At 65.1% G+C, this 258,897-nt stretch overlaps 26 protein-coding genes and 2 non-coding genes across 39 annotated transcripts in view; 10 read left to right on the top strand and 18 right to left on the bottom strand.

The window, feature by feature from the left end:
- The first annotated feature begins 13,138 nt into the window (after positions 1–13,138).
- ANKRD33 (ankyrin repeat domain 33) lies at positions 13,139–16,288 on the top strand. The gene is made up of 4 exons (XM_032204934.1): positions 13,139–13,755; positions 14,009–14,138; positions 14,730–14,870; positions 15,396–16,288. The coding sequence occupies exons 1-4, from the start codon at positions 13,462–13,464 to the stop codon at positions 16,166–16,168; spliced, it is 1,338 nt and encodes a 445-aa protein (XP_032060825.1). The 5' UTR covers positions 13,139–13,461; the 3' UTR covers positions 16,169–16,288.
- On the top strand, positions 14,094–27,763 carry ACVRL1 (activin A receptor like type 1). Of its 2 annotated transcripts, none has more exons than XM_032204933.1 (10): positions 14,094–14,138; positions 22,749–22,819; positions 23,653–23,877; positions 24,198–24,412; positions 24,515–24,614; positions 24,890–25,036; positions 25,123–25,398; positions 25,523–25,720; positions 27,157–27,287; positions 27,531–27,763. In XM_032204933.1, exons 2-10 carry the CDS (start codon positions 22,753–22,755, stop codon positions 27,663–27,665), a joined length of 1,494 nt encoding a protein of 497 aa, XP_032060824.1. In that variant the 5' UTR covers positions 14,094–14,138; positions 22,749–22,752; the 3' UTR covers positions 27,666–27,763. The 2 variants fall into 2 exon arrangements, with proteins under 2 accessions (XP_032060824.1, XP_032060823.1); XM_032204932.1 differs by lacking the exon at positions 14,094–14,138 and adding an exon at positions 19,771–19,819.
- A 2,168-nt stretch (positions 27,764–29,931) lies between these two features.
- ACVR1B (activin A receptor type 1B) lies at positions 29,932–45,874 on the top strand. Its single transcript, XM_032204868.1, has 9 exons — positions 29,932–30,006; positions 39,016–39,255; positions 40,458–40,706; positions 41,914–42,144; positions 42,461–42,628; positions 43,099–43,255; positions 43,738–43,862; positions 44,533–44,663; positions 44,841–45,874. Exons 2-9 carry the CDS (start codon positions 39,081–39,083, stop codon positions 44,964–44,966), a joined length of 1,362 nt encoding a protein of 453 aa, XP_032060759.1. The 5' UTR covers positions 29,932–30,006; positions 39,016–39,080; the 3' UTR covers positions 44,967–45,874.
- A 4,485-nt stretch (positions 45,875–50,359) lies between these two features.
- Positions 50,360–54,326, top strand: GRASP (general receptor for phosphoinositides 1 associated scaffold protein). The gene is made up of 8 exons (XM_032204695.1): positions 50,360–50,512; positions 51,954–52,003; positions 52,381–52,435; positions 52,807–52,909; positions 53,005–53,098; positions 53,190–53,256; positions 53,361–53,427; positions 53,593–54,326. Exons 1-8 carry the CDS (start codon positions 50,360–50,362, stop codon positions 54,009–54,011), a joined length of 1,008 nt encoding a protein of 335 aa, XP_032060586.1. The 3' UTR covers positions 54,012–54,326.
- Positions 54,327–58,422: 4,096 nt separating this feature from the next.
- NR4A1 (nuclear receptor subfamily 4 group A member 1) lies at positions 58,423–63,482 on the top strand. Its single transcript, XM_032204845.1, has 7 exons — positions 58,423–58,496; positions 60,952–61,718; positions 61,973–62,102; positions 62,200–62,351; positions 62,448–62,650; positions 62,735–62,913; positions 63,007–63,482. Exons 2-7 carry the CDS (start codon positions 60,954–60,956, stop codon positions 63,255–63,257), a joined length of 1,680 nt encoding a protein of 559 aa, XP_032060736.1. The 5' UTR covers positions 58,423–58,496; positions 60,952–60,953; the 3' UTR covers positions 63,258–63,482.
- A 2,739-nt stretch (positions 63,483–66,221) lies between these two features.
- On the top strand, positions 66,222–69,036 carry ATG101 (autophagy related 101). 2 transcript variants are annotated; one of them, XM_032204847.1, is made up of 3 exons: positions 66,222–66,287; positions 67,096–67,363; positions 68,310–69,036. In XM_032204847.1, the coding sequence occupies exons 2-3, from the start codon at positions 67,112–67,114 to the stop codon at positions 68,712–68,714; spliced, it is 657 nt and encodes a 218-aa protein (XP_032060738.1). In that variant the 5' UTR covers positions 66,222–66,287; positions 67,096–67,111; the 3' UTR covers positions 68,715–69,036. The 2 variants fall into 2 exon arrangements, with proteins under 2 accessions (XP_032060738.1, XP_032060737.1); XM_032204846.1 differs by having other exon boundaries at positions 67,093–67,363.
- Positions 69,037–70,675: 1,639 nt separating this feature from the next.
- On the bottom strand, positions 70,676–83,347 carry FMNL3 (formin like 3). 2 transcript variants are annotated; one of them, XM_032204843.1, is made up of 28 exons: positions 83,151–83,347; positions 80,252–80,335; positions 80,083–80,163; positions 79,921–79,997; positions 78,766–78,849; positions 78,328–78,480; positions 77,571–77,679; positions 77,417–77,493; positions 77,242–77,335; positions 76,971–77,045; positions 76,758–76,868; positions 76,518–76,667; positions 76,302–76,403; positions 75,966–76,212; positions 75,773–75,841; positions 75,104–75,228; positions 74,806–75,008; positions 74,445–74,679; positions 74,285–74,353; positions 74,085–74,165; positions 73,870–73,999; positions 73,622–73,782; positions 72,744–72,845; positions 72,573–72,662; positions 72,378–72,489; positions 72,148–72,246; positions 70,873–70,907; positions 70,676–70,773 (listed from the first exon to the last, which is right to left on the bottom strand). In XM_032204843.1, the coding sequence occupies exons 1-26, from the start codon at positions 83,307–83,309 to the stop codon at positions 72,155–72,157; spliced, it is 3,072 nt and encodes a 1,023-aa protein (XP_032060734.1). In that variant the 5' UTR covers positions 83,310–83,347; the 3' UTR covers positions 70,676–70,773; positions 70,873–70,907; positions 72,148–72,154. The 2 variants fall into 2 exon arrangements, with proteins under 2 accessions (XP_032060734.1, XP_032060735.1); XM_032204844.1 differs by lacking the exon at positions 78,328–78,480.
- A 927-nt stretch (positions 83,348–84,274) lies between these two features.
- On the top strand, positions 84,275–87,387 carry TMBIM6 (transmembrane BAX inhibitor motif containing 6). The gene is made up of 10 exons (XM_032204901.1): positions 84,275–84,330; positions 85,660–85,758; positions 85,865–85,973; positions 86,074–86,194; positions 86,337–86,385; positions 86,469–86,566; positions 86,650–86,729; positions 86,845–86,945; positions 87,023–87,095; positions 87,238–87,387. The coding sequence occupies exons 2-10, from the start codon at positions 85,703–85,705 to the stop codon at positions 87,259–87,261; spliced, it is 711 nt and encodes a 236-aa protein (XP_032060792.1). The 5' UTR covers positions 84,275–84,330; positions 85,660–85,702; the 3' UTR covers positions 87,262–87,387.
- A 1,120-nt stretch (positions 87,388–88,507) lies between these two features.
- Positions 88,508–96,638, bottom strand: NCKAP5L (NCK associated protein 5 like). The gene is made up of 12 exons (XM_032204693.1): positions 96,593–96,638; positions 93,636–93,857; positions 93,273–93,341; positions 93,126–93,164; positions 92,900–93,019; positions 92,679–92,792; positions 90,418–92,297; positions 89,737–89,899; positions 89,570–89,648; positions 89,188–89,484; positions 88,892–89,025; positions 88,508–88,744 (listed from the first exon to the last, which is right to left on the bottom strand). Exons 2-12 carry the CDS (start codon positions 93,735–93,737, stop codon positions 88,508–88,510), a joined length of 3,234 nt encoding a protein of 1,077 aa, XP_032060584.1. The 5' UTR covers positions 93,738–93,857; positions 96,593–96,638.
- Positions 96,639–97,226: 588 nt separating this feature from the next.
- KANSL2 (KAT8 regulatory NSL complex subunit 2) lies at positions 97,227–106,750 on the bottom strand. Its single transcript, XM_032204795.1, has 9 exons — positions 106,228–106,750; positions 105,196–105,374; positions 104,619–104,733; positions 104,055–104,218; positions 102,847–103,013; positions 102,078–102,174; positions 99,688–99,941; positions 98,176–98,370; positions 97,227–97,486 (listed from the first exon to the last, which is right to left on the bottom strand). Exons 1-9 carry the CDS (start codon positions 106,476–106,478, stop codon positions 97,412–97,414), a joined length of 1,497 nt encoding a protein of 498 aa, XP_032060686.1. The 5' UTR covers positions 106,479–106,750; the 3' UTR covers positions 97,227–97,411.
- On the bottom strand, positions 97,568–97,696 carry LOC116500040. The gene has a single exon (XR_004254262.1). It is a non-coding gene; the product is annotated as a small nucleolar RNA SNORA2/SNORA34 family (small nucleolar RNA).
- On the bottom strand, positions 101,882–102,018 carry LOC116500039. Its single transcript, XR_004254261.1, has one exon. It is a non-coding gene; the product is annotated as a small nucleolar RNA SNORA2/SNORA34 family (small nucleolar RNA).
- A 1,431-nt stretch (positions 106,751–108,181) lies between the features above and the next one.
- On the bottom strand, positions 108,182–118,292 carry CCNT1 (cyclin T1). The gene is made up of 9 exons (XM_032204788.1): positions 118,117–118,292; positions 117,090–117,171; positions 116,667–116,795; positions 115,981–116,041; positions 114,747–114,809; positions 114,408–114,453; positions 111,401–111,564; positions 110,985–111,055; positions 108,182–110,637 (listed from the first exon to the last, which is right to left on the bottom strand). Exons 1-9 carry the CDS (start codon positions 118,290–118,292, stop codon positions 109,183–109,185), a joined length of 2,247 nt encoding a protein of 748 aa, XP_032060679.1. The 3' UTR covers positions 108,182–109,182.
- A 1,003-nt stretch (positions 118,293–119,295) lies between these two features.
- ADCY6 (adenylate cyclase 6) lies at positions 119,296–130,032 on the bottom strand. Of its 2 annotated transcripts, XM_032204787.1 has the most exons (22): positions 130,008–130,032; positions 128,374–129,217; positions 126,974–127,123; positions 126,733–126,854; positions 126,535–126,646; positions 126,315–126,442; positions 125,480–125,638; positions 125,231–125,372; positions 125,024–125,152; positions 124,543–124,568; positions 124,290–124,437; positions 123,919–124,016; positions 123,748–123,835; positions 123,530–123,646; positions 123,285–123,443; positions 122,361–122,536; positions 122,233–122,262; positions 121,492–121,621; positions 121,138–121,401; positions 120,185–120,389; positions 119,537–119,661; positions 119,296–119,448 (listed from the first exon to the last, which is right to left on the bottom strand). In XM_032204787.1, exons 2-22 carry the CDS (start codon positions 129,214–129,216, stop codon positions 119,317–119,319), a joined length of 3,483 nt encoding a protein of 1,160 aa, XP_032060678.1. In that variant the 5' UTR covers position 129,217; positions 130,008–130,032; the 3' UTR covers positions 119,296–119,316. The 2 variants fall into 2 exon arrangements, with proteins under 2 accessions (XP_032060678.1, XP_032060677.1); XM_032204786.1 differs by lacking the exon at positions 130,008–130,032 and having other exon boundaries at positions 128,374–129,578.
- Positions 130,033–132,528: 2,496 nt separating this feature from the next.
- On the top strand, positions 132,529–139,410 carry CACNB3 (calcium voltage-gated channel auxiliary subunit beta 3). The gene is given in 15 exon segments (XM_032204765.1): positions 132,529–132,642; positions 132,838–132,930; positions 135,659–135,781; positions 135,866–135,988; positions 136,092–136,133; positions 136,135–136,208; positions 136,278–136,342; positions 136,455–136,474; positions 136,789–136,869; positions 137,055–137,113; positions 137,206–137,315; positions 137,396–137,547; positions 137,628–137,723; positions 137,835–137,984; positions 138,077–139,410. Coding segments are annotated over 15 exon segments (1,545 nt in total). The 5' UTR covers positions 132,529–132,600; the 3' UTR covers positions 138,392–139,410.
- Positions 139,411–139,905: 495 nt separating this feature from the next.
- On the bottom strand, positions 139,906–144,896 carry DDX23 (DEAD-box helicase 23). Of its 2 annotated transcripts, none has more exons than XM_032204763.1 (17): positions 144,857–144,896; positions 144,263–144,480; positions 144,048–144,146; positions 143,791–143,887; positions 143,618–143,683; positions 143,349–143,487; positions 143,097–143,230; positions 142,900–143,012; positions 142,660–142,803; positions 142,310–142,535; positions 142,015–142,160; positions 141,688–141,865; positions 141,332–141,574; positions 141,022–141,173; positions 140,763–140,871; positions 140,292–140,466; positions 139,906–140,191 (listed from the first exon to the last, which is right to left on the bottom strand). In XM_032204763.1, the coding sequence occupies exons 2-17, from the start codon at positions 144,478–144,480 to the stop codon at positions 139,968–139,970; spliced, it is 2,463 nt and encodes an 820-aa protein (XP_032060654.1). In that variant the 5' UTR covers positions 144,857–144,896; the 3' UTR covers positions 139,906–139,967. The 2 variants fall into 2 exon arrangements, with proteins under 2 accessions (XP_032060654.1, XP_032060655.1); XM_032204764.1 differs by having other exon boundaries at positions 143,097–143,227.
- A 2,172-nt stretch (positions 144,897–147,068) lies between these two features.
- RND1 (Rho family GTPase 1) lies at positions 147,069–149,864 on the bottom strand. The gene is made up of 5 exons (XM_032204785.1): positions 149,703–149,864; positions 149,523–149,610; positions 148,222–148,331; positions 147,957–148,091; positions 147,069–147,873 (listed from the first exon to the last, which is right to left on the bottom strand). The coding sequence occupies exons 1-5, from the start codon at positions 149,820–149,822 to the stop codon at positions 147,628–147,630; spliced, it is 699 nt and encodes a 232-aa protein (XP_032060676.1). The 5' UTR covers positions 149,823–149,864; the 3' UTR covers positions 147,069–147,627.
- Positions 149,865–150,215: 351 nt separating this feature from the next.
- On the top strand, positions 150,216–152,676 carry CCDC65 (coiled-coil domain containing 65). The gene is made up of 8 exons (XM_032204855.1): positions 150,216–150,320; positions 150,723–150,890; positions 150,964–151,133; positions 151,293–151,431; positions 151,561–151,758; positions 151,837–152,055; positions 152,139–152,291; positions 152,402–152,676. Exons 1-8 carry the CDS (start codon positions 150,216–150,218, stop codon positions 152,654–152,656), a joined length of 1,407 nt encoding a protein of 468 aa, XP_032060746.1. The 3' UTR covers positions 152,657–152,676.
- A 319-nt stretch (positions 152,677–152,995) lies between these two features.
- FKBP11 (FKBP prolyl isomerase 11) lies at positions 152,996–154,789 on the bottom strand (the record flags this gene model as incomplete). Its single annotated transcript, XM_032204692.1, has 6 exons — positions 152,996–153,213; positions 153,304–153,374; positions 153,489–153,522; positions 153,608–153,695; positions 154,215–154,280; positions 154,721–154,789. Coding segments are annotated over 6 exons (546 nt in total), but the record flags the coding sequence as incomplete, so codon positions are not given.
- Positions 154,790–157,415: 2,626 nt separating this feature from the next.
- ARF3 (ADP ribosylation factor 3) lies at positions 157,416–159,963 on the bottom strand. The gene is made up of 5 exons (XM_032204893.1): positions 159,886–159,963; positions 158,632–158,814; positions 158,375–158,485; positions 158,110–158,234; positions 157,416–157,661 (listed from the first exon to the last, which is right to left on the bottom strand). The coding sequence occupies exons 2-5, from the start codon at positions 158,777–158,779 to the stop codon at positions 157,500–157,502; spliced, it is 546 nt and encodes a 181-aa protein (XP_032060784.1). The 5' UTR covers positions 158,780–158,814; positions 159,886–159,963; the 3' UTR covers positions 157,416–157,499.
- Positions 159,964–163,086: 3,123 nt separating this feature from the next.
- Positions 163,087–164,939, top strand: WNT1 (Wnt family member 1). The gene is made up of 4 exons (XM_032204853.1): positions 163,087–163,187; positions 163,494–163,747; positions 163,928–164,193; positions 164,451–164,939. Exons 1-4 carry the CDS (start codon positions 163,087–163,089, stop codon positions 164,937–164,939), a joined length of 1,110 nt encoding a protein of 369 aa, XP_032060744.1.
- A 7,431-nt stretch (positions 164,940–172,370) lies between these two features.
- PRKAG1 (protein kinase AMP-activated non-catalytic subunit gamma 1) lies at positions 172,371–176,031 on the bottom strand. Of its 2 annotated transcripts, XM_032204774.1 has the most exons (12): positions 175,970–176,031; positions 175,704–175,776; positions 174,914–175,017; positions 174,712–174,793; positions 174,572–174,630; positions 174,435–174,480; positions 174,258–174,312; positions 174,038–174,164; positions 173,514–173,679; positions 173,354–173,391; positions 173,115–173,261; positions 172,371–173,002 (listed from the first exon to the last, which is right to left on the bottom strand). In XM_032204774.1, the coding sequence occupies exons 1-12, from the start codon at positions 175,973–175,975 to the stop codon at positions 172,898–172,900; spliced, it is 1,008 nt and encodes a 335-aa protein (XP_032060665.1). In that variant the 5' UTR covers positions 175,976–176,031; the 3' UTR covers positions 172,371–172,897. The 2 variants fall into 2 exon arrangements, with proteins under 2 accessions (XP_032060665.1, XP_032060666.1); XM_032204775.1 differs by lacking the exon at positions 175,704–175,776 and having other exon boundaries at positions 175,970–176,027.
- Positions 176,032–177,897: 1,866 nt separating this feature from the next.
- Positions 177,898–203,901, bottom strand: KMT2D (lysine methyltransferase 2D). Its single transcript, XM_032204829.1, is given in 56 exon segments — positions 177,898–178,330; positions 178,463–178,571; positions 178,674–178,747; positions 178,878–179,163; positions 179,267–179,397; positions 179,545–179,681; positions 179,828–180,998; positions 181,338–181,477; positions 181,558–181,693; positions 181,794–181,942; positions 182,356–182,531; positions 182,636–182,717; positions 182,825–182,981; positions 183,081–183,245; positions 183,322–183,465; positions 183,561–186,527; positions 186,627–186,859; positions 186,983–187,049; positions 187,147–187,234; positions 187,326–187,449; positions 187,614–189,534; positions 189,536–189,677; positions 189,894–190,042; positions 190,125–190,298; positions 190,556–192,280; positions 192,463–192,513; positions 192,603–192,676; positions 192,834–193,078; positions 193,183–193,267; positions 193,574–193,756; positions 193,886–193,990; positions 194,248–194,322; positions 194,521–194,710; positions 194,839–194,963; positions 195,143–195,259; positions 195,353–195,496; positions 195,577–195,792; positions 195,883–195,927; positions 196,034–196,143; positions 196,460–196,624; positions 196,705–196,886; positions 197,096–197,200; positions 197,296–197,406; positions 197,820–197,933; positions 198,198–199,027; positions 199,114–199,248; positions 199,418–200,358; positions 200,507–200,673; positions 200,759–200,873; positions 201,002–201,167; positions 201,297–201,459; positions 201,565–201,671; positions 201,779–202,011; positions 202,110–202,239; positions 202,361–202,443; positions 203,774–203,901. Coding segments are annotated over 55 exon segments (16,218 nt in total). The 5' UTR covers positions 202,410–202,443; positions 203,774–203,901; the 3' UTR covers positions 177,898–178,237.
- A 2,218-nt stretch (positions 203,902–206,119) lies between these two features.
- DHH (desert hedgehog signaling molecule) lies at positions 206,120–211,055 on the bottom strand. Of its 2 annotated transcripts, none has more exons than XM_032204882.1 (3): positions 209,725–211,055; positions 208,000–208,261; positions 206,120–207,419 (listed from the first exon to the last, which is right to left on the bottom strand). In XM_032204882.1, exons 1-3 carry the CDS (start codon positions 210,034–210,036, stop codon positions 206,710–206,712), a joined length of 1,284 nt encoding a protein of 427 aa, XP_032060773.1. In that variant the 5' UTR covers positions 210,037–211,055; the 3' UTR covers positions 206,120–206,709. The 2 variants fall into 2 exon arrangements, with proteins under 2 accessions (XP_032060773.1, XP_032060774.1); XM_032204883.1 differs by having other exon boundaries at positions 206,120–207,377; positions 209,725–211,053.
- Positions 211,056–212,154: 1,099 nt separating this feature from the next.
- Positions 212,155–217,586, bottom strand: LMBR1L (limb development membrane protein 1 like). Of its 3 annotated transcripts, none has more exons than XM_032204879.1 (17): positions 217,492–217,586; positions 215,641–215,725; positions 215,347–215,383; positions 215,042–215,181; positions 214,849–214,952; positions 214,648–214,774; positions 214,456–214,524; positions 214,277–214,341; positions 214,093–214,168; positions 213,910–213,993; positions 213,705–213,781; positions 213,528–213,605; positions 213,371–213,444; positions 213,182–213,272; positions 212,916–212,982; positions 212,668–212,829; positions 212,155–212,581 (listed from the first exon to the last, which is right to left on the bottom strand). In XM_032204879.1, the coding sequence occupies exons 1-17, from the start codon at positions 217,561–217,563 to the stop codon at positions 212,523–212,525; spliced, it is 1,467 nt and encodes a 488-aa protein (XP_032060770.1). In that variant the 5' UTR covers positions 217,564–217,586; the 3' UTR covers positions 212,155–212,522. The 3 variants fall into 3 exon arrangements, with proteins under 3 accessions (XP_032060770.1, XP_032060771.1, XP_032060772.1); XM_032204880.1 differs by having other exon boundaries at positions 213,910–213,987; XM_032204881.1 differs by lacking the exons at positions 215,042–215,181; positions 215,347–215,383 and having other exon boundaries at positions 213,910–213,987.
- A 923-nt stretch (positions 217,587–218,509) lies between these two features.
- Positions 218,510–228,415, bottom strand: LOC116499992 (tubulin alpha-1B chain). 2 transcript variants are annotated; one of them, XM_032204874.1, is made up of 4 exons: positions 228,363–228,415; positions 220,686–220,908; positions 220,454–220,602; positions 218,510–219,692 (listed from the first exon to the last, which is right to left on the bottom strand). In XM_032204874.1, the coding sequence occupies exons 1-4, from the start codon at positions 228,363–228,365 to the stop codon at positions 218,712–218,714; spliced, it is 1,356 nt and encodes a 451-aa protein (XP_032060765.1). In that variant the 5' UTR covers positions 228,366–228,415; the 3' UTR covers positions 218,510–218,711. The 2 variants fall into 2 exon arrangements, with proteins under 2 accessions (XP_032060765.1, XP_032060764.1); XM_032204873.1 differs by lacking the exon at positions 228,363–228,415 and adding an exon at positions 222,530–222,605.
- LOC116499993 (tubulin alpha-1A chain) lies at positions 225,053–228,421 on the bottom strand. The gene is made up of 4 exons (XM_032204876.1): positions 228,363–228,421; positions 227,009–227,231; positions 226,777–226,925; positions 225,053–226,212 (listed from the first exon to the last, which is right to left on the bottom strand). Exons 1-4 carry the CDS (start codon positions 228,363–228,365, stop codon positions 225,232–225,234), a joined length of 1,356 nt encoding a protein of 451 aa, XP_032060767.1. The 5' UTR covers positions 228,366–228,421; the 3' UTR covers positions 225,053–225,231.
- A 28,944-nt stretch (positions 228,422–257,365) lies between these two features.
- The window catches only part of DCTN2 (dynactin subunit 2), a 5,905-nt gene continuing 4,373 nt past the window's right edge, over positions 257,366–258,897 (bottom strand). For both annotated transcript variants that reach the window (XM_032204902.1, XM_032204903.1), the window contains 7 exons: positions 258,884–258,897; positions 258,763–258,801; positions 258,387–258,464; positions 258,177–258,248; positions 257,960–258,062; positions 257,771–257,862; positions 257,366–257,685 (listed from right to left, as the gene is read on the bottom strand). The exon at positions 258,884–258,897 is cut by the window's right edge and continues 52 nt beyond it. In XM_032204902.1, coding sequence (XP_032060793.1) covers positions 257,599–257,685; positions 257,771–257,862; positions 257,960–258,062; positions 258,177–258,248; positions 258,387–258,464; positions 258,763–258,801; positions 258,884–258,897 — 485 coding nt within the window. In that variant the 3' untranslated portion in view covers positions 257,366–257,598. The remainder of the gene's footprint in view (positions 257,686–257,770; positions 257,863–257,959; positions 258,063–258,176; positions 258,249–258,386; positions 258,465–258,762; positions 258,802–258,883) is intronic.

Here is a 258,897-nt window from a genome sequence, read left to right as displayed (position 1 = left end):
AGAGCACGGGGTATCATTAAAAAAAAAAAAAAAAAAGACACGGATTGCTCCTGCACCAGCTTCTCCAGGGGCCAGAAATTCCTCTGCACAAGTGGCTTCATCGGCAGCAAATATCAGGGAGCTTTGGGTGATCTCCTGAGGGATGCCAGCAGGGGCTGGGGGAGGTGGGAGAAGCCTCAACCCCTGGAGATGTCTCCGGGTTGGTCAGCGACTTCAGCAGATCCCAGCACGTTTTATCTGGGGCTTTATCCTGATAACTGCCTGCTGGGGACGCAGCAGAAAAAAATCTCTGCGGTTTCCCTTTCCTCCTAAAAGTGGTGACACCAGGGAGGGAGCTCCCTGGGGGGACCCGAGAGCATCCCTGGCTCTGTGCTGCTACCACCAGCGTGTGCCACGGGGAGAATTTAACCACAGACGGGCAGAGCAGAAGGGGACAGGAGCATCCAACACGGGCAGGGATGCTGTAAAAACCCCTGGAAAATGTCAAAATTTGGCTCTGTCGCAAAACCCCGCTGCAGGCAGCATCCTGTGCACGGCACCTTGTGGGCACCCTGCCCTCCGGAGCGGTGCTCGGGAGGGCTCCAGCTGAAGATACGCATCGAAATTTTTGCAATTAAAGCCTGCTTTGCCCCTTGCTTTTAACCCAGGCGGTTTCTAAACACTAACAGTCCGCTTCCCCGTACCAAGCCGAAGCCCCAATGGGAGCACAATGGAGTCTTGTTTCTGGTAACCCGAGATGCCTTATTCCCAGCTCTTTAATTTTAGACTCCAACGCGCTTGCATTCCTCAGCACTACAATGGCAGATATTTATACTCTGGAATGCGGAGCCCAGCGCTAATTTAACAGGGCTGGGTAACCACGGACTGCTCTCCAAACCGGGCTCCAGCAGAGAGAAAGTTGGACCAGGCAGAGTTTTAGGGGGTTCACAAACCCTCCCGCGTGCTCCCCGTAACTGCTGAACGGATGCGGACGGACACGGCGGCTGCGTGCAACGGAGAGGGTGGCCCCCACACGGGCTACGAGGAGGCTCCTGATGCTTCCACGGGGCTAACAGAGGGGTCCTGAGCCCCTCGCTGCTCAGCTGGGCCTGAGGCTGTTTTCCAGACACGGGAGATGCCCAAGAGCGCACACGGAGCTGTGCCCGCAGAGGCGGCTGTGGCTGATGGCACAGGACCTCCTGCTCATGCTGGTGTGGCTGAGGACAATCCCAGGGGTGGTGCTACACCAAAAAGTCTCTTTTATGGTCCTCGGCACGGCTCAGCTCCCCTAGCAGGCATTTTCCACTGTTGTCCTGGGGAAGGATGCCCAGCAGCAGCTCCAGCTGGCCCCCAAGGGGGTCCCCTCGCTTCGGTTCACCGCACAGGGTGGGACCCTCGGGCACCCAGCGTTCCTCCTGATGACCTGGGGAGATGGGGAAACGCCCCTGAAGTCTCCCCAGTGTGATTCACGAAGCTGGAACCACTCCAGGACCATCCCAGCACCTCCAGCTTCGCAGTTCCCTCTGCCCAGCTTCGATTTTCCCTGTCCCGAAGAGGACAACGCTCTCTCCAGGTGCCATCGAGCTGGCCGACGTCCCCTCCCGGAGGTCTGTCCCCAAGAAAGGAGGCTGGCAGGAGCACCGATGAGCTCCGTTTCAGGGCCATGGAGGTGCCCACTGGTGCGTGCAGGAAGCCACACTGACGCCGGCCAAGTGGTCCCAGCATCGGCCGGCCGGGGGACGGCAGCTAATTGAGAGAGGAGCAGTATTAGCAGATAAGGGAAGAGGTCAGCCCCGCAAAGCTAAATCCTTGACCTGTTATTTAAAAGGTCAGGCAGAGTTCAATAGACTACTCCAGGTCAATTCACTCAATTAAAATATTAAAAGTTCGAGGCAGGAGCGTAGAGATGGAGGTTATTCCCTGCTCCTCCTCGCGGGGAGAGAGAGATTAGGGGTTGTGTCGGGGGGTCCTGGTGGGCGAGGGGGACATGCAGAGAGAGGTGAGGAGGAGAGAAAATCATTCCTAAGTCAGATGATGGTAAGACAAAATCTCTGGCCATACCCAGTGCCGCAGAGCCCATAACTGGGAGCCCTCTGCAGCATCCTTCAGGGCTGGCCCCGGAGCCCAGAGCCTGCAGATGGCATTAGGGGATGGAAGGGGGAATCCCTGAGGCTGCACCTCGTGTCCCACCTTCCACCTCGCCCCGTTCAGCATGCACGGAAGGCTCAGCGAGGAAAAGAGCGGCCAGGAGAGCCAGGGATTGCTGCAGACAGACTGCTGCCACCACCTGGGCTCCACCAAAGAGGTTTCACAGCATCCTCCTGCCCCGACCAAATCCCATTTCTCTGCTAACGGGATATGGCCAAGCAGAGCAGAGCAGCTTCACGCTAGGCTGGTTTTTTTCTGGTTATATCTTGTCATGTTCTCGGGACAGACCCCAGTTCCCCACCCCATAAAAGAGCCATTGGCTTCCACAGGGCTGTGGCTGGGGACACGGCTCTGCTCCCAAACCAAGCAGCACCCCCAGGGTTTGCTGGGCTGCACCCATGGGTGGGGAGGTCCTTGGGGTGCAGGGCAGGTGGTGTCCATGTGCTGTGGGTTCTCCGTGGGGTTCTGGGCTTCTCTTCTGAGGAGTGTGACAGCGGCTGGGATGCGTGGTCACGGCACCGGTGGAGCGCACCAAGCCCCGGTGGAGCTCACCAGGTCCCGGTTGCTGGAGCTGCACGCAGACAACTCACACCATCACGTAACGAGCCCCTGGCCCCCTCCCCACACCCGCCACCCCTGCAATCACGCCAATTTGTCTCTGTCACGCGGTAATCAAAAGGAGGGGACAGGCGCAGAGCTGTGTCAGCGATTCGCCCAGTTCCGTGGAATGGAAGAAGGGAAGGGCAGGTTCATGGGGCTGGGGCACCGCCCAGGAGGGTCCCGAGCACCCCAAGGTTGAGAGGGGCAGCACGGGGGCTCCAGACACTCCAGATGGGAGTGGGAAAAGGTTCACACCCCAGTGATGCACTTATGAAAATAATCTCTACAACATTGTGACTCCCTCATCCATTCCCGGCACGGTTTCCTCAATTTCCCTTGCTTACAAGCAGGGATGGGAGAACAGCACCCAAAAACACCTGCAAAGCTCCAGACCCAAGCACCAAAGCGTGCACGACGTCCCCCAGCTCTGCCCTCTCTTTCCATAATGAGCTGTGATCCTTCCTCCTGCCCCAAACCCTCAACCACCCCAAGCCTGGCTGGTGGCCTCGCGCCCATGGTCCTAGCAAAACAGTCAGCCCCAGCACAAATCCCAGCACTGCTGATGCTTGAAAATCAGCCAAGTCCCATCAACGGGATGAGGACAAGCAGTGCCCTGCCTCGCTTGGAGCCAAGCCACCCATGGCTTTTGTCCACGATGTCCCAAGCTTTGCCCATGGTGGGTAAATAAGGGGCGCTCCTCCCAGGCGGGCCGTGCGCCAAGCCAGCACGCTTTATAAGAATAAATAAAAGCTTTCAGCAAAATTAGCAACAGAGGGAATAGATAAACACTAAGCAGATATTGACTTCTGTTGAGGTGAACGTCAAGATTTATTGACCCGGGGAGGTAAATATTGACCGAGGCAAAGCTAAGGTCAATAATTAACTCAAGGGATGATAAATCAACGCACAATGAAACATGAACTCTGCGCGCATTGTTATGGACATTTTGAGTGTCTCCGTTGAGGAAGCTCTTGACTTTCTGCAAGAATTTTGGTTAGCCAGCAGGACTTTAAACTTGTCATGGACTTGTCCACCAACCTGCAGACCCCAGGAAAGAACAGCATTTTGATGAAGAAAGTCCTAAATCTGGGGACTCTACAACTCTGTGCAAGCTTTGGATCTAGTGTGGGTTTCCACCAGTGCCAACGGTGATTGAATTTAGGAGAAAGCCCCAATGGTACACACATCTCCTGTCTTATGCGAGCCCAATTTTGGTTCTTTCTTCCAGACTGAGGTGCTGCCTGTACATTTCCACACCCAGCTCCTCAAATCAGAAGGGCGCCGAGGAGGAGGAGCAACCCCTTGGCCCCTCGTAGCGGGACCACCAGCGAGCACATTTCCATGGGCACACGTGGGGCTTTGAGCCCCCCTGCAAGGCAGCAAGGATGAATAGGAATGGGGTCAAAAGCCCATCTGGAAAAACGTGGAGGGGAAGGGAAGGATGTGCCCAGGCATCTCCATGCACCCCAACACCCGTGCTGCTCCTACACAGCCCCACGCTCAACCCCCCCTCCTCCCAGCTCCCCTTCCTTTTGTCCCCAACCCCTGGGGACAAGAGACGAGCATCCTGGGTGCAACGCAGCCCACGCTGCAGCGCTCACCCTTCCCCTTCGCTCTTTTCACGCTTGGTTGAATGCAGCACCTGGATCTGCTTTTCCCACAACAAGCCTCTGCAAGCAGCTGCCCCGTAAAAAAACATTTGATTATTATTTTTGCCCCCAGCTCCAGGCGGTGCTGCTGGTCCCGGGGCTCCCTGCAGCCCCAAAAAGCAAGCGGGGACCTCAAGCTGCACGAATGTGGCACCGAGCAGGCTGCACCCACCCTTTGCATCCCCAAATCTGGGTGAGGCCGGGTCCTGCGAGCATTGGCAGCATCTCTGCTCTTCTGCACGAAACCTGGTGAGCCCCCAGCATGGACAGACGGAGGGATCCTCCTCTTTGGCATCCCGTTTCCAGCCGTGCTGCTGTCACAGCTCCTCTGCCCAGCTCTGGGTGCTCGTGCAGCCACTCGGAGCCACGGGGCTGCAGGGAGGTGCCGCGGCCCCGGCACCAAAGGGAAACGCTGCAGGCGGCGGGGCTGGCGCTTGACGGAAAGCAGAGCAAGCTTGCTCTTGTCAAGAGCTTTTCTCACCCCGGTTCCAGTGCCCTGCACCCTAGCTGACCTCGATGTATATGAGAGTAAATTAGTTAAGATAGAAGAAACACCCTCGTTAAGCTCCTCGGCGCACAAGCAAAGCGCGCCGGTTGTGCCGGGAGCAGCGGAGGGCACCGGAGGCTGGGCTGGCCCCAGGCTGGGAGGATGGAGGAGATTTCCAGCAGCAGTTTGTGCATCAGTGGTGCTGTGGTTAGGGCAACTTCCAGAGAAAGAGAGGCTTTTGCCCTGGGAATTGTTCGTCCAGTGCATCCCCTCTGCACGGAAAGCTTCCCGTGCATCCCCCATGCAGCATCCCCGGGGAGCGCGGGGACGGGGCAGCGATCTGGCAGTAATTATGTGGGGAAAGGCAAAACCCTGCTGGGTTGCTTCAAGCATCAACGTGTCACAGCTTGGAGCGGAGGCATTTCACATACCAAATTCAGATGTCATCAGCAATAACCTCGCGTACTCGCGAGGGGCGAGAGGCCCGCTGGTGGCACTTCTGGCGCTCATCTTTTTCGGCAGATCCGTGCAAGAAAAGCAAAAAAAAAAAATAGAAAACCAGAGTACTCGTGTGCAGGGCAGCAGGCTGCTCCATGCCTCGTGCACAAGCAACCCCAGCAGAAACAATGCAGCAAGGGGCAGCAAACGCTCTCCTACCCAGTCCCAAAGTACTCTCAGCTCGTGGCCATAAAAATATAACAAAACCCACTAATTCCCATGGATGACTGCAGATATTTGGCATTTAAACACAGTCAGGTGTTTGTTTGCCTCTGGTCTCTGCTCCAGGCAAAGCTGATCCGTGCTGGCACTTGGGCATCTGCAGGAACCAAGGGGTAAGGTGGTAAATCCCCGATGCCTCTGGTGGGGGCAGGAGGGGTCTCCCCAGCCAGGCAAGGGGAGAGCCTGGAGGGTCAGCATTGTTTTTCTCATCCATAAATCACCGCTCTTTGTGGCCCGTTCCCCATGCATTGCACAATTCAGGTTAGGTTATAAATAGGGTCCTGGGCTCTTTCAGGTTGATAAAGGACGAGGGGGGTGGAGCAGCGGGGAGGCGTCACGACTACATAACACTTTCATTGCCCTGTCAAAATAAAGAATACCGGCGCTGCCGACCCCTTTTTTTGCAGCATATATCAGCCAGGCTTCTGACACCACGTTTCAGGCCAAAATAGGGAATCAGAAAAAAAAAAAAAAAAAAAAAAAGGAAAAAAAAAACACACACCCTCCCCCAGCTTCCCAATGTTCGCTACCCAGCCACAGAGCGAGAGCTCGGACCTGGGGACCTCGTACCCAAACTTGAGGGATTTGCACTCAAACCCCTGCCGATAGCCCTGGCCACGAACACATTGGGTGCTTCAGGGCTTCTTCTGCATGGGATGCAGCCCAGGCTCCCCTGGTTTGGGGGTGAGCACCCCAAAGCCTCGTGGGCATCACCTAAAGCTGGAGAATCCGCTACGGGGAGCGGGGAGCGCGTCGGCTTCACGCAGATGATGGAGGAGGTGCCCAGAGCTGGGGGAGGGCTCGCGCTCTGTCCTTGGGCGACAATGATAATCAGGGAGATTTATACACGGGAAAGGGCAGGGGGGAACCGCAGGGAGGTTAAGAAGGTGTTTTGTGAGCAGGTGAGGTGGCTTTCGTCCTAATAGATCAGTGCGATAATAAAAATAAATAAATAAAAGGGAAGTCGTGGAGGGGTGCGAGGCTGCGTTTCCTGCGCACCCTTTGGCTGTTGCCTCCTGTAAGCTGCAAATTAGGAAAGAAAACAAAACCCCCAAAAATAACAAGAGCTTTCCTTTGCCTCCCGGGAGCAGCGTGCCAGGCTTGCAGCCTGCGTTGCACCCAAGCAATGCAGCAGCAGCGTGGGGAGGTGACACCACGGGGAGGTGACACCGCTGCAGCCCCTCCGGACCCCTCTCCAGATCCACCGAGCTCCTCTCCGAGGGCAGGAAGGTTATCCCGAGCGAGCCCCCAGCCGAGCCGAGGGACAAATCTGACACAGATCTGCCTTTAACAGCTCCAGTGATAAAAATGCCAGTTTATTGGAAACACATGGAGTATTTATAGGGGACATCAAAGCGGGAAGGAGGTTTACATAGCAACAGGCCAGATTGAGCAGAAGGCATCTGCTTTTTCGGCAGCCATGGGGCTCTCATGAGGCACAATAAATTGGCGGCACACTGGCCCTTTCATTCCCTCCTTTGGGGAAAGCAAAGGTTGGCAAAACAAAATATAACCACATGCCCAGCCATGTAAAACATGACAGGAATGGGAGCGTCGGGTTACACGCTGCGCCCGAGCCCGCGGCGTGAGCCGAGAGCAGCGACAGCAGCCCCGAAGGGCACCACGGTTCCTGCTCGTCTCTTCTCACCCCTGGCTTCCCCAACCCCTGGATCCAACCCTGGTGGGAAGGAGAAGTCCAGAGGCTGCTAAATACAAGCGTTAGCCTGGCTCAGCTCCCCACGTGCCTCGGTTTCCCAGCGAGGAACAGGAGCTGGTCCCCCCGTGCCCGGTCCCCAAAGTTCGGGATGACGGGGATGCGGTTGGGGTGCTTTGATTTATTTGCACAATGTTCTGACGCTGCAAAACCCATAGCAGGAAGGATGGGGCTAATTCTGCTCGGAGGGGACCACCCCGCTCCTGTGGGGTCCCTGGCAATTCGGGTGGTCCTGGGCGCACGGTGCTGGGGCAGCTTTTGGTTCAGCCAGGGAGGCCGATGGCTGAGCCACCCGCGGCTCCGGCTTCCCAGGCAGCAGTGCCTTGGCTTAATTAACCTCCCGAACACCCCCCGCCTGCTATTCTGCAAAATCTAATAAGGCCACGGGGCTGCAGGAGGGACGGGTGATGCTGGGGGTGCCCCGTGCACGGCCGGCTCCAGGAGCAGCTTTGCCGGCTGTGTTTGGACAGCTTTTTGGGTGTGTTGGGTTTCTTTTTCTGGCCGTGGCCCCAGCTGTGTTTCATGGCTTTCTGCAGCCCCCTCCCTTACCTCTCCCCCCCTGTAGCCCCCTCACTGCTGTAAGGAGCTGCCAAGCCTCAGCCCACCCAGTGCTGCCCACCCTACAGGCAGGCGCTCCCCCTTTAGCACCAAAAATAATAATAAAAAGGCAAAACTCTGTTTTCTGCCCTAGAAACGGCTTCTGCAAAGCCTTCCCATCCCCTACTTGCTTTCCTCCGGCAGCCTCAGAACCACCTGCAGGGCACTTTGGGGCAGAAAGAGAGCAAACCCACATCCTGCTGCTGCGGGTAGGGTGGGAGCAGCAGGGACCCACCCCAAGGCAGCCTCAGAAAGGGTTAACCGAGCCCATACGCGCTGGGTACTGGGTGTTCACAGTCCTAGAGGCAGAGGGGCCTGGGGAAAGATGATAAATAGCTGGGGATGTCCTCTCCCCTCCACTAATACTAACTGAGCCCAGCTGGGGAGCGGCATTAGCAACTTCCTATTCATCATTTTCAGCTGGCGTTGTCACATCGTGTAAATCACCAAAGCCCCGGCTCCGTCCCCGGTCCTGGGTCCTCGCACACATCCCTTCCCCATGGTTCTGGGGCATCCTGGTCCTAGGAGCCTGGGGATGCTTGGGGATGCTGCTCGCTTCTATTTATTGCCTGCGTGCTTGGATAACCCGACATTTATTGACGCAGAGAGGGACCAGGCTCCTCTGTTAGGAGCCTGCTCACTGCCCCTGAGGTTTTTCTGCAGCTCCTGCTTCTTGCCTTGCCCCCAAGGTGTAGGGCAGGAGCTGTGAGCACCCCGAGGTGAGGATTTGGGGGCTCTGGGGTGGCCCTGCAGCTCCTCCCAAGCATCTTCTTTAGAGCTCCTGATAACCATACGCCATCGAGCGCATTCACCTGCTTCCAAAATCAGGATTTCCAGAAATTTTCTGGCTCTCGGGTCTCCTTCCATGCAGCCAGGTGCTTGAGCACAACTGCATAGTGTTGGCCACCCAACCATCACCCTGTTAACGAACCCCAGACCTGGGCACCCGCTCAGGGGGGGTCACCAAAAGTGCTACGAGATTAACCCAACAGCTCAAGGGGCAGCCACAACGCAGGTACCCGGGAGGGCTGAGGGACGTGGGGACGGGCTGGAAATAACCCTGGGGGTAGCAGAGCATGGGACACGGTGGCCTTTACCTGCCACGTCGTGCCAAAGCCTTGTAGGGGCTTGATGGAGAAGGCTCGAGTTGCAAGCCGGAGCGCCGTGCGGTCACCGGCCCCGACCGCCTCCCTCCACGCGCTGCGATCCATCTTCTTTATAGCAAGGATCCGGAGCCAGCACCATCTGCGGCACCAGAAATACAATTACTGCAAGGGGGGGGGGGGGTGGGGGGAAGCCCCTCTCCTTCCAAATTTCATCCAGGCTTCGCAAAGCAACCCTAAATTACCCCTCGCCCACCAGGGACCCGGTGCGGCACCATCTCTCTTTATGTACAATTACGGCCGTGGGATTAGCAAGTCTAATTTTCTGCCCCCTCCTCTGTGCCACGCACGGTGCTTTCCCCCCCCCCCCACTTGAAAAAAAAAAAAAAAAAAGGGAGAAATTGAAATTGATCTCTGGCCATCTGTAATTTAATCAGAAGAGCTGCTCTCTTTGGGTTTATTTTATTTTTTTTTTTTTAACCCCGTGGTCCTACATTAAAAAGGATGGGGCTGGGAGGGGCTGGAGGGCATCGCTGGGGGGTTGCTGAAGTCACTCGTGGAGCCTCGTGGGGGCTCTGCCCATGGCCCTGCCCCACAGAAACCCCTGCCCTGGGGGCTCTTCTCTGCTTTGGTTCCAAAGCCTCAAATTGGGCTGCAAAAAACATGTTCCAGAGCTGTAACCCAAAAGCTTTTTGGCCTGATGCTGGGCTGGTGTCCACCTTACCTGCACGGGGTTTGTGAAAATGTGATTGTGTTAAGGAAAGGAACGAAATCCAGAGTTCGATTTTTATTTTACTTCCAAAGACATCTTTTCCCAGCACCCCTTGTTAGTCCTCGTGCCGTTGTGCTGCGTCATGGATAAGTCAGATTATGGTCTCAGTGCGTGCTCATGGTAAATCCCAGTGCAATTCCCAGGTCTGGAGCCTGTGCTGGCACCGGGAGGCTGCTCAGCCCTCTCCAACATCACTCTGGAGACCTCTTGGCTCAGGGCTGGCCTCGGTGCCAGGGGCTTTGCAACCTCATCGCCACTTGGAGGCTCAAAGCAGCCTCCGAGCTGGCTTCTGCACCCCGCAGAGCGCGGCCTTTGCTGTGCGTGCAGGAGATGCACCGATCCCAGCCACAGCCACACAACTGCAGTGATGTAAATCATGGATTGAGCCCAGCCTCATCCCAGCAGCGTGGCTGGAGAGTTGCCCGTGCTCCTGGAAGCAGCCAGCTTGGATGCTTGGGATGTGGGGACCCCAGCATCCCAAAAACGCAGGCACCCCTGGGTTTCTCCATGCCCCCCGGTGCTGCCCTGTGGATGGACCATGCTTCCCCTTGGACCAGCAGAGGGAACTCAGCACGTGGCATCAGGGAAGGGCTGCTGGGAGGGATGGACGCCCTAAATATCACCAGACTTCCCCCCCAGACCTCTCCCAAACGCCCCACGTCCCCGCAGCCGCGCCCCGATGCGGGGCAGGAGCTGCACTCGGCCGTGACCCAGCCCTGACCACGGCGAGGCGGGCTGGGGTGAGCAGAGCCCGGCCGCGGGTTTAAATCAACGCCCTCCACTTCCCTTCCATGCTGAGTTATTGCGCCCTGGTTTTGTGATGGAGATGACCGGGCAGTGAGGGATGAGTGACCTGGGCCAGACCACCGGGCTCGGCGCTCCCGGACGGACCCTGAGCGAGGGGTGAAAGATCAGGGCTTCCCTCCAGCCCCTTCCCGGCCCCCCCACCTGCGCGGATGCTCCTGGGCGTCAGCGGTGATTTAGTGTCTTCGGGTTCAGCGGGAGAGCGAGCGATGCTCCGCCGCCGCCAGAGCTGCTCCTGGCAGCTCGTCCCCAGGCCCCCGTGGTGCCTCCGTCTTCATCCGCTGGCTTCTTGGCCTCTGAGGCCAGCCTCGCTCCCTGCCTCGGGCAGAGGATGGGGTTAAGGAATGGGTTCCCAGGCAGCGAGGCGGGGGGATGTCATGGTGCTGGGGAGGATGCCCGCGCACCCAGCAGGATGCCGTGGCACCTGGGAGGATGCTGTCCCGGCTGGGATGGTTCCACCACATCTGGGAGGACACCTGGGAGGATGCGAGGGCAGCTGGGAGGATGCCGGCACGTCTTTTGCGCGAACTTCTTCAAATAAACACGAGGAATAAAAAAAATCCGCCCGCCCTTCCCACCCCTGCCCACCGCCTTCTCCCACCCGTGCGCTCCCGGTGCCGTCCCCGGTCTCCTCCCGCAGCCTCTTCCCGCAGCCTCCGGCATCCCCTTGCGGCAGCCGGCGGCTCTGCAAAGCCCCCGGGGGGGCAGCAAAAGGCTCTGCAAGGACTCATCCCCCCCGCTGTCACCCCACCGAAAGCCCCACGCGTGACACAAGCCTCGCTCGCCCACGCCACGGAGGCGCAGAGGGTGAAAAGCCACCAGCACCCGGGGACCTCGTCCTTACGCAACCGGCTCAGCGCCCGCCGCGTGAGCCACGCGGGAGATTATGGCCTGGGGTGCCCCGGATAACTCCCTAAGCCCCAAATCTGCTCCTGGCATCCTCCCGAGATCAGGCAGGATGGCTGCGGGATGGGTGACACCGCGGTGACACCGCGCTGGCCCCGCCGTGCTGTTGGAGCAGAGGGGCGCAGCTTGGCACGGGGCACCCCGAAGGGAAAGGGGTGGCTTTGGGGGCAGTAGAGGCTGCCCCTGGGTTGGGATGGGGCTGGCGATGGCACCCAAGGGCTCGGGGGGCGTCCTGGCACCCTGCAGGGGTGGGCAGGGCAGGGGGGACACAGGGCTTGGGAGGAAACCGTGGGCACGGAGCCCAAACCCAGCGTCAGAGCGGGGATGAGCGCAGCAGAGGAGACAGCTGGGATCCTTCTTCTGCTCCCTGCGGTCGCACAGAAGGGCACGAGCAAAGGGACCTTTGGGATTCTGCCTTGGCCGCTGCTTTAAATGCAGAGCGTGGCCTTCTGCGATCCGCCTTGGGACCCAGCAAACTCCTGCTTCTGAGCCTTGTTTTTTTGCATTTTTCCATGAGAACGTCCGATCCGGAGGCAGAGCGCGCCCTTTCCCGGATCTCACAGCTGTCCCCATGCCATAGAAAACACTTAAAACCAAGCAAAAAAATAATAATAATAAAAAATAAAAAATAATAAATCATGATAAGAGAAGCAGCCGGGCTGCATGGGAAGCTCAGGGAAGAAGTTTTGCAGCTCCTCAGCCAGCGGCTGCCCCGATGGCTCAGCAATGCAGTGTCCCGAGAAGGAGGTGGGCTGGAGGCACGGCTCTGCCACACCACTCGGGAGGGGATTACAGGAGATTAATTAATGCACCAGCAGACGTTGGGTCATCCTGCAAAGAAGCAGCAGCTCCCAAGCCTTACCCCATCAGCAAATTCACCTGTGCATAGAGGGGGCTGGGAGGGGGCTCTGGGGGCTTTCACTGGGGCTGGTTGGGGTCGCTGAAGCAGCGGCACCCTCCTGAGCTGTGGTGGGTAAAAATACAGCCCTGGGCTCGCAGCAGCTCCTCGGCTAAGGATCCTAAATCCTGCCCAAGCAGCCCTGATCCTGCTCAGGGTGGATGGAGCCATTTTAAGCAACGGTTTAAATTAAGATGTCCTGACTTGCTGAGCCCGTGGCAACGCGCGAGTTGTCACAGCTTAGGTGCGCAAAGGCTCTCCCCGATCCAAGGCAGAAGCCTCTTCCCCACCAAAAGGGCAGGGGCAATTCCCTGCTGGCTCTGGAGCCTCACAGGGATTTTCTTCCTTGGGGGGAGCCGGGATGGTCCCCAGCCAAGGGGGGACTGGTGGCGAAGGTCTGCGCAGCCCCAGGTAAGGTCAGGGCGCGGAGGGAAGAGCATCCCTCACCCCCACGGTCTGCTGTGGGGTTTTGAGGAGGGATGGGAGAATTTAATGGGATTGCTGAGGCTTTTTTTTACCCCTCTCCCAGCTCCAATCGATTAATGGTTGGCTTCTGCTTCCAAGCGCAGAGCCTTCATTGCTGCAGCCTGCCAATTGCCCCAGACCCAGGAGCTGCGATGGGCGCCCTGGGCTGCTCCAGCCTGGCTCCTGGAGCGATTTGGCTGCGGGGAGCAGAGCTGTGTCTGCTCGCTGCCCCTCTCCTGCTGCCAGCAGGGCCTTTTGCAGCTGCTTTCACATCACCAAGTGAAGCAGAGGCTGCAGTGGGGCCGAGTTTTTTCTCCCCCTTCTCGGTCGCATCCCTTTCCCCAGCTGCTTTGCTTGTGCCTCCTCGCTTGCCCTGCCCAGCGGTGTCAGGACCTGCTCCCTGCCCAGTAGCTGAGCTCCCAGTGCAAGCACGGGGCTGGGGGGGAGAGGATGGGAACCGCGGCATCGCAGCCACCCCACGGCCCCTTCCCACGCCCCGCTTTGTGTCTGCGCAGCGGGGAGTGAGCGCACGGCGAGCGCTCGCGGTCCCACCGAGCCAGCAGACGCGGCCGGCCCCTAGCAGGGCTCGGTGCCGAGCAGGACTCGCTGCCCGGGCCGGATGACAGATGAGCGTGGAAGAGGAGAACGTGCTGCAGCCTCCGACCCCGAGCTGTCCTACGAGGAGGAGGAGGAGGAGGATGAGTCGAGCGCGGAGTCTGAGCTCTCGGACACCTGCAGCATCCTCTCCGATGACTCCGTCTACCCATGCGCCGAGCTCCCTGTTGAGACCGGCGGTGGTGAGGACCTGAGCCTCTACCAGTGCTGCCTCAGGAACGATGCCAAGCTGGTGCGGGAGAGGTTGGAGCGTGGGGTGAGCAGGAGGGAGGCCACGGAGCTGGATATCAACGGCAGGGTGAGTGGCTGGGGGAGGAGCGGAGAGGGTGTCCTGGGAACGGGCAAACTCTGGAGGCTGGTGGCTGCTGAAGGAGGGTGAGCAGGGGGCAGAGCTCAGGATGAGCCCCCAGAGCCGTGGGATGGGTGATCAGGGTCTCCTGGGGTTGTGTGGATCTTCAGAGCTGAACCACAGCCTCCTTCCCATCCCGGACCCGTTGGGTTTGGGGTGGGGAGGGCGGTGGTGGTCCCGCTCTGAGCGCTGTCCCCTCCAGAACGGGCTGATGGTCGCCTGCTGCAAGGGTTTCGTGGACATCGTGCCCCTGCTGCGGCAGTGCCCGCACATCGACGTCAACCAGCAGGACAAGGAGGGGAACACGGCGCTCATGATGGCAGCACAAGCAGGTAGGCGCCCCTCATACCTGCTGCAGGGCCAGAGCCCCCATCCCTCCCCTCTGCAACCCCAAAAATGAGCAGCCAGGAGAGACAAGGGGCCAAAGTGAAGTGACCTGCCCTGTACGACCTGATGGCTTATGCCAGTGCAGTCTTAAGAACAATCAAATTGTGCAAAAGGCCTGAGCAGTAAATTCCTCTTCTGGGGACCAAAACTTCTGTTCCAATCCCATTTTTCTCGTAGTGGATCAGTTCTGCTCCCCCAGAGCAATCCCGAGCTGATAAGCCGCAGAGTGCACTGCGGTGGGATCGTGCACTATTCCTGCTTCTAATCATTGCTAGAATTGGCGATTTCTTAAATTTTTTTTTTTGATTCTTTCCTGAATTACCTGCTTGAAGCAGCTGGCGAGCCAGCACCGTGCTCTGCACGTTGCCACCCAGCCTCTTGCAAAGCAAACCAGAAGGGTTTAGGTCCAGCTCCCCCCAACCTCGCCCCGCGTTTGCGTTCGAGACGCCCCCACCAAGCCCCTTTCCTACAAGCGGGCGCTAACAATTAACCCTCGTTAACCACCCAAACGCTAACGGGGCTTCTCCTCTGCGAAGGACACATCACGATAGTCAACTACCTCCTGAATTACTACCCGGCGCTGGACCTGGACAGGCGCGACGGCCGGGGGCTGACGGCGCTGATGAAGGCGGCGGTGCAGGGGCAGCAGGACTGCGTGGCCGCCCTGCTGCTGGCGGGTGAGCGGCCCCGGCCCGTGGTAGAGCCCGAGCTCTGATGTTTTTGGGCATCCTCTCTGGTTCCTGAAGCTCTCTGGTTGGAAAGTTAAGGGCCTGCACTGATGCTCTTGGTTGGAGGGGGGGGCACCAGGGGGTCACTGCTACCCGGGGGTATCATGGCACCAATATCCCAACTTGGATAGCCCGAAGCTGCCTGGCCGTGCCATGGCTTTGTAGAGCCTTTCCATACAGGGTAGGGGCTCTGAGCCCTTCCCTGAGGCTCCTCTGACCCTAACCAGGCTGTCCATCTGTCCGGCACGCTGTCCGGCAGTCCGTCCAGTGCCAGCCTGGACCGTGGTGACACCTGCTGGTCACTGCCCCCAAATGCTGAGCCGTGAACGCAGCCCAAATGCATTTTTTTGGGATGGAAGGGTTCTTGTTTTGAATTTTGTGCTGCCTCGTGCGTGCACCCTGAGCTCTGGGGCGATTTTGGGGGACGGAGCGGGGACACTTGCAGTGACATCCTTTGCATCCCGGTGTCACCAGGAGCCGACCTGCAGGCAGTGGATCCCATCAAAGGGAAGACAGCCAGGGAGTGGGCAGTCTTCACCGGCCGCTTCGAGACGACCGTTCGCATCCGCAGCCTCCTGCGGCGCCCGCGGGCCGAGCAATTCGGCACCCGCTACCTCCCCGAGTGGCCAGCGCTGGCCGGGCTGGTGGCCAAATCCCTGAGCCCCAAATCCCGGAGCCAGAAGCTGTCGGAGAAGATCCGCTCCCTCTTCACCTTCCGCTTCCCTCGCGACCCCGAGGAGGACGGCGTGATGGACCACATGGTGAGGATGACCACCGCCCTGGCCAGCCCCTTCGTGGCCACCGCTTGCCAAACCGTCTGCCCCGACAGCCCCCCCGAGGTGGGCAAACGCCGGCTGTCGGTGCCGGAGATCCTCCAGCAGCACGTGCCAGATCCAGGCACCGCCAACCCCGTGGCCGGGGCAGCCTCGTGCAACGGCCAAGCGGTGTCGGAGATCCGGCTCCTGCCTCCACGCTGTCCCCAAAACCGCCTCCTGGGCTTCCTGCCCCGGCGGCTGCTGCTGCTGCTGCGCGGGAACAGCATCTTCCCCGGGGAGCACGTCCCAAAAATCAAGCTGACCAAGGCCTCCTCGCCATCGGCCAGCAGGAGGGAGTGGAGGCATCGTGCCAAGGACAAGGAGCTGCTGCAGCCGCCCAAGTGGAGGTACAAGGAGCTGCAGGAGGAGAAGAGAGCTGCCAAGGAAGCAGGGAACGAGAAGAAAAAGAAGAAAGGGGGAAAGGGACCCTAAGGTGGGGGGTCTCGGGGCGAGGGCCCCAACCGCTTTGGGACCTGCTGGGTGGTTTTGGCAGGGGATGAGCCCACGTTGCTGCTCCCTGCCCAGCCCTTCGTCATCCCACGCCTTGGCTCTGCCCGGCCCCATGGTGCTGGGGGGGATCTTGCCCTCTGCCAGCAGCCGGGGCAGGGTGGGGGCAGAAGGGGCTCCCTCCTGTCCTTTTTTTTTTTTTTTTTTTTTTTTGCCTCTTGGATCTTACGGAGATCTGGATCTCGCGGAGTGCGGCGGAACGTGACTGTGCAAATTAAAGTGGAAGCAGTTGCCATGTTAACGGGATTGATTTAATGAATAAACCCCAGGGCTGCTCGTCGGGCTGGCAGCGAAGCCTCACCCGTGCTGCGAGCATCCCCCAGCCAGGGCAGCCCGACTACCTTCATGGCATCGATTTCCCTGCTCCTGCTTTGTCCCAAGACCCCTCACCTTGCACCCACGGGGACCTCTGGTGCTCCCCAGCACCTGCTCCCCTCGGTGGCCCCTCTGTGCAGTTATTTTTTTGCTGGTGTGTTCCCCAGCCGTGCCGCACCACGTGCCAGGATGGCAGCGAGCTCGAGTTTGCCATCACGCTGCAGCCACCCAGATGTGGTTAAAGCAGGATGTTTTCCCCATGCTGCTCTTGATTCGTGCACCAGAATGGTTTGAGTGAGGATTTGAGCTGCAAACAGAAGCAAGGGGCCGTGGGGTCCTCACCCTGTGCAGGCTCTGGGGCGGCAGGGACAGTCCTGGCTCTGCTCCCTGTGCACATCGCGGGTCCCCAGCAGCCGTGTCTGAGTCACGGGGATGCTGCTGGTGGTGTAAATATTTCAAGTTCCTCCTAAAAACGCCTCGAAGTGACCCTGTGGGGATGCGGGGAGGTGAAATCCGGATCCTGAGCAGCCCTCGCTGCCTCCTGCAGCTTGCAGGCAGGGAGGGTTTGGTCACAGGGAGAGCACCTTGCAGCAAGAGGCACTCGAATCACTTAAATCCCCTGGTAATAAATAAAATAAATAATCTTTCCCTGTGGGCAGGCAGAACCTGCAACCCAGACCCGAGCCCATCATTTACCCTGTCCTCTTGGGGGCACAAAGCCACCCGCTCCCCCCAGTCCTCCCCAGTTTGGGGCTGTGCCTTGCAGGGGCTCCAGGCACCGCCGCCTCCCTCCTGTTCCCCCCCAGCCTTGGCTCACGCCGGGCTCCCCGCGCCGCCTTCCTCCGGTGCCAGCTTCTGCCACGGCTCGCAGATGAGCCGGGGGCGGAGGTGCACGGAGAGACCTTGGCTCGTGCCACGCTCCTGCCGCACAGGGGACGGGGACAGCCGGGGACAGTGGAGGATGGAGGCTCGTGGCCCCTCGGTGACACCCGCAGGGGTGGCTGGCTGCGGTCCCATGGGGGCACAGGGTGCTCTGTGGGGCGAAACTGCAGCACGTGGCCATAAGAAGCCCAAATGATTTAATAAAGGCTGATTTTTTTTTTTTTTGGCTCGGAGGTGGGAGCGGTGGGGAGCTTGTGCCATCAGCCCCGGCGCGGCCGGCACCGCCAGCACCCATCCCGCTGTGATTCAGCGCGGGGCTGGCACCCCCAGAGCCCGGCACGAAGCACAGCGGGTGGGAGGCAGCTGCCTCCTGCCGCACCACGAGCTGGGGGTGGCCTCGAGCTGTGCGAAGGCGAGGAAATATTCGGGTCAGGGCAGGGGTTTGGTGCTCCTGGGTTCGGCATGGCTGCGGTTTGTCCGCCTGTAGAGGCAGGCAGCACCGGGCACGAGTCTTCTCCTCCCCTCTCCTTGCTGCTCAGCCTCCATCTCCCAGCTTTTTTCTCATCCTGGTGCTGGAAATCACTCAGAACCATCCTTGCCCTGCTGAAATTCTGGTGGCAGACCGGATTGAAAACCCCTTTGTCGTTACAGCCGGTCATGGTCTTGGGGTGAATATTCACGAATTAAAAAAAAAAAAAAATCCAGGCTCCCAGCGTGGAAGAGAGCAGCGCCTGAAGCAGAGCCCTTGCTGGACACCGCGCATCCAGCGCCCGGCTGCTGAGGGCAAAATTCGGGGCCGCTGTCCCCCCACCCTGTTGAAACCCCCCCCAAAAAAAAAAAAAACGGGGAAGGGCTGGCGGCTGCAATCTGCGCCGGGGCAGAGATGGTCACGGCGATAGCGCGGCTGCGGCACAGACTTCCTCCGGCAGACGGGCGCTGCTATCTGATGGAAACTGCCCGTTTCCCATGCGTGGACGCCGGCTCGGCGAAAATTCCTCCCGCCTCCGCCACGGGCAAGGTCACGCACGAAGGCTCCGCGCGTTTGATCCTGGTTTTGTGCTCTTGTTTGTCTCGCTTCCTCCGCCGAGGGCGATCGGGGAGATAGCGGAGGAACCTCGGGCAGGACCTCAAAGCTCCACGGCCGAGCTCTGCCGCCAGTGCCCAGGCGGAGAGGCCGCGGTGGCTCCGGGGAGGGTCGCGCTGCAATTTTGGGCTCGTGATGCAATTGGGGTTTGTGATGAAACGGGGAACGGCGAGGGAAATCAGGCCACGTAGCTCGGTTAGGAAAGAGGATGCGACGCCGGCCCCCGGGGCTGCCGGCTGCCTCCACGGGAGCTGCTCGAGGTGTCTGGAAGGAGCAGCCGGGAGAAAGCTGGGGCTGGGGGGTGCTGGGGAGGAGCTGAGGGATGGGGGACGGATACGGGACCCCAGCCAGGGTGGCTGAAACTGCAACCCCGGGGCAGCAAAAGGGGAAGCGGCGTTTCCGCTGCCCGCGGTGGGGTTGGCTCCGTGCGCCCCACGCCGTGGGAACGGCACCACCGCGGGTGTCCCAGCGCAGCTGGGGGGTCTCGAGGGTGGTGGCACATATGGGAGACGTGCCCGTGGGTCCCTTTGTCTTAGCCCTGCAGAGAAGATCGAGCACCCCTCGGTGCAGTGCTCCTTGAGCTCCGAAAATCCTACTGGGGACAGCACTGGACAGCTGGGAAGCCCCTTTGCTACCCCATAAAGTTCCCATCCCCACAGGGGACAAGCACCGGTGAGGTGGGAGAGGTGCCCGGTGCTCTAACGCCAACCCACAGCATCCTCCCTACCCCTGGTACCCCCAAAAAAACCCCCCAAACGGAGCGGCTGCGACTCCGCCGGGTGCAGGAGGCTTTGGGTGCTCTGGACCTGGCAGGGTGCAGCCCCGGGGCCTCTCCCGGGCTCAAAATTCAGGAAAATTTGGGGAAGCAGCTGGTGAGGGACAGGGGCGGGAGGAGCGGGACGAGGGAGAGCAACCAGGATGGAGCTGGGGCCCGGTGTGCGGGAGGAAGGGAGGCTGGATGGGGATGTGTGCTCAGCAATAGGAAATGCTTTATTAGCTGGGAGTGGTGGAGAAAAGCCAGGCAGGAAGAGGCAGTAATAAGAAACATTTTTTTGACTTCTCCCACATCCAGACCACAGAGCACTCGCCAGGCGGCCGCGTCGGGGCAGTGGGGCCGGGCCGGGAGCTGAACCTCTTCGGGGTCCCCATGAGGTTCCTTGGGGTGCAGGGCACGGCTGGGAGCGTCCCTGGCTGAGCCTGGTGTGGGACACGGGGGGGGGGCCACGGCCAGGAATCCTCCCCAGGAGCAGCAGCAGAGCCGGGCAGCACCCACGGGACCGGCGCGGATGCTGTAGGTGAGTCCCAAAGCGCCCTCGGGGGAGGCTGCACGGAGCGGGGCCATGCAGGACCCCCACCTCTGTGGGGTCGGGACCCCCCAGCCTGGCCCTGCCTTCTGCTCCCGGGGGTCCCCGTCTTCTTTCCTCAAAGCCTCCATCACTTTTTAACGCCCAGGGCAGCTGCTGCTGAGCACAGGGCAGGGGCTGATCTCTGCCGAACGTCTCCAGGCTCGGAGATCGGCCGGTTTCCCTCTGGATTTTCACCAACGTGGCCAAAATCAGGAGCTGGCCCCATTTCCATGACGTTCGGCGGGACACCAGGGTTTACGTCAGGGTAGCAGATGCCGGAATCTGGATTTTGGGGACATAAACCTGGATTTACAGCAGCGTGGCTGAGAGCAGGATCCGTCCCCGGGTCCTCGGCAAAGAGCTAAAATATTATACAGCTGCTAGCAAGCCCCTGAGCTGACGAGAGGGCTGGGAAATGGAGGACAGGGGCGCATCTCTACAAGGCACGAGTTGCAGTGAGGGAAAGTTGAAACCGCAGTGGCTGGCGGCACGGTGCAGAGCCCCACGCTGCCTGCAAGCACAGCGTCTGCTGGGCAAAACCCAGCACAAGGGCCAGGGCAGGAAACCTCCCCTGCACTGCTGTGTGTGCGAGGAGATGCACGCAAGGCTGGCATCGTGTTCCTGTTTCTCTCATTAATGCGTCTGAGCTGGTTTTGCTGCTCCCTGCGTGCGTCCTACGGTGCAGCAATCCCGGTGGTGCAAGGGGCCGGGGTGCGCAGCCTGTCCCCGCGGGTCCCCGCTGCGCCTGAATTTTGCCTCCATCCTTCTTGTGCCATTTGGGAAATGTTCCTCCTGGAGGAGATGGGGTTTGTTCTCCTGGAGGAGACGGCGTTTGCTCAGCTGGAAGCGTGCAAGCGTGGCCACGGGACGCTGCAGCCCCATTTCTGCCCAGGTACCCAGCGGGTCCGGGCTTTCCTGCTGGCTCCTGTCCCCAGTGCTGCTTCCCAAGCAGCCCCTTGGCCCCTGCCTCCATTTCAGGGCAGGGAAATTCCTCTTCTCCGCACTGGGTCTTGCTCAAGACCTTCCCAACAACAGGGACTTCCATCACTTCAGCCCCTCTGGTGCATAAGGCAGCGAGTGCTACAGCCTCTGCCTGGCCAGGGATGCTCCTGCCCAGCCCTAAAACCCCCCAGGGTGGATTTATCCAATTTTTTTTCCTCCCCCTGTGGCTGAACCTGCTGCAAATCCCCCAGGATGACGGGACGTAAAGCTGTGGGGTGGCTCGCTGCCAGCATTTCGGGGCTGGAGGTGCTGCTGTGGACCCCCAGGGGGTGCAAACGCTGCAGCTTGAAATGGGAAGGGACTGGGGGGGCGTCGGGGCTGGTTTTGACCCATTGCAGATGTGTCCTGGGATATTTCTGACCCTGGTTTTCTACAGCTCGGTGCTAGGGACGGTTCTGGGTTAGGGTTTGCTTTGCTTGCAATTTTGTCTCGTGGGCAGTGAGGTTTTCGGTGAGGTCCGGACCATTTTGGGTTGAACGGCGAAAACCCCGCAGGGCTCTGACAAGGCAGGGTTTTGCTTGGTGGCTTCCTGGAAGCGCCTCCGAGGAGGGGATTCACTGCCTGGGAGCCTCCGTTTCCATATTAAAAAGATCCATTCCCTAGCACGCCAAATTGCGAGGTGACTGGCATGCCTAGGAGCATCCCAGGGGCTCACAACCCGAGAGCTGAACGGCCCCAGCTGAATTTATTTCCCAGATCTCATCCTTGTAGGGCTGACCCCGTGCTAGCCGAGGGACCGGCCGGTGAGGAGCGCTGCGAGCGGCCAGGCACCGCTCCTACTGGGGTGGATCCTGCTCTCCCGACAGCCCTGAGCTCGGGTCACCGTTTCCTCTCCACGAGCTACAACAAAGTGAGCTATTTTGGGGAGGAAAAGCCCATTTTTATGTCGCGCAGCGGCCGGAGCCGTCGCAGCTCTGCCCGGGACGGCCACGTCCGTGTGCCTTTCCGCGCGCCGTGCTTGCGTGACTGCCTTTCCCCATCAAGGCCAGAATCTAAACAATCTTGATTCCTGTCCTGGCTGCCATGGGCAGGGCTCCTTGAATTGCAGGAAACGGCGACTTTCGGCGTGTTTATATTGGGAATCGCGGGGCGACGGAGAAGGGAGCGAGGTGGGGTTGGGGAGCCAGGTCCCGGCCTCGTGGGAAGGGAGCGCGCGGCGGTGCCGCGAGGGGCTTGGCCAAAATTCCTCCTTTTACGAGGAGCTATTGAAAAATAAATAATAATAATAATAATAATTTAAAAAAACACGGCCAAACCTTCCCCAAAGGCACAGCTGGGGAATTCTTGGCCGCCCGCAGTGACTCCGCTTGTGTCATTGATAAGCTCTGTACAAAAGCCCCCTCCCAGCGCTGAGCCCCGGATTGCAGCCAGCTGCCGGGGCGGCTCCGGCTGCGGCGGGGACCTGGGGGTGCGCAGCGGGGCGTGGGGGCTCCCAGCCCCATCCCGCAGACCTCCAGCCCCGCTGATGTCTGTGGGACACGCCGAGGTACCACCCGTGGGGACGGGGGAGGCTGTGGGGGCCTTGTGGCCATGGTGATGCCCCCTTCCTACCCCAAACCTCGAGCGCCGTGGGGCTGTACGGGGTGTCCCGGCATCCCGCCGGCTCCGCGTGCGTCTGCAGCCGTCCCGGGGAACTGCTCGCAGGAAGGGCTGCAACCGGGACGTCCGGAGCCGAATTCCACTTGCAAGCAGCACATCCTACCTCGCCTCGCTGCCCTCCCTCCCCGTCGGACACCGCGTCCCGCTGCTTCCTTCCCAAAGCCACCGCGCGGCTGCGCCCGCGTTTTGCCCGGCCGCCAGCCCCGGGATGTTGGGGGTGCCCCAGGGCTGTGGCTGCCACCATCACCCCCTTTTTTTTTTTTTTATTTTCCTGCAGGAAAATGTCCCAGGAAGCCTGTGGCGGGGCCATGCTGGCGCTGCTGACCTTCTCCCTCGGCCTTGCTGCCGGTGAGTAGCAAAACGGAGCAGAAAATGAAGCTGGGGCCGTGCCCGACGCCTTCCGCCCCGCACGGGGTGGTTAAAATAAACTCGGGGCTGTTTGGAAACTTAATCGCTTGCTCTGCTCAAAATAAACGGCTGCAGGACGTGGCTCCGGGGAGGTGCTGCTGGTGGTGGGGAGCAGCAAGGAGCTGCTCGTGGTCCCCAGAGAGCACCAGGGGGATCCGGGGTGGATCCAGGCTGGGATCGTCCCGGCTCTGGGCAGGGGGGACGTGGAGCCCCCGAGGAGCACCAGGGATGGTCCCCAGCCCACGCCACCAAGCACAGGGCACCAGCATGGGGCCGTGGGGGGCTGCGGCCGGCCGGCCGTCTGTCTGTCCCCTTGCCACCGTCCGTCTGGCTGCCCTCGTGCTGAACTTGCTGATTCCAGGAGGGATATTTTCTGCGCCAAAGGGCAGAGCTAAATCGGGAGGCGGGAGCGCAGCCGCCCCCTGGCCCCGCGGCGAGGGGCTGCACATTCGGTGCCTGGATCCCAAAACACAACACCCCCAGAGCCCAGCTCAGGCTCCAAAACTCCCTGGGGCTCCATGGGCAGGATGCGACCCCCGGGCTGTGCTCTGCGAGCTCGGGCAGCCCAATTTGTTGTTCCAGCTCATGGCACGGATGCGTTTTCCCTGCGCATCCCCTCTGCTGCCTCCTGGTGGTCCCAGCCTGCTTCTAGGGTCTTGAGCATAGATCCCATTGACCCCAAAGCCAGCAGCATCCCCAAGACGGGTGGCGGCTGACCCCGAACGGGGCATCCCGGTCCCGTGGCGCAACGCGTGCTGTCCTCGTGCCCGCAGACGAGCTGCTGTGCGCGTGCGACGTGCCGCACTGCAGCGTGCCCAACTGCACGGGCAAGGTGTGCTTCGTCAGCAAGCGGCGGGAGGACGGGAGGATCGTCCAGCACCGGGGCTGCTTCTCCACCAACCTGATGGAGAACTGCCGCCCGCACGTGATGGAGCAGTACGGCACCAGGTGCTGCGACTCCAACATGTGCAATGCCGAGCTGGAGATCTACCTGCCAGGTACGGGAACCCCCGGGCTGTCCCCCTTCCCTTTTCGAGGAGTCAGGGGGAGAGGGGCAGGGTTTTTCGGGGATGTGGAGGTGTGTTTGGGTCTCTAAATAATACCCCTCCTCTCCCAACATTGCCAGGGTCCCCCTTTCGAATGCAGGATGGGGCGAGCGAGGTGCCCCCAGTGCCTCTCCTTGCGCTGTGCCCCCATCCATGGGGGTGACCCCACTGCAGATCCCCCCTCCCATGCCCAAACCCAAACCCCAAAACCTCCCCAGTTCCAAGCCCAAGCCCCCCCTTCCTTCCCCCACCCATCCTTTCCCCTCCACCAGGAGAAGAAGCCCTGGAGAAGCCGCCGTCCCTGTCCAACCTCCTCCTGATGATCTTCGTCCCGCTGCTCGCCCTCCTCGTCCTCGCGGCGCTCACGGCGCTTTTCCTCTGGAAGCTGACCCAGCACCGCCGCGAGAGGCTCCTCTTCAAGCACAGCGACCTGGGGGACACGGACCTCATGCTCAAAGCCTCCCTGGTGGGAGACAGCACGCTGGAGGTGGGTGGGCACCAAGGGGGGAGACCCCCGGCTGTCCCCAAAGGAAGGGGGACGTGCGGTGCGGGGTGGCCACCGGGCTCACCGTCTGCCTTGGCTCCTCAGGACCTGCTGAACGATGACTGCACCACGGGCAGCGGCTCGGGGCTGCCTTTCCTCGTCCAGAGGACGGTGGCTCGGCAGATCACCCTGGTGGAGTGCGTGGGTGAGGACAGCAGGGGCCGGAGCCCTTTCCCGCAGTGGCACCGCGATGCCAAACCCACGGGGAGGGGTTGGACCCAAGCCCTGTAGCCAAAACCCCATAAAGACCCCAATCCTCGGGGTGGGTGGCACTTGACCGAGGTCAGCCCACCCCGATATGAAGGGCCCTGCATCGCCCTGTTGCCGTTCCCCACCGGGAGCTGGGTTTATCACAGAGGGACGGGGACGGGGTTGGGATCCTTTGGGGTCCGTGTTAAGGGGATGCCGTGGTTGGGGCAGGCAAAGGGCGCTACGGCGAGGTGTGGCGAGGCGTGTGGCACGGGGAGAACGTGGCCGTGAAGATCTTCTCCTCCCGGGACGAGCAGTCGTGGTTCCGCGAGACGGAGATCTACAACACCGTCCTCCTCCGGCACGACAACATCCTGGGTGAGGATGGGGGCCACACGGGGGGGAAGGGGGCACCGGGGACGGCGGCGCGGCGGCTCCGTGACCCCGCTCCTCTCCCCATCCAGGCTTCATCGCCTCCGACATGACGTCGAGGAACTCCAGCACCCAGCTGTGGCTCATCACCCACTACCACGAGAACGGCTCCCTCTACGACTACCTGCAGAGGACGGCCCTGGACGTGGAGACCTGCCTGGGGCTGGCGGCCTCCATCATCTGCGGCCTCGTCCACCTCCACGTGGAGATTTTCGGCACCCAGGGCAAGCCCGCCATCGCCCACCGCGACCTGAAGAGCAGGAACATCCTGGTGAAAAGCAACCGGCAGTGCTGCATCGCCGACCTGGGTGAGACCCCGCTCCCCCGGGGGGGGGGACACGGCGGTGACGGTGACGTCCTTCTGTCCACCCTCCGTCCATCTATCCATCCATCCATCCATCCATCCGTCCGTCTGTCCGTCTGTCCGCCCAGGGCTGGCCGTCATGCACTCCCAAGGCAGCGACTACCTGGACATCGGCACCAACCCGCGGGTGGGCACCAAGCGCTACATGGCCCCCGAGGTGCTGAGCGAGCAGATCCGCACCGACTGCTTCGAGTCCTACAAGAAGACGGACATCTGGGCCTACGGGCTGGTGCTCTGGGAGATCACCCGGCGGACGGCGGTGAACGGTGAGCGGGCTCCAGCCCTCCCTCCTTCTCTCCTCCTCCTCCTTTTTTATTTTTCCCTTTTTCCTTTTTTTTCCCTTTTTCCTTTTTTTTCCCTTTTTCCTTTTTTTTCCCCCTTTTTCCTGTTTTTTTCTTTTTCCTTTTTTTTTCCCTTTTTCCTTTTTTTCCCTTTTTCATTTTTTTTCCCCTTTTCCTTTTTTTCTTCCCTTTTTCCTTTTTTATTTTTCCCTTTTTCCTTTTTTTTCCCTTTTTCCTTTTTTTTCCCTTTTTCCTTTTTTTTCCCCCTTTCCTTTTTTTTCCCTTTTTCCTTTTTTTTCCCTTTTTCCTTTTTTTCCTTCCCTTTTTCCTTTTTTTCCCTTTTTCCTTTTTTTTTCGCTTTTTCCTTTTTTTTTTTCCCTTTTTCCTTTTTTTCCCTTTTTCCTTTTTTTTTCCCTTTTCCCTTTTTTTTTTCCCTTTTTCCTTTTTCTTCTCTTTTTCCTTTTTTTTTTTTCTTTTTTTTTTTTTTTTCCTTCGCCCAGAAGATTAGCTGTAAATTTATAAACACTGTAATCTGGTGTCAGCACCCGGCTCCCTGATTAAAGGGCCCATTAGACTCAATCAGCGTTCTGTTTGTTCAGTGCTGATTAGAAAACAAGCAGCACCCAGCGCTGCCTGGAAGCCGGCCATGGCCGGGACCTCCGGCCACGGGGTTTTTGCTCGGGGACGGGGACAGAGCTGGGGACCCCCGCAGAGGAGGCTCCTGCCCCGGCCAGCGCCGCTCAGCACCACCGGCAGAGCCCATTAACGGCATTAATTAAATGGTGGGCGCTGGAGGGTGAAGCAGCAGGTCCCCCCCAGGCGCAGTCTGGTCGGGATAATCTCATTTACTGCCCTGGGGCTCCTTCAGATTAAACATTTACTCCGAATTACCGTGGCCATGTGCAGGGGACGACCTTCAGCCGCCAGCTTTAACCCTTGCGGGGACCCCGGGCACAACCCCGGGGCACCAAGGAACCGGGATGGGGTTTGGGGTTGCCGGTACCCTTGGGGTACATGGGGCTGTGGGGTGCTTGGGGCAGCCTGGGGGGAGGGAAAACCCCATGGATGCACGGCCATATGGAGGCACTAAGCAAGGATTAGCAGGGCCAGCTGGCGGGCTCGCCATGGCTGCGGGGTTTTATTGGGGCTGGACTTGGTGCTGGAGCCCCCATCAGGGTTGGAGACGGTGCTGGGCCCCCCCAAGACATCCCAGCCCCGTGGTGGGGCCGGAGCAGTGCACCCCAACCCAGGGCTGTGCCCGTGCCACCCTAGGGACAGGCACAGGGGGCAGCTTGGGCACCCCACAGCCCCCGTTCCCATTCCCTGTGCCCCCCCAAGTGTCCTGGAAGCGGGGACATTGGCCCCGTGCGGGACCAGGGACGCATCCTGCGCCCCGGCCACGCTCACGGCAAACCCCGCAGGCATCGTGGAGGAGTACCGGCCGCCCTTCTTCGACGTGGTGCCCAGCGACCCCAGCTTCGAGGACATGAAGAAGGTGGTGTGCGTCGACCAGCAGACCCCCGTGATCCCCAACCGCCTCTTCTCCGACTCGGTGAGGCTTCGGCGAGGGCTCAGCAGCCTCACGGGGGCCGCAGTTTTGGGGTACCCCAGCTGCAAAGCACCCACGGAGGGGCCATGAGCTCCGGGTGGCAGCGGGGGCGAGGACGGGTGGAAGCCGGGACCCCCACCCCAAAGCTTTCGCAGACCCTGGGGGAGGTTTGGGGAGCCTGGGGAGGTTTGGGGAGCCCTGGCATCACCCGAAACATCACTCCTTGTCTGCTCTCCCCCCCCCCAGGTTCTGTCTGCCCTGGCTAAGGTGATGAAGGAGTGCTGGTACCAGAGCCCCTCGGCCCGGCTCACGGCCCTGAGGATCAAAAAGACCCTGAAGAAGCTGCACCACTCCCTGGACAAACCCAAGCAGGAGTGCTGAGCACCGGGGCTGCAGCCCACCCCCCCCTCACCGTGGCCCCCTTGGCTTTTCCCACCCCAGTGGCTTCTAAATCCGCAAGGTGGAAAAAAAAAAAAAAAGGCAAAAAAAAAATAGCAAGCAAGAAATCTTCCAGCCTGTTTATAAAAATATCTCCCGGAGCCGAAAGTTGATGCTGGGGGCAGCCTGCGCCCGGCCCCAGCCCACCCCGAAGCCCCCTACCCAGCCGGATTCAGCCCCGTGCTGTGCCCCAAAGGGGCAGCACCAGGAATTCCCCATCAGGACCTGGCACAGCTCCGGGTTTGGGGTTTTTTTGGGGGGTTTTGTTGGAAAAGGCTGGTCCCAGGGCGCTTCAGGGCCGCTTGGAGCCGCGCGTCCTGGGGATCCCACAGAGCCACGGGAAGGTGCCGGGGGTTGAGACTGCTGGGGCCTGATGAGCTTCTGCTTTCCGAGCTGTTTGGGTGTTTTCTCAGCATTTTGGTGTTTTCCAGGCATTTTCATACATTCTCCAGCCAGCTCCTGCTCGCTCCCTGTTCGGGTCGGGAACTACTCACGGCCTCACCCAGGGCGTTCAACGGAAGGAGACGCGCGCCTTTATTATTTAATTATCAAGATTTAATATATTTAATAAAGCATAAAGCTATTTTATCGCTTCCCAGCCTCCCCCACCAGGCACTGAGGAGAAGGGGGACCCCGCGGCCCGGAGCTTGTGCATGGCTTATTAATTTATGGCTTCGACACGGCTGTAGCCGGCGTGTATCGGACCCCGCAATAAACCTCGCTCCAGCCTCTCCGCAAACCCCCTCTCCCTCGGGGCCGCCGGCCCTGGTGCTTCTAGGAATTTGCACCAAAAAAAATAATAATAATAAATAAATAAAAAATAAAAAAATAGGATCCTGAGATGCCAAGAAAGCGCAGACAACAAAGGCCAGGTCTTGTTTGCGAGCGCTGACATTGTTCAGGCAGGATAGCCCGGGCGGCCTTATCGCAGCGGGTGCGCAGGAGGTTCCTGCTGATAGCCCGAAAAGGGGGGGGGGACACACGAAAACACCCCCGAAGATGAAAGGGGAACTTGCTCGGAAAAGCTTGGCTGACACGGGGATTTTTTTTTCCGGCTCAGCCCCGTGCGGGATGTCGGCCTGGCCTGGGACAGGACACGGGCCTGGCGCACGCTGACACCGCAGGCACGGCCTGCATTGGGTGTCCTGCTCCCAGTTAGCAGCTGGGAGGAACTGGTGGGCAATGGGCGGCTCTTGGAAGTGGGGGGCGGGCTGGGACAAGGGGTCCTGAGGGGGCATGGATCAGCCCCTGGGATGTGGGAGCAGCTCCCTGGAGCCCCCCCGTAGCCACCTCAATTCCCCTCCTCACCCCCCTCAGCATCCCTAAGCCCCCACCAGAACCCCCCCAGCCCCCCTCCTCAACCCCCCCAGTACCCCCCAGTACCCCCAATCCGCCCCCAGCCCCCCTCCTCACCCCTCCTCACCCCCAACACCTCCATTTTCCACCCCCCAGCCCCCCTCCTCAACCCCCCAGTTCCCCCCAGTACTCCCCAATCCCCCCCAGCCCCCCTCCTCACCCCCCCCAGCACCCCTCACCCCCCCAGAACCCTGGAGCACCCCCATAACCCCCCCCAGTTCCCCTCCTCAGCCCCCCCATGTCCTCTCAGCCCCCCCAGCTCCCCTTTTCACCCCCCCAAGTCCCCCTCCTCAACCTCCCAGTGCCCCCCAGTACCCCCCAGTACCCCGCAGTAGCCCCCAGTCCCCCCCCCAGCTCCCTGGAGCCCCCCCCAGTCCCCCCATAACCCCCCCAGCCCCCTCCTCACCCCCCCACCTCCCCTTTCCACCCCCCCAGCCCCCCTCCTCAACCCCCCAGTACCTCCCAGTTCCCCCCAGTACCCCCCAGTTCCCCCCAGTACTCCCCAATCCCCCCCCAGCCCCCCTCCTCACCCCCCCCACCTCCCCTTTCCACCCCCCCAGCCCCCCTCCTCAACCCCCCAGTACCCCCCAGTTCCCCCCAGTTCCCAACCTCCCAATCCCAATCCCAATCCCAATCCCAATCCCAATCCCTCCACCCCCCCCTCCCCTTTCCCTCCCCCCCCCAGAGCCGCGCGGCCCCTTTAAACCCCTCCCCTCCCCCTCCCCCTGCCCCTCCCCTCCCCTCCCCCTCCCGCTCCGCCGCCGCCCGCTCGGCTCCGAGGCCGCGGCGCTCGCCATGGCCGCCGCCGCCCCCCCCCTCCTCCTCCTCCGCCACCACCACCGGCCCCCGCCCTCCCCCCCGGTGTCGCCGCCGTTGCTGCTGCCCCTCCTCGCCCTGCTCCTGGCCGGGGCTCCCGGTGGGGCTCGCGGTGAGTGAGGGGGGGGGGGAGGCGGCGGCGGCCCCGGCTGTAACATGGCGGGCGGCCCCGCCCCCGCCCGCACCGGGAAATGGGGGGGGGGGGGGGGGTAATTGGGGAGGGGGGGGGGCCGGGGGGGTAATTGGGGAGGGGAGGGGAGACCCTCAGGGGGGTGATGGGGAGGGAATTGGGGGGGTTGTGGGGGGGGATTGGGGGGTTATTGGGGGGGGAATTGGGGGGGTTATGGGGAGCTGAGGGGGGGAATTGGGGGGGCTTTGGGGGCTCTAGGGGGTACTGGGGGGGTTGTGGGGGGGAATTGGGGGGGTTAGGGGGGAACTGGAGGGGTTATGGAGAGAATTGAGGGGGGCTAGGGGGGAATTGGAGGGGTAACGGGGGGGAATTGGGAGAGCTGGGGGGGTTGGGGGCGCTAGGAGGGGAACTGGGGGGGTATTGGAGGGAATTGGGGGAACTGGAGGGGGTATGGGGGGATATGGGGAGAAATTGGGGGAGCTAGAGGGGAAGTGGGGGGGGGATTGGGGGCGCTAGGGGGGAACTGGAGGGGGTATGGGGGGGAATTGGGGGCGCTAGAGGGGAACTGGGGGAGGTTTGGGGGCGCTAGGAGGGAACTGGGGGGGGTATTGGGGAGAATTGGGGGAACTGGAGGGGGGTATGGGGGGAATTGGGGGAGCTAGGAGGGGTTGGGGGCGCTAGGGGGAAACTGGTGGAGTATTGAGGGGGAATTGGGGGAACTAGAGGGGATGGGGGGGGAATTGGGGGAGTTGGGGGGGGTTGGGGGCACTAGAGGGGAACTAGAGGAGTTAGGGGGGCTCTAGGGAGGAGCTGGGGGGCTTAGGGGGCTCTAGGGGCAACTGGGGGCGTTATGGGGGGAGCTGGGGGTGGGGTGGGGGCTCTAGGGAGGAACTGGGGGCCTGAGGGAGGAGCTGGGGGGGCAACTGGGGGCGTTATGGGGGGGGATTGGGGGAACTGAGAGGGTTGTAGGGGGGAATTGGGGGAGCTGATGGAGGCTTTGGGGGTTCTAGAGCTGGGGGGAGAATTAGAGGGCTGGGGGTGTGAGTAGGGGGTCTGGAGGGGCTGTAGGGGGAAGTGGGGTGCTGGGGGGGCTGAAAAGGGGAGGGAGCTGGAGGAGGTGAGGGGAACTGGGGAGGTGGGAGGGGGTAACTGGGGGGGCTGAGGGGTGCTGGGAAGGCAGAGCAGGGGAACTGGGGGTCTAGGGGAGCGTATTAGGAGGGTTATGGGCGGGAGAGAACCAAAGGGGAGGCCCTGGGGGGAGAAATAGGCTATGGGGGGGCATGAGGTTAGCTGGGGGTGCCAGGAAGGGTCTGGGGTTGGGGTCTGTTGTTGGTCTATCGTGACATTTCCCCCCCCCCTTTCAAAAAGGGGGGGGCTTCATCATACAGGGGAGGCCCCAGGGGGGCTTGGGGTGCAGGGAAGGGGGAGATGGGGGCTGAAGGGGGGGGTCTGGAGGCATCAAGGGTGTGTAGGGTGCTGGTGGAGCCTTTGGGGGGGGCACAGAGGGGAAATGGGGGCTGATTTGGGGGAATCCACCGGGTCTGCGAGGGCTGCTTGGGGAGAGACCCGCCGGCTGGGGGGGGCTTCTGGAATGAGAAGGGACCGGGGGGGGGGGGGGGCTGGGAACGTCTGTGGGGCCTTGTGGGGCCCAAAAACGCCTTTGGGGCCCCCCCTGATTGTAGGGGGGGGCAGAAATTCCCCCATGTCCATGCTGCGAGACGTGTTGGTGGCTGTGACCAGGCCGAAATGGGGGGGGGCTGACCCTTCGCAGGACTAGTGCCCCCTCCTCGGGCCGCCGTTTTTTTTGGTGTTTTGGGTTTTTTTTTGAGAAAGGAACCTTTCTTTCAAACAAAACACCCCCCCCAAAAAAAAAAAAGAAATCGCCACGGCATTGTTGGCAAATATTTGTTTGGAGGGAGGGCGAACTCTTTTGTCTCGGCTGCTCGCGGCCTTCGCCGCGCGCCTTTGCCTTTCCCCGAGGAGGGGGGGGGGAAGCAAAAATCCCCACGTTTGTGCTTTTTATGAGGAAAAAAAAGCCCTTTTTCCTCACGGCGTGGTGTCCGATGCCTCGGGGGGGGCACCTGTTGGCAGGGAGGGTGGCCCCGGCCTGGTCGGCCACGGAGGGGCTTCGCTTTCGGGGTGTGGGGGGGGCGATGGCCACTTGTGCGAGGCCGGTGCCTGTTGCAGGAGGAGCCTTCCTCTCCTCATCCTCTCGCCCGTCGTTTTGGGCACTCGGAGGCGGTTTTGGGGAGGTTTTCACCTCTCCTCGTGCAGATCTGGACTTGTTGCCCCCCCTCCCTGAGCAGCCCTGCTGGACGTGGGCGCCTCAGCGAGGCCGCCGGCTTCTCCTGGGGGGGGGACGACCGCAGGGGTCTCGCCACGGCTCTGCCGTCAGGTTTTCCTCCGAGCTGGTGTTTGGGGGGGAAAAAAATAAATCTATAAACAAACAGGAAAGGGCCGATTGACCCCGGGAGCTCGGCGGACCCGGCCGTGCCTTTGATCCGGGCTCCTATTGTTTCCGCCCAGCGCACGCAGCCACGCTGCCTGCCGGAAAGCTGCAGCCTCGGGGACCCCCAGGGAGCCGTTTTGGGGACCCCAGGGAGGTGTTTTGGGGTCTGGCATCGCGGCCACGGTTCTGATGGTGCCGTGACAGGGACCGGAGCCTCCGATCCTGCCCGTGTTGGCTGCTCGAGCAGCCATGATGCGAGCTCGGCGTGCCTCTGGGGCTGCCCTCGCTGTTGTGCTTTCCGTGAGGGATCTTTGCTGCTTGTTTTGGTGTCGGTAGGAGAAAACATCTGAATTTCTGCAGTGTTTGGGTGCTGTAAACCCAGCGTGTGCGTTGGTAAATAGAGGGGAAGCCTCCCCCCCCCTCCACTTTCCTTTTTATAAAGAAAACGCACGGTGCCCATGCAGTGATTCGTCCCAGGTGGCTGTAGGTAGGCTTCGTTTTGTGGCCTGAAACGGAGCAAAAACAGTGGTTTTTGGCAACAATCTCAGACCAGCACGTTTTATTCTCAACACCTGCCTCAAGTACATATTCACCCAGATAAATCAGACCAAACGGAGCATGGGTCCGTGAGTTACATCTTCGAACTTTCCAAGAAAGATTCCTCCAACTGGAAATTAAAACCAGTGTCCAACGAGCATTCTTCAACTCCTTCGGCTCCTTGGCCAGACAGCCCGGATTTTCTTTTTTTTTTTTTTTTTTTCTTTTTTTTCCCTGGGTACGCGGCCACTGCCAGCAGTGGATGCGCCGGAAATCGCAGTTGCGAAAGGAGCGAAGTGAAAAACGTCAATTCTCTGAACGCCAAAGTTCACTGGGTGGAAATCTGCTCCCCAGCACGCGGCCGGGGCGCTTATCAGTTGCTCTGTCTGCTCGGCTCAAGGGGGGAAGAAAGCAGCGCTGGCATTCAGCGGGGCCGAGCCTTTGGAGGCAGGCTGCTGCGTGCGGGCTCTTTGCAGGGGTGTGAGTGCTCTTTTGTCCCGATTATTTAAGCCCGAGCTTTCCAGCCTCCCTTTTCTTTGTGGATTATTTTTTTCCTCTTTCATCCCAGCAGAAAAGCAGACTTTGGTGCACATCGAGGCCCCCCGACAATGTTTGCTTTGCTTTTTGAATGCTTGCTAGCTTCTCTGGGCTTCTTAGAAGTAACCTGTGGCCTGTTAGGTGTTGGAATATCGACAGCACAGTAAGCAGCTGGTTATTTAGACCCCAAAAATGTGCTAGCTGCCTGAGAATAGAGTCCTGGAAACCACCAGTAAGGGTCTGTCCATCTGCCTGGCTCGCAGGACTTTGTTCTGCAGTGCTGGTAGGGCATGGGTGGCTCCTGAACTGGTTTCTGAACAAGCCAAAACACAAAATAGGTGTCAGACCAGAGCATGGAGAGGGAGTTTGGAGCCATATGTCTGTTTTCTGAGTTGAAGAGCAACAGCAGCAGAAATGTCAAGGCTTCTTCTAATTACCCTATTAATGATGAGGCTCCTGTCAATTCGCTTGCTTGAAATTCATTTAAAGCTCTCCTTTTGTGTTACTTGACTAGATGCAAGGAAAAACCCTTCTTAAAAGGTGAAAGCACATCCTTCCCCCTCCCTTTTTTTTTTTTCCATTTAGTATGTCTTCGAGTCAGCCACGATATGTTCATGTTGGGTTCAGTGCATGCCAGGGGACTGCAGCCAGCTTGAAAAAGTTGGGACTCTTGTTGCTAACTTTAAATATCCTGGTATAATTTTTAGTTTCTGGATGACTTGCATGCAAGTGCTTTTTTTTTTTTTTTTTTTTTTTTTTTTACTTCATAGCACAGCTAATTTTAACTCTGTTTCATTTAGCAGCAGTGGGTCAGTAGATTTCAGAAGCGCCAGCAAGGAACAGAAGAGATGTTGAGATCTGAAAGTAGATGGAGATGCTGATGAGGCAGCGAGATGTAGGGAAGGCATTCGAGATGGTGGCTCTGTATCTGCAGGAGAGCAAATCTTCTGGTTTCTTCTGCCCCTCGGCAGGGTAGCAGCTTTGTTTCTAAAATCTTCATTGGAGAGCTTTGGGTATTGTACTCCCTGCTTTTTTGGAAATGAAGCCCTGATTGTTTTCTTGAAGTATCATTTTTAGGGCCGTATGGTTGAACGAGGAGCATGCAGAGGCTCAGAACAGTCCTCGGCTCCCTCGCCACATGAGAATGGGTTTTATTTCGACTCTTGGGCAAAACCCTCGATGATAATGGTTATTCTTTATTTCAGCACAGCATATAATGAAACCCTGAAAGGTATTTCTTTCTTCCGAGCATGTTTACACATGTCCCTCTTCATTATAGCATCTAAAGAAACAGCAGAGGTACAAACCCAATTGTTTTCCATTTCTCTTGCTAACATTATGCTGCTGCAGCATTAAAACATCACTACCAGATTGGGTCTCATTAAGTTAGGTGCTGTACAGAGACATAATAAATTGCAGCTCCTGTTCCAGAGCCTTATGAAGGCTCAGAAGTCAGGGGAATCATTGTTCCTCCAGCCTCGATTCAAACTGTTGAAAAAGAACAGCAGCTTACAATCTCGGCAAAAAATCTGTTTATCTGGTAAATACGTGGGTGGGTATTGGCAATTTTACCAATGATCATCTTCAGGTTAATTATCTTAATACGTCTTGATCAGGTAGCATTTTTCCCCCGGGAAGATGTCATCTTGCAGAGCGGAGATTTGGGGAGATTTGGGGAAATGTATTCCAAGAGGTGGTTAACACCATTACGTTAGATTTCGCTGTGAAACTTTTCCCCTGTCTAGCTGCATAGACATCTTGACACATGCATTCCTGTGCGAGAATAAATATGTGCAAAATGAGCTCAGATAGTTGCTGCAAAAAAAAAAAAAAAAAAAGGAAAAAGAGAAAATGTTCTTTGGCTGTCAAAGCTTAATATTTTAGCTCCCTGGAGCCTGGAGCTCTAATCCAAGGACCCCCACCTGCTTGTTGGGATTGATTTTACAAAAGCAAGGTACATTTAGTGGGGGGATTTGGTACGAGGGGGTCTTCTCTTGTTCCCCCCTGCTGCAATTAGGGCGGGAGGATGCCTGGCTTGCGAGGCTTTGCTTCAGAAGGGCCACGAGCCCGATCTGTCCCTCTTTGGGAGAACAAAGCTTTCATTCGGAGGATCCGCAGCTTAATGCTAGGCTTGTTTAAACAGCTTCGTGTAAGGGCTGGGTTTGTCTCTGAGCAGAATGGCAGGAAGAGCATGGAGCAGATAGAGCAGGCTTGGCTGCCAACTTGTGCAGCACCTTTCGTGCAGACTCATCCCCAGGCGCTCCTGCGAGAGGGGAGCGCGGCACCGCCTGAGCTCGGAGCTGCTCTTTTGTTTTCCTCTGCCCCCATCTATTTTCTTCGGCCCGGTCGGTTGCTTTTATTTAAGTAGATTATATGTTTTGCTCAATAGGAGCTTTTCTTCCCCAATGAAAGGAACGCTGTTTGGCATGAAAAATTCTCTCCTTCGCTCCTGGCTTTGCCCGCGCGGTCCCGGCTGCGCTCGGGAGCCCCGCGGAGACCCCCGGCGTGGGGCTATCTACCCGTCGCTTCTCCGTCCCCCATCCGAAGGGAAAGAATGGCTACGGTGCTACTGATAGGTGAAGAATTTTCCCTTCTGGTTAATCAAACCTGAAATGCAAGCCCTGTGCAGGGGCTGCCCTGTAATTGTGCTGACTGCCGGAATCCCGGGCTCCGGCACCGCGGCACCGCAGCAGGACCAGCCCTCGGTGGGTGATGCCTGGGGAGGAATTCGGCTCCAGGCGATGGCAGGCCTGGAGATGGGCTCCTGAGTGATAAAAATGCAGGCAGAATTGGCTCCTGGCTGCTCAAGGGAGGCTGGAGCTAGGCTGCGGGGTCTACCGAGGACTTAATAAGTCCTAAAATCGGAGGGCGCCTGCCTGCAGCCCTCCTGGAATGTCTGGAGAGCCCCTTGAGGGTCTCATGGGTGGCGTAGCAGCAGCACACGTGCCTGCTGGAGTCTTCGCTTCCTTTGTTCACGCTGCTCTCCTTACCCTAGGGGTTTTGGAGAACTGTATAAAAAAAAAAAAAAAAAGAGCAGCCGGCTCGGAGGGGGAGCTGGCAGCACCGCAAGGGGGAAACGAGGCCGGGCTTTGTGGGGCTTACCCCTCCTTGGGAAGAAACTTTGTCTTTCTGCCCAGAACAGATAAGGATCTTTTGTCTCCAGTCCCTGTGCACAGGGGGTTTTGGTATCGTACCTTGCAGGTAGACCGATGGCTTTGTGTTTGTGTTTTTGTTATTTATTTATTTTTTTTAACTCTGCAAATGAAACCGAGAGGATGCAGCCAGTGCCTCGGCTTTTGTTCTTGAAAGGATGCTCAGTTTCGGGCCAGATACGGAAGAAAGAAAAAGTTTCCAAACCCAGCTTTATGAGAGCACTGAAGTGTTTTGTTTATTTTTGAGCTTCTGGAAGTGAAATTGCCGGAGCCTTAATCTCTGACTTAGAAATGAGTCTAACAGGAACCGGGTTCGGTTTTACTGCATCTCAATCAAGTTGCAAAGAGCCTGCATGGTGGAACGTGTTGCTTAAATGATTTTAATTTCTACCTTGAGGTTTTGATAAAGTAATAAAGGAGATGCTTTAAAACACTATTTCCTTTTAAGTAGACTTGAAGGTAGGAATGTGCCCTGGCTGCTCTCTCCTTTCTCGTGTTTTCCTAAAAGCTCCATTAGAACCAACCTTTGTTCCCCTGGGCGTGCGTGTCTTCTGGAAGACCTGTCCTTTTTGTGCCCCGCTGACCACTGGAAAGCGACGTGCTCTGAGCTGTGGGGTGGGTGAACACAGGGGGCTCCCCTTTATGAACATCACCCCATAAAAACCGAGCAATCCTTGGGTACGGTGTGCTCAGCTCTCCTCCGTAGGGCTCGGTCTTGGGGTCATCCCTGTCTGTTTTCTATCCTACATCCCTTTTCAGCTTGTAATAAGCTGCGTTTGCTTACGGTGGTGTTAAAGCCACCTCGCTCAGCAGCTCCTCTGTATTTCACTGGCTTTTCACTGCTGCTTTAGTTCTGGATCTGTCGGTTCAAACCCACTTGTGCCCGCATTCAGCCTCTCTGAAATACCGCAGCCTGCCTCGGAGCTGTTAAGCAGCACACGGCAAGAGCTAGGAAATGAAGAGCACAGCGTCCAGGGAGAATTGAGTGAGTAGCAACGTAATTAGCCTAACTGATTTACCTAGGACACTGGAGATAAGGGCTAACGGGTGTCTTCCTCCCAAACAAACCCCAAAGAAGTTGCTCAGGACCTGCTTATTTTTCCCTTCGGCTCACGGTGCCCCTTGCAGCCTGATTTTGCTGTGTTGGCTGGGGGAAAAGGGGCTCTCCCCGGGCCGTGAATATCCCTGGAGATTTGGTAAACGTGCTGATGGCAGTGATGGTGCTGACAGAGGGCTCTGCGCTCCCCCTGCCCTGCAGGAAGGTGTCTGACACACACGAGCATCTTCGTGACTTTTGTGCCTGTCCTGCCGCTGGCAGAGCACGAACAGGCAGAGAGGCTTTAGCTGCCGGGCTGGGGAGAGTTAACCGTGCTGCTTGTATCTTTTGAAAAACCTTCTTCAAACCCTCTCTACCTGAAAGACCATTTCTGCAGCGGGTAAGTACATGTTTCGGAATCCCTCCGGGGAGGCTGAGGGATCTGATGAAAGGCGAAGAAAAAGCTGCGTGCTGCTCCCCAAGCCCCACCCTTCTTCTTGACATTGTTGTACTCGCTCTTTGTTCCCAACCCGGGCGATGCCTGGGGATTTGCTTACAGTTTTTCAGGCAGCTTGAGAAAAGCCCAGTGACAGCTGGGGAGGCCGAAAAAATGTGGGAATCCGCCTCGGAGAGTGTCTCCTGCGCTCCTCACCCAAATAATGTTCACGGAGAGCAGGCAGAAAGCCAGGAATGTATTTGACCCAAGGAAGCGTCTCGGATCGGGAAAGCAGTTACTAAATAAGCGACCGATCTGGTTGGGTGTAGCACGCTTGGCTTGTGGGGTTGGTTTGGGTTTTGGGTTGGCATCTGCCTGCTGCCCGTGGAGGTGGATGTCCCTCGCTGGGCTGCGTCGGGCAGCTCATCCGTGGCGTATCCGAGGTCCACGCAGGACCTTTGGGTGCTGTCGGCCTGCCAAGGGGAGCGAGTGCTCTGCCTCGGTTTGCTTTCCGCCCCTAGGTCGGATTGGGAGTGAGTCTTGGTAAAACGTAGCCGAGTTTGCAGGAATGACTTGGGTCATCTCTGCTAATGGTTGGTTGCAAAAAGGGCAAGACAAGGGCAGTGCCAAGTCACCTTCTGGAAAGGCGTTGCTCTTCCACGTTGTAGTCGGTGCTCAAGGCAGGTTCTTGCGTCTACAGCATCAAATATGACTTTTGCTGTTACTAAAGCCAATTCTTCCTACACCTAAGAAGTGGTCAGACTGAGGAAGAAAGTTTTCTTTTTGCTTGAACGCGTGGTTTCTGGCGAGTTTTAAGGAGCTGATCCTGTCTTGATTTCTGCAGCTTTGACCTGTTTGTGCTCCGACTGCAAGCAAGCAAACTCCACGTGCGAGACGGACGGCGCGTGCATGGTGTCCGTCTTCAACCTGGACGGCGTCAAACATCACGTTCGGACCTGCATTCCTGAAGCAAAACTGATTCCTGCTGGGAAACCCTTCTATTGCCTGAGTTCAGAAGATCTGCGTAACACTCACTGCTGCTACTCCGATTTTTGCAACAAAATTGATTTAATGGTTCCCAGCGGTGAGTAGAGAGCGAAATAAATCGTCTGTTTGAAGTGCAGAGGGTGGAAGCTGTCTGTTTGGGGTCGGGAATGAGGTGTTCTTGGCACTGTTTTCACTTTTTCCCTTAGGTTGCTGTGTGAACTCGAGTGCTTGGCTTATTCCCTTGATTTGTAAAGTGGAAATAATAACAAACTACTTCAAATTAAAATGTGAAGTTGCTCGAGCTCCCCTGTGGCAGACAAAATGTCACCAGATGATGAGGTTGTACTTTAGGGTAGGAGAAGCTTCCAATGTTTGGTTGTGTTTTTTTTCCCCCCCTCAACCTTCAGTCAGCAGCTCCGTGTTATGAGACTCCTCTGGCCTTATCAGCCCTGCTGCTGATATCGCACAGGCTCCTGAAAGCAGCAGCAGATACGTTCATCTGCAGTTCAATTTAAGCTTCTGCTGCACGGTGCTCTGTGTCTGCCATGGCCTGAGGTCAGTGCATGTTTTCTGGGCACGGCTCGGTTCCCTTTTCCGGCGCTGCCTTGCTCTGCAGCCTGCCTTTTATCTGATAGATTTGCTTTCCTTCCTCTAAGACCGCAGATCTTTTCGGTGATGAGGCACGAGGATGGGAACGGTGCAGAGCTCTGAAAGAGAGCGTGTGGGGTGGAGGGGTGCCTGAATTCTGAGCACACAGAGAGGAAACAGCCCTGCCTTTGAGTCAGGGTGTGGGAAAAGGCTGCTGCTTTCCAGCTCTTGGGACGGAGAAGGCACGCAGTGCTTCCTCATACCTTGTTCCTCTCCGTTTGGGGCTGATATTTAGTGGGGTATTTAGAAGGGGACAGAGGCAGAGCTGAGTCCTTCCTTCTGGTTGTTTTTTTAATCCCACTTGGAGAGTTCTAGTGGAAGGTAGAACACGTGCTGTTCTAGCAAAGTTGGCCCAGAACAGGCTCCCACCCCCTTTTAAATAGCAGGTGCCGTAGTCCCCGATGCCACAAATGAAGCACCATCATCTTCTGTGGGTTTTCCCTGTAGTTTGCCTGCCTGCTGAACTGATCCTTCCCATGTTACCACTGTTATTTGATGCGTCTTTTGCCATCCTGGAGCAGCAAGCTAAAATAGTCTTGGCTCTGAGAGGATAATTAAAACACAAGAAGAAGGTCCTTAAAAGAACACTGGAGGAGTGACAATTTTCTAAAAGAGCCTGTGTTTTTTTTTTCTCCTCCCTTTTCTCCCAAGGACACCTGAAAGATAACGAACCCCCATCCAGCTGGGGTCCTGTGGAGCTGGTGGCGGTGATTGCTGGACCCGTCTTCCTCGTGTTCGTGGTCATGATCATCGTCGTCTTCGTTTTCCACCACCACCAACGAGTCTACCACAACCGTCAGCGGCTGGATATGGAAGACCCCTCTTGTGAGATGTGCCTGTCGAAGGATAAGACTCTGCAAGATCTGGTCTATGATCTCTCCACCTCTGGCTCTGGCTCAGGTATTAAGATAGGACTGGAAATGATCTGGTAACGCGTCGTTGTAATGGAGCAGTCTGTTCTGGCTCTAGTCCTCGTAGCTTTGCACTGGTGGAAGGTCCTTGCCTCATCAGCCTGTTCAGGTTGGCTTGTCATGAGTAATATTTTAGTTTTGGTCACGCAGCAGAGTCTGTAACGTCAGTGTTCAGTGCTTAGACCAGGTAAGAGCAATGGTTCAACTCCTCCATAACTGGTGATGTGTAAAAACAGCTTCGTGTGGCTTTCCTCCTTGTCTGCAAAAGGATAACTCACACGGCTGCGTTTATTTCAAATTTAGTCCTGAAATTGGATTTGGGTTGGAAACAGACAATAATTGCTAACCCATGGGTTATTGGCTTTCAAAGGGAGGTGCAGGATTTCACCTGCATCAAATCTGGCAGGAAAATAGGAGAGATTCCAGCAGCTGAAAACCTTAGTGTGCAAATGCTCTTTGCGCAGCCTGTTTCATCCCAAAGAGTCCTTGGGTATTTCAAAGTGAACAGTGTGTTTGTGAACTTACAGTGTTCAGTTAAGTAAAAGAAGTCATTCCTAGAATAGCTAGGGGACTCATCATTTTATTCATGGCTTTGAACTATGAAAGCAGTTAGGTTAAGAAAAAAAAAAAAAACACAAAAACACTGAATTTTACAGCAGATGGAAACTGTAGAATAATCCACAGCGGCAGAGAATATAGCAACCTGATATTCAGCCAGGGAATAAACCTTTGGCACCACATCTGCTATATTTAAAGTGTTTAGGGACCTCTTCTGCACTCACTGTCCGCAGGTGAGCTCTGCATCTTACGTAAGAGGTGGCAACTTCGTTGGGACTGCTTTCTTAGGAGAAGTTCTGGGAATTTACTGCTTTTTAGTAGAATTTGTCTTCGAGTTCCCCTCTCCATATTCAGGCTGAAGCTTCTTTGATCTGCTGCGGAGCAGTAGTTCCCTGACTGCTGTGTGCCTAATCACTGGTGGTTTGCAAGCTACTTCAAAGCGATATGCAGATGCTCTCGGAGCAGCCAAATGGTACATCCTACACAGGCACAGGAGCTGCCACCATTTGCTGTTTTGGGTCTTAGGCAAGCTGAGCGTTACCAAATGCAGAGCCTTCTAGGTTTGATATAATGCTCCAGGGCTTCAGGAGTTCCTTTTGCTGCAGCAGACGTTCAGCTCTCCGTGTTCTTGTTCGTAGGTTTGCCACTTTTCGTCCAGCGGACCGTGGCTCGGACAATTGTCCTGCAGGAGATCATCGGCAAAGGCCGCTTCGGGGAAGTGTGGCGTGGCAGGTGGCGTGGAGGTGATGTGGCTGTAAAAATCTTCTCGTCACGTGAGGAGCGTTCCTGGTTTAGGGAGGCGGAAATCTATCAAACTGTTATGCTGCGACACGAGAACATCCTGGGATTTATCGCTGCAGATAACAAAGGTAAAATGTTCCCCAGTCCTGAGAGCAGAGACTTTATTAGCGTGTAGCCTGCTTCTAGTTGTTTCTTCGCTTGGATTTGCAGTTAAATGGTTAAAGAAAACCATCTACATGCTTTTCAAAGCTCTACATATTCAACTTTCCCACCAAAGGATGGTAAAATTTACTGCTGTTGTTGACTCGCTTGCCCCCAGCTTGGCTGTTGAGCTGCAGCCTTACCCAGTAGTTCTCTATACCAAAAAGAAGGGGTGCAGGATGCTCAGGGGTTTTGTTCTGTCCCTGCATTGTACCCATCTGAGCAGTCTCCTTCCTGCTGCAGATAATGGAACGTGGACTCAGCTGTGGCTTGTCTCTGATTACCACGAGCACGGATCTCTCTTTGACTACCTTAATCGATACACGGTGACTATTGAGGGGATGATCAAGCTTGCCCTGTCTGCTGCGAGCGGGCTGGCCCATCTACACATGGAGATTGTGGGTACTCAAGGTAAGAGCAAAGTCAAGAAGGGAGTTCTTACAGGGAGGATAAAGCAGAATTGCTTTCTTTTGGTATTGACCAGCAATGGATTTTTGCTGGTGGTGGACTGGGTTCGCCTTCCTTCTGGGAATTAGACCAGCATTTCACATCTGCATCCTAAAATTGGGGCTACTTGGGTGGGAAGGTAGCACAGGCAGCAGCAGTTCTAAACTCCTTAAGTCCCCTTAAACGTGCCTGATGCCTGGGATGGAGTTTATGTCCCTCTTGAGGCCTCTGGATGCTACTGCATCAGCAGTACCTCTGAAGCGTAAATGGAGCCTTTGCAAACCATGGGCGGGCAGCTCTGCTCTTTTTTTCATGGCTAAAGTGTATCCAAACAGGAAAATGTGTTGCAACACTGAGAATTTAACGCCATGAGATCCAGTCCTGCGGCTTTCGCCAGACCTTGCTCCCTGCTACTTACTGTTTTGTTCTCTTAGGAAAGCCTGGCATTGCTCACAGAGACTTGAAATCCAAGAACATTTTGGTGAAGAAGAATGGCACGTGTGCCATCGCTGACCTTGGCCTGGCCGTCCGGCACGATTCGGTTACGGATACGATTGATATTGCACCGAACCAAAGGGTCGGAACCAAACGGTAGGGGAGCAGCGTTTCCTGGCCAGCATTCAAAGGCATCTCTGACAAATGCTGTTTAGCACTGGTGAAATTTTCTGTCTTCAGTATTTCTAGTGTCTTGCAGAGCGTCAGCATTGTGTTCAGAACTGGTGTCCCTTCGTCTCTGGGTGCCATCGAGCTGAGAGCTGTAGGCCAGCTTTGTAAACTCAGCACCAGGGGGCTCCTATAATCCTTGACAGCACGCTTGGCGTTCTCAGACGCCTTTGGGGGCCTGTTGTCTGGAGCTTGATGTGCTTTTTGGATGTTTTTGCCTCTTTCCCAAGTATTCTCTTTTGAGTTTTGTTCACTCCATCGCACCGTTGGGCCCAGTTCTGTACTGATTAAGACTGCACAATACCCAGTTTCATCTGCTGACGAGTGCTGTGCAGGAGAACTTGCCGTTTACTGTCTTAGAGTGAATCCCCACTCCAAACTAACGTGCTGATCCTTGTCTCTTTCTGCAGATACATGGCACCTGAAGTCTTGGATGAAACCATTAACATGAAGCATTTTGATTCCTTCAAGTGTGCCGATATCTATGCTTTGGGCTTGGTCTACTGGGAGATTGCTCGAAGGTGCAACGCAGGAGGTAATACCCATTCAGGTGCTTGTGCCAACAGCCTGGCTTGCGTCTGGCTTCCCCATCCTCGATGGTCTCTGCTGGTTGGGTTTTGGAGACCCTGGAGCACAGGGCTGCAGGAAGATCCGTCCGTGTGCCTTGCTACCAAGGGAGGCAACAAAAGTGACCCAAAAAAGTGACCCAAAAAAGTGACCCTGTTAAGGCTGGCTTTTGTGGGGAAGTGGGAGTTAATGTTCCGGGCGGTGGCTGTTTTTTTGGATGGCTTTTAAGTAAGTGGTGGTGCCAATCCCGTGGCTAACTTTCTTCCCCTTGAATTGGTATGAATGAGTGACTTGGCACATCCAGCTGCGAGCAGGAGCGCCGTGCTGTCATGCGTGCAGCCGTCCTGCCAACTGCAGCTCAAATCGAGGTTCCTCGACCCTCCCTCTGTGGTGGGAGGTGTCGATCGCGGCACGCTGACTCTGTTCCAGTTTGGGCAGCTGTATTTTATTTCCCTGAATTTTTTTTCTTGTAAACTCGAATCCCAGATTCTTCGTTTCTGTTCTAAATAGCTGCAAAGCCTTGACGCATCTCAGGCAGTGAGTCATGTAGTCTAAACCAGAATCTGTCTGCCTTCAGTGAGCTCTGTGGGGATGAGCCAGTCTCCCAGGAATTGCATTTCCCCTTCCCTTCCCTTCAGGTATCCACGAAGAATATCAGCTTCCATACTATGACCTCGTACCCTCTGATCCTTCGATTGAGGAGATGCGGAAGGTTGTATGTGACCAGAAATTAAGGCCTAACATCCCAAACTGGTGGCAAAGCTACGAGGTAAGATCTGCTTTCACCTTCACCTCCCCTTTTCGCCTCGATAAGGTGAGGAAAGAGCGAGTACCGCAGGCTGAGCTCTAGTTTTAGGAGGGGCAGAGGGCTGTGCCTGCCTCAGCTGGGCATCTGTAGTCTTGGGGTCGAGGAGGGGACTGATGTCTGCCCTTGTTTCTTGCCTAGGCACTACGGGTGATGGGTAAGATGATGCGAGAGTGCTGGTACGCCAACGGAGCGGCTCGCCTCACCGCCCTCCGCATTAAGAAAACCCTCTCACAGCTCAGTGTCCAGGAAGATGTGAAAATCTAGGCTCTGAGCCCCAGCATGAGGAAACTGCACAAAGCTGCCATGCTAGAGTAGACATGTGATGGAGGCCTACCTCGTGTTTCTGCCCAATCTACTGCTACCAACCAGACAGCGGGACCTACAGGCTGCTAGGTGGGGTGACAGAGCCTCTTGAATTGCTCTCTTCCCTGCTTGGGTATGAAACAATCAGAAACCTTTTTATGATCACCTCCTAACAGCGTGAAGACTTGAGAGGGACTTTAACCTGAGGGATCTCAGCCATGATCGTAACTCTTGTTTCTTTAATGGAAATCCCTGTAAAGTTCAGTGCGCGTGACGCACCCGTTGGCAGTGTTTGAGGCCGGGGTGCTAGGTGCTGGGAGTGGGAAGGGAAAGGGAAGGTTTTCTTGCCATGCTCCGAGGGTTTTCCGAGGACTTGGCACATTCATGCAGAAAAAGCATTGCAAAAACAAATGGTGCTCCCTTCTGAGAGGCTGAGCCTGAACAGTTTATCAGCTTCGTGAAACCATTTCCCTCCTTTTTCTTAAGCTTGAAAAATTCTAAGTCAAAAAAAAAAAACAAAAAAAAAAGAAAACAAGAAAACAAAAACCTGACTGGCTGTCAGTGTGCGCAATGGTGTATGCATGCGCAAGGTGCGCGTGTCCCCTGTGCCTGTTCATCTCCTTCCGTAGACGTGCAGTGTCTGCCCGTAGGGTGGCTCATCTCCGTTCGTGCTTTCTGTGCATGTGCAAATCTCGAGTGTCCTTTTTTTGAGCTGTGCGTGCTGGTGCTCTCCTTGTTCCGTAGTGAGCGTTGTCTGGCTTGGACAGGCTGCTTAGAACCAGATCCTTAGCTCTCCGATGGGTGCTGTGGCCTTGCCGCCCCCTTCGCCGGCTGCAGGGACTTCCCATCAGGTTGCCTCACTGCCACCCCCTCCCTGTTTTTTTTTTTTGTTTTTTTCTTTTTTTTTTTTTTTTAAGTAAAAACAAACAAGGAACTGACTTCACTCCGGAGCCCGGGCTTTTTGCCTTGAGCCTCTGGGGGTTTGAATTCTTGGTAGCGTGGAAAGAAAGCCGGGGGAGAGAAAGCCACGGAGCTGAGTTGCATTTCAGAGACGGAGCAGGCACTGCGCCCGGCTGGAAGGAGATCAGGCCATGGGGAAACGCAGGAGAGACCGTTCCTGTAGGAACGCGATTCCTGAGTCCACCATCGAGGCACCCTTGGGGCATAGCACGAGGGGCCGGGTGTCCGGCGCTGCTCTGCGCCTCCCGAGAGGCGCTCGGCACTTGGCAGGAGCTGACGGTGGGGTGTGGGGTTTGGAAATCAACGTCCAGCTTTTTAATATACATATATAAATATCTCATAATCTGGAAGTGGCTGTGTATAACTTGTGGGGTGGGGGGGAACTGCATGACTTTTTTTTTTTTTTTTTTTTTTTTGATTAAATGCCGAATCAGGGTGAGGTAGAGTTGGTTCGACTGTTGTCCGCAGCTGGGCTGAGCGAAACCAGAAGCAGCTCGAGGACTGAGCCTGTCGTGCTGACTGCAGCACCGCAGGCCAGCTGGGAAGTCTCGGTTGTTGGTTAGGTCAGTATCTATGGTATATAACTCTGAAGCCATAACTTTTAACTGGAGTGGTTTTTGATTATTTTTTTTTTTTTAATTATTATTTTCTGGGAGGGCCTGGATTTTAACTTTTTTTAATGTTGTTAATTCTTTATAAGAGAAGACAAAAAAAAAAAAAAAAAAAAAAAACAATCTATGATTATTACCTCTTGACCTGTTTGTTTGTAAAGAAATCACTGCAAAAAAAGAAAAAAAAGAAAAAAAAAAAAAAAAAAAAGAAAACCAAATGCACACAGCTCGATTTACACTGGAACTGTTTCTACTCAAACCTTGCGCCTGTTCTGTAAGGTGAGGTTTCATCTCTGCTCCGGCCACCGGGGTTTATTATTTTTTTTTTTAAAAACACTCTGTTCTTGCTGTCTGTGTATGTCTGTGTGTCTGTCTTTCCCCAGACCCCCGATCTTGTCTGTGACTTTATCCGTGTAAAGTGAGGAGTTTTTTTTTTTTTTTTGCATCGTGTTCGGAGCCATTTTGCATCCTCCCGTGGATTTTTCGCTGTCGGGCAGCACGAGGCTGCCTCGGGAGGGCCTGGTTCGTGGAGCAGCGTGGAAGTGTGTGCGCTTTGTGAATGTACAGCTCCCCTTCCCCTCCCGATTTGTTCTGACTCCTTTCCCAGCCAGAGGTTACCTCGTGTCTCCGGTACCGTCCGTCCCTTCACCAAACCCTTCTGCATTTAGAAACCGCGGTGGTGGGCGCTTCACAGACAACCCTAAAACCTCTCCAGCTGCTGGAAGGGGACCCTGCCGATGGCCCCATCCCAGCGGGTTGGGGAGGAATTTTTAGGACCCGTGAATTAAACTGCCCTAGGAAAGCCCACCGCGCCGCTAGGTACGTCCGCCGCGCGCTCCGCCGCGAGCGCCGCGCGTTTTCCTTCCAGAGTACGAGTCTCCTGTCCCTGTTAACTGTGCAGGCTGCTTTTCGAGGACACTAAATCAGCTACGTGACTTGCACTGATTCCCTCAGCCGCCCCTCCAACTGTAGCCACACATGCATCTGCCTCAGCGCTAAACCAAACAGCAGACAGCGGAGCGGATCAGGTTAGAAGGGGTGAGGGCAGGACGGCAGGGCATCCCCTCCGAGGAGGATTAGAGAAGCCTTGTTTTTTTTTTTGTAGAGAAATGCCATCCGAAGACGCTCAAAACCGAGCAGGATCTGAGGTGGGAACTCTATGTAGCATTTATCCAGCACTTTTCATGCAAAACACGTGCCGGGGAGGTGCAGTGCTTACTTAGCTGACTGGTAGCAAACATAGGAATCGCTGCCCGGCTCTGAAATGTGCCCGGCTCAGGTGGCTGCAGCTGTTTTAAAAAATAAAAATGCAACACTACAGACAGTTCAGGACGAGAGGCTGACGCCGCAGCGGGTTGGGGACGAGGAGGGGAGACGTCAGATACTCGCGAAATCGCCTTGGGGAGGGGCAGAGGTACGGAGCTCGTGCTTCTTGTCTGTGGCGCAGGGTTAATCGGTGGTACGCTGGCTTCAGAACAGATCTCATGGTACTTAATCTGCCCCTTTTTATTTGTTTGGTTTTTGTATATTTTATTAGAAAACGGACTGTAAAATAGCCACTTAGACACTTTACCTCTTCAGTATGCAAATGTAAATACGATGTAATATAGGAAATCTTTTGTTTAATATAAAAACGAGGCTGTCGATTTCTGCTGTACATTATTAAAAGTTTGTTTTATTCACGTGAGGTGTTGGAGTCTCTCGCTGTTTGCTGCGGAGGGGTAGGAACTGGGCGGCCAGGACCCAGCTGGGTGCTGTGGGGCAAAGCTCCCGGTGCTATGGGGCAGGTGGAGGGGGTGTCTCGAATCCAGGACCGCTGTGCTCCAGCCCCGACCCCCAATTTTTCAGCTGTTTGCTGAAAGCCAGCAGCAACCCAGACATTTGTTCAGCTCCGGGAGGGACCAGACCAGAGCCACTCGGGTTCAGCTCTGTCCCCGGTGACCCTGGCGTGATGCTGGGGCCGCTGTCTGGCAGAGGAATTGTCCCCTGAGCCCGGGAGCGATCCCATGGGGCTTGCTGAAACAATTCCCCTGGAAGATGAGGGGACAGAGGGGGGGTCCCAGCCCAGGTCCAGTGACCGGGAGCAAGAGGAACCTCTCCGAGGCATCCCCTGGGCTGGTGCCTGGATGCCCACATGGGAACACAGCTTCTGAGGAAGCTAAATTGCAGCCCAAACTGCTCCCCGTGAAAATCCTGTCTGCTTGGAGGGCGACTGGTGCTCCTCCTGGATTAATTCTCCCTAATTAGAGCCTCCTGTTGATGAGCACGTGAGTGGATCAAGGGCAAAATCCTCCTGTGCCTGGGGTCCCTCGCGGCACCGAGGGGCAGCCCCCAGCTGGGCTCACCCAGCTTTGTTTGCAGCCCCGGGGTCTGCTGCAAAAATAACCCTGGTCCGAAAAAAAAAACGAGGCACTGGGTGAGCCGAGTTAATGCTTTTTTTGTTTGTTTTTCTGGTTTTTGTTTTGTTTTTGTTTTAAAGCAAAATCCGCCTTTACCTCTCGTCTAGGAAATGAGACAGCAGAGAGCTGGGGTGGCTCGGGAGGGAGGTGGGGATGCAGATCCAGAGCAGAATTAGGCAAAATTTGTGCCTTTTCTGCCATTTGTACTTCTCTGGGCACACGAGTGCTGCTCTGCACGTAAATCTGTGTCTTTTAAATACATTTTTCCTTCGTGACCTGCTTATGGGACCAGCTAAGGCTCAGAAGGGGGTGGTTTTCACTGGGCATCAAGCACGGGCTGGTGTTTTTCAGGCTGGTCCCTCTTGAATTTTTGAGGCAGGTAAATCTTGAAAACAGAGCTGTGAAGTTCCAGCCGCTGCGTTGGCTCAGTTTTGGGGCAATCCACGCTCCCCAGCTTTCACATTTTCAGGTTGGTTTTAAAGTGCTTGTTACTCTGTGTCCTGGGACCCAAATTTTGCCGTGGAGCCGAATTTCAGGGACCCAAATTTCTCTCCTTGTGTGTCAGTCCCCTCCACATCGCTACCAGCTTAACCCGAAGGCCCAGAAAACTGCTCTGTAGGATGACATTTTTTGTTCTGATACCTTCAAACGAGGCCGTTTCGGGAAATGTGAATAATTATTTTGGAGAAATAAAGGTTTATACACCCAAGGTGCCAGGGAAGGGGAGAAGGGGGTGATACCCCTTGCTAGCACCACACTTTTCTCCTCAAACACTATTTTTGGGAGGTGCTGCCCTATTCCACGTCCTCCCCCGGCGCTGTTTAGTGAAAATCAAAAAATGCTATTACGAAAAATGGGGATGGGGGGGAAAGAGGGAGCCCAGCTCGGCACCCAGGGGCTTCCCTTCACCCCTCCTCGGCCTCTGTCCCCTCCCCACTGCTGCCGGGCCCCTGGCCCTGCTCTGGAGCCCCCTCCCCAGGGCTGGGAGGGGGCCGGGGGGACCCCAAAATCGGCCCCCTGTTCAAGGGGGCCCCATTCTGGGCACCTCAGGACCTGGGGGCGGGGCCAGGACCGAGAAGGGCGGGGCCAAAATCCATAGGGGGCGTGGTCAAGACCAGGAGGGGCGTGGGTTTTAGCATTGGGGGCGTGTCCTCGCGGGATGGGGGCATGTCTTAGCGGGATGGGGGCGTGTTCTAACGGGATTGTGGGCGTGTCTTTGTTGGGAGGGGGCGTGGCCTGGCTGGTTTGTGACCGTGTCCTGGCGGGCTTGTGGGCGTGTCTTGGCGGGATTGTGGGCGTGTCCCGGTGAGAAGGGGGCGTGTCCTCCCCCTGGCCACGCCCCCGCGGGCTGATATAGCGGCGCACGGGGCGGAGCGGCCCGGCCATGACCCTGCGGCGCCTGCGGCGGCTCCGGCCGAAGGAGGAGGAGGAGGAGGAGCAGGATGCGGCCCCGGCCCCGGCCCCGGAGCGCCCCGGCCCCGCCGCCGTCTACCGGGCGCTGGCGGCCGCCGGTGGGACCCTGCCCCGCGTGCGCAAGGTAGGAGGTTTGGCCCCCCCCGGGATGCTGAGGGGTCGTTTGCCGGTGTCGTCCCCCCCCCCCCACCAGTACCACCAGTACCACCAGCACCTCCCGGTTCGTGCCCCGGAGCCGCGATCGGGACCGGGTTGGGGCTGGAGGGGGGCGCATCCCTGGCTCAGCATCCCCACCCCGGGGGGGGTCCCGTGCCGGTGCTGTCCCCGCACCCCCGTCCTTAAATCCGTGTCCTCCCTCATCCTGTCCCCGTGTCCTGCCCCGGTGTCCCCCCGACCCAAGCGTCGCCTCCTGGCCCCGTTCCTCCCTGCTCCCACCCACGGCACCTTCCCCATGTCCCCATCCTGCCCCAGTATCCCCCCTCCAAGCCCTACGCCCTGCCCCAGTTCCTCCCCGCACCCTTCCCCGCTGGCTTTGGGGTCCGGGCACGGGTCCCCGCTCCCCATGTGCGTACCCGCGCCACCGGGACAGGGGCGTCCCCACGGTCCCCGTGCCTTGGGAAAGCCCCTCGGTGGCAGCTCTGGGCCCCGTCACCGCCCTTGTGCTCCCCCCGGGCCCCACGGCGCTTCCTGAGCGTCGGAGGGAAGCGAGAGTGGAGCCGACATCCGGAGCAGAAGTGGCTCTCGCGGCCCTGCCGTCACGTGCCGTGGGCCCTGGCTCCTTCCCGCTGACCGAGGCCACCGCAGGAGACGTCCCCAAACGGGGCCAGGGCGTCCTGCGTCACCTCCCCGTGCTGAGGGTGACGTTTTGGGTGCCGACGTGATGGGCTGCGTCCTTCCCGATGGGAAGGATACGTACCCGACGCCGGTTGTTGGGCGCTGAGATTTTTGGGGTCGCGTTTGGGATAGCCACCCGCTCCCAGCCACGGGCTCGGTGACACCCATTAGGTGCAGGGCATGGGGACGTGGTGGCACCTGGGCACCCCCGGGACGAGCCGCATGCGTTGCTCACGATGTGACCGCATGCACCTCTCCGGGGCATTTTGGGGGGAAAGCTCTGTCACCCCTACCCCGTGGCAAGGGTCCCGCTGGTCCCGCTGCCTGCCCACGCCTCCGTGCCCTCCACAAAGGGCCGATTGTCGGGGCCGAGAGGCGGCTCCTCATGAAAAGCCCGACGCCGAGATCCCAACAGGGCCCCTCTGTGCCCGCCCGCCCCCGCCCCGAGCGTGACTTGGGGTTCGGCACAGCCGACGTCAAAGCGTGGGGCGAGCGCAGAGCAGATGTGAGGGCGGCTTTGAGCACGGATAAAAGCCTCGTTATGCCCCAACGGCCAGGGCACGGGGTGGGGGGGGGGGGGGGCACAGGGCTCTTGGGTGCACGGGTGCTGGTCCGGTGCCGGCTTGGCACGGTGCTCATCCCCATGGGGTGCCCCGTTTTGTCCCCGGGGGAGTTCCGGGGGAATGCGAGCGGGTCGGTGCGCCCTGCTGATGGCTCTGCTTCTGCCGCAGGATGCGGGGTTCAAGTGGACGGCCCCGAGCGAGTCCCCAGAGGAGCACAGGTAGGGGTCAGGGTGCGGGTGACAAGGCGGGGGGGGCACGTGGAAGAGTGGGGCAGGGGTTGGAGCATCCCTGGGGTGCTGCCCCAGACACCCCACAGTGGGGTGGAGACGGAGGGGAGCCCAGGGTGGGTAAGGGATTAGCTGCCAGCAGGGTGCACGGCTCCCCACAGGGACCTGACACCCCCAGACCCCCCAAGGTCCCCCCCCAGGGGGTCCCATCCACAACTCCCAGACTTTCCCCGGGCATTCATCCACCCAGCCCCGAGAAAAACCCAAACCCCGAGGCAGCGTTTAGTTAGAAAAGTGCCCAAACTCTCAGCGGGCCGGGCCGGGAGGGGGCTCTGCCTCGTCCCTCACCCCTTGTGTCCCCCCCCCAGGAGGGTGGTGACGCTGGAGAAGAAGGCGGAGGAGACCTTTGGCTTCGAGATCCAGGTGGGTGCCGTGCCGTGCCGTGCCGTGCCGCGCTCCCCACCCTTCCAGCCCGCACCTTGCTTTGCATGGAGGGTATTTTTAAATTGTCTCTGAGCCACGGTTTTTATTTTTAGCCGTGACGGAGCTGCCTGCTTACCGAAGCCTCCCCTGGTGTGGGGGTGGCGAGGGGGGGGACACACGGACGGGCCCTTCCTGGCTGGGGGCGCAGGAATTTGGTGCAAGCCCCCCCCAGAGCCAGGGCAGCAGCCCCAGGTGCTGCTTAAACATTGAAATCCCCCCCCCAGGCCCTGTGGCTGTTGTAGGGGGGAAACCCTGGGTGTTTTTTTTAAAGGGGGGGGTGTTCCCCTAACCCCCCCCACCCCCTGTTTCAGACCTACGGGCTGCACCACCAGGACAGGAACAGCGTGGAAATGTTCACCTTCGTGTGCCAGGTGCACAGCGGGAGCCCAGCCGAGGCGGCGGGACTCAAAACTGGTGAGCGCAGCCCCCGGGGGGGGGGAAAAAAGAGGGGTCCCCGGGGGGGGGGGGGGGGGACTGGCATCCCTGATCCCATCCACCCCCACCTCCAGGGGACACCATCACGGGGGTGAACGGGCTGAACGTGGAGGGCATCCGGCACCGGGAGATCGTGGAGATCATCAAGAGCTCGGGGAATGTGCTCAGGTGAGCCTGGGGGGGGGGGGGATCCGGGGGTGCCGGGGGGGGGGGTCCCGAGGTGACCCCCAGCCCCGTGCTGACGGCTGCTGCCCCTCAGGCTCGACACGCTCTACGGGACGTCCATCCGGAGAGCTGAGCTGGAGGCACGGCTGCAGTACCTAAAGGTGAGGGGAAGGGCTGGGGGGGGGGTCGGGGGATCGGGGGGGGGGGTCTGGGACCCCTTCACGTAACCCTTAACCCCCACACCTCCCTTTTTTTTGCCCCACAGCAAACACTCTACGAGAAGTGGGGGGAGTACCGCTCGCTGATGGTGCAGGAGCAGCGCTTGGTGCGGGGTGAGTGGGGGGGGTCCCAGTAAAGGGGGGGGGTCCCAGGAGAGTGGGGGGGGTCCCAGGATAGAAGAGGGGGTGCAGGCAGCAGGGCAGTTCCTCGGGGTGCCCCAAATCCCCCCCTAAAACCCCTTCTGACCTCCCTCACCACTGCTATTTCCCCCCCCCCAGCAGGAGTGGTGGCCAAGGACCCCAGCATCTACGACACCCTCGAGTCCCTGCGCTGGTGCCTGCAGGGTGGGGGGGCCCCCCCGGGCTCCCCCCGCGCCAGCGCCGCCGGCAGCGACGATTCCTTGTACCAAACCTGCGTCTTCGCCGATTCCCTCGACAAGGACGGGGACGAGGGGGGCACCTCGAGCCCCGCGCCCCCTCCGCCCCGTTCCCGGCCAGCCCTGAGCCGCAGCTCCAGCCTAAAATGCAGCGGGGGCGCGGGGGCCGCGGGGCTGCTGTGGGCACGAGCCGGAGACCCCCGGCCCGGGGGGGGCGTGGGACCCCCCCACAAGGCTCGGCACAGCAGCTTCCGCCAGCGGTTGCTCAAATTCATCCCGGGACTGAACCGTGCGCTGGAGGAGGAGGAGAGCCACCTCTAGCTGGGGGTGCTGTTCCCTCCCATATCCCCCCCCCCGAGCCTAATTTATTTATTTATTGCAAGAAGCCCCCCCCCCACCCCAAGGTGTGGGGGGTCACGGCACCGAGGGACTCAAGCGGGGGCTGTTCCCAAGGTCCCGAGGTGGCTTCTGAAGCCACCGCTCATCTCAGGAACTGGTGGCCTCCGTGCTGGGGGAGGGGGGGGGGCATTGTGCCTCCTACCTCCCCCCCTCCAAAAAAAAAAAAAAAAAAAAAGGGTTTTGTACTGCGTGGCGCACTCGTTGCTCGCCAATACAGAGACTTTTTGACTTTTTTTGTACCCGCGTGTGGCTGTGACTCCGGCAGAGGTGGCTTTTGGGGACAGTGCCCCGTAAGGAACCCCCTGTGGCTGTGCCCCCCCAGCATAAAAAAAGAGTTTTGGCCGTCGTGGTGACCGCTGTCACCCTCTGGCCTGCGTGGGGACACCCCAGTCCCACCCCCCCCCCCTGCCTGCCTGTGGCCCCGCTGGGTCCCGGCCAGGCCCCTTCCTGCTCCGCTTCCTCCGGCAGCCACGGGAAGCGGCTCCCACCCCTGTCCTTCCGTTCCTGGGGTGCCCGGGGGGGGGAACGGGACGGGCACCGGGGTCCCCCACATCATATCCCCGCCCTGTTGCCCCCCCCAAGCCCTCGGGTGCTGTGCCCCGAGCCCCCCTGGGCTGTTCCAGCAGCACCCATGGGTGCCCTGGGACCTGCTGCCGGCGTGCCCTGGGTGCCCAGCACCAGCCCACAAAGGGCATCAAAAAAATGGGGTGGTTTTTTGGGGTGCAACTGTGGGATTCTTTGCATGGGGGGGGTCTTGACTGCCCTGTGTGCACCGAGAGCCCCCCATTGTGGTACAGGTGAATGGGGGGGGGGGTCCCACACCATGCCTCAGTTTCCCCATTGCCTTGTACCCCTTAAAATTAGGTCTTGGGGGTCCCGAGTGTGGCCCCACACCGTGTCCCATTGCACCCACAGCTGGGGGGGGGCACGAGGGGGTGCAGCGGGGGCTCAGCACCCGGGCACAACCTCACTGCCTGGGGGCTTTGGGGGATGAAAGGGATTTGGGGGGGGGGGGCTGCATGTGCGTGCCTGGTGCGTGTGCGTGCGCATGCCTGATGCCCGTGCACACGCGTGTGTGTGTGCATGCGTGTGCTGCACACCACGTGCCCGGGGGGGGGTTGTGTGTGTGCCTGGGCCCCCCCCCAGCTCCCCACTGCTCTCCTGCCTTGTCCCAGTTCCAGGAGGACTCCGTGCGTGGACATTTATGGTGCTGCTCCCGGGGCCGCCCGCGCGCGCGTTTGCCAGGGTCAGGGCACCCCGTCCCCGTCACGGGACCTTCCCCAGCAGCTGCCGCGCCACGCGGGGGCTTTTTTTAGCCCCAACCTGGAGCTCCACGTGCCCGGGTTGGGCACGAGCTGGTGGGCACGGGCTGGGCACCGGCCCCGTGGGCTGCAGGGTCACGCGTGGCACCCAGATGTGATGGGGTGCAGGGTGGGAACACCCCCGCTGCAGGCTCTCGTTACGGGCAAATCGAGGCCGGTGGCAGGGAGCCCGTGGGCAGCCTGAAAATCCCCCACCCCCTGCTCCTGCCCCAAGCGTGGCAGCCAGGCTGTGGGTGCAGCAGTGCGGGGTGACGGATGGCACCGGGTGACGGATGGCACCGGGTGACGGATGGCACCGGGTGACGGATGGCACTGGGTGACGGATGGCTCGGGGTGACAGATGGCACAGGGGTGTTGGATGGCACAGGGTGACAGATGGCACAGGGAGATGGATTGTATAGGGTGCCCGATGGCACAGGGTGACAGATAGCACAGGGTGATGGCACGGGGTGGTGGCACAGGGAGACAGATTGCATAGGGTGCCCGATGGCACGGGGTGACAGATGGTTTGGGGTGACAGCACAGGGTGATGGCACAGGGGGATGGATTCCATGGGGTGCCTGATGGCACGGGGTGCCCGATGGCACGGGGTACCCGATGACACGGGGTGGCTGATGGCACATGGTGGCTGATGGCACAGGGTACCCGATGACACGGGATGGCCACCACATCCCCATGGCTTCCCTGTTGTCCCCCAGGGCCCCTCAGCCGTGCCACGCCGTGCCGCCGGGATTACGGGATTACGGGATTACGGGGTGAGCGTGTCCTCCCCCGGCGTAGGGCAGCGGGTGCTGCAGGTACAGCTAATCCCGGTGCGGGGGCCGCCGGCCGAGCCTCCCGGGCCGGCTCCGTGGGCACCGAGGGGCTGCAGCAGCCGCGCTGCCCCGGGCCCCCCCCCCCGACGCCCCCGACGGCTCCGGTTCCCCGGGACCTGGCCGCGATCCCCGGCCCGGCCCCGGTTTTGCCCCGGTTCCAGCCTCGGGGTGCGGGGCCCCGGTGGGTTCCGCCGAGCTCCGGGGCCGACCCTGCCCGAGGGAATCCCCGCGGGGGCGGCCCCGGGGCTGCCGCCGGGATTCCGTGACGTCAGCGGCGGGCATGACGTCACGGGGCCCCAGCTCGGGGCGGGTGGCGAGCGGCGGCGGCGGCGCCGGGAGCCGGGACCGGCACCGGGACGGGGCGAGGTAACGGGGGGCGCGGAGGGGGCGGCGGCAGCGCCCGACCCCCGGCCCCGTTCCCCCCCCGTTGCCCCCGAGCCCCCCGGGAGCTCTGCGCCCCCCCCCAGCACCCCCCTGCCGGTGTCCCCGGGCCCCTCCGGTCCTGGGTTTCGCCCCTCGCCGTTCCTTGAGAGGCCCGGGGGGGGGCCCAGAGCCGGAGGTGGGGTCCCGACGGCGCCCCCCCAAGGGGGTCCCTTCGTGCTGGGGGGGGGCACGACCGGGGGGCACCGGTAGTGCCACCGGACAGGAGGCTGGCGTTGAGTGGAGGGGGTATTGAATTGGGGGGGGGTGGGCACTACCGGGGGGGGCTCGTACTGGGCGGGGGGGGGGGGAGGAGCACGACCGGGGGGGCTCGGACTCGGGGCGGGGGGGGCACTACCGGGCGGCACTGCAGAGGGCGGCATTGCCGAGGGCGCTACCGGGGGGGGCGCATTGCCAGGGCTGGTGGGGGGCAGCAACCGGGGGGCACCGGGGGTCTCGCCCAGCCCCGCCCAGCCCCGGGCCCCCCCCTCGGCCCCCCCTCCGGTCCCGCGGGGGCTGAGCTCATCTCCCCGGCCCGAAGCGGTTCCCCCGGCCGGGCGGTGCTGGGCGGCCGCCAGCAGCCGCCGCTGTTTCCATCGGCCCGGCCAGGGTCTCCCCGCGGGCAGGGCGGCCCCGGGGGGGGGGGCACAGCCGGGAAGGGGGGGCCCCGGGGGGGCTCCCGCACAGCCCTCGGGGTGGCACCCCTCAGTGGTTCGGGGCACGGGGGCAGCCGCTAACCCTAAACCTAATCCTAACCCTAATCCTAACCCTAAACCCAGCCCCGGTGGGAGTGGGACCCGCAGTCCCCCCGGTTGTAGGGTGCCCCCCCCCCTCTCCACACTCCGATTTGTTCCGCCCCGGTTGTCCCGGGCCCCCCGCGGCCCCGCTCGGCCCGGGCCGGCCGCCAGCAGCTCGGCACCGAGGCGCCTCCGAGCCCGTCCCGGTTGCGCGGCTCTCGGCCACCTGCGAGCACCGGGACCCGCGATAAAAATACGGGAACCGTCGGAACCGGCACCGGTGCGTCCAGGAACGGGGATCGGAGGCGCTGAAAGCCCCGCTTCTGGCTTCCAGGGACGGGCGGAGGAAGGTGACCGGACCGGGGATGCCCCGGTGGCACCGGGAGAGAGCTCGCTGTTGCCCCGCTGTCCCTGCCGGTAACCGGGTCCCGCACGGCCGGAGCTGCCCCGGGGTCCTCCCGGTGCCCGCGGCCCCGGGAGCTTCTCTTGGTGCTGGGGCTCTGGGGAGGACACCGGGGGTACCGGCACCGGGAGGGAACCAGGGGCGCTGGCACCGGGAGGGCACGGGAAAGTTGGCAGCGGGATGGCACCGAAAACACCGGCTCCGGTTCCCACCGGCACAGCGGATACCGACACCAGGAGGGCACTGGGGACACCGGCACCGGAGCTACCGACAACGGGAGGCACCGGGGCCGCTGCCACCGGGAGGGCACGGGGCGCACCGGCACCGGGGCTACCGCACCGGGACGGCACGGGGAATACCGGCACCGGGCACCCGGGCGGCGGTCCCGGGAGCCCCGGAGAGGGAAAGGGGGGGGAGGAGGAGGGGAGGGAAGCGGGGGGCGCCCGCGCTATTTTTAGCCGGGGCCGCGCAGGGGTATTTTTAGCGCGGGCGCCGAGGTTGCGTCAATGGAACCCCGCGTGCGTCACGGCCGCGCCCCCGCCGGAACCGCCCCCCCGCTCCTTCTACGGTGCCGCCGTGCGTCACGGGCCCGCGCACCGCCCCGCGCGTCACCGAGCGCTTAAGAGAAAGTAGTGGCGGGGTCCGAGCCCGGCGGAGCAACCGGCAGCGGCGGCAGAACGGGACCGGAGCGCCGCGCCCCGGCACCCCGGGTACGGCTTGGGGAGGCACCGGGAGGGTGTCCCGGAGTAGGGGTGGAGGGACCGGGATGGAGAGTCCCCGGTGGAAACGGGGGAGAGGGAGGGGGCGGTGCGCGCTCTGCAAGGTGCGTGGGTTTGGGGTGCTCCGGGAGCACCGGGGGGGTCGGGATGGGGCGTCCCGGTGGGGTGGGGGGCCGGGGGGCGCCGGGTCGGGCGGTGCGCGCCCGGTAAAGTGTGCGGGGAGTGGGGTGCCGGGGTTGCCGGGGGTGCCGGGGGCACCGGAGCGCCCCGCTAGCACCGCCGGTAACGGGGTCAGGGCAGCGCCGAGCAAGGAGCGTGGAGAGCGGGCGGCCCGGTGGTGACACCGGGGGGAGTCGGGGAAAGGGACCGGGTGGCGTGCGGGATCCCCGGCACGGGCAGTCCCGGTGGCAGCGGGGAGAGCCGCGACGGAGGCTGCCCCGGCAGCACTGGGGGGCGCCGGGAGCCAGCGGTGCCGCGGGCAGACGGAGAGAGGGGTCCCGCCGGCACCGGGGCAGCCGGGCTCCGTGCACGGTGCGCGGGGTTGGGGAGCTCCGGTGGCTCCGGGGCGCTCCGTGCGGCTCCGCGGGGGGAGCCGGGCAGCGGCGGGACCGCGTTTTTTGGGGCTGTCCCCGGCCGCACCGGGCCAGGGCACGGCTGCTCCCTGCACCCAAAACCTCCGCCTGCAGCCGGGAGGGGGGGGGAACGGGGGTGGCAAAGCCCCATTCCCGGTGCTGCCTTCCCGGTGGCACGGTGCAGGCAGCACCGTGAGGGGCCTGGCAGCGGCTGCACCGTGGCAGAAGGCAGCAGGTGCCGGGGGGAGGTGGGCAGCGCTCCCCCCTGCGCCGCCAGCTGCTCTCGCCCGCCCGCAGCCCAGGGCTTGGTGCCAGGGGCTGCCACCAGCCTGCGTTGGCAGCGGGCTCCGGGCAGGGCTCTGGGCAGCTTCCCGCACTCCCCGACGAGGATCCTGCAATTAATGCCCGCCTCGAGCCGCGGGGGCTGCTGCAGAAATTTGGGCTCGTCCCTGGGGGATTTCGTGCTGGGGACCCCCAAACGCCACCGGCATTTGAATAGGCAAAAGGAGAGGAAGCAGCAACTGAGCCGAGCGCTGCCTGCTGCCGCTGGACAAAGCCCCCGCGGGGTTTGTAGGAACGGGCTGCAGGTTTGCATGGAGCAGCGGCCGGGCAGCAATTTGCAGCTGGGATTTGCATGGCACCAAGCTGCCGGCAGAGCCGCTGCGGCCCCCGCCGTGTCCCCGGCATCGTGCCCTGCTGCTGCGTGGCAGGAGGCAGCCGGCGTTCCCCAGCCCCTCGGAAAAATCTGCACCGTGGGAGCTCTTTGCGCTTCCCCGTGCTGGCCTGGTCCCGCTGGTGGAAAGGTGCCACGAGGGGGGGGGTGAAGGGAGAGGGGGGGCGCGCATGTCTGCCCGGTAAATCCCAGTGTGGTTCGGTCCCAGGAGGCCGAAGGCTCTATTTTGGGAGCACGGGACAGCCAGCCCCCAGGGGGAGGTGGCACTCGGCAGGGGGACACTTTGTGTGGCACTCCAGCCACGATCCCCCTCAGCCCCGACAGATGGGGACAAACCCCACGGCGGCACAGGGACACCGGGAGCAGCCTGGGGTCGGTGGCACCGAGGGGGTAGTGGGGCTGGGCCCACGCAGGGTATTTTTACCCGGCTCCCCGGGTGGGTGTCAGCTTTCTGGAGGGCGCAGCGCGAGAGCTGCAGGAACTTGGCTGAGGGGTGGCCCGTGGGGCAAACTGGCACCGCGCTGTGCCGGGGGCTCCGGCCCGCGGCCTCGGTGCCAGGCGCGGGGTGACCTTTAAAGGTCTGCGAGATGAATTACATTATCGTCTTGCCATGAGGGTCACCACTGTCTTGGCTTTCAGCTGGACCTGAGACTCCTGTTACGCGTCTCCGCGGCCGCGGGGCTGGATCCGGCCACCTGTGCCTCCCGTGCTGGGGGCTCCTTGCCCCCATGCAGCAGCTCCGGCTGCAGCCTGCCCTGGGCTGCTTTTGCTGTTCCACCGAGCTCCAAAAAGGCTCCTTGGGGAGCCGAGCGCCCCGGTTTAGCCTGGTCTCAGGGCCAGCTTCAGCCCCCCGCCCCCCCCGGCCCAAAGACCGGCTTCCCTCAGCCAGACCGGAGCTCGGGAATCCGCCGGCCGCATTCCTCCCTCCTTCCCTTTCGTCGGCTTTGCTAACCCAGCGTTTTGGGGAATGTCCTTTGCTCCCATTGGCTGCGCCGTGACCTTTCTTGGGGACAACAGCGGCTGCCACAGGGCCCTGGGCTTGCGAGGGGGATGCCTTGGCACGCGCCGAGCCCCGCGCCGTGGCTCTCACCCCTCTCCATCCCTCGGCGCAGGCTCCGTGGGGCAGGCGGGGTGGGCGCAGGAGCAGCAGGGTGGGCGCAGGAGCAGCAGGGTCCCCGCTGACACCCCACTCTCCCCGCAGAGATGCCCTGCATCCAGGCGCAGTATGGCACAGCCGGCGCTGGCCCCTGCGAGCGCTGCCCCAGCGAGCTGCTGAGCCCCGACGGCGGCCGCTTCCCCATGGAGGTGGCCGGTGCCGACCTGGCGGCCGCTCCCGCCCTGCCCAGCTTCAGCACCTTCATGGAGAGCTACGCCGGGGAGTTCGACGCCTTCCTCTACCAGCTGCCGGCCAGCAGCCAGCCCGCCGCCTTCAAGCTGGAGGACTTCCAGGTGTACGGCTGCTACCCCGGCGCCTTCGGGCAGCCCGAGGAGACCCTCTCCTCCAGCGGGTCGGACTGTTACGGCAGCCCCTGTTCCGTCCCCTCGCCGGCCACGCCGGGCTTCCAGGCGCCCCAAATGCCAGGCTGGGAGGGCTCCTTCGGGGCGTATTCACCGCCGCCGAGCTACGAGGGAGGGCGGCCTTGGGCTGAGCCAGCAAAGGGGGGCGCGGCGCAGCCCCCCTTCTTCGCCTTCGGGCCCCCGGCCCCCAGCCCCGGTGGCTCCCCCGGGCCCCTGAAGGACCCGCGCCTGCTGGACACGGACGCCTTCGCGCTGCCCCAGGGCTCCCCGGGGGCTTTCTCCGGGTTGCCTCTGGCCCCCGCCTCGCCGCTGCTGGAGGGGCCCACGCTGGCCCCCGCCAAGACGCGCAGCCCCGGGGCGGGCGAGGGACGCTGCGCCGTCTGCGGGGACAACGCCTCCTGCCAGCACTACGGCGTGCGCACCTGCGAGGGCTGCAAGGGTTTCTTCAAGGTAAGAAACGCCACGAGGGAGAATTCCTGCCTTGCCTCCCCAGCCATGGGTCACCCCGAGAGGGACGGGGGCAGGGAGAGCGGCCCTAGCCCCGGTGTCCCCAGCCCCAACGTCCCGGTGGCACAGCGGGGGCCCCCCCTAAGCAGCTTTGGAGCCGGATGCGGGGCCGGAGCGGGCGGCGGAGGACAGAAGGGCTTTTGTTCGGTGGCTCCGCGCCCCGGGGCTGAGCTCGCTCGCTCCTTCCCCGCCCGCAGCGCACGGTGCAGAAGAACGCCAAGTACATCTGCCTGGCCAACAAGGACTGCCCCGTGGACAAGAGGCGGAGGAACCGCTGCCAGTTCTGCCGCTTCCAGAAGTGCCTGGCCGTGGGCATGGTCAAAGAAGGTACCAGGGTTGATTTGGGGGGTTGGGCACAGCTACGGGGACCCCCCGGTGCCTGGCTGAGGACGCCCGAGCTCATTGCACGTCCTGCTGCCCGCAGTGGTCCGGACCGACAGCCTGAAGGGTCGCCGTGGCCGCCTGCCCTCCAAGCCCAAGCAGCCTCCGGACGCGTCCCCCGTCAGCCTCATCACCTCCCTGGTGCGGGCACACATCGACTCCGTCCCCAGCGCCACCAAGCTCGACTACTCCAAGGTAGGGCCGGTGCCACCCCGGTGCCACCCCCGTGCCACCTGGAGCTCTCCCCGGGGCTCTGATCCTCACCACCCCGTCCCCATCCCGTCCCGGCAGTTCCAGGAGGCGGCGCCGTGCCAGTTCGAGAAGGAGGACTCGGTGGACGTGCAGCAGTTCTACGACCTCCTCACCGGCTCCATGGACGTCATCCGCAAGTGGGCTGAGAAGATCCAGGGCTTCGCCGAGCTGCCCAAGGAGGACCAGGACCTGCTGCTGGAGTCGGCTTTCCTGGAGCTCTTCATCCTGCGCCTGGCGTACCGGTGAGCCGCGGCACGGTGCGGGGTGGCGGGGACGTTTGGGGCCGTGCCAGGGAGGGGGGGGTGACAATCAGGCTGTGCCCGCAGCTCCAGGCCGGAGGAAGGCAAACTCATCTTCTGCAACGGCGTGGTGCTGCACCGGCTGCAGTGCGTGCGGGGCTTCGGCGAGTGGATCGACGCCATCCTCGAGTTCTCCCAGAGCCTGCACCGCATGAGCGTGGACGTGCCCTCCTTCTCCTGCCTCGCCGCCCTCGTCATCATCACAGGTGAGGTGGGGACGGGATGGGATCCCCCTGTCCCTCCAGCACCGGGTGTCCCCTCCCCTGGCCCCGCGGTCCTCACACCTCGTCCCCGCGCAGATCGCCACGGGCTGAAGGAGCCGAAACGGGTGGAGGAGCTGCAGAACCGCATCGTGGGCTGCCTCAAGGACCACGTGGCGGCGGGCGAACCGGGTCGCCCCGGCTGCCTCTCCAAGCTGCTGGGCAAACTGCCCGAGCTGCGCACCCTCTGCACCCAGGGGCTGCAGCGCATCTTCTACCTGAAGCTGGAGGACCTGGTGCCGCCGCCGCCCATCGTCGACAAGATCTTCATGGACACGCTGCCCTTCTGAGCGCCCTCACCCCGGGGATTGCCCGGGTCCACCCCCCCGAGGATGTCCAGGTCCCCCTGAGGATGTCCAGGTCCCCCTGGGGATGTCCAGGTCCCCCCTTGGGGACGCCCGGGTCCCCCCCTTGTGCCTTCACGGCGCCGGCAGCGTGAGGCCAGCCGGCGCGGTGCTCCCTCCTCCCTGTACAAACGCCCGCGTTGTAAATACCGAGAGGCCGGATCCTGTACAGAGCAGGGGGTGCAGGGAGGGGGGGGGCTTGCACCGGACCCCCCCCAGCCTCCTCCTGCTCCCCCTTTTTTTTTTTTCTCGTTTCTTTTGGCCTTTTTCTGTATATAAACTTGTACGTACAATCTCAGCACCACCACCCCACATTTATATTTGTGCACCCCCCCCCCCCTGCCCCCAGGGCTCTTTCACCCTCTCTCCCCAACCCCCCCCCCCCCCCAGGTAATATATTCTATATTTAATATATTGAAATTTGGACAAGTGCTGCCCGCTGCCCCCCTCTCTGAGCCGGGACGGGGTGCGGGCGGCGGTGGCTCCGGTGTCGGTGACGGGGACAGCCGGGGCGCCGCGGCCACACGTTGCCCACGCCGCGGCCCCGCTGCCCTTGAACCCTCGCTCACCCCCGTGGCGGCGGCTGCCGCAGCCCCGCACCTGTCGCCCGCCTGATTTATCCTCCCCAAAATAACCCGGGAAGCGTGACCGCCACCCCCCAGCCTGCCGGGGTGCAGGGACGAGGCTCCGGGGACGGTGCCAGGAGGGGACGTTCAAGGGGCAGGGCATCAAAGGGGGGGGCTCACTCCCAGCCTGGGTCTTGCAGCCATGCATGGGGGGGTTATGGAGGGAGGAGGGTGCTTGGGGTTAGGGATGGGGGTGTCCTGGTGTGGGGGGATAATGGGGACAGGATGGGGGGTGTCCTGGTGCATGGGGACAGGATAGGGGGTGTCCCAGTGCACGGGGACAGTAGGGACAGGGATGGGGTGGGTGTCCCAGTGCATGGGGACAGGGATAGGGGGGGTGTCCCATTGCAGGGGGACAGGAATGGGGAGGGGGGAGTCCTGGTGCACGGGGACAGTGGGGTCAGGATGGGGTGGGTGTCCCATTGCGTGGGGACAGGGGTGCATGGGGACAATGGGGACAGGATAGGGGGGGTGTCCCGTGCATGGGGACAGGAATATGGGGGGTGTCCCGTGCATGGGGACAGTAGGGACAGGGATGGGGTGGGTGTCACAGTGCATGGGGACAGTGGAGATAGGAATAGGGTGGGAGTCCTAGTGCATGGGGACAGCGGGGGGGGGGGACACACACCAGGTTGGCACTGTCCCCTTCCTCCTGCCGGGGACAGCCTGCCCCCACAGCAGTGTTCCTGGGGCCACCAAGGGCCAGCGCAGAACAAGGGGCGCATTGAGGCGGCGGGGCCGGGGGGGGCCGCGGCGGCGCACAACAAGGCGCCCTCTGTCCCCCCACGCCCACAGCACCCACCCCGCACACAATGGGCAGCGCTGAGCCCAGCGGTGGGGCCGCGGGCGGGGTGGGGGGGGGTGGCTGGGGGGGAGACGGGAAAGCTGCAGGCAACGGGAACGGGGGGCCAGGGTGGGCACGGCGAGGGCTGCCGGCACCGTATGGCACGGCACGGCTCTGGGGCTCCAGCTTTTCCTCGGGACAGAATTGCCGTGTTGTAGGGCAGGGATGACGGTGCCATGGGGCTGGGATGACCGTGCTGTGGGGCAGAAATGACCACGCTGTGGGGCTGGGATGACCGTGTTATGGGGCAGGGACGGACGTGCCATGGAGCTGGCAGCGAGGCCGTTGCCCACCTCGTTGCGTTCCCCATCTCCCTCGTAGGAGCTGCTGCGGGAGGGTTGGGGACACTGGTGCCAACGGGGCTGGGTAAAAATAACCCCGGGGCTGGCTCGGGCTGCCCGGTGCACACACACGCGTGTCCTGGCGTGTGCCCAGCCCCACATGGCAAGGACACGCGTGTGGGGACGTGCGCCCAGGGCCGGGCCATGGCCACGTGGCTCCCTGCTGTGTCCCCCGGGGGTGTGGGCGTCCTGCTGGTGGGACGGGGCAGGGGGCACAGTGTGGTGGCAGGCCAACACCCCGCATCCCCACCCACCTGTCTGCCATGTCCCTGTACCCCGTGTCCCCATGTCCTTCGGGTGCATTTGTCCCCGTGTCCCCCTGTCCTTTGGGTCCATTTGTCCCCATATCCCCCTGTCCTTCACACCCATCCATCCCCATGTCCCCCGTCCTTTGGATCCATCTGTCCCTTGTCCCCATGTCCCCCTGTCCTTCCTATCCATCCATCCCCATGTCTCCATGTCCCCCTGTCCCCATCACCTTTGTCCAGCTGTCCCCATGTCCCCGTGTCCCCATGTCTCCATATCCCCCATCACATGCCCAATGTCCCCCTCCACACCCCACCCCCTTTGTCTCCTCGCACCCCATTCTCGTGTCCCTGCACCCAGGGGTGCGACACCTCGGGGTCACCTCGGGTCACCGGGGGTCACCTCAGGTCACCAGGGGTCACCGGGGGTCACTGGGGGTCACCGGCGCGGAGCGGTCCTCCCGCGGGGCCTCCCCACCAGGGGGCGCTGTGGGCTGTGCAGCGCCGCTAGGAAGACGCGAGCCGCTCTGCGCTGCGGGAGGCCAACTCGATGGTACCCTGCCTCGGAACGAACCAAACGGGCTGCGGGGGGGGGGGGGGCGGCGGCAATCCCCACCCGGGGGCTGTGCTCGTGCTGTGCCCCGCGGCCGGGAACGGCTGAGGAGGAGGCAGAAATACCCGAAATAAAGCCTCGGGGTCGGTCAAGGCGGCTTGGATGAGAAAAGAGCCGAGCATCGGGAGGTGACGTCCTGGGTCTCCCCTAAAAGAGGATGGGCTGGCCCGCTCCGCCCCCCGCCCCCCCCCCGCCCCGTCAGGTGCTCGGGGACCGGGGCCGGGAACCGGGGCCCAGCGGGGAGCGGGGCCGGGAACCGGGACCGGGAATCGGGGTCGAGAACCGAGGCCGGGGCCGGGGCCAGGGGGTGAGTACGGGCCGGGAACCGGAGTCGATACCGGGAACCGGGATCGGGGTCAGGGCTGGGAACGGGAACCGGAGTCGGGGCTGGGAACCGGGGACCAGGAACCGGAGTCGGGGACCGGGAATCGGAGCAGGGACCGGGACCGGGACCGGGGTCAGGGCTGGGGTCTGGGGACCGGGCCTGGGAACCGGAGTCGGGAACCGGAGCAGGGACTAGGACCGGGGTGGGGGATTGGGGTCGGGGCCGGGGACCGGGGTTGGAGACCGGGAACCGGAGCAGGGCCCAGGACCGGGGATCGGGGTCGGGGATCGGGAACCGGGTTTGGAACCAGGACCAGGGACGGGAACGGGAACCGGGACCGGGACCAGGACCAGGGCCGGGGTCAGGAATTGGGGACAGGGAACCAGAGTCAGGAACCACAGTTGGGGATCGGGAACCGGAGCAGGGACCAGGACCAGGGTGGGGGATCGAGGTCAGGGATCAGGACCCAGGGGCTGGGTTGGGAACGGGAACCGGGACCAGGACCAGGAACCAGGGTCAGGATCTGGGGACAGGGAACCGGGGATCGGGAACTGCAGTCAGGGACCAGGACCGGGGTGGGGGGTAGGGATCAGGGATCGGGAACCGGGAGCTGGGTCAGGAACAGGAACCGGGACCAGGACCAGGGACCAGGCTCAGAAACCGGGAACAGGGAACCAGGGGTCAGGAACGAAGCCTTGAGGGCGAGACCGGGGCCCTCCAGGGGTACAAGGGGGCTACGGGAGGGAATCTGAGACCCCCAACCCCATAACGACCCCGTTCCCGGCAGCAGCGGCCGCCCCCCAGCCATGAACTGCCGGGCCGAGGTGCTGGAGGTGTCGGTGGAGGGCCGGCAGGTGGAGGAGGCGGCGCTGGCCGTGCTGCACACCGTGCTGCTGCACCGCAGCACCGGCAAGTTCCACTACAAGAAGGAGGGCACCTACTCCATCGGCACCGTCGGCACCCAGGACGTCGACTGCGACTTCATCGACTTCGCCTACGTCCGCGTCTCCTCCGAGGAGCTCGACCGAGCCCTCCGCAAGGCCGTCGGGGAGTTCAAGGCAAGGAAACCGGCGGGGATGAGGTAGAAGGGGTGAAAAAAGGGGGTGAAAAAAAACCCTCCCGGCTCCTGCTGTGGGGTCAGCAGTGAAAGGAAGGTCAAGGTTGGCTCCGTCCCTCTCCTGGGCAGCTCTGCTGTAGGTGGGGGGAGATTTATTAATGGATAATTAATGAATAAATGCCCTGGCTGCAGGTGGGACTGAGATTTATTAATGCTGAGCCCTGGCTGTGGGTAGGGGGGGAGCACTCGGAGCCTCCTGGCACCCATGGGTGCGGTGGTTTGCCCTGCTGGGGAGCTGGGCACCCCCACCACCCCTCTCCCCCTGTTTAGAAGAGGAGGGGGAGAAGGAAAGAACGATTCACGGGTTGAGATGAGGATGATTTATTTAAGGGGGAAAAATAATAATTATTAAGGAAAGAGGGTTATTAATTAAAGAATTTAACTACTCTCTCGCTCCCCCTCCTTAGAAGAGGAGGGGAAGGAGGAGAGGAGAGGAGAGGACGACTCACGGGTTGAGATAAAGCTGATTTAAACAAAGGGGGAAAAATAATGATTAAGGAAAGATTAATTAAACAACTTAACTAAATGGAAAAAAAAAAAGAAAACAAAACAAATAAAGGCGAGCGATCCTTGAGCACGTCCTTGCAGCCGGTGGTGGGGAGGAGGACGGACGTTTAGGGCAACGGGAGCCCCCCCCCGATTCCTTTTTCCACCTTTTATTGCATGAACGCGACCTCAGGCAGCACGGAGCACCCCCTGGGATGGGTTGGGGGAGCTCAGGGGCTGTTTCTTCCTCAATTTTTTTTTTGCCCACCCCTTAGCGGGGTCGGGGGGAGCCCGGCTGCGGTGCCCACCCCGAGCACAACCCCTTTGGGACTTGGGGGGGGGGGGCAGACGGGATTTTTGTGTGTGTGTGTCCCCTTCTAAGGAGGGTGCTGTGCCTCCAGGACGCGCTGCGCAGCTCGGGCAGCGACGGGATGGGGCAGATCTCGCTGGAGTTCTACCAGAAGAAGAAATCCCGCTGGCCCTTTTCGGACGAGTGCATCCCCTGGGAGCTGTGGACCATCAAGGTGAACGTGGTGAACCTGGCCAACGAGCAGGAGCGGCAGATCTGCCGCGAGAAGGTGGGCGAGAAGCTGTGCGAGAAGATCATCAACATCGTGGAGGTGATGAACCGCCACGAGTACCTGCCCAAAATGCCCACCCAGTCCGAGGTGGACAACGTCTTCGACACCAGCCTGAAGGACGTGCAGCCCTACCTCTACAAGATCTCCTACCAGATCACGGACTCCCTGGGCACCTCGGTCACCACCACCATGCGGCGGCTCATCAAAGACACGCTGGCTCTGTAGGGCCAGCTTTTGGGGCAGCTTTTTCCCCCTCCCCACACACACATACCCCAGAGCACAGCCTCAGGCTCTGGGGGAAGGCGTCTCCCTCCTCTCTCAGCCTCTTGAAAAGCTTCTGCGAGGAGCTGGGCTCGGCCCAGCCTTTAATTGGGGGTTGCTGCTGGTTTTGGGGTGAGTGTTTTGTGGGGTGCTGGCCACCAAAGCTGGCCCAGCTCGGAGAACCAGCCGGGTGGCTGCTGCTCGGCGCGGCGCCGCCTGGGCGCTGGGATCCTGCTCTGACTCCTGCCTTCCTCCGGGGGTGGAAAAATAAAATGTTTTCCCTTCCTGGGGAGTCCCGTCGTGTTTTGGGGTCACCATCCGCAGGGTGGGGAGGGAACGGGTGCCGAGGAGGAGCTGGGAGACCCCCTGTGTGTGCCCCTGTGGTGCGGGGGTTCCTAAAATGGGGCAGCCTCGCTGTGGGGTTGGGGGCTGAGCCCCCCCCCACAGGTCTCCCGGGGATCCCCCAGTGCCCTCCAGTTCCTCCAGAAAGCCTCCCAGTGCCCCCCAGTTCCCTCGAGCCCCCCCCCCAGGATGCCCTAAACCCCCCTTACACCCTAAAACCAAACCGAGGCCTCTTCCAGCAGCGAGGCCGGGCTGCTCCCCGTTTTGTAGCCCCCCCCAGCCTCACGGGGGGGGGGGGACAAACCCACGTCCCCCCACCCCACAGAAGGGTCCTTGTGGGTTTTTACCTACCGGGCACTGCTCGGGGAGCTGGTGCAGGCGGCTCGGATGGGCCCTGACATCATTTAAACCCTCCCCGGCTGCCGCCACCGCCCCGCGAGGAAGAGGAGGAGGAGGAGGAGGAAGAAGAGGGAGGAAGAGGAGGAGGAGGAGGAAGAGGAAGAGGAGATGAACGCCACGAGGGCTCAACCCAGCAGCCGGGGGGCCGAGGGGGCCCAAATCGCCGTCGCCCTCGTCCTCTGCCTCGCCGTCGCCTTCGGGGTCTTTTTTTTGGGCCGCCACCTCCTGCTGCAGGCCGAGAGCTTGGCGGCCCCCCCGGCCCGCGAGCAGCGCCCGTCCCGCGAGGCCGAAGGCACCGCGGGGGGGGTGTAGAGAGTGGGACCCCCCCCCCCCGAAAAAAAAACCCGATGGACGGACGGACGGACGGACGGACAGCACCAGGGGCTGCGGCTTTGGGGTTTGTAGGGATTAAAAGGCAAAGGGGAGGGGGGGGTATTTGGGTGTGGGGGGGGGTTGGGGGGAAATGGGGGGGGTCCTGGGTGTGTCTGGGGCCAGCCGCGGGTGGGGTTGGTAATCCCAGCAAGAGGATTAGGGGAAAAAGTGCGTTTTTTATTATTTTGCCCTGTTTTAGGGATAAGCTCTGGGTGGATGAGACTTTATATGAACGCACCCCCCCCACCCCCCAAATGAGGACACGGGACCCCCGCAGCAGGGAAATGGGGGGGGGTTGGGGGGGGGGGGGGGCACATACCCAGGACCCCCCCCAACCCTAAAAAAAAATTAAGACACCGTCAGCGTAAAAGACTCCTGGGTATATTTCACATGTACAAAAAGTCACGGGGAGGGGGATGGGGATGGGGGGGGGGGCAACAGGGCATGGGAGGGGGCATCATCCTGCCCCCCCCTCCACCCTCCCCCCCCCCAGCCTGGCTTTGGTCCCTTTTTGTGTGTTTTTTTTTTGGTGTTTTTTTAATTTTTGGCAATTAGTGTTCATCAGTGGTCAAAGTGACGAGCGTGGGGGGGGGGGGAAATCATCCCCTGTCCCCCCCCCCCCACCGTGGTCCCGGTGGCTCCAGGGAGATGAGAGCCTAGGGATGGGGACCCCCCAACCCCACAGCCCCCCCCCCATGTCCCTTTTCCACCCCCCCCCCAGCACCAGGAGCAGGATTTGGCCCCTGCTTGGCTTTGGGGGGGGGGGTTGGAGCCCCCAGATTATTTTTTTTTGGGGGGGGGGGGACACAAGGAGGGGGGATGCTGCCCTCGAGGATGAGGACGGTGGCACCGGGGTGTCCCCCCCCCCAAACCCCAAGGGGTTCCAGGGGATGGAGGCGTCCGGCGGGACCTGGGGGGGGGGCAGAAGGAGGTGATTTTGGGGGGGGGGGTGATGGGGGCAATAGGGTCGCTGTGCCCCCCCCCCCCCCAAATAGTGCCAGGGCCTTACCCTGGTGTGTTACAGGCGGATCCGGCGCCTCCGGGCTGGGGGGGGGAGAGAAAAAACAGCATCAGGGGCAGCCCTGGGGGGGGGGGGGCAGCCCCAGGGTCCTGGGGGGGGGACACCCCAAAGCACCCCCGGGGCGTGGGGCTGCCCCATGGGCAAGTGCCAGGACCCGGCGCTGCAGTGGGACCCCCCCGGGATCCGGTACGGCACTGGGATCCCCCCCCCCATGCTGGGAGCCCAGCCTTGAACTGGGATCCGGTGCTGTACTGGGATCTGCTGCTGGGATCCCGTACTGCACTGGGATCCGGTATCATGCTGGGATCTCATACTGTGCTGGGATCCACTGCTGGGATCCTGCACCACTCTGGGATCCACTGCTGGGACCCGGCATTGTGCTGGGATCCCATACTGCACTGGGATCCCATACTGGTCTGGGATCCCATACTACACTAGGATCCACTGCTGGGATCCTGTACTGCCTTAGGATCTGCTACTGGGACCCAGCATGGTGCTGGGATCCCATACTGCCATGGGATCCACTGCTTGGACCTGGCAGCATGCCGGGATCCCCTGCTGCACCCCAGCCCTGCAGCAGCTCCTCTGCAAGCAGGGATCCTGTGCTGGGATCTGGCATCACACCCCGATCCTAGAACCAGGTTTCCACACTGGGATCCAGCACTGCTCTGGGATCCTGTGCCAGGCCCTGCTGCCAGTGCCCAGCTTTGCACTGGGGACCCCGTGCCGGGATCTGGTGTCCCACAGGGACCCTGTGCTGGGATCCGGTGTTTGACCAGGACCCTGTGCTGGGATCCAGCTTTGCACCAGGACATGGTGCTGGGATCCAGTGTTCTACTGGGACCCTGTGCCGGGATCCAGTGTCCCATGGGGACCCTGTGCCGGGATCCAGTGTCCCACTGGGATCCTGTGCCAGGACTTGGTGTCCCACAGGGACCCTGTGCCGGGATCCAGCTTCACACCAGGACACAGTGCTGGGATCCAGTGTTCTACTGGGACCCTGTGCTGGGATCCAGTGTCCCACAGTGATCCAGTGCCAGGATCTGGTACCAGACCCCAGCGTTGCGCCCAGCCCCGCTCCGACGGAGAGCCCCGGGGTGACCACGTGCAGGGAGGGCTTGGGGAAGGGGGCATGCAGGGCTCTGGGGGGGGGGGACATGCAGGGCTCTGGGGGGGGGGGGGGCATGCAGGGCTCTGGGGGGGTCATGCAGGGCTTTTTTTTTTCTCTTTTTTGGGGTGGGGGCCGGGCATGCACGGCCGTACCTGGGGGCTAACAGCTGGACTCGTCGTGGTGGGACGGGTCGCAGAAGAAGCGCGAGCCCCGCTTGGCGGTGCGGGCGGTGAAGGGGACGCTCTTCAGAGCTGTCTTTTGGGGAAGGGGGGGGGGGGGGGGCCCACGGGGCCGGGGGCATAGAGACAACGTCAGCCTCTCTCGTGGGAATGCCAGAGGGGTTTTTTTTTTTGGGGGGAGGGGGTTTGGGGGGGAGTCGTACCGGTGATGATGTCCTCGATGGTGCCGTCCTTGCCCTCGTAGACGGGGCGGTGATCCTTGGCCTGGCGCCGCCGCAGCTCCGCGATCAGCTCCTGCTGCTGCCACTTGTTGCGCTGCGAGAGGGCCCCCCCCCCAACATCAGAGACCCCCAAAACACGTCAGAGACCCCCCCATCAAGCCCTTGGCCCCCACTCACCTTCTCCTGCTTCTTCGCCTCCTGCGCCAGCATCTTCTCCCGCATCACCTCCTCCTGCTTCTTCCTCGTCTCATTCTCCTGCTCCGCGTCCTGCCGCAGCGAGGGGGTGGCACCAGGGGACAGCCCTCCTCGAGAGACCCCCCCTCAACCCCCCCCGACCCTCATCCGTACCTTGTAGGAGCGGATGAAGCGGACAAAGACGGGGAAGAACACGGACGGGGGGGTGGTCTTGGGGCTCTCGCCGAAATACCGCACCACCGTGTTGTAGGCGTCCTGGCACGGGGATGGGTGGTGAGGGAGGGGCTGCTGTGTGTGCACCCCCCCCAGCTCCCCAGAGATGTGCAACGGGCGTGCAAAGCCAATTGTGCACAAGGGGAGTGCAAAGCCAGGTGTGCACAGTGGGTGTGCAAAACCAGGAGTACACAAGGAGTGTGCAAAGCCACGTGTGCACAAAGGGGTGTGCAAAGGCAGGTGTGCACAACAGGTGTGCAAAGCCAGACTTGCACGAGGGGTGTGCAAAGCCAGGTGTGCACGAGGGGCGTGCAAAGCCAGGAGTACACAGGGAGCGTGCAAAGGCAGGTGTGCATGAAGAGTGTGCAAAGCCAGGTGTGCACAAGGAGCATGCAAAGACAGACTTGCACGAGGGGCAAGCAAAGCCAGGTGTGCACAACTGGCATGCAAAACCAGGTGTGCACAATGGGCATGCAAAGCCAGGCATAAGGGTTGTGCAAAACCAGGCATGCACAGTGGGCGTGCAAGGCAAGGTGTGTGCACAGCAAGGTGTCCACAGGGAGCACACCAAGCAAGGCACGTGCAAGGCGAGGCGTGCACGAGGGGCACGCATGCGTGCAAAGCAGAGCGAGGTGTGCAGAGCACGGCACACACACGTGGGTGTGCAAAGCAAGGCGAGCACACCGAGGGCTGCGGGAGGGCGTTTCGGAGCAGGGGACACAAATCCAAGCACACCAGGGGCAGGCAAAGCGGCGCACACACGAGGCATGGCACACGCGTGCCCGGGGGGGTTGTGCAGAGGGGCTGAGCGCCCCCACCTCGGCTGTCCGCGCGTCCTTCTGCAGCCGCTCCAGCTTGCCCTCGCTGGCGGCCAGGAAGGCTCGCAGGACGCCGTTCTCGTGCAGCCCACACTCGCGGCGCAGCAGCTCCATGCCCCGGCCCAGCTCCTTGACGTCCAGCAGCACGTTCTCCAGGGACACTGCGGGGACAGGGAGGGCTCAGGGTGGTCCCAAAGGGTGTGTGTTTTTTTTTGGGGGGGGGACACACGATGAGCTGGGGGGGGTACCTGCGGCTGCCTTCTCCACGAAGTGCAGCTCCTGCCAGAAGGTGGCCAGCTCGGGGTACTTCTCCCGCACCGTCAGCGCGATGAAGTGCAGCAGCGTCATCTTCCTGTCCGTGGATTTGGTGTCCAGGAGCTGCGGGGCCACACAAGGGGTTACGGGGTGTAAGACGGGACCCCCAAACACCCCCTGCATAGCCCCAGGGGAGGGGGCCCCTCACCAAGTCCAGGCTCTGCAGCTTGAAGCCGTAGACGGCGCCGCGCTTGCTGCTGTTCATGTAGTTGCCCAAAGCCAGGATGATCTGCAGGGGTGAAGCACAGGGGACGGGGGGGGTCAGGGAGGAGCCCCCCCAGCCCCCAAACAGGACTTTTGCATCCAGCTATGGCGAGGCTGAAGGGCGAGGACCCCCCCCGTGCCCACCTCCAACATGTGCTTCAGCTTCTGGGAGGATTTAACGGAGGCCGATGCCGCGATGATGGCATTGAGCTGCTGCAGGGGGGGCGCAGGATAAGGGAGAAGGGGCTCAGCGGGGTGCGGGGCCGCGGTGGGACCCCTCGGGGCGCCCTCCCCGGCTCATTACCGGCGTCAGCATCTGCAGGTTCTCGGCGAAGTTGCCCAGGAAGGCCATGATGGCCATGCGCTGGGGCAGCCTCTCCACCTTGCTGAACTGCAGCATGAAGCGGTCCTCGTCCGCCAGCTCCTCCAGCGGCTTGCGCTCCCGCTCGTACTGCCGCAGCGCCTTCACCTCCGCCTCGGTGGGCAGGAACCTCATCAGGCACTCCACGAAATCCACCGGCAGCGTGGCCAGGTCGAACCTGCCCCCAAAAATTTGCCGTCGGGACCCGGACGCCCCCTTCCCGGAGCCGTCGCCCCGCATGCGTTTGGCACCACGGTGCCAAAACCGGACCCCTCAGCCCCCGTCCCAACCCCGCTGCCCGTACGTGTGGATGGCCCTGCAGATCTCCTCGGTGCCTCGGCCGGCTTTGCGCAGGGTGATGGCCAAATTTTTGGCCCTGTTGGCCTCCAGCAGGGTCACCTTGCTGGCGGCTTTGTGCGACGCCTTGTTCTTGGCGCACACCAGGTCGAGCGCCGGGCCCTGCGCCTTAGTCTTGAAGAGCTCCTCGAAACGCTCCAGGTCCAGGTCCTTGTTGGGGGGGGATTTTGGGGACTCAGCGGTGCCACCAGCGTCCCCCTGCCACCACCTCGATCCTCTCCGAGCCGCTGCGGCCCCGTGCTCACCTCCAGCACCCGCTCGTCGTCCAGCTCGCTGAACACCGTCCCGCTGATCTGGTTGGGCTTCAGCGCCGTCCAGTTGAAGACGGGCAGCCGGAATTTGGTCTTGATGGGCTTCTTGATCCGGATGGCTGCCGGGGGCATGCAGGCGCCGGCTCAGCCTCCCCCGGGGCAGGGGGACGCATCCCGAGCCCACCCTGAGCCACCCAGCCCTGCGGAAGCAGTCCCCACGCTGTCCCCTTGCCCTGGGCCACCCGACCCCATTGTCCTTGTCCCCATGGTCCCTGCACCTTCCCTGTCTCCATTTTCACCATCCTTGAACCCCCCTTATCCTTGTCCCTATGGTCCCTGAACCCTCCCTGTCCTCATCTCCATGGTCCGTGCACCTTCCCTGTCCCCATTTCCATAGTCCCTGAACCCTCCTTGTCCCCACAGCCCCTGCACCCTCCTTGTCCCCATTTCCATGGTCCTTGAACCTCCCTTATCCTTGTCCCTATGGTCCCTGAACCCTCCCTGTCCTCATCTCCATGGTCCCTAAACCCTCCTTGTCCTTGTCCCCATGGTCCCTGCACCTTCCCTGTCCCCATTTCCACCGTCCCTGAACCATCCTTGTCCCCACAGTCCCTGCACCCTCCCTGTCCCCGACCCCACAACCCCCAGTCCCTCCCCACCTACCCGAGAGCCCAACGGTGAGGGCGATGGAGGGCGAAGCCCCGGGCAGCGGGGGGGCCGGCGGGCACTTGCCTGCAGTGGGACGAGGGGGTGACACCACGCCCGAGGGTGGCTGTCCCCATTTGGGGTCCCCAGCCCCAGGGACACCCCAATTTTGGGGCTATCCCAGCTCCCCCCCGGCCCTTCCCATCCTCACCTGGCAGCGGGGGCGCAGGGGGCGGCAGGGGGGGTGGAGGGGGCGGCGGGGGGGGCGCAGCCTCCGGGGGAGGCAGGATGGGGACCCTCGGGGCCTCATCCAGAGTTTGGGGCTCGGATTGGGGTGGGGGCTCGACGCCCAGCACGGGGGGGGGCTCGGAGCCGTAGCGCCGCCGGAAAGCCTCGTCCTTCTCCTTGATCATCCGCCGCAGCGTGTGCACCTGGTGGCTCGTGTGCTCGTAGGTCTCCTGGGGAGGGGAGGACGGGGGGGGACACCACAACGTCAGTCGGGGTCAGAAGATCGGGACCCTTCCCCCTTTTTCCCCCCCCCACGCACCTTGACCGCCTCCAGCTCCTTCTCCCGCTGCAGCAGCTGCTTCTCCAGCTCCGCCACCCGCATCATGTTCTCGTTCTCCAGGTCCAGCAGCTTCTCCGTCAGCTGCCGGGGGGGGACACGCAGCCGTGGACCACGGGATCACCCCCCTGGCCATCTCCAACACCCCCCCAGGCACAAAATCCGGGCCCTTCGGGGCACCCCGTGTGGCTGACGTACGTGGGACAGGTGCTCCTCCAGCTCCTCCACCTTCTCCAGGGCCACGTTCTTGGTCTCGGCGTCCTCCAGCAGCCCCCCGACATCGAAGACGTTGTCCAGGTACGCCTGGATCTGCACCTGCAGCTTCTCGCTCTCCGTGTGCCTCGACTTCTGCGGGCAGGGGGCGGCGTCGGGGGCTGGGGAGCTCCTCACGGAGGGGCGAGGGGGCACCCCCAGGACCCTAAATCCACCCCCAGGTACCTGTAGGAACTCCTCGAGCCCCAGCTTGGTGAACTCGTACTGGAGGTGCACGCGGAAGTTCATGTCCTCCACCGAGTGCACCACGATGTTGATGAACTGCATGCAGGCCACCTGCAAGGCAGGGCTGCGTCAGGGGGGGCTGCGAGCCCCCGACCCATCCTCCTGGCCCCCCTCTTTTAACCCCCAACCCAGCTCCGGGGACGGGCAGGGTACCATGAAGTCGATGCTGCTGTCCTCGTTGCGGAAGTAGTCCATGAGTCGCTCGAAGCGGTGCTTCTCCTTGCACACCTGGGAGGAGGTGGATGGAGGAATTTGCACGCCCACCACCCCCCAGCCCGGCTGCTTCCAGCCTCCCAAACCCAGCCCAATCCTCGTTTTTCCCATTCCCCCTGATCCTGGCTCTCCCATCCCAGCTCCGCGCCGACGTCCCCGCTCTCCCTCCTCGTCCCCAACCCAGCTTGACGTTTCCCGGCTCCGTCCTCACCTCCTTGAAGTTGTCGAAGGCCGACAGGATGATCTCGTGGCCGCCCCTCACCAGGCACACGGCCGCCAGCAGCTCCAGCACCAGCGCCTTGGTCCTGGGGCACGGCAGAGCCATCGTCCCCAGCCGGCGGCGGAGGGGAACCCCGCGCCTGCCCCGGGGCACCCCCAACCCTTACCTGGGATTCTTGTTGTTGAGGCTCAGGGCGATCTCGTTGACGGCGTGGGGGTGGGACATGACCAGGTTGAAGCCGTACTGCGGGGAGGGAGCGGGGATGAGGCGGCAGCAGCGGTGCAGGCAGCGGCGGCACCCCCGGGGGCACCCAGCCGTACCTGGTAGTTCATGATGGCACGCAGGCACATGATGCAGAGGTGGACGTCGTCCTTCTGGCTCACCAGGCGCGAGTTCTTCAGCGCCTTGCGGCTCGGCAGCGTCCCGTAGCTGGGGGGGGGACACACACACACGGTGACGGTGAGCGGGGAGGACCCCGGCGCTGTCGGTGCCGCGAGCACCCGGTGGTGCCCGGGGCCACACGCAGGAGATGGGGACGGGACCACGGTGGGGACGGCGAGGGGACCGCGGGGCTTTTTGGGATGGGGCAGAGGCAGAGAGAAGTGGCTGGAGCGCGAGAGGGACAGAGGCACGGAGCAAAAAGTGCTGCCCGTACTTACCCGGCGAGCGGCGAGGCGGGCGCAGAGGACAGAGAGAGAGAGCGCAGCCAGAGAGGCGAGCGGGCCCGGCCCTGCGGGCAGAGACACGGGCACGTTACCCGGGGGCGAGAGCGAGAGCGAGAGGAGAGGAGAGACAGCACGGCCGCAGCAGAGCAGGGGGACCTGGGGGGGGGGACCACGGATGGACCTCGGGTGCGATGGGGACACGGGGACAGGGGGGGACAGGCGGCGCTGTGCTGCTGCGGGCACGGCACACGCTGCGGCACGAGGGGTCGCAGCGCGGTGCAGAGCGCAGGGTGCGGGCACCGTGGGCACCGTGGCCACGGCACGTGGCACGGGGGGCGCCGAGCGGGCAGCGGGCACCGTGGGCAGGACGGTGCACGGCACGGGGTGCCGGCAGCCCCCGGTGGGTACGTACCGTAGGGCGGTCTGGCGGGCGGAGCGGGCCAGGCTGCTGGCAAAGGGGGCAGGCAGGGCACTGGGGTGCTGCAGATCCTCAATGGATCTGCTCCAGGCTCTCAGCTTCTCCAGCGCGCCGTCCTCGCCGCCTTCCAGGCCCTCAAAATCAAACCTGGGTGGGACACGCGCGAGAAGGGGAACGGGGAGGGGGGGGGGGGAGGGAGGGAGGGAAAAGGTGGGGAGGGGGGCGGCTTTGGCGCGGGAGCGGCACAGCCACCGGAGCAAGCGCTGAAGCGGAGGCAGCGCGGCAGCAGCGGGGCGAGGAGGGGGCTGAGCACCCCGCGCCCCCCCCCCGGGGACAGGGCTAAAGCACCGGCCCGCAGCCAGGATCCGTCTCAGCGGGCACCCGGTCCCTCCGCACCGCCCCCCCCGGGGTGACGCCGAGCCCCCTACTCACATGACGGCGCACTGAGCGAAGGACAGGTAGTTCACCAGCACGTCCAGCCCCTTGTTCTCATCGTTGAGGAACTCACGCACCCACCTGCGGCCGCACGCAGCGGTCAGAGCCCGGGGGGGAGCTGGGGACACCCCGAAACCATTCCCGAAACCATGCCCTGAACCAACGGGGACCCCCCGAAAAACACAGAGAGGGTCCCGAGGGCTCCCCGGCACCGACGGCGGGCGCAGCCCCCGTGCTATCACCCACGGCAGCACCCTTGGGGCGTTATCTGCTGGCTGCAGGGCGGGGAGGGCTCAGCACCGGGCGGGAAAAACCAACCCCATAACCTGGTGCTCAGCACCGGGAGCCCAGTGGGGGGCACGGAGAGCACCGGGGGCACGCGCATTATGTGTGGGGGGCACGTGCCAGGGGCTCGTGCGTGGATGGAGGTGCACGAGGACGCAGAGCAGCACAGAGGACCAGGACGTGTCGGTTGGGGTCGGGGGGGTGTCGGTGCCCGGCCCCACGTCCCCGTGCGTCCCCGTGCGTCCCCAACGCCGCGTGCCGCTGGGCGGTGAGTCAGGCCGCAGCTGGAGCAGCCGGGGCCGCGCGGCCGCCTATTTCCTGCCGGCCCCAGCCCCTCGCCCCAGCTCGTTTCCTGTCTGAGGCTTGCTGCTATTTTCGGGCCGCGCGGCTGGGGGAGAGCCGAATCCCGCAGCCGCTCGGGGGCCGCCGCGGGGGCGCAACCCGGCACGTGCGCCAACCCCCCCGAGCACGCGGGCACGGACGGGGAGGTCCCCACCGCCCTCCGGTCCCCGGCTCTTTGGTCAACCCCATTTCCATCCATCCTCGGGGCTCCCCCACAGGGCTGGGGGGCTGTAGGGTGGGCGCCGAGCCCCCCCGGTGCCGGGGAGGAGCCGGGCAGGATTTGGCCGCGCTGCTTGGCGCAGGGCGTCAGCGCCGCGTCCCATCCGTCCCGGCATCCGCCCCCGGGACCTGCCCTCGGCACGGCCCAGCAGGAACCAGCCCAGTTCCTGCACCGGCTCCGACTTCCCCTGCAGCTGCAGCACCCCCGTGCCATGCTCCCCCCCCCCTTCCCCGGCACCCTGCGCTCTCACCCCCACCCCCCCAAAAAAAAATAAAATAAATCCCTTCCTTGCACCCCGCGCTCACCCGATGTGGTTCGTCCTCAGGCTGATCTCCAGCTCGCGCAGGACCTTGGTCGACTCCTGCACCCTCCTCCTGAATTTCTGCGGGCAGAGCAAGCCCTGAGCCGTGCCGCCCCCAAATTTTGGCCCCCCCCGCCGCCCCCCTCGCAGCTCCCCAGCTCCTCACCTTCCTCGTGACCCCGGGGTCCAGGAAGCTCTGCAGCTTCTGGATGTAGGCGTGGGGGGGGCTCTTCACCTGGAACCGCTCCTGGGGAGGGATGGGGGGAGATGGGGACGCTGGCACGGCCCCGTAGACCCCCCCCCCGGCCCTGTAGTCCCCCCCCAAGGCCCCGCACCTGGTCACAGATGAGGTCCCACTTCTTCTCGTTGTCGTACTGCCGCAGGAGCCGGGCTTTGTCCGGGGGCAGGTTCATGGAGCTCTGGGGACACAGCGGGGGCTGCTCAGGCCACCGCGTCCCACGGTGGGGACAAAGGGGGCAAGACGGGGCCGTTGCCCCCAGCCTGAGCCATGCGGGACCTGTGGCACCCAGGGCCACCGGCCCCAGGATGTGGCTTTTGTCGGTGACAGCCTCGTGCCACCCACGAGCCCACGGCGTTCCCGCAGCGACCCCATGGCACCCGGCCCCATGGCACGGCCAGGGCGCACCGCGGGTAGCGCCGGGGCACGGGGACACAGTGACACGGGGGCACGGTGACACGGGGACATGGGGACACGTGCCCCACAGCCCCAAATTTCCCCAGCGCCACCACCAACCAAGCTTCCTGGCTGCGTCTGCTTCTGCGCCGGCAAACCGCAGCCTCCGGCACGCCGACCGCGGCGCCGGCACGGCCGGGCCGGGGCTCTCCCGGGTGCCGAGAGGGACCTGGGGACCCGCTGGCACAAGGACATGGCCCACGGTGACAGTGTTGGCAAGGATGAGCTGGGAAAAACGAGGTGCCACGGTGGAAATGATGGGTGCCGGGGGTGCCAGGGGGACACGGGTGCCGTTCTGTTGGGCACTGCCACCCTTTTGGGTGCTGTCACCCCCTCCCTTGGGTGCTGCCACCCTTCTGGGTGCTGTCACCCCCCTCGGGTGCTGCCACCGAGCCAAGGTGGCTGGCGGGCAGGGCCGTTAGCCGAATCCAGCCGCCACCGCAGCGGGGAGGTGCCAGCGCTCCACCCGCCCCGTGGCAGCTAAAATTATCCCTTCCCGGCCCCGAGGAGCTGCAGGAAACAGGGGCAGAGCCTGGGCGAGGCTCAGCACCCCCCGGGGACAACCCCACGGGGATGGGAACGGGGACGGGGACCCCGGCGCCTCCACCAAACGTGCCCTTGGCGAGCCGGGACGGGAACGGGGCCGGTGCCTCCCTCCCCACGGGGCCACTCTCGTTTCGCTCCCGCCGCCGCCTGCAAAATTGTAGGGCCCAGCCCGACGCCCCCGCAGCGCCTCATACCCGGTCCCGTCCCCCCCCCCCTCAAGGCTCCGAGCCCTCCCCGGGCAAAGGGACCCCCAGGGACAGAGCCGAGGAGGGGCCGGGGGCCCGGCTGGGGGCTGCGGGGGCTTTGAAGCTCGAGCGCCTTCGCCGCCCGTTCCCGCTGCTCCGCTTCCTGCCTTTGTGGTGGGAGCGGGGCCGCTCCCGGCCGGGGCACTTCCTTCACCCCCACCCCCCCTAAAAGTCTCCCCCCAAACACGGCTGAGCCGGGATGGAGCCCCCCCGGGATGGGGATGGAGCCCCCCCAATATGGGGATGAACCGGGGACAGGGGTTGCGTGGGGACAGAGCCCAGCCGGGGGCGGGCGGGGGGACACCTGGGTCTGGGGACAGGGCTGGATCCTGCCCGGTGCTGGTCCCGGTGCTGCCGCCCCATCCCACGGGGAAATATTCTCCTCCCAACAGCAGCAGGAGGACGTCGAGGGTGGCACAGACGGGGTGGCACCGCGGAACCCATGGGTGAAGCCCCCACGGCCGTGCCCCCACCCCGGTGCCAACGGGGACCCCGGTGCCGTCCCCATGCGCCCAGCAGGACGCGCCCCACCCAGCCCCATAGGGACCAGCCCCAAGGGTGCTGGGCTGAGCCACGGCCCCGTGTGCCACCGGGAGCTGGTGGCACGGCCCCGTTACCCGTTGTGTGTGTCCCCCCCCCCCCCAGTGTCCCCCGGTCCTGGCTGCCGCAGCCCAGAGCCCCACGGGGCCGCGCTCGGCATTTCCTGCCCGCCACTGCTTCCGTTCGCCGCGGCCACCACCGGGCCCGGGGCTGCGATGGCTTTTGGGGACACGGGGACAGAGCCAGGCACCGGGGACACGCGCCCCGGTTGTCACACGGGCGCGGTGTCCCCAAAGCCGCCTGCTCCCCGGTACCGTCTCCGGGGACACCTTGGCGCAGGTAACCCCAAACCCCCAAGTGTGGGGCCACCCCACTGCGCAGGACGGTGGCACTGGTGGCCAGTGGTGGCCCACGGTGGCCCGTGGTGGCCCACACCCCCCGTTATCCACTGGCATCACCAAACCGGGGCCACGCCACGGGGATACGGCACGGCCACGGCACGGTGCCAGGACAGGGGACAGCGGGGAGCCGGGGGGGGACACCACACCTTGATGGGGTCCCCGTCACCGGCACGGCCCCGGTGGCCACCGGGGGGCTTTTAAGGCTGGGGGGGGGGCACGTAGGGCATGGCACCACCGTGCCCACGGGAACCCTGCACCCCTGGGGACCCCGTACCCTTGGGGACCCCAACATTTGGGGACCCCACACCCCTGGGGACCCCAAACCCCCGGGGTTCCACCGTCCCCACGGGGCTTTCCCGGAGAAATTCCCAGCACGGGGCGTGGGCAGCAGAGCCCCCCCCACCCCTCCCCGGTGCCCCGGGAGAGGCGGCACCCCCGAGGGGCCGTCCCGGGCCGGGGTTCCCCCGGGGCTGTCCCCTTCGGTGCCGCAGCCGCTGCCCACCCCCGGCTGCTCCTACGGGGCTCCGGTGGCGGCGGGGGGGGGCTCCCCGGTGGCTCCGTCCCCCCCGCGGCTGCCCGGGGCGCGTCCACGCGGGGAGAACCGGGGGCAGGAGGGGGGTGAGGGGAGCACCGGGAGGGAGCAGCAGGACCGGGGGGGGGATTACCGGGACCGGGGGGGGGGGTCCCCGGTACCGGAGGCGGTGGGGGGGTCACCGGAGGCGGCGGGGGGGGCACCGGGAGCAGCGGGGGGGCACCGGGATGGGGTTGGGGAGGGTTGGGGAGGGGGTGTCGGGGATGTGGGGCTCACCAGCACCATGGCGAAGCGCTCCTCCAGCTCGCACGGCTCCGGCATCGGCATCTTCCCGGGGGCCAGCAGCCCCCCGGGGGAGGCGGGGGAGGCGGCGGCGACCGCCACTCCCGGGCCCCGGGGCAGCGGCTCCCCGTCCGCGCTCTCCACGTTCCCCATCCCCGGCCCCGGGGCGGCTCCGGGAGGCTCAGCCCGGCCCTAGCCCGGCCCTGCCCGGCTCGGCTCGGCCCGGCCCGGCCCGTGCCGTCCGCCCGCCGCCGCCGCCGCCGCCGCCTCCCGTGCCCGCCCCGGCCGCCAGGCCACGCCCCCTCGCTGCTAGGCCACGCCCATCTCCGACAGACCGCGCCCACTCCGCCGGGACACACCCATGCCCTGCCAGGCCACGCCCTTCTCATCCAAGCCACGCCCTCTCCGCCCAACCACACCCGTGCCCAGCCAGGGCGCGCCCCTCTCCGGAAAGCCACGCCTACTTCTCCAGGCCACGCCCACGCCCTGCAAGGCCACGCCCCTCTCCTCCAAGTCACGCCCCCCCTCCGCCAAACCACACCAGTGCCCCGCCAGGCCACGCCCCTCTCCGCCAGGCCACGCCCACGCCGTCAGGACTCACCCACGCCCCGCCAGGCCACGCCCAGCTTCGTCAAGCCACGCCCATCTCCGCCAAACCACACCCACGCCCTGACACGCCACGCCCCTCTCCGCCCGGCCACGCCCCCTCCGCCAAACCACACTCATTCCGCGCCCACGCCCCACCAGGCCACGCCCGCTCATAACAGGCCACGCCCCTCTTGTGCCAGGCCACGCCTCCTCTCCGTCAGGCCTCGCCCCCCTTCTCGCCCCGCCTGCAGTCCCCCGTCTCGCCGCCAGGGGGCGCCCAAGAGCACTGAGCAAGCGGCCGGCGCCCATTGGCCCGGCCTCACCCAACGAGCCCCGCGGCTCCGCGCGAGGGGGGGGCGGGACGAAGCCCATCCAATAGCAACGCTCGGGCGCGGCCGCTGACCAATAAGCTTCGGCAGCGTCTCTCCCACCTCCCCCCGCCCCGCCCCTCCTTGAGCGGCGGGCGGCGGACCAATGGGGAGAGGCGGAGGGCGGGATTTGGGGTGGAGGCAGCCAATGGGAGGCGGGGGGCGGGGCGCAGTGGGGAGCGTTCGAGGCCTGGCACGGACGGCGGAGCGCGGCGCAGGTGAGGGCCGGGGGGGGGGGTGGGGCAGGGACCGGGCCCCGTTAACGGCCCCGGAGCCCCCGAGGCGGTTTTGGGACGCGGGGGGGGTCCGGGAGCCCCCCCATAGGATCGGAGGGGCCGGGGCTGGGCAGAGCTGAACCCCCCCGGGGCCTTACCGGGGGGCCGGGGCCGCCCCCTCGCAGCCGGGCCCAGGGCGGCGGGGCCGGGACCGGGACCGGGAACGGGGGTGGGGATCAGGGAACGGGAACGGGGCTGGGATCGGGGAGTGGGATCGGGGACCAGGACCGGGATCGCGATCGGGATCAGGGCCGGGGTCGTTAACGGGGACCAGGATCGGGACCGGGAACCGGAACCGGGACCGGGGGCGGGGATCAGGGACCGGGATTAGGACCGGGAACCGGGGAGGGGACCCGGGCCGTGGACCGGGACCGGGGGCGGGGCTGGGATCCTGGACCTGGACCGGGACCGGGACCGGGGACTGGGACCGGGATCGGTACCGGTACCGGGATCCGGGACCGATCCCGGGGAACGGGAACCGGGATCGTGAGCCTGGACCGGGACTGGGAGATCGTGGACGGGGACCGGGACCGTGGGCTAGGGCCGGGAACCGAAACCGTGGCCCTGGACCGGGACCGGGACCTGGACCGGGGCCACAAACCGGGACCGGGCACCGGGCACCGGGCCCGGGCCGCTCAGACCCAGCCCCGTACCCAGGGGACCCCCCCCCGGGGCCGCTCCTTTTGGTGTGGGGGGGGCAGCGGCGGGGCCGGGGCGGGCACCGGGTAAAGGTCGCCCGGCAGCGCCCAGCCCGGGCTGGTGGCACCGAGAGCACCGGGACCTCGGTGGGAACCCCGGAGAAAAGCACCGGGAGTGGGAAAGAGCCCCCGGATCCAACCGGGAGCCCCCCCACGAGTCCCCCACCCGGTTTCCGGGCCCGGTTTCGCTTTCACCCGTGTAAACAGGACCCGGATGGGAGCCGCCGAGCCGGAGGCCCCCCCCCGGGGGGGGAACGGGGTGGCTGCTGGGGACGGCATTAGGGCCGCTAATGGGGGCCTGGCACAAAGCCGCTTTCCAGCTGCCTCCTGAGCTCCCCCCGGGGCTCGGGGCCTCTCCCGGGGCCGCCCCCGGTCTCGCAACAGCCCGCAAGGCTTGCACCAGCTGGGGGGGGGGCAGCCCTACGCGCTCCCCAACCCGCCCCATAAGAGAGCACGGCGGCCACGCAGCAGCTCGGGGCTCCTCCGGCACCGGGGGGGGATACGGAGGGCAGGGTGTGGGTTTTGTTGGTTTTTTTTTTTGGGGGTGTCCTAAAATTTGCCTCTTTTCTTGCAGCCTGCACCTGTGCGAAGCGGTGAGCCTGCTCCCAGCCGGCACCATGAACGTCTTCGAGCGCAACATCAATTTCGATGCCCTCTTCAAGTTCTCCCACATGTGAGCAGCAGGCGGGCTGGGCTGGGGGCCACGCAAATCCTGTCCCGTTCCCCCCCCCTCCCCCCAAAAAAAAAAACAGCCTCACTCGTGATCTTTTCGTCCGCAGCTCGGCCTCCACCCAGGAGCACCTGAAGAGGGTCTACGCCAGCTTCGCCCTCTGCATGCTCGTGGCAGCGCTGGGGGCGTACATCAACGTGGTCACCCACCTCTTCCAGGTGAGGGGAGGGGAATAATGGGGGGAAGCCCCCCCGGGAGGGCACGGGGTGTCCCCAGGGGGTGACACCAGGCCCCCCCGGGGTCTGTTTTGCCCTGCAGTTCAGCCTGCTGACCGGCCTGGGCTCCCTGGGGCTGATGATCTGGCTGACGGCCACCCCCCACAGCAGGGAGACGGAGCAGAAGAGGCTGGGGATGCTGGCTGGCTTCGCCTTCCTGACGGGTACGTCTGAGAAATTTAGGGGGGGGACACGACAAGAGGACTGGGTGGCCCCAAAATCGCTCCGCTGCCTCTCCCTGGGGTCGGAAACCAAGGCGGGGAGAGGACAGACCCTAAATCCTAACGCCCTGCTCTGCCCTTCCAGGCATCAACCTGGGGCCCCTCCTGCAAATGTGCATCGCCATCAACCCCAGGTAGGCGCAGCCCCCCCAGAATGTCCCTAAACCCCCCCCAAAATGTCCCCAGGGCCCTGCTCACCCCCTCGGCTCTCTCCTAGCATCATCCCCACCGCCTTCCTGGGCACCGCCACCATCTTCGCCTGCTTCTCGCTCAGCGCCCTCTACGCCCGGCGCCGCAGCTTCCTCTACCTGGGAGGTGAGAGGGGCAGGGGGGGGGCCTCATTTGGGGCTGGGGGGGCTCCCCAAACGGGGCCTGACTTTGCTGCTCGCTCTCGGCAGGTTTCCTGCTCTCCGGCCTCACCCTGATGCTCCTCTCCTCCCTGGTTAACGCGTTCGTGGGCTCCACCTGGCTCTTCACGGTGAGTCCGGCCTCGCACCGACCTCCCCCGAAGCCAGAAGCCATCTCCAGACCCCCCCAGTGCCCCCCCAGGACGGGATCCCCCCCATTTAACACCTTTTTTCCCTCCCCACCAGGCCAACCTCTACCTGGGGCTGATGCTCATGTGCGGCTTCGTGCTCTTCGACACGCAGCTCATCATCGAGAAGGCGGAGAGCGGCGACAAGGATTACATCTGGTGGGGGCCGGGGCCGGATTTGGGAGGGGAGGGGATGAGCCAGGACCCCCCTAAACACCCCCGTTCTGTCCCCGCAGGCACTGCGTGGATCTCTTCCTCGACTTCGTCAACATCTTCCGCGAGCTCCTGATGATCCTGGGCATGAACGAGGTGGGTGCGGGGCCCCAAGCCCCTTTTGGGGGGACACTCAAGATCCCCAAGCTGATTTTAGGGGGCTGAGCGGGGTGGGGCGGCACAATGGGGACAGGGACAGCGTTCCCAGTGCTGATTGCTGCCTCTGCTCCTCTCGCAGAACAAGAAGAAGGAGAAGAAATGAAGCTGCCCCGCGTCCAGGTGGAGCTGCCCCCGCCCCGCTCCCCGTTCCCACCCCGTCCCCGTCCCTTCTCCGGTTCATTAAAGGGGTTTTGTGCTTGCTGCCGATGAAAAGCAGCCCAGAAGCTTTCGCACCTTGTGGGTTTTTTTGGGTTTTTTTTGGTTGTTTCTTTTTTGTTTTATTTTTTTCCTCTCGTTTAGCTTTCCTTTGATTACTGAACCAGCTGATTTTGCAGATCCTGCTGGAGTTTTTGGCTCCCCCCACAGCCCGGGCTGGCGGCCAGCAGCTGCTGGCTCCGCAGCCCGGGTTCCGTCAGGGTGATCCCACAGCCGGGAGCTTTCGTTTTTTTTTTTGGGGGGGGGGTTTCTCCCCTTCCCCAACCCTGCGGGCACCTCCCTGCCGACCCCTCGTGCATAGATCCAGGGCGTTACGCCCCAAAAGGTGGCTGCGGGCCCCTCCTTGTGCCATCGGGGGGGGGGACAAAGGGCCACCACCACCCCCCCCAGCTGCCCCACGGGGCTGAGCACCTGAAGCCAAAATCCCCCCCCCTCTGCCTGCCGGGCCGGAGGAGCCTCTCCTTCAGCACCAGTGCCAAGAACCACGATGGAAAAGAACTCAGCCTCCAGCAGGTCTGCCCCAGCGCTGACTGTAATTCCTTTTTCCCCCCCCCCCCCACCCTTTTCCTTTTAACCCCCCCCTCCTGTGCGCAGCCCCGCTGCCGCACGCTCGGACTGTGAAGACGACGGTGTTTGGATTCAGAGCTCTATTAAAAAAAAAAAATGAAAGAAATGGCCCCGATTTGGCTTTCTACACCCGGATCATTCCATAAAACGCTCGGGTTTCAACCCTGCAGGGCTGGGGGGGGGCACTGTGAATCCGGGGGGGGGCTCAAAGTTGAGAGACGACAGCGGCTTGACGAAAATTTATATAAATAAACCAGGGGGGGCGGCTTTATTGAGTTAAAAACCCGGCAGCGGGGGCTGTACACTGCAATAGCACCATCAGAGAGAGCGTGAGGAGGGGGGACACGGGGCACTGGGACCCCCCCCCAAAAGGGGGCAGCACCCCTAAATCGGGCCCTGCTTCCCCCCTCCCACTACCCCCAAATCGTGCAACGTTGCACGGGGGGGGCGAGGGGTGGAAGCCGTGCGAGTCCGACCCGGGATTTGGGGATGGGGGAGAACAGGATGGACCCGTGGAAGGGGTGAGGGTTGGGGGGGGGGTTTTTTTTGGGGGGGGGGGGGGGGGCTCAGCCCTGGCTGCCGCAGGAGGAGAGGCTGTCGTAGAGCGAATCGCTGAGCGACTCCGAGTGCTCCATCCCGGGGGGGCCGCAGCCGGCGTCCCGCGACCGCGCCTCGGTGCTGCCCTCGTCCCCCACGTCCGAGGCGCTGGGGGTGCGGCTGCTGCAGGCGCTCAGGGCGGGGGGCAGCGGCGGGGGGGCCTCCGGGGATGCCCCTCGGTGCCCGGCCGGGCTGCACGCGGGTGCCTGAGGGGATTGGGGGGGGGAAAAAAATGAGCAAAATAACGAGCGGGGCTCACCGCGCGCCCCCCAGCACCGCGCTATGTACATCCTTACAACCACGGCCGCCCCCACCCCAATGGGACCCCAATTTCGGTGCCCCCCCCAACTCACCAGCGCAGGCCGGTGCAGCCCCTCCAGCCCCCCGGGGGGGCAGAGGAAGGGGTCGGTGTTGCCGCAGGCTTTGGCGTTGGGGAAGGTCCAGTTCTTGCTCTGCTGGACGCGCCGCGGCTTCTCCGCATCGGCGTCTGCGGCGAAAAGAGACCGGGGAGGGGGGGGTCAATCCCAACAAAACCACCCCCCCCCCTCAAATTTTAAGACCCTCCCTGCCGCACCGGTGAGCACCTTGCAGCATCAGGGGGGTCTCGCACAGCCACCCCGTCCCCGGGTGACCCCGCTGGGACACGCACCTTGGGGACAGCCCCGGTGGCTGTGAGCGCCGGGGGGGCCGGCGGCGCGGCAGGGGGCCCCGGTGCCGCGGTGTTTGCCGGGCACCAGCAGCTCCTCCACGCTGGGCACCTCCCGTTCCAGGGTCCGAGCTTTGCGGGGCACTTTGGTGAGGGCTGCCGGCCTCCCCGGCACCGCACCGGGCAGCGGCTCCGGGCGCCCGCGGGGTTTCGGGGTGCTCTTCGCGGGGACCCCTCCGTAATCCGGGGGTGGGAAGGTCCCGATGCCGCTGTCCAGCGTCCGCGTCAGCGAGCCGCACGCTGTGGGGACGCAAAAAGGTGTGAGGGATGAGGAGAAGCCCCCCAAAAATGCCCAAGGGATCCCCGCCGGGTGATGGCAACTCGCCTGCGAAGTGCTGCGCCGTCCCCGATTCGGACAGGCTCTCGTCCGACGGCAGCTCGTCCCGCAGCCCCACGTCGGGCACCTGAGGCGAAAAAGAGAGGGTGAACCCCCCCCAAGGAGATGGGATGGATGGAGAGGTGAGGGGTGGGGGCTGAGGGGGGTGTCCCAACCTTCTCCGGGGGGTCCTGGCAGCCCCGCAGGTGGCCCACGATCCCGTTGCGGGGCGGCCGGCAGAGCCGGGGGTCTTTGGCGTCGGGGGAGACCCGCTGGAAGTCGCACAGGTCCCGCTTGTGCTCCAGGCGGCTCTCGTAGGACACGTCCTTCCCGTCCACCCTGGGGACAAGGGGGCAGCGGGAGGGACGTTGGGGACCCCCCCCCCCCAGCACCCAGCACCCCCATGCTCAGCACCCAGCCAGTTTGTCCCCAAGCCCACGGTGGCCCCAGCTCGGGCTGTGGGGCATCCCCCACTCCTCCCGTGGTGTCCCCAACCCCTGTGCCCACACTGTCCCTGTTCCCAACCCAATTGCATCCCCAACCCCATCGCCTCCCTCTTCCTCCCTCCATGGTGTCCCCAAGTCCACAGTGTCCCCAAGCCCATGGTGTCCCCAAGCCCGACCCAATTGCATCCCCAACCCTGTCACCCCCCTCTCCTTCCATCCACGGTGTCCCCAAGCCCATGGTTTTCCCAAAGCCCATGGTGTCCCCAAGCCCCTGGTGTCCCCAAGCCCGCGGTGTCCCCATTCCTGACCCAATTGCATCCCCAACCCCATCGCCTCCCTCTCCTTCCCTCCATGGTGTCCCCAAACCCCCGGTGTCCCCAAACCCCCGTTGGCCTCAGGGCCACCCCTGACCTGTTGAGCAGCTGCTGCATGAAGTTCTCGGCCGTCACCTCCTGGTACATCACCTGCAGCTGCCCGGGGCTGCGCTCGGGACCGGCACCGCGTGCCCGGGGCCGTCCTTTCTCCAAAGCCAACCCGTGGAGGAAAGCCTGCTCCTCCTGCAGCGCCTTGCGCAGGTCCTCCGCCTTCTCCATCAGCTTGGAGATGTTGAGGCTCTCGGCTTCCAGCTTGCGGGCTGCCAACTTCACCTCCCTCCGCAGGGGTGCCGGAGCCCCCGACCATTCCCGACCCCGAGCGCCCTCGGCGCGGCGGCTGAGCGCCGGCAGCTTGCTGCGCCGCAGCCCGAACCAACTGGCCAAGCCCCCGGCCGGTTTGACCTTCACCTCCGCCGCCGGCGCCCGCTCCTGCCCCTGCAGCCTCAGCACGTTCTCCTCGATGCCCTTCATCACCTTCTCCTCGATGGCCGAATGCCCGGCGGCCCCCGCCGAAGACCCCGCACCGAGGGTTTCGGGGCCGGCCGGCGCTTTGCGGGGACCCCCGGCTGTTTTGGTGGCCCCCCCCGTTGTCGCCGCCGTCACCGTTGTCACCGTCGGAGACGCTTTGGGCTCCTCGCCCCGGGAGGACCCCCCGGTTTTGCCGGCCGCCTTGGTGGGTAGCTTGGTGGGGCTGCCGTGGGGGCTGCGGGCAGCCTTGGCGGGGGGCGGAGGGGGGGCTCGTGGAGGGGTCCTGCCCCCGGGGGGGCGCCCCTTGCCCCCCGCTTTGCCGTGCTCGCCCATGGAGCCGGAGGAGTAGCAGCGCGCCAGGGGCTCCGCGCCGTGCGCCGGCTCGGGGTGCTTCAGGCTGCCCCCCAAACACCCCCGCGCCGGGGGTCGCGGCTCAGCCCCGTGACCCCTTTCAGGCCTCCCGGGCCCGGGGGGGGGCTCCCGGCCGTCAGCGCCCCTCAGCTTGCCCAGGGCAGCCAGGCGCTCCTTGAAGGGCAAGTAGCCCGGCTCGGGGGGCTTCTTCCCAGGGCGGCGGGAGGGGGCCGAGCCCCCGGCACCACGCCGGGGGCTCGGGGGGGACGCGGCTGCTCGCTCGCCACCGGCGGGGGGGCCCACGGGCAGGGACCCCAGGGGCTGCTCGGCTGCCTCGTAAGGGTGAGGGGGGGGGAAAACGGGGGGCTCCGGGGAGCCCGGCTCGGGGGGGGCGTCGGGGGACGCGCGGCGGCTGAGCACCGGCGAGGCCTCGGGGTTGGTGCTGCGGCAGGGGATTTTGGAGGCGCGGGCGAGCTGGGGGCTGAGGCGCAGCGCCCCGGGGGGGCCCGGCAGCTTCAGCGCCTTGAGCACCTTGGAAGGGGAAGGCAAAGGGGGTGCCGCCCCCCCCCCAGGCGAAGGAAGCCCCAGGCGGGGAGAAAGAGGGGCGAAGCCGCCCTCGGGGCTCTCCTCGCAGGGCGCGTAGAGCCCCAGGAACGCGGGGTGCTCGGGGCCACCGCCACGCTGCCGGGGGGGGGCCGGGGGCTCGCCGTTGAGGCGGCAGCACCCCCCGTCCCCCCGCAGCAGCCGCTCGGCCAAGGCGCTGAGCAGAGCCCCCCGCGGGGGGACGGCCTCCTCCGGCGACGAGCAGGGGCTCCCCTCAGCCCCCCGCCACCCCGAAGCTGCCCCCAGACCCCGCAGAGGGCAGGGGGTCCAGCCCGGTGCGTCGGCTCCAGCCCGGGGTTCAGGGGAGCAGGGGGAATCGGGGGGTCCCTGGGCGTGGGGGGGTCCCGGGGGGGTTCCCAGCAGAGGGTCCGTCTCCTCCAGCTTGCGCAGCACCTCCAGGATCTGCGCTTTCTTCTTGAAGAAGGGGGAGAGGGCGTCCAGGGAGGGGGTGCCAGGGCTGAGCACGGGGCTGCCCGAGGGTCCCAGCGGGGTGGCCTGTGGGGACAGGGCGCTGTCACCCCGTGGGAGTGGTGGGGGTGGGCTAGGGGGGGTGCCACGGGCTTGGGGACACCCAGGGGTGGGGGACAAGGATGGGACAGAACCAGGGGCAGGGACACCACAGATAATAGGGTTGGGGACTGGGGACATCACAGGTGGAGCACGGGATGCTGGAGAAGGGGACACCACGGGCATGGGGACAGGGACACCGCGGGCAGCCCCCACCCCACGGCAGGGGGCTCAGGGATGGGGACGTTGGGGGCGCGCAGAGGGCTCACCACGGCCCTGGGGACACCCCAAGCCTGGAAAGGGCAATGCCACGGGCATGGAAATGGGGACAGTGCATGCAGGGGGGGGGTCGGAGGCACCGGTACCCACCTCTGCCGGGGGGGCACAGCAGCCGGGGGGCAGCGAGGCGGGGGGCTGCTCGGTGGAGCCCAGCTGGGGGCTGCCCGGAGCGTCCAGGGACACCGGCACCGGGTGCAGCGGCAGCTGGAGGGGAGGCAGCACCAGGTTAAATGGCTGAGGGGGGGGCTCTGCCTCACACCCACCCCCCGCAGCCCACCCCCAGCATTAACACGGCCCCCTCCCCACGGCACCTGGGGCAGGGATCCGGCCGAGAGCTGCAGCTTCTGCTGGAAGAGGTCGCTCAGAGCCTGGTTCTGGCGCTCCAGGTCGAAGACGCGCTTCTTCAGCTTGATGCACTCCTCACGCAGGTCCTGGAATGATGGGGGGGGGACACACACAACGATGGCAGCGTCACCCCAGCTCCTCCGGGACCCCCCCCCCCCCCCTTAGCCCTACGGACACCCCCCAGCCACCCACCTTCTGGTTGAGCAGCGCCTGCACCACGTGGTTGGCGACCTGGGGAAGAAGAAAGGATCTTGGGGGGGGGGCTGCGGAGGGCACACGCAGCCCCGTGCCCCGGCACACGCGTGTGACCCCCCCAGTGAGCCCCAGTGCCCCCAGTACCTCATCCAGGCAGCGCTCGTAGGTCTCCCTCTGGTTCTCGTTGGCCTGAGCCAAGGCCGAGTTCTCCGCCTGGGGACAGAGAGGGGACAATTCAGGGGACGCTGCCGAGGGGCCTGGGTGCTTGGTGACCCCCCCTGTGGCACCAAGGGAACCCTCCTCTGCCTGCTGGGGGCTGCACATTGGGGGACGGGGCTGTCCCCAGCTGCTCCACCCCGGTAATGGGGGCACCATGAGAAGGTGGGAGCTGTCCCCACCGTGTCCCCAGGGCGCTGGCGCCACGGCACCGGCTGCGTGGTGACACCGGCTGCGTGGTGACACCGTCGGGGGCTGCCCGGTGGCCCCGATTCCCTTTCCCCTCCGTACCTCCAGCTCCCGCAGCCGCTGCAGGAGCTCCTGGCTGCTGCCCGTCTCGCCGCGTGCTGCGGGGCTCTCATCTCCCTGCGTCTCGGCTGCGCTCTCCGACATCGCTGCCTGCCAGGGGACGCAGCCGAGGCCGCCGTGTCCCCCCCTCCTGGGGTGCTGCCAGGCCCAGGACCCCCCCCCCCTCACCTCGCTGGGGTCCGGCCAGGACAGCGCAGACGTCACCTGTGGGGAACACCGGGGATGAAATGTCGGGGGGGGGGGGACACACCGGGGGTCCCGGTGCTTTTGGGGAACACCGGGGTTGGCACCGGCGTCGCCGCGCACCGGGTGGCCACGGTGGGTGCGGAGCCCGGGGCTGGCACCGGGGGGGTTCACGGAGCCCCAGGGTGCAGAGGGGCCCCCCCCGGGGGCTGGGCAGCCCGGTTACACCGGGGGTTTCCCCCCCCCCCCCCCCCTTCAAGGTGGTGCCGGTGCCTCCCCGCGCTGCTCGCCCCGGGGCCGCTCCGTGCGCGCCGGAACGCGGCCGGGCCCCGGGAACCGAGAACCAGGACCCGAAAAACGGGAACCGGGACCCGAGAACCGAGCCCCGCGCACTCACAGCCCGCAGCTCCCGGCGGCTTCTCCCGGCTCCCTTCCCCGCAGCCCCGGGGCCGGTCCCGGCGGCGTTCCCGGTTGCATCCCGGCCCGGCCCGGCCGCGCTATTGTTGGGAGGCGGCGGCGCCACAGCTCCGCCTTCCCACCGCGGCCGGGGAGGAGCCGGGGTCGCCGCCGCCGCCGCCCCCGGTGCGCGGCTCCGCCAGCTCCGGCCCCGCAGCCCCCGGCGGGGAGCCCCGGGGAATCGGCCACGAACCGGGCAGCACCGCCCCAGGGTCCCCGTCCCACTCCCCCGGGGCACCGAGCACCCGGAGGAACCGGGAATCCCCCCAAAAAAAGGGGGCTCGGAGCACCCCAGCACCCCACGGTGCTGGGCACCCGGCTCCGTTTTTTGGGGTCAGGACCCTCGGCTGGGTTGTGGGATGATTGGGGGGGTCGGGACCCCCATAACCCATGAGCCAGGGGGGGACCGGGGCTCCCCCGGGGCTCAGCCGGGGCCTCGGTGCCGTTTGGCTGCGGGGCCGGCACCGGGATGAGCGCAGAGGGTTACAGGGAGGCTTTTGGGGTGCTGGCGGGTGAGGGGCCGTGCGGCCACCCCACAAAGGAGGGATTCAAGCAGGGGCTCGCCACCAGCCGGGAGGGGAAGGGCCGAGCTCGGGGTGCAGCTCTCGCAGCACCTCAGCCCCCCCCGGGGACCCCACGAGGCCACCCCGGACCCCGCCGTCACCATCCAGGCCGAGGCTGGGAGCAGCCGAGCCCCCCCGGTGCCACCTCCGCCACCTTTTTGGCACCACGAGGGTGGCACCGGTGCCCGAAGCGTTCCCGTGTCCCACAGCAGGGCCTGGGGGGGTTTCTCCCGAGCCCCCTCCCCACCACGAGGCGCTGCGGGACCTCGGCCCCGCGCCCCACCGCGCAGCCGCACCTCGCACGTGCCGTCCCCGTGCCGTCCCCGTGCTGTCCCCGCGTGTCCCCTCTGCACCCCCGGGCTGCACGTGGTGTCCCCCCCGGCCCCTTCTCAGCCCCCCGGCGCAGGAAGCGGCCCCGGGGCCAGCGGCTCCGGCTGCGTCACGGGGGGGAAGTGAGGCTCTGTCTGGAGGGGAAGAGCCGCCCGCAGCCCCCCCAAGGCCTCGCCACCGCAGCCGTTCCCCTCCTTGGCACGGGGACATGGAGCGGGGACGGTGTTGGGGCAGCAGGAGGGGACAGGGACGTGGCCGCAGCAGGGCCGGGGGTGCTCGGAGCCCCGCTCGCCCTCCCCGGTCCCAGCAGGGCCCCGTTGTCACCCCGATCCGAGGGACAGTGGCCACCGGGGACGCAGCACGTGCCCAAACTGCCCGGCTGCGGGGACACCAGCACGGCAGGGAAGTGTCCCCAGCCACCCTGCTGTCCCCTAGGGTGGCCTCGGCCTGCCCCACGTCACCGCCACAAATTTGGGGACACGGGGGGACAGCCCTGAGCGCCCCCAGCCCCGCCGTGCTGCAGCTGGGGTCCCTTTGGGGCAGCCGGGATGCGCTGGGGACACTGGGGACAGCTGGGAGGCGGCGGGGACAGCGAGGACACCCCGGGGACAGCCGGGATGCTCTGGGGACAAGCGGGATGCGCTGGAGGAGCAGCCTGAGGGGAGCGGGGACACGGTGGGGACACCTTGGGGACACGTTGGGGACACACTGGGGACACGGTGGGGACACAGCAGGGAGAGCCAGGATGCCCTGGGGACAGCAGGGACACGGAGGGGACAGCCAGGATGGAGAGGGGACATGTGGGTGGGATGGAGGACAGCGGGGGGGACACCGGGGATGGGGGGACACCGGGGACAGCCGGGATGTGGCAGGGGACAAGGGGGGGGACACCTCGGGGACACCTGGGAACAACGGGCAGGGGACGGCGGGGACACGCTGGGGACACGCTGGGGACAGCCAGGATGCACTGGGGACACACTGGGGACAGCGGGGACACACCGGGGATGGAGGAGGCAGGCACAGGGGACAGCCGGGATGCACCAGGGGACACCGGAGACGCACCGGGGACGCACCGGGGGGCACCGGGGGACACCGGGCACGCCACCGGGGCGGCCGGGACGCTGCGGGGACATCCCGGGGGGGCCTCCTCCTCCTCCTCCTCCTCCTCTTCCTCCTCTTCCTCCTCCCGGTGCCCGGTAGCCCCGGGGGCTGCGCTCAGAGCCCTGCCCGGCAGCGACTCCCCCGTTCCCGGTTCCCCCCGAGCTGCGGCCCAACTTCCCCGGGGACCCTCCGGTAACGGCGGCGGCGGCTCCGTTCCACTCCCCCCCTTCCTTTCCCTTCCTCCTCCTCCTCCTCCTCCTCCTCTTCCTCCTGCCCCCTCCCCAAAACCCTCCCCCGCGGACTCACCGGGGGGTTACGGAGGGGCGGCGGCGGCACGGGCCGGCATGGCCGGGACCGGGCTCGGGACGGGGCCCGGGGCTGGGACCGGCGGTGATGTCATGGCTGCACCGGGCCGGCCCCGCCCTGCGCCCCCGCCGCCGCCAATCCCAGCCCGGGGGCGGGGGGGGGGGTTGGGGAGGGGGGTCCCGGGGCCGCCGCCGCATCCCCCGGTCACGATCGGGGTCGCCCCGAGCACGTCCCGGTGCGCCCCCCTCCCACCCACCCGCACCCTTCCCCGACGGCCCCCGGGGTTGGCACCGGGCACGGTACTGGGGCTTTGGAAGGACCCTGGGGGGGTCGCCCACCCCCATACCCACCCCCCCCCGGTATAACGGGAGCCCCCCGTGGGCACCGGCTTGCCCCCCGCCCACCCCATTTATCCCCCCCCCACCCTCGCAGCACGACCCGGGGACGCTTTTGGGGTCCAGGTCCAAGATCTTTATTGAGGGGGGGGGTCACCTGCGGGGGGGGGTCACCTGCAGGGGGGAGCCACCCCCCCGCCCCTACAGGGACAGGGGGGGACATGGGGACAGCCCAGCACCACCCCCGCTGCCCCCACACAGCTCCGTGTCCCCCCCTTCCCCAAAAAATCCCCCCCCAGGACCCCTCCGGATTCCTCCTGGCCACGGGCGGGTCCTCGCCCCCCACCCCACCACCAGCACGGGGCAGGACCCTACACAGGGGGGGGTCTGCAGCCTCTTTCTGTTCCTCCAGAGGTGCTACTGGTGCTACTGGTGTTACTGGGGGGGCTCTGTGCTGCAGGGAAGCCCCTCGCTCGCTCCCAGTTCAGCTCCCGGCCGCCAGCTCCGGGTTCCCGTTGGCGGCCGCCGTCTCCTCGGGGGGCCCGGGGCGCAGGAGGTTCTGGCCAGGAGAGAAAAAGAAAAGAGTGGGATGGGTGCAGGGGGGGTTTGGGGGGGGTTATAGGGGTTGGGGGGCTCGGCCCCGTGTCGCTCCCACACGAATTGGTTGTTCCATGGGGTCGGGAACGCCAACAGACCGGGAGGTTTTTCCTCTGGGCTCCTGCTTGAAACCAGCGGCTACGGCAAACCGGCGGCCTTCATTCAGGGCCTGGGGGGGGGGATCCCCGTCCCTAAACCCGGCTGTGGGGCCATCAGCCAAAGGGGGGGACAGCAGACGGGATGGGGCAGTTGAGGGAAACCCCAAAATCCCCCCACGGTGAGCACCCAAGGGACAAAACCACCCCGCTGAGAGCAGGGTGAAGGGAATGAAGTCCAAGCCCTTTGCACAGAAGGCAACTGCTGCCCTCCAAATCCCAAAATGGGGAGAAAAAAGCCCCAAATCCCATCCCCAGCCTGCAGCTGAGATGTCCTTACCCCATCACATCCCACGGTGCCACCCAGGGGGAGCTCCCCATGGCTGGACGCTGGTCCCCAACCCGGAGCCGTGGGGACACAGCAGCCACCCGCGGGCACGCAGGGACCGTGGTGGCACCGCCCGGGCTCGGGCACAGTTTTGGGGACAAAATTTTGCCCGCAGCAGGGGCCGTGCTGGGGCTGGAGCCCCCCCTAAGGGCGCTGCTCCATCCGTACCTGCGCAGGAGGCTCGGGGAAGCCGTGGGCAGAGCCCCCTCGGTCGGCTCCTCCGGGAGGGGACGGCTCCTCCAGGGCCAGGATGTCCACGGGGGCCTCGGCCACGTCTCTGAGGGACTGGTCGAGGGCCACGGAGGGATCGAAGAGCAGAGGGGACGGGGGACACTGCATGCCGTCCCCCACCACGTCCAGGTCCTAGGAGAGAGGACAGGGAGAGCGGCCCCGTCAAAGGAGGAGCCCCCGCAGCCCTCCCGGCAGCCCCTCGCCTTCGTCCCCCTCCCCAAAACTCAGCAGAACTCAGCAAAATTTTGCTTCCCCCGATATTTTTTGGGGTTTCCAGCTCCTCTCTGCCACCCACACCCTCCTGCGGGAGGCAGGGGGCCCTACAAGGCTCTTTTTAAAGGCTGGGGGGGCTTCAGGGGGTGTCCGACACCGAGGTGGGATGCCCACGACTCCGGGTGGAACTTCCCAAAGCTGCCACGATGCGGGATGCCCCCACAGCTCCCAGCATGAGCCAAGGATGTGGGGCTCTCCAGGGGCATCCCAGCTCTGGGGGAAAGGCCTCGGGGCAGCCCCACAGCAGGCAGCCCCACAGCAGCACACAGGGGGCACCCGCACCCACGGGGCTGCCTCCAAGAGAGGGCAAACACATCCTGAAAGGGACGGGGCAGGGTTTTTGGGATCCCGCCCGCAGCACCCGAAATCCTACAGAGTTAAAAAGCCCTCTGGGGGGACAGGCTGGGGGGAGAAGAGCGGCTCTGTTTCTCCTTTCTACCCTGGAAAAAAAATCTCTCCCACAAAGGCCGCGTTGACGCCGCTGCACTTTGGCTCTGCCTCGCGACCGCTCGGCCCCACAGGAAGGAGCCTGGAGCAGCTCCAACGCCGCCGACCTCGGTGCTGCCAGGTCCAGCTCGGCCCCACGGCAGCCCCCGGCCCCCGAGCGAGCCCTCGCTGTCAGCAGTTGTCAGATTTCTGCTCTCTGATGGAAGCTCTCGAGGTCTCGGGGACACCCGAATAGAAAACCAAAAGCCCCCGACGTCCGCGGGATTTTTTTGGCTCAAGCAAATTTCAAAGGATTTGAAGCGCGGAGGCTCAACGCCCAGGCAGGACACGGGAATAATCTGGGGATTAAAACCCTCCTGGGAGAGGAAGGCGGGCAGAAATCTGCTTTTTTTTTTTATATATATATAAAAAAGCTGAATGTTGATTTAAATAAGAGCAGGGCCCTTCGAAAGGAGCAGCCTCAACCTGTGCTGTTCCAAACCCTGCTGAAGGAAGCATCTCCCAAACCCTTTGGGTTCCTGCTCGTTTTTTTCAAGGGGCTGTTTGTTCTTCTCCGAGCCAGCAAAGAGTAAAAACCATTCTGTTATCGGCGCTGGGGAGGCAGCGGTGGCTTTCTGCGCCCCCCAGCTCAGCCTGGCTTCACAGATGTGCTGAAAGCAGCAGATTTTGGGCAACTTCTCCTGCAGGACCCTTTTTTTTTTTTTTTTTTGGGCCACCGCTCCCACTTACGTCGCTGAACTCCAGGGGCAAACTCTCCGTGGGCTGGAGCTCGGCAGCGCTCAGGTACAGGTCCGTGGGGGCCGCTTCCAGCTCCTCGGGGACAGAGAGCACCTGCTCGGGGACGTAGAGCTGCGGGGGCAGGCGGAGGTGGAGAGGGCAGCAGGGCTCCTCGGAGAGGCTGACGGGAACGGGTTTGTTGCACGGCACCTCCTCCGAGCCTTGACACGGCTTGAACAGGGTCTGGTTAGTGTCCTGACAGATGTCTGGCAAGATGCGGTCAAGGGAAACCTGCGCCTTGCTAGCGGGCGAGCTAGAGGAGGACTACGAGGCTTGCCGGGCTCCCCACGCATCCTCCCGCCCTCCAGATTAAGGTGAAAAACCCTACAATTGTAGGTTTTTTCAGCCCAGGCTCCGGAGCTGCGCCCTGAGCCACGGTGCTCACGTGATGGAAAACGGGGACAACAGCTACAGCCCCCCGGGGGGGGCTGGAAGGCTTAGCTGGATCCCGTAAAGCACTCACGGATCCTCAGCTGGAAGATATTACACACGCCCGGGCTCACTTTGATTTGCAGCCGTCCATTTCGGAGGCGTCTGCACCGCTTTCCAGGTCCAGCAGGCAGCGGGGACGGCAGCGCGCACAATGCTGCTTCCACCGCCAGGAGTTGGGTTCCGGTTATTTCCAGCTTCCCGCTGCATTTTCCTTCCCAGTGGAAAACCTGTTCCTGCCAGAGGTGTAAATGGGATTTCCTGCCTTTAATCACAACCAGAGGGCTTCGCTCCGATCGCATTGGCGCTCGGCAGAGCGATCCCCCAGCAGCAGCAGGAGCCCGAATCCCGTCCTCGTCCAGCAGCAGATGCACGCGGCGGCGTTCCCCACACCCCTGGGATCGCGTCCCGGGGTCTCTCCACCCTGTGACAACCCCTGCTGGGTGCCACAGAAGGTCTCGAGCGTGAAGCAAGGCTTTCAGGATGGATTTCTCACCAACAAACCCACCCAAACACCCGGCAGGCTGATGTCCTCAACGTCTGACAAGCTCCCTGCACACAACGCGGGGTGGGAGAGGAAAAACAAACCTCCAAACCCACACGTGGTGGCCAGAGGCGCTGAGTTTAACCCCGTCCCCTGAGCTGACGAGGTTTCCTTCGGATTTGTCCTCTCCCCCCTCACCCCTGTGCCCTGAGGAATCGTCCACGGGCTCTCAAAGCCTCCTGGCAGAGCCCCTAATTAGCGCTGGCCCTAACGGTGCGGAGCTCAGCCCCAAGAAGCCAGACTGAGCAGGCACTCGGGGGTGAGGAAAGCGTCTCTGCAGGAGCGGCAGGGCGGGGATGCCAGATTTTAATCTCTCCCGATGACTCCAGCCCAAGCGCTCGCTCTCCTGGTAGCCAAAAAGCGGCGGCTGCCAAGACGACGAAAGCCCCAGCTCCACCTGGAGCCCGACGGCCCAGCTGCTGAGCTCCCCGTAAGGCCCCGTGGCAAACAATCGAGCTCCTGGAAAACCAAACAAAGCCCCAGAGCCTCCCCACGAGGCGCAAAACGCGGCAGGCTGCAGACGTTAGCGGCTCGCCGGGGCTACCCGAAGCAAAGATCTTGTTTGTGGCAGCCAAAGCGAGCTGAGGGCTCAGCCACGAGGAAAAAAAAAACCTTTTTTCCACTCCCTGCCCCTGCTCCCAGCCAGCTGCAAACAGCAACTGGCTCGAAGTGCTTTGTAGGTATTTATCCTGCCTTTATTTTCAAGTGTACGGCCGCTGGAGAGAAACAATGGCAGCTTCCTGCTCCCCGCGCAGAGCTGGAGGAAGATCTGCCAGCTCCAGTAAGAAAACAAACCCAGAGCTCATCCTCCCCTGCCTGCCAGCTCTGCTCCGGGATCCGGGGCTGCTCCTGACTCACAGCAGCTGCGAGCACGGCCCCGAGCTGCTCCTGGCCGGATCCGCCCTGTCCCAATGCCACACGATGGGCACAACCGGCCCGGGGAGCCCCAGCCAGGCCGAAATTTACCCCTTTCTTCAATTCCTGCCCCAAAGCAGCGCTGCAGAGCTCAGATTTCCCTTCCTACACCCACCTCCTGCACCAGGAGCTCGGCAGACCCCGCTCCGACGGCTGTTGGCACTCGCAGCCAAGGCAGGAGCAGGGATTTAGGGAGTGTGGATTTGTTTTCGTCCTCCCTTACCACAGCTGGCAGCCAGCTCGGGCTCCACGAGGTCCCCTTGTCACTTCCAAGTGACCTGGCCGCACCCCGGGGATGCTCTGGCTCGGCCAGCAGACCACAGGAAGAAAATTCCTTTGGGCTCCTGTTTGAAACCAACGGCTACGGCAAACCGACGGCCTTGATTCAGGGCCAAAAAGGGAAAAAAAAAAGAGGATCAAACCCCTGGAAGTTGGGCCTGAGATGAAAGGATACGAGTAAGGCAGTGCCTGGTCATCGGCAGGGACGGGTTGGAGCATCGGACGTCATCCACAAAGGCCAGGCACCGCTGGCTGGAGCGGGTGGTGTGCGCCTGCAAGGCCAGGAGAACAGCTCAGAGCTCTGTGAGCTTTCCAAAACCCCCCCCCCGGCCACACAACGCCTGGATTCTGCTTTCAACACGCGCCAAGATTAAAGTCTCCTGCACTACAGCGCATCCTCGCCCTCGTTATCTCCTTCTCATTCATGCTTTTGTTGGGACAGGGCTGAGATAACACAGAAAATCTGGGCTCCCATCGAAAGAGCCTCACCTCATCAGTTTGTCGCAGAGAATGGGTTTTTTCCGACTTATCTCCTAACTTTCAGGAGCCAGTTAAGGGAAGGCTTTAAGTTTTGGTTGAAACAGCTCCAAATTTAGTTTTGTGTACACTGCAAGGGCCCGAATTCGAGTCCCCACAGGTCTGGGAGGAGTCTGCGTGTCACCACCACGCCCAGGAACGTTTTCCACGTGAAAGTCAGAGCTCCCCCTTTCAAAAGGGAAAAATCCTGCACCCCCACACCACCATTTCTGTGGTTTTGCTGCCTGTTTAACCCCCCCCCCGCGAACCCACAACGTTTCAGCCCACCTGGGGATGCTGGAGGGCGTCATCCAGGACCGGCTCTTCCCTCCGAGCGCCTCACGAAGGGCAGAGGGGACCAGGAGGAGAGACGCAGCCCTCCAGGGGGATGCCAAAACCCCCAAGCAGGCCCTGAGCTGGCGACGTACCTGCTGGGCAGCGCCGTCGGTCGCCAGCATCCTGCGCTCCTTCAGCTGCCGGTGCAGCAGGGCCTCGACGCCGTAGCGCTGCCGGTAGCGCCGCAGGCACTTGAGGCGCTTCAGGTTCTCGCGTTCCTTGGCCATGAGCCCCTCGGGGCCCGTCAGGAGGCTGCTGCCTGTGAGAAATGAAGAAGGGATCAGTGAAAACAGCACGCACCCACCTGCCACGCTGTTCCCATTTTGTTTTTTTTGGGTTTCCGAGAGTCAAAATCAGCCCTGGGGAGCTCCGGCAGCTGGCTGGTGACAGGGGTTGACACAGGGAGCTCATCTTGGGGTTCCACCAGAGGATGACAAAGCAAACTCCATCCCAAAACTTATCCCGATTGCCCCGTGCCCGCAAGGAGTTCTCAGGCTGGTTATTTTTAACCCTCTTTTAAAAATAATTTGGCCGAAGTCGAGTGTGATTTCTAGAGGCAGAATATCAATTTTTTTTTTTTCAAATTTCAGCTCGCTCCCGTGTTCTGGAAGCTTCCCGTAAGCCCTCCCAGCTGTAATTACAGGGCAGCGGTCAGGATCTGCAGCTCTGCTTTGCTAAAACGAGTCCTCCCAAATTGTTATGTACCAAACTTCCAGTTATTTTTACTTTCCGAGACGAGCTATTATAAGAGCACGCTGGGGAAGCGTTCCTTGCTCTGTAACCTCTCAGCCCGTTCTGTAACCTGGGCCTGCCTCTGCCCAGCCACCAGCTCCGGCCTCCAACAGCATTTTTAGGGAGAAATCCAAGCCAGGCAGCAGTGATTTTGTAAAAAAAAAAGCTGCATCCGTGCTAAGGACGACGTCATTACAGCAGCACCGGTGCAGCTACCGAAACAAACCTCTGCCCATGCAGACAGGAGCCTGCAGATGAATAAATTTGTGTGTTGTTTGTAAGACCAAAAACAGGAAATCCCCTACAAAAAAAGCACTTTTGTCTCCGAATTAACTTTGTAGTCTCATTTCCTGGCAAGAGAGCAAACTTTGAAGAGCAAAGAAATCCGGCAACCCCTCTAACCCGAACGATACCGATCTGCAGGCGCTGGGCCAGCCCCAGAAACACCCTGGCTACCCCTTTTTTTAAAGAAAAACACGTTTTAAATGTAGATTTCTGTGTGTTTTAGAGAAGACGGTGCCCTCGGACGGAAGGATACGCACCAGAGGCTGCCTGCACCGGTACTTGCCTATGGCTTCGTGCTCGCCCTTGCGGCTGTGCAGGAATCGCCGCTTCTTCTCCTTCAGGAGGTGCTGGAGCCGCTTGAACTGGTCGATGTAGAGGGACTGCAGGCGGATCAGCTTCTCTCGCATGATCAGCGCCACCTCCTCGGCCGTGTACACGCCGGCGTGCCTGGAAAACACCCACAGAAGCAGGGGATGGTTTGGGGAGGGCCCTCGGGGCCGTTCCCCTCGCTGGGTGACGCAGGCGTTGGCAGAAATGCTGCTGGAGAGGGGCTGAGGCAGACAGAGCAGGGGGTGAGAAGCAGAAATATCAATTTTTAGTCCTAATTTTAATTAAGGGAGCACCCTGAGAGTGCAGCTCGCGTGGCTGGCTCCAGGCTGAAGGAGGATCAGCACCAAAGGCTTCCCAGAACCACCAGGCAAAGCCCTGGCAAGCGTTCACACCCAAAAACTCACCCCGGAACCGAGTCCCAGCGCAGCATCGTTAATAAAATCACCTCGTTAAGGGCTGCTTCCCGCTATCACCCCGAGCTAAGGCTCTGTGTCACCCGCAGGAGCCACCCACTCACTTCAAGGGATCCTCCTGGTCGCTATCGATGCTGTCAGCCTCGCTGTCCGGGTCCCCTCGCCACGTCTGCTCCACGGTGATAGGATCCTGCTCGCCGTCGCTCCAGCTGTCCTCATCTGAGGAACGAGGGGCACTGAGAGAAGGGGCACGGCCCCACAGCCCCCCAGGAGGTGAATTTGCTCTGTTTCGTGCCAAAAGGAGGCTTTTCCTCCCCAGCAGGGACGTGGAATGAGAAGAAATGCATCAACTGGGGGCTGTTTTGACTGCGCCCACCTGGCTAAGGGCCACGGTGGTGCCCAGCGAGCGGCCCCACAAGTCAGGGAGCTCAGCACCGGGGTCTGCCAGGCACCAAGCAGCGCAGAGGGAAGCTAGCTAGGGTTTCTGCAAGGAAACCTGCAGGATTTGGGGTTTGTGGCGTGATTCACCTGCAGTCAGCAGCACCAAGACGCAGCAGGGGCTGCAGAACGCGGTCCTGTACCCGCGGATCTTTCCCTCGCTGGCTTTACCGAGCCCTACCCTCACTTCTCCGCAGCAAGGAGAGCACCGGGTCGTGGTTTTTGCTTTTTTTCTGTGCTTACCCAGGATGCGGCTGGCCTCGCTGCGGCTGCTCTCTGCGGCCTGGGAGCCCAGCTCGCTCTTGGCGTAAGAACTGAGCTGGCAGAGCAGCGTCTCGCTCGCGGGCCCCGGGTTGGATTTCTTCATCTGAGCCTGGAGCGCCAGCGTGTTCCGACGGGCGTGCTCGGCGCAGAAGGACACGCTGCAGGGATAAATCACCCGCTCGTCACCCCTCCAGCCAGCAAAACGAACAAGCGAGACACTGAGAAACATTCAGCCTGCCCCAACCTTCAACCAAAGGGAACAAAATCGCCCGCCCCTGGCTGCAGGTAGGGCAGGGAAATGCCAGAGAGCCCCAGGTGGCTCGCAGACCGCACAGCGCCGCTCCGACACCGCCCCGAGCTGCGGAGCTGGCAGCCACGCGGCGCAGGAGCAGAGAGAGAAAAGAGCTTTTTACTTCAAGCCACTGAGGCGAGCTCTTCTGCTTCCAAACGTCCACACTGGACTTTTCAGGCTGGCCAAAGCCGACGGAGATTTTTTTTTATCGCAGAGGGGCCGAGGGCAGAATCAAGACTAGCACTGTTCTTGGTAAGCTCCGAGGATGAGACACGGGTTGAGATGCACCCAGGAGCAAAACTGAACCCCCTCCCGCCGTGCTGGCTGGATGTGCTGATGTTTGAGCTCCTTCCAGCCACAGCAAGTCCAAATCAAACACAACCAGAGCACACACAGTGAGGATGAGCCGTAAAAACAGACTCCAACTCGAATTTGCTGGGCTGAAGCCAGGGGCACGTGGGTGCAAGGCCAGCTCTGACAAAGGTGCAGCCACCTCGTGATGGCAGAGGGCAGACGGGGAGCAGAAAGGCTCCACGCCAAGTCCCCAGTGCTTGTGGAGGCTTCTCCTAGCTCAGAAGCGCTTCAAAAACTTGCCTGAGGTTGACTTCAGCGCAGCAGCTGAAGGAAAAGGCCCCGCAACACCTTTCTAGATGTGAAAATCCTTCCCCTGCCCGTTTTAATTCGCTCTGATGGGGGAGCGGAGAACCGGCGGGACTCACCCATCCTTCTTCTCCGGTTTGGGGGCAGCGTTGGGGCAGCGTTTCCCGTTCTTGGCCGAGACGTAGCTGCACTGCTTGAAAGGGGCGCTCCTGTCCTCCAGGATGTGCTTGATGCAGAACTCCTGGCCCTCCAGGCGCGGCTGCGAGCACTGCCGGTGGCTGAAGGCGCATGCCAGAGGCTCCTGGGGCCGCGGCACCGGCGTCAGGCGGCCTCGGCTCGAGGGCAAGACGTGGATGCGGATTCTGTTCATGCCAACAGCTGGAAAAAAAAGCAGGGCAAAGGAATTAGGAGGAAGGAAATGAACCACGCGGCCACGGCTCACACCTGCCAGGGCATCCCAGTGCAAATCCTTATCCTGATGGGATGTTTGGGGGGGATGAAGAAGATCCTACAGTGAAAGGTCCCTTGTGGGGGGGGAAGAGGGGTCCCTGAGGAAGGAAATGGGGGTCGCCGGTGGGAAAACAGGGGTCCCTGGTGGGTGAAATGGGTCCCTAGGGAAAAGATGGGGGAAGCCAGGGAAAAAGGGGGGCCCCCAGGGGGAAGAAACGGGTTCCAGCGGGAGAAACGGGGGTCCCAGGAGGATGGGGGGGACACGGGGGTGTCCCGGGGGTGGAGGGGAACCCCCCTTAAACAACCCTAGGGCCTCCTGCTGACCCCCTGCCCCCCCAGCACCCTCTGGACCCCTCCAGACCCTCTTAAACCTCCCTTAAACCCCCCTATGACCCCCTGCACCCCCCCCAGCACCCCCTACTCCCCCCTAGAGCCCCTTAAACCCCCCTAGGACCCCCTGGACACCCCCCCAAACCCTTTTAAACCCCCCTTACACAATCCTAAGACCCCCTGCTGACCCCCTGCCCCCCCCAGCACCCCCTGGACCCCCCCCAGACCCTCTTAAACCCCCCATAAACCCCCCCCATAGACCCCAACCCCCCCCCCGCAGGGTCCTAGCGCCCCCCCCCTCCCCGCACGTGCTCCGCCGCCCTCCTCCCGCGCCGGCCTTCGCGCATGCGCCCTGGCGCCGCCGCCCGGCCGGCCCCGGCTGCCGCCATTTTGTCCGCGGGCGGCGAGCGTGAGGGGCGCTCCCTCCCCCAGCGCATCCCGGCGCCGGCGGCGGAGCAGGAGAGCGGCGGAGGAACGCGAGGATCCCGGGGGAGCCTCCCGGGGAGCTCGGCGGGGCCGTTAGGGAAGGGCCCCGCCGGTCCTAAGCGGGCGGGCGCCGCCGCCGCCATCTTACCTCGCTGCCGCCGCGGCCTCCCCGCCGCCTGCCCGCGCAGCCCGCCCCCTTCACCTCAGCCGCCCCTCCTCATTGGCCCGCCCTGCCGCCGGCCCGCGGCGCGGGATTGGCTGAGCTCGATGTCACTCAGCGAAGCCACGCCCTTGGGAGGGTGGGCACGTGAGGGGCAGCCGCCACGTGGCCGCGCCTCCACGTGGCTGGGGTTGGGGGAGAGCCCCCCGGGGGCGCGCCTGGCTCGGGGCCGGTCCCAAAAGCTTTGGGGCAAAAGCCAGAGCCCTAAAAGCCCCCCAGGGAAAGCCTCGATGCCCCCAGAGCCTCCTGGAGATGTCCAAAGCCAACCCCTAGGAGCTGGAGGCTCCCAGCCCAGGCTCCAAGAGGGAAAGGGAAAAGGAGGGATAAGCCCAAAACACAGAAACAGCCCCAAAAAATGCAGGGATTTATCCCTGGGTTGGCTAAAATGTGGGAAGTGACCTTAAAAATTCTAGGGATTTACCCCCAGGTTGGTCAAAATGTAGGAACAGACCCCAAAAACCCCAGGGATTTACACACAGGTTGGCCAAAATGTGGGAAATTACCCTAAAAACTGGAGGGATTTACCCCCAGGTTGGCCAAAATGTAGGAACTGACCCCAAAAAATGCAGGGTTTTACCCCTAGGGATGGCAGCAAGTGTAGGAAAACACGGAGCTCGGCGTAGAAAATGAGCGTGGCAGAAGCCGGGTGGAGACGATAACGTTTATTGAAGTCTGGAAAAGTGAGAGGCTGAAGAACAAAACAAGTTCGGCTTTTCCAAAAAACGTCAGACCCCCACCCCCACCCCCACGAGGCGGGTGCCCTCGGCCACAGATTTCGGGCTTAATTTCGGGTTTTGGTGGCGGGAGGAGCTGCGGCGCAGGCAGGGCTCCCCCGAGAGCTGCCCCGCGGCCCCCGCGGCCCCCTCCAGCCCTGCCCAGTCTGACCAGTGCCTCGCACCCGTACCCAGAGCGGGTTCTGGGCTTCGCATCACGTCCTACAGACACCAGGGCTCAGCACCCTGCTGGCCCTTCGCACGCCACCCCCTCTCCACCACCACCAGGAGCACCCCAAAAACCTTCGGCGCAAGCCGCCTGCCCAGCCCGGCGGCCCCTTTCCCTCCCCACGCACCGTTTTCCTCCGTTCTGACCCCAAAAAGCTCCTCGACCCACTTTCTGTCGCCATCAGCTCGAGCGGAGCCACGTGAGCAGCCCCGAGCCTCGCCGGGGGGGTGCGTGGGGGGGGCCCCCGCAGCACCTGCCAGCATCACAAAACTTAAAAAGGAACAAAAACGCTAAAAGATATAAGTTACTGCTTAAATTATTTGTAAAACATCTCGGTTTTGTTTTCTTTTTCTGCGACATGTTTTAAATAATCCCCTCCCCGGACCCCCCTGCCCCCGACGTGTTCCCCAAATTGGGGGTGGGGGGGGGTTAAGTCCCAGCAGGGCTGGACCCTGCTCTTAACTGGGAAGTCGGCGAGGGAGGGAAGCGAGGAAGAGAAAGGGATTTTGTCCTTTCACAGCTTCGAGGGCTCCTCGCGAGGAAATAAGAAAAGTTCTAATAAAAGAGTTCTCGGGGGGGGGCAGCGGGGAACACCAACAGCCCTTCCCCTCCACCGCAGGGGCAGGGGATGAGGGAGGGAGGGGGAAAAAAAAACAAAAAACAGGGCAGGCAGGCCGGTTTGTCCCGATTCAGTAGTAAAAAGGAATTATTTGGGGAGGGGAGGCAGCGGCGGGGGCGGTTCTGAGGGCAGGGGGGGGGGCCGGGGTCTGTCTGTGTTGGAGGCTCTGGAAGCGGCGCCTGCCCGGGAGGGGGGGTTCAAAAGCTCGCCGTAAGCGTGGAAATCGAAGGCTGGGGGCTGGGTGGGCTGCATGCCCTGGGCGCTCAGCAGCGAGTGCAGCATGTTGACCGTATCCTGGTAGTCACTGGCCTGGTTGGCGTTGTGCCCGTTGGCCCCCGCCGGCCCCCCCTTGTCCGATTTGCCGTGGGGCCCCCGGTTTTTGGACGTCGGGGTTTGTAAAGGGAGGCCGCCGGGCTCCGAGCCGTGACCCGGGAGGTGAGGATACGGGAACTGAGCCCCGGAACCCTTGGAGCTTTTGCTGACTTTGGGCTGGTGCTCGTGGGGCGCCGCGCTCGCCGCCGTCGCCGCCACCTCCTCCGGCGGGGGCCTCTTGCGGGAAGAACCGAAGAGGCCGTAGCTTTTGTGGGGCACGGCGCTGGGGGGGGCGAGGTGTTTCGAGTCTCCCGGGCGCTTGTTGAGCACCCCGCTGGGGCCGGCGGCGAGCTGGGGGTGCAAGTGTTTGTGCGAGTGATGGTTGTGGTGGTGGTGGTGGTGGTTGGAAGAGTGGCCCTTGTGTTTCTCCTTGTGTTCCCGGCTCTTGGCGCCGCTCTCGTCCAGGGAGCCGGGCCTGTCGGCGGCGCTCGGCACCTTGATGCGCATTTTGATCTCCTCCTGCTTGGAGGGGAGAGGCCTCTCGCCTCCTCCTCCTCCTCCTCCGCCCGTCACCGGGATCCTCAGCTTGAGAGCCGAGGCTTTGTCACCTTTTTCGGGGCCGGGAGGCCGCTCGGGGTTCTCCGAACCGATGGGGATTTTCAAGATGATGGGCGAGGGGTTGCTCTCCTGCTGGACTTCCCTCTCCCGCTGCTGCTGGACCAGCAAATTCTGCGCGGCGTAGGCGTACTGGGACCTGACGTTGGCCTCCATGTTCTCCAGCTGCCTTTTCTGCGCCGCCAGCTCCTCGGCGTGCTTGGCTCGGTATTCCTTCAGCGACACCTTGGCCGCCGGCGCGTTCTTGCCGCCCTGCTTCTGATAAGCAGCGCCATCTTGCTGCAGAGGGTGCTCGGCCGCCGAGCCGTCGCTAGTCCTGTGGCCCTGGGAGCTTTCCAGTTTGGGGGGAGGATGCTGGGCCAGCCAGTGCTCCGGCTGTGCCCCCGCCGCCGCCGCCGCCCCTTCCGCGCCGCTCTGCTCGCGGGGGGATTCGGTGGAAGGCGGCAGGGCCGGCCCCGCGCCGCCGGCGGTGGAGGACGTGGACATGCTCATCAGGCCGGCGATGTTCATGTCCGAGCTGTTGTTCCTGGAGATCATGTTGAGGATGGTCTGCTCCGACAGGCTCTTGTCTTCGCTGTGCTCGTCGGCCTTCGACTTCCTGGCCGCCTGCGAGGCCTGAAGGAAAGCAGGGAGCGGTTACCGACCTGGGGCTGTCGCAGAAAGGACGCGGGAGCAGCCTCCCTGCTGGCTGACGGGACACCCACTGCCCCTTTCTCTCTCTCCTCATGCCAAACAACCAGGCACGGGGCTGCTAAAGCAGTTTAAGGACCGAAGTTTCTACAGAATTAATTCAAAAACGAGGCACTCGAGTGCCAAGGGAACATTTTGCAGACCCACGGTGTTCGGCTCCCCCCCCACGCGTGCCCTCCAGGCCCCGCCTGGCCTCGTAATGCTTGGAGACACCACACAAAAAACCTCAGGGCCCGCGTTCTCCTGCAAGCAGCCACGAAGCAGACTCTTACCCGCCAGTTCCGGATGCGTTTGAGCCGGTTGGGAGTTTTCTCGAGGATCTGCAGGAATTCGTGAGTCAGTTCTGCAGAGGAGACACAAAGCCAGGCAGGATGGTCAGAGGCGGGCAGGCCGGCCCTAAATCCATCAGGGCAACCCCCTACTTACTGATGAATGGAGCTACTGATGAGATGGAGCTACTCCAGGAGGGGAAATACTGACAGCTAGAACCACTGACCACAGGTTAACTCATCTCACTGTGCGCCTTTTGCCATCTCTGTTGTACCATAGCAGCTGCTGCACTGGAAACTTTGGCAAAACCAGAAGCCCTTTGAGTCCGTGAACCGGCCGGTGGCCGTGTTGGAATGGCAGGAACAGAGATGCCAAGATAATACAAGAGCCTTTTGGGGGACCTTGCTCCAAAACTTACCATCTAAGAGCTCCAGAGTTACAGTGCCATCAACGTATTCCCACCAGTGCTTCCCGTCCGTGGAGACTGGGATCTCCCAGTTGGACCATTTACAAGCCAGGTGGATACAGACGCAGGCCACAACGGGAGGGGTGTACTGCAGGCTGAAGGTGGTCAGGTGCAGGCTGACGTCACCAGCAGGGAGAGAGAAACAGAAAGCCATGAACTCCCAAGCCTGAACCTCAGCACACACAATCGCCCAACTGGAGAGACGCTGCGGAAGAGGTGGAGGTGGGGGGGGAAGTTCCCTGCCGTTCCTCCCCCAGCACAACCCTACAGGCGTCTCCGTCCCACTCTGCCAGGCTGCTCCTGCCTTCCCCGCTGCGCTCCGGGCACCTCTGGCAGCTCAAGGCTCAAGCCCTCCTCTGAGGGAGCAGCTGGGGTACCTGCCAGCCCCCACCTCTGCTGCTGGCTCTGCTCAGCCTGAGAAAAACAACAAAACAAACAAAAAAAAGTCCTAGTGCAGCTCCTGGGAAGGCAACACCACGGGCAAAGGGCGTCGTTACCGCTCCGAGAACCTACAGGTCGAGCGGGAAGCTCCTAGGATCTGCGCTCATCCCCTCCTGTCTCTCCGAGGGGAGCGATCTCGCCTTCGTGTCAGGGAAGTTTACAGCAGAAGCACCGAATTCCTGAAGGCCCACGCCTGGTTTTGCAGTTAGGAGCCGAATTTGCAGAGATCTGCACCGGTTGCGTTTCAAATTAAACCTCACCCTGAGCCCCTTTTACCCCGAATCTGAGCCACAGCAGGATTGGGCCCGTTGGCTACGAGAACTGCAGCGCTCTGCACAGACCCACCTGGCATTCTTCCATTAAAAATATTAATAAAAAAAAATTATTAAAAGTGCTAAAAGTCACCTCCCTGCTCGTTGGACGTGCGCCTTCTCCAACTGGCCACCGTGGGCTTTTAGGAAGGGTTTTTTCTTCCCCCAGGGAGCTTTAGAAAAAGCACTGATGCTGCAGCCACGAAGCCTGCCGTAAGGGAACGGGCTCACGGAGCTCCTGCCACCGCCAGGCCCTGCTCTCCCTCCCCTCCTGCAGCGACTCAGGAGCGTCTAAAAGGCAGCCCGGCCACACGCCAAGCGTTTCCAGCAGTAAACGAAATTTGCTCAGATGGCAGAGCTGGGACGGGAGGGCTACGGAGCACCAAAACCTCGGAAATCCCAACGGGGAGCTCGAGCCAACAGCGCGTTCGAGAACTGGGATGCAGCAGCACCCCACAAGCTTCCTCTCCAGCTGCAGGAACACCCCACCAGGCCCTAAAAGCCACGGCAGAGCTGCCACACTTGTGGACAAGCCCCTTAGAAAGCACGCTGCTGAGCCCCTCCGGGGTAACGGCAGCCCCATCTCTTCACCACGCGGGGGTTACTCAAAAGCTTTTTCTATCCACGCATTTTTCTATCTCTGTGGAGATAGAATATTTCATATTTTTCATATTTCATAAAATATTTCCTATTTTTCTATCTCTGTGGAGACACAGAGCTGGGCATCAACGGGCAAAAAAGGCACGAAATCATTTCGTGGGTATCGGATTTATCCACACACCAAGAAGTCAAACCCGGGAAATTCAGAGCGAGAAAAAAAAAACCCTTATCCCCTTATCCAGCATGGCTAAGAAGTGAAGTCCTGGTGCCCCAAGAGCCTCAACTCTGCCCTACGACGATGCCAGGAAGCATAAAAACGTTAAATATTTGTAGCTACGCCTGAATTTGTCTACTTGACTGCTCAAGCACCTCAATTGGGTGTTTCGAGGCATCACGTTAGGGCAGAACCGGGGCTGCCTGGCCGCGTTTCTCACCTTCTGCTTGGATTCCTTTCAAGTCTAACCTGACCTCCTCGTTTCTTGGTTCTGCAATTACCGCTGCAGGGATAAAACCCGTCCCAGGGAGGTTATTTCCCCACGCAGTACTAACACTTCACGCCAGTGTAGGAAGGAAACCCACAGGGTGCCCTCTGGAGCCGTGCCACCGAGTTGTTCTCTGTCCTGCTGCCTCCCTGCGCTAGCGGCGTGCTGCTGGGCGCTGCTCCACCACGACGGGGATGTGGCGACGCTTGGCCACCCTCCCCCAAACTATTTTCTGGGGTTAGGCAAAGATTTCTGCTGTTTTAGCCTCCTCGTTTGCTGTTTTACAAACAACGAAGCTCCATCCCTCTCTAGGCAGCACGTGGGGCAGACCCGACTCCTAACCCAGCTTTTTCCTCCCATCTTTTAATTTCTGCCAACTCTTTCCCAGAAACACAGCGTTTTCTGTCGCCACAACTCGGAATTTGCCTGAAACTGGTAATCCAGAAGACAAAAATTACAAAAAAAATAAATAAAGATGGACGTCCCAACACCAGGACTGCTACAGGCCTCACCAAGAAAATCCAGGTGGCACCTGACAGAACTACCCAGACCTCTCAAGGTGAGAAAAAAAAATAGATTTTTATTAATTTCCCAAACTCCACCTGCAGGCAGCGCTTCCTGGCCTGCCAGCGCAGCCATTCAGGCCAGGCAAGGCTGTGCTTTTCTCCTGAAATCCCTCCTGCCGGTGTCCAGCTCCTGTTTCTCTCCCTTTACACTCCAAACCAGCTTTATTTGGGGACACAGACTGCTTGTTTTCAGAATCTGCACAGCACCCGGTGCAGCGAGAGCTCCCTCTCTGACACCTCGGTACTAAGCAAGCAAAACCGTGCTTCAAATCCACCCTACGCCTGGTTTTCTTTTTGGAACTGTCAACAGCTGCCTAGCCCTGGGAAAATAAAGCAGTGAGGTTCTACAGCAGCCCGTCTGCCTTGCTTACACGGCTGATTTTGCAGCTGGTTTGGGTCAGAAGCCAGCAAGAGAAAGGTTTCCCGCCGTCTCCGAACCAAACCCAGCAGCCCCCGGTTGCTCACTGGCTAAGCAATGCCCCAGGGGTCACCGGGGGCTTCTCTCCTCCAGGTAAGACCCTTTGCCAAATAGGAATTAATTAAATCAGAAAATAATAACCTGTTGGTAGCCATGAAATAGGAAGTTTGCGCCAAGTCCTTGCTGGCTGAAAGAGAAAAGGAAAAAAAAGCAGGGGGTTAGCCCTTCTGACAAAACACTGCTACGTTTTACTTCCAAAACCACCAGCTTTTGGCCACCGCGTGCAAAATAAGAGCCCCCAGCAGCTGGATCAGCTCACGCCACGTCTAGGGAAGGCGTTTAGAAGCAGACAGAGAGCTCAGGGGGGCTCAGCAGAGCCAGAGGTGCTCATAAATGGCTCTGTTTTGATGCTGGCTACGGTTTTTGGCTGCGGGCAAGCTCTCCTGCAGCAGGGGGTCACGAGCAGGAGCCGCCTCTTACCTCGCACGAGCTGAGTGCACTTCACCACGTGGGTGTGGGGGTGGTCGATGGTGATCTCAAAGCCTGGAAGGAGACAGAGAGAGAGAGGGCCGTCAGGTAACGAGCAGCAGAGCCCAACGGATCTACGAACCTCGTGTCTCCTGCTCCCGGGGGACAAGGGCAGGGATAGAGGAACCCCTTGTCCTTTATCCCAAAGGCTTGGGACCTCCAGTCACAAAACCCGAAGGTCACCGCTGCTGCCAGGCCTCCATCCAAGCAGCTCAACGAGTCCTGCGCCTTGAAAGGCCTCGCTGAAAACAAAACAACCACGAAGCAATTTAAAAATAGCAAGACAAAGCCTCTTCCAGCAGCTGGGAGGAAGGAGAAGACAATGGCATCTGCTCAAAGGAATTTCTGTCACCCAAAGAGCTAAGAGGAAGCAGACGTTTTCCCTTTGAAGGAGGCTGCAGCCCTAAGAGTCAATGGAACTTAATCCCCGCTTCGGTTTCCTATTCGCTTGGTGCATTATGGTTTTAAAGAAAAGACAAAAATCCCATCGGTCCATCTGTGCAACAGACTCGGTTCCTTCCAGGCAGAATAGCCCAGAATATTCCAGATGAGCTGGGAAGTTACAAAAGGGACAGGGAGAAGTGAGAATAGCTCGGATCACGCTTCAACCCCTGGCTCAGGAGGCCAACACGTGCACCCCGTACACCCCTGGCTCCTCCAAACCCCTCCTAAGGTGGGGATGAGCAGGGATTTACTCCGAACCGAGTCAGAAATAAGAGAGCAGAGCATTTTGAGGGGCTACACACAAACTGAATCTGCAGCAGAAGAGATGTTAGGAAAAAATAACGTTTTCGGAAGGAGCAGGACGCTGGATCCAGGAGCCACAGCCCTGAGCTCAGGCCCCAGCTTCTGCTTTCAAAACCAAGAAGTGGCTGGGAGGGGAATAAAAGAGCAATCTGATCACGTTAACCTCCAACCAGTGTCTGAGCAGAACAAAACCTGCTGTGGGGGGAAAAAAAAAGAGAGGAGCCACACTTCCACGCTTCGGTTTCTCTGAGGATTGAAATAGATGCGAGTTACACCTGGAAATGCTGAGGTTAGAAAGGAAAACAGGAGCAGTGTGGGGTGAGAGCAGAGTTTGTTGCCCGGGCTCTTGTCCTGCCAGCTGGGCATCTGCCCCCGAGCTGTGTGGAGCACTCCTGGCTCTGGGATTCGTGTGGCAGCCCGCCCGCTTTGAAAAACTTACCCAGGGTCTGCAGGATTATGCTCTCCAGGATGACCAGGTCCTGGGCTTGTTGCAGGTAAGCCTGGGGTTGAGAGGACAGGCACGTTACTCGCCACGAGGCACTCCCCATGAAGCCTGCCTGCTTCTAAAACTCTTCTCTCTCAGGGAGGTGAAAACAGCCAGGGGAAATCTTTATGCCCACCTGGCACAGATTCCCTGCCAGAGGGGAAAAAAGCAGAGCAGGGCGGACCCGCTGCCCTGCCAGAGCTTGAGCTACAGGATCCAGACCCTCTCAGTCCCAGCCCCTCACAGGAGAGGAGGCAGCTTTTGTCCTAAAGCTTCCCCGGATAAAGCTTCCCCTTTCCCACAGGGCTGGCTGCTCGGTTTTGGGTTAAGTCTTGAGAAATTTGGCAATGTTTCTACCAAACCCACTGCTGAAGGTGTGGGGATGGAGCAGCCCCAGCTGCCCCACGCCATCCTCTGCCCTGCCGGGACCGGCGCAGCCCCAGCAGCAGCCCAAAAGCTCTCTGCAGCTCAGAGGAGAACCTGAAAGCTCTCACTGCTCACCCCGGGGCGCAGCCACGTGCTTCTAGAGCAGCTCCTTTGGAACAAAAATTAAGGAGGAGCTGCTCGGGGGGCAGCCCGTTCCCATTCCCCGTGCCCCAGCTCCTCACATCGGGGCGTATTTCCCCGACCCCAACGCTCACCTCGCTCCTGGTGTCCGGAGGAGGCTCCTGGGGATGCAGGCAGGCGTGAGCCACCTTGATGACGTGCTCCAGCTTATGGGGCTGCTCCTCCACCTTGGCTGCCAGGAACAGAGCCGCCGGTGCCACCGACTGCGGGGGAAAAAAATTGACTCTTTTTAAGTTCTAAAGTCTTAAATCAGAGCAAATGAAATCAGACGAATGTTTATCTTAATTAAAAAATAAATACTAATGATTTAATTTCGGTAAATAAAGCCTGCACAAGGCTAAACGCCACCAGGAAGATGAAGGATCTCTGGTGCCTCACAGCAGCTGCAAAGCCCCATCCCTGGGGCAGGTCCCACCACGTCACCGTGACCCCCCCCCAGCCCCTCCTGGCAGCAGGAGCAGAGCCAGGGACCCCCGGAGCCCCCCCCCAGCACTTACGTTCCTGTGGAACTGGGTGAAGGACTGCACCATGTAGAAGCGGTGCATGTACACGATGGCCGTGTTGATGGTGAGCTGCGAGCTGGTGGCGGGGCTAAGGAAAGGCACGACCCCGCGGGGAACACCTCCAGCCCCAAAACGCCAGGCTGGGCCCAGCTCCCTCCCCCAGGCCCTGCTGCTGAGATGGATCCGGCCCCCCAAAACCAAGCCTGGTTCCCCAAAACTCGAGCCTGGTTCCACCGTGCCTGGAACCAGCTTCCCAAGCTCCTGCTGAGCCCAGAACCAGGCCTTGATCCCCCCACTCCGGGGCCAGGCTCTCCCCAGCTTCCCCCAGCTCTCCCCTCTCTGCTGCTGTCTCCCCCCAGTACCCCCCAGCTCTCCCCACTCCAGGACTGGCTCCCCCCAGACCCTCCTGGCTCTCCCTGCTCCGGACCCGGCTTCCCCCTGGCTCTCTCCTCCCGGCTCTCCCCTCTCTGGTTTCATCTCCCCCCAGCTCTCCCCACTCCAGGCCCTGCACCCCTCAGCCTCTCCCTGCTCCGCGGCCGGGCTCTCCCTGCTCCAAACCCACCTCCTTTCCCTTTGGGCCCAGACTCCCCCAGCTCCCCCCAACCCTCCCCACTCCATCCCCAGCCTCCCCACCTCCACGATCGGCCTCCCCTCAGCTCCCTTTGACTCCCCCTACTCCACGCCCGGCTCCCTGCTCCCCGGCACCAACCTCCCCCAGCCCCGCTTCTCCCCACCTCCGGTTCCTCCCTTTTAGGGCCCGGTTCTCCTCAGCTCTCGCTCCCCTAGGCCGGGTTCTCCCCTCTCCGGGCCCAGAACCCCCCCGGCTCCGTCTCTCCCCATCTCCACGCCCGGTTCTCCCCCCTCTCCATGCCCTGCTCCCCCCTCTCCACCCCCAACCTCTCCCCGTTCCCCCCCTCACCCCCTTTAATCCCCGTCACCCCCCTCCCCTCCCCTCTCCCTCAGCGCAGGCCGCGGTGGTGGCGGCGGCGGCGGTGTAGGCCCGAAGCGCAGGCCCGGATACACGTTGAGGCGCTGCCCCATGTCCTGCAGCAGGTTGGCCGCCTGCTGCCGGTACGAGAGCTCCTTGTCGGGGTCGAGGCCGGCTCGGCGCGAGGGGCTGCGCTCCAGCTGCTCGCGGCTGAAGTACCAGCGCCGCCCCGCCGCGCCGCCGGCCCCGCCGCCCGCCGAGGCCTCCATGGCGGATCCGCGCGCGCACGCACGCACGCACGCACGCACGCACGCACGCGCTGACGTCACCGGAGAGGAAGGCGCGGGGAGGGGGGGGGGAGCACGGCGCATGCGCGCAAGCGCCGAGCCGGAAGTGGCTTCAGTAGGGGGGTGGCGGTGGGCCCCGTGGCACCCCCCCCACACACACGCGCGCTCCCTCCCCAAACCCTCCGACCTTTGACCTTTGACCTTTGACCCTTTGACCTTTAACCCCTTGACCCCCCCCCTCCCGCCCCTTTGACCCCCAAGGGCACGGCACGGCTCGTATCAAAGTGCGTTTATATAATTTATCTGTACAGGATAAAGGGGTTTGGGGGGAGGAGGGGGGGTTATGAGGGGGGAGGGGGCCGTACCGCGGTGGGGGGGGGGGGGGGTAAAGGGGCTGAGCTCCCCCCCTCCCCCCCCCCAGCTGCTTGAAAATAAAAAATAAAAGGAAAAATGAAAAAAAAAAAAAGTCACTTCAGTCGGGTTTTTTTTTGCATTAAAAGGTGGGGGGGGGCTGCCCCTCCCCCTGCAGAGCGTGCCCCCAACCCCCCCCCTCAGAGCTTGGGGGGGGCCACAGGGGGGGCTGGGACCCCCCCCCCCGGACCCCCAAACCATGGGGGGGGGGGGAGGGGAGGGCAAGGGAGGGGTCCCCACCCCCCCTCTTTGGCACTGGGGGGGCGAATTTCAATAAAGGCTGCACCTTGCCCCCTCCCCAACCCCCCCTTAACCCCCCCATTGCAGGGGGGAGCAGCCCCAACCCCCCCATTCCGGGGGGAGCAGCCCCCAAAAAACAGCGCCTGGGGTCAGGAGGGGGCAGATCCCAGCCCCCCCCGCCCCCAATTTCTCCCTTTTTTCCCTCCCTTTTGGCTTTTCCCTCCTTTAACCTTTTTTTTTTTTTTGGGGGGGGGGGGGTTCCTCTTTTTCGTTTTTTTTTTTTTTTTTTTTTTTTTTTTTTTTTTTGCCCGGAGCAGGCTGAAAGGGAGGGGGTCGGGGGGGGGGGGGGGGGGCCCTAACTGCCCCCCCCAGGGCCAGCGTTGAGGAAATAGGTGGTCATCTCCCCCTTGCCCTTGACCTTCACCAGCCCCCGGCACTCCAGCGAGTAGCCCTTGGCCGCCAGCACCTGGTAGAGGTCCGTGGTCACCTGGGGGGGGGGCAAAAAAGTGAGTAAAGGGAGTTTGGGGGGGGCTGGAAAATGTCCGTGTCCCCCCCCCCCCCGGGTCCTGGCTGACCTGGATGCGGTCGGGGACGCCGGTGCTGTCCATGCGGCTGGAGACGTTGACGGTGTTGCCCCAAATGTCGTATTGGGGTTTACGCGCCCCGATCACCCCCGCCACCACCGGGCCCATGTTCAGGCCTGGGGGGGGACAAGGAGGGACAAGGGGGGACAAAACAGGGGTGGGGGGGGAGGTAGAGTGTCAAGGATACCCCCCCTGCAACACACGCAGACACAGACAGACGTAGAAGCAATGGGGTGGGGAGGGGGGGAAGGGGGAGGATGAAAAGGGGAAAGGGGGGTAAAAAGGGGGTCAAAAAAAGGGAAAAAGGGATGGGGAAAAAATGGGGGGGGCAAAGAGGGGGATGGAGGGAGCAAGAAGGGGAAAGGGGGGGGCAAAGAGGGGAAAATGGGGGCAAAGAAGGAAAAATGGGGGAGCAAGAAGGGGAAAGGAGAAAAAGGGGCCAAAAAGGGGAAGGGGGGGGGCAAAAAAGGGGAAGGGGGGGCAAAAAAGGGGAAAAGGAAAAGGGCCAGGAAAGGGAAAATGGGGGCAGCAGCAAAAAGGGGAGAGAGGAAAGGGGAAAATTGGGGCAAAGAGGGGAAAAGGGACAGCCTAAAAGGGGGAAACGGGGTCTGGGGGGGGTCACAGGGGGGGCCCGCTCACCAATCTTCATCTGGAAGTTGTTGAAGGAGTGCTCGTTGATGTACTTCATCTGCTCCATCAGGTGCATGGCGTAGTCGGCCAGCGCCGCGATGTGGCTGCGGCCTTCGCGGTCGTAGGTGGCGGCGTTGAGGCCCGAGGCCGCCATGTAGGTGCTGCCGATCGTCTTGATCTTCTCCAGCTGCCGGTATTTCTGCTCGCTGATGATCTGGGGGGGGACACAGCACCGGTTTTGTGCCTTCCCCCCCCCCAACCACCGAGCACCCGCAGCGCTCCGTCACCGCCCCGCTGGGGTCTACGTGGCCCGGCCCTGTGCTCCTCGGCCTCCTTCGTGTGTTGCTCCACAGCCTCCCCCCGTCCCCATGGGTCCCCAAGGGTCTCCAAGGGTGCCCAAAAGACCCAAAAGTCCCCAGAGGGACCCCAAGAGTCCCCAAGAGGACCCAAGAAGACCCCAAGGAGTCCCCAGGAGGACACAAGGGTCTCCAAAAGTCCCCAAAGGGGACCCCAAGAGGACCCCACAAGTCTCCAAGAGTCCCCAAAGGGGAGCCAAGGGGACCCCAGGAGTCCCCAAAAGTCCCCAAGGAGTCCCCAAGGAGAACCCAAAGGGTCCCCAAATGTCCCCAAGGAGTTCCCCAAGATGACCCAAGGAGGACCCCAAAAGTCACCAAGGAGTGCCCAAGGGGAGCCAAAGAGTCCCAAGGAGACCCAAGGAGACCCCAAGAGGACACAAGAGGGACCCAAGAGTCCCCAAGGAGTCTCCAAGAGGACCCAAGAGGACCCAAGGACTCCCCAAGGGGTCCCCAAAAGTTACCAAGGAGTCCCTAAGGGGAACCAAGAAGTCCCAAGGAGTCCCAAGGAGTCCTGAGGAGACCCCAAGTAGTCCCCCCACACCTCACCCCCCTGGGGTTCATCCCCCCGCGCCCCCTCCGCGGCCTGCCATGCGCCCCGCGGCCAACCTCGTCGAAGTCGGCGATGATCTCGTTGAGCAGCCGCAGGCACTCGACGCCCTCGTTGTTGGCCTCCAGCTCGACGTAGAACTCGGAGAAGTTGCTGATGGAGGCGAACATGACGGCCACGCACTCGCACGACTGGTAGTAGAGCTCGTCGTTGCGCCGCTCGCGGGCCAGGAAATGCGCCGCCACGTCCTTGGGCAGGATGTTGTGCAGCAGCCGCCGGTTGTAGGCCTGCAGCTCCTCCATCTCCTCCTTCTCGCTCGTCGCCTGCGGCCACGACACCCCTTGGAGCCACGCCGGAGAGATGCGGGGGGTCCCCGTGCCTGGTTTTTTGTCTCCCCCCCCCCGCCTCGGTACCTGCAGCTTCCAGAGGAAATCGAGGCGGGCGGTGGACTCGACCTGCTGCGCGTGCAGGTACAGAGCCAGGGCGAAGACGGCCAGGACGACGGGGGTGACGTAGCGCAGGGCCACCTTGCCCTCTGCCGGGCTGTGGAAGGAGCCCCCCCCAAGGCTGAGCACACCACGACCCCCGGCGTGGGGTAGGGGGGCTTGGGGGTGCAGCCTCTGGGCCCCGCTGTGGGGATGGGGACACGGCAGCAGGCACCGGACCCCAAGGTTGTACCCCAACAGGAGCATAGTGATGCATCCAGACCCCCCCCAAATGCATCCAGACCCCCCCCAAATGCACCCACATCCCAAAAGATGCACCCCTAAAGATGTAACCAGACCCGAGGCGTCCCCGAAGGTGAACCCAAAGCCCAAAAAAGCTCCCCGAGCCCCCAGTAAGCCCCCAAAAGATGTGCCCAGAGCCCCAAAGATGCCCCTGTGCCATGTGGAGACCCCAAAGGAACACACAAAGACCCCCAAGGGACACAGGAAGACCCCAAAGGGACACACAAAAACCTCAAAAGGACATACGGAGACCCTAAATGGACACACGGAGACCCTAAAGGAACACACAAAGACCCCAAAGGGACACACAAAGACCCCAAAAACACTCCCTCCCTCCCAGCACAGCCCCCCAGGGGTCCCTCCCGCTGCCTCCCCGCTCCCCTCCCAGCACCCCACTGCTCCCAGTTCCCCCAGTTCCCCCCTCACCATTCGCCTTGGGTCACGTTGAAGAAGGGCCTGCGGGGAGGACAGAGGGGCGATCGGGTCAGCGGGGTGAGGACCCCGAACCGGGGGGGAACACGGGACCCCCGGGGTGGGCTGGGGAGGGCACTCACAGCGCATTGGCCACCACCAGCAGGTCGGCGTTGTCGAAGAGGGCGGCCTGGGGACCCTCCACCAGCACCAGGTAGGTGGCCTCGATGGCCACCATCAGCAGCAGCTTCCCGATGCTGCTGATGTGCAGGAAGACGGAGCAGGCCAGCAGGCTGAGCAGCACGCTGTAGGTGAAGTACTGCGGGAGAAAGGGGGGGGACACGGGACACGCGGGTAGGGGGGTGCGCGGGGCTGCGGTGGCACCCGTGGGCACCCCCACCCCATCCCGCAACTGCAGGGACCTGGCACCTGTGGGGTGCAGGACTTCGCACCCATAAAGGCTGATGCCAGCACCCTATAAGCTCAAGGACCCCGTGCCAGCACCCTTGGGGACATGGCACCCATGGGGACCCCATACAGCACCATGCAGGACCTTGCACCCATAGGGGCTGATGCCAGCACCCTAAAACCTCAAGGACCCCGTGCCAGCACCCTTGGGGACATGGGACCTGTGGGACCTCGTGCCAGCACCCTGCACACACAAGGACCCCATGCCAACACCATGTAGGACCTCGCACCCATAGGGGTGGATGCCAGCACCCTATAACCTCAAGGACCCCGTGACAGCACCCTTGGGGACCTCATGGTGACACCCTGCACCCCTGTGCCAGCACCCTTGGGACATAGGAAGGACCCTGGGGGGGGGAACCCTACTCACTCAGCCCCCCCCCCACCAACACACCCCAAGGACTTTGCACCCGTGCCAGCACCCTACACCCTCAGAAACCCCATACCAGCACCCTTGGGGTCCCTACACCTTCAGGACCCCACACCAGCACCCGGCACCCTCGAGGGCCCCCGCTCGCTGCCCTAAACCAGCACCCCAACGGGATCCCGTGCCCGGGGGGGGGGGGGTGACCCCATCCCAGCACCCCACAACCGCTCACCTCGGGGAAGTCGCAGGCCAGCCCGTGGGGGCGGCACGGCCCCGGGGGGGTCCCCAGCGAGAGGTTGAGGGCACGGAGCTGGCACGGCCCCACCGCCGCGGGGGTGATGTTGAGCTCGCGGGCGGCGCAGTCCCGCAGGGGAACCCGGCTGCAGGCGAACTGGGAAGGATGGGGGGAGGCAGGGGGTGAGCCCCGAGCCCCCCCACCACGTGTCCCAACCCCGAATCCCGTCCCCGAGCCCTCACCATGTTGACGAAGGCGGCGACGAAGACAAGGAGGACGGTGAAGACGGCGATGGCGGTGCTGCGGGCGCGGGAGCGGACGATGGCCCGCGAGAGACGCTGCAGGGCGGCGGGGAAGAGCTGGAGGGGGGGTAAAAAAAAAATAAAAATAAAGTAAAAAAAAACCTGTCAGGCACCACCGGGCCCCCCCCCCGCGAGCTGCCCACCCACTCGCTACTCACAGCAACGCAGGAGTAGACGGCGCAGACGAAGAGGATGGCGGAGAGGAGGACGAAGATGCCGACGTAGACGCCGAGCATCAGCGGGGAGCTGCGGGGAGAGGCGGCCGTGAGAGGTGGTGGGGGCGATGGGGGGGGGGGAAAAAATGGGGGCAGCGGGGTCGTGGCACTCACGGGGGAAACACCAAGAACTGGAGGCAGCAGATGAAGCAGAAGACGAGCAGGGTGCAGGCCACGTAGCCACCGAAGCGGTCGTCCACCTTCTTGGAGTACTGCGGGGAGGAGGAGGGTGAGCTGGGATGGGGGGGGGACCACGGGGTTGGGATGGGATGGAAATCCCATAAAAGGACAGAGGGGGCTCCCAAAAAGCATGGAGAGGGGCCCCAAAAAGGATGGAGAGGGGCCAGGGGCCCCCAGGCTGGGCTGGAGGGGACCACGGGGCCAGGACGAAGGTGACCCAAGGGGATGGAGGGGACCAAGGGGACAATAGGGTTAGGATAAAGGGGAGGGGGGGGGGGGAATGGGGGGGGCAATGGGGTCCCCACCTTCTTCTCCAGATCGGGCGTCTGGAAGGTGAGCAGGAACTTCTTGACGTGGTCCTTGCGGAGCTGGTCGATGCTGCGCGCGTCGATGGCCCGGCTCAGGAACTCGTCCACCTCGTCCTCGGGGTTGAGGGCCTCCTGGGCACCGCGGCTGGGGCACGGCAAGGGGGGGGTCAAGGCTCTTTGTGCCCCCCCCCCCCCCCCAGGCTCGGCTCCCTTCCCAAAATGCCGAGCACTGAGCTTTGGGGACACTTACTTGTCCTTGCTGGAGTCATCGATGCCCTGGGGAGACACAAGGGAGGTGAGGGGGGGGCATCAGGGGCACTGGCAGGGATTGGGGGGGGGTCCCAGGGCTGGTGAGGATGGGGGAAAAACCCCCAGGGTGACCCTGGGGGGGGGACGTGGGGCATCCCCAAAGTCACCAGCAAGAACAGGGGACAGAGTCACAAGAGTGACAAGGCCTGGGGACGTCCCCAAGGGTCCCCAAAGCCTGGCAAAAACTGGGGGGGTCCCAAGGGTCCGTAAGGGCAGGATGAGGGGGTCCTGCCCCCAGTGAGGATGTGGGGGGGGGGACACACTGAGGGAATCCCGGCTGTGGCCAGGAGGAGGAAGCAGCAAAGTGCTGCGGGCGCAGATGGGGAAGCCACAGGAAGGTGTCAGGGGGCTGATACGGCCACGGCGCGGGGGGGGACCCATACCCAGTGCCCCCCCCCCCAAACCCCCCGGGGGCCGCTCACCATCTGCCGGAAGGCCTTGGAGTCCTTGGTGCGGGAGAAGGAGCGCTCAGGCACCCAGCGTGGCACCAGCCCCTCCGTCGAGTTGGCCCGAGCGCGCTGCAGCTTGGCCAGGATGGCTTTCTCCTCCTTCTGCGGGGCGACGAGGCAGTGAGGGGGGCCCACGCATCCATCCCCGTCCCCCCCCACCTCGCCAGCCCCCTGACTCACGCGCTTCTGGCTGCAGCCCACGATGAGGAAGGTCTCGATGTTGTGCTCCTTGAGGTAGGCGTTGCGCTCGCCGCCGTGGCCCGGCTCCACCTCGTAGTCCCCGTTCAGGTACTGCAGCGTGGCCCAGGTGATGTGGATGCGCCTGCAGGGGTCCAGGACGGAGAGAAAAAAGGCACTGAGCCCTGCTGCCACCAGCCCCATAATCCTGGACCCCCCTTTCCAGCCCCTTCTCGCCCTTGCCCGGCTCACCCGGCTTTGCCCCCCGCCTCCATGTGGTTGGCCAGGGTCACGTCGTTGGACCAGACGTCGAACTGCCACTTGCGCAGCCCCAGGACCCCGCAGTGCACGCGCCCGCTGTGGATGCCCACGCGCATGTTGACGTTCACCCCCGTCACCTCACGCACCAGCCTGCGGACGGTCCCCCCCCCCCCGGCACCGCGTCACCCGGCGGCCACGACCACCCCCGTGGGCACCGGGGACGGTCGTGTCCCCGTGTCCACGCAGCCAGGGGCGCAGCAGCACCGGGGACGTGCGTAAAACAGGGCTGGGGACGCGCACCAGGGATCGTGGTGGCACTGGGGATGTGCCAGTTTTAGGGACATGAGGGGTTGAGGTGGGGTTGAGGTGGCACCGGGGACATGCAGGCACAAGGGACAGGCACAGAGCCCCCCCTTGGGACTCTGGTGGCACTGGGGATGTGCCAGGACCAGAGACAGGCACAGCCCCTGGGGTCTCAGTGGCACTGGGGATGTGCCGGCTTCGGGGACATGAGGGGTCTCGGTGGGCTTGAGGTGGCACTGGGGACACGCAGGCACTAGGGACAGGCACAATGTCCCCCCTTGGGATTCAGATGGCATTGGGGACATGCCAGGACCAGTGATAGGCACAGCCCCTGGGGTCTCAGTGGCACCAGGGACATGCCAGCTTTGGGGACACGCATGGTCTTAGTGGCACCGGGGACATATGGCACTAGGAACAGGCACAGAGCCCCCCCTTGGGACTCCGGTGGCACTGGGGACATGCCAGCACCAGCGACGGGCACAGCCCCCTGGGGTCTCGGTGGCACCGTGCCCACCCCACTCACGAGATGGCCTCGATCATGTCGACCCCCATCTCCACGCAGCAGTGCGCGTGGTCCCCGCGCGCCTCCGGCAGCCCCGACACGCAGTAGTAGCAGTCCCCCAGGATCTTGATGCGCAGGCAGTGGTTCTCCTGGGAGGGGTAAAAGGGACAGCAGAGAGGCCGGGCAGGTCAGGACGGGGGGGTCCGGACCCCCGAACCCCCTACCCCGGCTCACCGCTCACCGCCGCCAGCTTGTCGAAGCGCGCGAAGAGCTCGTTGAGCGTCATCACCAGCTCCTGCGCCGTGCACTGCGACGCCAGGCTGGTGAAGCCCTCGATGTCCGCGAAGAGGATGCTGCCGGGAGGAAGGGCACGGGCTGGAAATGGCCGGGGAGGGGGACACCAAGCCCCCCGAAACCTCACCCACACCCCCCCGGGTACCTGACGTTGTCGTGCTTCTGGATGTAGATCTTGTGGAACATCATGTCCTCCTTCTTGGTGTTGATGTCCTCCTTCATCTCCATGGCCACGTGCTGGGGCAGCACCGAGAGCAGCAGGCGCTCCTGCGCCCACCGCCACCCCGTCAGCCCCTGGGTCACCCCTTCCACCGCCACCCCGGGGTCCCCGTTGTCCCCGGGACCCCCTCCCCAAGGCTCTCGCGGTGTCCCCAGCCCCGTCCCACCTGCTGCCGGTTCTCCCGCTGGAGGTGCAGCCGTGCCTGGATGTAGCCGCGGGTCTCCTGGAAGGCCTGGCGCTGCGAGACCTCGGCGGGGTAGTGGGTGCAGACCCCCACCACGTTGGTGCACAGGAAGATCAGGGCGTTGGCGCTCAGCTGGTGACAACGGGGGGCTCAGCGCGGCCACCGAGGACCCCCAAACCAAACCCCACACCACCAGCACCATACCCCCCCCCCCCCAAAACCCCCCAGCTCACCCCAAAATCCCGGCTCTAGAGCACGGAGGGGAGCTGCCGATAGGACCGGGGTGGGGGGGCTGCAAGGGGGACGTGGGGGCTCAAGGAATTGGGGTGAGGGGGGCACGGGGCAAGGGGATGGGGGAAAATATGGCCCAGGGGGATGAGGTGAACGTGGGGAGCCAGGGGATCTGGTGCAAGGGGAACACGGGGAATCAAGGGATGGGGGGGGACCTGGGGGGGCAGGGACCCAGGGCAGGTTTTTTGGGGGGGCACGGGGCTGCAGCCAGGCCCCGCGGGCCCTCGGGAAGCGGAGGAAGCCGGGGGAGGGCCGGGAAGCGGAGATGGCTGCAGCGGGAGCGCTGCGGTTTCCCCCCTCCCCGTCCCCATCCCCTGGGACCAGGGCCAGGGCTATTTATAGGGCTTGGGGGGGGTTGGGGGGGGGGGTGCTCCCACCGCATCCCATCCCCACTGCCTGCCACGCGGGGTCATCCCCTTGAAAAGGAGGTAGTGGTGGGGGGGGGATGTCCCCTCCCGTGCCCCCTGACCCGAATTGGCTCCAGCATCGCCCTTCCCTGCCCCGGCCCCATGGGGACGGCACGTGGCCCCCACCCCGGCCAGGCAGGGCGAGGGTGACAGCCACAAGCTGGGGGGGGAAAAAGCACAGCCAGGGCCTGGGAACGCACAGCCCCAGGGCCAACGCAGCCCCTGTGCCCCCCCCTTCATGCCCCTGGCCCTGGGGGGCAGAATGGGGGACGGTGCCCTCTTTGGAGACCCCCATGGGGCCCCCACCCCCCCAAGCTCTCTGGCCCCGTGCCTTCCCCCGGGGGTTTCCGCCAGCCCCACAACGGGGGCTTTGTGGGTGCCCCCGCCCCGGCACGGCCCACAATGGAGGGTTTGTGCGCGGCCCCAGTGCGGGGAGGAGGGGGCGACCCCAGCCGTGCCGCCAGCAGCACCCACAGACCCCCCCCCTCACCCCCCCAGTGGGCATCCAGAACCTTCCAGGCACAGAAGGGGCAAAAAAGCCAATTTGGCAACCAGGGGGTGACTCCAACACAACAGGGGCAGAACTGGGGGAGAACTGGGGGAGAACTGGGGGGTCCCCCTTCCCCAAATACCGCCCCCAGCCCTGTGCCACCAACACCCCCCCCAGTCCCGAGAGGGTCCTACCTGCTTCCAGAGGAAGGGGTCGGCGGCGTTGCGGTGCCAGGCGATGGCGAGGTGCAGGGCGGAGAGCAGCGCCCCGGCCAGCACGGCCGCCCGCATCCGCACGGGCAGCAGGGTGTAGGTGATGTAGATGAAGAAGACGCTCCACCAGACGCCCTCGGCCGCGCTGCGGGGCGCCGCGGCCACCGTGCCCAGCGCCTGCACCCCGGCCAGCAGCCCCAGCACCACGTAGCTCACCACCCACATGTAGTCCTGGGGGAAGGCGCTGCGGCTGCACAGCACCATCAGGAGCAGGAAGAGCCCCGTGGCGCCCGCCAGCGAGGCGGCCGCCGGCACGTGCGGGGCGCCGGGCAGGCAGTGGAAGAGGAGCATCACCCCGCAGACCAGCACCAGCACCCCCATCAGCACCGTCAGGCTGCTCTGGTTCATCTGGAAGAAGTAGCGCTGGTAGAGCCGCTCCAGCTTGGCCGACTGGAAGCGTTTGGAGCGGAAGACCTGCAGCAAACGCCGCCAGCACTCGCCGGCCGACAGCCGCTCGCCGCGGCCCCCGGCCCCCTTGGGCGCTTTGGCCTCGCTGTCCTCCAAGCCCAGGTCCCCCGATTTGAGCCCCGGGTCCCCCGCCGGCCCCTTCTTGCCGTAGTGGTCCTCCTGCCAGGTGCAGCGCAGCCCCGGGGTGGCCCGGGGGGGTCCCGCGCCCCGTTCCATCTCAGGGTCCTGCAGGCAGCTCATGTAGCGGGGGCCGCAGAGGGCGGCACGCGGGCGCTTGCCCTTCTTGCCGTTGCGCTCCCCCCATGCCGTCTTCCTCTCATCCACCTTGGGCACCAGGATGCCGCTGAACCACGACATGCTGCGGGCACCGCCCGGGGGTCAGCACCCAAACCGGGGGCCCGTTGCCTCCGGGACCCCCGACCGCTACCTCCGGGAAGCACCGAGCGGACCCCCCTCCGTCCCGACCCGGCCCTCCCCGGGGAGCTGGAGCCCACGGCACCGTGGCACCGGCTCTCCCTCCAGCCCCGCGGGTGCCGTGCCCGTGCCGGTGGCAGGTGCCCGGTGGCGGGTGCCGAGGCTGGGCCCCGCCGCGGCCTCCCTGGCGCAGTGACCTGCGGCGAAACTGGAACCGTCCCCGGGCGTCCCGGCCCTGTTTGTCTTGAACGGCGGCCAAACGGCTCCCCGGGGCACCGGGGCCCAACCCGGGATGTGGCAGCCGGTCCCAGCCCCGGGGTGCGCAACCAAAGGGAACGGCCGCCGGGAAGGGCCGGGCCCCGGAGCCGGCGGCCGCCTCCCTCCTCCCCTGCACCGGGCACGGCCGCGGGGACCCCCCCCGGGCCCGGCCGCCGCACCCCGGGACGCCTCGGGCCCCGCCAGCGCCCTTCGTCCGCCTCCCACCCCGGGGAGCCCCGAGGAGCCCCCGCTGCACCGGCACCGGCACCGGCACCTCCCGGAGCCCCGAGCACCGCCCCGCGCCCTCGGGGCCGCTCAGCCCCCGCTGCCCCGGGGGCCCTCGCTCCGCCGCACCGGGCGCGCCCCGGCCCCGGGCACGGTCTCCGCCGCCACCGCCCCGGATCCCCGCCCCGGTACCCCGGGGGTCCCCCCTCTCCGGTCGCCGCGCCCTGTGCGCCCGGTCCGGCCCCGCTCACCTCCGTGTCCGCCGCCGCCGCCGCCGCCACCGCCCGCGGGGCCCCGCGCCCCGGTCCGGTCCCGGTCCGGTCCCGGTATGGCTCCGGTCCGACCCCGCCGCCGCCGCCCGTTCTTACACGGCGGCCGCGCTGCGCCCCCGCCGCCCCATCCCGCGCCCAGGCCGGGCCCCCGGTACCGGCCCCGGTCGCGGTCCCGGCCGCAGCCCCGGCCCGCCCCGGCCGGTGCCCGCCCCCCCGGCCGGATCCGCTCCCGGGCGCTCCCGGCCGGCGGTCTTAAAGGCGCAGAGGCGGCGGTCCGGTACGGCCCGGTACGGCCCGGTACGGCCCGGTGCGGCGGGGGAGGCGCGGGCGGCGCGCGGGGGCGGCGGGCGCGCGCGCGGGCACGGGCGGCCCGGTACCCCCGGGGCCGCGCAGACACGGCCACACGCGCCGCCGGCCTGCACCGACATGGCGGGGACAACGGGGACACGCGCGGCCGTGTCCCCGCACACGCGCGGGCACGCGCACCCCCCCCCCCCCCACACACACACACCCCCGTACCCCCCTCCCGGTGCGTGCCCCTTGCACACTCAGCCCCTCACTCGCACAGGCGCGCGCGCGCGCGCACCCCCCCCCCCCGCGCGCATCCCCGCGCCCCCTTGCACGCGCACGCACGCGCTCGTGCACCCTTGCACGCGCGCTCGGCCCCTCTTGCACGCGCATCGCCTTGCACACGCAGACCTTGCACACGCGCACCCCCCCCCCTCCGCACCCACGCACCCCGGATGCCCCCCCCAGCGCGCGCACCCCCTTGCACGCTCACCCCCTTGCACAAGCACCCTCAGCATGCACACACCCCTTTGCACACCCCCTCGTTCGTGCCCCCCCCCCCCATTTGTTCACGCACACCCCCACCAGCACCTATGGGCGCAGGGCACCCCCCCATGCTGCCCCCTCCCCAGTTCCAGGGGGGCACGGATCAGGCTTTGGGGCACCCACAGCCCCAGGAGGGGTCCAGCCCCGGGCCTCCTGCCCCCCCCAAATTATCCCGGGGGCCAGGAAAGGGTCGTGCAACCCCCCCCTTAACAGCAGCACCCCCCCATCCCCCCCCCGCAGCAGCGCTGGGCCCCGGGGAACGCAGATTAATCATTAATTACCAGCGCCGCCGCTGTCCCCGTGTCCCCGCGGCCCCGTGAGGAAGTGCTGCCGGGCTGGGGGGGGGAAGGGGGGGGTGGCAGTGCCACTCGTGTCCCCGTGGGGCCACCAGCACCCGGCACAGGGACAGGGCTGGGGGCACCCGGGGACCTGGGGGGGGCCTGGTCCCAGGGAGGCCGCTTGCACCCCCCTGGGTGTTGGCACCCAACGGCACCGTCCTGCCCCCGGCCGGATCCTGACCCTGATGGGGATCCCCAGACCTGATCCTGACCCTGATGGGAACCCTTGGGCTGGATCCTGACCCTGTTGGGGATCCCCAGATCGGATCCTGACCCTGCTGGGTACCCCTGGGCTGGATCCCAGCCACAGCAGGGCTCACTTGGACCAGATCCTGACTGTGCTGTGGCTCTTGGGGCTGGATCCTGACCCTGCTGGGGATCCCCAGATCAGATCCTGACCCTACTAGGGCTCCCCGGGCCAGATCCTGACCCTACTGGGGCTTCTTGGGCTGGATCCTGACCCTGATGGAGCTCCCTGGGCCAGATCCCGACCTTTGCTGGGGCTCCCCGGGCCAGATCCTGACCCTACTGGGGACCCCTGGGCTGGATCCTGTCCCTGCTGGAGCTCTTGGGGCCGGATCCTGACCCTACTGGGGCTTCCTGGGCCAGATCCTGACCCTGTTGGGGATCCCTGGGCCAGATCCTGACCCCGCTGGATCTCCCCGGGCCGCATCCTGCCCCTGTTGGCACTCCCCACCCCAAACCTCGGCCGTGCCGGAGCTCCCCGGGCCTGCCCCTGCCCACTCTGCTCCTCCCCGGGCCGGATCCCGACCCCCCCCCCGGGACCGCTGGGGCCGGTCCCCGCCCCGCTGCCCCCCTCCCTCCCTCCCACCCCCCCCCCCGGGGGCCGCAGCAGCCCCGGCGCCGCCTCCATCGATCGCGGGCGGCTTCGCGGCGATGCCGCAGCACCGCGGGGCCGGGCAGGATGGGGCCAGCCCCGGGGACACCGGGAATATTTTTTTGGTGGGGGGGGGGGGGACCCGGTGTGAGCACCCCAAACCCCGGGCACGGCCCCACGCGGGGACACGGGGACAGAACCGGGTGTGTGTGTGTGAGTGGGGGGGGGGGGTCCGGACACCGACACGCGTGGGTACGGCGGCGGCACCGGGGCCTGGCAGCACCGGGGGCTGCGGGGAGGAGCCGTAACCCGGTGCCCCCCCCCCCCCCCCCCCCGCCGCCGCCGCCGCCCGGTGGCTGCCCAGCTCCGGGGGCGCAGCCGGACGCCACGGGGATGGGCGCGGGGGCGGGCAGGCGGGGGCGGGGACGACCGGGACGCCCCGGCGGCCCCGTGTGATGCGGAGCGAGGCGGTGGCGGCGGCGGCGGCGCGGCCCTTCCCGGCGGAGCGCCGCGGTCCGGTGCGGGGCGGCCCCGCCGGGATCCCGGGGGGGTGCCGCCGGGGATGTCCGGCCCGCCGCAGCCCGCAGCTCCCGGTTCCTTCCAGGTGAGCGAGCCGGAGCCTTCCCGGTCCTCCAGGGTCCGGTTCGGTTCGGCTCGGTTCGATTCGGTTCTTTTAGGGGAGGGAGGGGGGAAAGAGGGAGGGGGGGCTGCCGGTAACGCCGCAGCGGCGGGGGCCGTGCCTCCCGGTGCTCACCGGCCGCCCCCGCCGCTCCCCCCCCCCATCCCCATCCCCTCGCAGAGCCCCCGGAGGCTGCCGAAGCGCAAGAGCCGCTTCAAGCGCTCGGACGGCAGCACCTCGTCCGACACCACCTCCAGCATCCTCCGCAGGCAGGTGAGCGGGCACCGGCACCGGCACCGGCACCGGCACCGGGGCGGGGCAGCCCCGCCAGCCCCGTTTTCCCCCCCCCCCCTCCCCTTTTCCTCCCTCCCCGGCTCGCTCTCGGGGGCGGCGGCGCTGCGGCTCCGCAGTAAGGCACGGGCCGGGGGAGCGCCCGGTTCCCTTTTGTGTCCCCCCCCCATAAAAAAAAAATAAATCCTCGCCCCCCCGGTACGGCGGGGACCCGACCGGCCGGTGCTCAACCTCATGCCCCTCTCGCCCCGGGACCGGAGCCCGGCTCCGGTACCGGGCTCCGGTGGCATCGCAGCGGCTAAAAATAGCGAGTGCTGCGTCAGGGCCGGGCCGGGCACCGGCACTGCGGCGCCGGGGGGGGGTGGGGGGCGGCACCGGGGAAACTGAGGCAGCGTCAGGATCCCGGGGGGTGTCCCCGGGCCGCCCCCATCCCCCGCTCCCGTAGCTTGTCCCGCTCCCGTCCCGGTTCGCCCCGGTACCGGGCGCCCCCTCCCCATCCCCGCCCGGGGTACCGGGGAGCACCGGGGAGGGGATGGGGGGCGCGGGACGGCCCGGGGGGGGTCTCAGGGTGGTCGGAGCACCCGGTAACCCCCGCAGGGTGCTTCCTGCCCCCCTCCCGGTACTCCCGGAGCCCCCGGTACGCCCCATCCCCGACCCCATTGCGGTGCCTTCAGCACCTCGGAGAGGGCCCGGCCCGGCCCCGCCGCTGCCCCGGGGCCGGTACCGGTGCCCCCCGGGACCGAACCCGTCCCCCCCCCACACCCCCCCCATCACCCGAGGGCTCCCCGTTTCGGGCCGGCCCGGTGCCTCCGGTACCCGTCCCGCCGTGCTGTAACGGGGCGGGCCGGCCCGGTCCCCCGGGAGCCGCAGCTGCCCCCCTCCTCGGGGGCGGGGGGGGCGCGGCGGGGGGGCGGGAGCGGCTCCGGCCCCGCCGCAGGGCTCGGCCCGCAGAACGGGGCTGCTGCCGGCTCGGGGCAGGACGGGGCCGCCGCCGCCGCACCGGAGCATGGAGGTACCCACGGGCCCCCCCCCAACACCGCCCCCCCCTCCCCCGGTACCACCGGCCGAGGGGGGCTCCGGGGGGGGTGGGGGGACCATCACGGCCCCGCCGCTGCTGCCCCGGGACCCCCCCTCCCCGGTAGCCCCGTCCCGGTGCTCAGCACCGGAGCCGCTCGGGACCCCCGGCGGATAGTGGGGGGGGGGGGGGCACACCGGGGAGGGTCCGTAACCCCCCCCCCCCCCTCGGGGAATAAGGAGCCGCCCCCCTCCCCGGTGTGTCCCCCCCCCCCCCCTCATCTCCCCCATCCCCATCCCGGTGCGGCGGGGGCGGCCCCGAGCGCGGCGGCGGCTCCGGGAGCCCCGGGGAGGTGGCGGAGAGGGGGGGGGGAGGTTTGGGGAGGGGGGGGGGGGGGGGGGGGGGGGGGGGGGCGGGGAGGGGCGGGGAGGGGCGGCGGAGCGGAGCGGGCAGGGCCAGGCGAGCCCGAGCCGCAGCCGGAACCGGAGCCGGTGCCGGTAACCGGGTGGTGGCGGTGGTGGCGGCGGTGGGGGGGCGGGGGGGGGGCTCGGCTCGGCTCGCCCCGTCTATGTCGTTTTCTGACTCCAGCGCTACCTTCCTGCTCAACGAGGTACCGGCCCGGTACCGGGAAGGGGGGGGGAAACCGGGGGGGGGGGCACCGTGATCGCGATGTGGGGACCGGGGGAAATCCGTGCGCGGCGGGGGGGGGCCGTGCCCGCTGTCACCCCTCGCCTTGTGTCGCCCCTCGTGTGTGTGTCCCCCCCCCCCGCCTCCGGCTCTTTGTTCCTCGCCGCTGTCCCCCACCCCACCCCCCCACGGGGCAGGTGCCCCCCCCTCGAACCCCTCCGTGGCCGCTTACCCCCCCCCCCCCGAGGGTTTTTTTTTTTTTTGGGGGGGGGGCGGTGATGGAGACGCCGCGCTGGGGATGCTGAGGGGGGGCTGCTGAGATGCTGGGGGGGGGGGGGGTGGGAGGCGTGCTGGGGAGGCCATGTTGGGGGGGGGGCCATGCTGGGAAAGCCATATTGCTTGTGTTTGGGGGGGGGGGGGGGCTCTAACACCACCCCCCCGGGGATGAGCGAAGCTGAGATGCGCAGGGTGGGGGGCGTGGGGGGGGGGGGGGGGCGCGCCACGTTGCTGAGCTCAGCTCGCCAGGGCCCGGAGCTCCTCGGGGGGGGGGGGGGGGGGGGCGGGCGGGGGGCCGCGGGGGGGGGGGGCTCAGCCACATCCAGGCACCTATAAATATTTCACTGCAGCTTCTGCGCCTGTTCCGGGCGCAGCAGGCAGCCGCTAATTGCCGGCGGGGGGGGGGAAAAACCAAGGGGGGGGCCGCAGCGAGGCCCCGCACTTGGGTACCCCAGGGTTGGGGATGGGGAACGGGGCTGGGGGGGGGGATCTGGGCAGGGCCACAGCGTGGTTGGGGGGCACAGGATGGGGTCCCACAGCCCCCAGCTCTGCCCTACATCCCATAACGGGGGGGGGGCTCTAGGTTTTTCCCCCCCCCCCAGCACGTGGAGCTGATGCCACGCGCGGGCCCCCAGTTTGGTGGCACCGGGGATGCCGAAAGCGGGATGGGGAGGACCGGGGACCCCTTTTCCGGGCTGGCCCTGCTGGGAGGTGGTGGGGGGGACATGGACACCCCCACCCCGTTGTGGGGGGGTCCCCGCAGCCCCCCCAGCACTCAGCCCCGTCCCGCAGGGCTCGGCCGACTCCTACACCAGCCGCCCGTCCCTGGACTCCGACGTGTCCCTCGAGGAGGATCGCGAGAGCGCCCGGCGCGAGGTGGAGAGCCAGGCCCAGCAGCAGCTCGAGAGGGCCAAGGTACGGGACGGGGGGGGCTCATTTTTATTTTTTTTGGGGGTGGGGGGAAGGCGCTGAGCCCCCCCCCCCCCTTTTCCTCCCCAGCACAAGCCGGTCGCCTTCGCCGTGCGCACCAATGTCAGCTACTGCGGGGCGCTGGACGAGGAGTGCCCGGTGCAGGGAGCCGCCATCAACTTCGAAGCCAAAGATTTCCTGCACATCAAGGAGGTGAGAAGGGGTTCGTTTTTTTTTTTTTTTTTTGGGGGGGGGGGAGCAGGATCAGGGCCCCCCCCAACCTTTCTCCTTCCCCCCCCCCCCCCCACCTTTTCAGAAATACAGCAATGACTGGTGGATCGGGCGCCTAGTGAAGGAGGGGGGGGGACATCGCCTTCATCCCCAGCCCCCAGCGCCTGGAAGCCATGAGGCTCAAACAGGAGCAGAAAGCCAGGTAGGGAGCGGCCCCCCCCCAACATCTTGCCCCCCCCCTCGGACCCCACTCACCTCCTGTCTGCCCCAGGAGAGCTGGCAACGCCTTGGGCCTCGGCGACAGCGGGAACCGGCGATCACCTCCCCCTTCCTTAGGTAAGGGAAGGTCGGGGGGGGGGCGTGGGGGGGTCCAGGGGACATTTTGGGGTCTGGGGGGGTCCACTGCGTTGTCACCAACCTCTGTCTTTTCTCTCCCCCCCCCCCCAAGCCAAGCAGAAGCAGAAGCAGGTGAGGCCCCAGGAGGGGGCTGGGGGAGATGGGGAGGGGGCCGCAGGCAGAGTTTGGGGCTGGGGGGGGGGCTACAACCCTCTCCCCAGCTGGTTTTTGGGCTGGGGGGGGGTCAGGACACCCCCGTTCACTGAAATCCCCCTTGGGGGTGAGAGGGTTTTGGGGCTGGGGGGCGTCAGGACACCCAGGTTCACTGAAACCCCCCTGGGGGTGGGAGGGTTTTGGGGCTGGGGGGGGGGTCAGAACACCCAAAACCCCCCCGGGGGTGGGATCACAGAGCACTGACCCATCCCCACGCCCCCCCCCCCCCGCAGACGCAGCACATCCCACCCTACGACGTGGTCCCCTCCATGCGGCCGGTGGTGCTGGTGGGACCCTCGCTGAAAGGATACGAGGTATTATTTTTTGGGGGGGGGTCCTACCCCATCCCATCCTGTCCCCCCCCCCCCCTATTTTCTCCGTGCCGGTGGCAGGCAGATGGCAGGGCCGGGGCTGCCGGGGGGGGGGTGGCACCGCACGACTGCCACCTCCCCGCCGCTGCCATCTGCCACCGGCTCACCGCGCGGCCGCCCCGCCGCAGGTCACCGACATGATGCAGAAAGCCCTCTTCGACTTCCTCAAGCACAGATTCGACGGCAGGTGAGCCCCCCCCCAGACCCCCAGACCCCCCCAACCCCTTCCCCTGCCGCACACGGGCCCCCCAGCGCTGCCTCTGCCCCCCCCTCTCGCAGGATCTCCATCACCCACATCACGGCCGACCTCTCCTTGGCCAAGCGCTCCATCCTCAACAACCTGGGCAAGCAGGCCATCCTGGAGCGCTCCACCACCCGCTCCAGCATCGGTGAGGGGCCAGGGGCATCGAGGGGGGGGTCTCCCCTGGGGGATGGTGGGCCTAAAAGGTCTTCTCCGGCCCTCCCCAAGCCGAGGTGCAGAGCGAGATCGAGCGCATCTTCGAGCTGGCCAAGTCCCTGCAGCTGGTGGTGCTGGACGCCGACACCATCAACCACCCGGCCCAGCTGGCCAAAACCTCGCTGGCGCCCATCATCGTCTACGTCAAGGTGTCCTCCCCCAAGGTGAGGGGGGGGGCTGGGGCTCTGGGGAAGGGTCCAAGCTCGTCCCCAGGCTGCCATCACCCTCCTGTGTCCCCCCCCAGGTCCTGCAGCGGCTCATCAAATCCCGCGGCAAGTCGCAGGTGAAGCACCTCAACGTGCAGATGATGGCAGCCGACAAGCTGGTGCAGTGCCCCCCGGTGAGCCCGCAGCTCCCCCCCCCACCCCTTCCCAAACCCCAGGATAAAACCCTGGGGGGGGGGGGGGCGGCTCCCCGTGCCCTCCCTCACCCCCTTCCTGCCCTTCCCCAGGAGCTTTTCGACGTCATCCTGGATGAGAACCAGCTGGAGGACGCCTGCGAGCACCTGGCCGAGTACCTGGAGGTGTACTGGCGCGCCACGCACCACCCGCCGCACGCCCCGCACGCCGTGCCCTCGCCCACCAGCCTCCCAGGCTTGCAGGTACCCAAAAACCAACCCCCCCAGACACCCCTCGAAGGGGTTAAAAGGAAAGGGGCGCCCCCCCCCAGCCCCGTTTGTGCCCCCCCCCCCAGAGCCAGCAGCTGCTGGGGGAGCGGGGCGAGCACTCGCCGCTGGAGCACGACAGCCTGATGCCCTCGGACGAGGCCAGCGAGCCCTCGCCCAAACCTTGGGCGGCCTCCTCGCAGCGCGGCTCCCGGCACCTGGAGGAGGAAGAGGAGTACGGGGAGCCTTACCCCGACCTCTACCAACCCCACCGGCATCACAACAGCGGGCTGCACGGCCCCCCCGGCCCCGCCGCGCAGGAGCGCCTGCTGGAGCGCCCGCCCGAGCGCGACCACGACAGGAACTGGCAGCGCAGCCGGCCCTGGGCCAAGGACAGCTACTAGGGCGGGTGGGCAAAAGGGGAAGGGGAAAAAAAAAAAAAAAAAAAAAAGGGGAAAAGGGGTTGGGGGCCCCTTCCCTGGGTCCTCGCCGCCCTTTTTTTTTTTTTTTTTTTACCCCAACCCCAGCCCCGCGCTGGGGGTGCTCAGACAATCTTCCCCCCTTCTCTCGGGGAACTCCTCTCGGCAGCGGCAGCTTCCCGGCGCCTGGCCCCGGGCACCGTCTTCAGCCATAATAAGCACAGGAGGGGGCCGGCGGTCAGGATGCCAGGGCCCCCCCCCCCAAAAAAAAAAAACAAACAAACAACCCCCTCCCTGGCTCCTGGTGACCCAAGAGCAGCCACAAGCCTTCTCCCTGCCTCAGTTTCCCCGCCTGGCCCCCCCCCCCAGCATCATTCCCCGCAGGGCAGCCGCCATCAGCAGAGGGCCCCCCCCCCCAAAAAAAGGACTCATAGGCTTGGTAAAAGGGGGAGGGGGGGGCACAGTTTTAAGCAGCATCCCCCCCATCCCGCTGCCCTGAAGATGTAGGGGACAGTGACAGCGCTCACCTCCCCCCCCCCCGGGGCCTGTCCCCTCCCCTGCCCCTGCATGGGACCCCCCCAGGAGGAGGGGGCCGCACCAGTTGCTTCGCTCTGCACCAATTTCCCCCCCCCGGCCCCCCCCCCAGTTCACAGTAGCCAAACCGCTTCCTCCCCCCGGGGACAGGGGGGACAGAGGGGGACAGAGGGACCCCCTGTGGGGCTGCTGGACCCTATGGGGGGGCTGCTGGACCCCACAGGGGGCTGCTGCCCCCCGCCTGCACTCGCTGCCCCCCCTCCCCACCCCCCCCGGTCCCCGCACGTCACCGCCGTCCTGTAAATACAGCGCCCACGGCCCTCGGCCGGCGGCTGCTCCCCCCGCAGGGAGCCGTCCCCAGCCGGCGGAGGGGAAGGGGTGGGAGCCACAGATTTGTTATAATTTCTTTTTGTAGAAAGCACTGAATTGCCCTGTAACTTGTTTCAGAAACACGAGCGTGCTCGGAGGCAGCGGTGTGGCGGTTTTCTGGCGGTTGGGGAGCCGGGGGTGGGTGAGGGACGGCTCCCAGGCTCTTCTTTTAGGGGCACGGCCACCTCCGAGCACCTCAGGGTGCAGGGAGAGGCCGGCGAGGACACGAGGAGGTGCCACAGGAACAGAGAGCACGGGGAGGCGACGTCTGGCAACGCAGCTGCAGGTTTATTCCCGCAGCTTGGAGGTTTCGCTAAAAAAGGGAGGAAAGGAACACAGCTCCAGGGACAGCCCCGGCTACAAACCAGCGCAAGGATCCCAGCCCCGACCCTGCCTGGGGAACAGGGGGGCAGGGAGGAACCTGCCCCCAAAAAGCCTCCGGCAGCCCCACAAGTCCACGGTGAACGCAGGGAGAGGGACAGGGAGCACAAAGAGGACGTTTCGGGGCAGTCCCGGCCCCAATCCCTGCTGTCAGCAGTCCTGGCTGCACCGGGGCCTGGGGTTTGGGGGAAGGAGCAGCCAGCAAAGTCCCGGCGGCCCTCGGTGGCCCTGCTGTCCCCAAAGGGGTGGCCGAGAGGCAAACACCAGCCCCGGGGCCTCAGGCGAAGATGGTTTCCTCCCGCCTCTTCTTGGTGAGGATGGTGCCAGGCTTGTGCTGGGCGTCGGGGTGGTTGGCCAGCTCGGGGGGGCAGGAGGAGACGGGGCTCTCCAGGATGGCCTGCTTCAGGTCGTAGAAGACGGTGGAGTCCTCCTTGGTGAGGAAGGTGATGGCCACGCCGCTCTTCCCCGCCCGGCCCGTCCGCCCGATGCGGTGGATGTAATCTGCAGGGGGGTGGGAGAGTCAGGCAGGGCCACCCCACCCCGTACCCCAATCCTCCAAAAAAAATGAACCATCGTAGCCAAAACCAGGCCTCGGACTCACCCTCGATGTTCTTGGCCATGTCGTAGTTGACGACCATGGAGACGTCGTGGATGTCGATCCCGCGGCCGGCCACGTCCGTGGCCACCAGGATGTCCTTGGCCCCAGCCTTCAGGTTGGAGAGGGCGAACTCTCGCTGCTCCTGGCCTTTGCCGCCGTGCAGGGTGCAGGCGTTGTACTGCAGGACGAGAATGGGGGTCAGCAGGGGGTGGAAATGGGGACTGGGAGGACTGGAGGGGAGCTGGGGGGTGTCCATGCTCCCATGGCTCTGCCACGGTGTGGAGGATCACGCAGGGACACCAGGGACAGGACTGGGTCAAAGCCCTGTGATGATTTGGCCCCAGGACAAGTCACTGGGACCTGTGGGGCCTGGGGACAGCACCACAAAATGCAAAAGCTTCTGGTTGAGGGATGAAGAGAGGGAAACAGGCTGTGGGAGGACAACCACTGCCAAAGGGTGAGGCCCCCACTCACCCCCATCTTCTCCAGCGACTTCGCCAGCACGTCGCAGCCCTTCTTCTGGTTGACAAAAATGATGATGGGCGGGTCGAAGCCCTGCTCCAGAATGGCTAACAGCTTCTTCCTGTTGGGAGGAGGAGAGTTAGGCATGGGGGGAGAAGCTGCAGTGCCCCGTGAGCCATTCCGCTCTCCAGGATCCCACATTTCCCCCCTCCACAGAGCTCTCTCGCCCCCAAAACGCCCCCGACCCCCCTGAGCCCCCTCCTCTCCGCACCTCTTCTCCGACTCCGACATGAGGAAGACCTTCTGCTCCACCCGCTCGTGCGGCTTGCCGGCGGAGCCGATGTAGACCACGGCCGGGCGGCGGAGGTAGCTGCGGGCCAGGCGCTCCACGGCCGGCGGCATGGTGGCCGTGAACATCACGGTCTGCGAGGGATCAGAGCAGTGAGCATAGGCCCCGTGGGGTAGGAACGCAGCCCCAGCTCTCTCATCCTGGTCCCCAAAGCCCCCAAATTGTCCCTTCTCCACCCCGCAGCCTGGTGGAAGCACCCTAAATTCTGCTCCAGGCTCCTGCCCGCACCCACCTGCCTGTACTTGTGCTTCCCCGACTCGAAGTTGGCCAGCATCTTCTCGGGGTCCTCGGCCTCGTCCGTGTCGGGTTTCTGGTTGGTGACGGGCATGTGCTCCAGGATCTTCTGCACGTCGGGCTCGAAGCCCATGTCGATCATACGATCCGCCTCGTCCAGCACCACGTAGGTGCAGCGGCTCAGCACCAGGTAGCGGTTCTCCAGCACGTCGATCAGACGCCCCGGCGTGGCGATGACAATCTGGGGGCCAGAGGGGTGATGTCCACGGCCTGGTTGGGACCTGGCCCCTACGGGGGGGCTGGCGGTGGCCCCAGAGCCCCCCACAGGACTCTGCGGGGCCTCCTGACCCTCACCTCGCAGCCCATGCGCAGGCGGAAGCCTTGGTCCTCGCGGGAGATCCCTCCGATCACGGCCACCGTGCGGATGCCCAGCGGCTTCCCAAATTTGATGGTCTCCTCCTCGATCTGCTGGGCCAGCTCTCGAGTAGGGGCCAAGATGATGGCGTAGGGACCTTGGTCCGACTCCTCGATCCTGCGAGCAGGAAGGATGAGGCCATGGGGACGCACTGACCCCCTCCGCAGCGTCCCCGTGCCCCGTCCCACCTCATTGTCCCCGTGCCCCGTCCCAACTCGTCCCCGTGCCCTGTCCCACCCCGTCCCCGTGCCCCCCGTGCCACCCACCGGTCGATTTTGGGCAGGGTCGTGATCCAGACGAGCAGGGGGATGAGGAATGCGGCCGTTTTGCCGCTGCCCGTCTCGGCCACGCCGATGATGTCGCGGTTCTGCAGGCCGATGGGGATGGCCTGGCGCTGGATGGGGGTGGGCTCCTGCAGAGGGGAGAGGCAGGTTTGGGAGCAGAACTTCCCCTTTGCATGGATCACCCCAAAAAAAGTGTCAGGAGCACCGATCCTGCGAGCCAGCTCCCCACGAGGGCCGCCGGGGTCTGCCAGCAGCAGCCCCTGCTCCCCGCGCCCACCTTGTAGCCGCACTTGTCGATGACCTCCAGGATGTGGGGAGGGAGGGAGGAGTCCTTCCAGGAGCGGATGGGGTTGGGGATTTTGCCCCCTTTGGTGGTGATGCTGTAATCCTCGCGGAAAATCCGCCAGTCCCTGTCTGTCATCTCGTCCAACTTCTTCTGGGACCAGTGGCGGTCGTCCCAGCGCTGCTTGGCCTCCTTCTTCCGCAGCTTCCGCAGCCTGGCCCTGAGTGGGGGGCAGAAAAAGGGGACAGGGTTCACCCCGAAACTCTGGGGACACGGGATTTGTCCCTCCACCTCCAGAGGGACACGCTGCAGCCCGCTGCCACCCCCCAGCTAAGCGCACTCACTCCTCCTGCTCCTTCTCCTCCAGGGTTCGCCTCTTTTCCATCAGGTCCCCGTAGAAACGCGACTGCTCCCTCTTCTGCTGCTTCAGGTCGATCCCTGCGATGAAGCCCCGGCCCAGCAGCTGCACTTGGTGCCGTTCCTTGTACCTAGGGGAGGGCAGGAACGTTAGGAGGAAGGCTGGGGCTGCCCAGCACCCCCCTGGGGCACCCCAACACCCCCCCGGGGCACCCCCAGGCCCTCACAGGGGGTTGTAGTCAATGGAGGTGTCCTCCGACGCGTCCCACTCGAAGACAAACTTGCGGTCGTTCAAGTGCCGCGTGCGTCTCCGCTTCTTCACCCCTCCCAGGTAGCGCTCCTGCGGGCAGCAGAGCATCAGCAGGGCAGGAACCCGGGCGTTCCGGCCCCAATAACGCCCCCGAGGCCAGCCCCCAAGCGGCACCTTGATGGCGTGGAGCTCTTTGCTCTTGTCTTTCTCCTCCCGGATCTTCTGCCTGCCCTCCTCGTCCTCCGTGCCGTTGGTCTCCCGCTCCATGCGCTCCCGGCGCTCCCTGCGCTCACGCTCCTGGGGGTCTTCTGGGGAGCAGGGGAAGGACCTCAGAGGGGCCCAGCACCCCCCAACGAGGCTGGGGAGGCTTCCAGGGGGGGTCCCAGCACAGCCCCTTGCACCCAGCAGGCAGGGACGACACCTTACCTAGCATCTTCCTCCCCATTTCCTGGAACTGCTTCCTTTTTTTCCTCTCCTCCTCCAGCAGCCGCTGCCGCTCCTCCACCTCCTGCTGCCGCCGCCGCAAAGCCTCGGCCTCCCGCTCTGCCTTGGACAGGAATTTGGGCTGTGGAAGGAAAAAAAAAAGGCTCAAACCTGGCCTGGCCACCCTAGAACACGATGCCCCACTCCAGCCACCCATCCTGTACAGCCGCCACGGCCAGGACTCTGTGGGAAGGGAGGGCTCCCCCTCCTACCTTCGCTTCTGCCTCCTCCTCAGCTTTCTTCTTTGCCAGCAGCTCCTCCAAGGACAGGGGCTGGGCCTGAAAACGTGGGGCCGGATCGTTAACAGCCCCCGGGGGGGGCCGTTTCCTTCAGCAGAGGCACCCCGAGCGCTGCAGGAGCTGCGAACCAAGGCCCCGCTCCTCACCTTCTCCTTCTTCAGCGCGTTCTCCTCCTCTTCCTCCAATTTCCTTGAGTCCCGCTCCTTCCGGGACTTCGAGTCCTTGCCCCTGCTTGGGGACAAGCTTCCCAGAAAAACAGGGGGGGGGAAATCAGGCACTGAACACAGCCCCAGGCCCACCCAGTCCCCTCTGATGGGGGAAATCCCCCTGGAGCAGAGCCCGGGACGCTGCCACACCGCAGCAAAGTGGGGCCGCAGCCACCCCAAAACAAGAGGACGCTCACCTGGAGCGCTTCCTGTCCTTATCCCGCCGGTGCCCATCCTTCTCCCGGTCCCGGTCCTTCTTGCCCCGGTCCCGATCTCGGTCTTTGTGCCGGCGGTCCCTGCGGAAGGGGACGGTAACAGTGAGATCCCCGTGTCCAGCTCCTCAGCCCCTCCTGGGGCTCCCACGGACCCCCGAGGGGGGAGAACGGTTTGCTAAGAGGCTCCCGGGGCTCACCTATCTACCGACTTGGAGCGGGACCGGGAGCGGGAGCGGCTGCCTCGCCTCCTGTCCCGGGACCGGTGCCGTTTCCTATCCTTGCCGGGGGACCCCTTGCGGTCCCGGTCGCGGTCCCTGTCCCGGTCGCGGTCCCTGTCCGGGGACCGGGAGCGTTTCCTCTCCTCCTTGACGGGCGACGCGTCCCGGTCCTTCTTGTCCGCCACTTCTCCAGCCATCTGCGGGACGGGGGCTCAGCGGGGGTAGCCGGGGGGGGGACACCGGGAACCGGGCAGAACCGGGGAGACAACCGGGAGCCGGGGGGGGACCCGGGACCGGGCAAAACCGGGGACCGGGCGAAACCGGGGGCCAGGGGGGGACCAGGGGGCACCGGGGGCCGGTGGGGGGGGCACCGGGAGTGAACCGGGAGTTGAGGGGGGGGCACCGGGGAGAACCGGGGGTCGTGGGGGGGCACCGGGGACTAGGCCCTGCCTGCGAGCCCGGCTCGGGAAAGGGAACAGCAGGGTCCTGCAGCCTCCCCCCGGTCCCGGGAGGATCCCCGGGGCCTTCCTGCGTGTCCCCGTCCCCCTCCCGCCAGCCCCGGCCCCGTCTCACCGCCGCAGGCCTCAGCTCCGCCGCGCAGCCACCGCCGCCATAGCCGCCGCCGAGCGCCGCGGGGCACGCCGGGAAAGCGAGTCCCGGGGACTGCAACTCCCAGCAGCCCGCGCAGCGAACCCCCCGCAAACGGACTACAACTCCCAGCAGCCCCCGCGGCCTCCCCGTTCCTGTACCCTCAGGCCTAGGCCGGCCCTGCGCTGGCCCAGGGATCCCCCAGCGGCCCAAATCCGTCCAGTTGATTATTTTATCAATTAATAAAAGCCTCACGTTGATTGTTTTATCAATTAATAAAGTCTTACATTGATTATTTTATCAATTAATAAAAGCCTCACATTGATGGTGTTATCAATAAGTCTCACATTGGTTGTTTTCTCACTTAATAAAAAAATCTCACATTGATTATTTTATCACTTAACAAGTCTCGCATTGATTATCAATTAATAAAAGCCTCACATTGGTTATTTTACCACTTCATAAAAGTCTCACTTTGATTATTTTGTCCTTGGTGCCGACCTAACCTGGCACCCCGAGCCCCAGCCCCACAAATTATCGACCACCTTTTAAAGCCCACAGCTCATTAGGGTGCCCCAAGGCCCAATTTCAACCTGTGCAGGGATTACAAGCAATCATAATTAGTCTTTGCGTTAGAGTTGAACCCAAACACGGTTTCAATTAAAATGTAACACCACAACGTGAGCTTGTGATGATTCTGACCTAGAAACCTCGTGGACCTGTAATAATGAATCAGCAATTACTAGTGATGATGTTTTTGATGGTCTGGAACTCCGGAACCTTAGATTGAGTTGTTAATAACGTGAATTACCAAAGATAGCATAATTTCACTCATCCTGGTCCTACACGCTGTAGTCTACAGAGCAATGACTGGCCAAGCACTAATAACAACTGGGAAATACGCAGACCTGACAACGTATATGCATGGATAGGTCACAATCCCTTCTGGACAATCCAATTAAGCCCAACACGCCTAATAAAATTCCATTGTTCTTCCAACCCGTGGTGCTGGCTGCCAACAGCGCAATGACTCCTGGCAGAGCCGGCGACGAGCAGCTCAGCGCCGGGGAGCCTCCTGCCGCAGCGGGCAGGCGCCTGCACCGCAGCACGCCTTGCTCCCCAGACACTTCCATCTCCAAAATTTAATATTTTAACTTTCTACGCAGCCACGGGGTGACGTAGTAAGCACCAAGTGTCTGACCCCGCGGCAGGAAGGCCAAGTTGTTGTTGGGTGGATTTTTATGAAGGCTTTACACGTCTCCATGTGGTGGCAGGAGACCTGGATAGGGCACGATTTGTGCTGTGAGTCCACAGCAGCCTCGATTAGAGCAGCCAGAGCCCCCAGGATGGCCTCGAGCAGCACAAAGAACCCAAGAGACTTGGGTAAGGGACTGACCCTAGAGGATACAAAGCCAGCAACAACCACCCCAGGGTCGGTTTCTCGTGCCCACCTGTGCATCTATGCCAGATATAAAGCAAATTGTGCTCTGCTCTTCCAGACAGACCCAGGGACTGGCAGCTGCCTTCACACCCCATAGCAGGGATCAGCCCCAGAGGCTCCATCCATGAGCAATGTGCCCTGCTCCCTGGTGCCGTACCGATAAAACCCCAAAATAATATGTGTGTGTACTTACAAGTAAATAATTATACCTGAACACTGGCTTTATTGGCAACATTTTTATAAAAAGGAAAAGAAATAAAGAAAAAAAGCCTCTGTGTCCTTGGGTATTATAGAATCCCACAAACCCACTACTGTGACACTCCCCCCAACACCCCACTGCTCCATGCGAGCCCCACAACCAGCACAGCACCCAGCCCCAACCCCCTAACCCTACAATTACCCCCCCCCACCGTCACCTCCCCATCCCCAAGCTGTCCCCTTGCTGGGGGACCAGGTAGAGCCATGGGGCAGCAGGAGACCCCTATAGGGACCCTTATGGGGTACACGAGGCTGCCCCACAGTGCCCAGGCAGAGCCCTGGCCCAGCCCAGGGCGGGGGGGCCACACAGCTCCAGGACTCCCACCCCACCCCAGGGACTTTACCCTGGGACACCCTACGTCACCACCCATGGGTGACAGCGCAGCCAGCTGCTGGCATCACGTCACCTTTCCCTGCTGGCACCCCAGGAAGGACCCTGCCCTGGGGAGTGCCACGGCTGAACCCCCCCCCCACCAAAACACAGCACCAGGCACCTACTGCACGTGGGTAGTTATATTTTTTTTTTCCGATAATAAATAAGCTTTTTAATAACACTGAACATTGAACAGAGTCACCCCAAGAGACAGTCTATAAAACAGCCGCCCCCTCCCCGGAGCCCCGCTCCCCACACTGGGGCTGGAGGGAGAGGGGGGGGGGCCACCCCGAGGCATCTCGGGGCCAAGCAGCAGATGAGGGATGGGGCAGAGCCGGACACCAACTGGGCATTCAAAGAAAAAAAAAAAAAAGGATGAGTCCGTGGATGAATCCCGCTGGGCCGGGGGCTCGGGAGCAGCCACCGAGCAAGGTCCCTCCCCAGGTGTCCCCCCCCCAAACCCCACACACACACACGGCAGCTCTGGGGGGGCTGCCCCCCAGCCCCGGGGCCCCAGCACGCGCTGGTGGGGGAAGCGGTGTGATGGGAGGGCGGCGAGCACCCCATCCTCCTTGGGGGGGGGGGGGGCACCGCAGCCCCATTTGGCCCCCAGCCTGTCCCAGGCACTGGGGGCTCAGCGAGGAGGTAGGGGGGGGAAGAAATCCCTTTGTTTCCCCCCCCCCCTCACATGACGGAGCAGCTTTTTGCCTTCTCCTTCTTGAAGGCGGAGGAGATGAGCTCGGAGCGGCTGGGCAGGTGCAGGAGTCTCTTGGAGAGGCTTCGTGCGGGGCTTTTGGGGGGCTGCGGGGGGGCTTTGCTGAGGCAGATGCCGGACACGGTCCGGAAGATGCTGTGGACGCTTTTCTCCGAGGTGAAGGCCGAGCACTCCAGGTAGCTCTCGGCTCCCAGCTGCTTGGCCATGGCGCAGCCCTGCAACCCAACGCGGCGTCAGGCCGGCACGGCACCCCAAAAACACCCCCCTCACCCCATCCCAGCACCCCCCCCCCCCCGACCTGCTCGTAGGAGATGGGTGCCTGCTTCTGATGGGAGAGCTCCATCAGCGTGCTCAGGTCCGTCCTCAGGTCTGTCTTGCAGCCGATGAGCAGCACCCGCGTGCTGGGGCAGTAATCCAGGATCTCCGTCTTCCACTGCGGGGCACGGAGCTGCCATCGGTTGAGGGAACCCCGGGGTAACCCCAAAACGCCCCCCCCCCACCATTTTCTAGGACATAGGGAAGCGGGGGAAGAAGGCACCCACGGGGACCGGGTGCCCCCCCACCTTCTTGGATGCGCTGTCCAGGGTTTCGGGGCGGCTGATGTCAAAGCAGAGCAGGACGGCGTCCGAGTCGCTGTAGCAGAGGGGCCGCACGTTGTCATAGTAGGGGGAACCTGCGAGGAGAAGGGGGTGTCACCGCACTGCCACCCCCCCTCCGAGGAGCCAGGACCCCCAGACACATAGGGCAGCTCATCAAGGGGCTGAACCTCCCCCGTTCTGGGGGGGCCACAAGCAGTCTTAGAGGGTTTCCTTCCCAAAAAATGCCGCCGGTGCTCCCCCCCACCCCACTAAAATCCCCATTGCCCCTAACGAGGCAGCAGCAAACGGATCCCGCGGCATTTATATAACGGCCCTGCAGCAGCCGGGGGTGTGGGGGGGGCCAGCCAGGACCGGGGGGGGGGGTGGCTGCCACCCCCACGGGGTCCCCAGGGAGCCAAGGCCACCGGCACCATGCGGGGGGACAGCCGGGGGAGGGGGCTGCGGGGGTGGCAGGGTGCTCCCTCGGGATATGGGGGAGGCCGGGGTGCCCCCCCCCTTGTGTTGTGTCCCCCCCCCTCCCCATCCCGACCCCAAAAGGCCTCGGAGGGGTTTTGCAGCCCAGACGCTCCGTGCGCGGAATAGCAAAGAGGCTGCGCCAGCGCATCGCCATGGCAACGCAGGGATGGCGGGTGGTGGGGACCCCCCCTTCAACCGGGGGGGGGGGGACACTGCAGCACCAGGGCAGGGCTGTCCCGCAACCCCCCCCCCCAGCCTGGACACCCCCCCCTACGGCCCTTTGGGGATGCCCAGGGGGAGGGAGATGCCAGGACCCACCGTTATCCCCCCCCAAAAAATCCCCCCAGGGATGATGTGGGGGGGGGCTCTGGACCTGGAGGGGGGGGTCCTATGGGTGCTCAGCACCCCCCCAAACAGGACCCAGCCCTGCCTTTCCCCCACCCTATGCCAGTGCCTTCCCACTGAGCCAGCCCCCAGGGGACCCCCCCAAAATCCCTCAGCCCCCAAAATTAGGGCACCCCCCAGCCAGCCCCCCCCCCGGTATCCACCCCCCCCCAAACCGCAGCATCCCCACTGCGGGGCTGCCTCTGCCGCAGCCCCTTCTGCCGCCCCCCCCACCCCATTTTCACCCCCCCCCAGCCTCAAAACCTCCCTCCCCCCAAAAAAAAACGCCCCCCCCCCCACCGGGGCCGGACCTGCCCCCGCTCCGCAGCGCTCCCCCCCGGTACACCCCATCTCCCGGTACCGGAGGAGCATTTATCACCCCCCCCCCCCCCCCCCCCCGGTACATGACCGCCCCCTCCCGGTACCGGAGGTGTCCCAGAGGCTCAGCTCCACCCGCTGCTCCTCGCTGACCAGGCAGGCCGTGTAGTTCTCGAACACGGTGGGCACGTACGTCTGCAACGGCACCGGCACGGTCAGCGCCCGGTAAACGGTGCCCGGTAAACGGTGCCCGGTAAACGGTGCCCGGTAAACGGTGCCCGGCTCACCTCGGGGTAGCAGTCCTTGGCCAGCACCTGCAGCATGGCCGTTTTGCCGCACTGCACGTCGCCCACCAGCACCAGCTTGCACCGAGCCGGTGCCGCCGCCGGTGGCCTCCGTTCCCGCATGGTGGCGGCGGCAGCGCGAGCAGAGCCCACCCCGCTCCAGCCCGCCCGCCAACCCCTCGCCCGAGCCGCCGCAGCGCCTTTATATACCCCCGCCGCCCGCCGCGCCCCGCCCACGGCGGCTCCCGCTAGCCAATCGCTGTGGAGGCGCTCGGTATCCCGGCCAATAGAAGAGCGTCGGATGGCAGCGTGGCCTCGCCCCTTGGGCCGCGAGGGCGCTCCTCCCAGCTAGGGGGCGCTCTTCCGACCGCGGCCCCTCGGAGACCGGAAGTGGGGCCGGGCCGGACAGGAAGTGGCGGTTGCTAGGAGACCGGTGCGACGCCGGCGGCGGGGCCGGAGGTGTTGGGAGGCCGCAGCCGGTACCGGGACGGCGCCGGGGGAGTTGGGGGGGGCACCATGCCGGTGGCGGCGGAGGACCGGCTCCTGCAGCTGCAGAGCCAGGCGCTGGCCGAGGAGGAGGCGGCCAAGGCGAGGGGGGAGCTGCTGGTCAGGTTCCTGAAGGTGAGGGAGGGGCACGGGGGGGGGGGCGGGGGGGTGTTGAGGGGGTCCCGGGGAGGTCCCGGAGGATCGGGGGGGGTCCGGGGGGCCCAGGGGGTCTCGGGGGGTTCCCAGGGCGTGGCCTGGGGGGGTCCTGAGGGTATCCAGGGGGGTCCCTGGGAGGTCGAGGGGGGTCCTGGGGGGTCCCAGGGGGGGTCGGTGGAGGGGGGATCCCGGGGGAGGCCCGAGGGAGTCCTGGGGGGGTCCAGGGGATCCTGGGGGGGTCCCGGGGGGTCTGGAGGGGGTCCCGGGGAGTGGCCTGGAGGGAACCCGGGGGGCTCCAGGGAGTGCCAGGAGGGTCCTGAGGGGATCCAGGGGGGGTCCCGGGGGGTCTGCAGCTCACGGCCCCCCCCCCCCCCCCCCCAGGACAAGCTGGCCAAGGAGGAGCACAGCAGCGCCCTGAGCCTCCACAAGCTCACGGCCCAGTGGCGCGCGGTGCTGCGGGAGGTGAAGGAGAAGGAGCTGCGTGAGGACATCGCCGTGCTCAGCCAGGCCTTCGCCCGGGTGCTGGACTGCAAGGACAGCGTCATCGAGGTGAGCGAGGGGCTGGAGGGCGGGGGGGGGGGGCCGTGCATGGACCCCCGGTGTGATTTCCCCCCCGCTGCAGTCCCTGGTCACAGACGTGGAGGAGGCGGAAGCGCAGCACGCCCGGGCGCTCGGCAGCCACCTGCAGAACATCGACCGCCTGCTGCAGCTTCAGCGCTGCCGCCTGGCCTGCCTGCAGGAGGGATTCGACGCCCAGCTGAAGGCCCTGGAGGCCGAATTTGAGACGGAGAGGTATCGAGAAGGGGAGGGGGACAGCAGTGGTAGCTGTTGGGTGTCCTGCTGGGTGCTGAGCCCGCTCCCGGCCCGATCCCGACGGCTGTGGCTGCTCTTGGCGCGTCCCCGCCTCTGTCCCGTGCTGCTCTCAGCAGCTCCCCGGTGATTTCCCCCCAGGAAAGCCATCCTGGAGCAGCACGAGGAAGAAATCCGCTACCTGCAGGACGTGGTGCTGGCCCTGGAGCAGAACTACGCCCGGGACAATCACGAGGCCACGCTGAATTTCCAGAGCGCCCGGGACGACATCAAGAGCAAGGCACGAGGAACCGGCCGGGCTCTTCGGCGTCCCACCGAGTAGCTGGCTCCGTCGAGGAGGTTTTTAGGGGTCAGGAGCACACGGTGGGGTCCGGACAGCTGAAGGGAACCCACTGCTCTCTGTCCCCAGAGCCTGCAGGAGAAGCAGTACAGCCGCCTGCAGCTGAGTGGGAAGATGGAAGGGCTCTGGGAGCAGTTTCGTGCCGCCATGCAGGGCTACGCCGAGGCCACCGAGCACCAGAAAACGGCCTTCGAGGGGCTGAAGCAGAAGGATGAGAAGAGCTCCAGGGAGATAGAGATGCAGGCAAAGAAGCTGCAGAAGCTCCAGGTGGTGCCAAAGGGCGGGTGGGGGCCCCAGGAGCAGGGACACCCCGTCCTGTCCTGCTCACGGCTCCTCTGCCTCTAGGATTTGGTGGCGGCCACCAAGGCTCTGCTCGCGGCTCAGCTCCGGGACAACGAGGAGCGGAACCGGCGCGCGCGGGAGGAGAAGGAAGCTGTGCTCAGGCGGCTCCAGGAGCTCAAGAACAAAATGAACCAAGCCCGGGCCGAGGCCCACGACAACCTGGCCAGGCTCACGGCGCAGAGCAACGCCGCCCTGAAGGCGCTGGCGCGGGTTGTGGGGAAGGTGAGGCCGGGGCCACTCGTGATGAGGCCCGGGGGTGCCGCCGTCCCCCTCTCCCTGCCCCTTTTTCTCCTTCCTCCTCGCAGGCAGAGCGCATCCTGCGGCTGGCCGAGATGTGCCGCCGGCTGGAGACGGAGGGGGAGAAGGTGCTGCCCTTCTACCCGTCCTCGCTGGCCGAGGGGGAGCTTTTTGACGCCGACAGGGTTCTCAAGGAGGAGCCCGCAGAGCCTCTGGCTCAGGTGAGGAGGCTGCGGTGGGCTCCGAGGGACAGGGCTCCCTCGGGGGCACCCTGGCTCGCTCGTGGGCAGCTCCAGGAGCCGCTGCCCTTCTCTCCCTGCCTCTTTCCCAGGCTCTGCAGGATTACGTGGGGCTGGAGCGCTTCTGGCAGCGCTTCAACAAGGCGAGGCTGGAGGAGCAGGCGCTGGCGCGGGAGCTTGCGGCCGTGAGCCACCAGAACCAGCGGCTGCGGGGGCTGCTCCAGCAGTACCTGGAGGGGCTCTCCGTCAGCCCCGAGGTGCTCAGCAAGCCCAACAACCCGCTGCTGGCCATCGAGCACAAGAGCCGTGTCCCCCGATTCCCCCCCAGACCCCGTCCCCAGCTCTGACGGCGCCGGCTGGAGCTGAGAATTGCCCTGATTGTCCCGCGGAGCGGGGTGCCTGGTGCTCAGGGGCACCGTGAAGCTGACATAAAAGAGCTAAACTGTGCCCAAAACGTCTTCCGGGTCTTATTTCTGGTCACGCAGAGCTTTGTTGGACGAGCTGTGTCCTGTCAGTGCCCTCTCAGCTCCGAATTTTCTGCTTCTCAGCTCGACCACGTCCCAGGGCAGGCGGGGAGCGCCAAGATGGGGGCGCTGAGCCCCCCCTCTCTGCTTTTATCCCCCCCACCCCACCCCTTGAGGCAGACAGAGCAGGCGCAGAGCATCTGTGGCTACCGAGGGGAGGTTTTATTTCTTTTTGGCTTTGTTCCTCTTCTCTTCCTTCAGCTTCTTCTTGGACAGCTTGGGGCTGCTGGCCTTGCGGTAGAGGTGGTACCCGATGAGCCCCAGCAGCGCCGGCACCAGCCCGAGGCACAGCAGCGGCAGGACCTCGTTCACCACCTTCTGCCAGTAGCTGGCCCGCGACAGAGCCACCAGCTCCACCTCGAACCGCAGCACCGCGTCGCCTGCGGGGAGAGGGGCGACGGCGCCTCAGCAGGGCTTTTTTTTTGGGGGGGGGGGGCTACGGGATCCCCCCGGGGGGGGTTTGCGCTTACCGGGGATGGTCGGGGGGGAGCCCCGCTTGCCGTAGGCCAGGTGCGGGGGGATGGTGGCTCTCCGCTTCTCCCTGCCCCGGCGAGAAGCCGTCAGCCCCAAAACCCGCTCCCAAACCCCGCTGGTGTCCCCCCCAACGGAGGGGACAGCGCTGGGGACACCGCCCTCGCCCTGCCACCGGCCTTACCCCACACACATGTCCAGCAGACTCTGCTCCAGGCCTGCGAGGAGAAGGCAGGGGGGGTGTGAGCGGGACCCCAGACCCCATTTTTATCCCCCCCCCAGTCCCCCAAAAGCAGCGCTCACCGGGGATCACCTGGCGCTTGCCCAGCTCCACCTGCAGCGGGTCGCGGCTCAGCGAGGTGTCGATGATGCGGCCGTCCTCCAGGCTGCCCTGCGGCCACACGGGGATGGGGACGGTCACCAGGGGGGGTGGCAGGGGGGGGCTCTGCCCCGGGGCTGTCCCCACACGGGTCCCGGTGTTGCCCCGGGGTCGTCCCCGTGCTGGCACCGACCCTACCCCACTGCCACCCTGGTGCTGGTTCGAGCCCCCCCAGTGCCACCCTCATGCTGTGGTGAGGGCTGACCCCAGTTCCTCCCCCATACTGGACCCAGTTCCCCCCAGAGACCCCCCCAGGGACACCCACACCGGTCCCAGTGCCAGCACCGGGGCTCCCCAGTGCAGTCCCCACGCGGTGCCACCCGGTGCCACCTCGATGCCCCCCCCGTGCCCATCCCGGTGCCAGCCCCGTTCCCACTCCAAGCCCATCCCGGTGCCCATCCCGGTGCCGATCCCGGTGCCCATCCCGGTGCCGATCCCGGTGCCGGTGCCTCCCCCCGGTGCCTCCCCCCGGCCCGCCCCCCCCACCCCCCCTCCGGAGCGCAGTGCTGACGTGTTCCTCGCCGCCCGCACCGTGTAGTGGATGTGCACCGTGTCCCCCAGCGCCGACAGCTCCGTGCAGCCCTCGGGGGGCGCCACCTGTAACGGGAGGGGGGGGTTGGGGGGGGGGTCACGGGGCGGTGGGGCCGGGACCCCCTCCCCAAAAGTCCCCCCCCACGTGGCCCCGGCTCCACGGGACCCCCCCCTCACCCCGGGACCCGCTCAGCCCCACGTGCCCCGGGAGCCCCCGGGAGCTCCGCGCAACCGGGATCCCCCCCGGTGCCCACCCGGTGGCGCGGACACGGCTCCCCGGTGTCCCCGGTGTCCCCCCCCGGTGCTCCCGTTAACCCCCAACCCCCCCGCCCCGTCCCGTCCCGTTCTCTCCTCCCCCCCCCCCCCTCCACGTCCCCGGTCCCTCCCCGTGCCTCCGATCTCCCCCGATCCCCCCGGTCCCCCCCGGTTCCCCATCTCCCCCGTTCAACCGGGGCCGCCCGGTGTCCCCCGGTTCCCTCCGCTTCCCGGTTCCCTCCGGTGCTCACGAGCGTCTCCAGGCGCAGCCCCCGGGCTCCGCTTTCGGTTTCGCTCTCGGTAGCGGCGGCGGCGGAGGGCAGGAGGAGGGCGAGCAGCAGCAGCGCGGCGGGGGGCGGCATGGCCGGGGCTGGCGGCGGTGGCGGCGGCGGCGGCGGCGGCGGTACCGGGCCCGCCCCGCCCGGCCCCGGGCACTCCCAGGACCCTCGGGGCGCCGCCTCCCGGCCCCGCTGCCCCGCCCCCGGTCGACACCGGGGCTGCCCCGAACCCGGACCGGGGATGAACCCCCCCCCGGGGGAGCCCCCGGTACCGGGGATTCCCGTCGAGTCCCGGTACCGGGGGTGGCCGTCGAGGCTGTCCCGCTCCGGTGCGCGTTCCCGGGACCGCGCAGCCGGTGGGGAAGGGGACAGCCCCGAGCCCCCCGGTGGTCCCGGGGATGCCCCTGGGTTTGTGTCCCCCCCCCCCCCCACCGCCAGCACCAGGGGACTCGCGTCCGTCCCCGTTTGGGGCGGGGGGGGGCTCCGGTCACCGGGTGGTGAGGTCCCGGTGTCCCTGCGCCGTACGGCCCCGGTGCCAGCAGGCGGCAGCAAAGCCTGGGGAAACCGGCACACGGCACCCCCCCCCCCAAAACCCCTCCCGGTGTCCCCCCCCCACCCCGGGGGGCTCAGCACCCCTCCGGGCACACGAAGCATCCCTCCAGCTGCACGCACACGCGGCCCCCCAGCACCCCCATAGCGCGCACCGGACGGGCGAGACCCCCCCAAAAATACCCCACCGGTGGTCCTGGGGGAGCCACGGGGCTCGGGGCCGAGCTGCCCCCCCCAAAAAAAATGTCCTCACATCCCCATACCCACAGGACACCATCCCCAGGTGAGGGGCACGCGAGCGGGGGCAGCTCCAACACGGGGGGATCCCGGTGGGCCTGGTTAGCCAGGGCAGCCCCTCTCTTTGGGGGCGGGGGGGCAACACTAATATTTGGGGGGGGGGCCACATGCATGCACAGGGCAACCTGGCCCCCTTTTCCCATCCTGGTGTCAGCGGCCCCGCTGGCAGCGGTGCCGGCGCAGGCCCCGGTGCAGCTCCCGGGCGACGGCATCGGCACGCCGGCCCCGCCGCGGCACCCACATACCAGCCCCGGTTGCCGAGAGGTGGCGAAGCCGGGCTGGCGGCTCGGGGGCCGGGAGCTAATGGGATTAGGGCCGGGGGGTCAGCACGGGGCTGGCCTCCGCCAGACAAAGCCGCCGGCACGGCCGGTGGGAACGCGCCGGTGCCGGCTCCGGGCTGGGGGTGCTGGTTGCCCACGCCCCCACTGCATCCCATCCCAGCGGGGACCCCGGCCCTATAGCTCCAGACCCCGTCCCGGAGGAGCCCTGGTGTTTGGGGAACCCACACGGCAGCCCCGTGCCACCCACAGCGGGGTGGTGACAGCCCCCAGACTCAGGGGGACATGGGGACGAGGACAGCGGCGTTGGCAGCAAGGAAAACTCCGAGGAGCCCCTGGCCCAAAGTGGGGGGGACACCGGGGGGGGGGGGGCACAGCCCCACTCGTACCCAGCCCAGCGCTGGCACCGTCCCCACACCCCGGCCGGGATTAACGCTAATGGGATTTACCGTTTCATCCCCTATTCCCTTAAAGATGGGCCTGGGAAGGGGGGGATCCCCTCCCCGCCCCCCCACCGGCCCCCCCCTCGCCCCGCTAAGCTCTTTCTAATTAAAACCAGCCCAGGGCTGTCCATCACCGGCCCCCCCTCCCCAGGACCTGGCGTTCATCCTCCCCCCCCCCCCCCCCAACCCCATCACCGTGGGGGCTGCGGAAGAAGAGCCGTGGGGCAGAGCTACATAAAACATGTTTAATATCCAAGGGGGGGGGCCAGGGGTCACCCAGCGTCTCAGGCGTGGAGGGGAGGGGGGGGGGGGCAAGTACACACGTCCCCGGACGGGGCAGAGCCGCAGCGACACGTCACACCAAGCACAGACCAGGGGTATAAATACAGTGCCGGGGAAGGGGGGGGGGGGGGGGGGCTACAGTACGGGGCCGTCCGTCCGTCCGTCCGTCCGTGAGGGGCAGGGACATACAATCACTATGCTGGCATGGGGTGGGGGTGCAGGCGGCCGGGGGAGAGGGCACAGCCGCAGGGACTGCCCCGGTCCCCCCCCACGCACACCCCGGGGGTCGCGCCGCGGGGAGGAGACCTGCCTCGAAGTGACATCGGGGGGCTGGGGACGTGTGGGACCCCCCGGCGGGGGGTGGGGGGGGGGGCATACGGGGCTGGGAGACGTTCTGGGGGTGAAGGGTGGTCCCAATGCCCCCTCCCCACAAGGCCCCGCTGCCCCCACGCCTGCCCTGGGGGCCCCCACATTTGGTCCACAGGAAGGGGATGGGGGACGGGGACATGCACGGGGAGGGGGACGGGAACGAGGCGCCCCAGCACGCCCCCCGACCCTGCGTGGGCCCCTTCCCCGTCCCCCTCCCCAGGGCTCTGCCCCCATCCCCGGCGGGGGGGGGGGGGCCCCCGGCCCCCCAGATACTTTATATATAGATATATTTCCACGCACGCACACACGAGATCCGAGGGGAACCGCGAAGACCCCAGAGAAAAGAGGCAAAACCCCACAGCAACCGGTGCCAGAAGAAAGCAAAACCCAACCGGGGCGGGGAGGGGGCGGCCGGGGGCGCGGGGAGGGGGTGGCCCCGGCCGGCCAGGGGGGCCTGGCAAAGCCCCCGGGGGGTTGAGGGGGGCCGGGTGGGGCGTGCGGGGAGGGGGGGGGCCGGGGCCGGCGGCCGCCCGCTCACTTCTTATTTTTGAGCTGGTTGGCGAGCCAGTCGAGGCCCTCGTAGAGCCCGTCCCCGCTGGTGGCACAGGTGGCCTGGATGTACCAGTTACGGTGGCGCAGGGAGTGCAGCCCCAGCTTGTCCGTGATCTCCGCCGCGTTCATGGCGTTGGGCAGGTCCTAGGGAAGAGATTGGGAGGTTGAGGGGGGGGTCACGCACCCCCCCGTGACGCCACACGGGGACGGGCACCGGCTGCGCGGTCGCCAACGCCAGCCCCGACGCCGCGAGGGTGGGCGCAATTTCCAGCCGGCTCGGTCAACGCCGCTCCTGGTGCGGAGATGCTGGGCACAATTTGCCACGGGAGGGGGGAAAAATAACCCCACGGGGGTTAAATGGAAACCCTGACGCCGTGGGGACGGGCACGGCCCTGCCACGGGAGCTCACGGCCCTGCTATTGAGGGGACGGGCACGGATCCGCTGCAGGGGGCTGCTAAAAGACCACCCCAAATATCTCGGGGACGGGCACGGTCCTGCCACGGGTGTCACTGGGTACTGGCCCCGATGTCACCAGGGTGGGCACGGTCCTGCCACGGGGACCCGGACACCCGGGGATGGTCCCAGCCCCACCTGCTTGTTGGCGAAGACGAGGAGCACGGCGTCCCGCAGCTCGTCCTCCGCCAGCATCCGCATCAGCTCCTCCCGCGCCTCGTTCACCCGCTCCCGGTCGTTGCTGTCCACCACGAAAATCAGCCCTGGGGGGCGAGACGAAGACACCCCAAGGGTGCTGGGAGCGCAGGATGTGGCCGTTCCCGGGACGCCCCCCGCTTTCCGTGCGCCCCCCCATGGCCCCGTACCCTACGGTCCCGTACCCCACGGCCCCGCGGGGACCTACCCTGGGTGTTTTGGAAGTAGTGCCGCCAGAGGGGCCGGATCTTATCCTGCCCACCCACGTCCCACACGGTGAAGCTGATGTTCTTGTACTCCACCGTCTCCACGTTGAACCCTGGCGGGGAGCAAGAGACGAGGGAAACTCAGGGCAACCCCGTGGGGACCGGGGGGGACCAGGGGGAAGAAGATCCCAGCTGGGGGAAACCGAGGCGGCCCTGGCATGGGGGTGCCCCGGCTCCGTGCCCCCCCCCCAGTGCCCACCGATGGTGGGGATGGTGGTGACGATCTCGCCCAGCTTGAGCTTGTAGAGGATGGTGGTCTTGCCGGCGGCGTCCAGCCCCACCATCAGGATCCGCATCTCCTTCTTCCCGATCAGGCTCTTCAGCAGGTTCCCGAAGATGTTGCCCATGGTGACGGCGGCGCTGCTGACGGCGAGGCCGAATCCTGCAGGGGCACAGGGCGGGCGCTGGGGACAGGGGTGGACCCCCCCCCCCCCCAAAAAAAAAAAAAAAAACACAACCCTGGGGGGGGCGTTGAGCCCTATATCCCGGTTAAGGTGGGCTGTGCTGCGGGGTTTAGGGTGGGGGCCGGTGCCGGGGTCCCCCCTGGGGCCGTGCAGCCCATTGGGGTTGCCCGTGCGCAGATTTTTTTTTTGGGGGGGGGGGGTGTTCTGGGAGTGTGCCCCCCCCCCAATGCACTGCCCTACAGTGGGGCCAAGCCAGGGCACCCCACGGAGGGAAACTGAGGCACGGGGCTGGCTCCCTGCCCAAATTATGGGGGGGGTCCCCCATGCCCCCCCCCTCACGTGCACCACCCAGCCCTGCAGGAGCCCTGAAGCAAGCAGGGGGGGCCCAGCCCCCCCCCCACGCCCCCCCCCACCGATAGGGCCGCCCCCAGCCCCAGCCCCCCCCCCCCCCAGCATCTTCTGCCCGCCCCCAGGGGGGCCCCGCGCCGCCCCCTGCACACCCCCGCGCCCCCCCCCGCGGCACCGACCCCCGCCCCGCGCCCCCCCCCAGGCCCTGCCGCCCCCCCCGATGTGTGCGTGTGTGTGTGCGGGGGTCGCTCCCCCCCCCCCCCCCGCGTTGCTCCCCTCCAACGCACCGCCCCCCGCATTCCCCCCCCGGAACCGCAACGCGGCCCTAAAACGCTGCGCCCCCCCCGCATCACCCCCCACCCCCGCACCGTGCCCCCCCCCCCCGGTGCTGCACCTCCCCGAGCGCTCCCCACGCCCCCCCCCCAACACACCGCGCCCCTCCCCAGTCACCGCATCACCCCCCCCAGCCTCAATACCCCCCTCCCTTTACGATGCCCCCCCCCATGCACTTCGCATCCCCCCCCCCGCACTGCGCCCACCGGTGCACGGCGCCCCCCCCCCCGCCCCCTCCATCCTCCTCCTCCTCCTCCTCCTCTTCCTCCCACGCTGCGCCCCGCTGCGGGCAGCGCCCCTTCCCCCGGGGGGAGAGGGGGGGGAGGGAAAACGGCCCCGCCGCGCCCCCCCCCCGTCGAACCCCGCACCTGGAGCCGGTGCCGGTGCCGGTGCCGGTGGCGCCCCCGCCCGCAGCTGACTCTGCACCGCTCCCGCCGCCGGAAGCGGAGGCCCGAGCGCGCCGATCTCGCGAGAGCTCCCGGTCCTCCCCCCCCCCTCGTTTTTATTATTTTTTTAAAAATTTCCCCCCCCCCCCCAACCCCCCTCCCCAATATCGGCCCCGGGCCCTCCCGGGGGGGCGAGGGGTGCCGGTTGTTTCCATGGCAGCGGATGCAGCAGCGCGGGGGGGGGGGCTTGCATCGAGGGGGGGGTGATGGGGGGGCACGTCGGGGATGTGGGGGGGCGTGGGGGGGAACTGTCGGTGAAGGGGGGCGTCGAGGGAGCACGGGAGGGGGGTCCTGGGGAGTGCATAAGGGTGGGGGGGCGGGTTGGAGGCGCTCCCCGTGTGGCCGGTGCTGGAGGGGGCGTCCCGGTGCTACCGGGTTACCGGTAAAGTCCCGTCGAGGGAAGGGATGGGACGGGACGGAGGGGACGGGACGGGATGGAGGGGATGGGAATTAACGGGACGGGACGGGACCGGACCGGATGGGATGGGATGGGACGGGACCGGACGAGACGAACGGGACGGGGCGGAGGGGACGAACGGACGGGACCGGGCAGGACGGGACGGGATAGAACGGGACGGGATGGGACGGGACGGGACCGGACGGGGCGAACGGGACGGGACCTAACGGGACGGGACGGGATAGAACGGGACGGGACGGGACAGGACGGAGGGGACGGGACCTAACGGGACGGGACGGGATGGGACGGACGGGACCGGACGCGCGGTTCCTTCCCAGCCCGGGCCCCGGCTCCCCTCCGCCCCGGCAGGTAAGGCCGGGACACCGGGAGCACCGGGAGCACCGGGAGTACCGGGATCACCGGGAGCCCCGACGGCTGCAGGAGCCGCCCCGCGCTGCCGGGCTCCCGACAACGCCCCGGGAAGGGGCGGGGGTCCCGAGCACCGCCCCCCCGGTGCCACCGGCTGGGGGGAGGCAGAGGGGGGAGCCCCGGGAGGGCTGGGGGGGGCAACGGGGACTTGATGGGGGGGGGGGACCGGGAACGGGGAAAGGGAGAGGGCAGCGGGTGTGGGGGGAACTGGAGGCAACACGGGGATGAGGGGTTCGGGGACGGGGGGGGGTGCAGTGGGAGACCTCCAGAGCAGCCCCCCCCGGTGTAACGGGGATGGAAAGGGGGGGGGTCGGGCCCCGCCGTTGGTGGCACGGCCCCGGGCAGGGCCCTCCCGGCCGCGCCCCGGGGCCTCCCCGCGGCCGCTGACCTCAGCCCCCGGGAGCCCCGACGGGGCGGCGGCCCGAGGGCGCGCCCACCGCTTGGCCCGGCCGCCGCCCGACCGGGGGCACCTGCACCGGGGGAGCCGGCGGGATGGGACAGCGGGGAGAGGGAGGGAGAGAGGGAGGGGGGCGTTTGCGCTCTGGGGGGGTCCCCGGTACCCGAATGGGGACCGGAGATGGGGGGCGGGGGGCGTGGGGAGAGGGTACCGGGAGCCCCCACGGCGCCGGGGCAGCCCCTCCCGGCACGGGGAGGGGGATGGAGACGAGGAGGGAGGGAGGGGGCCGGTACCCTACCCCCGGCTGGGGTGCAATGGGGAGGGGGGGGGGATCCGTCCCCCCCCCCCGCGGCCCCAGGCTTTGTCCGGGCTTTAATTGGAAGTGTCAGAGGGGTGCGGGCCGTGACGGGCCGAGCGGGGCTAATCCAGCCCTCCGCATGACTGGTCCGGGGAAACCGCGGCCGGGGGGATTAAGCGCCCCCCCCCCCCAGCTCCCTTCCGTGCCCCCCCTCCACAAAAGGGGCTCCCAGAGCGGCTCAGCCACCACCCCCGGGTGGGGGACAGCGGGGACAGCGCCTTGGCCCTGCCAGAGCCACGGAGCGGCACCCCCCGGGCACCCACGGGCACCCACGCCGCCCCCCACGCCCCCCCCAGCCCCCTCTCGCCCCGTGTCCCTCCGTCCCCTGCTCCTCCCTCTGGCCCCGGACGTGAGGGGCCGGGACGCCCCCACGGGGATGCAGCCCCCCTGGGTGCCCACGGCCGTGTTCCCGGGGGACAGGGGCCGGTGTCCGGGACAGCTCCGGGTACGGACCGGGAGAGGGCTCCACGGACACCGGAGCGGCCCCGGCGCGGTCCCGGCCCCGCGTCTCCCACCCCAAAAATATCGGGGGTCCCGGGCCGGCGTCCTCGGGCTGTCCCGAGCTGTCCCGGGTCTCTGCTCACCCTGTGCGCACCGAGGTGACCCGAGCTGCCCAGGGTCTCTGCTGTCCCCATGTGCCCTGGGGCTGTCCCGGGCTGTCCCGGGTTCTCCAGGGCTGTCCCGGGTCTCCGCTCTCCTCGGGCGCTCGGAGCTGTCCCGGGAATTCCCGGCTCTGCACTCCCCCGTGTGCCCGAGGCTGGCCCAGGAAATCCCGGGCTAACCCGGGTCCCCGCTCCCTCCGCGCGCCGGGAGCTGTCCCGGGTTGTCCCGGGACTCTGCTCCCCCCTTGCTCCCGGAGCTGCCCCGGCCCGGCCCGGGACGCCGTTCCCCGTTCCCCCCGCCGGTGCCGGTGCAGCGGGAGCGCGGAGCCGGGCGGGGGGCGTTCGGGGGCAGCCGGGGGGGGCCCGGCCGCGCTGTCGGCACGGGGTCGGGCGGCGGCGGGCCGGGACGCAGCCACCCGCCGGGCTAATCCGGGCCGTGACGGACAGGCCCGGCGCCGCCGCTCCGGCCGCCCCATAAGAGGTGCCGCGGCTCCGCCGCTCCCCATTGTTAGGGCGAGGACGCGGGACCGGCCCATGGGGACCCTGCGCGCCGCCCCTATAAGAGGGAAGGGGCTGGAAGATGCTCCCGGGTGCTGAGCGCTGCGCACCCGCCGAGCCGAGCCGAGCCGCGCCGCGCCGCCACCCCGGGGAGCCGCCGAGCACCGGCACCGGGCACCGGGCACCGCGCACGGGCCGCCCGACGCCGCGCGCCCGGGGCCCCGGGCACCGGCCCCGGTGCCGGTGCCGGTGCCGCCCGGTCGGCGCTGTCCGCGGCCCCTCCGCGGCCGCCCTCGGCGGAGCCGCCCGCCCTGCCCGCGCCCCGCGCGTCCGGAAACACGCGTGGATGTAGCGGCCGGGCCGGGGGCTCCGCGGCACCATAAATACCCCGGCGGCCGCTCGCCCGCGCACTCTGCCGGGGCCTCCCGCGGCCGCCGGAGCCATGCGAGCCGCCGCGCTGCTGCTGGCCCTCCGCACGCTCTGGGCGCTGGCGTTTTCCTCCCTCTCCAACACGCTGGCGGTGAACAACAGCGGGCGATGGTGGTGAGTGCCCGCACCGGGACCGGGAAGGGAGCAGGGCTGGCACCGGCACCGGGTGGCCCCGCCGCTGTCCCGGCTCGCACGCCCCAGGGCTGCGGCAGCGCAGGTGTGCCCGGCTTGGGGGCAGCGCCCGGCACCGTCGGGGGGTCAGAGCCGCGACCCCCGCGCTGCCCCGGTGGGTGGGAGCGGCGGCACCGAGCCCCCGGTGCGGGGCAGGGAGCGGCGGGGGCTGCCCTCGGAGGAGGTGCCCCGGTGGTGGCGGGGAGCGGGGTGCCGGGAACACCGGCGTGAGCCCCGCGTGTGCCGCAGGGGCATCATCAACGTGGCCTCCTCCACCAACCTGCTGACGGACTCCAAGAACGTGCAGCTGGTGCTGGACCCCAGCCTGCAGCTGCTGAGCCGCAAGCAGCGCAAACTGATCCGCCAGAACCCCGGCATCCTGCACAGCGTCAGCTCCGGCCTCCAGACCGCCATCAAGGAGTGCAAGTGGCAGTTCCGCAACCGCCGCTGGAACTGCCCCACCTCCCAGGGCCCCAACATCTTCGGCAAAATCGTCAACCGGGGTGAGCCTGCGGGGCGGCGGGAGGCGGCGGGGGGCTCCCCGCATCTCCCTGCGTGGGAGCACCCAACGGGTTCCCCGTGGGTTCAGCCGTCTCCCACCCGCCTGCCCCCAGCAGGGCGCTGCTGGGGCTGGGGGGCGCTGGGGGTCCCCGCAGCCCCTAAGGTCCCACTCCCCTTCGCAGGCTGCCGGGAGACGGCGTTCATCTTTGCCATCACCAGCGCCGGCGTGACGCACTCGGTGGCCCGCTCCTGCTCGGAGGGCTCCATCGAGTCGTGCACCTGCGATTACCGGCGCCGTGGCCCTGGGGGGCCCGACTGGCACTGGGGGGGCTGCAGCGACAACATTGACTTCGGGCGGCTCTTTGGGAGGGAGTTTGTGGACTCCAGCGAGAAGGGCCGCGACCTGCGCTTCCTCATGAACCTGCACAACAACGAGGCCGGGCGCATGGTGAGGGCACCGGGGGCCTCGGGCAGTCCCGGGGTGGGGTTTGGGGCTGGGCATGGCTGTGGAGACCCCCAGCTCATCCCCCTCCGTGGGTTGGAAACCACCAAGAGGTGTTTCCCAGTTGGCTTTGGGTGGGTTCAACATCACCTAATACTGTGGGGACAGATCCTGCGGGGTCCCTGAGGCTGTGGGAGCGCGGAGGTCCCAGGGTGGGGGGCGCAGGCTGCTCACGGCACCCTGTGCCCCCCCTCTCCCCACAGACAGTCTTCTCCGAGATGCGCCAGGAGTGCAAGTGCCACGGCATGTCGGGCTCGTGCACCGTGCGCACGTGCTGGATGCGGCTGCCCACCTTCCGCGCCGTGGGCGACGTCCTCAAGGACCGCTTCGACGGCGCCTCGCGGGTCATCTACGGCAACAAGGGCAGCAACCGGGCCTCGCGGGTGGAGCTGCACCACCTGGAGCCCGAGAACCCGGCACACAAGCCGCCCTCGCCCCACGACCTCGTCTACTTCGAGAAGTCGCCCAATTTCTGCACCTACAGCGGGAAGATGGGGACGGCGGGCACGGCCGGGCGCTTCTGCAACAGCTCCTCGCCGGGGCTGGACGGGTGCGAGCTGCTGTGCTGCGGGCGCGGGTACCGCACGCGGACCCAGCGCGTCACCGAGCGCTGCAACTGCACCTTCCACTGGTGCTGCCACGTCAGCTGCCTGAACTGCACCAACACCCAGGTGCTGCACGAGTGCCTCTGAGCCCCCCGCGCTGCCCCGGAGGGGGTCTGCGCCGCCCCCCATGACGGGTGCCCGCTTGGATGGAAGGCGCCCACGGGTGGGTGTGTGGCTGCGCCCCGGGACACCCCCCTCCCCGGAGCAAAGCAGCCACCCCAGGGCCAGCAGCCAACCTGGGTGTTCAGCGCCGCGCGTGGTCACGGCTGCCCCCGGCCCCTGCTGGCTCCGCGGGGTTTCCTTCTCGCTGTAAATAAAATATTTATTGTGGACGGTTTGATGCCGGGGCTCCCCACTCGCCCCGTGCTTCGCTGGCCCCAGGCCCTGTTTTTTATAATTACAGATAATAATAATTAATAATAATAATAATAATAATAATGCTTTGTTACAGGTGTCACTGATAGCCTCTAGAGAAGAATAAAAGATATATTTTTATCAGTCCTGCCCCGTTTTCTTTCGGGGGTTCCAGGGTGGGAGGGGAGCAGCAGTTTGAGGAGCGATGTCCCCCAAACCGCCCCGCTGGCCAACCTACCCCAGCCTCCCTCCTCATCCTCCACCACCCATCCCCTGTCCATCGGTCCCTCTGTCCGTCCGTCCACCCCACGTCGTTCCCTTTCCTTCTGCCCTCCCCGAGCGTTGGAGAGGGAGGGCCACCCTCCCCTTCCTTTCTCCCGCCGTGCCCCGTCTCCATCCCGGCTGTCCCTGCCGTGGCGCCTGTCCCCACGGCCGTGGCGCCCATCACCATGGCACCTGGGCTGCAGCATCCCCGGCGCTGGAATTTGCCGGGCTGCCGGGGCTGGTGCCGCCGGGGCCGGGCGGCGGGAGCGGCCACGGGAGGTACAAGACGGCAGACAGGGAATGAGCATCGTCCATCACCGCTCCTGGCCAGGGCTGACGGCTCCCCTCGGCTCCGGGGGAGGAGGGGGGCCAGGGAGGGCACGGAGGTTACTGGGGCCGGGACCGTGGGGGCCGGCACCGGCCACTGGCCCCGCACCCGGTCCCACAGCCCTGCGTGGGGCTTGGCTGCAGCTGGAGTGGGAAAAGAGGTGGCAAAGGTGGGGCGCAGCTCCGTGGCTGGCAGGTAGCGAGCGGCAGGGGTACCCCGCTGGGACAGGCATCCTGCGGGGTGTGCGTCCCTCTGGGATGGGGTCCAGAGGGGTGGGCATCCCCCTGGGGCAGGCTTCCCACCCAGAACCAGGGGGGGAATCCCCTTGGGATCGGTTTTCCCCAGGGATAAGCATCCCGTGGGGGTGGGCATACCCTCAGGGTGAGCATCCACTGGGAAGAGCACACCCCAGGACGGGTTTCCCACTGGGACAGGTGCCCCCCCTGGATGGGCATCCCCCCGGGACACGTCTCCCCTTGGGCTGGGCACCTCCCAACCACACAGGACCCGGTACCCATTGGGACAGGGCAGAGCGAAGCGCCGGGCTGCAAACCCTGTCCCCAATTAATTCCATCATTGGGGACACCGCAGGGCCCCGGTAAAATCCAGCCCCTGGGGAGGGGGCTGGGACCTGGCCCTGCTTGGGGACCCCCGGCCCTGCCAGCGCCAGCCCCCGGGAGGGTTCCCGCAGCCCCGGCTGCCCGGGGGCTGAAGCCGGGAACCTCGCGGGGCCCCGGGGAGTGCGCATCAAAGGCTGCGGGCTGACTCCGCGGCCAGAAATATCCCCCAGGGCCGATAGTGGAAAAGTTGATGTTTAGACCGAAGGGAGGCGGGGGGGAAAAAACCCCAGGGGCCCCGCTGTCCGTGCCAAGGTAAAAACACTGCCTGGCGTGGTAAAATAAAATAAAGAAACGCGAGAAAAAAAGGACTGGAAAGGAACACAGCCCGAAATAACCCTCCGAGCATCTCCCGCCTGCCGGGAGTTATCTGCCTGCTAAATTCTGCACACGCACAGGGCATGAAAATAGCCTGTTTTCCTGCGGTAGCGAGTCAGGAATATAGATAATGACATTCTTATAAGTCACCTCTGTTACTCAGCTTTTCCTGCGCGCCGGTGACCGCCGGGCACCTTGGGCAGCCGCGACCCCCGGGCAGGCAGGGGCACCCCCGGGCGCGGGGCGGGTGCCCGGCTGCAGGGTGCAGACCTTGAACAAATACACCCGGGTGCTGGAAATAGCTCCCGGCGCAGCGCCGGGGCCGGCGCGGGGAAAGGGCGGCCCCGCCTCGGGCTGCCCGTCACATCTGGGAAGCCGGGCAACATCTGGGTGGCAGCCGCAAGCCGGACCTGCAGGACAGAGGGACAGGGACAAAACTGAAAGGTGCAGGACAGAGGGACAGGGATGGAACCAAAAGGTGCAGGACAGAGGGACAGGGCTGTGCCCAAAGGTGAAGGACAGAGGGAGATGACAGTGGTCAGATGCACAGGACAGAAGGACAGGGACAGTGCCAAGAGATGTGAGACAGAGGGACAGAGCCGTGCCCAGAGGTTCAGGACAGAGGGACATCCCAAGAGATGTAGGACAGAGGGACAGGGCTGTGCCCAGAGTTACAGGACAGAGGACAGAGACCAGAGGTGCGGGACAGGACAAGGACAGCCCCGAGAGATGCAGGACAGAGGGACAGAGCCGTGCCCAAGAGGTTCAGGACAGAGGGACAGCTCACTGCCCGCTGCGGGAACATCCCCGTCCCCGTCCCCATCCCACGAGCCCGTGGCAGCCCCGTCCCGGCTCCCCCTCGCCCCGGGTGCTCGCGCCCGCGCCCCGCCAGCGCCCGGCTTGTCCGGCCGCCCCCCCCCTCGGCCGCTGCATTCCTCCGGCGCGGGGCCAGCGCGCCCAGCAACCGTGGCAGGGCTGGCCTCTAATCCCCGGGCATGCCAGCCCCGGGGGGACCGTCGCCGTCACCCACTCCCCGATAGGTGACCAATGCCCGAGACGAACAATTAGGGACAAAGCCGGAGCCGCCGGGGGCTAACGCCGGCCTTCACGGGTGCCTTGTGCGGCATTCGGCGAGTTTAATGAATTGTCCATCACTCCTTTCAGCTCCGCTCGCCCGGGCTGGATTAATCTGAGAAGCCGCAGTGGGGTAGGAGCCGCTAAGCCTGTATTTATTACTCTTCCATTGTAACTAATTGAGGTAATTATCTGTGACTCCAACCCCGCGCAACAATGCCGCATTCACCGCACCCCCCCCCCTCCCGCCAGCTCCTCCGCACGGCCTGGGAGAGCCGGCACCGTGGCCACCGCGCACCGGGGACAGGGCTGGCACCGTGGCCACCAAGCACCAGGGACAGGGCTGGCACCACGGCCACCACACACTAGGGACGGGGTTGGCATTGCTGCCACCAGACGCTGGGGTCACTGCTGGGACCTTTTGGCCACTGCATGCCAGCTGGCCACCGTGGGCACATTTGGGGCACATCTGTCCGGGGCACAACCAACACCACACGTGGCCAATGGCACAGCCAGCACCACGCACACACAGGTCACGGCTCTGCAGGGCCATGGCCAGCACGTGTGTGTTGTGCCACAGCCACCGCGTGGCCACGTGAGCCCTGGCATGACCGGCACTGCAGGCACATGGTGGTCACGCGTGGGCCATGGCAGGGCCAGCACCACCCAGGGGGGTCACGGCTCCCTGGGGACATCACTGGGATCAGTGCGTGCGTGGGACACGGCTCCCTGGGGGCTGCTCATGCGTGGCCACGTCTGTCCCCGGGGGTCCTGGCTGCGGTGGCACCGCCACGGCGATACCAATGGCAGGGTCCCCTCGCATCATCCCCTGTGCTTGGGCCGGGACCCCCGGTGCCCCCCCTATTTGCCCCCCCTCCCCGTCCTGCCTGTCACTGGCTGCGCTGCGACATCTGCCGGCAGCAGGGGGACGGCGCGAGGGGCCGGGGGGGTCCGAAGCAGCGGCTCGTTTCCTCGGGGAGAGGGCGGCAGCAGGGGTCCGGGCAGTGGCGTGCACGGGAAGGGCCGTGGGACACCGGGGGGTCGTGGGCACAGCCGAGATGGGCCGTGCCAAGGGGTACTGCCAGGCAGTACAGACTGTGCCGAGCTGTGCCAGGCTGTGCCAAGATGTGCCAAGCTGTACTGAACTGTTCCGGGCTGTGCCAAGCTGTGCCAGGCTGTGCTGAGCTGTGCCAGGCTGTGCCAAACCATGCCGGGCTGTGCCAAGCTGCGTTAAACCCTGCCAGGCTGTGCCAAGTCGTGCCAAGATGTGCTGGGCTGTGCCAAACTGCGCCAGGCTGCAGTGAGCTGTGCCAGGCTGAGCTTTGCCAGCCATGCCAAGCCATGCCAAGCTGTGCCAAGTGACACCAGGCTGTCACCAAGCTTCGTTAAACCAAATGGGGCCATCCTGAGCCGTGCTGGGCCGTGTGCGGGACCCCCCCCCAGCCGTGCTGGCCACCTCGGGGCCCTGTGCCAGTGTGGGGGTGACGTGGCCTGGGACAGCCCCGTGTGCAGCCCCCCCCGGGCGCCTGGGTCCCCCGCAGTGGCGGCTGCCCCGCGCCGTGACCTCCGGGCCGGTGTCACCAGGATAATGACAGGGTCGCGCAGGGGGGCGGAGGAGGAGCCGGTTTTTAAATAACGTGCAAATTGGACACGTTATTTCTGCGGTTTCCTCTGGCCACGGGGATCCTCCCCCCCCCCCCGCAGCGTGACTAAGAGGTGGCGGCCGTCCTGGGGGGGGGGGGGGGGAATGGTCCCGTCCCCCCCCCCCGGTGACTCACCCGGGGTCCCCCCCCGGCCTTGACGTCAGTCCCGGGGCCACAGGCCAGCCCGAGGGCCGCCCCGGCGCAGGCACCTACTCATTACGGGGGACCCGGGGAGGGGGGGTCCAGGGGGGGCCGTGACGCTTTGGGAGGCTGCGGGGGGTCCCCCGGGGCTCGGGGCCACAGGGGGGATCCCGGGTCCTTGCTAGGGATGGGGACAGAGCCAGGAAAGGTGGGGGGGACACCTGCGGAGGGCGCATTTGGGGCCAGGTCCCCCCCCGGTTTGGGACCATTTTTGGGGCTAGATCCCCCCACTTTGGGGCTGAGCCCCCCCCATCCCCATGCACGCAAGGGGCAGAGGCTCAGCAGTGGGATCCCACAGCCTTTATTGGGGTCGGCGCCACCCCCGGCCCGTAAAAACCCTGCCCAAGCTCCGCCCCCAGAAGGACCACACCCCTCCAGGCCACGCCCCACTCCGACCACACCCTCCCAAGCCCCGCCCACAGCGCACCACGCCCTTTCAGGCCCCGCCCCTCAGGCTCGGGTGGGGCTGGCGGCTCCGGGGGGGGCTCCGGTGCTCTCCAGGCTGCTGCTGCTGCTGCTGTAGGCGAGGGCGTCGCGGCACGGCCACCGCCGGCCCCCCCCGGACCCCCCCTCGGCCTCCGAGTCGGAGTCGGGTGCCGTGTGCCGCCGGATGCGGGACACGGCCTCCCGCAGCGCCTGGGCGTAAAGCACCGGCCGCCGCGGGGGGGGGCGCCCCCGGGGCCCCCCTCCTGGCCCCGGGCTTTGCTTGGGGCCCCGGGGGCTGCACGGCGGCTGGCGGGGGGGCGAGGGTGCTGCTGGAGGGGTGTGGGTTTCGGGGGGTTTCGGGGGGCTGCCCGGGGGGGCGGCGGGCCCAGGGCTCCCCTCGGCGTACCGGACCTGCTGCCGCTGCGGGGGGGGCACGTACTGGGCCCGGACCACCACGCGGGTGGCATCGATGAGGACGTGCCCCCCCTGCCCCCGCCGTCCTCCGCTGCGCCCCGGACCCCGCTCCCGGCTAGCCGCCGCGCGGGGCAACGTCTGGCTGTGCCGGGGGGGTCCCACTCCTCCAGGGGGGGTCTGCAGCCCACGGGGCCGTCGGGACCCAACCTCGGTGGCCGCCCGGGGCAGCGTGTGGCTCCAGCCCCCCAGCACAGCCCCACGGCCCCTTGGTGCCGGGGCGGGGGGGCTGCGTGGCCCCCAGGGACCGCTGCGTGGCCGGGGCTGAAGGGTGCGGTGGGGTGCGTCGTAGGCGGGGGGCGAGATGTAGGGGGGCGGCCCCCCCCGGCGCACATGGGCCGCCTGCATCCGCCGCATGTGGGTCTCGTAGCTGGGGGGGCCCAGCTTGCCCCCCGGCACCGGGTTGCGGTGGGGGCCTGCTGGGTGCCGGCCCCGGGGGGAGCTGCACCCTGACCCCTCGGGGATACAGCGGGCTGGGGGGGCCCGGGGCCGGGTCTCGTGGCTTGGGGGGGGCCGGTAGGTGAAGTCCTGTGGCGGGCAGGGGGTGGCAACGGGGCAACCGCGAGGCACGGGGGGCCAAGGGGGGGCCAGCTCCGCCACCAAACGCTTCTCCAGGTACCTGCAAGACAGAGAGGGGCGTGAAGGGAGCCGCGCACAGGGGCTGGGGACACGGGACGGAGCCCACCCCCCCCCCACCACCACCACCACCCCCCCCCTGGCCCTACTCACGCGTACTCCCCGGCGAAGCTCCGGTAGGTCCAGGGGGACGCGGGCCGGCACCCCGCGGCCATGCCGACGGCCGGGCTGCAACACGAGACCGTGTTGATCTCCACCAGCAGCAGCTTGGTCCGCTCGCAGATCCGCAGGCGCCCCGCGCCCCGTTCCGGGCCGCCCAACATGGCCCGGAGAACCGGAGGCTGCCGGTGCTGGGGGGCCAGGGGGGGCCCGGCGCTGCCGCTTCGGTGGAGCCTCGGCGGAGCCACGCGCCCGCCCGCACAGGCGCAGCCACCGCCGCACGTGCACCCCCCCGGACCCCCGAGCCACCCCGTGGCACCGCCAGGCCGGGGGGATGCAGGGCACGGCCCCGCCAGGGTGTGTGGGTCCCGGTGTCGCCGGCTGTCCCAGGGGGGGAGCAAACGTGTCCCCCACACCCTCACCCCCCCCCGGGATCCCTTCCCCCCTTGCGACAGCGCGAGGCGATTGCCGGGTTTGGCACCGAGCGCTGCAGCCCACGCGGGCTCGGAGCGGAGCTTAGCAACCCTCCGGCGGCGGCATGGCAACGGCACCGGCACCGGCACCAGCCCCCGGTACGGCACTCGGCTCCCCTGGTCCCCCCCCCCGGTTCCCCCCGTGGCCCTCACCTCGTAACGCTGCGTCGGACCCCGCGCCGGACCCCGGAGCTGGCGGTGGCAGGGGCTGCGCTCGGCCTCCCCCCCGGCCGGGAATGTGCCGCGCTCAGCATGGCCAAGCCTCGCGCCTCCCCCGGGCAGCACCGACGGCAGATCCTGGCGTTGGGGTGGCCGGTGACCCCCCCACAAGCCCTGCGGGGACCCCCGGGGGGTCGCAGCCCCCCGCCGGACTCCGCTGCCTTTCCTCAGTCCCGGTTCCCCCCTTAGCTCAGCGCCGGGAGGGTCCCCGCAGCCTGCCCGCTCCCCGTCCCGTCCCCAATCCCGGCCTTTTAGAAAAGCCACGGGCGGAACAAACAGGGATTTAGGGTCTGGGTGAGCTCAGCAGATTCCCCCGAGCCCAGGGAGGGGCTGAACCCCCTTCCCCGGGGCACCCCCTCCGCCGGTGACCCCACAGAGCTCGCAGCGAGACCGGGTTGGTGCCAGGTCGGTGTTTATTCGCGGGTTCCCCCCGCACACGAGGTGGTGGCAGGTGAAGACGCAGCAGTGAGGGGCCCGGGGACAGCCCTGGGCCGGACGGAGCCAAGTGGGGACAATTAACACGGAACAATTAAAACGGAACGGGACAAATCCCTGCGAGGGGGGGGTGACGAGGGTCCGGGAGCCGCTCGTGGAACAGCCCCAGCCCGCAGGGGGCTGATCCCGGCCCGGCTCCACGCAGCCCTTTCCCAGCCGGGCTCGGTGCCCCGTGGGGAGCACCCCTGGGGGGGCCGGGGGCTGACCCAGCGCCCCCCTGGCACGGCCAACGTGGGCTCAGGGCGCACGGCGAGGCTCCGGGGGGGAGCCAGGGGCTCTCCCTACCCGGGGAGCCCCACGGTGGTGGTTATTGCTGGATGCTGCTGGTGAGTGGGGACCCCCCCGGCCTTCCCCAAGAGCCTGGGGGGGGGCAGGAGAGGAGGGCAGGGGCACCGAGACAGGCTGAGCCCCCCCCCCTGCCACCACGTCAGGGCTTGGAGCCCTCTGGGAGAACCAGGGCTTGCAGGATGTCAGAGAGAGAGATGATGCCCTTGACCACGTCGCTCTCGTCCACCACCACCAACCGGTGCACCTGGGGGGGACACGGAGGGGCTGAGGTTGGCGCGGGGACCCCCGGGCCCCACCCGCCCCAAGCTGGTGCCCGGGGTGGGGGGGGGTGGGGGGAAGGGAAGGGAAGGGGTTACCTCGGCCTCCACCAGGCGGTTGATGATGGTTTCCAGCGTCTCGTGCTTGTAGCACTTGAGGACACCCTCGAAGTAGTGGGAGCGGTGCTGCAGCGCCCGCGTCACCGTCACGTCCAGGTTGTTGTACGTCTTCTCGGCCGCCAGGTTCTGGGGCAGGGAGAGGTGCTGGGGATGCAGCCGGGCCCCACACGGCCCCCCCCTCACCCCAACCCAGCCTCTACTTCCCCCCCAGTACTCACGATAACGTCGAATTTGGAGTAGATGTCCACCACCCGCCCTAGGAGGGAGAGAAGGGGCCGTGAGAGGCGTGCTCGGGGGCTGGTCCCGCGTGCCAGGGGCCGGTGCCGACCCCGAGGTGACATTTAGGGACAGCCGGCGCGTGCCGTGCCCCCTCCTCACCCGAATCATCGACGACCGGCAGGGCGGACACGCGGTGCTGAACGAAGATGCCCAGCGCCACGTAGATGGGGGTGCTGGTCCGCACCACGGCGATGTTGTCGTAGGTGCCGATCCGCAGCTCCTCCAGCGTCTTGGCCATGAACTCGGGCTTGGGGACCTCCGCTATCTGCAGGGGGGACGGGGAGGGGGGGGACAGTGCTGACGCTGGCTCGGCCCGGCGCGCCCCAGGCCCCGCGGTGCTGCCGGCTCCGGCTGCCCCGGGCCGTGGTCCTAGGAGCGAAATCAGAGAGGGCTGGGTGCGGAGCGCGGCCCCCGGGCGGACGCGGCGCAGCGTTGGCGCTAGCAGGGGGCAGCGGGGTGCCCGTGGCAGCACCTCGAGTACCTCAAGCACCTCGAGTACCTCAAGTACCTGCTGCAGGGCACCGGAGCTGCACCCACCTCGGCCTCCCGGAGCCTGCGGCGCCCGGCTCTACGCTGCCACTGTCACCGCCGCCACAACCCCGCGGGGCAGGGCTGGGACTTACGAAGAGTTTGAGGAACTTGAGGATGCGCTTGTGGGTGAGGATGTAGAGCGTGTTCCCGGAGTCGGGGTCGATGACGGGCAGGCGGTGGATCTTGTTGCGGATCAGCGAGGAGACGGCGTCGAAGAGGCTGCGGGTGGGAAGGAGGAGGAGGATGGGGAAGGGGGCTCGCACCCGGGGCCGCCACGAGGTGAGCCCCCTCCCCGCCACGCAGGGGGGGTACCTGGCGTTGGGGGAGATGCAGACCAGCGGCTTGAAGGAGTCCTGCAGGTAGACTTCTGGGGGGAGAGGAGGTGCTGAGGGGGGCAGCGGCGCCGCGGGACGCAGAGCCACGGGGTTTGGGGTACCCCGGACAGGTCTGGGGGGGGGGGGAAAAGCAGCCGGGGGCAGCCCCCCTCACCTCTCCACGTCTCTATCTTGTGCTCCTCCAGCTCGTAGATCTGCACCTGGGCCCCGGCAGAAAACCCGGGGTTAACCCGGACCCCGGCAGGAGCCAGACCCCAGGTGTGTGGGGACAGAGCCCCGCGCCGGCCCTACCATGGGTGACTTGTAGTAGCGGTGCAGGATGTTGATGAAGTCGGTGATGGTCAGCATGCCTGGGGGGCAGGCGGGGTGAGCAGAGCCCCCCTGCTGGCCCCCCCCCACAACCCCGCAAGCCCCCCGTCCCGCTCACTCACCCACAAAACTCTGCTTCTTGCTGTCCCACAGCGGGGCAGCCCGCACGCCGTTGGTGACCAGCGCGAAGAAAGCCTTCTTCACCTGCCGTGGGGGGCGTCACGGGGGGGGACGGGGCACCCTCAGGCAGCCCAGACCCCCCGTTCCAGGTCGTAAAACTTTAACGGGGGCAGAGGAACGACCCCAAACCTGCCCCCATCCCACCTGCAGGGAAGTGTCGAAGACGACGAGCTTGGAGCTGGTGGGGATGAGGTCGTAGCAGCGGTGGGACTTCATGAAGGCGGTGTAGGCGCCGCGGCGAGGCTCCCCTGGGGACCCGCAGCGTGAGGGGGACACCCCAAACGCAAGGCACCCCAAAACATGAGACAGCCCAACACTGGGACACCCCAAAACATGAGACACCACAACACCGGGACACCCCGAAAACATGAGAAAACCCGGTAATGGGACAGCCCCAAAAATGAGACACTGGTAAACAGGACAGCCCCAAAATATGAGAAAATCCCAACACTAGGACACCCCAACACCGGGACACCCCAACAAGAAGACACCCCAATGCCAGGACACCCCATAACATGAGAAACCCCAACACCAGGGCACTAGACACCCCAACGAGAGGACACCCCAAAACATGAGAAACCCCGACGAGAGGACAGCCTGACACCAGGACACCCCAACGCGAGGACACCCCAAAACACGAGAAAACCCAATAACGGGACACCCCAAAACGTGAGAAAACCCCAACACCGGGACACCCCAACAAGAGGACACCCCAAAATATGACAAACCCCAACACCGGGACACCCCCAAAGCACGGGACACCCCAACAAGAGGACACCGGGACACCCCAAAACATGGGACACCCCAAGAGGACACCCCAAGAGACACCGGGACACCCTAAAAGGGGACACCCCAACACCGGGGACCCCCCCCCCTACCCCCGTGACCCCCTCCCGGAGCCCAGCGCAAGGCCCGGGGCCAGCCGCGGCGTCACCTTCCAGCCCCGGGGGGCTCTGCTCCGCCGGGCTCCCCGCGGCCGGGCCGGGGCCGAGGCCGGGGCCTGGATCCTGTGGACCGACAAGGACCGGGCCGGGCGCGGCCCCGCTCCCGTTACCGCCGCTCCCGTTACCGGGCGCCCCCCCCCCGGTCCCTTTAGCCCCCCCCCGGTCCTTTTAGCACCCCCCAGGTCCCTCCAGGCCCCCCCCGGTCCCCCCAGCCCCCTCCCGCCCCCCCCGGTCCCGTTCCCGGTGCCGCCCCCACCTCCATGGCCCCCTTCTCGCTCCCGTCCCGCCGCCCCACTTCCGCCCGCTTCTCGGCGGCGTCTTCCGCCAGCACTGCCCACGTGACCGGAAGCGCGCCCTGCCCGCGCGGCGACCTTTCCCTCCTCCTCCCCCCCCCCCCCCAGCAGGGTCACCGGGTGGGGGCGGGGGGGGGACCGGGGGGGGACCCGGGGGGGGGGGGTCCCGGGGGTCCCCCGGGCCGGCCTCAGGGGGGGGGGGTCATAAAAACGGGGTGTCCCCCCCTCCCCCCAAACCGGGTGTGTTTGCTCGTTTTTATTTTTATTTTATTATTTTTTTAATAATTTTTAATTATTATTATTGTGTTGTGTTTTTTTTTTTTTCTTTTTTTTTCTTTTTTTTATACCTTAAAACCTTTTTTGCAGCTTTTGACGAGTCGCGGAAGCAGCTTTCAAGAGCGCCCCGGCCCTGCCTGGCCCCCCCCCTGCACCAGCCACGGCCCCCCCCCCATCCCCAACACCCCCCCCCCCCCAAATCCCCCTCCCCCGGTACCGGGAGGGGCCCCCCCGGACCCCCCCCAACCTTCGCCGCGTGTTTGTGCGTTAAAAAATCCCGGCTCCCCCCGAGCCGTGCGGCCCCCCCGTTCCCCACCGGGGGCCAGGAGGAGGAGGAGGAGGAGGAGGAGGTGGGGGGGGACACAGCCAGGGACCCCCCCCCCCAGGGTGCTCTGGGGCTGGGGGGGGCACAGCCCAGGACCCCCCCCCCCAGGGGTGCCAGGGCCGGGGGGCACTGCGTAATGCCCACTTGCTGCTCCGCTCCCCGAGGCCGCCCTTGCCTGGGGGGGGGGGGGGGCTCCCAAATGCCGTGCCCCCCCCCCCCCGTGCGCCCCCTGCAACCCCAATCTCAGCCCAGCAGAGCACAAAGAGCCCCCCCCCCGCCCCCCCATCTAGTATATACAATATAAGGTATAAATAGATAAATAACCTGCCCCCCCCCCGTGCCAACAGCGGAGCCCCAGCGGTGGGCGAAGGGGGGGGGGGGGGGCGATCCCCTTTGCCCCCCCTCACCCCCAGCTTTGGGGGGAGCGGGGTCAGTGCCCCCCATCCCCTTTACGCCCCCCCCAAGCCCCCCAACCTTGCACCTTGGCACATCGCACGGCTGAGGGGGGGGGACACAGGAGGGCGGGGGTGCCCCACGTCCCCCCCCCCCCCCGGCCACCCCCAGGGGACCCCCCCCGCCAGGGGCCTTCTGCAGCCACAGAGGGGATGGGGACAAAGAGGGGGGGGGGGGGGGGTAGAGAAAGAGGGGGGGCAACGAGAGGTGCTAGGGCACGGCCGCCCCCCGTGGGAGGCTGGGGGGGGGGTAGGGGTGTTGGGGGGGGGGGGGGGGGGGGGGGCTCACATTTAAAAACAACGAAAAATCTAACACTTGAAATGAGGTAGGTTTGGGTGCAGAAGCTCCTTGTGTCTGGCGGGGGCCCTTCGCCGCGCGCGCGCCTTTTCCTCCCGCGTCGCTCCGCTCGCTCCGGGGCTCGTCCGAGACGCACGAAAAAAAAATAATAATAAAACAACAAAAAAATAAAAAAAAAGAAGAGAGCCAAAAAGAAAAAAAAACGGAAAAAAAGGGGAAAAAAAAAAAGACAAAAAAAAAAAAAAAAAGGAACCGAGGCGAGCTCTGGCCGCCGCCGGCGCGCGACGGGGCAGAGCCCGGATTGTCGAGCTCAAGGAGTCTGTGTTACCTTGGTAATTAGCGAGCAAATATTATTAAGGTTTGTTTCTAAAAATCCAGGCCGGCGGCTCCCAACTCGCTCCGGCTCCGCTGGGACCGCTCCTGTTCCCCCCCCCCCCGCCGCCACCACCACCACCACCACCTCCGTGGCTCCCCCCGCCACGAGGAGGGAGGCGGGCGGGGGAGTGAGGGGGGGGGGGTCGGTTTTTTTTGGGGGGGAGTGGGGTATGGGGGGAGGCTCGCCGGGCCCCCCCCCCCCCTGCTCCCCGCTTTTTTCCTCGCAGGACGAAGCAAAGAAAACCCTGAGTTGCCAGTCCGTCCGTCCGTCCGTCCGTCCGTCCCCGTTCGGGCCGGGCCAGCGACCTCCGTGCCCCAGTGGCCGCCACCAACCGCCCCCCCCCGGCACCTCCGTGGCCCCGGGGGGCCCCGTCCCCGGCGGAGGGCCCCTTTTTTTTGTTTTGTTTTGTTTGTTTTTTTTCTGGGGGGGGGGACACCGGTGCATCCCCGGGAGGGCTCCGAGACACCCCCGGCCCCCCCCCCCCCCCCCCAAATTCTCTCGCCGCTAGTTCATCCACTTTCGGCAGTTCCAGGCTCCGCAGTGGCAGGGGATCTTGTGCTGATCGTCCTCGAAGTCGAACTGGTAGTCGTAGGTGAGCTGGGGGGAGCGGGGAGTCACGCACGGCACGGCCCCGCACCCCAAAATCGCCCCCCTCCCACCCCAAATCCCTCCCCAACCCCCCTCCCCATAACCCCGGCCGCCCCGTGTGCCCCCCCCCCCCCCCCTGACCTCCTCCCCCTTGGGGATGCGCCGGCTGGAGATGATGATGATCTTGTCCTCCTTGTCGAAGGTCACGACTTCGGCCACGCAGTTGGGGGCGCACGAGTGGTTGATGTACCTGGGGGGGGGGGGGCACAGCAGGATCAGCACCGAGCTGTGGGGGAAGCACCAGGGGGGTCTTCTGGGGTTTTGGGAGGGGGGGTCACGGCCCCACGCTCACCTGGCCGGGCCCCCCGTCAGCGTGGCGTCAATGACGTGCTCGTTGTTGATGCGGAACATGTAGATGCCACGGTTCTAAGGGGGGGACAGAAAGGGTGTGACTGCAGCCCCAAACCCCCAAAACCCCCCAAACCCCCTCCCAGGATCCCCCAAAATCCCCCCAGGGCCCCCCACAACCCCCTAGGGTCCCTCACAACCCCCCTACCTGCTCCTCGTAGATCTTCTCGCGCCGGTTGGCCACCTCGTTGCGGATGATGGTGCCGATGTACTCGATGACCATGGTGTGCTTCTCGATGTCCTTGGCGGCGTAGAGCCCCAGGCCCTGGATGCGGGACCGCGCCAGGTAGACGTTGTTCTTCCACTCCGTCTTCAGGCGCCGGTACTGGGAGGACTTGGAGTGCACGAACTGCTTGCTGTAGGGCGTGTTGGTCTCGCCCGTGAACGTGCTCTGGTAGGCCTTGGACATGCTTGTGCTGTTCAGGGTGTGGGGCCTGCCAAGGAGAGGGGGGGGGACACCGGGAAGGGTGTCAGAGCCCAGGGGGGGGGTGTCCCGGGGGGGTGTCCCCCCCCAGCCCTCGGTGCCCCCCTGCTCACCGCTTGTAGTGGGTGAGGATTTTGGGCTCGGCGCGGGCGCAGCCGGTGGGGTTGATCATCAGCGGCAGCTCCATGAGGGGATGGCGCCCGTAGCGGAACAGGTAGTTCTGGCAGCTCTCCACGCCGGGCAGCTGCCAAAAAAGAGGGGGCCAGGGGTTGAGGGGCAGCCCCACGGCCACCCCCCAGCCCCACCGGCACGGCCACCGGTCCTTTCGCGAGGGGGCTGCAGAGGGGAGACCCCCTTCATCCCCCCACCACAGCCCAACCCCGGGACCTACCGACTCGGCGATGCGCAGCACCGCGTGCACCGTGAGGCCGAAGAGCTCCTCGCCCTTCAGGTACTCGGGGAAGAGCCGCAGCATGTCGGCCTCCTTCCTCATCATCGCCACCGGCTCGATGATCCGGTTCCAGACGGCTGCCAACGGGGGGAAAAAAAAAAAAAAAAAAAACGGGGACTGAGCCACGCGCCCGCAGCTCGAGGACGCTTTTTACCCCGTTCCCCCCTTCCCAAAGCACCCAGAGGCTCAGCCCCAGCTCCGGGCACCTCCCCGCGGCGCTCACCCTGCGGCGAAGAGTCGGAGAAGACCAAATCCTCCAGGCCCTGCTCGATGACCTGCACGACGAACTCGGGGCGGCCGTTGTTCTCGCAGATGGTGCAGCGGTAGCAGCAGCGGCGGTTGTTGGTCCGCAGGCTCCAGTAGATGCGCGTGGCCTCGTAGCCCACGGGGTAGAGGGCCGTGACGCTGTGGAAGTCGGCCATCTGGTGCGGCAGCAGCTGCCCGATGGCGTGGAAGACCAGCCCGCCCACACGGAACATGTGGAGCCGCTCGCCCCGCTGGATGATGCTGGCGATCTGCTTCACCTCGTCCCGCTCGATGTAGACGCGCCGGAAGACGGTGAAGGTGCTCAGCTCCTGCTCGCAGGGGCCCTTCAGCTTGTGCAGCGGGCACAGCATCGTCTTGTCCTTGAAGAACATGCACTTGGCGCGGATGGCGCAGGCGAAGTGGTAGACGCTGGGGCAGCGGATGCGGTTGCAGCTGTTGGTGGCGCCGGTTTTCTGGCACAGGGAGCACTTGGTGAGCAGCCCGCGGTGCAGGGCCACCTCCACGTTGATCAGGGCCCCCCCCTGCGTCTCGTAGACCTCCGTGGACCACAGGGCGCAGTTCAGGTGGACCCAGAGGTCGAGGTCGAGGTTGAGCAGGCGGGCCGGCCCGTCCGTCGCCCCGTCGCCCTCCTCGTGGCAGAAGCAGCACTTGCGCAGGTCCCGCGGCACCTTCTCGGGGCGCAGCGTGGTGCCCAGCTTGTCGATGAACTCCGCGATCTCCTTGTCCCCGTCCCGCTTGGCCCCCCCTTTCTGGATGGTGACCAGGAAGCGCAGCCGTTTCCACCTCACCCCCTTCCACTTCTTCAGCCGGGGCCGAGCTTCGTCCCCGTCCTCCGGCGGCCGCGAGCGCGGCTTGAAGCGGGGCGGCGAGTGGGGGGCCGCGGCCCCCTCTTCCCCGGGGGCTGGCGAGGGGGCGGGGGGCAGCGGCGAGGGGGGTGCCGGGGCCGCCTCGTGGGCAGCCTCGGGGTCGGGGACCCTGGCGGCCTCGGCGGGGCTGGATGGGGAGGGGACGGAGGGGGACAAGGGGGGCGAGGGCTCCTGGGGCATGACGGAGAGCTGCCGCACGTCCAGGTTGGAGACGTTGTTGACGTATCCGTGGTGCAGGGTCTTCTCGGGCACAGGGCTCTCCTGAGGCACGGGGGACGCTGTCAGACCCCCCCGTCTCCCCCACGCATCGTAACGGGGAGCCCTGCAGCACCCCATCGCCTTCCCAGACCTTCAAGGACCTCCCCAGCCCTTTCCACGGGGTCCCAAGGGTGACACGGTCCCACAAGGGCCTCAGCACCTCTCCAGTCCTCCAGGCACCCCCACACACCTCAGTCCCAAATGCCCTCCCCCCCGTGCCCCCACGTAGCCTCACAGGCACCCCAAAACCCTTTTCCGATGGCCACAGCCCCACAGAGACCCCCCCAACTCCTCTCTCACGTCCCCAGAGCCCCCACCCCGGGGACCCCAGGCCCCGCTGACCTGTCTGAGCAGCGTCAGGAGATCCAGCTCGCCCTTGAGGCTGTACCCGGGCAGCACGGCGTCGAACTGCTTCAGCCACTCCGAGCTGCTCTCCGGCACCTTCCCGGCCAGCGCCGCCTTCTCCTTGCCCCCCAGCATCCCTGCGAAGGACAGCCTGTCACGGGGCACCCAACACGGGGACGAGGGACCCGTGGTGACGAGGGACAAGGCGGACACTCACCGGCCACGTCCACCTCCACCTTTTTAGCCTCGACCACGGCCGCTCGCATGGGGCCGTCCGGGAACAGCACCTCGTAGGAGCTGGGGATCTTCACGCTCAGCAGCTCGGCCATGGCCAGCATCACCCCGTTGAGGTTCTGGATCAAAGAGGGACGTGATGGGTCCCCGGCCCCGGCTGTCACCGCACGGGGACGCCGATGGCACAACCCCCCGGTGTCCTGCCGGCCCCTGGCTCACCTTGGCGGCTGCCGCAGACACGGTCAGCATGACGGAGACCTCGCTGCTCTTGCCCTTCTCCCACGGGGCGCCCAGGCCGGCTGCCCCCACCTTCCCCGGAGGTGCCCCGAAAGGCTCCGTGGCCTCGTAGGGCTTCGTGTCAGGGAACACTGGTGTGGGGAAAGAGAAGGGTCAGAGCCACGTGGATCCCATCCGATCGCCCGGGGGACAGAGAGCAGGGCACGGCGATGGGGACAGTGAGCACCCAGCACCCATGGGTGCAGGGAGCAGCTGGGAGCCCTCCCCAGGGACCCTTCTCCTGCCCCACCTCGCCCCTAACCATCCTCAGCTCCCCTCCTACCGGTCCCTACACCCCACGGACACCCTCCCACCCAATCTGCGCCCCCCTGCAGACCCCCCCTGCCCTCCCTTACCCCTGCTTCATCCAAACAACCCCCCCACACCCAGTCCACGTACCCCACAGCCCCTTCCCCACTGATCCATGTGCCCACCCGCCCCCCTCCTGCCTTGCCTTGCATATTCCAGGCCCGTGCACCCCCCCCCCGGGACCACCCAAACCCACCTGGGATGCTGGCACGGGGGATGATGGGGATGATGGGGGACAGCACGCGCTCCTCCAGCTCCGGCTTGGCCTCGCTGAGCAGGGGGAAGCGCAGCAGCTCCTCGCCCAGCACGCTCTCCGGGGACGAGGCCGGGACGATGCTGTCGGGGGAGTCGCTCTCGTCGTCGCTCTCCATCCTGCGGGGACAAAGGGGGGTCACAGCCGTGCTGGTACTGGCCAAGCAGCCGGTGTCACCCACCCCCTTGGGGTTGGGGGGGGGTCCAGGAGGTCGGTGGCTCACCTAACGTCCTCGGTTTGGTTGTGCGGGGGGGTGGGCAGAGCCGCCAGCAGGTCCAAGCTCTTCACCTCCACAGCCGACGTGTCTGCGAGGGGAAAGGACGAGTGTCAGCGGGGTCAGGGGGTCCCCCAAAGGTGGTGGTGGTTTTTTGGGGGGGGGGGTGCCGTGCCACCCAGCACTGTCCAAGCTCACCTTTCTGGCCGTGGGGCTCGCGGGCCGGCTCGGCGTCCTTGGGCTGCTCGCCCAGCTCCTCGGGGGCCGTGACGCCGTTCACCATCTTCTGCTGCACGGAGGGGGGCGGCGTGGGGGGCAGCGAGGAGGGCGGCGTGGGTGGGTTGCTGAGGTTGTTCTGAGGGTGGGGGGAACGACAGCGGGGCGTGAGCATGCTGCGGTGCCCCGGGACCCCCAGATCGGGGCTGGGGGCCCAGCTACAGGTCTCCTCCCTCACCTTGGTGAGCAGCTGGGAGTAGTAGTCGGGCACGCTGTCCAGCACGGCGCTGCCGAAGGCGCCCCGCAGCTGGCTCTTGCCGTTGATGGGGCTGCTGCCGAAGGGGGCGAAGAGGCTGAAGTTGGCCGTGATGGTCGGCTCCGTCAGCGGCAGCAGCGAGAGCTCCTGGGGGGCAGAGAGGTGAGCGGGGGACGAGGCCGGGGACGGCCCCGTGCCGCAGCCCTGGCCCCCCTCCCCGTACCTGTTTGAGCTGCTTCATCAGCGCCTCGCCGGGCCGCAGCCCCTCGTCCTTGCGCAGCTTCTTGCGGGACGCCGGGACCCGCTCGTTCCCCTTCTGCACCCGCTTGGGTTTGGTGGCTGCTGGCTTGCGGGCGATGGAGGGGTCCTGGGGAGGAAAAGAGGAACGGGAACAGTGCTGAGCACGGCCCCGGGGGGGGGGGGTGCTCGGTGCCCGTCCCCATCCCGCAGCACCCTGCTCACCTCCCGGCCCAGCAGCACCGACTGCGGCCGCGGCTCCATCCCGGTGCCCCGGCCCTCGGCGTGCCCGTTGAGCTCTCCGGGGCACTGCGCTGAGAGCTGCACGTTCTTGGCCCTCAGCAGCTTCTGCAGCAGGAGGTGACCGGCCTCCGAGCGGCCTCCCGGCACCAACGGGCTGCTGCTTTGGGCAGCCCCGGGCTCCCCGTTGGCCTCCAGCCTGGCTGCTTCATCCCCTTCCAGCTCGCCTTGCGCCGCTGCCACCGCTGCCGCCTCCTCCTTCGGCTCCTGCTTCACCAACACCTGGGGGGGCTCGCCCCCCGGCACAGCCCCGTTGACGTGGGTCTCACCGGGGTCAGCCGGGTCCGTAGCGGGTGCCTCGGGGTCCCAGGGGCCACGCGCCGCATCGGGTGCTAGCCCCTGCTCCGCCGGGCTGGGGGCCGAGGCCGGGACCCCCGGTGACGTCTTCTTTGGCTCTTGGGGACTCTGCTCGGGGCTGGCCAGGTGCTGGGGGATGCAGCCCGTGCCCAGGGGCGAAGGGGCCGGCGGTGTGGGGAGCCGGACGAGGCCAGGCTGGGGGCCACGGGCAGCCAGGGCTGCCTGCACCAGCTCGGCCAGGGGTTGCTGAGGGCTGCTGGTGGGGGGCTGCCCCCGTGCCTGCCCACCCGCACCCTGCTCCTCTGCCGGGGCACCCGGCCGGGCCTGGAAGAGGGGTCCCAGCGGGCGGGGAGGCTGCTGGCGTGCCTGGGGGCTGTGCTCCGGGGCCTGCCCGGGGAAGGGGCCGGGCTGCCGGAGCGCCTGGCTCTGCTGCAGCAGGCTCTGCTGGTGCCGCTGCACCAGGAGGGCCTGGAGCTGCTGCTGCTGCTGGGGCGTGAGGTGCCGCAGCTGCGGGTTTTTGGCCAGGACGCCCTGAAGCTGAGCCCGGATCTGGCCCATCACCGGCCCCGGCACTTGCCCCAGGAGGCCTGGGGACAGCGCGGTGCTGGCGGTGGCCCCCGGCTGCGGCGCTGGCCCTGCTTTGGGCTGCCCGGGGCTCTGGAGCCGCGGGGGCTGTGGCTGGCCCTGCAACGAGCCTGCCGGCACCTTGCCCGTCCCGCAGCCCGTCTGTGGCTCTGCAGCCCCAGCGGTGTCCCCGTGCAGCTGGGGCAGCTCGGGGCGCGTGGCCCCGGGGCTCTGCGGTGGGGCTAGCAAGGGGCCCGGCGCAGTGGCCGCCCGCAGCCCCGGTTGTGCGGGCAGGGAGCCCAGGACGCCCGGCTGCGGGGAGCCCAAGAGGAGCTGCTGACCCTGCCCTAACTCAGCCTGGTGCTTGGGGGCTTGGGGCTCCGGCCCCCCCAGCCCCGGGGGGGGGTTGAGGGCTCCCTGCTGCTGCTGCTGCTCCTGAGGGCCCCCTGCGTGCAGCTGCCCCCCGCTCTCGCTGCCCTCGGCGGGTAGGGCGCTGCCATCCGCTCCTCCGGGCTGGTCCTTGGCAGCCAGGACCACCGGGGCCGGCTGCATTCCCTGACTCAGGTGCAGCACGGAGGGAGCCTGGCCCATCGCCCCATGCTGCTGAAAGTGCTGGATGGGGGGCTGCCCCTGGCCCAACCCCAGGAGGCTCGGCTGGGCGGCTGCCGAGTTCTGCTGCTGCTGCTGCTGCTGCTGCGGGGCCAGCAGCGCCCGCGCCTGCCCCAACTGCTGGGAGAGCACCAGGCGGTGCCCCAACATCCCCGGAGGCTGCGGGGCCAGCTGGGGCGACCCCAGCACCCGCTGCTGGTGCTGGGCAAGAAGGACCTGGCGCTGGGGAGCGGGGTGGCCCAGCACCGCCTGGTGCTGCAGCCCCGGCGCGTGGCCGAGCAAACCTGGCTGCTGCTGCTGCTGCTGTTGCTGCTGCTGCTGCTGGGGTGAGAGCTGCTGCACCAGCAGGCTCTGCTGGCTGCCCATCACCGCCGGCTGTTTCGGCACCATGGGCTGCCCCACGGGCCCCGGCTGCGGGGCTGCTGCCGCCTGCTGCTGCCCTACCATGGCTGCTGGCATCGAGCCTTGTCCCATGACGCCGGGCTGCTGCATCGAGGTCTGGGCCATGACGCCGGGCTGTTGCATTGAAGCTTGTCCCATGACACCGGGCTGCTGCATCGAGGTCTGGGCCATGACGCCCGGTTGCTGCATCGAGCCTTGTCCCATGACGCCCGGCTGCTGCATGGAGGCTTGTCCCATGACACCAGGTTGCTGCATCGAAGTTTGTCCCATGACGCCCGGCTGCTGCATCGGTGTCTGTGCCATGACACCGGGCTGCTGCATCGGTGTCTGTGCCATGATGCCCTGTGGCTGCATCGAAGTCTGTCCCATGACACCTGCTTGCTGCATCGACACCTGCCCCATGACTCCTGGCTGCTGCATCGACGCCTGCCCCATCACACCCGGCTGCTGCATCGACGCCTGTGCCATGACGCCCGCTTGCTGCATCGCCGCCTGTCCCATCACACCCGACTGCTGCATGGACGCCTGGCCCATCACGCCCTGTTGCTGCTGCTGCAGGGACACCTGCCCCAGCATATTCTGCTGCTGCTGCAATTTCTGGGCCAGCTGCATCCTCTGAAGCTGCCTCTCCTGCATCAGACGGCTGTCGGCGGCCAGCCCGCGGAGCGCGGGGTTCCCGGGGAAGAAAGCGTTGGAGGTGCCGGGCACCGGGGCGTTCCCCACCGCCTGCTGGCCCATGAAGGACAAGCCCTGCTGCACGGCCATGGACACGCCGCCCTGGGGCAGGCGCAGCCCCCCGGGCTGCCCCGGCTGCTGGCCAAGGCCTTGGGCACCCACCACGGCCCCCGGCGGCTGCTGGACGCCGTGCGCTGAGAGGAGCTGCCCGGGGAGCTTGGACATGAGGCGGGGGCTCTGCGAGGGGCTCAGGGCCATGACGGCCGAGGCTTGGTGCTGGTGCTGCTGCTGCTTGTTGCGGTACTCGGCCATGAGGTTGGTGTGCTCCTTCTGCTGCTTCCTCACCTGCGGGGAGGGGACAGGGAGGGCGTCAGCACCGGGGCACCCCGCAAAAAGACGGCGAGCCCACCCGCCCGAGGAGCCCACCCGCCCGAGGAGCCCTACCTGGTCCAGCTGCTTTTGGATTTTGCTCTGCTGCTCCGTAACCAGCTTCAGCTTCTCGGCGTCGGCCTCGGGGAACTCCCGGCCAGCCTTCTTGGCCGTGCGCTGCTTGGCGCAGAGCGCCTTGCGCGACTTGCGGTGCGCCCCGATCTGCTCCTCCAGCACCTTCAGCTGCATCTGCAGGAGCTGCTGCGTGTGGAAGAGCCACTCCTCGTACTGCCGCTGGTCGGCCTCGTCTGCGGGAGCAGGGAACAGAGCTTGGGCTCAGCAGGGTCCCCAGCTCCAGAGCCCAGCTCAGCCCAGCCCGTGCAGGCAGGATGAGGCCGTGCCCCCCCCATCCGTGCCATTTTGGTACTCACTGATGACGCCTTGTGCGAAGGTGGGGGGGTTGGGGCGAGCCTGCGTTGGGTCGGTGCCGCTCCGTTCCTGGCACAGAGGGGAGTGTTGGTGACATGTGTCATGCTGTGCCCCCTCCTTGGTGTCCCTGTGCCCTCCCCACAGCTCCCCAGTGCCCCCTACTCACCTGCCCGCTCCCTGCCAGCATGTGGTTCTGCATCTCCGACACGGCCGGGCCTCCCGAGAGCCGCTGAGCCAGCAGGGAAACCTGTTGCCTTTGGGGAGGCGCAGGGAGAAGGGATGAGCTGAGGTCAATGCACCCTCGCCCACTCCGTGCCCCGCTGCCCGCCGTGCCCCTTCCCTTACCTGTTCATGCCCGGGGCCACCCCGATGCTGCCCTGGGCCATCACCTTCTTGATGCCCTTCAGCGCCACCATTTTCGCCTTGGCAATGGGGTCCATGATGTCCTCGGCAGCAAACTTATCCAGGTCTGCGAGAGAATTGGGAAGGAATTCACCCTCTGCTGCGCCACATCCCCGACCCACGAGAGCCCCGTGCCCCAAAAAGACAACCCAACCACCCTGGCTGCCTCCGGGACCACCCCAAGCAGCTGCTGGGGCCGGATTTGGGTTGGGGCGAAGGCGATGGCCCTACCTGTGTCTGGGAAGAAGCTGTTGGCCAACTGCTGCTGCATGACGAGCTGGGGGGGCTTCAGGCCCAGGGCGGGCGGCTGCACCCCGGCCATCGGCTTCTGCACGAGCACCTGCTGCTGGCTCTGCTGCGGCTGCGCCAGGGCCACCTGCACGCCGTGGGGGGCTGCCAGGACGTGTGGCTGCCCCGGGGCCATGCCCATGTGGGGGGCCAACGCCGGGCCCTGCTGAGGAGTGCCGAGCCGGGGGGGCTGCGGTGGCATAAGCTGCGGTCTGGCCACCAGCCCCAGCTGGAGGGGGGCCTGCGGGGTGCCCATGCGGGGTGGCTGCGCCTCCAGGGGCTGCCCGGCCGCTGCCGTGTGCATCATGGGGTGCCCTGGGGCCGGGAGGTGCGGGGTGCCCCGGGGCAGGTGGGCTGACATCTGCTGCTTCTTCTGCAGCTCCTTCTTCTCGTGCTCCAGCAGGTCCTCGATGAGCAGCGGCAGCTCGCTGGCCACCAGAGAGCTCTCCATTTTATCCAGGTCATCGGCTGGCGAGTGCCGGGCGCTGCCCAAGCCCAGCGCCCTGCTGTCGAGCTCAAACTTCTCCAGCAAAGGGTTGCTCTGGCTGCCCAGCTGGGCAGGGGCCAGCCCGCGGCCAGGGCCAGCATAAGGGTCCTTCTCCAGCACAGAGCCACTGTTTGGGAAGTGAGTCATGCCGAGGCGAGCAGGGCCGGCGCCGGGGCTCAGGAGGGTCTGGCCGGGCTTGATGGTCAGCCCCAAAGAGGCAGAGATCTTATCCGTGCCCTGCAGGGCCTCCGACTTGACGGGGACTGGGAGCCGCTCGGGGCCACCGGCGGTGAACTGGCAGGGCGATGTCTTCAGGCAGCCTTCCTCCAGCTTGGGCTTGACGTCGGTGGGCAGTGCCTTCGCCTCCAAACCCTGCGCCTTGAAGGCTGGCTCGGGTGCCAGCGCGGTGCCAGGCGGGCAGGGACCTGGCCCCAAGCCCACCCCTGGCACCAGCCCTTCCTTGGGCACCTCCTGGTTCTCCGCTGACGGGGCCGGGTCTTTGCCATCGCCGGGATCGGGGAGCTTCAAGCTGGGTCCCGCCGGCTCCGTCTTGAGCTGAGCCTCGCGCTCGGCCTTCTCGTTGGCCGACTCAACCAGGCGCAGGTGCTCGTTGAAGATGTCCTTCTTGTCACCCGTGTCCAGCTCGGGGTCGGTGTAGGCCAGCAGGTCGAACTCGTCGCCGTTCAGCAGGTCGTCCAGGTGGGGGTCGGCCGTCTCCAGGCTGTCCAGGTTGCCCAAATCATCGTCCCCTTTGGCCACGTCCGGATCCAGGCTCAGATTTGCCAAATCGTCGTCGTCTTCCAGGTCCTTGTGGGAGCCGAAGTCGTCGTCCAAATCGGGCTCCACCGGCACCTCGCAGGGCAGCCGCCCGCCCTCCAGGCTCAGCTGGCTCTTGCCCGGGGCCGGAGCCGGCGCAGGGCTTTCCTTGGGACCCTCGGGGCGCAGGGCAGAGCTGGAGGAGAGCGGGCGCGGGGGGACGTGCTGCAGCTCCAGGCTGGGGGTGGGCAGCGGCACGGGGGGCACCGCTTTGGCGTGCAGCTGGTGGTGGCTGTTGCTCATCTCGGTGCCTTGCGGCGAAGCGGGCGGCAGAGGCACCGGCATCTTCTGGGGCTGCAGTGCCGGGGCGGGGAGCGCCTGCATGGGCATGGCGGGGGCGCAGAGGGGCTGCGGGGCGCCCTCCTCCCCGGGCAGGAAAAAGCGAGGCCGGGGAGGCTGGGGAGCAAAAGGGGAGCCCACGACCCCCCCAGGTCCCTTCTGCACGTTGTGCCGCAGCTCGATGAAGGGTGCGCCCAGGGTGCCGGGCGAAGCGGGCACCGGCTCGGCGGGGGCTGGCAGGCGGGCGCCCAGGTTGCCCACGGGGGTGCCGGCGGCTGGGGGGGGCGAAGCGGGAGGTGACGGGGAGCCGCAGGGCCGCGGCTGCCTGCTGCTGCTGCTGCTGTTGCTGCCAGAGGTGCTGCTGCGGGGACGGCGCCGGGAAGACCCCACGAGGGTAAAAGGCCTGGGGGGGCCCCACTGCCGCCCTGCAAGACACCGTGGTGTCAGGGGGGGCAGCTCGGCACTGCCCTGACCCCAACCCTTTGTGCACGGGGCACCCCGCAGTGTCCCGATCCCCTCCAGCTGCATCCTGTGGACGCACAGCTACCCCATCCCTCCAAAACGAGTCCCGTGAGCAGGAGCTGGGGGGGCACACGGCCCTTTTGTCCTGCTCATTTCTGACCCGCGTGCGGGGCGCTCACCTCCCGTTGATGTCCAGGGCAGCCGGGGTGGCGGCCGGCGGGGGCCGCGAGAGCCGCTCGTCCTGCGGGAACGCCGCCTGCACCATGACCGAGCCGGGCAGCTTCCCGCTGCTGGCCGCGGTGGCCAGCGACCCCAAAAGACCCTTATCCTAAAAGAAACGGGCACAACGTCACCGTGGCCGTCAGTCCATCCCAAATCCCGAGCCGGGCCGTGTCCCCGTGCCCCCTTACCTGTGCCGGCTGGTAGGCGCCCATGCCGCGGCTCAGCTCGAAGCTCTGGCTGCCGGCCTCGGGGGCCCAGCCCGCGGGTGAGGGGGTGGCAGCGGCCGCCGCGCTCTCCTTCTCCTGCCGCAGGCTGTTGCGCTGGATCTGCTGGCGGATGAGCAGCTCGCGGAGCCGCTGGCGCTGGGAGAAGCAGAGAATTAGGAGCGAGCACGGGGCACGGAGCAAGACCCCGCCGGCCCCGAGCCGGGGGACAAACCAACGCAGTTTTGGCTGCTGCCCCCTGCCCGGTGCCCGTGTTCCCTTCGCGGCTCCGGAGGGGTAACAAACGTGGAGCTGGGCTTTTTGATCCCGTTACCAACTGCGACGCCCCACGTTCCTCCCTCGCAGCCCATCCCAAACCCAGCCGGATCCCACGCGACCCCCTGGCGAGCCCTCACCTGCCTCTGCTTCTCCAGCTCCGACTGGCTCATGGTGGCCATGGCCCCGTCCTGGCCGCCGGGCAGCTCGGCCAGGTCCCGGTTTGGGGGTGCCGTGAGCCCCGCAGCCGCCTCCTCCCTCTTATCAGCCCCCAGGGCGGCTCGGGGCAGGAAGGCGATGGTGGCATCCGGCTGCTGGGGGGGCGCTGGGGGCTGCTGGGGCAACACCGAGGGCGGCCGGAGGGGCGAGAGGCTGTAGGTGGTGTCGGCAGCCCCGGCGCCCGGCCCCAAGGGGCTGCCGGCCTGGTGGAAACCGGGGGACGAGGCGTAGGCTGAGCTCTGGGGCTTGCCGGGGACAAAATGGCTGTTGATCCCGTGGGGCTGGTGGGACGGGGAACCCTTGAGCGGCTCCGAAACGGCCGGGGGGAAGGTGAAGCGCATGGGGGGCTGGCTGCCCGGGAAGACGCTGGCGCCGGGGGAACGGGCGAAGGGGGGCTGCTGCTGCTGCTGCTGCTGCCCACCCGGCACCTTGGTGTGGGGCTCACCCGCTGGGGTGGTCCCAAAACCCCCACCGCCGGCCGCCGGGCTGTGCGAGAGGGGCACCGACTTGAAGCCCGGCTCCGGCATTTGGGGTCGGGGTGGTTTGTGCAGGGGGGTGAAGGGATCCCGGGATTGGGGCCGGGAAGGGGGCTGGGAGTAAGGGTCCGGGGACTGGAAGCGAGGGGTGACGGGCGACTGGCAAAAGGCTTCGTTGGAGAGCGGCCGGGGTGTGAGGGGGGACTGGGAGCTGGATTGGGACTGGGGGCTGGCGGGGACGCGGGAGAAGGGCTCGGAGGGCAGGGAGCGCGGCGGGAGGGCACAGCAGCCCTCGGGAGGGGGCTGCGGCCGGGGCGTCAGCGGGGGCTGCGCGTAGGGGTCGGGGTAGGGAGACTGGCGGTAGAGGTCGGGGTGGCTGGGGGGCGAGGGGGCCAAGGGATGGGGGTCTTGGGGTCGGTGCCCCAGCCCCGGGCTCTGCGGCTCTACCTGAGAAACCCGCGGGGTCAGGGGGGCTTTGAAGACATCGGCCGCCTTCAGCTCCGCAGCGGAGAGGTGGGGGCCGCCCGGGGAGTCCCCGTAGCCCATGGTGGGCGCGTAGCCGGGCGAGCAGACCCCCAGGTTCCCCCCTCCCTCCTCCTTCTTTACCTCCAGGCCCTTCTTCTGCTCCCCGAAAGGCAGGGGCGAGAGCAGGGCCTCGGGAGGGCGGGCGCTGGGGCTCCCCGGCACCGAGAGGTTGTCCAAGGAGGGGCACCGGGGCTTCAGGAAAGGGTCGGGGGTGCCGGGTTGGTGCCGAGGGGTACCGGGGGGCGTGGGGTGGAAGTCAGGGGGCTGGGAACCAGGGAGAGTGCGGGGACCGGCGAGGGGCTGAGCGGGGAAGGGCTGGAAGGCAGCGCCCGCCGTGGGGCTCTGGCCCAGGGGCGAGGGGAAGCGGGGCTCCAGCGCGTAGGCGGGGGCCGCGCCGTAGGGGTCGTGCGAAGGCACTTGGGCAGGGGACTGGGGGGGGAGCTTGAGGAAGAGCTCGCTGGGCGATTCCGGCCCCCCGGCGGCCCCCGAGGGGGGCTTCAGGAAGCCCTCGCCCGCGGCGGGGGGGCTGCCGATGTAGACGGGCTGTGTCCCCGGCGGCACCGGGATCCGTAGGTGCAGCGAGGGCCTCTCCGGTTTGCGCAGTCCCTCCCCTTTGGTCTGCTTGTTGATCTGGCTCTCGGCCTGCTGCAGAGAGAGCCCGGCCGTCAGGGCCGTGGGGACGCAGCACGCCGACCCTCCCTGCGGGCTGGGGAAGGGGCTAACGGGGCAAGGAGGTGGGGGGAGGGGGGGTGCCGGGTTTCCAACCCACCCCCCCACCCCCCAGGGCTAGGACGGGGCCGCCGGGCACCTCTCGCCCCAGCACGTACCTTCTGCACCTTGTTGATGCGATGAGCCGCCCGGTTATCTTTGGCCTTTTGCTAACGAAAACACGAAGGCAGCTGACTCGCAGCCCCGGGGAGCCCCCCGTGTGCCCCCCCACCCACCCCCGTTATCCCCCAGCACTCACCAAATAGGGGGCTTTGTCCGTGGCGGGGACCTTCCTCCAGAGCTTCATGATCTGCTTGCAGCGGCTCGACCAGTCTGGGAGTCCGGTAGCAGCAGAGGGCACGAGAGGAGGAGAAAGTCAGCGTCAGCCCACACCCCAGGAGCCCACCCCGAACCCTGGGATCCCTTTTTAATCCAGGAAACAACTCCATCCTCCCTCCCCCCGGCCCCCAAAACCCCTCCAGAGCCCTACCTGGATAATCCTGCTTGAGGTTGGGGAAGTTCATGTTGGCGTAGAGCACGGGGGAGATGGTGGAGAGCTCGCCGAGCTCCTCGTCCTTCTCCCAGCGCTGCAGGCTGCGCTGGTTGTAGGACAGCCCGTCGCCCTCGCCCTCCGTCGTGGGTGTCGTGGGGGTCGAGGGGGTGGTGGTGGCCGAGCTGCTGGCCCAGGGGCTCTCGGGCTCGCAGTGATCCGGGCTGAAGAAGCCGCTCCGCTCCCTGGGGGTGGGGGGGACAGGGTGTCACAGGGAAAAAGGGAGCCCTGGGTGTTCAGTTCTGCTTGAGGAGCCAACCTCGACCCCCCCCCCCAGCCAGCCACTCACCGGTTATCGAGGAACGGGGACTGGCAGACTCCCGAATACGACTCCAAGGAGACAGCTCCAGAGAGAGAGCCCAGGGAAACGCTCCCTGCGATGGAAGGAGAGGGTCACATTGCAGGCAGAGCACGGCCTCGAGCCCCCTCGATCAGCCTTTAGCAGTACAAGCCCCCCCCACGCGCCCCCCAAAAGCTTTCGCGCCCCTTCCCAGAGCAAGGAGGAAGACCCAGGAGCCTGAGCCCTTTGCTGGGCTGCAGCCACTGCTCCCGTTGGGGGAACAAAGCGGGGAGGAAGACGCGGCACACGGCAGCTTTCCCAAGGCAAAGGGAGGGAACTGCCCCCCTCCTGCACCCACCGGGACTTCCCCGGGGCTCGGGGCTCTGCTGCTTCCACCCACCCTGCCCCGGCAGCTGGAGGTCTCCCGGCAGGAACGGTCGCTGCGCCCGGCTGGGGTCCTGCCCCGCGCCCCCGGCCTCCATCCCCGGCGCCACGCAGTTCAGGGGCTGCTCCGCGCGCTCGGCCGAGCCCAGCACGTCCTTGAAGAGCTGCTGCACGTCCTTGCTCTCCATCTTGGGCAGCTCTGCGGGAGGACAAGAGGGAGCTGAGCACCACTGCCAGGAGCTGGGGAAGGAACACGGGGGGGGCGTCCTGGCCCCCTGACCCCCAGCGGTGATGGGGGGACCTTGGGGGGACCTTGGGGGACCCTCACCTTCCGTGGGGATCTTGTCGAGGTCGGAGCTCAGCGCGCCCTCCCCGGGGGTGGCCGGCTTCTCGGCGTCCCCAGGGTCTGGGGAGTTCTTGGGGTCGTCGGTCCCTGCAGGGAGCAGTGAGTGCGATGCCCTCAGTGGCCGGTCTGGGTGTCTTCCCCCATGACCCCCTCGCAGCCCCCAGACCCATTGGGCAGACAGCAGCCCCCAGACCCCCAGGGCACACAGAGCACCACCCGGGGTCACCTCTTTCCACCCTGCCTAGAGTTCTAAGCTGCCCCTCAAAGGCCTCGGGAGGCTCCTAATGAGCCCTGGCCGAGGATGAGGGGGTCCGGGGGGGTCCCAGGGGGGTCCCAGGGCTCACCCAGGTCCTCGGCCTTTGCGTCGTCCTTGCCATCATCATCGGGGGCTGTGGCGCTGCCATCGGTGCTGTCGTCCCCTGCCAAGCACCAGGCTTCAGCAGGGCCAGGCTGCCTGGCAAGGAGGGGGGGTGACCCCCCTGGTGCCCCCTGAACCCCCCCCCAGTGCCCCCTGACACCCCCCTGGTGCCCACAGCGGGTCCCTATAACCCAGTGACCCCCCCCCCCCAGTAACACCCCTGCCACCAAGGCTGAGGCTCCCGTCGCTCCCTGCTCACCTCTGGGGTGCACGGGGGGGTCCCTCCTGTCAGGGGGGGCTCCCTGCAGCGCCCCGGCCATGCTGGGATCCCCTTTGTGCCGGGGGGCTCCCTGGCCCAGGGAGGGGCGCGCGGCGCCGTCCCCCACGCCGCCCGCCGTCAGCAGCGCCTTCCTGCTCAGGTCCATCAGCGCCTTCCCAAAAAACGCCTCCTGGCCGAGGAGGAGGAGGAGGAGGAGGAGGAGAAGTCGATGTCACCGTGTCCCCGCTGCCATCCCCTCGCCTCCACCCCACCCAGCACGGTGTCCCCCCCCATGCCCTTTGTCCCTCGCCCCCCCACCTGCAGGTACGGGGGGAACATGTCCTCCAGCTTGCTCTTCTTCCTCCCCCGGCGCTTCTTCTTCTCGTCCCCCTCTGCCGAGCCTGGATCCAGGCTGCCCTCTGTGGGGAGGTCCCCAGGAGTCCCTACAAACAGCAACCCCATTAAATTCCCCTCCATGAAGGAGCTCGGGGCTGTCCTCGTGCTGCAGGAAGGGCTCGAGCACGGCCCCATCGCCTGGGCGCACCCCTCCTGGCCCTCTCCATCCCCTGGGGACACCCCAAATGGGACGGGGACACGGGGAAGGGGCTTTTGGGGTCCCTACCGTCCTCGGGGTGCCCCTCGGCGCTCAGCCCCTCGCGCCCCACTTCAGCCAGCACCGCCGGGACCTTCTTCAGGCGTGTGTGGGACTTGCGCTGTCGCACCATGAAGCCGCCGATGCCTGGGGGGGGGGACAGAACAGGAGGTGAGGGGGGGGTCACAGCAGCTCCAGGGCAGCCCGGCTGCGGGGGCAGCGGCTGTGGGCAGCACTCACCCGGCCGGTAGGGTTTGCGCTTCCTCTTCTTGCACTCGTCGGGGTCCTCCAGCCCCTTCCCCGAGTCCACGTCGGCCCCCACGTCCCGGTCGGGGCTGGCCAGCGCCTCCAGTTTGATTTCGCACTCCATGTGCTCGACCCCCACTGCCAAAATGGGAGCAGCGTCAGCAGGGTGCCCCCCAAAAAACCCCTCTCCCCGGCTCACCCCCTCCCCGAAAACGCACCTTCGGCCTTCAGCAGCTCGTCGGCGTCCAGGTCGCCGTCCTTCTTGTCGTCGGGGCCCAGGGGGTCTCCCCCCTCCAGCCCCCCCTCCCCATTTAGGGTGCCCAGGCGCCCCTTGCGCTGCCGCCGCTTGTGTAGGGGCGACATGGAGAGGTTGCGCAGCACCGCCATGCCCGTCTCTGTCAGCCACACGCCCTCGAAGCGAAAATATTGGGGCTCTGCGGGGACAAAAACGGGTGCTGGGTGCGTGGCCGGTGCCAGGAAGGTCCCCGGGAAGCCGGCAGCACCGAGCATGGCACCGTGTGTACCTGGCTCCTTGGCCTTGGCGGAGATCTCCGAGGGAGGCGCGGGCACTGCAGGCGAAAAGCAGGCACAGAGGTGAGGCCGCGCTGCCCCGCAGCCCCCAAATCTCACAGAAGACCCCAAACCTCACAAGGGTCCCCCTCCGTGGGTGCTCACCGGCTGGTTTGACCACGTAGGGCTGGCAGGCGCTGCAGTCGAAGCCTTCATCCGCCGCCTGCTCCACCTCCTCCTCCGTGAAGAGGCTGTCGCACGCCGCGTGCAGCCACCTGCGGACAGCGGGGACCCATCACGTGCCTCGATCACCCCACAAAAACCCAGATCCACAAAAAAAACCCCAAGCTGCCCCTGTCAGGATGGTCCTGAGCAGGGCCTGCTGCCCCACGCAGAACCCAAAAACCACCCCAAGAGCAGAAATCTTTGGGTAAGACCCCAAAAACACCACTGGATGCTCAGAGAGAGCCCAAACCTGCGCAGCACCAAAATTTGGCCAAGACGCACGGAACCCAAGCACCACCGCGAGCCCCCGGTGCGTGCGGCGACCATGGGGGCTGCAGCCCCCCCTTCCCAAGCCCTGGGGCTCACCGATCGCAGTGCCGGCACTGGATGAGCAGGTCGTCCTCCACGTACTTCTCGCGGCAGAAGGGGCAGACGACGAGGCTGGCGCAGGGCGCGCAGTGCGTGTAGTTGTTCTGCCACTCGCAGTGGAAGCCGGGGGAAGCCGCCCCGCACTGCACGCAGCACACGCACCTGGAGGAGGGGGGGCAAAAGGCTCAGCGCCAGCCCCTTATCACCCCCGAAAAGGCTCCCCAGGGCCCCTCCACACGCACCATTTGCACTTCCAGCCCCCCTTGGGCACGGTCTGCAGCGGCGGGTCCAGGCAGTAGGTGTGGTAGCTGATGTCGCAGTCGTCGCAGAGCAGGAGCCGGGAGGGGTCGGAGGCTTTGCCGCACACCTCGCAGACGATGCACTCCACGCAGCGCCAGCCCTTCAGCAGCATCACCTTCGTGATCTGGGGGGTGGGAGGGCGGCCACGTGAGCCTCGGCGCGGCCACGGGGGTCCCGGGGGCGGCACAGCCACGGGGGACGCCCCAGAGCATGGGGCAACGCATCCACGAGGACGTGCCCAACGTCATCCTGTTTGCACACCCCAAAAGCTCCCAGCCCGAGCCCCCCAGGGGACACAGCCCGGCATGGGGGGGGACACGCAGCCCTCCTCACCTTGCTGTTGACGCAGTAGGGGTGGTAGCACTGGGAACACTGGGAGCAGGCCAGGAGGTGCCCCTCGGCCCCGCGTCCGAAGCTGCCGCACACCACGCACATGTCCTGCGGGAGGGGGGGCCGTGAGAGGAATTTGGGGAGGGGGGGGGATGACAACGGGGACAGGCACCCGTCCCCTCATCCCGCAGCGCTCCCGTTACCTGCATGAGCACAAACTTGTCGGTGTTGGAGAAGAGGACGACCGTGTTCTGCATCGTGTCGTCGTCATCCTCATCTTCCTCCTTGCTGGGCGAGCTCTCCACGTCAGCGAGCTGCGGGTAGAGCGGGGAGGGGGGCTCAGGGCAAGGGGCAAAGCTGGGGGGCTCGGGGCCAGGGCCCCCCCAGCTTGCCACATGGCTTGGGGAGTGCTGGCCACAGCCTGGTGCTAAAACGGGGTGCATGAGAACATCCGAGAGCAGCAGCCCCCTGCAAGCCAGCCCCTCCCCGGGGGGGTGAAGCCCCCAGCCCCGCAGCGCAGCCCCAGGAAGACCCCCCCAGGCCTCCCCCGGGACCCCTGCCCACCCAAGGCTTCCCGAGCCTTTCCAAGGGATTGGGGTGCTGGGGATGGGGACGGAGGTGAGGGGCGGGGGGGACTCTCGGCTCTCAGCCCTGCCACCTAACAGCTCGGGGACACCCCCGGGCCCCCCCAACCTCCCCCCGGCCTCTGCCCCCAGCCCGGCCTTACTGCTAGGGTGTCAACGGACGAGGTGGTCGACTTCAGGCGCGCACGGCCCCGGCCCCGGCCCCCGTGGGACCCACCTCGGGGGCGCCTCCGCCCGGGGAAGCTGCTGCTGCGACCCTAGGGCCAAGGGGAGAGGGGAGGGGGGGGGTTACAGCAAAGCTGGGGGGCAACCCGGCCAAACCCCCCCCCACCACCACCACCACCACCTCCCCACGCATCCCGGCTGGGGCAGAGGCAGCATCGGGGCACAGCCCCCGTCCCACCCCATCGCGCGCACGCGGCCCTCGCCTACTGGGAGCAGCCTGGGGAAGGGGGGCACAACCCCAGCGGGGTGGGGTTGGGTGGGGTTGGGTGGGGTTGGGTGTCCCCCCCCCCCCGTACCTGCTTGACACGGGAGCGCCCCGGGGAGCTGCGCCGGCGGCTCTTGTCCCCGTCCCCTTTGGCGGCCGGCTCGAAGAGCAGCGAGTCGTCGGTCTCGGCGCCCAGCGGCAGCGACCCCGCGTCCTCCTTCTGCAGGCTGGCATCGGCCGAGGCCAGCCCCAGCTCGAGGGACAGCGACCCCCCCCCTTCGGGGTCCGGCGAGCCCAGCAGGGGCTCGGAGCCTGGGAAGCTGCTGCTGGTGTCCCCCTGGCTCAGGTTGGAGATCTCGTTGAGGATATCGGGCCGGGGGCGCAGGGCGGGGGGCTCGGGACCCCCCTCGTCGCCGCGCTCCAGCAGCTTCTCCCCCGCCGGGCACACTTCCATGGGGGTCTCGGGACCCAATTCTTCCGGCTCCAGGAGCAGGGGGGACCCTTTGATTTCGGGGTCCCCCCCAGCCCGGCCTTCCTCCAGCCCGTCCTCCTCGCTCAGCGGTGGGGAGCTCCCGCTGGTGCCCTCCCGCTCCAGTCTGGGCGCTTCTTCCTCCTCCTCCTCCTCTTCCTCAGGCAGGCCCGGGAAGGGCCCCAGTTCTGGGGCCGGGCTGATGTGGGGGCCGTCTCCGGGGGGGCTGCTCGGTGACCCCCCCTCACCGCCGCCCGTCTCCATCTCCTCGTCCTCGGGGGGCTCGGCGGGGGCCGGGGTGCAGGCGGGGGAGCCCAGGGGGGGTGGCGGGGAGCCGGGGGGCTCCGTGTCCATGGCAGTGCCGGGGCTGCCGGGGGGCTCGGGCACCTCCTCCTCCTCCTTGGCGTGGGGCGAAGGCTCTGGGGGGCGAGCGGGTGACACAGCACAGAGATCTGGGGGGGCACAGAGGAGGGGACGGTGACGTAGCCCGCAGCAGAGACCCCCCCCCCCGCTATGACCTCCGTGTCCCCAAACCCACCTGGGGGAGCAGGGGGCGGAGGGGCGGCCTCGGGGAGCAGCAAGGGCTCGGGCTCCAGCTCCATCTCCTCTTCCGAGGGCACCTCCGGGGCCAGGGCAGGCGCTTCCTCTGCCACTGCCACCTCGGGGAGGAGACCTGCGGGACGGGGAAAGGGTCAGGGAGGGGGGCCACAGGGGTCCCCTCGCCCCCTGCACCCCCAGCGGGGCAGCAAAGCACACGGACAGGCAATGGGACGAGGGGGAGACCCAAGCGTGGGACCCCCACGGGCACGGGAAACGGGGTGGGCGCAGGGGTCCGCATTTACCTGGTGGTTTGGGGTCTTCCTCGGGGGACAGCTCGCTGGGGAGCGGCTCGGCGGGGCGTAGATCTTCAGGGGGGGGCAGCTCCTCGAGGAGAGGCTTGTCGGGGAGCAGCTCCTCCAGGGCTGGTTCGTTAGGGGGCAGCTCATCAACGGGCTGCTCGCTGCGGGGCGGCTCCTCGGGGGGCTGCAGGTCGAGGGGCAGCTCACTGGGGGGCTGCTCGTCCAGCGGGGGCTCCTCGGGGGGCAGCTCATCAATGGGAGGCTTGCTGGGGGGCAGCTCGTCGGGGGGCTGCTCGTCGGGGGGCAGCTCAACGGGGGGAGGCTCGTCGAGGGCTGGCTCATCGGGGGGCTGCTCGTCGGGGGGCGATTTGTCCAGGGGCAGCTCGTTAGGGGGCGACTTGGCAAGCGGGGGTTTGTCGGGGGGCAGCTCCTCCAGAGGTGGCACGGCGAGGGGCAGCTGGCTGGGGGGCAGCTCGTCGGGGGGCGCCTCGTCAAGGGGCATCTCGTTGGGGGGCGCCTCGACAAGGGGCGACCTCTCCAGGGGCAGTTCGTCAGGTGGGGGCTCGTCGGGGGGCAGCACGCAAGGAGGCAGCTCCTCCGGGGGGCGCACATCGAGGGGCAGCTCTTCGGGGGGCGGCTCTTTAGGGGGCGTCTTCTCGAGGGGCAGCTCTTCGGGGGGGGTCTTCTCGAGGGGCAGCTCTTCAAGGGGTGGCGGCTCATCGGGGGGCACCTTCTTGAGGGGCAGCTCTTCGGGGGGCGCCTCGTCGGGGGGCCTCTTCTCAAGGGGTGGCTCATCGGGGGGCAGCTCGTCGGGGGGCAACTTTTCGGGGCCTGGGGGTGCCACCTCAGGGTCCCCCCCCGGCTGCAGCTCCTCGTTGCTCCCCTCAGGCTCAGCTGGGGGCACGGGCACCTCCGCCAGCCCGCTGCGATCGGGGGCCACCAACCTGGACATGGGGGGGGGGGGGACACTCGGTGAGGGGAGCGGGGCTGCAGCCACCCTAGTGTCCTCCCAGCCCAGCAGCTCCCCTTTTTTTTACCAAAGGGGGTGCCCACCCGCTCCCCCCCCATGCCCCCCAGCGCATCCCAACTCACGCCTGGGCCGCGGGGTCCGGTGGGGGGGCTCGTCCCTGCGCCCCGCAGGCTCCCTCCGTGCCGCGCCGCTGCTGGCAGCCCTCGCACACCGAGTAGCTCCGGTGCCACTGGCAGCCGGGGTCGAGCTCCGGCGGGCGCCGGCCGCAATCCGAGCACACCCTGCAGTTCTGGGGGGGGGGGGGCAGAGGGGCGTCAAAGCTGGGGCACCCCCCAGAGCTCCCCAAAGAAGAGAAGGGGGTAAGGGGGGCGCACCTTGCACTTCCAGGAGTCGGCGGGGACGCCCTCGATGGCCGGCTCCATGCAGAAGGTGTGGTAGCCCTTGTCGCACGCCTCGCACACCAGCATCTTGGAGTCCTCGCCGGGCTGCCTGCGGGGCACGAGGAGGGGGAAAAAAAAAAAAGAAAAGGTGAAAAAAGGTGAGAAAAGGTGAGAAAAGGTGAGAACCGTCCTCCTGCGTGTCTCCCTGGTGGCTCACGGGGAGCCGGGCTCACCCACCTGCAGGTCTGGCACACTTTGCAGTCGGGGCACTGCCAGCCCGAGCGCGTGCGGGGCATGAGCGCGATGTCCAGGCAGGCGCCGTGGTAGTGCTGCCCGCAGCTGGTGCAGAACAGCAGGTCCCGTGCGTCGCCCAGCCCGTCGCACACCACGCACCGGGCGTCCTCTGCGTGCGAGAAAAGGGCGTCAGGACCCCCGCCCCCAGCTATCAAACCACCCCCCCCTCCGTGCTTCCGCGTCCCCTCGGGAGCGGGGACCCAGCACTCGGGGGCTGGCGATCCCGGCCCGCACGCACCCATCTGCGCTGCCTCGGCCACGTGCTCGGGACACAGGAGCCGAAAAGTCTTCATGGACTGGAAGGAGCCGCTGGCGGCGGCGCAGGGGAAGTGGTAGAGCCGGGGGCAGCCGGCCGCCCGGCACGGGATGGTGGCCCCCCTCCGCCGACAGTGTTCACATTTCTGGAAAGGGGGAGCAGACCGGCGGGGTCAGAGCTGAGGACTGGGGGTGGGGGGACATTCTGGCCCCCCCCTGTATCCCCCGATCCCTCTCTGAGAGCCGCTCACCTGTGAGATCCCTGAGAAAACAGCTCTGCCCACGCCGGCCAGCCCCCCCGCGGCACGCTCCACGCCGGCGGACCAGGCTGCGCACCAGCGGTGAACCCAGCAGTGCCCTGCGGGGAGGGGGCGTCAGGAACCGGGATCCCCACGGGATTGGGACCCCCAAGGGGCTTTGGGACCCCCCACAGGGATTTGGGACCCCCACGGGGCCCCCACTCACCCGTCGGCTCGAAGAGCTGCGCCGCGGACACTCGCTCGGAGAACCCAACCTGCGCCAGGTCATCGCCCGCCGGCTCCAGCTCCCGGGGGGCTTCGCCGGGACCCTCGGGGGGCTCGAGCCCCCCCCGCAGTCGCTCGGGCCAGTCGGGCTCCGGCTCGAAGCGCTGCAGCTCCCGCTGCCCGTGCAGGCTCCAGTCCCCACAGTTGCAGAGGGCGCAGCGGCGGGCTGGCGCGCTGCGGGGTGGGGGGACAGAAGGCGTCGGGAACGTGCAGAAGCCCCCCCAAAAAGGCTCCAGGCCGCCCCCAAGCCCCCCCCCCCCCCAAATCCTCACCTGCCGGCCTGGGGAGCAGCTCCCCCGGTGTCCGCGCTCTCCAGCCCCGGCCCCGCGGAGGCTCCTTCGGGGGGTTTCAGGGGGTCCCCCTCAGCGCTGCCCATCTCCTCTGAGGGCGCGGCCGCGTCGGCTGCGGGGAAGGCGACCCCTCAGCGGCCCGTCGGGACGAGCCCCAACCCCCGGGGGGGGGTCAGAAAGCACCAGAAACCCCCCCAAAAAAAAAAAAAAAAAAAAAAAAGGACCCTGCTCACCTGGCGCGTCCGCGTCCTTGTCCTCGCCGGGCGCTTTCTGCTCGTCCATCCTGCCTCCTGCGGCCCTCCGGAGAGGCGCGCGGCTGCGGGGGCACGAGAGCCGTGAGTGGGGGCGCAGACCCCCTTGGGTGCCCCCCCCCCAGCCCTTTGGGTGCCCCCCCCCGGACCTTCAGGTGCCCCCCCCAGCCCCAAAGCCTGCACAAAGGGGCTCAGCCCAGCACCCAGAACCGCGTTCCCGTTCCCCATGGGGGGGGGGTCTCTAAGACCCCACACCCTACAAGCCTGTTCCCCCGCCCCCCCAGCACCGTGAGCCCCCCCCGGGTGTCCCCCCCCCCGTGACACGCCGCAGGATGCCTGGGAGGGGGCGAGCGGGGCAGCCCCACGTATCTGGGGCAGCGCATTCCCCACCGCCGAGGCCACGTGGATCCCAATTAAACCCCAGGGAGGGGGGGGGGACAACCCCCATGTGGCCCCCCCCCGGGTGCAGGGATCACCAAAACCCCCCCAGGGCCCTCCCCGCCCCAAAATACCCCCCCAGCAGGGACGCGGACCCATGGGCTCCATGAATCAAAGCCCCCCCCGGTGCCTACATTAAAACATGGGGGGGGGGGGGGCATGGGGACAGACCGGGGGGGGCACAGCGGGAACGGGAGGACACCGACACCGCCCCCCCCCTCAGAACCACCCCCCCCGTGCCTCAGTTTCCCCGGGGAGGGGGGGGGTGGGGGGGATCCGGTTGAGCCCCCCCAGGACCACGAGGGCGAGACACGCGGGGGGGGGGGGGCTGTAAAGAACCATGCCCCCCCCCTCCCCCCCCCCACGGTAAAGGATTTCCCACGCCCCCCCCCCCCCGAGACCCCCCCCCCTCGGGGGGGGGCTTCCCTCGGACCCCACCGCGCACCGGGAGCACGACCCCGGGAACCGGAGGAGGGGGGGTGGGGGCACGGTTGGGAACGTGCCCCCCCCCCAGCTCCATACCGGCCCCCCCCCACCCCCCCACCGGGGAACCGGAGACCCGAAACCGAGCCCCCCCCCCCCCCCCCATCCCGGTTAGGCCCCACCGCGGCTGCGCACCGAGGCCCGGTTTTTTCGGGGTGGGGGGGCTCCACCGGGTGCTAGCAGCACGGAGGGGGATGGGGGGGGGGGGGGTCAAATCCCGTTTCCCGTCCCCCCCCCCGGTAAATTTTGGGGGGGGGGGGGGGGGGCCGCGCGCTGCCCGGAAGATCCCCGGCGTGCAGCGGGCACCGGATCCGGTGCGCTTGGAAAGGGGGGGGGGGGGGGCCGCGCCTTGAGACCCCCCCCGCTCCCCTCCGGACCCCCTCCCGGTTCCCCCCCCATCCCCCTCACCCCCTTCCCGGTATCCCCGACCCCCCCCCGGTAACGCCAGGCCCCGGCCCCCCCCCCGCGGCCTACCCGGGCCCGTTCCTCTCAAGCTCAGGCGGCGGCGGCGGCTCGGCGGCGGCCCCCCCCCCGCCAACCCGAGGCCTTTCCAGGCCCGGGCATCCCCGGGAGCCTGCCCCGGGAACCGGAGGGGGGGGATATATTTTTTTTTGGGGGGGGGGGGTCACACAACGACCCCCGGTTCCCTCCTCCTCGTCCTCCTCTTCCCCCCCCCACCTCACGGCTCACACAAAGGGGGGGGGGCAGCTCCCGGGGCTCCTTTTTTTTTTGTTGTTTTTTTTCTTTTTTTTTTTTTTCTCCTTTTTCACCCCCAAACCCCCGAGTTGGGGGAGGGGGGGGGGGGGGTTTGAAACGGGAGAACGGCGGAATTGGGGGGGGGAGGAAGAGGAGGAGGAGGAGGAGGAGGGGGGGGGGGGGAGACTTTTCCCTTCCGGGGGGGGAAAGGGGGAAGCGGAAAACGGGAGCGGAAAACGCGGGGCCCGGCCCCGGGAGGGGAGGGGAAGACGAGAAAAGGGGGGGGGGGGGGGGGGAACCGGGGTTAAGGGAGGGGGGGGGGGGGGACACGACACCGCCGCTCTCTTACCCGCGGCCTCCCCTACGCCGCCGCCGCCGCCTCCGGTACCGGGGCCCGGGCAGCGGGGCGGGAGGCGCTCCCCGGTGCGGCCATTTGCAGAGGAAAGTAGGGCTCGCCCCGCCCGCCGCACCGGGGCCGCCGACTGCCGGAGGAGGAAAAGGGAGAAAGGAAACGGAAACGGGGCGTTGAGGGGGGGGGGGGGCGCCGCCGCCGCCGCCGCCGCCGCCGCCGCGCCCGCACTACTTTGTCGGCGGGGGCTCGGGCGGAGGGAGACGGAGCGCGGAGGGCGCGGCGGTGCGGCGCTGGGGGAGGGCCGGCGCGGGCCGCAGTGCACGCTGCTGCCGGGAGGGATCCCTCCGCGCGGGTTAACCCCTGCGCTGCCGGGGCGGGCGCGAGGCGCGCACGTGGGTGGAAGGGGGCGGAGGGGGGGGCGCGGATCCGGTACCGGGGGGGTCCCGGTTCTGTTCCCGGTTCCGTTCCCGGTTCTACACCCGGTCCCGGTCCCGGTTCCGCTCCCGGTTCTCCCGGGGATCGCCCCGGGTGGGTGCGTGGGGCGGGCTCCGTCCCGGTCCCGCGTGGCCGTGGGGTCAGCGCGGCACCGGGGAGCCCCCGGGGCTGCCCCGCTCGGGGGGCGCCCCCCGGTAACCCCGGGGGCAGCTCCTGGGCACGGCCCCCCCCATACCCCGGCACCTGCCCCCCCCTCCCCCAATACCCCAGTTCCTACCCCCCCAGCTCTAATTGGGCAATTAGCGTTAATTAGCGGCAATTAACCGAGCAGGGAGCGCGGCCCCCAGCCCCCCCCCGCCATCCGAGGGGGGGCTCCACCGTGGGTGCCGATGCACGGGGCCACGTCCGTCCTTGTCACGCGTGTCCCCAGGGAGGGGCCGTCCCTAGGCTGGCAGCCCCCTCCCACCTTGTGTCCCCCCCCGCGTGGGGTCGTGGCGCTCCGCAAACTTCCCCTCCACGACCCGCGAGCTTCGGCCTGGGGGGGTCCCCGTCACCGCCCCCACGCGTGGGTGTGGGAAGTGCCCCCCCACCCACCCGAGCGAGCACCCACAGCACCCTGTGAGAGGACACAGCCCCGGGTGGGGGGGGGGGGCGGGCTGAGCGGGACCCCACGCCACCGGTAACGACCCCCAAGGGGGGGGCAACCCCACGCGGCGTCACGCGTGGGAGCCTTGAGCCGAGCCCCACGCCCCTCCACGCCCCTTCACGCCCCCCCCCCGGAGCGACCCACGGTGCGGCGGGCCCCGAGGAGCCCCCGGCGGTACCGGGGCTGGGGGCGCGACCCCCGCCACGCCACGCGTGGGGAGGGAAAAGCGGCGCGGGCGGGCGCGGCACCCAGCGCAATCAGCGGCCGGGAGGGGAGGGAGGGGGGCGTGGCCTCCGCCACTACGCTCCCGCGCCGCGTGACCACAACACCGCCCGCTCGGCGCTCCCATTGGGCGGCGGGCGGCGGGTGGGCGGGGCGCGGCGCGCGCGCAGGCGCCTGGGCGGCCGCGGCTCCATTCATGAAAAAGGCCGAGAGCGGCTCGGCCACGTGGTTGGCGCTCACCTGCGGGGGACACGCGGGAGGGCGCCCACCTTCCCTCCCCCCCCCCGGTACCGGAGACCCCCGGGACCCCCCCCCTAGCCACAGCTCCGCATGGGCCATAGATTTCTCTTTATTTACGAAAACAATTAAATAGTATTATTCTTTTTTTTTGGGGGGGGGACAGAAGTGGTTAAAAGCACGCTCGCCCCCCCTGCCCCCCGATCGATGGGGGTCTGGGAGTGGGGGGGGGGGCTGGCCGGAGGACGTTTATATTACATTTATAAATAGAAAAATAAAACTCTCAAGCAGGGCGGGTTAGCGGTTAGCGCGGGTTAGAGCTGGGCCCCCTCCCTGCCCTGCAGCCCCGAGCGGTGCGGGGACACCGTGGGGAACGGGGACATTGTGGGTGACAGGGACACCATGGGGGATGGGGACACCATGGGTGATGGGGACACCATGGGTGATGGGGACACTCCAGGTGATGGGGACACCGCAGGGGACAGGGACACCTCTCAGCTCCAGGGGCAGTGCCCCAGTCCCCAGGCGCAGCGGTTAATAAAGCAATAAATACGGGGGGAGCACACGGGGTGGGGGGGCTGGGGCATGGGGGCCACCTAACGCCCCCCAGCAGTGCTGCGGGGTGGCCCCCAGAACATGGGAGAGGGCTGAGCCCTGCTCCCTGCACCGTGCCCCCCCTCTTCACCCCAAGCAGTGCCCAGCCGAGGGGCACCCAACCTCCCCGGGGGGCCCCCACGCCTCCTCCTTGGCACCCATGGGTGCAAGGGGTCTGGCGCTGGTCCTGGTGCTCCGGCGTGAGCCCTGCAGGCTGGGGGGGGGGCTCTACGCCTGCACGGCCTCGTGGCCCAGCACCCCCCAGGCCAGGCGGTAGAGCAGGCGCGAGTACCAGTGCACGCCCGCCTCCGGTGCCGTCCCGTTGCCCCCCTCGGCGCGGGCGGGCAGCAGCGAGAGGAGCCCGTGGAAGAGGCGCAGGGGGGCGAAAGCGCGGTGTGCCCAGCGGTGGCTCTCCAGGACGGCGTAGCAGGATGCCAGCACCCCGTTGACCAGCAGGGTCCCGTGGGAGGTGAGGGGGGCGAAGACCCCCACGCCTTCCTCCCGCGACACCCTCAGCACGCGCGCGGGGCGCAGCCCCTGCCCGCCAGCCCCCTGGGCCAGCACCGCGTCCCCCGGGCGCAGGCGGCGGGCGAAGACGGGCAGGAAGGCGGCCGAGCCGTTGGCGGCCCCGCGGGCGGCGAAGACGAGGTGGGACGGGGTGAGGAGCAGCCGGCGAGCCGGGCTGGCCGTCTCGATGGCCACGAAGGAGGCGCGTTGGCCCAGGTCGCGGTGGAGGAAGAGCAGCACCTCGGTGGGCACCAGGCGGCCGCCAGGCTCGGCGCCCAGCACCCAGTCGCCCCGGCGCAGGTCGGCCAAACCCCGGCGCTCGCCGCTCCGCAGCGTCACCGTCGCGTGGCCCGGGAAGCAGCCGCCGGTGCGCACGGCCAGGGAGTTATCTGGGAGGGTGGAGAACGCCACCGGTGGGTCCCCGCGGCCACCTGGGGGGGAGCAGCAGAAGGGGAAAGGGCCCCGAGCGGAGCTGCTCTGACCGGACCCGAAATCTCCCCCCCTCCCGAAACAAAGCGGATATTTTCTGAACACCCCTCCACCCCCCCCCCGTGGTTCCTGTGAGCAGGATCCAGGCTGAGCGGGTGCTGCAGGGCCCCTTTGTCCGGCCCGCACTGATGCCCTTTGTTCCGCCTGGCCCTGCCACTGGGGACGGTGACATTTGCGGCCACTTTCACTTTCTGTCGATTGTCACTTCTGGCCTGGACCAGGGCTGCTGGCCGGAGCGGCCGCGGGGCTGGGGGGGGGCGCATCCAAAGTGTCTTAAACCCCCCCCACCATACTCTGTGCCCCCATGGGAGGCGAGCCCTGGGGACAGCTCTGTCCGTGCCACTTTGGGGTGGGGAGGAATAGGATTTTTTGCCAAGCTGGTGGCTGAATGGAGCTGGGACAGGCTGGGGGCTACATCCCACGCCACCCTAGGATGGAAATGGGGGACAGAGGGTGTTGGGGGGCCACAGCTTGGGGTGCTGAGGGGGACGGCAGCCCCCTGGCAGCCCCGTGGTGCCGTACCTGCTCTGACGGAGACGTGGATGTGCGCCTTGGACTCGTAGTAGACCCAGTCGAAGCCGGCCTCCACGGCCAGGCGTGCCAGCATGCCGTACTTGTGGCGGTCGCGGTCGGAGGTGGTGATGTCCAGCGCCCGGCCCTCGTAGTGCAGCGAGTCGGGGAGGTGGTGCCCGTCCTCGTCCCAGCCCTCCGTCACCCGCAGCTTCACCCCCGGCCACATGTTCATCACCGCGATGGCTAACGAGTTCACCCGCTCTTTGCAGCGCTGGATCAGGGAGGGGGGGACACACGGGACAAGCACCAGGGTCAGTCCTGACCCCCCCGTGGCACCCACAGCCCTACCTGGGGCGTCCTGAGTGTGGACGGACAGACGGACACTGGGGGGCTGTGGGGGTTCGGAAGGGGGCAGCCCGAAGGGGCTGCTGTCTAGGGGGCAGATGGGACCCCCCCCCCCGGCCTGCAGAGGGGCACAGCTGAGCTGTCCCCCCCCAGAATGGTGCAGGTTGAAGGTTAACGTGCCCCAGGGTCCTGCAGGGGAGCCCGGGCAGTCAGGCGGAAAGGGCACGGGACGGTGCCGGGTGTCACCTTCCCCTTGGCCATGGCTGTGACTGATTAACCTGACCGTGGGGGGGGCACGGGGCAGAGCTGGGGGGTGCAGCCGAGCAGAACCAGCCCCACGTCCCGTAGCAGCACCGGGGGGGGGCTCGGCGCCTGCCAGAGCAGAGCAGGATGCGTGCAGCTCCCACGCTGCAGAGAGCAGGGCTCTGCAGGGGCACGGGGGGGGGGGTCCCACGAGCTGGGGGAGGCAACAGGGGGGGCTCGGGCGGTGCCCATGAGGGGCTCAGGGGATGGAGGCCGCTCCCATCCGCCCCAGCAGCCGGCGAGGTCGCGGCGTCCCTCCGTGCCCCGGTGCCCCCCGGTTCCCCGTGCAACAAAGCCGCTCCCGGGAGCGGTGGGGCAGCGGGGGCGGGAGTGCGGGGCCCGGTCCCGGGGCTGCCCGGCCCGGAGGGGGGGCCCGGCATGCGACGGGGGGGTAGGAATGCACCCGGCCCGGCCCGGCCCGGCCCGGCGACAATAGGCGCCTTCCAGCCCGGCTCTGACCTCAGGCCCCGGGAATGCCGGCACGGCCACAAAGGCCCCTTTCAGCCGCCCGCACCCCGGGCCGGCTCCGTGCCCGCGGCCCGCCGGGCTCCGCCGCCCCGGCTCCGCCGCCCCCGCCGCCCCGGGCCGAGGGAGCCGCGGCGCTGCCTGGACCACTCGCAGCATCCCCCGTCTCCATGGCGACCGCGGAGCCGCCCTTCGCCATGGCAACGGCCGGCGAGCATCCCGGCGGGACGAGGCGCAGCCCCGGACCCCCGGGAGACGTCTACCGGGGCCGCCCCTTCCCCGTTGGCCCGCCCCGGGGCCGGGCAGGGGCGGCTCCGCGGACCGGGAGCGGCAGCCCCGGGATCCCCGGCAGCCCCCGACGCCCCCTCCCCGTTAATCCCCGCCGCGGGTCCTCAGCGACCCACCCGGTGCCACCGGTACCGGGGCCCGGGGGGAAGCTCCGGGAGAAGCCCGGGAGGGGACCCCGCGCCCCGGGAGCGTCGGGGCCGCCGGGGAACGGTCGGTGCCACCGGGGGCCGGTCGGTGCCACCGGGGGTCGGTCGGGGCGCTCCCTCCCGCCCCCTCCCCGCCGCCCCCGCGCCCCGGGGAGCGCGGCCGGACCGTCCCGGGCTCAGCCCCCACCTCGGTCATGAGCCGGTCCGCCCCCGTGTTCTCCTCGTCCTTGAAGATGATGTCGGGGTTGTAGTTGGGCACCAGCTCCCTGAAGCGCTCCGAGCCCCTCAGGACTTTCCCCTCCGCCTTCCCGCTCGCCCCCAGCGTCTGCTCGGGCACGTTGGGCACGAACTGCTTGTAGAGCAGCGGCGAGAGCTGCCGCCGCCCGAACCGCCGCCGTCCCACCGGCCCCCGGCCCGGCCCGCAGCCCAGCACCGGAGAGGCCAGCAGGAAAGCGGCGAGGCCGAGGAGGCCGAGGGCGAACCGGCTGCACCGGGGCATCCCGGCCGCCGAGCTCCGCCGGGCCCCGCTGCCTCCGCGGCCCCCGCTTCAGTCACCGGGGGCACGGGCGGCCGGGGCGGGCATGGCACCGGCGCGGCGGCCCCGGGGCTTTTAGCGGCTCCCGGTGCCGGGGGCGGGTCGGCGGCGTTTCCTTCTCACACCCACGGGCCCGTCGCCGCTCCGGGACCCGCGGCCACCCGGGACGAGTGACAACCCCTCCCCACGCACCCCCCCCCCCCCGGGGCCGCCACCACCCACTCGGAGCGCCCGGGCACCGGAGCGTTTCCCACCCGCGCCCACGGACCCGGCACCCCCTCTCCTGGCGCTGCACCCTGCTCCCGGGGGGGTCCCCGACGGGAAAAGCCCCCTCCTCCTACCGCTGCGGCCCCGGGACGGGCACCGGGAACCGGGAACCGGCCCCGGGCACCGCGCTCCTGGCACTGGCCCGGCCCCGGCCGCCCCGCTCTTGGCACCGCCCCGGCACCGGGACCTCTCCCCGCTCCTGGCACCGTGCCCCGATTCCGGTCCCCCCCCCTCCTCGTCTGGGTCCTGCGCTCCGGTACCGGCCCCCTTCACTTCCCCAGCACCGCTCTCCGGTACCGGCCCCCCCCCCTTTTCCTTATCTCGCCGCTTTATCCGGTGCCGGTCCCGCTCCCCTCGCTTGTCACTGCGCTTCGGGACCGGGTCCCCGCTTCCCCGGCACCGCGCCCCGTTCCCGGGACCGTTTCTCCCACCTCCCCCCCCTGGCACCGGAGCCTCCCGTTACCCTACGGCTGCCCCGCCGGTACCGGCAGCTCCCCCACCCCCTGGCAGAGCCGCCGGTACCGAGCCCCGATTCCTGGCTCTCCCCACTTCTCCCCCGTTTGCTGCCGCCCCCGGTACCGGTACCCGCTCCTGGCGCTGCCCCCGGTACCGGGCTGCCCGCAGCCGCCCCGGGCCGTGTCGGGCGGCCCCGGCCGGGTGCCCCCCACCTGCACCCGCTCGGCTCCGGCACTGGGCAGCGCCGCCGGGTCCCTCCGGCCCCGCCTCGGAGCCCGGCCCCCGGGAGCGGCGGCAGCGGCGGCCACGTCCCCCGGGGCCGCCCCCGCTGGGGCTGCGCTGCCCGGGACGGCCCCTCCGAGCCCCGGGTGTCCCCCCCCCCTCCCGGCACCCCAGGGAGCCGCCCGCGGCCCCCTCCCCAAAAGCACCCCCAGCCACAACGGGGAGGCACCCTTGGGAGTGCCAGGGCGAGGGCAGGAGGCAGCGGCAGGCTGGGAGCGGGGGGGGGACCGGCTCCCAGCCCCCCCCCGCAGCCCCCGTGCCAGCCCAGGGTGACCGGGAGGGGAGCAGGGCGCAGGGAAATCGCGGGCACCGATGGCCTCATTTCCTTCTATATAAACCCAGTTTCCTGCGCTTCCTGCTCAGCCCTGGTTCGGGGAGGGGTTGAGGGGGGGGTGCAAGGGCCCCCCCTATGCACGGGGAGGGGGGGGGCAGCCTGGCGCGGCCCCAGCCAGGGCAGGATGGGTGGGGGGCCTGTTCCTGGGCAGCTTCCGTGAGCCCCCCTCCCTCAGCCACGGAGGGGTCAGAGCCCCCCCAGACCCCTGTGGTGCAGGCAGATGGGCTCAGAGCAGCTCATCCCCCCCCCGTCCCACACCCCAAAAAAGCCACCCGGTGCCGCCCCCCCCCCATTTAGGACTGGGGCTATCAGCACCAGGAACCGGGGCCAGGAGCAGCCCTCACCTTCAGCCCTTCCTGGAGTGGGCTCGTTAGCCACAGCCAGGAAGAGGGTTAATTGGGCTAATTACGGCCCCCAGGGAGAAGGCAGGAGCAGAGCCCCCCCTATAGGAACTCTAATCCCTGTCCCCGAGCCGCCCCCCAAGCCCTGCCCTGAAGTGGAACCAAGCCATGTAGCGTGAAAATATTCGATATATATTAAAAAAATGAGAGTTTGTTTATTGCTCCAAACAAGTAACGTGGTAACAGAGACCTGACCAACTCATCACACAGCTGCTGGGGGGGGCCCTGCCCCAGCCCTGCTCCTTCTTGGGGGGGGGAAGGGGGACAACCAGCGCCCCCTGGCAGCCCCCAGAGCAACAAGGGGGAGCGGAGTGACTGGGACCAGGGGGGCACGGGCCCCCCCCCGTTAGTGTTAAGAGGGATACCTGGGGAGGGGGGAGACGATGAAAACCACACAAACTCCAAGAGGGCAGCACTTGGGGGGGGGGGGCAAAAGGCCCGACCCCACGAGGTATATAAAAGAGTGGGGGGGCTGCAGCCAGCACAGCCCCGGGGGCTGCAGCCCCCTGATGGGGGCACGGCTCAAGGCCAAGGCTCAGTAGCGCAACAGGCTGAGATGGGGCTGCAGGGGGGGCACAGCCAGGCCCCCTCCTGGAGGCTCAGCTCCTCCTGGGGGGGGGCTCCAGCATCCGCAACACATTCGGCAGCATCGGGACCAGCGCTGTGGCCGTTCTCGGGGATGGGAGGGGGACAGCCTCGTGCCCCCAGCCCTAGCAGCGCTCGCCCAGGGGTCGGGAGCGCGGCACGGGCAGCGGCAGCTTGTGCAGACCTGGGTGCAGAGGGAGAGGGTGAGAGGCAGGCAGGGGACGGCCCCAGCGCCTCGTCCCATGTCCCCACCGTCCCCCCTGTCCTCACCAAAAGCGCGGAGCAGCTCCTCCTGCACGGCCCAGGTCACCTTCTTCACCAGGCACAGCGTGGTGAGCGCCGCAAAGCCCATGTTGTAGAGGAAGACGATGTAGAAGTTCCCCAGCCAGTTGAAGCGGCCAAAATCCCCCAGGAGGTCAAAGCGGGTGATCCCTGCATGATGGGGGGGGGGTCAGGGCATGCCAGCCCCGGGGGGCTGTCCCAGCCCCAGCCCCAGCCCCAGCCCCAGCGCAGCTCACCCAGCGTCCTGGAGAAGACGGGCAGGGCAGAGCTGAGCACCAGCAAGGACACGCAGTTCCCGATGATCTGCGGGGGAAAAAAAGGAGAATTTGAAGGAGCCGCGGCACAGCCCCACGGTCCCGAACCTGCTCCCGGGGCCCTGCAGCGCCCGGGGCCGTGCTGGAGGCAGGGGGAGCCGGAGGGACTCGTGGTGCCCTCGCGTGGGGATGCCGCACAGTGCACAAGGACACGGGGACAGCCACGCGACACCTGGGGGGGCTCTCACCTTGGTGAGGGGGGTGTCCTGCCTCTCAGGGAGCAGCCGGGTGAAGAGGGGGGAGCTGTAGAAGCCCACGACGGAGGAGAGCATCAGGTAGCTGTGAGAGGGTGTTAAGGAGAGGACAGAGGGGGCGACAGAGGGGGTGGCACAGGGGACAGCGCAGGGGACAGCCACCGGTGCCCATGTGAAGGATACAAGATGAGGATGACCTGCAGGGCAGCTCCAAAGGTGCCGAAGATGGAGAAGGAGACCTGGCCCAGGGGCGCATCCTGCGGGGCAGGAGGCACTTTGTGGGAACAAGCCCGGCAGAAGGGGCTCCTCGCTGTCCCCTGTCCCCCCCCCCCCCAGGTACCTGGATCCCCCGCGGCATCGCAGCATCATCCAGCAACAGCTCCAGGACGTGGAAGCAGACGATGAGCACCGAGATCCCCTGGGAAGAGAAGGAGGAGGAGGGAGTCAGGGTGTCTGCAGGGTCCTGAGACACGCAGGGGGACAGGGACAAGGTGGGGACCCGGCCAGGGACACTTACTGTCAGCGCCAGGAGGCCCAGCATGGCCAGGGGGTAGCCCAGGTTCCTCTGCCAGGGTGACGCTCGGTGCCGCCGCTCTGCGGGGAGGATGTTACAGCTCCTGCCCCACGGCACCCCCATCCCTCTCTCTTTGGGGCGCAGGTTCCCAGAGAACCAGTGCTCCCAGCGCTCCCAGTGCCCAGCTCCGGTCGCCCCAGCTCCTTACCCAGCTTCCGCCTTTTGCTCTGGAGGGCGAGGAGCTGCTCCCGCAGCAGCCCCACGTTCAGGTTCAGCCAGCAGGAAGCTTTGCCTGCAGGGGGAGACACCGAGGGGCTCATTCCCCACATGCTGAGGGATTGGGGTCCCCGGGCACCCCAAGGCACCTCCCCAGCCTGCGCTGAGCACCCACCGGACGCGATCCTGCGGGACACCGCGGCTTCCTCGAACCTCGTGCAGCTCAGCTGCTCGTCCAGGTCTTCCAGGAGCTGGGGACGGGCCAGGAGCCATGAGCAGGGGACACGAGTGACACCCCGGGAGCTGGGGGGACACCAAGACCCCAGGCGGGGCCTCACGGGGGTGGGGGTGCATCTTACCCGGGGTTTCACCAGCAGCTTCCCCGTGACGGTGAACATGGTGGAGAGGCCAAAGGGAGTGCACACTGTGGGTGGGAGGAGAGGGTGAGCCCCGGCACCCTACCCCTCCCTGGGCCACCAGAAGGGTCCTGAGCAGCCCCCACCATGCCAGGGAGTGGCCCCGCAGGACCCGGACTTACGCAGCAGGAGCAGCACGCCGAAGAGCGAGATGCAGGAGTAGAGGTAGGGCAGGTAGTACTCCCAGAGGTCTGTGGAGAGAGGGGGCAGGATGCAGCAGGCCCCCCCAGGGCAGTCCTCCTCCTGCCCCTCTCAGCACCAGGGGCCCCATCCTGCCCCAGCAGCACAGACCCCCGAGCCCTGGCAGCACCCACCGTAGAGGGACTGGCGACTGGCCGCGTTGTTGCCGACGATGGCAGAGGCCACCCAGACCATGCCCAGCACCAGCAGCGTCAGCAGCAGCAGCACCACCGACGTCTCGTACACCCTGGCCATGATGCCCTGAGGGAACGGGATCAGCAGCAAGCCACGGAGAGGGACACAGGGTGGGGGACAGGCCCCGTGGGACCACGTACCTTCTTGGACCCTGCAAAGCCCTCCGACTCAGTGAAGAAGTACGCAAAGGGCATGAGGAAGACAAGGGACGTGTTGGAGAAGAGGAAGACCAAGTTCCAGAGGCCTGGGAGGGACAGAATGGGGTGAGCTCCCGCTGGGGGCAGCCCCAACCCGCAGCCCTCGGCACCCCGGGGCCACCCTACGTGCACCCACCGTGGATGAGGGACCCGTTCAGCCACTGGATGTAGTAGTTGTGGGGGAAGGAGAGCAGCACCTCGTTGCTGATGATGGAGAAGGGGAGCAGGAGCACGGCACCCAGCGCCACGGCCAGGGTGAAGGTGCACATCCCCAGCCTGCGGGAGGGACAAGCGTCAGTTCCAGCCCCTGCGTGGATGTCACAGCCCGGCCACAACCCCCTGGGGGGGTCACTGACCCCCGTGGAGCTGGGGAACGCCGTGTCCCAGCCGGGCAGGGAGAGGGAAGTGGCTGAGCAGGAGCGGGACAGGGGAGGAACTTACGCAATCCTGTTGACAGCAGCGTCCTCGTCATCGTGAACTGTGGAGGAACAAAGCACCAGGATGGCTCCCTGCTCTCCCCCCCAAACATCCTCCCCAAAAACAGAGCTGCAAAGCCCAGCAGTGCTCCCGAGGGAGCTGGGACTCTGCTCCCCTTCTGTAGCAGCCCTGGGGGATGCCCCATAGGGACGGATGCCCCAGGAACGTGGGCTGGAATGGGACTGGGGCTGCTGAGGGAGGCAGAAAGCAGGGGAGGAGCATCTCAGGGGAGGCTCGTTTCGGCTGCCACCCCCCTACCTGCTGCGAAGTCCGTCTGCTTCTTGAAGTGGGTTATGATGAAGTGGCAGAGGATGTAGAGGCTGGCGAAGAGCAGGGCACAGATCTGTGGGCAGAGCAGCGTGGGCAGTGCTGGTGGACCCAGAGGGCAGCGCTCCCACCCTGGGCTCTGCCAGCGGGACCTGCCCGCTCTACCCTATTTGTTTTTCCAGTCCTGGCCCTGTTCACTCACCCCACACGTGTGCTTGGCCCTACCCACACACGGGGGCTGCACCCAGGGCTCACCCACTGGGTGCTCGCGAGCTGCCAGGAGGTCCCATAGGGGTTGGGATCATGGGGCGAGCACAGGCAACAACTCCGGGGCAGCCTGCACTAGCAGAGCTGCCCACAGCTCAGCCCCAAAACCCCACAGCCCTCATCCTGCTGGCACCAGCACCCAGCGGGGCTGTGGGAGCAGCTTTGGGCCAGGTGCCAAGGTCGGCTGCAGCGTCTGTCCGTCCCCCCCCGCCCCCGCCAGCACGCCAAGGCCCAGCCAGAGCAGGCGATGTTCAAGGAACACAGCGACCTTTCATCCCTGCGCGTACGCGGCGGGATAGGGAAAGGTCGCCCGAATCTACCGCCTTGGCATGGGTGGAGTGGAGCTGCCCTGGCACCTCCCTCATGCTGGAGGCTTGGCCGGGAGTCCCAGGGGTGGGGGGATGCCCTGTGGGGTGGCAGGGAGCCCCTGGAGCCCCCCAAGGGTGGTCTCCAGTCCCTGCTCCCACCCAGGGAAGAACCACAAGCCGTGTGTTTCCTCCTGCCCATGGGCTGCATCCCAAAATGGAAAACTCTGCTTGGCCAAGAGACCCCAAACACCTGCACCCAGAAAGGGTGCGAGAAAGGGGCCTTGTGAGGAGGCCCCCAAGGAGGCGTGGGACAGGGCGGGTAGGGGAGCGGTGTCCCTGCTCCATCCCCGTGGAGGGCAAGGGCTCCCCAGCGGCGCTGACGCAACCACGGGGCAGGAGTGAGGCAGAGCTCCACAACGTGGCTCGGGAAAGTCTGAAAGGTCGAGCGAGCTCCACGCTGGCTGTGCTGAGCCAGGAGTTCCTGGGGCAGAGGCAGCTCAGCAGGGTGGAGGCCTGGGGAGCTCCAGGGCAGTGATGCTTGGCTCTGGTCGCCCCTCATGCAGCATCCCAGGGACCCTTGGGAGATGTCAGGGCCAGGACATGTGGGTTCCCCTACATCCCTGCCCCATGAATCAGGACCAGAGCAGCAGCCCCAGCTGCTCCCCTCCAGTGTCCCCAGCCCTGGGGGGCTCTGCAGGGCCCCTGCCCGCTGACATTGTCACTGAGCACCCTGGGGCAGGGACAGGGGCACCTGGCCCAAGTCTGGCACAACTCTGACACTGCTCAAAAGCCCAACACTGCCACCCCCCATCCCTCCCCCATGGCTGGGGACTCCCTGGGGGCATGGGAGGTGCTGGGGCACTACAAGACCCCAGATCCACAGGGGAAGGCCAGGACCAGGGACCATGTCCCAGCCCCCTCGCACCCTATGGGTCCCCAAATCCCTTTGGGAGGGGAGACTGGAGTGGGTCCTGGCTGTGCTCAGAGGCGGGGGGGCTCTTGCCGGGCCGAGGGGTCCCACTCTGCGCGGGCCAGGCTCCCCACGCCCCCCGGGCCGAGCCGAGCCGGGCTATCAGCGGGGCACACGGCAGCACGGCGCAGCTCTGGCACCGATAAGGACCGGGCGTGGGGCTCAGCCCCGGCGGCTCTGGCACCGCAGCTGCCTTGGGGGGGGGTGTACAGGGTCCCAGCCCACCCCACTCCCGCTTCCAGCAGGACCCCAGTCCCGCAGGACGCCCCCTCCCCACCGCCCGCGCCCCGCACTCACGATGCATTCGCGGACCCGTTCGTGGAAAAGCTGCTCCCGCACGGCCAGCGCGTCGTGCTCCACAGGGGCCATGGGGCGGCCAGCATGGCCGAGCCGAGCCGAGCCGGGGCAGGACAAAGCGCAGGGGAGAGCCGGGCCGAATCCGGACACAGAGCAGGGCCGGGCCGAGCCGAGCCGAGCCGGGTCAGGGCAGATGGCTGGGCTGAGCCGAGCCGGGCCAAGCCGAGCCGGATCCGGACACAGCGCAGGGCCGGGCTAAACCGAGCCGGGTCAGGGCAAAGCTCGGGGCCGGGCTGGATCCGGGCACAGCGCGGGGCCGAGCCGAGCCGTGCGGGGCCGCCCGCGGCACCAGGAGGCGAGGCCCCGCCCCTCCCGCCCGGCCCCGCCCCCCGCATCCGGCGCTCGCTACAATGTATCCGCTCGGCTGCCGCCTCAAAGGGCCCGGCCTCCGCCCCCATTGGCTGCCGGCTTTGAATGAGGCGTCGCTCATTGGCCGGAGGCTGCGAGGGCGGCTCCCATTGGCTGGAGGCGCCGCCGCGTTCCCACCCGCCGCTCCCACGGCCCCGCCGGACGCCCCCAGCCCCCTCCCCACGAGGGCAGGAACCCGGGATTACCGCGGGGGCCAGAGCTAATCCCCTGGGCAGGGCTAATCCGCGGGTTAATCCGTCTATATCCCTCCCGGGCAGGGCAGGGGGAAGCACAGGATCCGCTGTGAGGCCCCCAGCAAGGGAACAGCTCCTCCTCCTGTTAGGGTCTTGGCCCCCAGTAGCTCCCTGAAGGCCCCCCCCGAGCAGCAGAACCAGCGCCCCCCACCCTCTAAGCACTAGGGAGTGGGAAATTCCCCCCCCAGAGCAGGGGAAGCCAGAGCCAGCTCCAGCAGGAGCACAACCCCCTTCCCCCCTCCCCCCATGGTCATCTCATTGGGCAGGGACAATGGGGACAGCGTGTTCCCACGGGGCTGGGGCCAGCCAGCCACAGGGGCTGAACCAGAGGCATTTGTATCCAACACAGAGGCAGCTTTTCTTAAAGCCTTTTATTCACAGACATGGTGCAGACACATGTAAAACAGACAGGATCACATTGGAGTGAGCGCTTAGCCAGAGCAGCGCATCCTTCTAGCCAGGGCCAGTACCCAGACCCACACCTGGTGCACAAGAAAGCTGAAGTGTTTGAAGCTGACACTTTGTGGACATGCTACAGCGACAGAAGGAACCCAGCCTTTAGTACTCCTCCCCTTCCTCCTCTCCCTCCCCTTCCACTGAGTCCACCCCCACCTCCTCGTAATCCTTCTCCAGGGCAGCCATATCCTCCCTGGCCTCCGAGAACTCCCCCTCCTCCATGCCCTCCCCCACGTACCAGTGCACGAAGGCACGCTTGGCATACATCAGGTCAAACTTGTGGTCCAGGCGAGCCCAGGCCTCAGCAATGGCTGTGGTGTTGCTCAGCATGCAGACAGCACGCTGCACCTTGGCCAGGTCTCCCCCAGGCACCACCGTGGGAGGCTGGTAGTTGATGCCCACCTTGAAACCTGTCGGGCACCAGTCCACGAACTGGATGCTGCGCTTGGTCTTGATGGTGGCGATGGCGGCGTTGACATCCTTGGGCACCACGTCCCCGCGGTACAGCAGGCAGCACGCCATGTACTTGCCGTGCCGCGGGTCGCACTTCACCATCTGGTTGGCTGGCTCGAAGCAGGCATTGGTGATCTCGGCCACTGAGAGCTGCTCATGGTAAGCCTTCTCGGCTGAGATGACGGGGGCATAGGTGGCCAGGGGGAAGTGGATGCGCGGGTACGGCACCAGGTTGGTCTGGAACTCGGTCAGGTCAACATTCAGGGCCCCATCGAAGCGCAGGGAGGCCGTGATGGAGGACACAATCTGGCTGATGAGACGGTTGAGGTTGGTGTAGGTGGGCCTCTCGATGTCCAGGTTCCTGCGGCAGATGTCATAGATGGCCTCGTTGTCCACCATGAAGGCGCAGTCGGAGTGCTCCAGTGTGGTGTGGGTGGTGAGGATGGAGTTGTAGGGCTCCACCACGGCTGTGGAGACCTGCGGGGCTGGGTAGATGGAGAACTCCAGCTTGGACTTCTTGCCATAGTCGACTGAGAGGCGCTCCATGAGCAGGGAGGTGAAGCCGGAGCCGGTGCCGCCTCCGAAGCTGTGGAAGACCAGGAAGCCCTGCAGCCCTGTGCACTGGTCAGCCTGGGGAAGAGAAAAAGAAGAGAAGACAAGACATCAATATCAGTTTTTGTGACTTTAAGCTGCTCCTGATTTGTCCAGGAAGGGAAGTGTTGAGCCCTATTAGCTGAGATGCCTCCAAGGCTTGAGATCAGGAACACAAGCAGGGGCTGCGTGCGCTGGCAGGGTCTGCCTGAGCAGAGGACCCTGGGGACACACAGGAGCCAGTCCCGTGTCCGGCACAACCTCCACACGCCTGCCTGGGGCTGTGCTTTACAGAGCGCATGGAGGCGCCTAGAGCCAGCATGCCCCAGAGGCACATGGGCAGGAGCCTTGCAGCAGCCAACATCAGCAGTGCCCTCTATGTACAGAGGGCAGGCACGAGCCTCCCCTGTGGGAGTTAAACCCTCAGCACCGACTGCTGGCGAGCCGTCAGTAAAGTAGGATCAGAGTCCGGGTCAAGGGGAAGACTCACATGACCCAACCCAGAATGAAAGTGAAGTTCCCCAAGGGCAGACGGCGGCTGTCGCATGTCCTGCCATGGCCACCCCGGGGCCAAGTCCAGGGCTGGCAGCAGTGACATCTGCAGCACCCAAGCGCAGAGGGCTCAGGACTGCACGAGCACCGGCACTACCAGGAGCCATCACCTGGCACTGGGAGAACCCACAAGGGGTTAAATGCACCCAGACCTCAAGGCACAGCCCAGCTCCTCGCTCTCCTCTGGGGGCTTCCCCCTTCCCCAAAAGGCTGCGGTGGTGCAGGCACCCCCGAGGCTTTGTACCCACCAGCTTGCGGATGCGGTCGAGCACCAGGTCGATGATCTCCTTGCCGATGGTGTAGTGCCCCCGCGCGTAGTTGTTGGCCGCATCCTCCTTGCCCGTGATCAGCTGCTCGGGGTGGAAGAGCTGCCGGTACGTCCCCGTGCGCACCTCGTCTGCGGGACAGCACCACGCACCCCGTTAGCACCGGGCACCCCCTCGGCACCCACCGCCCCCCACCCCGGCTCCCTTTGCTCACCGATCACCGTGGGCTCCAGGTCCACGAAGACGGCCCGGGGCACGTGCTTGCCGGCCCCCGTCTCGCTGAAGAAGGTGTTGAAGGAGTCGTCCCCCCCGCCGATGGTCTTGTCGCTGGGCATCTGCCCGTCGGGCTGGATGCCGTGCTCCAGGCAGTACAGCTCCCAGCACGCATTGCCGATCTGCACGCCCGCTTGGCCCACGTGGATGGAGATGCACTCGCGCTGCAGGGCAGAGCAGGGACAGAGCGGTCACCAGAGAGCCCCAGCAGCACAGGCAGGGGGCACAAATCCTGCCCGGGCTGGGAGCAGCAGTGCGTTGGTGCCACCCGGCGCGGGCTGGGGCAGGCGAGCGTCACCACGGGGCAACCATTTTGTGCCCGAGCTCCAAAGGGCATAGAAAGCTCATCGGCATCTCAGCCGGAGGGCTTAGCTGTGCGTGGCCAAGCCTCAAAACCAATAGGGTGGTGAGCTGGGGGGGGCGGACATGTGCTTGGGGACAGACGAGAGCCACCATTCCCTAGCCGAGCCCCGGCGCAGCACCCCAGGACCCCTCAAGTCCCTGTGCCAGCCCGGCATCGGGCTCCATCCTGCTTTTGAGCCGTGCGCCCTCACACCGGGCGGGCTGGGGAGGCCATTTCGCAGCCTCACAGCGCAGGAAGGGCGAGGCCGGGCGAGGAGGAAGAAGAGGAGGACGAGGAGGAGGAAGCAGGCTGCGCAGCAGCGCGGACGTGACTGCGGCGCTGCGGGTGGTGGGGACCACACGCCGAGCCACCGCATGGCCCAAAACCCCCGGGGAGGGCTGAAGCCACCAGCACCCAGCTGGGGAGGGGGGTCCAGCTGCCCCAATCCTCCCCCCTTGCCCCCCCCGCCCCGATCCAGCACATTCCCAGCCGCACCCAGTGCGGCACCACCTGCTCCAGCACATTCCTCCCGCCCCGGCAGGGCAGATGGCGCCCGCCCCGGGGGGGCTAAGCCCAGGTTTTAGGGTTTTAGTGGTGGGGAGACCACAGGAGGCCCCCCCCAGCAGCCTTGGGGCAGGATTAGCCCCATGGGGTCTCCTTTGGCTTGGACTTGGCTGGGGGGCAAGGAGCAAACTGGGACAAAAGGAGGAATGTGGGGAACCCTTGGCAGTGCGGGGGGGCTCAGCATGGGATTTGGGGGTTGTGGTGCTGCGGGGGGGGGGAGGCTGAGCCCCCACCCACCCAAAGATGGGTGCTGGGTGGGGGGGGCAGGAGCGCACCCGCGCCTTCCCGCGCGCGGGAAGGGTAACGGTCGGGGCTGGGCGCCAAAAACGAACCAGTGCCCCGCCCCCACCCGGTAATGGGGGGGGGGAATGGGGGGGGGCTGGCACCACGTGCTGCTCCCAAAGGGTCCTCCAGGCACAGGCAGCACCCCCAGCCCCTGCTCTGCCCCCCCCCCCGCACCCGTTTGAGACCCCAACCCCTCCTCTGCCTTCCCCGTCCCACTCAAGCCCCCCCAGTCCCTGCTTTGCCCCCCCCAGCTCTTCTTCTGCCCCCCCAGTGCCTACTCAAGCCCCCCTAGTCCCTGCTCTGCCCCCCCCACTTTCTGCGTTACCCCCCCTTTCCCACCCCCAACCCAAGGGCGGTTCCCCTTCCCCCCCTCCTTCTTTATCCCCCCCCGCTGCCCCCCCAGCCCCTGCTCTGCCCAGAGCCCCCCCCAGTCTGCAACCCCGCCAATCTGCAACCCCCCCAGCCCCTTCGGCGACCCCCTCAGCCCCCACCCTCCTCATCCTCATCCTCCCCCTGCTCCTGCCCCCCCCAGCCCCATACTGCCCCCCCCAGCCCCATGTCCCCCCCCCCCGTGGCGTTGCCCCCCCCCGTACCATGGCTGCAGGCTGTTACTCGTCCCGACCACCAAGAAGTCGACGCAAGTACCGGGCTGGGGCCCCCCCCCGGCCACCCTCTTATACAGCACCCGGGGGCGGGCCTCGCCCGCGCAACGCCCCCCCCATTGGTCAACTCGCCCGTCCATCCGAGCCAACCCCAGCGCTGATTGGCTGCGCCGCGTGGCGCGCTCCACCTTCCCCCCCCCCCGCTCCAAGGCGAGCGCTTTGCCACCCCCCCAGCCGTGGGGGTGCAGCCCCCGAGGGGGGCTTATGGGGGTAGTGGGGGCTCGAGGGGGGGGCTGCAGAGCCCCTGGAGGCCCCCCCCAAGCTCTGCCCTTGCCCGCTGTGTGCTGGGGGGGGGGGAGAACCATGGCCGTTGCCGCCCCCCCCCCCCGCCAGTCCCCGCCCGCCCCGGTGCGGTTTTGCTGCAGAGGAAAACTGCGACAGTGCTGGGGGGGGGCGCAGGGGGGGAGCCTGCGGCACGTGCTGCCTCGCCCCCCCCCCCCCCCAACAGCCCCAGAGCCTTTAATCGGCTTCCCCCGCCTGCCCCCCCCCGCCCTACAGGGGGCCCCCGGCCCCATCTGGACCTCCAGCCCCCCCCCCGCCGCCCCCCTGCGCCCCCTCCCCCGGCATGGGACCTGCCCTCTGCGCCTGCCCCCCCCCCATATCCCCAGCCAAAACCTGCCCCCCCCACCCAGCCCCCCCCAGCATGGAGACTGCCGGCCCCCCCACCCCGTAATCCCCGGCGCTATTTGTTCGCGCTAAACCGGAGCTCCGTGAGACGCTGCTCCACCGGACCCCCCCTCCGGTAGCCGCCCCCCCCCCCCATTACCGGGAGCCCCCCCCCCATCTCCGTGGCCCCCCCCCGGAGCACCGGAGGGGCCGCATTGCAGCGCTGACGTGGCGCTGCCGCATGGCCGCCGGCAAGCGGGGGTGGGAAATGGCGGATTTGGGGAGGGGGGGGGCACGGGGAGGGGGTCCAGGAGCTGGGGTGCCCCCCCCCCGGCACTGCGGCACGCCCTTCCCCCCCCCCGTCGAGTTTCGCATCGCGTTCAGCTTCCCCTTCGTTATTTCCCCCTGTAGGGAGCCAGGAGCATTGGGGGGGGGGGCCGGGGGGGTAACATGCTCACACAGGGCCGGGGGCTGCTGCTACATCGCGCCCCCCCCACCGCAGGTCCTCGCCCCAAGGGAGAGAATTTGGGGCGCGGGGGGGGGCACTGAGCCCCTCGGGGAGCAAAACAGCTCAGCCCTGGTGCCCCCCCCGTGCCCCCCCCAAGGCACCCACGGGTTTCTGCCAGCCTCGGGGGGCAGCAGGGAGCCCCCAGGAGTAGTGCCCCCCCCCAAAAAAAAAAAGGCTGCTGCTACCAGCCCTGGCCATGCTGCAGGGGCACATGGGGGGGGGGATGTGAACGGGGGGGGGCACACCGCAGCCCAGCAGCAGGCGGGGGGGGGGGGGGGGCACCCCGTCTATTTGCTTTGCAGCAGCCACTTGGATGCTGCGGGGGGGGGGATTTTTGCCCTCAAGGACTCTGCTGCTGCTCACATGGCCGGGGGGGGGGGGGGGTTCGACACCCCCCCCGGCAGCCCGGCTCTGCCAGGCTGCTCTCAAAGGGGGGGGGGGGGGGAAGAAAATCCGATGTAAAAAAACAAAGCACTCTGTGCCTGGAGCAGTTTAATGGAAGAAGTAAACAGAGCCCCCCCCCGGAAGCAAAAGGAGAAAATTCTTTGGTGCTCCCCCCCCCCAGGGGGCGATTTTCAGCCATGACTCTGGAAGCAGGGCTTGGGGGGGGGGGGGCACAGATATTTCTGCAAGGAGAGCCCCCCCTTCTCCTTCCTCACCTTGTATTGCTGCAGGACATGCAGTGGGAAACAGCTTTTTTTTGGGGGGGGTGGGGGGTCAGGGCCCTGGCACTGCCCCCTCCCCAGTTTCCCTCCCCCCCAGCTATGGGTTTGGGGTCCGTGGGTGCTGCACCGATGCTGCTCTGAGAGCACAGCACCACGGGGAGGGCGAGCTCTGCCCCCCCCCAGACCCAGCAAAAGGGGTCACAGCTGGGTGCTGACCCCACCGATGGGGAATATCCCCTGATAACCTACCCCATAAAGGCAGGGGGAGGAAGGGGACGATCAGGGCCATGGTGTTTGCCCCCCTCCGCCCCCCCCCCCAGGCCGGGCACGCTGAGCGCTGCCGGGAAGCGCTGAATGAGCGCCTTGTTCTGCTCCGCTCGCCCCCCCAGCTCCTGCCTTGCGCCGTGACCCAGCTTTATCTCCAGCCCCGAGCTTGGACACGTCTCCCCCCTTCCCCATCTCATGGTGGGGGGGCAGCTCGGGGGCACAGAGCTGCCTCCTGGGGCTGAGCCCCAAAAGGAGGGAGCTGGGGCTGCGGGGTGCTGGGCTCAGCCTGCCCCCAGGAGCACCCCCCAGGGGCAGGGGGCTCGGGGCAGCCCCCAGCACAGGGGGAAATGGCCCCGCGCAGAGCAGGGCACCGCGGCACGGAGGAAAGACACCAGACACAGACCCAAGGACAGGGAATGCTTTTTATTCAGACCCACGGGAGAGGACGGGTGGGTCCGTAACAGACTTTTCCATTTCACAGACCATTTAACAGCACAGCCAGCGGCTCACCCGCTGCTACAGACCCGCCTGGGGGGGGGGTCTTCCACTACATTTGTTCCCTGTACGAGCAGCACCGTTGTGAAGGTTTAATACTCCTCCCCTTCCTCCTCTCCCTCCCCTTCCACCGAGTCCACCCCCACCTCCTCGTAATCCTTCTCCAGGGCGGCCATGTCCTCCCTGGCCTCCGAGAACTCCCCCTCCTCCATGCCCTCCCCCACGTACCAGTGCACGAAGGCACGCTTGGCATACATCAGGTCGAACTTGTGGTCCAGGCGGGCCCAGGCCTCAGCAATGGCTGTGGTGTTGCTCAGCATGCAGACAGCACGCTGCACCTTGGCCAGGTCCCCCCCGGGCACCACCGTGGGAGGCTGGTAGTTGATGCCCACCTTGAAACCAGTCGGGCACCAGTCCACGAACTGGATGGTGCGCTTGGTCTTGATGGTGGCGATGGCGGCGTTGACGTCCTTGGGCACCACGTCCCCGCGGTACAGCAGGCAGCACGCCATGTACTTGCCGTGCCGCGGGTCGCACTTCACCATCTGGTTGGCCGGCTCGAAGCAGGCGTTGGTGATCTCAGCCACCGAGAGCTGCTCGTGGTAAGCCTTCTCGGCCGAGATGACGGGGGCGTAGGTGGCCAGGGGGAAGTGGATGCGCGGGTACGGCACCAGGTTGGTCTGGAACTCGGTCAGGTCAACGTTGAGGGCCCCATCGAAGCGCAGGGAGGCTGTGATAGAGGACACGATCTGGCCTATCAACCGGTTGAGGTTGGTGTAGGTGGGCCTCTCGATGTCCAGGTTCCTGCGGCAGATGTCGTAGATGGCCTCGTTGTCCACCATGAAGGCGCAGTCGGAGTGCTCCAGCGTGGTGTGGGTGGTGAGGATGGAGTTGTAGGGCTCCACCACGGCTGTGGAGACCTGGGGGGCTGGGTAGATGGAGAACTCCAGCTTGGACTTCTTGCCATAGTCGACCGAGAGGCGCTCCATGAGCAGGGAGGTGAAGCCGGAGCCGGTGCCGCCCCCGAAGCTGTGGAAGACCAGGAAGCCCTGCAGCCCCGTGCACTGGTCAGCCTGGAGGGAGAAACAGGGGTGGGGGGGCCATGATTAAGCTGGGCAGCAGCAGAGCTCGCTCCTTCCTCTGTGTCCTCTCCCGATGACATTTGGGGGATTTCCAGCAGCAGAGCAGGAATGGGGTGAGCCTGACTCCTGCTGTTGGAAACCCTCCGAGCGTGAATCCCCCAGGGAAGCCCCTCTGCCCCCAGAGCACTTTGGGGGGGGCACTCAGCCCATGGCTCTGCCGCCGCCCCCATGCAGCTCCTCAGGCTCCCAACGCCGCTGAGTGCAGCTGGATGCGGCCGCAGCCAGAGCCGAGGAGGAACAAAGAAGGAATTGCAGAGCTCAGCACCGCCGGGCGCCTGGGGACGCGGCGCTGTGGAGCAGCTCCAACGCCCCAGCTGCGCCGCGTCCGGCTGCCAGCCAATGGCAGCCGCTGCAGAGCAGGATTACCATTAATTAATATATTAAGTCTAAACCCAGCCTGGCTAGTCCTGCAGGAAGGGCGAGACCCAGAACCGGAGCCTCCGTCCTCATCTCACCACCCACCGGCGCCCCCCGTGCAGCCCCCCCCGGCCATACCAGCTTGCGGATGCGGTCGAGCACCAGGTCGATGATCTCCTTGCCGATGGTGTAGTGCCCCCGCGCGTAGTTGTTGGCCGCATCCTCCTTGCCCGTGATCAGCTGCTCGGGGTGGAAGAGCTGCCGGTACGTTCCCGTGCGCACCTCGTCTGGGAGACATCACCACGCACCCCGTTAGCACCGGGCACCCCCTCGGCACCCACCGCCCCCCACCCCGGCTCCCTTTGCTCACCGATCACCGTGGGCTCCAGGTCCACGAAGACGGCCCGGGGCACGTGCTTGCCGGCCCCCGTCTCGCTGAAGAAGGTGTTGAAGGAGTCGTCCCCCCCGCCGATGGTCTTGTCGCTGGGCATCTGCCCGTCGGGCTGGATGCCGTGCTCCAGGCAGTACAGCTCCCAGCACGCATTGCCGATCTGCACGCCCGCTTGGCCCACGTGGATGGAGATGCACTCGCGCTGCGGGGACATTCGTGGTGCTGCGTCACCCCCCGTGGCCTGGCTGAGGCCCCCCTCCTACACCCCACTCATGTCCCATTCCCCCCCTCCAGCTGCAGCCCCAGCCCATGCCCCCCCCGGGATGATGCCCCATAGAGGGGCTGGTGCTGAGCTGCCCAGGGCAGGATGGGGCCGGATCCTGCCCAGCCCCATCCTATTGTTCTGGGGGCTGCAGGGGGCTCAGCACCATGGCCACACCCGGTGCGGGGGGGGGGCTCAGCACTAGGGGGGCCCCATCCTAATCTGCCCACAGACCGAGCCTGTTGAGCCGCTGTGACAGTGCCTGTGGGGAGCCAGGGGGCTCAGCACCATCCTGCCCTGGGGGGCCGTGACCGCACCCAGCAGGAGATGGGAGCCCCCAGGGTCACATCCTGCCCTGCCCCCCCCCCATGGGGACGCAGCTACAGCCCGTGTGGGCTGAGGGCTCAGCACCAGGGACTCATCCTGCCCCTGGGGGTCCTCATTGAGCCAGGGCCACGCCCAGGGCAGGACCGGGGACCCCATCCTGCCCCCAGCGCCCAGCACCCAGGGGCCCGATCCTGCCCAATTTAAGAGGGGCCACACCCAGGGGGGGGCTCAGCCCCAGCCAGGGGGGCTCCTATTGAGACCCATCTGCCAGGAGCCACACCCAGGGGGGGGCTCAGCACCAGGAGCCCCCTTCTGCTCCCTTTAACGGGCCCCGGGGGTCCCATCCTGCCTCATTTAACCCCAGCCACGCCCAGTGCAGACTCAGCACCGGGGGGGGGGGCTCATCCTGTCCTATTTAACGGGATCCGGGGGGTTCCCATCCCACCCCGTTCACCAGGAGCCACACCCAGAGCGGGCTCAGCACCGGACAAAGGGCCCCGATCCTGCCCCGTTTAACGGGGACCGCGCCCCGAGCGGGCTCAGCACCGGCGGGGGGGGCCTCATCCTGCCGGGGGGGGGGCCTCATCACGGGCTTGGCAGCTCCGCCGGATTCGGTGGGGGGGGAGAACGGGAACAAAGGCGGCGGCTCGGGGGTCCCCGGCGGGGGCGCGCACGGCCCGGGCCGATCCCGATCCTGGCTCCGGTGTCCCCCCCACCTCGGTCCGGTGCCCCCCCCGCGCTCACCATGGCGGCTGCTCGGCTCCGGGGCTTTCTCACAGCACGACGCTGAGGCGGTCGATGTAAGAGGCGCGGCGGAGCCGGCGGCTGGGAGCGGGGCTTTATAGGGCCGGGACGGGACGGGGGGGACCGGGGAGGGGCGGGGGAACCGGGGGGGGGGGGGGGCCGGGGCCGGGGCGGGGCGGGGGGGGGGCGGTGGTGGCGGCCATTGGCGGCGCGGGGATGAGGTAATGCCCCCCCCCCCCCCCCGGAGCCGCAGACAAAGCCGGGCGGGGCGGGGGGGGCTCGGGGCGGGGGGGGGGCCGGGGGCTGCGGCGGGTGAAGGGACGGGGGGGGGTCAAGGGGGGGGCAGCACGGCTCGTCGCGACGCTGCCCCCCCCCTCTCCTGGTCCCGGTCTTGTCCCGCCATGCCCCGGCCCTGCCCCGGGGGGGGGCATTTTCCGCCGTGCCCTGGTCCCGGTCCCGTCCCCGGTGCCACCAGCCGGGTGTCCCCGGGCCCCGGTGCCCGGCTATGGGGGTGGCCCCAGCCCCGGCCACGGCTTTGTCCCCAGCCCTGGGGTGTCCCTGTCACCACACCCATCCGTGTCCCCGTCCCCAACCCTGGCTGTGTCCCCATCCCAAACCCCGGTTGCGTCCCTGTCCCCATCCCCAGTCACATCCCTGTCCCCAACCCTGGCCGTGTCCCTATCCCCAGCCCTGGGGTGTCCCTGTCCCCATCCCGTCCCTGTCCCTGTCACCATCCCATCCCTGTCCCCGTCCCCATTCCCGGCCGTGTCCCAGTGCCCCGGTTCCCAGCCACGTCCCGGCCCCCGGTGCCGCCGTGGCCCCGTGCCCATCCCCGCTCCCTCCCAGCCACCTCTTTGTGTGCCACCCCCGGGGGGGGCCCACCGAGGGGGGGGGTCCTGGGACCGTTCCCAGACTCTGCCCCGGGAATGGCCCCGGCACCAAGTGGCAGCTGCTCTGCGGCAGCTGGTGGGGGGGGGGCACAGCTGGGACATCGGCCCCGAGCCCCCCCGAGCCCCCCCCGCCGTGCCACTGCCCCCCCACCCAACCCCAGCGGTCCCTTCAATGGCCGGGGTGGGGTACGGGGGGGGGGGTGCCGGGGGTCGTCCCCCAGGGCTGCCCCCAGCTGCTGCAGGTGGAGCTGCCAGCATCGCCCCCCCCCCGCGCTGAGAAATCACATTTTTTCTCTGCATTTCCCACATTACGCGGATTTTTGGGCAGCTCCAGCTCCCTGTTCCCACGTCCCCGCCACCCTCCTGCCCCATGCTCTGCCCCCCCCCCCCCAGTGTTTTTGGGGTGCTGCTAAACCAGGGCAGGGAGTAGGGTGGGGCGGGGGCTCCCCCCCCCCCCGCCCCCCCCGGTAATATGGGGCTGCAGACAAAGAGGAGCCGCGATTTGGGCATCGCCCACGGGAACAAAGGCAGCCAGGCTGTGGCCCCCCCACCCCAAGATTGGGCTCCCCCCGGGCTGTGCATGGGTGTTTGATGCTCCATGGAGGGGTCCTGCCCCCCCTGTGCTATGGTGAGGAGGGGGCAACTCCATTCCTTTACCCCCCCCCCCCCCCCATGGTACGGGGGGGGTCACCAGCCCTGGTCCCAACACCCAGCCCTATGTGCACTGATTGAGGGGTAAGGGGGGGGCTGGCCCCGCTGCCTGCTGCCCCCTCATCTCCCAGCGCCCCCCCCCCCAGCTCTCAGCCCCCCCCCCCCAATTCCCAGCTGCCCCCCCCCGGCTCCCAGCCGCCCCCCCCCAGCCTGTGCTCTGTTGACTGTTGGTAGCAGCGCGGCAGCTCCTGGTGACGGTTGCTGGGCCCCCGCCGTGTTTGCAGCCCAGGAATGACCGAGCACAGAGGCCATGAGACCCCCCCCGGACCCCCCCTCCACATCTGGGTGTCCCCATGGGGACCCCATGAGCCAGCCCCCCCTCAGCACCCAGCCCCGCTCCCCCCCCCCAGTACAGCCCGGAGCTGAGAAGCCGGCGCTGGCTCGGGGCCAGCTGAGGTTTCAAGCTCTGTGTGCCCCCCCCCGTGCTGCCAGCCGCCACCCCCCGGCTCTGTCTGTCCCCCTGTCTGTCCCCTGAGCATCGATGTGACGGGTTCGCTCAGACGGACGGACGGGGCTGCTCCTGGCCTGGGTGCAGGATGGGGCCCTGGGGTGGTGGGGGCATGGCGGGGGTGGGAGCACCCAGCCTGCCCCCCCCTTCAAAGAGCTGGGTGTGGGGGGCCCCCCCGGAGCTGCTGGGGACCCCATCCCCATGGGGGGGGCACAGTGCGTCCCCACAACCAATGTGCTCCGTGCCCCCCCCCCAGCACTGCTGGCACTACAAAGCCCCCAAGGGAGCCACAACAGAAAGGACACTGGGGGGGTAGGGGGGGTGAAAGGGGCAGGGGGGGCAGAGCTCGGAGAGGGGGGGGCTCAGGAGATGGGGGGGGGGCTGCGGGGCTGCAGCGGGGGCTGCGTCTGCTGGGCGTGGGGAGGGGGCTGCAGCCGCGGCTCCGCATTGCGGCAAAGCCTGGGATAAAGGCGTGGGGAGGTGGCTGCGGGGGGGGGGGGAGCTGGGGGGGGGGCTGGGGGGGGCAGGGTGGTGATGCCGCAGCTGGCACATCCCCATGGGGGGGGGGGGTCCCATCTCAGGGGGCTCCGGTGGTGCTGGCTTCGAGGGGGGGGCATCATGGGGGGCACGGGGTGCTCGGGCCCCATGAGTGAGACAGAGCCAAAGATGGGGAGGGGGCACCGGGGGGGGGACAGGGGGCACCCAGTGCATGGGGGGGCCGGACACAACCTTGGGGGGGGGGGGGCGGCACAGGGAGATCCTGGGGGGGGGGGCGTGGGGGCTGGGCAGGGTCTTGCTGCTCTCAGGACCCTCCCTGGGGCGGGGGGGGCATCCTGAAACTCCTCTGCATGGGGGGGGGCACGAGGGGGTGACCCCTGCAAACCCCAGCCCGGGAGGGGGGGGGCAAACGGGGGGGGGCTGCCGCATCCCCGGCCCCTGGGAACTTGACCCCGAAGCCAGGGCCAGACGCCGGGGTGCTGCGGGGCAGGGCGGGGGGGGGTGGAAACGTCGCTCCCCCCCCCCCGGCCCTGCCCCCCCCGGAGGGGGCTGGCAGCGGAACAAAGGCGGCGGCCGGGAGGCGGCGCGGGGGGGCCGCGAGGGGCTTCCCACGGGGGCGGGGGGGGGGCCGGGAGCCCCCGGCCCATCCCCGGGCCGCGGGGTCGCTGCGGTGGGGGCCGGGGCTGGGGGGGGGCGTCCCGGAGCCCCCCCCCCCCGCCCGGTACCGGGGTCCCCCCCCGGCCCCTCCCCCTCGGGTCCCTCCTGCCCAGGCCCCTCCCACCAAGCCCCGCCCCCCTCCAGTCAAGCCCCGCCCCTCCAGTCAAGCCCCGCCCCAGGCAAGCCCCGCCCCAAATTCCACTCGATGACGTCACCGCCCAAGCACCCCCCCCGACTTTCCAACCGGCAGCGGGGCGGGGACGGGAGGGGCGGGACTGGCTATGCTCCGCCCACCGAGGCCACGCCCACTCCATATAAGGAGGGATTTCCCGCCGCCGTGTCTCGAGTGCAGCGGGGCTGTCCCGGGGCTCCCCTCTCACGGGGGGCGAGGAGTCACGCGTGGGGGCAGCCCCCGCGTTCCGCCCCTGCTCTGCCCGGGCGAGCCGGTCACGGGAGGAGCCCGGGACACCCGTGGGCAGCCGGCGTGGGTGCGGCTGCCCCGAGCCCTTTGAAGCTCGGTTCCCACGCCGGGAAGCGGCGCCGGGGCTGGCTCCGGAGCTGGCTCCGGAGCTGCCGTGCCGCCGGCTCTGCCCCGGTGCTCCGGGCACACGAAGGCTGCACCCGCCTCAACCGCCCGCCCGAGTACAACCACCACACAGACACAAATTCTTAGCAAGAAGATTTATTCTTTCTCCAGTTCTTCCGTCCTCTTCTGCCGCAGGAACTCACTGCAGTACCACTGTCTGGCACGGGATCACGGAGCTCCAGAGTTGGCGCCTGGCTGTTGGATGAGCCTTCTGCTGCAGTTGCAGTGGAGGGGAGAACTCCTCTCCTCATGTCCTGCAGCTCCCTCAGCAGCCTGATGCACTGCTCCTTGTCTCCAAAGATATAAACGTCGTTTCCCAGAGCCAGAGGAAACTTTACTTCGGGGCACTCGTTCGGACCCTCCATGGGTTGGCAGCCGTGTTGAGGTGAACGTCTTTTCAGTTTGGCTGATTCTTGCCCCAGGGGCTGCGGGATGGAGGACACGTGCCCTGCTCCCGATTCTTTGCTCCCATCTTCAGAACTTTCGTCCGAGAAAAGGCAGTACCCAGGAATGTCGAGTGTGACATCTGATGCCGAAGAACTTGCGTAGACTCCCGCGATTGTGGTTGTCTTTTCCGAAGCATCAGAGACCGAAGCATCTTCATGGTTCGAGAGGTCCCAGGACTGCTCTGGGTATGCCTGTGCTGTGGGAGATGTCGTTGCCTGGGGCAGTTCTGAGATGATCCGGCTGGAATTTTTTCCTTTCTCCAGCTCAAGTTCTTGTAAGAGCAGCTCACATTGCTGCCTTTGCCGCTGACACTGCTGCTCGGATTGTGTCAGCTGCGCTCGTAACGCTTGCAGCTCCTCCTCTCTCTTCAGCAGCATGAGCTTTGTTTCTTCTAGCTCCGTCTCCCGTTGTTGCATTATTTTTGCCAGTTCGCTCATGTTCTGAAATTCACAACCGAGACCCTTCAGTACCACTTGGAGACGTTTGGCTACTCCAAGGGCAGCATTTCGCTGCTCTGACACTTGCAGGACTTCCTGCTTCAGAGCAGCATTTTCAGCCTCAATCTCCATTATCCTCTCATTCTGCCTGTGGAGCTGAGAGTTTTCCTGGTCGCGTCTGGCTTTTTCATTCAAAGTGCATCTGGCACAGATGCTGAGCTCCTCGCTCCTGTTCTTCAGCCGAGAGCGTTCCAGGTCCAGTTTCTTCTGCAGCTGAAGTTTCTTCATAGCCTCATTTTCAATCAGCTGCTGGTCGACCTGCTCCGTCTTTGCAGCAGCCTTTCCAGATCTTGAGGGAAGCTCTTTCAGCTGCCTGACTGTTTCCCTCAGCTTCTTGGTCTGGAGGCCCAGCACGCTGACGTCCTCGGCGAGCCTCCGTGCCTTCTCCCTGGCTTCCACCAGGGAGGCCTTGTCCTTCAGAAGGCAGGCCTCGTCCTGAAGGAGCCCGCATTGCCTCCCCAGCTCCTGCAGGGTATTGAGCAGCTTGGCTTTCTGCTCCAGAAGCTGGCCGTGTCCGCTGCCGGGGGGGCAGGGCTCTTGCTGCCCTGAGACCTGAACCCCCACGTGGCGCCGGGCCGCGGCCTTGTCCCCGTTGTGGGAGGCAGGCGCCCCGCACTCGGCCTTCTTCACGACCTCTTTGTAGAAGAGCCTTCTCTGCAGGTTCAGCTTCTTCTTGAGGGCCAGGATCTGGGCGGCGTCGTCCCGCTGCCGCTGGAGCAGCTCCTGCTCCCGGCGCCGCTCGGCCTCCTTCTCCTGCAGCAGCTGCCGGAGCTCCGCCGCCCGCTGCCTCCGGCTCTGCTCCTCGAGCTGCTGCAGCTCCCGCGCCCGCTCCTGCTCCCATTTGGAGCGGAGCTGCTGGGCCAGGAGCTGCCGCTCCTGCTCTGCCCTCTTCTTCATCTCACGGGCTTCGGTGTTGAAGCGCCGTTGCAGCTCCTGGGAGCGGAGACGCTCGGCCTGCAGCTGGGCCCGCAGCGCCTCCAGCTCCTGCACAGGGCCCCGACGGGATGAGGGCTGACCACGAGCCACGGGCCCCTGGCCATCACCACCGCGGGTCATGGTTTCAATAACCACTAAGAATAACCGGCAACAATAAACAGAAATAACCGGAACTCGGTGAACGGTCACCAAACGCTGCCAGCAATAGCCACCAGCAATCGCACGGCCTGGGCCTGAGAGGGACAGCAGGCTCTGAGCCCTCAGCAAACACCAGCACCGCACAGCAGCAGAGGCAATCTCTACTGCTGGCCCTGTAGGTGCGAGCGGGGCCTTATATACTGTGTCTGGCTGTGACGTCATAAGGGAGGGATGACGTCACAAAGGAAGGGTGCCGCCACATGACCTTATATGGCGTGTCTGGGCCCCAACGCCCCCCCTGACGTCATAAAGGAGTGATGACGTCATATGACCTTAGATGGCGTGTCTGGGCCCCAACGCCCCCGGCAACAGCCTCGGCACCAGGGGCGCGGAGGAGGGAGGCGAGGGGCTGGGAACCCGTGCAGGCATCAGGCAGCCGGCAGCGTTGGCCGGTTCGGAGCTGCTCTTTTACTGAGCGCATCCACAGGGACCTGACGGCCTCCATCTTGCCCATTTATTCCGAAATAAAGGTCTGTTCCAGTGCACATCCTTTCACCTTACTCTGCTTAGCAGGACAAAAGCAGCCGGCCACGTTTGTAGGATTTTGTCCCCTTTCTCCAAAGCCCCCTCTCCTGTGTTGCCCGAGGGCTAATGGTTTTAAACCAAAAAAGCGTAACCAAGTCTTAGCTCGAGCTACACTGGGGGTGCTTGGAGGGCTTGTGTGCACAGTAAAAGCTGCGTTTCAAACACCCCAGCTGGGCCCTGCTCATGTCCCGCAGCCTGAAGAAGGAGATGCCAGCACAGACGCGCTTTGAACCAGGACGTTTATTGGGGTAAATCCAGGAACGAGGGGCAGTGGCCTCCCACCGCGTGCTAACTGGGGGGTGGGAAGGGCCCCTCCACAGCCCCGTTCTGCGCAGGGGAGCACGGCCAGGTACACACAGACAGGGACTGCTACTTGCAGGCAGAGGGAGAGATTCCCAGGGGACCACGACGCCGGGGGGGGATGCAGATGCTCAGGGAGGTGCTCCAGGGTGCTCTCACTTTTGCAGCCGCTTGATGCGGGCTTCTATGTCAGCAAAGTTGTCCTCTACAATGGCCAGGTTTTCCTTCATCGTCTTCTGGACCTGCGGGGGGGGCAGTGGGGAAGGGAGTGAGCGGGGGGACAGGATGGGGACCCCTCCCACCCCAGCACATGCTGCTGAGACTCGCCTCTGCCAGCAGCACGGTGTTGTCCTTGAGAGCACCGGCTATCTCCTGCTGCGTGGTGTCCAGGTGCACAAGGACCTGCCCGAACTGTGTGGCTGGGAAGGAGGCGAAAACTCAGCACCGGAGGGCCCCCAGGATCCCCCTTGTCACACCACACCACTGTCCCCAGCATCCCCCTTCCTTGCCCCTCACCTTGCTCGTGCAGCTCCCTGAGGGTCAGCAGTCGCTGCACTACATCGGGCAGGCTGCTGGCCACAGGGTCCCAGCGCTGCATCATCTCATAGACCTGGTGGATCTGGGGCAAGGGGCGGAAAGCAAGAAAGGAGGGCGTAAGCACAGTCTGCAGGGGGATTCCACATAAGCCCCCCGTGCTGCGGTTGCTTTGGGGGGTCTGTCCTGCTGCTCTTACCTTGCTCTGGGTGTCAGCGTCTTGCACAACGGCCTTGTGCTTGGCGATTTCATTCACCTTGGCCAGGACGCTCTGCGGAGGGGGGAGGCAGATGTGAGACACCAAATCCAGCAGCGTCCACCCAAACTTCATAGCCTTTGCTGGTGCCCTCCCTCGGCTCTCCCATGGCTCTGTGCCGCTTATCCCCAGCCTCCCTTTGTCCCCTCTCACCTGCAGCCGAGCCTCCACTTGGTCCAGCACAGCCACGTCCAGGATGTTGACTTTGGCTTGGAGGATCTGCACGGTCTCCTGGGGAAGGAGAACAGGGTGGCTGGGGGGTGCCTGGGCACGAGGGAAAGGCTGAAAGCTGCACCAGGGCAAGTTCGGGTGGGGGACTGGGACAGAAAATCTTCACTGACAGGGTGGTGGAGCAGCAGAGCAGGCTCCCCAAGCAGGGGGCCATGGCCTCGAGCCTGCTGATACTTGAGAAGCATTTGGACAACGCTCTTAGATTTATGGCTTAATTCTTAGCGTGGAGCCCGGAGTTTGAGCCTAGGGTCTTCACGGGTCACTTTAACTCAGGCTGGTTTAGGATTCTAGGACTCACCACGAGGCTGGTCCCCTTCAGCCCGACCAACAGCGGGTTCTGCGGGGAGGAAAATCCCATCAGCGGGGCCTGGAGGATGGGGGGCAGGGGGGGGGCAGGGCTGGAGCTCCCGGCCCCGTACCTGGCTGTCAGGCTCGTACCGCACCATCGCCTCCAGCTGTGCCAGCCGCTTCTCCAGCTCCGCAATCTGGAAACGCGGGAAAGGAGGGCTGAGAGGGCAGGACAGCCCGTTTTGGGGTCAAACGCCGTGATCCCACACGCTCACCTTGGCAGCCTGGGAGAACTGGTCCTGCTCCGGCCTCCAGTACAGCTCAAAGGTGAGCATGTCCCCGGCGGGGGCTGGCGCCTTGGCGGGGCTCTTCCCTGCCGCTGCCTTCTTGCACTTCGCCACCTCCAGCTGCTGCAACAGGCGCCTGGGAGAGAGCCAAAGTTGGGCACGCTGCCCTGGTGCCGCCTCGCGGGGTCGCTGGCATCCTCCCCCTGCTGCCCCCCAGCTTCCCAAACCGCGGCCACGAGGCCTCAGGACCGCACTCACTTGGCCAGCGCGCCTTCGGGGTCTGCGAAGTCGATGGCTGCGGCAGGGCCCAGCAGCTTCTCCAGGTGGCTGGAGACCAGCTGCTGCTTCAGGCCCTCCACCTGCCTGGCCAAGGCCATGGGCGTCAGCTCATGCTGATGATCATGACGGGATGATGTCTCCAACATATCACAGGTGTTGTTGTTCTCCCTGTGATCTATGGAGTAAGAATTCGTGTCAAGAAGATGGCTGATGTTAAGAAAGAAGGGGGAGATGTGGGAGTGTGGCCATGGGGGTCGCCGAGCCCCATGGTTGGTGCTACCGTCAGACTCTGAACGATGAGGCCATCAGCAATGGGAAGAGTTTAGAGGGAAGCGAGAAGGGTGCTTGAGGAGACGCCATGCCCTCTGGGGTTGGTGTTCCCCAGCCGTTAAGGCGTGGAAGTTTCTGGAGGTTTGCTGTTGCTGGGCACAGTTGTGTGACCAACAGAAAGCTGTTTGAAGAGAACTGTTGTCGGGCAAGGGGTTTAGGAGTGGAGCCTGTTCTCGAGATGCAAAGGCAACACGATATAGCGAAGTTAATGACATAACTTGAATAAATTAATTAATAAATTAATTAATAAAGAAGTAGAAAAAAGGAAAGAATAGGGACAGGCTAGCAGAACAGGGACCAGGACGGGAACAGGCACATTGATCGCCTCATGAAGATCGGTTTGGCCAAACTCAGCAAACTGCCCAAAGAAGCTCGTACAGAAAGTCTCTGGAAAGAGGCACCGGAGCTGGGAAGAAGCTCAGGCTGGGAGAAGCAGACCCAGCACGCAACCGCCCCTCGCTGGTCAGCAGCTGTGCGTTTTGGGGAATCATACGTGTTGGGAATTGGCATACAGGACGTGGACATGTGCCCGTGGAACAATTGTTCGATTTGAGCTTGCCTTAAGCAACCAGAAGCAGGCCTTAGAAAATCTCAGGGCCTGCTGTAGCTGAGCAAACCAAGCTGCCAGAGTAACTGTGAGCAGCTCCCACGGCAATACTTCCCACATCGCCCAATTAAGGAACTCAGAAAAATATTGTTCCCAGCAGCTGGCCTCAAGGACTAGGTCTACGTGACCGCTAATCACAAGGGGGGTTGTTTTCTTGCAGGTGGGGTTGTTTTCTTGTAGTTGTTTGTCTGAGTGCTTTTGACCAATAATCTTGTGTGAAACACTGTCCGCCCCTGTCGAGTTCACTATAAAAGTTAGGCTATTTGGGCAATAAAATGGAGGAGCATGATCTGACTCTGCTGGTGTCTGTCGTGCTTTCGGCCGTGATTCGCAAAACATACGCATTTTGGGGAATCATTCGTCCTTAGGAACAAAGCATGTCCTGCTAACCTTGCGCCTTAATCTCCTCATTAACAATCAGACAGTTAATGATCCTGCACTATGGGTCTAAATGGAGGTCAAGGTGTGGGACTCTGCAACTAAAAGCGACAAGGTTGCAGTGGGATTGCTCGGCACCTGGCGAGCAGTCTCTGAGGCCTTACAGAGCCGTGTGGGGCCACAGGCAGAAACGTGTGCTTGGCCAGGCAGTGAGGGAGCTGCGGGCTCCTTTATCGATCCTTCTGCTACGCCATGGGCCCCTGTGCTGCTACAGCCATCGCAGGCCTTTGCTGCTACACCCCTGGGGACCTGGACGTGCCTTTTGACCCAGGCCCTATGGCCTTGAAAAGGAGATGGATCCGTTTTTCTTCGATCCCCGAAGAAGGGGCTACGTAAGGCCCGAAGGCCGAGTTGCTTGACGACGTAAAGCGAGACGTTGTTCCCAGGACTAGCCCTGGAATTCTCCGGTGTTTGTAATCAAGAAAAGGGATGGAAAATGGAGACTGTGATATGATCTGAGAGAAATTAATGAAGCCGTGGAAGGTATGGGAGCACTTCAACCAGGATTCCCAACTCCAGCTGTGCTCCCCCAGTCATGGACATTACTTTTCTGATTGTACGTGGGTATAGGCGCACTCGGGTTTAGTGTGTAAAAGCAAAGTTCTGTATATTTAGAAGGTTCGATGTTGGGGTGTGTGTGGTGGCAGAGCATTGACTCCCCTCACACCCAGCGCTGTTTATTTGCCTTTTCTGAATATTACTAAATTCAGGTTGAGTTGAGACTTGATTTATAACACCCCTGTCCCCCCCGTCCCTCCCCCAAGCCCAATGTCCCTCCCCATACTCACCCCAGCCCCAACCCCCCCCACCCCAAACACCCCCCTGTCCCTAGCCCTATGTCCCCCCCAACAACTCCATATCCTCCCTCAAAAAAACCCTGTCCCCCCCAGCCCCATGTGCCCCTTGTCCCCCCCCCAAACACGCCTCTGTCTCACACCAAGCCCCCTGTCCCACCCCAGCCCAATGTACCCCACCCCAAATACACCCCGTCCCAACAGCCTGCCCCATGCCCCACTCACCATGCCGGGCAGATCGGCGTTATCTCAACCCCTGAGCCCTTCTCTCAACCCAACCCAACCCCTGAGCCCTTCTCTCAACCCTTGAGCCCTTCATGTCGTATTTGGGGAGGGAGAGAGCGGCTAATGTGGAACTCGACCGCCCGCCCGAGTGCAACCACCACACAGACACAAATTCTTATCAAGATGATTTATTCCTTCTCCGGTTCTTCCGTCCCCTTCCGCTGCTGGAACTTACTGCAGTACCACTGTCTGGCACGGGATCACGGAGCTCCAGAGTTGGCGCCTGGCTGTTGGATGAGCCTTCTGCTGCAGTTGCAGTGGAGGGGAGAACTCCTCTCCTCATGTCCTGCAGCTCCCTCAGCAGCCTGATGCACTGCTCCTTGTCTCCAAAGATATAAACGTCGTTTCCCAGAGCCAGAGGAAACTTTACTTCGGGGCACTCGTTCGGATCCTCCATGGGTTGGCAGCCGTGTCGAGGTGAACGTCTTTTCCCTTTTGGTGATTCTTGCCCCAGGGACTGCGGGATGGAGGACACGTGCCCTGCTCCCGATTCTTCGCTCCCATCTACAGAGCTGTCGTCCGAGGAAAGACAGCACCCAGGAATGTCGAGTGTGACATCTGACGTCGAGGAACTTGCGTAGACTCCGATTGTGGTTGTCTTTTCCGAAGCATCAGAGCCGTCTTCATGGTTCGTGAGGTTCCAGGCCTGTGCTGTGGGAGATGTTGTCGCCTGGGGCAGTTCTGAGACGATAGGGTTGGAATTTTTTCCTTTCTCCAGCTCGAGTTCTTGCGAGAGCAGCTCACATTGCTGCCTTTGCCGCTGACACTGCTGCTCGGATTGTGTCAGCTGCGCTTGTAACGCTTGCAGCTCTTCCTCATGTGCCCTTTGTTGCTCTGCCCAAGCCTTCTGCCAGTGCTTAACCTCCTCCTCTTTCTTCAGCAGCATGAGCTTTGTTTCCTCTAGCTCCGTCTCCCGTTGTTGCATTATTTTTGCCAGTTCACTCATGTTCTGAAATTCACAACTGAGGTACTGCAGTACTTTTATGAGATGTTTAGCATTTCGCTGCTCTGACACTTGCAGGACTTCCTGCTTCAGAGCAGCGTTTTCAGCCTCAATCTCCATTATCCTCTCATTCTTCCTGTGGAGCTGAGAGTTTTCCTGGTCGCGTCTGGCTTTTTCATTCAAAGTGCATCTGGCACAGATGCTGAGCTCCTCGCTCCTGTTCTTCAGCTGAGAGCGTTCCAGGTCCAGTTTCTTCTGCAGCTGAAGCTTCTCCATCGCCTCATTTTCAATCAGCTGCTGGTCGACCTGCTCCGTCTTTGCAGCAGCCTTTCCAAATCTTGAGGCAAGCTCTTTCAGCTCGCTGACTCTTTCCCTCAGCTTCTTGGTCTGGAGGCCCAGCACGCTGACGTCCTCGGCGAGCCTCCGTGCCTTCTCCCTGGCTTCCACCAGGGAGGCCTTGTCCTTCAGAAGGCAGGCCTCGTCCTGAAGGAGCCCGCATTGCCTCCCCAGCTCCTGCAGGGTATTGAGCAGCTTGGCTTTCTGCTCCAGAAGCTGGCCGTGTCCGCTGCCGGGGGGGCAGGGCTCTTGCTGCCCTGAGACCTGAACCCCCACGTGGCGCCGGGCCGCGGCCTTGTCCCCGTTGTGGGAGGCAGGCGCCCCGCACTCGGCCTTCTTCACGAGCTCTTTGTAGAAGAGCCTTCTCTGCAGGTTCAGCTTCTTCTTGAGGGCCAGGATCTGGGCGGCGTCGTCCCTGCTGCCGCTGGAGCAGCTCCTGCTCCCGGCGCCGCTCGGCCTCCTTCTCCTGCAGCAGCTGCCGGAGCTCCGCCGCCCGCTGCCTCCGGCTCTGCTCCTCGAGCTGCTGCAGCTCCCGCGCCCGCTCCTGCTCCCATTTGGAGCGCAGCTGCTGGGCCAGGAGCTGCCGCTCCTGCTCTGCCCTCTTCTTCATCTCACGGGCTTCGGTGTTGAAGCGCCGTTGCAGCTCCTGGGAGCGGAGACGCTCGGCCTGCAGCTGGGCCCGCAGCGCCTCCAGCTCCTGCACAGGGCCCCGACGGGATGAGGGCTGACCACGAGCCACGGGCCCCTGGCCATCACCACCGCGGGTCATGGTTTCAATAACCACTAAGAATAACCGGCAACAATAAACAGAAATAACCGGAACTCGGTGAACGGTCACCAAACGCTGCCAGCAATAGCCACCAGCAATCGCACGGCCTGGGCCTGAGAGGGACAGCAGGCTCTGAGCCCTCAGCAAACACCAGCACCGCACAGCAGCAGAGGCAATCTCTACTGCTGGCCCTGTAGGTGCGAGCGGGGCCTTATATACTGTGTCTGGCTGTGACGTCATAAGGGAGGGATGACGTCACAAAGGAAGGGTGCCGCCACATGACCTTATATGGCGTGTCTGGGCCCCAACGCCCCCCCTGACGTCATAAAGGAGTGATGACGTCATATGACCTTAGATGGCGTGTCTGGGCCCCAACGCCCCCGGCAACAGCCTCGGCACCAGGGGCGCGGAGGAGGGAGGCGAGGGGCTGGGAACCCGTGCAGGCATCAGGCAGCCGGCAGCGTTGGCCGGTTCGGAGCTGCTCTTTTACTGAGCGCATCCACAGGGACCTGACGGCCTCCATCTTGCCCATTTATTCCGAAATAAAGGTCTGTTCCAGTGCACATCCTTTCACCTTACTCTGCTTAGCAGGACAAAAGCAGCCGGCCACCTTTGTAGGATTTTGTCCCCTTTCTCCAAAGGCCCCTCTCCCGTGTTGCCCGAGGGCTAATGGTTTTAAACCAAAAAAGCGTAACCAAGTCTTAGCTGGAGCTACACTGGGGGTGCTTGGAGGGCTTGTGTGCACAGTAAAAGCTGCGTTTCAAACACCCCAGCTGGGCCCTGCTCATGTCCCGCAGCCTGAAGAAGGAGATGCCAGCACAGACGCGCTTTGAACCAGGACGTTTATTGGGGTGAATCCAGGAACGAGGGGCAGTGGCCTCCCACCGCGTGCTAACTGGGGGGTGGGAAGGGCCCCTCCACAGCCCCGTTCTGCGCAGGGGAGCACGGCCAGGTACACACAGACAGGGACTGCTACTTGCAGGCAGAGGGAGAGATTCCCAGGGGACCACGACGCCGGGGGGGGATGCAGATGCTCAGGGAGGTGCTCCAGGGTGCTCTCACTTTTGCAGCCGCTTGATGCGGGCTTCTATGTCAGCAAAGTTGTCCTCTACAATGGCCAGGTTTTCCTTCATCGTCTTCTGGACCTGCGGGGGGGGCAGTGGGGAAGGGAGTGAGCGGGGGGACAGGATGGGGACCCCTCCCACCCCAGCACATGCTGCTGAGACTCGCCTCTGCCAGCAGCACGGTGTTGTCCTTGAGAGCACCGGCTATCTCCTGCTGCGTGGTGTCCAGGTGCACAAGGACCTGCCCGAACTGTGTGGCTGGGAAGGAGGCGAAAACTCAGCACCGGAGGGCCCCCAGGATCCCCCTTGTCACACCACACCACTGTCCCCAGCATCCCCCTTCCTTGCCCCTCACCTTGCTCGTGCAGCTCCCTGAGGGTCAGCAGTCGCTGCACTACATCGGGCAGGCTGCTGGCCACGGGGTCCCAGCGCTGCATCATCTCATAGACCTGGTGGATCTGGGGCAAGGGGCGGAAAGCCAGAAAGGAGGGCGTAAGCACAGTCTGCAGGGGGATTCCACATAAGCCCCCCGTGCTGCGGTTGCTTTGGGGGGCCTGTCCTGCTGCTCTTACCTTGCTCTGGGTGTCAGCGTCTTGCACAACGGCCTTGTGCTTGGCGATTTCATTCACCTTGGCCAGGACGCTCTGCGGAGGGGGGAGGCAGATGTGAGACACCAAATCCAGCAGCGTCCACCCAAACTTCATAGCCTTTGCTGGTGCCCTCCCTCGGCTCTCCCATGGCTCTGTGCCGCTTATCCCCAGCCTCCCTTTGTCCCCTCTCACCTGCAGCCGAGCCTCCACTTGGTCCAGCACAGCCACGTCCAGGATGTTGACTTTGGCTTGGAGGATCTGCACGGTCTCCTGGGGAAGGAGAACAGGATGGCTGGGGGGTGCCTGGGCACGAGGGAAAGGCTGAAAGCTGCACCAGGGCAAGTTCGGGTGGGGGACTGGGACAGAAAATCTTCACTGAGAGAGTGGTGGAGCAGCAGAGCAGGCTCCCCAAGCAGGGGGCCATGGCCTCGAGCCTGCTGATACTTGAGAAGCATTTGGACAACGCTCTTAGATTTATGGCTTAATTCTTAGCGTGGAGCCAGGAGTTTGAGCCTAGGGTCTTCACGGGTCACTTTAACTCAGGCTGGTTTAGGATTCTAGGACTCACCACGAGGCTGGTCCCCTTCAGCCCGACCAACAGCGGGTTCTGCGGGGAGGAAAATCCCATCAGCGGGGCCTGGAGGATGGGGGGCAGGGGGGGGGGCAGGGCTGGAGCTCCCGGCCCCGTACCTGGCTGTCAGGCTCGTACCGCACCATCGCCTCCAGCTGTGCCAGCCGCTTCTCCAGCTCCGCAATCTGGAAACGCGGGAAAGGAGGGCTGAGAGGGCAGGACAGCCCGTTTTGGGGTCAAACGCCGTGATCCCACACGCTCACCTTGGCAGCCTGGGAGAACTGGTCCTGCTCCGGCCTCCAGTACAGCTCAAAGGTGAGCATGTCCCCGGCGGGGGCTGGCGCCTTGGCGGGGCTCTTCCCTGCCGCTGCCTTCTTGCACTTCGCCACCTCCAGCTGCTGCAACAGGCGCCTGGGAGAGAGCCAAAGTTGGGCACGCTGCCCTGGTGCCGCCTCGCGGGGTCGCTGGCATCCTCCCCCTGCTGCCCCCCAGCTTCCCAAACCGCGGCCACGAGGCCTCAGGACCGCACTCACTTGGCCAGCGCGCCTTCGGGGTCTGCGAAGTCGATGGCTGCGGCAGGGCCCAGCAGCTTCTCCAGGTGGCTGGAGACCAGCTGCTGCTTCAGGCCCTCCACCTGCCTGGCCAAGGCCATGGGCGTCAGCTCATGCTGATGATCATGACGGGATGATGTCTCCAACATATCACAGGTGGTGTTGTTCTCCCTGTGATCTATGGAGTAAGAATTCGTGTCAAGAAGATGGCTGATGTTAAGAAAGAAGGGGGAGATGTGGGAGTGTGGCCATGGGGGTCGCCGAGCCCCATGGTTGGTGCTAACGTCAGACTCTGAACGATGAGGCCATCAGCAATGGGAAGAGTTTAGAGGGAAGCGAGAAGGGTGCTTGAGGAGACGCCATGCCCTCTGGGGTTGGTGTTCCCCAGCCGTTAAGGCGTGGAAGTTTCTGGAGGTTTGCTGTTGCTGGGCACAGTTGTGTGACCAACAGAAAGCTGTTTGAAGAGAACTGTTGTCGGGCAAGGGGTTTAGGAGTGGAGCCTGTTCTCGAGATGCAAAGGCAACACGATATAGCGAAGTTAATGACATAACTTTAATAAATTAATTAATAAATTAATTAATAAAGAAGTAGAAAAAAGGAAAGAATAGGGACAGGCTAGCAGAACAGGGACCAGGACGGGAACAGGCACATTGATCGCCTCATGAAGATCGGTTTGGCCAAACTCAGCAAACTGCCCAAAGGAGCTCGTACAGAAAGTCTCTGGAAAGAGGCACCGGAGCTGGGAAGAAGCTCAGGCTGGGAGAAGCAGACCCAGCACGCAACCGCCCCTCGCTGGTCAGCAGCTGTGCGTTTTGGGGAATCATACGTGTTGGGAATTGGCATACAGGACGTGGACATGTGCCCGTGGAACAATTGTTCGATTTGAGCTTGCCTTAAGCAACCAGAAGCAGGCCTTAGAAAATCTCAGGGCCTGCTGTAGCTGAGCAAACCAAGCTGCCAGAGTAACTGTGAGCAGCTCCCACGGCAATACTTCCCACATCGCCCAATTAAGGAACTCAGAAAAATATTGTTCCCAGCAGCTGGCCTCAAGGACTAGGTCTACGTGACCGCTAATCACAAGGGGGGTTGTTTTCTTGCAGGTGGGGTTGTTTTCTTGTAGTTGTTTGTCTGAGTGCTTTTGACCAATAATCTCGTGTGAAACACTGTCCGCCCCTGTCGAGTTCACTATAAAAGTTAGGCTATTCGGGCAATAAAATGGAGGAGCATGATCTGACTCTGCTGGTGTCTGTCGTGCTTTCGGCCGTGATTCGCAACACATACGCATTTTGGGGAATCATTCGTCCTTAGGAACAAAGCATGTCCTGCTAACCTTGCGCCTTAATCTCCTCATTAACAATCAGACAGTTAATGATCCTGCACTATGGGTCTAAATGGAGGTCAAGGTGTGGGACTCTGCAACTAAAAGCGACAAGGTTGCAGTGGGATTGCTCGGCACCTGGCGAGCAGTCGCTGAGGCCTTACAGAGCCGTGTGGGGCCACAGGCAGAAACGTGTGCTTGGCCAGGCAGTGAGGGAGCTGCGGGCTCCTTTATCGATCCTTCTGCTACACCATGGGCCCCTGTGCTGCTACAGCCATCGCAGGCCTTTGCTGCTACACCCCTGGGGACCTGGACGTGCCTTTTGACCCAGGCCCTATGGCCTTGAAAAGGAGATGGATCCGTTTTTTCTTCGATCCCCGAAGAAGGGGCTACGTAAGGCCCGAAGGCCGAGTTGCTTGACGACGTAAAGCGAGACGTTGTTCCCAGGACTAGCCCTGGAATTCTCCGGTGTTTGTAATCAAGAAAAGGGATGGAAAATGGAGACTGTGATATGATCTGAGAGAAATTAATGAAGCCGTGGAAGGTATGGGAGCACTTCAACCAGGATTCCCAACTCCAGCTGTGCTCCCCCAGTCATGGACATTACTTTTCTGATTGTACGTGGGTATAGGCGCACTCGGGTTTAGTGTGTAAAAGCAAAGTTCTGTATATTCAGAAGGTTCGATGTTGGGGTGTGTGTGGTGGCAGAGCATTGACTCCCCTCACACCCAGCGCTGTTTACTTGCCTTTTCTGAATATTGCTAAATTCAGGTTGAGTTGAGACTTGATTTATAACAGCCCTGTCCCCCCGTCCCTCCCCCAGCCCAATGTCCCTCCCCATACTCACCCCAGCCCCAACCCCCCCCACCCCAAACACCCCCCTGTCCCTAGCCCTATGTCCCCCCCAACAACTCCATATCCTCCCTCAAAAAAACCCTGTCCCCCCCAGCCCCATGTGCCCCTTGTCCCCCCCCCAAACACGCCTCTGTCTCACACCAAGCCCCCTGTCCCACCCCAGCCCAATGTACCCCACCCCAAATACACCCCGTCCCAACAGCCTGCCCCATGCCCCACTCACCATGCCGGGCAGATCGGCGTTATCTCAACCCCTGAGACCTTCTCTCAACCCAACCCAACCCAACCCAACCCCTGAGCCCTTCTCTCAACCCAACCCAACCCCTGAGCCCTTCTCTCAACCCTTGAGCCCTTCATGTCGTATTTGGGGAGGGAGAGAGCGGCTAATGTGGAACTCGACCGCCCGCCCGAGTGCAACCACCACACAGACACAAATTCTTAGCAAGAAGATTTATTCCTTCTCCGGTTCTTCCGTCCCCTTCCGCCGCAGGAACTCACTGCAGTACCACTGTCTGGCACGGGATCACGGAGCTCCAGAGTTGGCGCCTGGCTGTTGGATGAGCCTTCTGCTGCAGTTGCAGTGGAGGGGAGAACTCCTCTCCTCATGTCCTGCAGCTCCCTCAGCAGCCTGATGCACTGCTCCTTGTCTCCGAAGGCATAAACGTCGTTTCCCAGAGCCAGAGGAAACTTTATTTCGGGGCACTCGTTCGGACCCTCCATGGGTTGGCAGCCGTGTCGAGGTGAACGTCTTTTCCCTTTTGGTGATTCTTGCCCCAGGGACTGCGGGATGGAGGACACGTGCCCTGCTCCCGATTCTTCGCTCCCATCTACAGAGCTGTCGTCCGAGGAAAGACAGCACCCAGGAATGTCGAGTGTGACATCTGACGTCGAGGAACTTGCGTAGACTCCGATTGTGGTTGTCTTTTCCGAAGCATCAGAGCCGTCTTCATGGTTCGTGAGGTTCCGGGCCTGTGCTGTGGGAGATGTCGTCGCCTGGGGCAGTTCTGAGACGATAGGGTTGGAATTTTTTCCTTTCTCCAGCTCGAGTTCTTGTGAGAGCAGCTCACATTGCTGCCTTTGCTGCTGACACTGCTGCTCGGATTGTGTCAGCTGCGCTCGTAACGCTTGCAGCTCCTCCTCTTTCTTCAGCAGCATGAGCTTTGTTTCCTCTAGCTCCGTCTCCCGTTGTTGCATTATTTTTGCCAGTTCGCTCATGTTCTGAAATTCACAACTGAGGTACTGCAGTACTTTTATGAGATGTTTAGCATTTCGCTGCTCTGACACTTGCAGGACTTCCTGCTTCAGAGCAGCGTTTTCAGCCTCAATCTCCATTATCCTCTCATTCTTCCTGTGGAGCTGAGAGTTTTCCTGGTCGCGTCTGGCTTTTTCATTCAAAGTGCATCTGGCACAGATGCTGAGCTCCTCGCTCCTGTTCTTCAGCCGAGAGCGTTCCAGGTCCAGTTTCTTCTGCAGCTGAAGCTTCTCCATCGCCTCATTTTCAATCAGCTGCTGGTCGACCTGCTCCGTCTTTGCAGCAGCCTTTCCAAATCTTGAGGCAAGCTCTTTCAGCTGCCTGACTGTTTCCCTCAGCTTCTTGGTCTGGAGGCCCAGCACGCTGACGTCCTCGGCGAGCCTCCGTGCCTTCTCCCTGGCTTCCACCAGGGAGGCCTTGTCCTTCAGAAGGCAGGCCTCGTCCTGAAGGAGCCCGCATTGCCTCCCCAGCTCCTGCAGGGTATTGAGCAGCTTGGCTTTCTGCTCCAGAAGCTGGCCGTGTCCGCTGCCGGGGGGGCAGGGCTCTTGCTGCCCTGAGACCTGAACCCCCACGTGGCGCCGGGCCGCGGCCTTGTCCCCGTTGTGGGAGGCAGGCGCCCCGCACTCGGCCTTCTTCACGACCTCTTTGTAGAAGAGCCTTCTCTGCAGGTTCAGCTTCTTCTTGAGGGCCAGGATCTGGGCGGCGTCGTCCCGCTGCTGCTGGAGCAGCTCCTGCTCCCGGCGCCGCTCGGCCTCCTTCTCCTGCAGCAGCTGCCGGAGCTCCGCCGCCCGCTGCCTCCGGCTCTGCTCCTCGAGCTGCTGCAGCTCCCGCGCCCGCTCCTGCTCCCATTTGGAGCGCAGCTGCTGGGCCAGGAGCTGCCGCTCCTGCTCTGCCCTCTTCTTCATCTCACGGGCTTCGGTGTTGAAGCGCCGTTGCAGCTCCTGGGAGCGGAGACGCTCGGCCTGCAGCTGGGCCCGCAGCGCCTCCAGCTCCTGCACAGGGCCCCGACGGGATGAGGGCTGACCACGAGCCACGGGCCCCTGGCCATCACCACCGCGGGTCATGGTTTCAATAACCACTAAGAATAACCGGCAACAATAAACAGAAATAACCGGAACTCGGTGAACGGTCACCAAACGCTGCCAGCAATAGCCACCAGCAATCGCACGGCCTGGGCCTGAGAGGGACAGCAGGCTCTGAGCCCTCAGCAAACACCAGCACCGCACAGCAGCAGAGGCAATCTCTACTGCTGGCCCTGTAGGTGCGAGCGGGGCCTTATATACTGTGTCTGGCTGTGACGTCATAAGGGAGGGATGACGTCACAAAGGAAGGGTGCCGCCACATGACCTTATATGGCGTGTCTGGGCCCCAACGCCCCCCCTGACGTCATAAAGGAGTGATGACGTCATATGACCTTAGATGGCGTGTCTGGGCCCCAACGCCCCCGGCAACAGCCTCGGCACCAGGGGCGCGGAGGAGGGAGGCGAGGGGCTGGGAACCCGTGCAGGCATCAGGCAGCCGGCAGCGTTGGCCGGCTCGGAGCTGCTCTTTTACTGAGCGCATCCACAGGGACCTGACGGCCTCCATCTTGCCCATTTATTCCGAAATAAAGGTCTGTTCCAGTGCACATCCTTTCACCTTACTCTGCTTAGCAGGACAAAAGCAGCCGGCCACGTTTGTAGGATTTTGTCCCCTTTCTCCAAAGCCCCCTCTCCTGTGTTGCCCGAGGGCTAATGGTTTTAAACCAAAAAAGCGTAACCAAGTCTTAGCTCGAGCTACACTGGGGGTGCTTGGAGGGCTTGTGTGCACAGTAAAAGCTGCGTTTCAAACACCCCAGCTGGGCCCTGCTCATGTCCCGCAGCCTGAAGAAGGAGATGCCAGCACAGACGCGCTTTGAACCAGGACGTTTATTGGGGTGAATCCAGGAACGAGGGGCAGTGGCCTCCCACCGCGTGCTAACTGGGGGGTGGGAAGGGCCCCTCCACAGCCCCGTTCTGCGCAGGGGAGCACGGCCAGGTACACACAGACAGGGACTGCTACTTGCAGGCAGAGGGAGAGATTCCCAGGGGACCACGACGCCGGGGGGGGATGCAGATGCTCAGGGAGGTGCTCCAGGGTGCTCTCACTTTTGCAGCCGCTTGATGCGGGCTTCTATGTCAGCAAAGTTGTCCTCTACAATGGCCAGGTTTTCCTTCATCGTCTTCTGGACCTGCGGGGGGGGCAGTGGGGAAGGGAGTGAGCGGGGGGACAGGATGGGGACCCCTCCCACCCCAGCACATGCTGCTGAGACTCGCCTCTGCCAGCAGCACGGTGTTGTCCTTGAGAGCACCGGCTATCTCCTGCTGCGTGGTGTCCAGGTGCACAAGGACCTGCCCGAACTGTGTGGCTGGGAAGGAGGCGAAAACTCAGCACCGGAGGGCCCCCAGGATCCCCCTTGTCACACCACACCACTGTCCCCAGCATCCCCCTTCCTTGCCCCTCACCTTGCTCGTGCAGCTCCCTGAGGGTCAGCAGTCGCTGCACTACATCGGGCAGGCTGCTGGCCACGGGGTCCCAGCGCTGCATCATCTCATAGACCTGGTGGATCTGGGGCAAGGGGCGGAAAGCCAGAAAGGAGGGCGTAAGCACAGTCTGCAGGGGGATTCCACATAAGCCCCCCGTGCTGCGGTTGCTTTGGGGGGCCTGTCCTGCTGCTCTTACCTTGCTCTGGGTGTCAGCGTCTTGCACAACGGCCTTGTGCTTGGCGATTTCATTCACCTTGGCCAGGACGCTCTGCGGAGGGGGGAGGCAGATGTGAGACACCAAATCCAGCAGCGTCCACCCAAACTTCATAGCCTTTGCTGGTGCCCTCCCTCGGCTCTCCCATGGCTCTGTGCCGCTTATCCCCAGCCTCCCTTTGTCCCCTCTCACCTGCAGCCGAGCCTCCACTTGGTCCAGCACAGCCACGTCCAGGATGTTGACTTTGGCTTGGAGGATCTGCACGGTCTCCTGGGGAAGGAGAACAGGGTGGCTGGGGGGTGCCTGGGCACGAGGGAAAGGCTGAAAGCTGCACCAGGGCAAGTTCGGGTGGGGGACTGGGACAGGAAAATCTTCACTGAGAGGGTGGTGGAGCAGCAGAGCAGGCTCCCCAAGCAGGGGGCCATGGCCTCGAGCCTGCTGATACTTGAGAAGCAGTTGGACAACGCTCTTAGATTTATGGCTTAATTCTTAGCGTGGAGCCAGGAGTTTGAGCCTAGGGTCTTCACGGGTCACTTTAACTCAGGCTGGTTTAGGATTCTAGGACTCACCACGAGGCTGGTCCCCTTCAGCCCGACCAGCAGCGGGTTCTGCGGGGAGGAAAATCCCATCAGCGGGGCCTGGAGGATGGGGGGCAGGGGGGGGGCAGGGCTGGAGCTCCCGGCCCCGTACCTGGCTGTCAGGCTCGTACCGCACCATCGCCTCCAGCTGTGCCAGCCGCTTCTCCAGCTCCGCAATCTGGAAACGCGGGAAAGGAGGGCTGAGAGGGCAGGACAGCCCGTTTTGGGGTCAAACGCCGTGATCCCACACGCTCACCTTGGCAGCCTGGGAGAACTGGTCCTGCTCCGGCCTCCAGTACAGCTCAAAGGTGAGCATGTCCCCGGCGGGGGCTGGCGCCTTGGCGGGGCTCTTCCCTGCCGCTGCCTTCTTGCACTTCGCCACCTCCAGCTGCTGCAACAGGCGCCTGGGAGAGAGCCAAAGTTGGGCACGCTGCCCTGGTGCCGCCTCGCGGGGTCGCTGGCATCCTCCCCCTGCTGCCCCCCAGCTTCCCAAACCGCGGCCACGAGGCCTCAGGACCGCACTCACTTGGCCAGCGCGCCTTCGGGGTCTGCGAAGTCGATGGCTGCGGCAGGGCCCAGCAGCTTCTCCAGGTGGCTGGAGACCAGCTGCTGCTTCAGGCCCTCCACCTGCCTGGCCAAGGCCATGGGCGTCAGCTCATGCTCATGATCATTGTTATAAGTTGCCCCCTTAATTAATTTTCAGAGAGCATTGCATTAATAATAGAAAGGAATTTATTGAGTAAGCAACAGCAAGCAAAACAGCGCTGGGCGGCCGGGGAGTCTCGGCTCCACCAACGGCGCGCACCTCACCCCCCCCCCCCCCACGGTCCCTTTTTATATCTTGGTGATTTCAGGATTACGCAGCACATCCTGGTGTATTCTGCGACTGCGCGCACTGTTGCTAGAGGGTCGTCTCTGTCCCTCTGGTGGTCGTGAAGATGAAGGCCGTAGTCTTCCTCAGCGTTGTGGTTCAACTTCTTTCTTTATTTGGTCATGTTGGCCCAGCGTGAGACAGGAAGGCAAGATGTTGATACACTAGTTTAACAACTTATCAGGAGATGGTTACATGAACTTTGCAGCAGTGTTTTTTTAACAAAAGAGGCTACTGAGATGCAGAAGGAGAGAAGGGGAGGGAGTTCTCTATTTTGTTACATTAAGCAAAAGAATTTTCATAGTGTCTAGCAAAGGAGTTTTCACAACTCCCGTTCCTCAAACAGAACTCCTTGTTTTTATAATACAAAAGACAATGAACAAACATTTATTGTGTATTACAATCATGACGGGATGATGTCTCCAACATATCACAGGTGTTGTTGTTCTCCCTGTGATCTATGGAGTAAGAATTTGTGTCAAGAAGATGGCTGATGTTAAGAAAGAAGGGGGAGATGTGGGAGTGTGGCCATGGGGGGGCGCCGAGCCCCATGGTTGGTGCTACCATCAGACTCTGAACGATGAGGCCATCAGCAATGGGAAGAGTTTAGAGGGAAGCGAGAAGGGTGCTTGAGGAGACGCCATGCCCTCTGGGGTTGGTGTTCCCCAGCCGTTAAGGCGTGGAAGTTTCTGGAGGTTTGCTGTTGCTGGGCACAGTTGTGTGACCAACGGAAAGCTGTTTGAAAAGAACTGTTGTCGGGCAAGGGGTTTAGGAGTGGAGCCTGTTCTCGAGATGCAAAGGCAACACGATATAGCGAAGTTATGTCATTAATAAAGAAGTAGAAAAAAAGGAAAGAATAGGGACAGGCTAGCAGAACAGGGACCAGGACGGGAACAGGCACATTGATCGCCTCATGAAGATCGGTTTGGCCAAACTCAGCAAACTGCCCAAAGGAGCTCGTACAGAAAGTCTCTGGAAAGAGGCACCGGAGCTGGGAAGAAGCTCAGGCTGGGAGAAGCAGACCCAGCACGCAACCGCCCCTCGCTGGTCAGCAGCTGTGCGTTTTGGGGAATCATACGTGTTGGGAATTGGCATACAGGACGTGGACATGTGCCCGTGGAACAATTGTTCGATTTGAGCTTGCCTTAAGCAACCAGAAGCAGGCCTTAGAAAATCTCAGGGCCTGCTGTAGCTGAGCAAACCAAGCTGCCAGAGTAACTGTGAGCAGCTCCCACGGCAATACTTCCCACATCGCCCAATTAAGGAACTCAGAAAAATATTGTTCCCAGCAGCTGGCCTCAAGGACTAGGTCTACGTGACCGCTAATCACAAGGGGGGTTGTTTTCTTGCAGGTGGGGTTGTTTTCTTGTAGTTGTTTGTCTGAGTGCTTTTGACCAATAATCTCGTGTGAAACACTGTCCGCCCCTGTTAAGTTCACTATAAAAGTTAGGCTATTCGGGCAATAAAATGGAGGAGCATGATCTGACTCTGCTGGTGTCTGTCGTGCTTTCGGCCGTGATTCGCAACACATACGCATTTTGGGGAATCATTCGTCCTTAGGAACAAAGACTGTCCTGCTAACCTTGCGCCTTAATCTCCTCATTAACAATCAGACAGTTAATGATCCTGCACTATGGGTCTAAATGGAGGTCAAGGTGTGGGACTCTGCAACTAAAAGCGACAAGGTTGCAGTGGGATTGCTCGGCACCTGGCGAGCAGTCGCTGAGGCCTTACAGAGCCGTGTGGGGCCACAGGCAGAAACGTGTGCTTGGCCAGGCAGTGAGGGAGCTGCGGGCTCCTTTATCGATCCTCTGCTACACCATGGGCCCCTCTGCTGCTACAGCCATCGCAGGCCTTTGCTGCTACACCCCTGGTGACCTGGACGTGCCTTTTGACCCAGGCCCTATGGCCTTGAAAAGGAGATGGATCCGTTTTTCTTCGATCCCCGAAGAAGGGGCTACGTAAGGCCCGAAGGCCGAGTTGCTTGACGACGTAAAGCGAGACGTTGTTCCCAGGACTAGCCCTGGAATTCTCCGGTGTTTGTAATCAAGAAAAGGGATGGAAAATGGAGACTGTGATATGATCTGAGAGAAATTAATGAAGCCGTGGAAGGTATGGGAGCACTTCAACCAGGATTCCCAACCCCAGCTATGCTCCCCCAGTCATGGACATTACTTTTCTGATTGTACGTGGGTATAGGCGCACTCGGGTTTAGTGTGTAAAAGCAAAGTTCTGTATATTCAGAAGGTTCGATGTTGGGGTGTGTGTGGTGGCAGAGCATTGACTCCCCTCACACCCAGCGCTGTTTACTTGCCTTTTCTGAATATTACTAAATTCAGGTTGAGTTGAGACTTGATTTATAACACCCCTGTCCCCCCTGTCCCTCCCCCAGCCCAATGTCCCTCCCCATACTCACCCCAGCCCCAACACCCCCCACCCCAAACACCCCCCTGTCCCTAGCCCTATGTCCCCCCCAACAACTCCATATCCTCCCTCAAAAAAACCCTGTCCCCCCCAGCCCCATGTGCCCCTTGTTCCCCCCCCCAAACACGCCTCTGTCTCACACCAAGCCCCCTGTCCCACCCCAGCCCAATGTACCCCACCCCAAATACACCCCGTCCCAACAGCCTGCCCCATGCCCCACTCACCATGCCGGGCAGATCGGCGTTATCTCAACCCCTGAGCCCTTCTCTCAACCCAACCCAACCCCTGAGCCCTTCTCTCAACCCTTGAGCCCTTCATGTCGTATTTGGGGAGGGAGAGAGCGGCTAATGTGGAACTCGACCACCCGCCCGAGTACAACCACCACACAGACACAAATTCTTATCAAGAAGATTTATTCCTTCTCCGGTTCTTCCGTCCCCTTCCGCCGCAGGAACTCACTGCAGTACCACTGTCTGGCACGGGATCACGGAGCTCCAGAGGTGGCGCCTGGCTGTTGGATGAGCCTTCTGCTGCAGTTGCAGTGGAGGGGAGAACTCCTCTCCTCATGTCCTGCAGCTCCCTCAGCAGCCTGATGCACTGCTCCTTGTCTCCAAAGATATAAACGTCGTTTCCCAGAGCCAGAGGAAACTTTACTTCGGGGCACTCGTTCGGACCCTCCATGGGTTGGCAGCCGTGTTGAGGTGAACGTCTTTTCAGTTTGGCTGATTCTTGCCCCAGGGGCTGCGGGATGGAGGACACGTGCCCTGCTCCCGATTCTTCGCTCCCATCTTCAGAACTTTCGTCCGAGAAAAGGCAGTACCCAGGAATGTCGAGTGTGACATCTGATGCCGAAGAACTTGCGTAGACTCCCCCGATTGTGGTTGTCTTTTCCGAAGCATCAGAGACCGAAGCATCTTCATGGTTCGAGAGGTCCCAGGACTGCTCTGGGTATGCCTGTGCTGTGGGAGATGTCGTTGCCTGGGGCAGTTCTGAGATGATCCGGCTGGAATTTTTTCCTTTCTCCAGCTCAAGTTCTTGTAAGAGCAGCTCACATTGCTGCCTTTGCCGCTGACACTGCTGCTCGGATTGTGTCAGCTGCGCTCGTAACGCTTGCAGCTCCTCCTCTCTCTTCAGCAGCATGAGCTTTGTTTCTTCTAGCTCCGTCTCCCGTTGTTGCATTATTTTTGCCAGTTCGCTCATGTTCTGAAATTCACAACCGAGACCCTTCAGTACCACTTGGAGACGTTTGGCTACTCCAAGGGCAGCATTTCGCTGCTCTGACACTTGCAGGACTTCCTGCTTCAGAGCAGCGTTTTCAGCCTCAATCTCCATTATCCTCTCATTCTGCCTGTGGAGCTGAGAGTTTTCCTGGTCGCGTCTGGCTTTTTCATTCAAAGTGCATCTGGCACAGATGCTGAGCTCCTCGCTCCTGTTCTTCAGCCGAGAGCGTTCCAGGTCCAGTTTCTTCTGCAGCTGAAGTTTCTTCATAGCCTCATTTTCAATCAGCTGCTGGTCGACCTGCTCCGTCTTTGCAGCAGCCTTTCCAGATCTTGAGGGAAGCTCTTTCAGCTGCCTGACTGTTTCCCTCAGCTTCTTGGTCTGGAGGCCCAGCACGCTGACATCCTCGGCGAGCCTCCGTGCCTTCTCCCTGGCTTCCACCAGGGAGGCCTTGTCCTTCAGAAGGCAGGCCTCGTCCTGAAGGAGCCCGCATTGCCTCCCCAGCTCCTGCAGGGTATTGAGCAGCTTGGCTTTCTGCTCCAGAAGCTGGCCGTGTCCGCTGCCGGGGGGGCAGGGCTCTTGCTGCCCTGAGACCTGAACCCCCACGTGGCGCCGGGCCGCGGCCTTGTCCCCGTTGTGGGAGGCAGGCGCCCCGCACTCGGCCTTCTTCACGACCTCTTTGTAGAAGAGCCTTCTCTGCAGGTTCAGCTTCTTCTTGAGGGCCAGGATCTGGGCGGCGTCGTCCCGCTGCCGCTGGAGCAGCTCCTGCTCCCGGCGCCGCTCGGCCTCCTTCTCCTGCAGCAGCTGCCGGAGCTCCGCCGCCCGCTGCCTCCGGCTCTGCTCCTCGAGCTGCTGCAGCTCCCGCGCCCGCTCCTGCTCCCATTTGGAGCGCAGCTGCTGGGCCAGGAGCTGCCGCTCCTGCTCTGCCCTCTTCTTCATCTCACGGGCTTCGGTGTTGAAGCGCCGTTGCAGCTCCTGGGAGCGGAGACGCTCGGCCTGCAGCTGGGCCCGCAGCGCCTCCAGCTCCTGCACAGGGCCCCGACGGGATGAGGGCTGACCACGAGCCACGGGCCCCTGGCCATCACCACCGCGGGTCATGGTTTCAATAACCACTAAGAATAACCGGCAACAATAAACAGAAATAACCGGAACTCGGTGAACGGTCACCAAACGCTGCCAGCAATAGCCACCAGCAATCGCACGGCCTGGGCCTGAGAGGGACAGCAGGCTCTGAGCCCTCAGCAAACACCAGCACCGCACAGCAGCAGAGGCAATCTCTACTGCTGGCCCTGTAGGTGCGAGCGGGGCCTTATATACTGTGTCTGGCTGTGACGTCATAAGGGAGGGATGACGTCACAAAGGAAGGGTGCCGCCACATGACCTTATATGGCGTGTCTGGGCCCCAACGCCCCCCCTGACGTCATAAAGGAGTGATGACGTCATATGACCTTAGATGGCGTGTCTGGGCCCCAACGCCCCCGGCAACAGCCTCGGCACCAGGGGCGCGGAGGAGGGAGGCGAGGGGCTGGGAACCCGTGCAGGCATCAGGCAGCCGGCAGCGTTGGCCGGTTCGGAGCTGCTCTTTTACTGAGCGCATCCACAGGGACCTGACGGCCTCCATCTTGCCCATTTATTCCGAAATAAAGGTCTGTTCCAGTGCACATCCTTTCACCTTACTCTGCTTAGCAGGACAAAAGCAGCCGGCCACGTTTGTAGGATTTTGTCCCCTTTCTCCAAAGCCCCCTCTCCTGTGTTGCCCGAGGGCTAATGGTTTTAAACCAAAAAAGCGTAACCAAGTCTTAGCTCGAGCTACACTGGGGGTGCTTGGAGGGCTTGTGTGCACAGTAAAAGCTGCGTTTCAAACACCCCAGCTGGGCCCTGCTCATGTCCCGCAGCCTGAAGAAGGAGATGCCAGCACAGACGCGCTTTGAACCAGGACGTTTATTGGGGTGAATCCAGGAACGAGGGGCAGTGGCCTCCCACCGCGTGCTAACTGGGGGGTGGGAAGGGCCCCTCCACAGCCCCGTTCTGCGCAGGGGAGCACGGCCAGGTACACACAGACAGGGACTGCTACTTGCAGGCAGAGGGAGAGATTCCCAGGGGACCACGACGCCGGGGGGGGATGCAGATGCTCAGGGAGGTGCTCCAGGGTGCTCTCACTTTTGCAGCCGCTTGATGCGGGCTTCTATGTCAGCAAAGTTGTCCTCTACAATGGCCAGGTTTTCCTTCATCGTCTTCTGGACCTGCGGGGGGGGCAGTGGGGAAGGGAGTGAGCGGGGGGACAGGATGGGGACCCCTCCCACCCCAGCACATGCTGCTGAGACTCGCCTCTGCCAGCAGCACGGTGTTGTCCTTGAGAGCACCGGCTATCTCCTGCTGCGTGGTGTCCAGGTGCACAAGGACCTGCCCGAACTGTGTGGCTGGGAAGGAGGCGAAAACTCAGCACCGGAGGGCCCCCAGGATCCCCCTTGTCACACCACACCACTGTCCCCAGCATCCCCCTTCCTTGCCCCTCACCTTGCTCGTGCAGCTCCCTGAGGGTCAGCAGTCGCTGCACTACATCGGGCAGGCTGCTGGCCACGGGGTCCCAGCGCTGCATCATCTCATAGACCTGGTGGATCTGGGGCAAGGGGCGGAAAGCCAGAAAGGAGGGCGTAAGCACAGTCTGCAGGGGGATTCCACATAAGCCCCCCGTGCTGCGGTTGCTTTGGGGGGCCTGTCCTGCTGCTCTTACCTTGCTCTGGGTGTCAGCGTCTTGCACAACGGCCTTGTGCTTGGCGATTTCATTCACCTTGGCCAGGACGCTCTGCGGAGGGGGGAGGCAGATGTGAGACACCAAATCCAGCAGCGTCCACCCAAACTTCATAGCCTTTGCTGGTGCCCTCCCTCGGCTCTCCCATGGCTCTGTGCCGCTTATCCCCAGCCTCCCTTTGTCCCCTCTCACCTGCAGCCGAGCCTCCACTTGGTCCAGCACAGCCACGTCCAGGATGTTGACTTTGGCTTGGAGGATCTGCACGGTCTCCTGGGGAAGGAGAACAGGGTGGCTGGGGGGTGCCTGGGCACGAGGGAAAGGCTGAAAGCTGCACCAGGGCAAGTTCGGGTGGGGGACTGGGACAGAAAATCTTCACTGAGAGGGTGGTGGAGCAGCAGAGCAGGCTCCCCAAGCAGGGGGCCATGGCCTCGAGCCTGCTGATACTTGAGAAGCATTTGGACAACGCTCTTAGATTTATGGCTTAATTCTTAGCGTGGAGCCAGGAGTTTGAGCCTAGGGTCTTCACGGGTCACTTTAACTCAGGCTGGTTTAGGATTCTAGGACTCACCACGAGGCTGGTCCCCTTCAGCCCGACCAACAGCGGGTTCTGCGGGGAGGAAAATCCCATCAGCGGGGCCTGGAGGATGGGGGGCAGGGGGGGGGCAGGGCTGGAGCTCCCGGCCCCGTACCTGGCTGTCAGGCT

Source organism: Aythya fuligula, chromosome 29 (assembly GCF_009819795.1).
Source record: "Aythya fuligula isolate bAytFul2 chromosome 29, bAytFul2.pri, whole genome shotgun sequence".
NCBI classification, from domain to species: domain Eukaryota; kingdom Metazoa; phylum Chordata; class Aves; order Anseriformes; family Anatidae; genus Aythya; species Aythya fuligula.
The sequence above is the reverse complement of the archived record's forward strand: the minus strand, read 5'-3'. Positions and strand labels throughout refer to the sequence as shown.

What these genes read in the sequence shown, in the direction of transcription:
- ANKRD33 (XM_032204934.1), top strand. Translation starts at nt 13,462, where the DNA reads ATGACAGATGAGCGTGGAAGAGGAGAACGTGCTGCAGCCTCCGACCCC. An exon ending in CATGATGGCAGCACAAGCAG is followed by an intron (nt 14,139 to 14,729) that starts GTAGGCGCCCCT and finishes TCCTCTGCGAAG; the next exon opens with GACACATCACGATAGTCAAC. An exon ending in GGCCGCCCTGCTGCTGGCGG is followed by an intron (nt 14,871 to 15,395) that starts GTGAGCGGCCCC and finishes CGGTGTCACCAG; the next exon opens with GAGCCGACCTGCAGGCAGTG.
- ACVRL1 (XM_032204933.1), top strand. Translation starts at nt 22,753, where the DNA reads ATGTCCCAGGAAGCCTGTGGCGGGGCCATGCTGGCGCTGCTGACCTTC. An exon ending in GCTGGAGATCTACCTGCCAG is followed by an intron (nt 23,878 to 24,197) that starts GTACGGGAACCC and finishes CCCCTCCACCAG; the next exon opens with GAGAAGAAGCCCTGGAGAAG. An exon ending in CCGGCGGACGGCGGTGAACG is followed by an intron (nt 25,721 to 27,156) that starts GTGAGCGGGCTC and finishes CAAACCCCGCAG; the next exon opens with GCATCGTGGAGGAGTACCGG.
- ACVR1B (XM_032204868.1), top strand. Translation starts at nt 39,081, where the DNA reads ATGGTGTCCGTCTTCAACCTGGACGGCGTCAAACATCACGTTCGGACC. An exon ending in CACCTCTGGCTCTGGCTCAG is followed by an intron (nt 40,707 to 41,913) that starts GTATTAAGATAG and finishes TCTTGTTCGTAG; the next exon opens with GTTTGCCACTTTTCGTCCAG. An exon ending in TCGAAGGTGCAACGCAGGAG is followed by an intron (nt 43,863 to 44,532) that starts GTAATACCCATT and finishes CCTTCCCTTCAG; the next exon opens with GTATCCACGAAGAATATCAG.
- GRASP (XM_032204695.1), top strand. Translation starts at nt 50,360, where the DNA reads ATGACCCTGCGGCGCCTGCGGCGGCTCCGGCCGAAGGAGGAGGAGGAG. An exon ending in CCCTGCCCCGCGTGCGCAAG is followed by an intron (nt 50,513 to 51,953) that starts GTAGGAGGTTTG and finishes CTTCTGCCGCAG; the next exon opens with GATGCGGGGTTCAAGTGGAC. An exon ending in GAGTCCCCAGAGGAGCACAG is followed by an intron (nt 52,004 to 52,380) that starts GTAGGGGTCAGG and finishes TCCCCCCCCCAG; the next exon opens with GAGGGTGGTGACGCTGGAGA.
- NR4A1 (XM_032204845.1), top strand. Translation starts at nt 60,954, where the DNA reads ATGCCCTGCATCCAGGCGCAGTATGGCACAGCCGGCGCTGGCCCCTGC. An exon ending in ATCCTGCGCCTGGCGTACCG is followed by an intron (nt 62,651 to 62,734) that starts GTGAGCCGCGGC and finishes CTGTGCCCGCAG; the next exon opens with CTCCAGGCCGGAGGAAGGCA. An exon ending in CGCCCTCGTCATCATCACAG is followed by an intron (nt 62,914 to 63,006) that starts GTGAGGTGGGGA and finishes GTCCCCGCGCAG; the next exon opens with ATCGCCACGGGCTGAAGGAG.
- ATG101 (XM_032204847.1), top strand. Translation starts at nt 67,112, where the DNA reads ATGAACTGCCGGGCCGAGGTGCTGGAGGTGTCGGTGGAGGGCCGGCAG. An exon ending in AGGCCGTCGGGGAGTTCAAG is followed by an intron (nt 67,364 to 68,309) that starts GCAAGGAAACCG and finishes CTGTGCCTCCAG; the next exon opens with GACGCGCTGCGCAGCTCGGG.
- FMNL3 (XM_032204843.1), bottom strand. Translation starts at nt 83,309, where the DNA reads ATGGGGAACGTGGAGAGCGCGGACGGGGAGCCGCTGCCCCGGGGCCCG. An exon ending in CTCAACAACAAGAATCCCAG is followed by an intron (nt 77,336 to 77,416) that starts GTAAGGGTTGGG and finishes GCCGTGCCCCAG; the next exon opens with GACCAAGGCGCTGGTGCTGG. An exon ending in ATCTGCAGGGCCATCCACAC is followed by an intron (nt 74,680 to 74,805) that starts GTACGGGCAGCG and finishes TTTTGGGGGCAG; the next exon opens with GTTCGACCTGGCCACGCTGC.
- TMBIM6 (XM_032204901.1), top strand. Translation starts at nt 85,703, where the DNA reads ATGAACGTCTTCGAGCGCAACATCAATTTCGATGCCCTCTTCAAGTTC. An exon ending in TGGTCACCCACCTCTTCCAG is followed by an intron (nt 85,974 to 86,073) that starts GTGAGGGGAGGG and finishes TTTGCCCTGCAG; the next exon opens with TTCAGCCTGCTGACCGGCCT. An exon ending in GGCGACAAGGATTACATCTG is followed by an intron (nt 86,946 to 87,022) that starts GTGGGGGCCGGG and finishes CTGTCCCCGCAG; the next exon opens with GCACTGCGTGGATCTCTTCC.
- NCKAP5L (XM_032204693.1), bottom strand. Translation starts at nt 93,737, where the DNA reads ATGTCGGAGAGCGCAGCCGAGACGCAGGGAGATGAGAGCCCCGCAGCA. An exon ending in AGCGGCTGCGGGAGCTGGAG is followed by an intron (nt 93,342 to 93,635) that starts GTACGGAGGGGA and finishes CTCTGTCCCCAG; the next exon opens with GCGGAGAACTCGGCCTTGGC. An exon ending in ACGAGCGCTGCCTGGATGAG is followed by an intron (nt 93,165 to 93,272) that starts GTACTGGGGGCA and finishes CTTCTTCCCCAG; the next exon opens with GTCGCCAACCACGTGGTGCA.
- KANSL2 (XM_032204795.1), bottom strand. Translation starts at nt 106,478, where the DNA reads ATGAACAGAATCCGCATCCACGTCTTGCCCTCGAGCCGAGGCCGCCTG. An exon ending in AAACCGGAGAAGAAGGATGG is followed by an intron (nt 105,375 to 106,227) that starts GTGAGTCCCGCC and finishes TTATCCCTGCAG; the next exon opens with CGTGTCCTTCTGCGCCGAGC. An exon ending in TCCCCGAGCCTCCTGCGCAG is followed by an intron (nt 97,487 to 98,175) that starts GTACGGATGGAG and finishes TCTCCTGGCCAG; the next exon opens with AACCTCCTGCGCCCCGGGCC.
- CCNT1 (XM_032204788.1), bottom strand. Translation starts at nt 118,292, where the DNA reads ATGGAGGCCTCGGCGGGCGGCGGGGCCGGCGGCGCGGCGGGGCGGCGC. An exon ending in CATAATCCTGCAGACCCTGG is followed by an intron (nt 114,810 to 115,980) that starts GTAAGTTTTTCA and finishes GTCTCCTTCCAG; the next exon opens with GCTTTGAGATCACCATCGAC. An exon ending in TATTTCATGGCTACCAACAG is followed by an intron (nt 111,565 to 114,407) that starts GTTATTATTTTC and finishes TGGTGACGTCAG; the next exon opens with CCTGCACCTGACCACCTTCA.
- ADCY6 (XM_032204787.1), bottom strand. Translation starts at nt 129,216, where the DNA reads ATGTCGTGGTTCAGCGGCATCCTGGTGCCCAAGGTGGATGAGAGGAAG. An exon ending in CAGAAGCACGACAACGTCAG is followed by an intron (nt 126,647 to 126,732) that starts GTACCCGGGGGG and finishes TCCTCCCGGCAG; the next exon opens with CATCCTCTTCGCGGACATCG. An exon ending in TCGCCGCCTTCGTCAACATG is followed by an intron (nt 123,444 to 123,529) that starts GTGAGGGCTCGG and finishes CATCCTTCCCAG; the next exon opens with TTCGCCTGCAGCCGGGTTCC.
- DDX23 (XM_032204763.1), bottom strand. Translation starts at nt 144,480, where the DNA reads ATGGCTGGAGAAGTGGCGGACAAGAAGGACCGGGACGCGTCGCCCGTC. An exon ending in CGCTCCAAGTCGGTAGATAG is followed by an intron (nt 144,147 to 144,262) that starts GTGAGCCCCGGG and finishes CCCCTTCCGCAG; the next exon opens with GGACCGCCGGCACAAAGACC. An exon ending in ACGCGCTGAAGAAGGAGAAG is followed by an intron (nt 143,684 to 143,790) that starts GTGAGGAGCGGG and finishes CCACGTTTTCAG; the next exon opens with GCCCAGCCCCTGTCCTTGGA.
- RND1 (XM_032204785.1), bottom strand. Translation starts at nt 149,822, where the DNA reads ATGCGGGAACGGAGGCCACCGGCGGCGGCACCGGCTCGGTGCAAGCTG. An exon ending in GAGCCTCTGGGACACCTCCG is followed by an intron (nt 148,332 to 149,522) that starts GTACCGGGAGGG and finishes TTCTCCTCGCAG; the next exon opens with GTTCCCCCTACTATGACAAC. An exon ending in CACCCATCTCCTACGAGCAG is followed by an intron (nt 147,874 to 147,956) that starts GTCGGGGGGGGG and finishes GTTGGGTTGCAG; the next exon opens with GGCTGCGCCATGGCCAAGCA.
- CCDC65 (XM_032204855.1), top strand. Translation starts at nt 150,216, where the DNA reads ATGCCGGTGGCGGCGGAGGACCGGCTCCTGCAGCTGCAGAGCCAGGCG. An exon ending in AGAAGCTGCAGAAGCTCCAG is followed by an intron (nt 151,759 to 151,836) that starts GTGGTGCCAAAG and finishes CTCTGCCTCTAG; the next exon opens with GATTTGGTGGCGGCCACCAA. An exon ending in TGGCGCGGGTTGTGGGGAAG is followed by an intron (nt 152,056 to 152,138) that starts GTGAGGCCGGGG and finishes TCCTCCTCGCAG; the next exon opens with GCAGAGCGCATCCTGCGGCT.
- ARF3 (XM_032204893.1), bottom strand. Translation starts at nt 158,779, where the DNA reads ATGGGCAACATCTTCGGGAACCTGCTGAAGAGCCTGATCGGGAAGAAG. An exon ending in CACCACCATCCCCACCATCG is followed by an intron (nt 158,486 to 158,631) that starts GTGGGCACTGGG and finishes GCTCCCCGCCAG; the next exon opens with GGTTCAACGTGGAGACGGTG. An exon ending in CTACTTCCAAAACACCCAGG is followed by an intron (nt 158,235 to 158,374) that starts GTAGGTCCCCGC and finishes CTCGCCCCCCAG; the next exon opens with GGCTGATTTTCGTGGTGGAC.
- WNT1 (XM_032204853.1), top strand. Translation starts at nt 163,087, where the DNA reads ATGCGAGCCGCCGCGCTGCTGCTGGCCCTCCGCACGCTCTGGGCGCTG. An exon ending in AACAACAGCGGGCGATGGTG is followed by an intron (nt 163,188 to 163,493) that starts GTGAGTGCCCGC and finishes CGTGTGCCGCAG; the next exon opens with GGGCATCATCAACGTGGCCT. An exon ending in CGGCAAAATCGTCAACCGGG is followed by an intron (nt 163,748 to 163,927) that starts GTGAGCCTGCGG and finishes TCCCCTTCGCAG; the next exon opens with GCTGCCGGGAGACGGCGTTC.
- PRKAG1 (XM_032204774.1), bottom strand. An exon ending in TCTTCGACACTTCCCTGCAG is followed by an intron (nt 174,794 to 174,913) that starts GTGGGATGGGGG and finishes CCCCCACGGCAG; the next exon opens with GTGAAGAAGGCTTTCTTCGC. An exon ending in CAAGAAGCAGAGTTTTGTGG is followed by an intron (nt 174,631 to 174,711) that starts GTGAGTGAGCGG and finishes CCTGCCCCCCAG; the next exon opens with GCATGCTGACCATCACCGAC.
- DHH (XM_032204882.1), bottom strand. Translation starts at nt 210,036, where the DNA reads ATGCCCCGGTGCAGCCGGTTCGCCCTCGGCCTCCTCGGCCTCGCCGCT. An exon ending in CGGACCGGCTCATGACCGAG is followed by an intron (nt 208,262 to 209,724) that starts GTGGGGGCTGAG and finishes TCCCTGATCCAG; the next exon opens with CGCTGCAAAGAGCGGGTGAA. An exon ending in CCACGTCTCCGTCAGAGCAG is followed by an intron (nt 207,420 to 207,999) that starts GTACGGCACCAC and finishes GCTCCCCCCCAG; the next exon opens with GTGGCCGCGGGGACCCACCG.
- LMBR1L (XM_032204879.1), bottom strand. Translation starts at nt 217,563, where the DNA reads ATGGCCCCTGTGGAGCACGACGCGCTGGCCGTGCGGGAGCAGCTTTTC. An exon ending in GCTTTGCAGGGTCCAAGAAG is followed by an intron (nt 214,775 to 214,848) that starts GTACGTGGTCCC and finishes CCGTTCCCTCAG; the next exon opens with GGCATCATGGCCAGGGTGTA. An exon ending in TGGGCCTCCTGGCGCTGACA is followed by an intron (nt 213,606 to 213,704) that starts GTAAGTGTCCCT and finishes TTCTCTTCCCAG; the next exon opens with GGGATCTCGGTGCTCATCGT.
- LOC116499992 (XM_032204874.1), bottom strand. An exon ending in CCTGGAGCCCACGGTGATCG is followed by an intron (nt 220,603 to 220,685) that starts GTGAGCAAAGGG and finishes GCTGTCCCGCAG; the next exon opens with ACGAGGTGCGCACGGGGACG. An exon ending in TCGACCGCATCCGCAAGCTG is followed by an intron (nt 219,693 to 220,453) that starts GTGGGTACAAAG and finishes TCTCTTCCCCAG; the next exon opens with GCTGACCAGTGCACAGGGCT.
- LOC116499993 (XM_032204876.1), bottom strand. An exon ending in CCTGGAGCCCACGGTGATCG is followed by an intron (nt 226,926 to 227,008) that starts GTGAGCAAAGGG and finishes GATGTCTCCCAG; the next exon opens with ACGAGGTGCGCACGGGAACG. An exon ending in TCGACCGCATCCGCAAGCTG is followed by an intron (nt 226,213 to 226,776) that starts GTATGGCCGGGG and finishes TTCTCCCTCCAG; the next exon opens with GCTGACCAGTGCACGGGGCT.